General features: G+C 38.1%; 8 protein-coding genes across 13 annotated transcripts; 3 read left to right on the forward strand and 5 right to left on the reverse strand.

Annotated features, from left to right (window-relative positions):
* The first annotated feature begins 110,239 nt into the window (after positions 1-110,239).
* id2b (inhibitor of DNA binding 2b) lies at positions 110,240-113,043 on the forward strand. Its single transcript, XM_060866405.1, has 3 exons — positions 110,240-110,644; positions 111,614-111,668; positions 112,094-113,043. The coding sequence occupies exons 1-2, from the start codon at positions 110,315-110,317 to the stop codon at positions 111,662-111,664; spliced, it is 381 nt and encodes a 126-aa protein (XP_060722388.1). The 5' UTR covers positions 110,240-110,314; the 3' UTR covers positions 111,665-111,668; positions 112,094-113,043.
* A 1,006-nt stretch (positions 113,044-114,049) lies between these two features.
* Positions 114,050-134,059, reverse strand: kidins220b (kinase D-interacting substrate 220b). 5 transcript variants are annotated; one of them, XM_060866401.1, is made up of 30 exons: positions 133,849-134,059; positions 131,714-131,870; positions 131,209-131,307; positions 130,917-131,015; positions 129,943-130,041; positions 129,562-129,660; positions 129,364-129,462; positions 129,064-129,261; positions 127,817-127,915; positions 127,618-127,716; positions 127,433-127,531; positions 127,160-127,337; positions 126,737-126,901; positions 126,389-126,568; positions 126,003-126,168; positions 125,574-125,725; positions 125,178-125,467; positions 124,535-124,675; positions 123,908-124,145; positions 123,368-123,456; positions 122,505-122,649; positions 122,221-122,383; positions 120,590-120,768; positions 119,921-120,147; positions 118,625-118,753; positions 118,015-118,044; positions 116,934-117,071; positions 116,734-116,832; positions 116,061-116,285; positions 114,050-115,966 (listed from the first exon to the last, which is right to left on the reverse strand). In XM_060866401.1, exons 2-30 carry the CDS (start codon positions 131,843-131,845, stop codon positions 114,803-114,805), a joined length of 5,220 nt encoding a protein of 1,739 aa, XP_060722384.1. In that variant the 5' UTR covers positions 131,846-131,870; positions 133,849-134,059; the 3' UTR covers positions 114,050-114,802. The 5 variants fall into 5 exon arrangements, with proteins under 5 accessions (XP_060722384.1, XP_060722383.1, XP_060722385.1 ...); XM_060866400.1 differs by having other exon boundaries at positions 129,562-129,663; XM_060866402.1 differs by lacking the exon at positions 118,015-118,044 and having other exon boundaries at positions 129,562-129,663.
* Positions 134,060-136,770: 2,711 nt separating this feature from the next.
* mboat2b (membrane bound O-acyltransferase domain containing 2b) lies at positions 136,771-168,441 on the reverse strand. The gene is made up of 13 exons (XM_060866406.1): positions 168,276-168,441; positions 156,191-156,336; positions 154,509-154,586; positions 149,386-149,481; positions 149,152-149,207; positions 145,978-146,032; positions 144,085-144,268; positions 143,425-143,617; positions 142,933-143,036; positions 142,782-142,846; positions 141,173-141,305; positions 139,479-139,630; positions 136,771-137,861 (listed from the first exon to the last, which is right to left on the reverse strand). The coding sequence occupies exons 1-13, from the start codon at positions 168,357-168,359 to the stop codon at positions 137,714-137,716; spliced, it is 1,494 nt and encodes a 497-aa protein (XP_060722389.1). The 5' UTR covers positions 168,360-168,441; the 3' UTR covers positions 136,771-137,713.
* A 1,709-nt stretch (positions 168,442-170,150) lies between these two features.
* e2f6 (E2F transcription factor 6) lies at positions 170,151-176,147 on the forward strand. Of its 2 annotated transcripts, XM_060866408.1 has the most exons (9): positions 170,151-170,614; positions 172,679-172,857; positions 173,002-173,054; positions 173,390-173,594; positions 173,802-173,957; positions 174,641-174,755; positions 175,321-175,480; positions 175,576-175,651; positions 175,682-176,147. In XM_060866408.1, exons 1-8 carry the CDS (start codon positions 170,285-170,287, stop codon positions 175,611-175,613), a joined length of 1,236 nt encoding a protein of 411 aa, XP_060722391.1. In that variant the 5' UTR covers positions 170,151-170,284; the 3' UTR covers positions 175,614-175,651; positions 175,682-176,147. The 2 variants fall into 2 exon arrangements, with proteins under 2 accessions (XP_060722391.1, XP_060722390.1); XM_060866407.1 differs by having other exon boundaries at positions 175,576-176,147.
* A 3,236-nt stretch (positions 176,148-179,383) lies between these two features.
* asap2b (ArfGAP with SH3 domain, ankyrin repeat and PH domain 2b) lies at positions 179,384-199,605 on the reverse strand. Its single transcript, XM_060866409.1, has 28 exons — positions 199,165-199,605; positions 195,194-195,266; positions 192,643-192,788; positions 192,295-192,369; positions 192,137-192,186; positions 189,078-189,207; positions 188,916-189,001; positions 188,735-188,810; positions 188,558-188,644; positions 187,237-187,340; positions 187,065-187,134; positions 185,578-185,665; positions 185,428-185,476; positions 185,165-185,331; positions 184,794-184,927; positions 184,622-184,716; positions 184,314-184,503; positions 183,389-183,474; positions 183,172-183,287; positions 182,941-183,008; positions 181,973-182,080; positions 181,397-181,640; positions 181,194-181,286; positions 180,822-181,104; positions 180,640-180,698; positions 180,395-180,483; positions 180,010-180,129; positions 179,384-179,828 (listed from the first exon to the last, which is right to left on the reverse strand). The coding sequence occupies exons 1-28, from the start codon at positions 199,288-199,290 to the stop codon at positions 179,754-179,756; spliced, it is 3,087 nt and encodes a 1,028-aa protein (XP_060722392.1). The 5' UTR covers positions 199,291-199,605; the 3' UTR covers positions 179,384-179,753.
* Positions 199,606-200,856: 1,251 nt separating this feature from the next.
* On the forward strand, positions 200,857-208,335 carry cpsf3 (cleavage and polyadenylation specific factor 3). The gene is made up of 18 exons (XM_060866412.1): positions 200,857-201,038; positions 201,900-201,963; positions 202,032-202,129; positions 202,210-202,338; positions 203,098-203,275; positions 203,352-203,441; positions 203,594-203,744; positions 204,039-204,214; positions 204,553-204,711; positions 204,921-205,067; positions 205,151-205,303; positions 205,517-205,625; positions 205,710-205,808; positions 206,034-206,128; positions 206,407-206,494; positions 207,197-207,263; positions 207,362-207,458; positions 208,018-208,335. Exons 1-18 carry the CDS (start codon positions 200,968-200,970, stop codon positions 208,117-208,119), a joined length of 2,073 nt encoding a protein of 690 aa, XP_060722395.1. The 5' UTR covers positions 200,857-200,967; the 3' UTR covers positions 208,120-208,335.
* Positions 208,336-208,380: 45 nt separating this feature from the next.
* adam17b (ADAM metallopeptidase domain 17b) lies at positions 208,381-226,431 on the reverse strand. The gene is made up of 19 exons (XM_060866411.1): positions 226,131-226,431; positions 225,524-225,656; positions 224,869-225,002; positions 223,049-223,137; positions 221,653-221,839; positions 218,400-218,527; positions 217,927-218,013; positions 217,714-217,824; positions 216,934-217,078; positions 216,099-216,190; positions 215,859-216,011; positions 215,470-215,669; positions 215,225-215,328; positions 214,267-214,401; positions 213,701-213,831; positions 213,205-213,283; positions 213,020-213,108; positions 212,859-212,915; positions 208,381-211,490 (listed from the first exon to the last, which is right to left on the reverse strand). Exons 1-19 carry the CDS (start codon positions 226,207-226,209, stop codon positions 211,119-211,121), a joined length of 2,505 nt encoding a protein of 834 aa, XP_060722394.1. The 5' UTR covers positions 226,210-226,431; the 3' UTR covers positions 208,381-211,118.
* Positions 226,432-227,445: 1,014 nt separating this feature from the next.
* Positions 227,446-235,224, reverse strand: ywhaqa (tyrosine 3-monooxygenase/tryptophan 5-monooxygenase activation protein, theta polypeptide a). Its single transcript, XM_060866413.1, has 6 exons — positions 235,092-235,224; positions 233,890-234,296; positions 230,894-231,017; positions 229,252-229,415; positions 229,049-229,144; positions 227,446-228,512 (listed from the first exon to the last, which is right to left on the reverse strand). The coding sequence occupies exons 2-6, from the start codon at positions 234,181-234,183 to the stop codon at positions 228,456-228,458; spliced, it is 735 nt and encodes a 244-aa protein (XP_060722396.1). The 5' UTR covers positions 234,184-234,296; positions 235,092-235,224; the 3' UTR covers positions 227,446-228,455.
* Positions 235,225-243,793: the final 8,569 nt, after the last annotated feature.

Consider the following 243,793-nt stretch of genomic DNA (forward strand, 5'->3'; position numbering starts at 1 on the left):
TCAACCATATTATTGTTATCCTGTGAAATGACTCCCCACACAATGACTTGTTTTTACAGGAAAACTTGCATCTTTTGTAAATCTTTATCCAAAAAAACAAGTGGAAAATGTGTGAAATACCATAAATTCCCTCTCACCACCCCTTCTTCTTGTCAAGATGAGCAATCTAGCTGATGTTTTCTACTTTAACTGGAAGTTAGATTGTTTGTTTCACTCCCTGTTATATAATTGCACACAAAAAAGGAAATAAATGCATAAATGTTACCAAATTTGTTTTATTTGCATGCAAGTGGGTGATATTTAATACAATATTAGAATCGGTCTGGATGATTCATCTGCAGTGGAAGTTCAGGTATCTGCCACTGTTCATTCTTATCTTCGGTTGTTTGCTGTCGACGAGACCGCGGTCTCAGCCTCTGCTTGTTTGGCAGCATGTAGCGTGATGTTATTGAACAAGCAGTGCTGGGGCACAGTTGAGTGTGTGTTCGAGGTGGGAGGTCAGAGAGACTGAGACGCAAGAGTGTGTTTGTTCAACTAAGTTTTTGTGTCTGGAGCCTGGAGCACAAGCATGCAATCAAATAACCGATTACTCTTCCACTGCCATAGTAAGATTACTTAACTCCTGATTCTTTACTGTGTGGTATTTATTGGCAAATGCAATTTTTACTTTTTACTTGTTGGTTAAAAAAGTTGTTACATTTAACAGTTTGATCTCACGTTGTTATGCTCACAGGTTCGTCTCACTGATAACGCTCTCTAATCAATATTATTATTATTCATTAAGCAGGACCTCAAGATTTGTTAATATTCATTAGCTTGCTAATAGTCTTCTCAAAGAGAAGAGGTAAATGTTTCCTACTTCAATACAATCAGACACCTTTGAATTTCGTAATGTGTTGCTCTTTCGATTTATTATGTAACGCAGGGACAACACAAGCTCAATCAGTTGCTTGGGGTCAGACTGACCTGTCTGTGTTCTGACTGTTGTCCTGGAGGTAATGAGCTGTTCTTTGATTATGAGAACAGGAAAAAAAAAACCAAGGACAATTACTCAGACGATTATGTATAGCTTTATAGCCTCATTTAACAAGTAAAGTCGAATGTAATTTTTTTGTGTGCACGAAAAACCAAAGACCAAAATCTGATTTTGTTCTTTCTTGTGCATACTGTATGTTGAAAATAACAAGTCCCCTAAATAACCAAGTGTGTTGATGATACAGCTAATTTACATTTAATGACACCCACAAACCTGCATAAAAGACAAAGCTCACAGAGAGCTGAAAATGTTAAATGAAGGCTACACATTGCAGTGTGTGTCCACTAATGTAGCTCAGCCACTGCAGAGTGTCCACTACACCAACCCTACAAGAACTCTTCCTCATTTATAGAGTGCTATATCCTTCTTTCTAATTCAATAGCTAGTCTTATTTGTCTTCATTTATGGAACGTTCTTTCATGTTATTTACACGAGCTGACCAAAGAATTGTACATGTTATATAAATAAAGAATTGAAACCAGACAGCATATACTGTACAAACTCACTTATTATTAAGGTGAATAAAGATGAAGCTAATAAATTGAGGTTTGCATAAGTAAGTGTACTAAAACATAAATTTACACAAACGCAGGAGAGTCCACAGGATAGAAACATTTTTAACAATTTTTTTTCCTGAATACTAAAAACATTTCTTGTCTAAATGCTCCTGTGAAATACTTATGAGTAAATTCAGTTTGATAAATGAGGTCTGGCACCAACAGCTGTCTATAGTGGACTAGACTTCTACTTATTGCGCTTCTACATTCTTGGTTCAGCAACAATTGTGAGATAAGAATTTTCCATATCATGGTCTGGCAAAGGTGTCAATTTCCCCATCACTGAACTCTGCCTGTGAAAGTAGAAGTCTTAGAATCTTTCTTGGGTTTTTAAGATGGCGCTTAGAAATGAGTTGAAATTCAGTTTGAACTAAAACTAGGCATCTCTCTTTTGATGTTAAACTGTCTGTGGAGTTGTTACATTAAAAAAGGAGGAGCAAATTTTGACAGTGGTCCAAGTTTGCCAATACTTTAAACTGTTATTATAAATGTATTTGACTACAAAGCCTACAATAGGACATAAAGAAAACACAGTATTCATGTCACCCCCCAGGTACTTTATTCTATATCCCATTAGGATGCACACTTGTGAATAGGAAGAAAACTTAGAATGTGCCAAAACCTAAAGATTTTTCTTAGATTACATTGAAGAATTGTAATATGAAGCAAACAGTGATGATAAAATGCTACTTCTGATAATTAAATAAAATTAAGTATGAATAATATAATTGCTATTTTAAATACTTTAAATTATTTTAATTGCTGGCTCTTAAATCCACAAAAAAAAAATTGTGCTGGTAGAGAAACATTTTCAGCCGGAAACATTTTAATCAGAATGTCTGTAAAACTGGGTCTGATTAATCAGTGGTCTGCCTGCACTATTCTTAGTTCCATCAGTTTTTCCTGGCTTGGCTCACATGGTACCTAGGTACTGTAAGAAAGATTGCCAAATTGAACATAGGTATATAAGTATAACACAGCTGGCTTGGCAGTGGATAGTGTCAACATAGAGGATCGTGGGTAATTTGCTGAGCCGTGCCACAGCATACGGTGGAAAAGCTTTCAAATATTTAATATGTCATAGACCAATAACAGTGAGTTTTTTTTTTGAAGGAATCTTTCATAAATGTCTGATATTTTGAATGGTGTTTAAAAATAGTAAGTTTTTTCACTCCTTAAATACAAAAAAATACTTCTTATAGTTTAGACATCTAATAGTAGTGCATTGAATATATGTGATATTTAATTCCTACAAAAAATGTAAAAATATTGAAAATGAAATATCAAATATTTATCATGTTAAAGCAAAAAATTGATTTTTTTTTCAATGATAAAGATTCAGTATAAAATGAACTTCTTCTAGTTATATAATAAAAAAAATTGAAATCCAAAGTAAAAGTGAAAAGTTATTCAAAACTATACTTTCAACAGCTGAAGAAAAGAAATATAACTCTATAACAAACATCTTAGAAAAATTAATTGTGAACCAGATTTGTAAGCTAACCATATGCCATGTTATATCATTATTATCATCTGGCCCCAGCCACTACTACTGATATTTTATATACATTTACATTAAATCTGTAATGGTATCTGCAATGGCCAAGACGTTACATAAAAAATGCTTACAATATAGTAAGTAAGTAAGTAGAAGATCACTGGTCCTATTTCTAAATATTTTTTAAATATTTCAAGCTTGAATTTTTCTTTTTTTTTTTTTTGAGAAAATTTCAACCACAAAAAAAAAACAAATCATGTAAGTAAGCAGAACAATGTCAAGATTAAATTGAAATAAGTTTAAGAAGTGAATATTTGTTTTATCATAGTAACATTGTAATGATATATTTCAGATGAATGTGGCATTAACCATGATATTTTACATTTTTATTAAAGATTTTTAAGATTTTTCACAATATGCTGTACTTGTATCTTGTATGGCCTAAACTCATAAGAATGAGCCTGGTTTATCTGAACATGTTGTGTTCCTTGGCTCTACATGTTTGTCTGTGCACTTGTAATGTCTGATTTCTGATTATTCTGACTTGTCCATGTCACCAGTCACACCAATAAAAACATTCAATGTCTGTGGACTTTCACATAGTGTTTCATACAGATTGAGCCGCACAAGTGTCTCAATATTCAGATTTGTTTTCTGCTCTTGATATGTAATAAATAATGAACAAATAATGGTCCAGTAAGGCTGTCTGTTCTGCATAAACTGCACTTATGGCTTGCTGTGCTGCTCTTGCAGTCAGCACTGAAGAGCAGAACATCATGTGTAATGTTGATCACATTTATTGTGACGATAAAGAACATTCTTATAGGTCAACAGTGTGCAAAGGCTTTAGCGTCAGTCTAAAGGGATCAAGATAATATTGTCTAATATGTAAGTTGGAGACATCAGTGAGAGATAAAAGCAGAACTATTCACTGATTTGTTTCTAATGTCTGTGGTCTCACTAGTGCTTTTGAACCACAAGTGATATAAGAACAGCCCAGACGTTTTTAGATACACACTACAACAAACTCCAAAGACAAAAGATGTGTCCTCTAGCACAGTACACTCAGCTCCCTTGATCATGTGGCACACACACTACAAGAAAGTCAATTGTCTGAGATGAAAAGAAGGATTGAGTCATGATGCTAGGTTTATTGTGTGTGCATCGCTAGCTGTTCATCCGAGGGTTTAGATTTGGTCTATTTATTATAGCCATGTAATCTTCTCTGGAGCCTTGAAAATGCCATAACTCACTACTTAAAGGTCTCAATATCTTGAATATCTATAGCCCAAACAACACCCTAACTCATACCCATAAACCTCAGGTTATGTGTAAGGTGTGTCATGCATGTGTAAGGGAACAGTCACATAGCTGATATTAGCACACCCTTAGTCACACTGACACTGATGCACACTAACTCTTACAACCATAACGAACTGGCATGTTTAAACACGTATAGTTTCAGAGAAACATTACCTGCTTAGTCCCAGATTCAGGCAGGCTGAATGGATTGTATGCACAGCTCTGTTTGGAAAAAACAGCACTCACAGCAAAGTGTGTGCAGTGTACACAAGTGGACATATGACATACAAGTCAGTTCTGTAATTTATGGAACTCCAGGCATCAAAATGCGTATCCCAGACTATGAAAAATGTGTTCCCCAGAGCTTATTTATTTGGATAGCTAAAGGCGAGTTCATATTTAGCGAATGGAAAAAAAAATGGAAACAGTCACAAAATATGACAAGAATATTACTAAGAAACATTACTAAAAGATCTCTTGATAATAGCTGCATTTTGCTATTAGATGTCTGTTTAAAATATGTGTTAATTAGCATCCATGCTAATGGCATGAGGACTTTAAGTCCTCTATATAACCAAAAGTTTGTGAACACTTGAACAACTATTACAGTAATATGTGGTTGTTGATCATCCCATTCCAGTTACAGCCCTTATTAAATGATTTTGGAGCACATCTGTAAGAATCTGTTCATCCAGCAACAAGGGCACTAGTAAGGTCAGACACTGAAGTCAGCTTTCCAGTTCATCCCAAAGGTGTTCATTGGGGCTGAGGTCAGGGTTCCGTGCAGGATACAAGTTCTTCCTCTCCACCTTTGGTAATCCATGCCTTTATGGAGCTGGCTTTGTGCACAGGGGATTTGTCATGCTCGAACAGGTTTAGGCTCGACACCATACTTCTAGTGAAGAACATTGTAATGCTCCAGCACACTAAGACAACTTTGTGACAACAATTTGGGGAAGTCCCCCAAATGGGTGTGATGGTCAGGCAGTCAGATTTAAGGTGGCATCCGTCAACATCACATAATTATTGGAACGATATTTCCAATGATTATTCATTTTATCTTCTGATATTGATATTCTGGAAAATCAGATGATGCAACTTTCTGTTGAAAATGTTCAACAGCTTTCCTTGTGAAAGGGATTAATTATTGTACTTTTATTTGTTTCCTAACCTACAATGGATGAGTCATGATAAAGACTAAAATATGTTAAATAAATGTACACATGAATGCAAAAACACATTTTTGTATAGCTTATATTTCAAGACAAAAACATAGCTGTAGGGGGGCACAGTGGCTTAGTGGTTAGCACGTTCGCCTCACACCTCCAGGGTCGGGGTTCGATTCCCGCCTCCACCTTGTGTGTGTGGAGTTTGCATGTTCTCCCCATGCCTCGGGGGTTTCCTCCGGGTACTCCGGTTTCCTCCCCCGGTCCAAAGACATGCATGGTAGGTTGACTGGCATCTCTGGAAAATTGTCCCTAGTGAGTGAATGAGAGTGTGTGTGTGCCGTGTGATGGGTTGGCACACTGTCCAGGGTGTATCCTGCCTTGATGCCCAATGACGCCTGAGATAGACACAGGCTCCCTGTGAATTTAGAGAATTTGAGAGTTAGAGAATTTGAGATCTACCTAACTTAGCTAATGATTAATTCTCTAAAAAAGTACACGAAAAAGTTACCCTTCATCTGCCTTTTGGTCTCTCCTGAAGAGAGAGCTGTTATCTTCTACTGGACTGTATTGGATATGAGTGCCTGTGGTGTTTACTGGTGAGCTAATCTTCCTTTCTTGCTGCATCGGTTGTTGTTGCTGACCCATAGAGGAACCCGGCTGTGTTATCTGGGCAGATTTGGGGCCGCTTGAGGCTTAATGTGTCTGTGAGCAGGTTTAAGGTAAACAGTGTCATTCGCTGCCCTCACAGCCTGAAAAATATCACCACAGACTCATTCTCAGATAATGTTCATGAGTGACATCTCCAATATACAGCAATATCTCTCTCTCTCTCTCTCTCTCTCTCTCTCTCTCTCTCTCTCTCTCTCTCTCTCTCTCTTTTGCCCTCTCTTTTACCCTCTCTCTTCCTCTATCTTCTCATATGACCTTCTCTACACTCCATGAGGGTTATACAGTGACAGTAGGGTTATTGTGAAGCTTATTGCTGGGGTAACAGTGGTAGCAAAACTTTGTCCAAAGGTTCAGAGGTTGGTCACAGAAGATTTCAGGATAATTTTTTCAGCAGCAAGTTACACCAGTCAAATCTCTGTTGTAGCCTAGTTTGAAGATAACAAGTTTACAGACAGTTTACATTGAATTAAGTTAGGTCTCCTACCCAAAGTGGACCATCACCATCTCACTGAAATACATTGTTTGTAGCAGTACATATCAATGTAAATGATCAGAGGCACTACAAAATATTTTCTTAAATAACAACACAGCACTTAGGTCTATTTGAGATTATAGGCAAGGTTAACTCATAGTTAAACCATTTTACCATTAATGTTAAGTTATTTTTATTCTAATGACGAATGATTTAGCAGCAGCTTTGTTACCTATGGTTCGTTATTAAAATGCTGTTGCTGAATGACAGCCAAAGCCGAACAAGTGCAGAAAGTACACATACAAGAAGATGAATTATTTGAGTTTGAGAGACAGACCTTACTTGATCTATGCATTATGTAGTTGTGATGTGAACTACAATGTACTAGTTTTAGAGTAACAACTCAGTAAGGTTTGGGACCAATTATACACCCTGGGTTTCAATTCATTTGGTACAACTAGCTGTTGGACTCCATGACATATTACAGACTGCTGAAATAATTGAACCTTATGATACAGAATTCAAAAGCTAGAAATGAAACTGTTTTGTACTGAGGCAAAAATAAGTGCTACCTTGGAGAGATTTTTTATTTTAAATCTCAGGTGATGCAACACACCCTCAATACATGGTAGATTCCATCACAAATTGAGCACCGCAAAAAAAAAAATGCTTAACTATTGTCTATTGCTTTACTTATGAGAATGCAAGCTGTTTGATTTGTAAATATGGCTTGAGGACACGCTGAAACAGTATTACTGACATTTATTTAAAGATTTCTCCTGTCCCTGAATTCAAGAGCTTCCCTAAAAGTCTGCCTTTGCTGTGGCAATAGATCTGAGATAGGTCTGGGTCTGGCTGTGTGTTAGCAGTGTGTGTTATGCCATGGTGTGAAAATGAAATCTACACCACAGAGCAACACTATTGCTTTTCCACTGCAGTTCAGAGATTGAGTGTCTCATATCCTCTCATTCTGTTAATGTTTGTACTATCCGAAAGAACTTGCAGAAAACCAGACTTTAACTGAAGGTTAGAGGTAAAGTGCACAGTAAAGACAGACGTGGCTCTTCACGTTTCAAATAAATAGTGGAGGACTTTTAATTTTCTTAATTTGGTTTGTAATTTCTTCTGAAATGCCTTTATTTTATTTCAGTTTATACCCAGCAAATAAACATCTGGCAAGCTATCAATTTAAGTTAGCTAAATGACCATTTGGTAACTTTGGTACAATGAGCTGCTAATTTACATTTTATTGGAAACAAGTGTGGTGTTTACAGCGAGAGATAGAGACAGACAGAGAGAGAGAGAGAGAGAGAGAGAGAGAGAGAGTGAGTGAGTAAGAGAGAATGTTGGTCATTTGGAATAAAGGAGTCATAACACCCATTTTCAAGAGTGGAGACAAATCAGACCCTGGCTATATAGAGAGTGTCAGACACAGACAGAGCTGCTGCCCAGAGAGAGCAGATTCTGCCTGTACTATAGCCAAGGAGAAGTATAGACAGAGCTCCACTTCATAACCGCCTGTCCTAACTACGAAGAAATTCGAAATCAATTCTTTCCCAAATTTGAAATAATTTGTCCTGACTTCATTAAACTGGAGAACTACACAAAACTCCAATATGTGCTAGATAAAAAGTAAGTAGAAAAAAAGAAAATGGATGGAGTAAAGAGAGAGAGGGGGAGAAGTAGAGGAAGAGAAAAAAGTGGATGGAGGGAGTAGAGAAAGAGAGAAGGAAGGTGGGAGAGAAGGTGAGGGGGTTAGGGAGGGACATAGAGGGCAGACTTGGCTCTCAAAGAGGAGGCAATTGAGAATCAAGTTGGAGGAAAAAGACGGGTCTGATTCGTCCTAGGAGCATGTGGTGCTGCAAGCTGGCAGGCAAGCGAATAATGAGATTTTGATTTAAAAACTGCTCTCAGATCAGCCGTGCCTACCACAGGTCCGTACTTTGGTGTGGTTGCTCTAGCAGACATGTTAATGGTGCTTGCAGATGAGTCTGCCATACACTTTCAGCCATACACTTTCATTGCTGCCGTTTGCACACTGCTTGGCCCGGAATGGCTGCGCTCCTGCAGATTGCCACGTGAAACAGGGTTTAGCAATATGGAAGGATAAATAGCATTCATCACAGAATCAGAACATGCAGTCTAGATAGAAATATACTCCACAGAAAACATTTTATTTTGCAATGCAGACAGTTTCATCTTGCTTTCTGAAACATGATTTATTTCAGCACAGCATGGCAGTGAGTCTTAAGAAGCAGCATTGAGTATTTTACTAGTAATATTAGAGACGGCCGTTCCATGGACTTCCTCTCACTCTCGTCACAGAGAGAACACAGGTCATCTAGCACTTCATCAGGCCTGGAGTGCAGAGTGAGAGAAATCTTTAGAAGAGAAAAACACATAGAGAGGGGAAAATGAGCTGAGGTCAGACAGAGCCAAACTCCTGCTTCCTGCGTCCCCCAACGTTCTCAGTCTCTAGGATCAGCTTGCTGAAGCCTGACCTCCCAAGAGAGACGCTGGGGTCGACAGGGTTATCCTGGCCATCTCAGGCGAGCCTTCACAAACGGTCCAGTGTGAGCACCGTGACCCATGGGAACTGATTCTCTAAACACAGCCTGCAATAGCACAAACAGCTCTGTGTGACACAACCGCTCAAAATTATTTCCAGCCATTCCATGTGGACCTCATTCGACAATTAATGTGATTAATGTGGTGGGTTGAGGTTTGTTGTGATCCAGCTAAGTGCAAGACTGCCAGACAGGATCGGTGCTGATGAACAAATTCACACTTTCTGACTGCGCTGTATGAGAAACGACTCAGCTTAAGCACTACGTTTGCTCGTAATATTCTCAATGCACCATGCAAACCTTGTCCTCTGAATATATCAGTACTCTAGTGCTGAACAAACTGTAGACTGCTTGAATGTTTTTATTAGAGTTTTATAGTCTCTGATTTACCACGATGCATGGCTGTTAACTTGATTATTTATCGTAGGCTTTGAGTTTTGCTTTCTAATGTAGCACTCCCTGGGTTTTGCTGTCAAATTTAGCTCAGTGTTTTATATTTTAATGCTCTTGGCAACATTCTTGTTCTTGGCTCAGGTTAAATCCTGCTACCTTTTTACATAACTGACTTTGGAGTGTTGTTAATGAAATAGTCCAAACATGAACATGACAGCTTGGTAAATCTTTTCATCCATACATTTATTTATTTATTTATATATTTATTTATTTATTTGTTTATTTATTTATTTATTTATTTATTTATTCATCCAGCATGTGTCAATTTAAACCAGTATAACAAATCTACAATGAATAATAAATTGTTCTGTAAGATTTTATAATGCCAGGAATCTATTACAAATGGCCTAGAAACAGCTCTACAGCTTCTCTGCCATATACAGTATATACTAATAGATTGTAAACAATCCAAAACTCATTATCTTATATACATACTTATATACATACTTATATACATTATCATTCACTATAAAAACAAGTACATGTATATAAGTGCTGAGCTAGTTGGATCTGATGTGATCTCACAGGTAGAAATTAGCACATTTCCGGTATCTATTCATGATATTCTCAGGTCATTTATATAACCATTGTTAAAATCTTCCAGATATACTAGAACTACAATGATTTTAGTAGTAGTTAGTAACTAACATTAGATACACAGTCAATGAGTTTAACTTCCTTGTTGTATAGTGCAGTTGCAGTGTAGTAGAAACAACTCAGGATCAACTTCTTACTTTTTAAACCAAGCTCCCTTTCCGAACATACAGTGTAGTACAACTATATTTGTTATATGTAATTTGTATATGTCACTACTTTATTAGTATTTAGTTATTTAGTTAAGTGAAAAGTAAAACACAAAACTTTGTGCCATCATAGGAAAATAATGCCTGGATGGAGTGATGCATTTATCACTCAGAACAACAGGACAAATTGTTTTGTTCCTCTTATACAATCGTTTTACAATAATCACAATTAACTTCTTAATAAATAAAGAATCATACCTTTTAATGATTTACAGTGATAATTAATGTTTTATAATTTCTTCAACAACAACAAAATTAGCAATGTTAGCAATGAAAGTATACAGTAGTAGCAATAAACAGTGGTTTCCTCACTAGCATCTCTATTTTTGTCTCCCTAGAAGTAAATAAGATGAAAAGCTTCGTCATGTTACACAGAGACTGGAAAACCCAATATCCAGAAAATTTTCCCAAGTGAAAGTGGAAAATTTGCTGACTGGTACAAAGTACTGACACTTTAGACTCCTTCTATAAATGTTAAATGAACATTTCTCTGTACAGAAAGCTTCACCATGTCAGTGAACTTACATATTTGTTATATAACAACATTTGTTTATCATTAGCCGTAGATTATGTGAACGAGCTGTTACTAGAGAGAAGATAGTGTATAAGAATGGGCTCCTGAATTTAGCATTATCTATCATTTGTATTAAAGGCTGGAAGAGACTCAAGAATTTAACAGCAACGTGGTGTTAAGTTTGGTGTAGCAATACTGATTAACATTTTAACACAAAATAATAGTGCACTAATATATTAGTGCTTAATCATCTGAAAATCAACAGATGACCATTTGCTAATGAGACCAGAAATCAAACTGTTTTCATTTTTTATTTATTATAAGCAGAATCGATGGCATAAATCTTGGCTAAAATTTTCTGTTTAGCTGTGCTTTTTTAAGCAAGTTCTTTGTACTAGAGATTTAGCTATCTGCTTTAAATGAAACCTTTACTTAAACTAGAGCTTTGTTATTTTAAAATGTGGTTGTGTAAAGAAAATGTATTTTAATGTTCGAGTAAAAGAAATGTAACTATTCATAGTGTAACACAGCCTAGAAAATACAAGTGTGTATTTTGAATCTTTCAATATTTTTATGCAAGACTGTGAAGATATAAATCAGATAGCTGTAGCTAAAGGAACTGGTTTCTCTATCACTTTCCTTTTGGTTTTTTTAATGCTAGACTGTATCTGTTAATCAGTGGTCTTTGTGCCCATGTTTTGGTGGGTGGACCTGCCTACCAAGAGAGTTAAAAACCCCCCATGTGTCTAGGAGAGCAGTCATTTGTGCCTCCAGCCATATCTTCCACTGGTGACTAATGTATTTAACCCCTGCTACAGGAGTCACTACTCTGCTGTATGAGCAGGGCAAAGTGGAGGCCCTCAAAGTAAATGGTACACATAACTCTGCCTGGCAGAGACTGCGCTTAGAGAATGCTACAGCTAGCGCTCCACCCCGTTCTTACTTCATCCAAGAGCGGCTAATGAAAGGGTATGAAAGAGCTCTGTCAGCCCTACTCTGCCCACACAGGCTGGAGGCTACCAGCTGACAAATGCTCATGTTTACTGTCTCTGAGATTCTGTCGCTCATTTCCTGAGCTACAGAATGTCTTCTAATTGTCAGTGGTTAAGAAGAGCCTTCTATTGCCTTGAAGTTCTGCTGCTTTCAGAAAACGACTTGACGTCAACACGGCTGCTGATGATTGTTGCAATGCGAGTTCACTGTGATTAGATTCACATCATTACCACTGAGGACTGTAGTTTTACGCATTATAGCATACGTGCAGCTCGGCATGATTTGAAGAAGAAAAAAAAAATCCAGTTAAGGGGGAAAGATATAAAAGCATACTTTATAAGTAATGCCACACGCTATTCCAATCCTTTAAGAATTGACACTGATGCTGCTTTAAGTTATGCTTATTTATTCTGCTCAGTTTGCCTTTCATTTTGTCTATTTGTCAATAAAACATATGATTAAAAAACACTTTAGTAAACTGTCATCTTTTGTAGGCTGTCATAGATGCTTGCAATAATTGCGCTGCATTCATGTGAGAGACACCATGTGAAACCAAGCAATTATTTACACTGTAATCTGGGAGACTTGGAATAACGTGTGTGTTTTCAACTGCAGAGCTGATTACATTATACAGTGGCTTTATTTTTGTTGCTTTTCTGTTTTTCCTAATAGAGACCAATGAAATAACACGGCTCACTGTTGTGGACGCTGTCTCTATTTCCCAAGAGTTATGAAATGAAGATGAAAATGTAAATGGCAATATGACCAATATGACTATATCCTGTGTTCTGCTGCTTCTACTCCCGAAGACCCACACTACATAATTTCCCAGGTTGACCAACACCTTCCATCTATATGTGATATACATAACTGTACTAACCCAAACTGAATTATACAGACAGACACATACGAACATTTTATATTCCATTTGAAATATATATTTATGCATTTTCTCAACCCATAAAACCCATGACCCAAAGAACTGGAGGATCTTCAAGTTTAAAAAGAAATACATTGTTGTCTTAACAGCGATCCAAACCAAACAGGTATTGTTGTTGTATATGTAACATCTTAAAAGTTAGCAAACAACAGATTAGACTGTTTATTCATTTAATGGCTCCTTCACCAATCTCTTTGCACTTGAAAAATATTACCTGTATAATCTACAATTGTTCATGTTTCATTTAATTCTAATTGTTTACTCATTTTAGGACCTGAAGCTCATGCAGCTTGATCATTTCTGTCACAGTAAATTTGGTATACTTTAAATAAATGGTTCCTCGTTCCTAAAAGGGTCACCAGAACAAAAGGCTTTCATTCAAATTTGAGGTCACTCTGAATGGAAAAAAAATCAATTCTCAGTCTGTCTTCTCTTAGTTGAAATGCCATTGGCAGCAGCCAGAGACCAAAGTAAAAACCTGAAATAGTATTATGTTTTGAGCATTTTAAGTAGACATTGATATCTTTGTATGATATGCCATAGGAAAGGAGGACAATTGGATAATGTAAAGGTTCAACAACTCCCTCGGGTGTTTTTTAAAAGCATTTTATATATATTTATGTATATATAGAAAAGCCAAACAAGCATTATCTTGCTTTGAGTGTGCAGGCTTTCCAACCTGAAAAACTGAATTTGCACTTGTTTTGGGGTTGCCATGTTCGGTATTACAATTGTTGTTTTTATAAGTATTTCTGTTTTTTTTTTTTTTACTGTATTGAACTAAATTCAGATTTAATTTTATTTCTGTTTAATGGACATTGTCTCAAAACAGCTTTATAAGAAACATCATAGAAAAGTTTAATATTATGCAAAGATTAATATAATATAAAAATTCAAGATTAGCATTAGATTTAAATTAGATATTTAAATGTGATTGTATTTATCCCCAACAAGCAAGCCTGAGGTGACTAAGGAGACTGTGGCAACCGTGAGATGAACCAGACTCAAAATTGAACCCATCCTCATTTGGGTGACACTGGAGGGGTCACCCAACCCTGTGAGGATCCTGAGGCATCTGGAGATGTACAGTACCAGCTCCAGATGCCTCAGGATCCTCACAGGGTTGGCCTCATCTCAATGAAGATCTGAAATCTTTAAAATTCCATTATTAGTTTACATTTTTTTCTCTCTGAGATACCTCCAGTGCTTCTTCCTAAGCATTTAAACTTTGAAGGCATTATCTTTAACGCTTTCTAATTCTTTGAAATGTTATCCAATCCGAGCTAAAAACACTCTGACTCTGAAAGCCAACAGTGTCCTGACTCATTTTATATCAGGCTTGCAATGGGACACCAGTGCAGAGGCCATGAATGCTTAGGCACTGGGGAGTAAGAAGTTCAGACTGGGAAAATACCCATGTGCCAGTTGTCATAAAGTCAGCATTAGTCACTTTCTTATGCATTCCAAAATTCCATCATGGCACCATGTCATGCTTCGGTAATGCCAAACCACATGGATTAAAGCCTCCATCGTCACCCGAGTGCAGACTGGCATGAGAACAGAGCATCCAGTACTTCATTAATTCTTTCTGACCTAAAACAGACAGACAGACAGACAGACAGACAGACAGACAGACAGACAGATAGATAGATAGATAGATAGATAGATAGATAGATAGATAGATAGATAGATAGATAGATAGATAGATGCACTCATTTGTCTATTTGTCTTCACAGACAGACTGAGTGGTTACTACACTCCTCATGAATTACAGCATACAGTATGTGGTGAGGGAAAAAACAGAGTCTTACATATTTATGCAAATGAATTCTACTTTGCATACATATTTACCAGAACCACTGCAGGCAAATTCAGGTAATTACTCCAATTAGAGCCACTAGAATCACAAAAATCACTGATTTAAAAAAAATTCTGTTTATATAGTTTTGTCCAGTTACATGATATTTAAGTAAATCTAAATTTAAACCTTCGTTCCTTGTGTCTTGTACAAAGGCTGTTTGTGTAGTTTATCTCTGATTACATCCTCAGTATGAGACAGTCTTAGAACAGATCTAGGCAAATTTTTCCTTAATGCATTTTACTCTTTACTACAGCTGAGCAGATAGATAGTGCAATTTGTTGGTGGACTTGCTGTGGATATGAATAATGTATTTGCTTGGCTGAATCAGACCATGTTTCAGCTCCATTCTGTGTGATAATGAAAGAGACCCTTTGGGATCACCAGCCTTGCAACTCACTGGCTCATACAACAGCCAGCGGAAAGATAACCAGCCGCAAAAGGTAGCCTTGTGATTTTTTTTTTACTGTTTTATATTTTCTGGGCTCCATTAAATATTAATCAGAAACAGTAACATTGCTGGTTGTCTCTGCTTGGGCCCTTTTGCTGTGAGGTCAGGGAAAAGGTTACATTTGTGACTTGTTGTGGCATTAATTTATATTTTTCTCAACATTTGGCCACAGGGCTTTCACGCATTTTTACACATTCAGCTTTTATTTTTATTTTTTCCCCATTTCTGTCCAGGGCTGGCTGTAGCTAGTAAGGTGTCTCATGTCGGTGCACCCGCTAATTCTCCTTCTCATGCCCTGGAGCACTTCAATCAGCAACACAGTAAAGCTGCACTCAGGAGATATGCTTCTGACAGCTCCTTTCTCTCACTCTGTCTCTCTCTTGCTCTCTCTCTGGCTCTCTACCACAGGCTATAAAGTGCATGGACATCCAGGGTGAAACTCAACATCTCATCTTTCCAAAAGATTTTTCCTTTCAGTCTGACCTGCACCACTGAATTTGCACCAATCGCACACACACAGAAATGGATTGCCAAAGGACTTTATTTCACAAGTGGGTGGTTTATATTTGTTTCCTAATTCAAAGCTACCTCAGTACCCTGCTTCTGCACACTGGATATTTTAGCCTGTCATCCCACTAAGAATATATTAGTTCCTCCAAGGGCTTTATTTATTGTACTTTTACAAAAAAAAAAATGGTGCACAGGCTTATCATGAACCTGATGCTCTGAGATTAAAGGTATTGTTTCTAAATGCCTCCAGGTATGTGGATCTCCTTCCTGGTGATTTACCAAAACCTTAAGCCCCCCCCCACTTTTTCCATATGACATCTTTACACTAGACTACTCCTGGTAATTAAACCACTGGGGCAGCAATAGCTGGGCTAAAGCTCAAATCTGCAGGTCGCCTATACCAGGGACCTACCTCAATCCCCTAAAAACGTACATCCCTCCGCCACCTTTCACGCACTACTGCAAACACTAAAACCTCGAGATCCCAGAACCTTCAGTAGCTGTGAAAATTCTTCTGAGTCATACTCCACTTGTTGTATAAACAAGCCCAGGTACTCCTGAAATAGAAAGCTTGTACTAATGGTGGAAGGAGTCAGATCTATCTAGCTGTTCAGCTGCAATTATTTTCATTTTTATTCTCAAAAAAACTTCCTGAGTACCTGATTTTTTCATCTATTCATTGGAAACATAATGCGAACGAATACTTTGTCGACACATGATTATAAAAAAGCAAAACCTCTCATTTTTCAAGACAAACTTGTGAATTAGCAGCTGATATACCAATTGCTAGTTAGCTTGCTCTGTTTATAAATACTGTAGCTGTCCTGATCACACTCATGCTGACAGATTAGAGCACGACTGAGCCAGACAGATATTATTGCCTTTTGTAGGGGATGGGGTTGTTTTGCTAACCTTGTTTTGCTAACCTTGTTTGGCTAACCTTACTTAGCTACCTAATACAAAACCTCCTACTTGTTAGTGTGTGAATATTTATTATCTGCTGACTTCTTGTCTTTTGTCATGTGATCTGTACAGTTTGATCCAGTTTCTTTTGTCTAACAGTTTGAAGCTGGTAGTTTGATGCGTGATGTATTTGATACGCTGTAGACATATATAAAGGAAAATCAACTCAATTCTGACAGCTCTGGCTAATAGCTACTGTTACTGGCTTTACAGGGTGACTCACAATAGCTCAGAATATTTTTCCTGTAATTCAATAATATATATATTTTTTATTTTTAACATGTTCTGCAGTGATGCATTAGCCCAATAATAGGCTGTTGATATAACTTACAATACGTGAACATGGCTAGAGGAAACACTGAAATAGCCACATATTAATAAGAACAATGTAAGTGTGTAAATGTTTCCACTAAAGCAACCTCACAGGAAATGGAAGAGGCATAAATCCCACTATTACTCCACCATTTCACTTAAGGGTTCAGGATTGTCTGAGGTGCAGCAGTGGAGTTCAGATGGTTCCAATCTTCTAGCCAATCATCTAAATTTAATATTCACCTTGAACAGGCTATTTTCACCCTTTAGCTCTTTCTGGGTCACATTCTAAGACGAAGACACGTTGTTCTGGCCATTACAGTCAGATTTCATATAGAGAGGAAAATGAGGAGAAAGAAATTCCAGTGGGAGTGTGTCTTTTGAAGGTTTCCCCATAAAGCCCCCACTGATTTTGAGAGGGTTGTAATGGCCAATCTGTAAATGTTAACCCCTGCTATATTATAGGGCAGAACTTTCAAGCAATTAAGACCGTCTCATAGCAAAGTTTATGTTCTATGTACTTTTAAAATGGTCGCTATATTTTAAAGCATCTTGTTTCATGCATGGCTGCTCCAGTTTCCTGTCTGACTGAGGTTTAAATGGGAACATTAGCTGTCTTCCAAAGACATGACTGCACAGGATGTAGGATGTCACTAATAAAACTGAAAGACAAAGTACTGCACAATGAACCACTTATTAACTACAGGCCTCTTAGGAATGAATCACATGTCAAAGTTATCTGTGCATGTCATTGTGAACGTGAGATTTAGCTCTTGTGACTCTCTGTCACTCTTTTGATCCCTTCCAGTTGTCTCAACTGATTCTATTGCTAGTCTAAACAGGTTTTTTTCATTTCGAGCATCACCACCAGTCTGAACTCTTCACAGTAATTCTCTAAGTTGGCATCATGCCCAAGAACATCTTATGCCAACACCACTTCCTCTTGCCACAATTTGCCTCACAGCTCCTCTTTCCACAAGGATAAGGAAATCACACCAAAGTGATGAAGGATGCACGCTGAGCTCTTGCCAAATTAAAATTTTACGCGAAACGCCCTCGCAACCCTGTATATTTTATTCAGGATTTAGAGTAGCTCTCATGAATGGAAATATTCATAAGGGTCTTGGAGGGTCTCATCAGATCCCTTTCTTTGTCCCAAGATTGTATCATAGTTCCATATTATCCATGGAGTTATTCTGTGTAATGATGAAAGGTTTTTTTAGTTCTCACTTGCTGTCTCATTATTTATTTGAGCGAATATTCAGTCTGTTTGCAATTTCAGTTTTATTTTTACAAAACACATGATTACAGTTGATATACTTACAAAAAGGAGGAGCCAAGTCTTTGCACCTCCCACCCTATTGTGATATTCCTTCCAGCACTATAAATAAATCAGTAAATAAATTTATATCCTATATTATTTTCTGAGATATGTAGAATTACAGGTCTGTATGCACACCTCCTCAGGGCAAGCGGTTTAAGATCATTGACTTGCTAATGAGGGCAGCAGGCAGGGCAGCTCAGAGGCCCCGGCTCAGTGCAGCAGATGGGAGGCAGCAGCAGGAGGAGCCCTGCTGGGTCTCAGGGATTCAGGCTTTTTTTTGGGAACATGGAGGCGTTAAGGATGAGGGAAGGAGGAGAGCCTCATGCTTGAGAATAACCCCAGGGCCAGGGGCCCTGCAGGGCAGGTGCTGCTCAGAAGTCTAAAGGTTAAGACTTTGAGGAGACGTAGCCCCGCACAGGAGATGAATGTAATATTGAGTTTTTTTTGGATCAATAGGAGCCATGTTGTGGGAAGAAAGGCTGCTTCACGGCTTGTGCCATGGCCTCAGGGCTGTGGGATTCAGAGGCACTGGAGGTTTATTGTGTAGTTAAAGATACAAGAACTGTGGATGTTCTCACAATATAGCTGTCAAAGGAAGGGGAATTTTGAAATTCAGGGTTTGTTCCGTTCACTAAGTTTGAAAAAAAAGTTTGAAAAAAATGTTCAGTGTATTTAGATATGCATAAAATTATACAGCAGATAGCATAGACAGCATAGTTTTTTACCTAAAGTGGAGAGGTGCACTTGCTGAAATCTGAAGTGTTACATATTTTAACCAACAAGCCGCTTGCTTCAACAAAGTCATGCCAACATCTTCCACATGTTCAGTTTATGGCTCAATTTGAAAGAGGTTATTGCTTCCAATAAATTTGCTTTTACAGCATTTTTGTTTTGCACATGTTCACTCACCTCGGCATTTTGTTCCCCCATTCGAAAATTATTGCATTTTCATTGCAGTTTCACACCCTTCTAGATAACAATTATTGAACTCTGCCAAACAGAAAGAAGCAGTTTAAATAAACATAAGCAATTACACTGTCCAAAAGCAGCAGTTTAGATTGATCGGCACAATCTAAGTGCATCTAAGTAGGCATTCTTTTTAAGTGACTCATTGCAGTCATCGCGTTTCAATGACCCAACCACAGAAAATAAATATCACTGGAAATTGTGTGCACAGCCAATTACTGACAGGACAGCAAAACATAAAAGTCATTTTCATATCACATGCACAGCGGAATCGCTGGCATCGCCCAGAGCTGCTCAACTTCAGGGTGCTCACATAGTGAAATTATGCATAGAGAAGCAGAGGGTGAGAGGTTAGACTAAAGATGAATGTTCAAGCATTCAGGACCTTCTGCAACTTCCTGCACCTTTTCGCTGGCTTTTCTACTCCCTTCTGGATCCAGCGGAGACCTTGCTCACCCTCCTTTGCTCCCCTAATCCCAGATGTGGGCTGACCCCCAGCTACCTATCTTAGGTCTGAAATACATGAGTGATACACAGAGCGATGGTGAATAAATGCATTCATGAGCTATGTATGTAACCCTTTAGGCTCTTCCTGACCCTTCCTGCCCACTCATAATGCCTTTGAAGAATACAATAACCAAGTATCTCATTACTTTCTTCCTGGTTGTGTGTGTTTAAAAAAACGTATTGCAATAATATTCTTTATTTTTCAATTTTCCATCCAATCAGAATGGAGTGTCGAATAAAAAAATTGCATTTTATTTAATTGGCTCAGACGGCCTTTATTAGGTTAGAGCAAAGTGACTGCTTTTCTGATATATTGGAAAGGGACTTTGAGCTGCTTTTCCACCTCATGTGGCCTCATAAGTCACAGGAGCCATTAAAAGAACACAGGATACAGAAGGAGTAAAACCTTGCAAAATGAGCATCATTTTTCTCCAAACAACTCCTATTTTCGTCTGTCGCCTTGTCAAAAACCTTGTGACAGCTATTAAAATTTGTTGACCCTATGAATCAGCATGTCAGCTATAATTTATTTGTGCTAGCTTGCCGTCAAACGACACGACTGTGCTCATGTTTGATCTGTCTGCCTCACTGTAAAGGATGAGCCATTCGCAAACAAGGTTGTCCTCATTCCAGCCAGCTATGAGCAGGAAAAAATGGTGAGGAACCAAGGCCTCAGAAATTGAGCAAAGGCCCATCAATTTTCAGCAGGACATGGCTTTGTTTGAATGAGCTCCCCACTGATTAATTGAACCCTCCTGAGGCTGCTCCATAACTCATACAAGCAGTTGCTGCTGAGAGAGGATCATGTAGGAAGATGGACCATACAGCTCCGTGACCCTCTCCAGCTCTCAGCCCTAAATAAATTCATGACAACTACCGCAGCATTTGATCCTGGATTTGTATTTGTCTTTCACTAGGATTTCTTTTTGTCTAGCTAGCTAAGAAATAAAGCTCCAAAGCTCTCAACAGGAACATTCTGACTGCAATAAACAGAAATACATTAATGATTGGTGCCTCGTGAGAGCACCAGTGACCTTTCTGCATCAGTTTTCATTTAAATAATCTATAAAACTCAAGAGTTATAGAATATAGAAGAGAGATGTTAAAGAATGTTGTAGTCTCTAAAGACTTTATTGGCAAAGACAATCACTGAAGTAACTCTTTACAGCACATGGCATCAAGACCAAACTACACACTTAGAGTCTGACTTCCCTGGTGATCTTGGTATAGCTTTAATGTAGTAAACTTGCTCATCGAACCCTGTCTGACCTGCAAAAAACTAAGTAACTTTGAGGCATTCTGTAAATCAGCAAACTGAAGAACTGCTTTAGGCATTATATTGAAATTTAAGTAAAATCACATTTTGATTGGTTCTCCGTTTGATCAGAAGATTTGGTTGATCCTTTGGATTCTCTCACCAATAGGAATGACACAGCAGGATAGTAGGGCTGTAGTCAAAACCTCCATTGTCAAGTCCAAAAGAAGTCCAAGACCACGGCAAGCTTTATTTGGGCATTATATTTAAAAACTCTCAGTTGAGACCAAGGACCATATAAATGAAAGCAATGGCCAAATCTGAGACATGTCCAAGTACAAATGACAATAATTCTGTCCATAGTTGTCCAAGTCAATACAGAAAACATCATGAGACCAGACTCTAGTCCAAGACAGGACAGTATATAAGGTGATGAAAACTAAAGAAAAAACTAACCGACTACAGGATTGTAAACTATACAAATAATTCATCCAATATGTCAAACTGAGGATTAAACTGTTCTACATTTGTGCAAAAGAAAAAAGGTCCAATTTATAATAATTTATTTATATCGGGAACATTTTATATATGTATGTACATTGAAGCAGGTGGTGTTAGAGTCTCACAACTCCTGGGTCCTGGGTTTGATTCTAAGGTCTGGACGCTACATGTGAGTTTTGCCTGTGTCAGTGTGAGTTTCTGCACAAACTCCTGTTTCTCCCACTTACCAAAAACTCCAAATTGTCTCCAGGTGTGAATGACAGTGTGTTTGAGTGTATGTGTGAGATTCCATTTAATGGATTAACACATTGTTCATGATGTATCCCTGTATTGTGTCTAGTGTTCCTTGTACCAGGATAATGCATTTACTTAAGATAAATTAATGAGTGAGATACATAGGGACACAAGCAAGGGATTATTTAGAATAAGAAGGAAGTCTCTATAGGACACAGTGTGTGTTTGCTAATTACCCTTCTGATTTCTGTACAAGACAGGTACGTCGTGGCTGAGAGAAAAAAGTTCTCTCCAGGACCAGTTCCTGATTGCAATCAGAGCTATTAATGTGCATTCTATAAAATCTTACTAACACATCTTCAAGTCATCACATGATCTAATACAAGTTTGAGATGAAAACTGGATTTAGATTGTAACAGTTGAAAAGAAACATCCATTTTCGTCTGTCTGATGTCCATTTGGCTGATGAGGCAGGCATCCTGTGTGCAATTAGATGGTCATCCCATCCCAGTCCCCTTCTGTCTAACTGTCAGTTAGGGCAGAGGTCGGCACCTATAATTATGCTCCAGACGTCAAAGGTTGAAGTGGAGCAAGGTCAAGACTAAATTTCCCCCAAGTGCTTAACATTTAGCTGACAAACTGACCGTCTTTCCAAATGGAGGCATGTGTGATTGACTGTTTGTTGGCTTAAGTCTCACCAGGATGCCAAGTGAAAATCAAGATAAATTGTATCATGGGATGGGATTAGTTTCCACCAGCTCCCAAAATGCCAAAACATAAATGAAATTAACGAAACAACAGGCACAAAGGTTTAGCATACTAATTCAGTCACTTTGAAATTAAAGCATATTTCTAAGCCTGGTTTAATCAAATTAAACTGACAGCCTTTCTCATGATACATCAGCAAAACATGATGGAATCGTGGTTAAAAGGTGAGCAGATTGTACTGATTTGCGCCATGTGTCTTGTATCACCTCTAGCACAACACAAATCGGGACCATGAAGAAGATATCCTGTTGCTGTTCCAGCAAAGAGTTTTCTCGAGTTGTTCTTTGTTTGCTCAGCTGTGTCTTAACTGCAAGATCACAATGATTATCATCATTAGCATCACTTACATTCAGGTTTCTTTCCCGACCCAAAACCATGTGCTTTTCTAGAACAATATGTTCTCCTTCATTTCGCCCAGATCAGGCAATGTTGACTCAAAAGGCCTTTGGATCATCCTTTGCTCACTGCTTTATTTTCTCTGATATGCACGCAATCATCAAGATCATGGTGTTATTGCCAATTCTTGCGGCTCAATCAGCTTTCTCCATCTGTATTGGAGTTGAACCATGAGATAGAAACAAGGTTCATGCAGGTTTGTTGGTCTTACTGATATGCTCCTCACATCATTCACAAAATATATTAGATTTACCAAGACATGCAACATTAATAGAGTGTAAAGGTTCAGCCCAGGGAGCTCCACTATCTGCACTGCAGTCAGCATAGACATTTTAATGCATTAATATGTTAGCATATGGACATTAATGTATTTGCTCTTTATGTCAGAGTACATAGGGTGCTAGCAGAATACAAATCATCCCACCCTATCCCTTGACACCTTATCAGTTTCCCTGTAGCATAATATTTATTACATTGTCAATCCAAACTCAATCTTAGCCTTCATTCCTTGTAGAAGAACATGTCCAGTTGCCACCTTACAGTCTTAAATGAAAGCTGACACAGCTGATTACAGTCTTCCTCAGTTTTCCACTGAGCACCTCTGTCAGGATGAGAGTTGTGAAGGAACCACAACGATGGCACAGTATGTGACTGTATGACATCACCTCTCTCAAAGAAAGAGTTAGCAGCCAAACCTTTCCTTATTATCTCTGATATGTACCAATTTCCTGATTGTAATCAAGGAAATAGAACATTTATCCCTCATCCAATTCCTCACTCATCCCCAATCAAGGTAGGTAGCGCTCCCATCAGCCATTCAATTTCACTTTCTCAAGTAAAAACTTTCCTCTTGAGATTGTTTCATTCTCCTTTTCAATTAACATCTTATCTTCTTCCTTATACTGTATACCTGCTGCCTGTGTAGGGAAACACAGTTTATACACGGACATGACATGCTTACAATTTGCATGTATCACTTTTATGACTTCATTTCATTGAAAGCTAAGAAGGTTAAAGAAAGAAATCAGTCCTGAATGAATTGCACATTAATCTTTATAATTAACTTGTGCTGTAATTAACTTTAGTGTTGTCCATGGTTCATTTTCTCTACCGCTTATCTTACACGTCTTATCATGGGGAGCCTGAAACCTTTCCCAGTGGACTCGCGGCACAAGGCTGGGTGCCAACCCATCACAGGGCACAATTGCACCCACACTCCCACACCACAGCATGTCTATAGACTGGGAAGGAAACTGGGGGAAACCCCAAAGCACAGGGAGATCATGAAAATCCCACACATACAGAGCAGAAGCAGGAATAAAAAACCCCAAACCCAGATATACAAGGCAAAGCACTATTCCATATTCAAAGGTTTATTCCGTAGTTAAATTCACAGTTTACTTTTGTAGTTTAAATGATTTTCAGCTAGTTTTATTTTATGAACATTTACCCACAATGCCGTTTAAGTAGTAGCGATAGAGGGATTTATCCATTGTACTCAAAACTCACAAGAACACAAACCTCCACTTTACCCAGGATCTCTGACATAAACACACCTGATTTCACAACAATATGCGCACACAGTCAAAGGTAAACAGATTTCCCTTGCAACTTTTTTACTGGAAATAATCCTATTTGATGTCAGAGGAGCAAACAACCTTCAACGTCTCACAGGAATACTGAAGCTACCTATAAATCTGATCCAGAATTACCTTAGGTAAGTTTGTATACAGCAGGAAGAGCAGAGGAAGAGATGATTGACACATTGCTGAGAGATGTTAGGGACGGCTTTGCTGGCCTGAGAGCTCCCCAGTGTTAATTATCCTCATTATTATGCTTGTGAAGTAGGATGGAGCAGTAGAGGGTGATAACAACCCTGCTAATAATGTTTTTATTTTCTCGAAATGTTACAGTTCAAGAAACTTTAGTCCATGTGAACACTCAATCTTGGGTTTTTGGGTAATCTAAAAATGTTTGACATTTCTAAATGTTCTACAAGCTTTCCTGCAACAATGGTAATTCTTCAGTGGTGTTTTTTTAAATCTGTAATTCGGCTAATTTGTGAGTACTTTTCTGAAAACCTTAATTGGCACTATATGGCCAAATGTCTGTAGACACCTGACCTTCACATTCATATGTGGGTCTTCCCATGTACATACAACCACCTAAAAAATGTCTTTGTATGCTATAGCATTAAACTGATCCTTCACTATTCTGGTACTGCTGTTTCTTCCAGAGGCAGATTATAACTCTGTAGTCAGTGATGCAACCGAGGCTATTTTTACTATCTTATGCGCTTTAGCAAACAGCAGTTCCTTTCTGTGAGTTTGCATAATCTCCCACTTTGCTCATGAGCTGTTGTGGCTCCTAAATGCTTATGTTTCATAATAATTGCACTTATAATTGTCCATGTCATCTCTAAACTTGTTCATGAAACTCCACAGACTGACTTAGTGACATCATATGACAGTCGCATGTCACTAAGCTCTTCAGCATGACCCATTCTACTGCCAGTCTTTGTCTGTTTTGGAGGCTGAATGGCTACATGGTTGATTTCATGCACCTTTGAGCAATGCATTTAACCAAAACACCTAAACTCAGTCATTATGAGAGACATTCACGCACCTTTGGCCATTTAGCATTTGTAATGTTACGCTTATTTCTGTAGCATAACAAGTCTTTCTTAAAGTCTGTCCAATACATTTCTCCGTTAGCTGTCAAAAACAAACACACATGCTATATATCCTATGTGTTATACTCTTTATGCTTGACATCATAAATATCAGTCACTCGTTTCTTTCTTGATGTTTTTTTTTTCACAGAAGCTAAAGATGTACTCAGTTCAAAACTGGTAAAGACGCTTACAGTCACAGCGTAGGCATCTTAATTCGGTATGTATGTCTGTATATGATGCTTACTTTTGGAGTACAGCTTTAATCAGAGAGTTGTCTGCTGTCAGGCGCTGAGGCTTACACACACTCAGTTTGCGCTGGAATATGTTCAGTGTTGAGCAAATGAGTAATACATAGAGTATGAGTTTTCAATTTCCAGTACTGTCTCCTCTGTGATCTTTAAATGACTCAGATATACAGCCAAATGCTGTTTCACATTACACATGTGCAATACTTTATACAGTAATACTTTCCCATATGCTTTTAATGTCTATACATCCTTCTATGCCCTTAAATATACCAACCGTATCATCTGTATCTGAGTTAACACCTAGTGTGTAATTAATATAATTGTCAAACATGTAATGCAAATTACTCTAATGCACAACGCCAACAACAGCTTGATATACGCTATGTAAAAGTTTAGGCACCCAGATTTGCCTTGAGAATGGTTTGTCTTAGGTATTTGCTTTGCCTTTTGCATTAGTACTCTGTCGTCAGTAGAAAAGAGCATTTTCTAGTAAAATGAAAATTTTTAAGGGGTGAAAAAGTCACATGGTTTTAAGAAAGTGCACTCTTTCAAATTTGTTTTGAACAAGATAGAATTCCATGTAGCACGCCTTTTTTTAAATAGAGGGTAATATATTAAGTAATAGACAGCATTTCAGATAAAATATATGTATAAATGTAGGATGGAACTTGCAGAGACTGAAGCGTGGTACAGACACAATCCAGTTTCCACACAAAACATGACAGAACAACTAAGAGCACTGATGCAGTTTTAAAGGCAAATCTGAATTAGTTTAATATGATTTACTGCTCTTTGTTGTTATTTTTCTGAAGAATTGTCACTTGAAAGAATTTCTTCACAGGTACCTGTTTGACTTGGATGATTTTGGGAAAAACCAGAGTAGATTGTAAAGTGTCTTGGTGAAGAAGAGTGCTTAAATAAAATACATTTAGCGTGACATGAGTGTAAGTGAACCCATTTAAAAACAGTCACATACTCATTCTGAATGAAATTGCTTTTCTGCTCAGGGCTGTGATAAAACCATGACATTTCCACCGTAATTATCTCCATATTGCTGCCGAATGTTTGCTAAAAGGATTATTTTCCTCCCCTAAGCCTCTCTGAGCTGCAGCTCTGACTCTCTTTTTCTTGGCATGTCATTTCCAGTGTGTCGATGCTAAATTTGACATTGTCGTGTGTGCTGGGCTTGCTTTGCATATAAATGCATCCCGTCTACCCATCTCCCAATCACTACAAAGACCTCTGAACCCCATGCAGGTCATTTAAAATGTTAATGCTTCATTTCCTGCCAGTGAAGATCAGGCCTTGCTCTACAGGTAATTGAGGAGGGTAAGACCAGGGGATAGCGCTATTCAGACGCCTGACTCCAACCCTTGCCTTTCTCCTCTGAGCCTTAATTAGAATACGAGGAATGGGGTCTTAAAACTACAGAACACTTTAACAGTTACTTTTTCAGCCATTTATTACCGAGGAGAATAACAATAAGGCTTTATGAAGGGCTTGTTCTGCTGTTAGACAAAAACAAGATTATTTATCCCTGATCCTGCATAACCCCTTTGAGCGCTGTTGTTTCCACTTACTCAGTAGGTAGAACACCTGCATGCTTATTATAACTCATTAGTGCCAGAGCCCCTCCTGTGAGCACAATCCTCAAAGCTAACTACACACCTGCACTTCTTACTTCCTACAGACTAAATAGCATGCTACGAGTTGTTGAGCTAATGGTAATGATGCACAAATAGCAAGATAGCAAGTCGATAGGCCAATTTAGTTTGTTTGATTCTTGTACTACGGGATCTGCAGAGTAGATGAAGGATGAGAGAGAGAGGGAGAGCGAGAGAGAGAGAGAGCATTTCATCTCAGTCTGTACTTAGTGCTTTCCATTTCCATAAGCTATGTGAGGACATATCAGAGAGAAGAAGGGAAAAGAAATTCCTTGCAGCGCAGCTGTACTGACATGTTTCTCATTTGTTTCTCTGAGGTCATTTGAGATGCTCAGATCAGAGAAGGATTTTGCACTGACATGAGTTTTACCAAGCAGGGGCTTTCCTCTGCAGCTGTGATTAAGAACAGATATAGAGTCTGCTCTGAGCATACTGCGGGCCTCAGGAATCTGGCTCGAAAAGGCCTCTGCCAACATCAACAGGCAGATCTAGAGCGTTAGCTGCAACTGTGTGAGTAAGACTCCACTTATCCCCCGTGATCCCAAATGAAGCCGAGCAGGTTCTTGATTAGCCCACAGCCTCTCATCCAGCCGACCTGATTGCAACCTTCACTCGAGAGCATACGGCTTGAAGTTTGAGCTCACTCATCTAAGCTGCTGGAACGGAACAGCTTTCAATCACAGCAGCAAATGCCATTTCGCTGGTCACCCAGCAAAATGTGAAGCATTGCACATGCAGAGGTAGGAATGGAGAGAGGGAAAGAGCAGGAAACAGGGTAATGCATATCACATGTTTTTTTTAGATTTAGACTCTACAACTAGGAATGCAACAATTATTACATAATTATCTAATCACAATTATGGGGATTGTTTATGTTTATTGCATTTAACTGTTTCAAAAATAGTTCATTAGATGCTCTATTAAAGTCATCCTAAAGTTTATAGAAGTGCACAATCATTTCAGAGGATGTTACTTGTTATGTGAGTCTTGGCACATTTGTTTAAAAAACAGGCCTCAAACTTTAAATGGAAAATCTGACACAGGATTAAACCAGTGATAGTGTTACAGTGTCAGGAAAAGCCATTTCATATTCTAAAATGCACATTTATGTGATCCATATTTACATGTTCTGAAGTTACTGATGAGGTAAACAGTCTGTGCTTAGGTCTGTTTTTTAATACCATCTATTCGTGATCAGTAGGTCAGTCTTTAAAGAAAAAATCCACCCTGAATGAATCAGTCATTTTTATTCATTCATTCATTCATTCATTTTCTACCGCTTATCCGAACTACCTCGGGTCACGGGGAGCCTGTGCCTCAGGTGTCATTGGGCATCAAGGCAGGATACACCCTGGACGGAGTGCCAACCCATCGCAGGGCACACACACACTCATTCACTCACACAATCACACACTACGGACAATTTGCCAATCAACCTACCATGCATGTCTTTGGACCGGGGGAGGAAACCGGAGTACCCGGAGGAAACCCCCGAGGCACGGGGAGAACATGCAAACTCCACACACACAAGGCGGAGGCGGGAATCGAACCCCCAACCCTGGAGGTGTGAGGCGAACGTGCTAACCACTAAGCCACCGTGCCCCCCAGTCATTTTTAATTTATACCTAATGAGCAAGCTAAAGGAAACAATGGCAAGAAAAAACTCCCTGAGAATATATTCAGAAGAAACCTTGTGAGACTCCTATCCTCATCCGGGTTTCATTAGATGTTTAGATGTTGTTTTTATGGTTTCTGGTTGTTCACCATATGTTTAGGTTCCTACATTACCCATGATGCCGTTTGACTACCGGCTAACAGTTGCACCAATACAATTTATCCCTTGCTTACCTAAAGAGAGTGATTCAGTCATATTAGTGCTGATATATTTTATCTATCACTCTCACATCCTCATCTATACACTCTGCTTAAACATATCAGGTTCCAAAGCATCAACATTTATGATAATACCAACATCAGTGCTATCATGCTTGTTATCTCCTGGCTAGCTAGCTGAGGAGGAAGTTTGAGTCTGAAGATTTCACTACACTGGATGTTTCATTAATATAATTTAAGGAAGCAAAGAAGCTCTTGCTCTACTGTTTTTAATATATAAGAGTGAAATTACTTATCACTTATGTTTAATAGATTAATGACATTTCTCTACTACTAAACACCTCCTCTCTCCTAGCAGTGTCCTCTCTCCTAGCAGGTAACTCTCCTAGCAGTGTCCCAGTATCTTCTCATGAATCTAAAATGCATCATTAACCATCAAATTGGAAGCTAAACAGATCACAAACACTTCAATGTAAACATATTTAATGTGTTTCGAGGTGGAATTTTCCTTTAAGGCTCTGGGCTGCTGATGGCAAGGTCAAAGATTTAAATCTTGGCACCACTTTGGTGCCACTGTGCGTCCTCAAACCTTAATCTGCTCAGTTGGAAGACATAAATGCATCTTTCAAATGAAAAAAGTGTAATTATAGAAAATCATGTGAGGTATTATGCCTGGTAAATATATGATAATCACATTTCTGGTGGAAATTTGAATTCCTTGGATGAAAGTATAAATGTTAATTCGTATAAGCTTTAGACCTTCTCAAACTTATCACAGACTATTCAAACACAGGCAGAGGAAGTACTGTAAAATCCATTGTGGAACTCACATCTGTACATAATCCTTCTCTTTTTATTGCTTCTTATAATAGCACAGTATGGCTGGGCTGTTTCAGAGCTTGGCTTGATCGCTGTCTCTCCTACTCGTTTGTGGTAGAAAAATGGAGCTTTCTTACTTTCAGCGGTGTGATGTGAAATTTCTCTCCTCGTGTCTTTCTTCCTTAAAGGTCTCTTGCTTTGCCAAGTTGTGGCAACAATAGGCCAAAATTCTATTCCTTCTAATGTTCCTAATTGATTCAGTGTCTCTCTAGGATATGAAGAGAGTAAAGAGAGGGTTTGCTTGAGATGCAGCAGTAGTTCCATGGTTAAAGGAAAAAGCCAATCTTTATAATAAACATGTGATCTTTAATAGCCAAACAGCATCTCAATGAGATCTGGTTCCAAAGTTTCAACTCAATCTAATATAGTCATGAGAGCAATCGAGTTTGTCATCTCACCAACAGCTTTAAATAGTTGCATTGTATCTGGAAACTTTGTCTCCAACATTTGCTGTCTAAACTACACTGGAATACTCATTAATGTAACGTTGACCATGTAAAAATGTTTAATGAGAAAAACTCTTCAGCTCTCGAATTGATATTTCTAAATGTTTAAGGTAAATCCATAACCTCAATTATGTTTGAGATGACAGAAAATGTTAGTCCTATTAAAAACCATTGTAACTGTGCTAGCAGTTCAGTGCAGCACATAACCACTAACCTCTCACTAGAGTAATCACAAGACAGCACCAACGAACACATTTGCCCAGCACCAGAATGCTTAAACAGATCAAAATGTTTCAATATAAACATATTTAATGGGTTTCAGGCTGGAACTTTTCCCCTGAGCTAGTGATTAAAATCTCTCAGCTGTGCCAATTGAACTTTTTAACTGATTGTCTCTTTAAAAAAATGTAGTAAAAAACTGGAGAAATCTTTTATATTTAAAATGTTTATTTTTTACAGTAGATCACTAATTAATTGATCAGAACTGTTTAATAGTCACCGAACGCCACACTATATAGGATCTTTTGATAAGAGCGTCACGACAAATTAGACACTGAAGGCAGATGAGCTGTACGCCTAGCAGTGTATCATCATGTGTAACAGTCATATGTATGAATAATCATTAATCATTTCTTCTTTTATAAACCAGACTAAGCAGTTTGGTCAGCTAAAGAGTCAGATTACCACATAAAGGGTTGAGATAGCATCAGCACTGTGTATGGTCACTGTATATTGTGTATTGATTTGTGCCCTGATGTCTGTGTATGTGTCATGATGATACGTGTGTCCATGCATGATTTAACTGCACTCAATGTAACCTTTTGTCGCAGTGACATCAGGATGACACATGCCCATCTCTTTATCAGTTCTTTTGCCTTTTATTTTATATGGTCCTTCAGTCCAGGTCGCTTTACACTCCTAAACAAATTAAGCAAGTGAACGCAGTCTTTAATAAAAGGACATACTTGCGAGACAAATTCAGAAAAACAGAAGGAGACTTGATGTTCTTCAGGACAGATGGCACATTTTAAATCCACTGCTGTCTTCTCAACCCACATCTCAGTTACGACGCTGACTCAAGGGCATTGACGGAACATGTCATATCATCACATTGCACACAATGTTTCTCTTGTGTCTGTTCACAGACTTGATTTAGAACAGCTATACCGTAATGAGGAGGAACCATCAAGAGCTGCCTAAGCTTCCAGAAACATAGCTACAGCTACATAGCTTAATGTTATACAGTATGTTTGTATATTATCTCTCCAGTTTGATCTGTCAATTCCCACCCACCAACCAACTGTCCCCTATCACACAACAACTAAGAAACCAGGAAGGTTGAAGGCTAACACATGTTTCCTCATGAAGCCAGACAACAGCTGTTCATGCTGCATCACAGAGCAGCGTACAACATTTGGACGAAAGCTCTATCGACCCTTTTCTGCGTGTGTTCAGAGCTCACAGATGCACACGATTGGATAACATCACTGTGATAGACACAGGAGAGACAGCGTGTCACCACTTTCACTCATTCAAACTCAAGCTCCTAACAACAAGTTGAAATCTTTTCAATTGTGCCACTTGGGAACCCACAGATTGTACACTGTAGATGCAAGGTTTTTTTCAGAGCATATAATAAACATACGATTTCACAGGTACCTTTGAAAACCTAAAAAGATTCCATGCAATGGATTTTGCTCTTCTTGCTGTTCGAGGCTTCTGTTTACATATTTACTGTCAGGAAATTTGTTTTGTCCCCAGGGTAAGCAGAGCTGCTCTGCCTTGCCCCCCTTTCTCAGAAAGCCAAATGACAAGGCTTATAGTTTTAACTAGAGGTGTAACACAATGCCTATATCTGTATCTCTTCAGTGCTTCAAATATTTGTATCTGAATTTGGATTTAAACCCAAAGGGGTAATTTTTGGTTATTTTGTATTTAAATATAAAAATCCATCGTAACAAAGAAACATAGAAAAAAAAACAGATTTTTATCCCTTATTATTAAAAAAGTTATTATTAAATTATTATTATAGTTATTATAATTGTTCCTAGCTTCTTCCCACTCAAATGAATTTACTTGATTTTATTTGCCAAATATAAATAAACTGTCTAATTGTCTAATAAATTAATCGATTGTCTAAATAGTCTAATTTAAATCACAATGACTGTAACCTGGCAGTTATTTAGAACTGATGCTTGTTTATTTAATAAATTTGAGCTTTATGTCTCACATCCACATAAAAAATGCATTTTTTCAGTTATTTATTTATTTATTTATTTTATTTTTATTTTTTTTCCTGTGGAATCCCAATCTCTAGTCTCAACTGGGAGAAATGCAGCAAATACTTGTATCTGTTTTTGTGTCCAGTTTAAATAATGTAGTCATTTTCAGCTAACTCCATAATTTCCACAGAACATCACTGATCCTTATCACGATACAAATGTGGTAAGCATAGTTAGTTAGTTAGTTAGTTAGTTAGTTAGTTAGTTAGTTAGTTAAATAGATAGATAGTTTATTCCATCAAAACTGTCTTGCCAAGTAAGTAACTTACAGAACGAACATATAGCATTTTAACTAAAACAAAACCACATGAGCTTTAGCTCATTTAGCTTTAAGACCCTGTAATTAGGTTGTGTAGAAGCTGCGCTTAGGGGATGGTGAAAACAGTGTTCAGTGACTCTATAAACACAGCATTGAATTTTTGTGTATTAGTGAGCCTGTGAACAATGTCACTGATAAGAGAGTGTAAGAGTAATAGACACTGAGCTGGACAAGACCTCAGTGAAGGTGGAGCTGATTCATGGCCTGCAGTCTCAGAGTAACAGATGTGATTTTTTGCCCAGGTGCACCAGATTTGTCTCAGCCAAAGGACCTCACTTTCCCCAGTCATATATTATTCAGGCTTACAGCAGTGATACACTGCTTGTTAGCATTAGCTAGAAGTCTGATTAATTAATTATAGAGTGGGGAAGAGCTATCTGCACCTAGGTGTGTGTGTGTGTGTGTGTGTGTGTGTGTGTGTGTGTGTGTGTGTGTGTGTGTGTTGGCTGGAATCTCCAGTATGTACTCTCCTTGGCTTTTTAATTATTTTTTTAAATGTTGTTAATTTTAATGTTCGGTTGCAATCTGTCCTCTTCTCTTCTCTTCTCTTCTCTTCTCTTCTCTTCTCTTCTCTTCTCTTCTCTTCTCTTCTCTTCTCTTCTCTTCTCTTCTCTTCTCTTCTCTTCTCTTCTCTTCTCTTCCTGAACGGTCTATTTCAGGAGTTAGAATTGTCCAGAGAAAATAGCTACATGACACTTGGTCACAGTAGGTCAGAGGCAGTAATGATGACCAGACGGTACTAAGATTGCAAAAGATGAAGAAGTAATGACCTTCTGTTCACTTAGAAACCATCATTACCAATGGTAGAAAAGTACTCAGGTTATTTGCAGGAAAACACTTAGATAATATTAGACCCAAACTCTCACAAAGTCACTTTTTGGAGTGGCTTCAATGTATGTCTTTAATGTGTACCTGGATGGGGTGAAAGGTTAACAGTGATACACCTCAGAGCCATGACACACCAAGCAGATTGCCAGGCATATGTTCTGCACCGTTGGTGCTAGTTGGCCCTTGTGAGCACCCATCAGAGTTGATTGAGCATGTTGATTCAGAGATCAGAGCAAATCACTGCAGGAGAAGAGAAACACAAGTGAGCAGAGCATGATAGAATAATTTTTAAGAAGATATACACACACACACACACACAGAAAGAAAAATTCTAAAAACACATCTAAAACACTTCTTCTCTGAGGAAATATTTACAAAGTTCTAACAGAATATTTACAAACCATGGAGATTTAGGATTCTCATCCTCACAGATGAGTTGTTGTTCTTTAGATTACCCAGCAGAACAGTAGCTAGGAGATGCTGTTTGTCTGTGTCCCAAACCACATCCCACTGAAATAAGTCGGATGGCAAAACGCTACATCACTGAAGATACCGTGATAATAACAGTAGGTGACATACTATTTGGTACCAATATACAGAATACTGCCACCTTCTGGCAGGGAGAGTTATTTCATTTTCACTGCATCAAATACCACAATAGCTTGGGGCGTCACAGCCATACAGAGCCTAACTCTACAGAAAAGGCAAAAGCATGGTGGCCTAGGAACCCTTCACATTTTACAACAAATTGTTTTAAAGGCTGCAGACTTTCCTGTACTGAGATATCTCAACTACATTTAAAGCTTTTAGAAGTCTGTGTACCACCTAAAGGTTTAAAGAGTACATTCTGTCTCTAATGCAACATATTACATATCAGTATCTGATTGTAAACTGAATGTTTTAGGCTTATGTCCACTTAACTTGAGAACACAGATGTACAACAACTTAATCAAAACATGACATTTACTGTGTGAGGAAATCACTTTTAGCAAACAAGGTTTTAGAAATCTTTATGTTGAAGCGGCACCTTACCTAAGATGGTCTTTTACAGGAAGATGTTTTGCTTTGGGCCTGAGATAGATTCCAGGTTCCCCAAGACTTGGTGTAGAATAAGAAACTGGATAGATGGAAAAAGAATGGATGGTAAGATATTTTTGTATGTCAAATTTGATGTGTCAAAATATGATACAGGCAGAAAATAATTATTTGTTCAAAGCCCAGTTTTTTGCCAGAATTCTGCTACAAAGACATTAGGTAGCTTTTTCAAGCCCACCAAATATCCTGCCCTGTATACAGGATACAGGATTCTATACAGCTTTACTGGCTCAAAACACATAATACATAACACCGTTTTATCAGCTTTAGTGATGAGTCAGTGGTTAAAGCTCTAGGCTACTGATCAGAGGACTGTATGTTTAAGTACTGACACTACAAAGATTGCAATGTGGGGTCTTTAAGCAAGGTTCTGATTTGTGGCATCATGGCTATGCTCTGAGTCCTGATTTCTAACATGATCGAATATGTAAAGAAAACAATTTTACTGTAATTATGTATATGCTACAAACTACATAATGCTTCAAGTTAAATGAAAGTGTGCTCCTTCTGCAGGAAATAAATTAATATACCATCAAGCTGTACAGGATAGAAGCTTAGATGAGGTTTTTAAATGCCTACGACATGGTGATCTCAGCCCTAAGCAGTTAGTCCACTGCACTGATATTCTTCTGTCAGTCTTTCCTTTCATCTGAGGGAGATGGGCCTTTCTTAAACACTTGCATTCACCTATATCTGCCTGCCTCAAGGATCCTAGGTAAAGATCACACGCATGTACATGGAAACATATGCATGCACGCACACACACATACACTCCCTCCAACCTACTGCCCTGAAGGAGTGATAGATAACTGAGAAATAGAGCCTTTGATCTCAAGTGGTAATGCTGAGTGTAAATGTGTGGTAGGGAAATAGAGTTGGACATAACCAGCATAAAATCTTTCCCTCTCTCTCTCTCTCTCTCTCTCTCTCTCTCTCTCTTTCTTCATCCATCCTTAATGTGAAATAGCCTTCAGACATTATAAAGTGCACCAGAGACCCTGGCGTTTATGGTTTTTTTAAAGGTTTTGATTTCACACAGACCTATCATCTCCCTCCACACCCCATACTACACTCATAGGAACCATAAGAATACAGCGCAGCTATGCTATCAGGTAGCATTTACATCCTTCCCAGCAGGCGCTGTCAAAATTATATGGTGGCGTCCTGCTTTTTCCCTCTTTCTGCACAATACTGCAGGATATACTTGTCTGTCTACAGTTGGACACCTGTTGTTGGTACTGGCTTCTTAACCGTCTCCTAACGGCCTTTGGATCTCATGGGTGGGTTTAACATATCACATCACCCATCTCAGAGGAATAAAGCATGGATAACAGCCTGCACCTGACTCTTGACAGTAAAGAGTCAGAGTCTCTGAGACCGAGTGTGTTTCGTTAACATACTGCTAAAGCCTGAGCAGAGGGAGAACATGGCATCAGGTTACAGAGCCATCTGTGAGTGTGGCAGCATTACATCAGCTGTGGGCACAGAGCTATCGTAGAGGACAGGCAGTTCATCGTTGCGCTTGGCATTAGCCTCGTCCTTGTGGTTGAAATGTGACTGTTGGAGAGTGTACTTTTTTTCACTCAGCAGTACTTGGTATTCTGCCAACCTGGAGGAGGAAGAAACCTGCCTAGGGCAAAAGGAAATTTCTGATTTGTGCTTTTTTGACTTGATTATTTTTGCTGAAAATGAAACAAATTGTGGTTGTAGGAAATGGACACTGAAGTTTTTGCAGTATAATATAATCAGTGCAGAAACACAAACAATTCTGGGTATAGGTTTCAGGTGATTACTATCACGTCACATTGCTGTAATTCTGATATAGTTGTTTGGGCAAATACAGAACTGATAAGAGAGACCGGTTGTACTTGGATTGAAAGTGTTCTTCCCGTCAAGCTCTCTTTTAGAGTTCAGAGAGTGGGGTTCCCTCCTGAGACTGCAGAGGAACAGATTGTGGAATTACTATTCGGCTACAGGAGTACCGGACCTCCAGGCTTCTGGCAAAGGAAGAGTCGCTTGAGCATATGTCACCAGCATGATTCATTCATTTAAATTTATGGTGTGGAAATGGGCCAGGTAGCGCGCCGTGGTGGCTGTCAACAACACCTCCTCCCTCACATACATCATACACACTCCCAGCAGTACCATGCCAAGACAGTACAGCCACTGATGGGCTGAAGCGAGTTGATTCTGTCACCTAATGCACACATACACACAGATGGGAATCTGGGTGTGGAAATTAATTAGGCAAGTGTGAACACCTACTAGCTCACACACTGCTGAAGCCACATGCTGACATGGGTCCTATCAAATGAACTCCATCATTCACTGAGCACATTCATAAACAGTGCTCTAACCTTATAAACATGACGTCCGTACATAGAGATTTGATCTTAAAACTTTAATTATTCCTCTTAATTGTTTTTTTTATGTGAATCAGTGATAATCAAAAGAATCAACATGATGTAAAGAAATGATAATAACAGTTCTCGTCAACTTCCTCTGCAAGATGAAAAGACTTTTTAAGTTTTGTATTTTAAAACAGGTGACTGACAATACAAATAAATTACTGTCGTGGTCTGAAATGAAATCTCTCATGTCCCGAAAATGGAGTCAGTGCTGATCAAGGCTTCTGCTGCGGCTCTTTTGATCAGTATGCCTGTGCTCTTTTCCTCTGCCAGCCTGATGCATGATGGTGTTTAGAGAATGAGCGTGTGGGATTAGTGGGAGAGTGTTATTGGTCCCCTGCAGCTTCCCATGTGAACAGTTCATAGACCATTCTCTTGTGAATCACCTCCCACCTCCCAGCTACTTCAAAGTCGCCCCAGGCACGTCATTGGACTCGGAGTCAGACGGCGAGCCAGGCAGAAGGCGTCTTTAATTACAATGCTTTGCCATTTACATCAGAGCGCTTTATATGACTACTTGCTGTTTTAACATTACACACGATGCTTTTATAGAAAGGGATGCTTCTAGAGTATACAAGTTTATTGCACTGAGATCAGATTATAGACTGATTTTAGACAGCAGTATAGAAAAGTGCAAATTAGGTATTGCATAAATGCATAGAGACAAGAGAATAAAAAAATCTCGGTGTATAATAATTACCCAGTAATTTGACAATGTTTTCAGAAAATTCTGTAATTTGGAAGGTGCTAAAAAGTTTGAGATGTCACATCACAGAAATACATTGCTGAGAAATTATTTGCATAATACAAATTAACTACTTAAATTGTTTCCTAAAATTAAGCAATCATTAGTGTTTTATTAGTGTGTAATAAAAGGTCCTTCAGCAATACAATAACTGCTATGGCAGGAAGTGCTATCATCGTATGTCACTTTTAGTGCGAACACAACCAGGTTATTATTAACTACGAGTCATGTTAGCTAGTTCATTTACAACATACAAATAACATATCGGTAAATATGCAATAAATATATAAAATACTAAAAAAGATAGAAAAAAAAGATAAAAATAAATATACTAAAGCATTTTAGCTCTCTACTAAACCGTATACTATACAGCAAACTTGATAAAGTTTGTCCAAACATTTCTAGAACCTTTGTCTACATCAAAAAGGTTAAAAAAAGGCAACACTACATTTATATTTTGCCAGAATAAGGTGCATCATCAGGCAGCTGCCTTTATATGGGCACTGTCCTTACATTTGCTCTAGTAGAAATATGCAACTTTAGCAGTTAAACAAAACTGTATTAACATGCTAGTGCTAACATTACATAGAGTAATTTTCTATAATAGCGGTTCAAGCAGGTTATAGAGTACTTGTTCTAATACGTTATTGTTTCTATACTAACAGCTTATTAAGAAACACGTATAGCAGGAAATAAACAGGACTAAATATCCATCCATTTTCTATAACACTTATCCTACACATGGTCGCAGGGAGCCTGGTGTCTATACCAGGAGACTGGGGTCTGAGGAGGAGGACACTCTGGACAGGGTGCCAGCCCATTGCAGAGCACAAACCCACACACTCGTTCACATACCATGGACAATTTAGAGATGCTAATTAGCCAATAACACGTCATTGAACTGGAGGGAGGAAACCAGAGTACAGAGAGGAAGGCAGGGAAGAAGACTGAATTGAATTGAATTGAAACATGATTTGTTTACAGTATATGGTGAAGCTTTCTGTAGGGAAATGTTTATTTAAATTTTTTTGAAAATTTTTTCAGTCTCGGTTGTCTTAGTCTCAGTCTCAGTGCTTTGTAATGGTTCAGATGTTTTCTGCCATGTCTTCAGGACAGTGAAATTTATGCTTTTCAATTTATAGTAGCATTAAATGTTTTATGGCCAATCTGAGATGTGAAAGAACAACAGATTTAATCAAAGAGAACTAAAAATTTGTTGTTGTTTAATTAAAAATAAAAAGCAAACCAAATTGCTATAGTGTCAGAAAAAAGACATCAGGACCTGTTGTCTTAGGAAAATAACCTACTAAAAGAATTGCTTGACACCACCCTGTGACTGTTTTTTTTTTCCTTTAACAGCAGGCCCCGTCATGCGTTACACCAAATTATTTAGATATGGCATAACTAACAAGTCATATAAAAAATAATTACGATTTCGATTGCAATATGTTGTTTTTAGTCATGGTGAAATATTTCTTTCCTCTCGCAACAATGTAGGGTATTATTCAGCAAACACAGTGAAGGTGCTAGCATTTGATTTCATCAAGTTGTGACTCAGATATGTTCTGGTTTGCTGGTGTTTTCTTGGGGTCTGTTCCAAATATAAGTCATGTGAGAACACTCTTTTCTCACTCATGTAAGTCATGTGAGAACACTCTTTTCCTCGATTAGAACTTACACCTGAGAGCAAGCACTCAACACAAGCCTATTATTCCTTTTAAAACTTAATGGTGCTGAAATGAAATTTTTTGCACATTAACTATACTGGTATATGTGGTGTGTTTTTTATTAGTATAATCAATTCGACTAGCATGTAACTGCATAGTGCTATTCTCATCATAATAAGTAAGGAGTTACAATATTTATCTACTAAAGTAGCAATATTTCAATACAATTTGATCCGAAAAGGGACATGAAAGGTATTTTTTTTCCAGATGTTCAGTCATGTCATTATACACCATTACACACCAGCATTATGTTGAGTAACACTGCTGCTGTACTGGTTCAGTGAGCAGGCTGAGACAGGCGGACTCCCACTGATCTCTAATCAGTCTCAGTGAATTAGGCCTGCCAAGCATCCTCTGAGGATTACATCACCTCAAGTACAGCCTGACCCTGCAACAGCTCTCCTGCCCAGCAGGGCTATATCACATATGCTGAGAGTTAAAGAGAGGGAGAGAGAGAGAGAGAGAGAGAGAGAGAGAGAGAGAGAGAGAGAGAGAGAGAGAGAGAGGGATAGGGTGGGGATGGGGGGGGATTGATGGTGGTTGTGAATTGTTAGCATTATATGTGCATGTGAAGACATTAAGAGTATGTTCTATACATTTATTTATTGGGTCAAAACAGAATTTTAAAACTTTGTTTTAAAAATGAAATGGTCTTAAAAATATTAGATAAAATTTTACTTGTACTTTAGTCTTTACTTCTATCATAACTATCATTACTACCTATAATAATGAACAGCTATTTAGATATAACATATATATTGTTAACAAAATAAATACTATTTAAGATTTTTTAATAAAAATCTAACGTAATGAAAATCTGAATTAACCGAGTTTATTTTGTCAATGAGGGAAAAAAATCCTTGAAAGAAAAACTAAAGTGGCACATTTCACAAGTGAGGCTAAAGAGCAGTGTTACACATGGAGCCCAAAGTCAGCTGGTGATCAAATATAGTAACAGACCATTATTTGTAGTAACTGACGATCACTGACTTCACAGACGTGTTATTAGAAGCACCATAATAATACTGGTTGGGAAGCCTTTTAAGACTGTGGCATGGATTCAACAATGATTTGGAAAGCTTTCTTTAAGATACTGGTCCATGATAACATGATTTATTAATGCTTAATTGCTGTAGATTTGTCATCTGCACATGCATGCTGTGTATCGTCTGCTCTACATCCACAGCGATGCACTTTTGGATTCAAATCTGTTGACTCTGAAGGTCACTGAAGTACACTGAACATGGGATGAATAGCCAGTTTAAGATGAGTAAATTGTATCAACAAAGGGATGCACATAGCTGGAAACAATACCAATTATATAATATATGCTGTACTATGTAAACAATGCACAGTTTGTGTTAACTGGCAAACATTGCCCAAAAGAAATCATTCCCCACACTGTTACACCACCTTTACCAACCTGAAGGCCCTATTGATACAAGGCAGGTTGGGTTCAAGGATTCATGCTGTTTCTTAAATACTCAAACCATCCCATAGGGTACGGTAAGTCATAGTGATTCACATACAATATTACAGGAAGTTGAAGATGTTGTTTCTATACAAATAATAACATACTAGAATGAGCGCATTAATATAAATTGTGATCTGTCTTGCAGCTTAACTACTTCTAGAAATGTAATGAACACGTTCTGATCACTATGAATGCTGTGTAATAATTGTGGCTTTATCAAATGTTTTTTATTATTATTAAAAGATTTAAGTTGTAGGGGGGCACGGTGGCTTAGTGGTTAGCACATTCGCCTCACACCTCCAGGGTTGGGGGTTCGATTCCCGCCTCCACCTTGTGTGTGTGGAGTTTGCATGTTCTCCCTGTGCCTCGGGGGTTTCCTCCGGGTACTCCGGTTTCCTCCCCCGGTCCAAAGACATGCATGGTAGGTTGATTGGCATCTCTGGAAAATTGTCCGTAGTGTGTGATTGCTTGAGTGAATGAGAGTGTGTGTGTGCCCTGCGATGGGTTGGCACTCCGTCCAGGGTGTATCCTGCCTTGATGCCCGATGACGCCTGAGATAGGCACAGGCTTCCCGTGACCCGAGGTAGTTCGGATAAGCGGTAGAAAATGAGTGAGAGTGAGTGATTTAAGTTGTATTATTATTATTGGTTAATATTAACTGAGGCAATAAAAAAATAGATTTCCTTAATGTACTTACCAAATATTTAATAATAATAATAATAATAATAATAATAATATAAAATAAGATTATTAATAATAGTATTATTATAATTGCAATAATAATAATAATAATAATAATAATAATAATAATAATAATAATAATAATAATAAGTTGCATTTTATGACATTTATTCCTGTTAATAATATTCTGTAGAATTAATAGCCTTGATTTCTTTTTAAAACAGTTGAAGTGTGTATTGACTTAATGCAAATTTATTTTATACACAAGAAATATTTTGAATCAGTTGCACAAATTTTGTGTGAAGCTCTGTGGACTCATACACTTCAGTATAAAAGACCCTTACACATTGTTTCAACATACTGTAGATGCTTCACTGAATTCATGACATCATCATTTGACCTAGATGCAGATGGCTGCATCGGCTGGAATATTTCATGTTCATTTTTTCACCATTGCTCAGCAGCACGTTTGCTATTCCAGTCACATATACTAGCGTAAACACATCCCTCTTTTGACAATAACTTGACATCATGGTAATCATTTGCTCAAGGTGATGTACAGCTGATATATCTGACTGATACACAAACAACAATCATTACCAGTTATTTGGTGTTGACACACTGATTTGACTGTGTGAGAGATACGCAGGTCTGCGTGTGAGGGCATCAGCTGAGCTCGTTAGGAACAGTAGGAGTGAAGCTGGGAGGGAGTGAGGGTGATCTGTCCTCGGCCATGCTGCACAGTGAGTTCTGAAGCGAAGAATTATCTTAAAATGTCCAATCAGTCTGCACTGCTATAATCTCTCACTCTCCGAGTCAGTGTGATAGCAGTCAGGGTCAGCTAAACACATCATACCGGTTCATACTGCTCACTTTCACAGTCACCAAAGTGCAAGTGCTGACATAAGGTCTGTAAGTGGAGCACTAGTCATAAGCCAGGCCACAGTCATCCTGCAGGGCCCTGATTTATATTCCACAAAAAAAAAAAAAAAAAAAAAAAAAAAAAAGCTGCACAGAATGTTGCCCTCAACCCTCTGACTTTTTCCTGGTTCATTTTAAGGCAGTATTGCAGAAAGGCTCCTGGGTTTTGCTTCATGAAGTGCTTTTTAATCAGCTGACGAGTTGAAACAGGAAACAGTACAGACAGAGAGCAGAGTTCAGTTAACAACAAAAAAATACAGAAATAAATCCAACCAGAATTCAGTCATGTTACCAGGAATCTGGGATAGATTTAATGAAATTGATTCAATTTGCATGTACAGTGGTCAGGTATGTGCCTATAAATCAAATCATTTTCTCCACCGTATGCGGCAGTGCACCATATGCCAAATGACTTTAGCAGGCAACTTCACCACAGGCATTAGTGGCTGATGATGATGATTGTGACAGCTAAAGCGCTCTTCCAGTTCTTCCCATTGGTTATTAGTTACTAGGTATATACCGATAATCAGTTTTAATGAGCCTGGACATCTAGATGATGTACCGCAGTAATTTTATGATTCATTCTCCAACATTCTGTTGTTGTACATGTGTTATTCTAGGCAGCATTTATGCACTACAGAGATTAAAGCAGTCTCCTGTGAGATTTTCTATAAATACACCAAATGTACCTTTCAGGGCAAATGCCATCCACAAGCTCTGTATACTAAGTGAGAGTCCCACTTCAGTTAACACTGAGTACAGTACATTTAAACAGACAGCTTAAATCTCCATCTCCCTCTCTGTCTATCTGTCTGTCTGTCTGTCTATCTATCTATCTATCTATCTATCTATCTATCTATCTATCTATCTATCTATTGCTTGAGTAGCAAAATATAGTGCATATATAGTATATAGTGTCACTTTTTCTTGTCACCTACATAGTCAGTTCGCATATGTTTTTATATAATCATCACACAGTGACCGCTTCTTTGGAGATCCAAAATTAGCAAGACAGTATAGAAGGTAACCAACATGAAGAATATCTTTAGAACCAAGTGTGAACAAATCCAGGGGAAAATCTTCATGTTTGTATCCAACTAACTAGATGCCTCTCACCTGACCACAGGGATGTGGTAGCCTAGTGGTTAAGGTGTTGGACTATTGAAAGGAAAGTCCACCAAGGTGCCACTGCTAAGCTCCTGAGCGTGTGTGTGTTTTGGTCTTGTCTTCACTCTCTATTTACCAATTTTGTCTATCTCTCTCTTTCTCAGATCTTGATTAGTTTGGTCTATTTATACCCCACTGCGTCTTTGTCTCATTCTGAAGTCTTATTGTGATTTTGTACATATCAGTCTGAGCCTGGTTTTCATGTTCTGGTTTCTCATTTCTCACTTGTTTTCTTCTTTATTGATCGTGGATTATCCTTATTTGTTTTTGCCTCAATGTTCACTAAGCCCTAGATAGAATAATCATGATTATTATCAGTTTGAAGGCTACACACATTCATGACATTTCCAACTGATTATGCATTAGATTACATTTAAAAAAAAAAGGTTTGTACACATACCAATTTCTGTGTCTTTAGTACATCACAGCTCCTATGAATGGTGCCAAAGATGTAGCCATGTTACAAGTAAATCAGGTGTATGCTGGAATGATAAAGCAGAGGAACTACTGGTGTTTTTCATCTATTTTAGAAAACAGTAGCAGCAGCTGACATTCTGTAGCTTTCATTTTAAAAAGGTCACATCCCCTTTTTAAAGCCTCAATATCTCAGAAACGAATGCAGATTAAACCCTGAAATTGTGCATACTATTTTTCAGGAATGGTGACATTTTTTTCAGAAAGAATGAATCAAATCTGAGACCTATGCTGATTTGACATGGACTGACCACACTGACAGTTATGATACACACTGACAGTTCACACTAATGTTCACACTGTGAGCATCATGCTGGTTAAATTTTGTTAAAATACTGCTAAAAACACATTGAAGTAAATATATTCAGCATGCAATATTATCAATATTTTAAAACAGTATAGGTAATATATAGATCATACAGACAAATCTCTAGAAATTCAGAGGGTTTATTATAAATGTAGCTTATTAAAAAAAAAGAAAATAAAGGCTGGCTAAAGCTTTTGTTAATTGGTGCTGTGTATGAACATCATCATGTGGCTTGAGAGTTATGTAGCTTGTAAAACCATGACCCTTCAGGCACCTATATATGATATCTTCAAGTGCTACTAATGAGGATTTCTTTATTACTCCCACTGTTTGTGTGTGCATACATGCCCTCAAACCACCAGTGAAAAGTGATCAAACCCAAGACCAACTTGAAAACCCTAGAATTACATAATTGTGAACAAATGTGGTTTGAGCCAATGAGCAGGAGATTGGAGAATGATTAAATATTTAAGCTTCATCAGCGTAGTTCAGAGCATCTATCAGGATCCACGGGGCAAGAACTGTTCTCTTTTGCTATGACTTTTGGTTTTTGAAGCTCGTTCTTTAGTCATTCTTTTGTATATTATCAGTTGGTCTTTGTTATGTTTTATTTTTTATATGCTGAGATATTATCTGTGTTAAAGGGGCATTTTGTTAAAGGGTGAACAAAAAGCAACATTAAATGTGTTTTTTACATCTTCCCTAAAAATTCTTCTGGCCTGGTTACTGCTGTCAGCTGCATTTTCTGCTGAGCTGTGTTACATCACACAGAATAAATGAAAAATGAAGAGAGGATTGATTTCACATTTTTCCTGCAGTCATTTGGTTTTTTATGAATACCATAATATACATGTAGAAATTATTGTCTGGGTCATACCTGCTGTCTGAGATGTTCCTATCTGCTCTCATATCACTGTGCAGGGTGGTAAGTTATTGAATTCCTACTCATTCAGTGAATTTATCTTGTAGCTCAGACTAGACTTCAGTATAATGGAACATCTCAATATACAAAAATATGAATTGCAAATACTGCATTACATTTTAATAAGTATACTTAGTGGTATTAGTAAGCATTGGCTAAAGCTGTGTGTTTTAAAACTCAGTTCAATTACAATAAAACACCACATTTAGTGTTCCTTTTAAAACCATAGCATCACTGGCAACAGGATTCACAAGCACATAGTGATACTTACAGTAATTGTTCTGTTTAGTTGAATTTTCATGGCCCACTTGATGTGTTTCTTCCCCCATTTATAGAGTCTAGGGTTCCCCAGAAATGAGAGTTTCTACAGTGAGCTGATGTTTTATTGCACTCTATTAGAATCTAAGGTGAATTTTGACAAATATAACAGAAAATGCACTTGAATAGAATTGACTCCTACCTTTCAGTACTCAGAATATTATTCTAAATGCAGACTGGTTCTTGTTAAAAATTTGAGATATCATTCTAAGCAGTGTAATTATTCGAGCAACTTGTCCTGCACCATCTGTTCCCTGACCTTCACTACATCACTAAACTGTCACTAAACTGATTAAATAACCATCATCTATTGGCAGATGTGCATGTATTTATAGCATCTTTGCGAAGCAAGTGAGAAAAATGAACCCAAAATAGTTCCCTTTTGTTTGTTGGTGACTAAATTTCAGATGGTGAGGTTATAGCAACTGGGGTCCACTCTGCCCATTCAGCTGTAAAATCAGAAGCCAGCATCCTCTAGTGTGCCAGATGTGACCATTAGCCTGCTCCTTCCCTAGACCAGGCTAAGTAATGCGCATGTTAGCGAGCATACACACAGAGCAGAACCCCAATCGCTTAGGGCACACAAAGGCAATGTGGGACATCATGGCTCTTGAGTTTATTGCATAAGGCATGGCCACAGGTTGGGAATTGGATTAGAGTCCTCTGGGGAAGTGGAGCAAATGCAAATGGAACTCAATGCTGTTCCTGTTGTGGGAATAGAAGTGTTTCTAATGCATATATTATTATGGCCCTCCTGACTTAACTGGTTGTTACTGAAATAGTACATTGATGGTTGTGGTTATGACATTTAGTTGAGTTACAGTAGGATGATTTTGAGGTTAGATCAGGTCAGCTGTATTTCTACTGCCACCTCGTTCACACTGTATATTAAATAATCTATTTTAAAATTGACTATAAGCCCTCTGTCCTTGTTTGACAGGGTTGCGTCCATCTGGGTAATTTGATAAGAGCCGTTTAGGCCTCACACACAGCCTGTAACGAAACACCTAGGAGACTTGCTGTGGATTCATCCATAGTTATAAGTGGGTCAGACAGAGAGACAGAGAGATAGACAGAGAGAGGGATAGAGGGTAAGAAAAGAAGACAGACTAATTCAGAAAGACACATAGTGCTGAAAGAAGGGGAGTCTGCCTGCCTCTGTCTGAAGCAGTTCCTGGCCTTTTCCTTCCACTTTTCCTAAACAGGATGCCCATATTTATTATTCCCACTCACTGACCACCCCCCCCCCACCCCCCAAAAAAATCCATCTGTGCAAGGCTCAAAAGAGGACCATAGCAATACATTTCTCTCGATTCCCCAGAGTCATTGAAGTGTGTATTTCTGCAAAACATCACTATTTTCTCACTTTTTTCATGTTTCTTTTTATATGCCTGCACAGATAAACCTTCCTTTCGCGGACATACTTTAGTGTTTGATCACAGCATGCAATGCCAACACAGCTAACCTCAGCTCTCAGATCTTCAGTCTGCCGTGCAGCATATACATACTCATCAAAGAACTGCACTGATCCTAGCTCACCTCAAGAGAGTGTGACCGGGTCATGTATGCTGACCCATGTTTGGAAAAAATGAAAGATTTCCAGCACTCTGAGTGATTAATGACAGAATGTTAATTACAGTGTGGTGGAAGTATCTCTCTAAGTTCTATCTGTGATCACAGGAAGTTTGCATATTTGCAGTGTACCTGAAACAGCCCAGCCAAGAGCTTTCCTTATCTCAGACTACCTGGGACATAAAAGCTGTACAAGCCATGTACAAGTTCTTTGCATCTGTCTATCTGTGTATCAAAAGATATATAATTGTTAAGTCATGCATGCATGCAGTGCAAATATTATTCTGATGGATATTCACATTTCAAGTCTAATCATTCACAAAGCCTTACAGCTGGTAGCATTACATAATATGTATTTTTCAATTGAATGATTACTTTTTATTGAATTATGAAAATTAGTTTGAAATGAGAAGTTCGTATAGTGCACGGTTTAAAAAAGTATACTTATACCCTTTTCATTTTTAGTTAAAAATGGAAATACATTACATGTTTTTTTTTTTTTTAATGTTTGACATTGACTAAGTGTGTAAAAACAAGTATATATTGCAGATTACCTGCCTAAGGGCACAGGATCTTCATCTTAGCAATACTAGCTAAACGGAACTAACTACGATTAACATAAAAATGAACGCGAGTATGGAAATGATTACATGGCTTTTGTGTTCTTTGATCAGTGATCTAATCAGATCATTTTTCAACAGAGCTATAAGAACCATATTATGTGGAAAAATTATGTGATAACATCAGAAAATTCCTCAGGCTTCACTGATTGTGGGCATATTTTTAGCTATGCAAAGACATTTGCTCCATATGACGCTCTCAGTACAGTGATAAGTTTATCAGGTACACGTATACCATAATGAGTAGATGAACTTTCCCTCAAATACACTGTCACAGTACCACCCATAACAGTTATAGGTTCTGGACCATTTAACTACAAGGGACACAAGGGACAAAGGAGGTGTTAGACAAGAGTAGATAATATTTTATTTGGTCTTTATTTAAATGGGTTTAACAAATATACAATATTATATGATGGACTCTTGCACGCATAAAGAGTAGAGTTTGCAAAGTTAATACACAATTTTAATAGACAGATTTAAATTTGAGTGATAGTCTAGTGTAGTCTGCCTCATGATTTTCGACAGCGCTTCAGACAGAAGGAAGTCTGGGAAAATGGGGGAGGGCAGGATATGTATGTATGTATGTCTACATCCACCACATGATCAAAAAGCTAAGCTTCGAGTTTTGATGGTGGAGCAGTTTCAATAAGATTAGCAGATTAAAGAGAAAACTAGGGGGTCATGATCCAGAATAAGCTGATCAGCAGCATTGATCCAGTCCTAATCAATGGTGCTTAACTGGATGCATCCAACAGGCGAAGCTCAACTGGACTGTTTGTTCATGTTGTCCTCATCTGGTCAGAGAGGGTACATCATGTTCCCACCTCAAGAGAGCAGTTTACCAGCATGTGGTGAGACAGAATATGGAGGGTCAACCACCAATCACAATATGAACCAATTGCTCAACTGTTTTCTCAGTGTTTTTTTCCAAGTATTACTTTCTATGTCATTGCATAACTATCCGGCAATAAGGGTATCACTTACTAAGCTTTGGGACTTAAAAGCGATTATAACTAAAAGCAACTGTCAAAGAAGAAGTGGACTAGAAGAGCTCAGAGGAGTAATTGACTGCCCCTGACTTTGAAAACCCCTGACTTTGTGGACCAATGCAATACACATCTATCAGATAAAAATCCCTGGTAGGTTTATCACTATTATGGTTGTTGCAGGATGATATTTTATGAGTGTGATTTCTGATAATGCTATGATGTATTTGAGAATCATGATTCACCTGTTCTTGAGTACAGACACTGTGAGCAGTGTATAAGATTGTTATTATTTTTTAGAGCTGACAGACTGATAGGGCATGAATCATTGGCCGTCTGCTCGCGAATGAGCTGATTATATCAGTGTGTTCATGCAAAGTGCCCTGCGAGCACATAGCACTTTCACACCATCCGTCATGTCCCCGTGGCAACATGATAACTGCATAACGTTACATAAACAATGTTGGAGCCAGGCACTGGTGTGGGAGGCCAGTAGCTATAAAAAGCTTTAGTGAGTGATCCACCATTTAGCACTCGTGTTTCTGGAGACTGGTTATTAGGCGTGGGAATATGTAGGAATTGTGAAATCACATAATGCCCACCTTCCTGTGTTTATGGTTATTGCTTTGATTATAAAAATAGCTCTTGTTACAGTCACTGAACGTTATTATGATTGTCTAGTTGCTTCTCACTGGCAATATATACCTTTGCCTGAGAAACTGATGTGCCTGAGTGTGTCAGAGATGTGAGACCTGAAAGAGGTCTAGTTGCCTCCTGACAGAACTATAATCCTGGATCATGTTCTAAATGTTGAAACATAAACCACTTGGTTTACCGTATCCAGAACACCAGCATATGTCCTGGAGGACTGGATTTTTTACTGCCCCCTGCTGGCTGTGAATGTTTATTATACAGTGACGTCTTCAAACCATGTTTCTGGCTTACATTCTTGGGAATAACAATAAAAAACTCAGATGAGAAAATAAGCATTCTTTTAAATATAAAGTGCCCCGAAATCTCTATGTGTAGTTTTAACTGATATGCACTGAAGGATATTCCTGCCCCTGGTGCAGCATGTTTATCATAGTGTTCCAAAAGCCATAACCCCAGGATGGGAGCATAAGCTCGTCCAGCAGGTGCCTGTGTCACGTCAACATCATACAGACAGGCTTACTTTGTACTCAAAATAAATCTCATGTCCTTGCCTACACACCACATTTTTATACCTCCTACCCTTATTACATTATGAAATCAAGCTCAGAGTTGGCATCCCACATTCGGATGTGGAAAGGAAAAGCAAATTCGAACCACACATACTGTACTAAGTACACTCTCAGGCTTCCTCCTGCATGTGTGAGGCACTGCTTTTTGTCTCTGTTGAACCCTTAGGGTGTATGAGAATAGTATGAGGGTAGGAAAAGTGATTATCTCTTTCTTGCAGAGCCCCATCAGGCTGCACTCGTTTTGTCTGTGCCTCTGGAGCATCCCTTGCTCGTCACACCCCTAATCCAAACAGCACCTCCTGTTATCTGGGGCCCATGTGTTGCCTGGCACTAGAGGACCCTGGAGGGTGCCACACCCAGCTCCACAGCATACAGACAACCTCACTTGCCTTATCTTTTTATCACTTATACACCCCAATATACAATATTATTGCACAGTATTCAAAAAAATATCTGAAGTCCCTTCAGACTAGAGCCTGATTTTAAAACAAACAAAAGTACTGCTCTCCATCACAGAACTGTTCACAAATTTCTTCCAGTCCTCAAAGAGTTAATGAAGCCTGCAAACAGAAATAGGGTCAGGCGAGTTGATAAGGAAATGACCTCATCCAAGCTGTGCAGAAGCGCTTCCTGAGCTTCTCCCGCATTACCACTATGCCAAAAACACTGACTGCATGTCTCTCCCTGTCTAAATGGGTTGTATATTTATTCCTTCTCACCATCAGTCAGACATCATAAAACAGTTATTCCAGATAAAAAAAATGCCTGGATTTTCTTTTCCATTTAACATTCTAAGATGATTAAAAAGCACTTGATCCTCATCTCTGCAGCTTGCACACACACGAACCATGCATCAGCATTATGAGAGTTCAAATAGCAGCATGCTAATGGTTTGGTCCCAGCTGCAGACACCTATAAAATGTTCTTGCATAATGGATATGAGCCCATAATCATGCTATCATTAGTCCAGTGCTTCTTAAGACACACACACATACAGAAAGAGAGAGAAAGAGAGAGAGAGAGAAGGACCAAGAGCGACAGTAATGCAGCCAGAAAGGGAGAAAGCATGAACCCTTGCCCTTTCACATTTGACTAGACAGATGTCCCATAACATTAAGGCACAATTTTATTATACTCTAGCCACTGTCGCTATATGGACTCACTGTGTAAAAATCATTTAATCTGGCTCACTTAAATTTTTTATCTTATACAATGGAAGGGTCAGGTCAAAATTAATAGAAAAGATGAATACCTGATAGGGTTAATGAGAGAGAGCCCAACTGCATTATTTGTATATGCACCCTGTGTAATAGGACTTTAGTGATTCCTTTTTTGTGAGTAATAGATATGCATTAGATAAAATCAGACCATCCTGATGTTATTAGTTATTATTAGTAATAGCTAAGGTAGAAAAGAAAATGGTTTATTAAGAAAAATTGTATTCATTTCAAATGGGTCTCTCTCTCTCTCTCTCTCTCTCTCTCTCTCTCTCTCTCTCGCTCTAGGTCTTCTCTGGATTAACAATCATTTCAAAATCAACAATCAATCATGAACAATATAGTGCAATATATGAAAGATTAAGGTGGCTTGAGGTGTCAGTGATGCTTGAACTTTTGCAACACTTCCTGTTTGGAGATTTGAGAAATCTCAGCAGCAATTCTACTGGTGAAAGATCATACATTGTGATCGCTTATGGAGACTCAGTGTCTGTGCCTAGAGTCAGTGACCGTGACTCACCATGCTGTCTATTCAGCTATAACTATCACTGGCACTGAATACAATTATGTCTTTAATGTCTGATATTTAATAAATACATTTGAATATGCAAAACATTAAACATCTAAATCAAATATGCTGAACATTTAATGCATCTCTCCACCTTTACCCTCATTTAAAATTTGAAACATCTTAATGTCCACCAAATAGCTAGACACAAGTGGACACAAGTGGAGTCTCAACTTATATTTGAAATCAATGATATTTCAAATGATCAGTGAATTATTCAAAATTACAATTTTGTTTGTCACTAACAGTAGCACGCCTGAGGCACAGGCTCCCCGTGACCTGAGATAGTTTGGATAAGCGGTAGAAAATGAATGAATGAATGAACAGTAGCACTAGGCAGCTAGTTGGAATCTAGTTAATAAACAACCTTATTAACCTGATAAAATATTTTTATGCTGGAAATAGCTGGGAATTCAGTACCTGCCCTTTTACTTTCATTGTTTAACTAACAATTTATTTGGCCATTAAAAGTACTGATCTATATCACCCTGGATGCTTATTACTAAAACAACTAGCATAGGATGCAGGTTTTGTGTCTTATACTCTAATAATTTACATATTAATCACTGCAGATCCAAATCCTCTGAACCTATTTTACTAAGCTCATAAAAATACTTTACAGATACGCTTTTAAGGGAAGTGATGAAAGTTCCTTTGTTAAATGAAGGAATGTAACCAAAATTCTAAATCTGTGTAATCAGAAGAGGATTTTAACTGTAAAGATCTGAATATGCTGCACATAAATGATATATTTTTGAATATAAAAATATATATTCCAGGTATATTTCATCATTACATGGACTGAATTTACTCAGTGTAAGCTTCTGCTGCTGCAACAATGATGACATCTGTGTCTGTAAACTATTTATTTGAGTGTGTGTGTGTGTGTGTGTGTGTGTGTGTGTGTGTGTGTGTGTGTGGCTCTTAACTGAAAAGGAATATTCCCAGTTGTATGTTACATGTATGTCAGCATGTTATTTGGTGTCTCCTCATTAAGGCTGTGCAGCACTAAGATTAATGTGACTACTCTCATTACCGCCTTTAAGCGCTAGACTCCCCAGCTCTCAGTATACCTCAGATTTCTGAGGCAAATTGTTTCAAATTGTCTCCATGCCATTAAGCATGCCAGCCCTGGAAAAATTGGACGCTTGCTTCCTGGAGGGTGAAAAGGCCATAGAATAGCACTAAGATGCCCATCAGCTGCAGCCCTCCCACTGTGAGATTATTAAAGTGAGGCTGGAGCTATTTATCTCCCACATTCAAGACCTACAGGAAAGAAAGCAGACCAGAACATGCATCAAATCTGTACAGTTCAAGAGAGAAACCTATTGTAATATGCCAGGAGTCAACAAACAATTTATTGCTCAAATACCTTTGCACAGTACTGTATATATTCTGCATTATGCATAGGGGATAATATATTCCTAACGTTTCAGTATGAACCATTAGCAGTATTTATAACATTGTTTGGTATTCTATAACAGATACTTGGTTATTTGGTAAAATAAAGCAAAAAGGATTGTCATTGTTTTTTGTCCACTTCGCATCAGTGCACCTTAGTACTGTTACTATAGCACAAGCTACAGTATTTAGTCTCACTGCCTGATGCTGTACTCACATCAGCCAAGGCATCATCTGGGATCCTGTAGAATGTTTTTTTACCAGTCGGACTTATTATCATGAACAGATGACAGGCCTTTCAGGAATATATGTAACTACTGATAATTCAAAAAATAAAGTTCAGTGCAAATAGCTAGCTAAGCCATTCTGAGCCTTGTCCAATTACTTGTCTAGCTAACTTTCCATACATAATTATGTTGCATTAGCTATCACATGTTAACCTTGTCATTTATGTTTTCACAGCTAAAACAATGGACTGGGTGGCACAATAAAAACTGTATTTGTCCAGGAAGGCTACCTAATGAACATGTGTTAATTAATTGATTATAAACTTAGTAGTATTTAAAAGCATCACTATGCAACCATCAGCACATGAAGGGCATTGCTAATGATAGGGACGGATGTAACATATTTGGCAAATTGTCCCAAATGCACACACTAAACTAGATTTATTCCTTCTGTAAATATATCCTTATAATCTAAACCCTCTGGCCATCAAGGAAAAGTGCCAGTCCTTCCTTTCATTAATAGATACATTTTAGCTCACAGAGTTTCTTTTTATTGCCTGCTCTGTGGTTTGGTAGTCTGACTAAGCAGACAGACTGACTCAACTCTGTGTGTAAATGAAGTCCTTCAAGTTCATTCTTTACTTTTGTAAAAAGGTTCAGCAGGTTCAAAATAGACAATAATGTGCAGTTATCATGCAACTGTCATGACAAGCAAATTCTTTTCATTCCCAGATATTATAATGTTAAATACTTGTCTTAACAGCAGTCAATTCCTGGAGTGTAACCTTGTCCAAATTGACTCAAAGGTACAGCAGAACCCTATTAGGTCCTTTAGTTTGACCCCATCAATGGCAAAAGTGAAATCACTTGACTCTCTGGCCACATTCCACCCACTTGATGGCACCTCTTGTGCTCAAAAGTGCCTTTTATAATGTAACAGTACTCCAAAGTGCAGAAACTTTTCATGTTTTGGTTAGCTTTGCTGTCTGCAATGAAGTTGTCAGTGTTCTCTTATTTCCCTGATCAATAGGTAAGCAGCCAGTTCCCCGAAGCAAGGCCTTAACTTCCCAACTAGCATCCAAACTGAAGCAGCTACAGACAGCAGCGCTTCTATTTCTGGAGAGATTATATTGTCCCGTCTGAGTTTCCATTTATGTCTGGCTCATTAAGGCCCAGGGAAAATTCATTTCTACCAATTCTTCATTTTGAGCACAATCAAGCTTCAAATATGGAAACAATTATGAAATCATACTACTGGAACTTGCACTTGAATTGTGTTTTGTGATGTCAATTCAGTCAATTCCTATTAGATTAGTGTCTTCACTGCACTAATCGCACTTTATAAAAAAAGGGCTAATTTCAGTCTACAGTTATCCAACATGAAAGTGAGAAGAGGTGACCCAGGCTGGATATGTGACCCTGTCAGGTTCAAGCCTATGGCAAAAGAAACACCACATAGTATTAAGTATGTCATTTCTGCCAAACACCCTCCGGTAAGGCAGGCTCCACACACACTCTCTTTCTCTTTATGACAGCAGTCTTTCAGGCCAATGACTTCACCATGTCAAACAGAATTACTGAGGTAGAAATGGTGTGTCTGCAGCCCCAGCAGGGGGCTAAGGCATGGATTGCAGGAGTCCTCAATGCCCCACAGATCAGCACTTCAGGAATCCATGAAAATACAAGCAGAAAGGCAGAGAATAACGAAATCTTTCAAATAACGTGACCATGCATCCACCTCTCTCATCAAATATGATGCAGGCAAAGTATGGAGGTAAAGCTGCCTAAAATTCAAGGCAGTATTTATAATGAAGAAAACTGAGTTAGGACTTCAAGTTTCTGTATCCCCCACTGGTGTTTGGGTGCCGAAAGGAGTGTCACAATTTGGGTGATTGCTGATTATTCTGGAGTGTTGTTGATGCCATATGACTGCCAGCTCAGTAGAGTTGGGCTTCAGACTGCACATGAACAGCTTTTATTAGACTGGAAGATGGAATTGGTATGCAAACATGCATGCAGACACACACCATTTTCCCCATGCCTTATTCCAAAAAGTCCAATGCTAGATTAACTATACCTAATTCAGCCTATAAGAACATATTATTATTATTATTATTATTATTATTATTATTATTATTATTATTATTATTGTTATTATTATTATTATTATTATTATTATTATTATTATTATTATTATTATTATTATTATTATTATTATTATCCAGTGCCCTAGGTTTTGCATTTTCTCCTCAATTGCTAGCTGTACAAAATTTCCTGTTGGTGTGTGAGTGTGTGTGTGTGTGTGTGTGCATGGCACTCTGCAACAGAATGGCATCCCATCCAGGCTGCGTTGCATCTTGTGTTCATGGTATAAGCTCCAGGTCTACCACAATTCTTCTGACCAAGATAAAGCAGATACTGAAGATGTTCATTGAAGACATTCATTCGTTTTATATCATTTGTTTATTCGTTCATCGTCATCTAATGACAGTCCATGATGTGACTAGACAAATATTTAACACATTATATGCTGGCTAGTTATGTATTTTCTCTCCTTCACCTTAATACATATAGTATTTATGTATGACTCAGTGTAGGGTAAAATAGTGCATAGTTAAATAACACATTGTTTCTTATCTAACACATACATTATGTATAGAGTTCCTCATGGTCTGTTTACACAACTAGCTGTATTCACTGAAGTACTTGCCAGCCTCTCTTTCTGTTTCTTCTTCTTGTTTTCTGCCACACTGTTGGATCATATTGCTGTCTTTAATGGACTGACCCCCAGAGTGACTAGACGTTGCATGGAAAGAGAGACAGAAAGAGGAAGAGAGGGAGTGTGAGATAGAAATGAACGAGTTGTCTCTCTTTCCTTTGAACACTGACCCTGCAATCTGGGAAACAGTATCCATCACAACCCTGCCCAGGCTTTGAAGAGACACCCCTGCTCGTTCTGGCCAGGGGCACTGCATTAATAATTGAATAGAAGGGATTCGACAATGCCACACTTCCGCTTCTCAGAAACATGCCGGGACTTCTCAGTTACAATTTATGAGTGGTGAAAATGGAGATGCATAGCTACCTCAAGTTGAGGTAACAAAGACATCAAGTTAGCCTGGGGTTCAGTTCATTCAGATATTAGGAGAGCTGTGTTCTGGCCATGGCTCATGCCTGCAGCAGACCACTGGGTAATGTATTGTCTGGTGCTGCTGCCATCGATCAGGAGTTTGAGTTTCAGAATTCCACCCTCTCATTGTCATTACCTGACTCATCCATTTTGTTTTGGCTTTTGACCATGAGCCAAACCAGAGACCGCCCCTCCAACACACACTGACACACACATGGAGTAATAGCCTATTATGTGTCTACTGACCTTGAAAAAGCATGACACTGGAAGAGTCTCAAGGCTCTGAGTAATGAAAATGTTTTCCATGGCCTCCAATAGGTCATTTTATCATGGGGAAATGTTTCCATTTTTTATTTCCTTATATTTTTTGTTTTCATATTCAACCTCAAATGTCAAAGCTGATGTGATAAGCAGTGCAAATCCACTCAATAAACTGATTTAATGGTCATAATCTTTTCTGACATTGTGACATGAGAGACATCAGACATTGTGAGAAGCGGCTACAAGACAGTGTTTGAATTAATTGTGATAGCTCAAAGCTCAACATGGCCGGGTCTAGCCCCGAGGTCTGTTTCTGCTTGATTTGATTGATTTCTGATTTGATGTTGAACTACTTGCAAAATCATGAATGCACTTTTTTCAATCAGTGTATTTTCATGACACTGCAATTGTAAAGAAGACAAATGAGCCATTAATGAACTTGATGTTAAAGTGGCTGGAATGCGTAATAGAATAATACATTTGATTAGATAGAATTAAAGTCAATAATGCTATATAGTTTTCCAGTTGGATTTGATTAAGTTACATTTTCAATCAAAAAGAGGAGATGGAAAGAGACTTAAGATGACCCATGCAATCCTTCTTCAATATCTAAAGTGGGCAACTAGGCAGTGATGCGGAGCCAAAGTCATGCTGCTATCAGTCCACATTTGCATTAGAAGTCTATAGTGCATGACAGGAGCTTGCCTGCAGTTTCAGTTTCACAAATCTCTTCAGTAAAAAAGAGTCGTCTGTGCTGCTCAGTGTCATGCTGCTGCCTCTCTGTCAAAGCCTTGTTAACAGGGAACCCTGCCAGTCTCTTTCAGCTTTCTGTCTCAGCCATTAAGTGCACACACACACAGTACACATATACAGAGAGAATAAGAGAGAGAGAAAGAGAGGGAGAGAGAGAGAGAGAGAGAGAGACAGAGAGAGAGAGAGAGAGAGAGCATACAATACAAACATACAAAACATACAAACACTAATTTCTGAGCTCTACAGTGCCCTCCACAATTATTGGCACCCCTGTTTAAGATGTGGTCGTGGACTTCTAAAAATTCTCCTTTTTTTTAAACAACATAGAGCCCAAATGCAAAAAAAGAGAAAAATCCAACCTTTCATTTAAGTACATTACTTTGGTGGTAAAAAAAAAAAAAAAAAAAAATCACACATTTAGAAAAAAAAAACAAAACTTGAAATCATGTGTCCCACAATTATTGGCACCCCAATGTTAATACTTTGTACAACCCCTTTTTGCCAACAAGACAGCACTTAATCTCCTCCTATAACATTTCACAAGATTGGAGAACACAGAGAGAGGGATCATTGACAATTCTTCTTTGCACAATCTTTCTAGATCATCCAGTGGGTCCTCTCTTATGAACTCTCCTCTTTAGCTCGCCCCACAGGTTTTCGATTGGGTTGAGGTCTGGGGACTGAGATGGCCATGGGAGGACCTTGAGTTTGTGACTGCTGAACCATTTTTGTGTAGATTTTGCCACATGTTTTGGATCATTATCCTGCTGAAAGACCCAATGACGACCCATCTTCAGCTTTCTGCCAGAGGCCATCAGGTTTTTATTTAAAATATCCTGGTAGTTCAAAGCGTTCATAATGCCATGCACCCTAACAAGGTTCCCAGGGCCTTTGGAAGAGAAACAGGCCCACAGCATCACAGATCCTCCACCATACTTCACGGTGGGCATGAGGTGCTTTTTGGGATACTCATCTTTTATTTTACGCCAGACCCACTTAGAGTGTTTGTTGCCAAAAAGCTCAATCTGACCAAAGCACACGATCCCAGTTGAAGTCCCAGTACCGCTTAGCAAACTCCAGACGTTTACATTTGTGAGTGTTAGTGAGAAAAGGCTTTTTCCTTGCATGCCCAAACAGCTTGTTGGCATGTAGAGAGCGTCTGATGGTTGTTATGGAGATTTTGTGACCCCAAGATGCCACTCTTTGATGCAATTCTGTGACAGTGAGCTTAGGAAATTTTTTTTACTTCTCTTACCATCCTCCTCACTGTGCATTGTGGCAAGATAAACTTGGGACCTCTTCCAGCCTTGTTTGTCACTGTTCCAGTTTTAAACTTCTTAATGATTCCTCTGACTGTAGATACGGGCAATTTAAGGCGAGTGGCTATTTTCTTGTACCCATTGCCTTATGCCTGACTTATGAAGGTCGAACACATATCTGCCTTACTTAAATGTCTTTTTCTCTTGTCTTTGCCATTTTTGACAAATGGGTAAGAGAATTAGGCCTCTGTGTCACATCATATTTATACCCCAGGGAAACAGGAAGTCATGAATTACTAATTAAAAGTTCCTAGATACCCTGACCAACTTTAGCAACTACAGAAAAATATATTTAAAAAAAATAAATTAAAATTTTCAGAGGAATTGTTAGGGGTACCAATAATTGTGGGACACATGATTTCAAGGTTTTTTTTTTCTAAATGTGTGATTTTTTTTACCACCAAAGTATTAATGTACTTAAATGAAAGGTTGAATTTTTCTCTTTTTTTGCATTTGGGTTCTATGTTGTTTAAAAAAAAGGAGAATTTTTAGAAGTCCACGACCACATCTTAAACAGGGGTGCCAATAATTGTGGAGGGCATTGTACCTCTGAGGCAGAGACACACATTGGATTTGGATAGATGGGATGCCAGTCAATCATAAGACATAAAGTAACAAGTGTAATTCAATTATAACGTGCTAGAAAACGAAACAGCGTTTATTCATACAGTATGCTCATTTTTTATGTGACTAAATCCCAAATGGGTTCTACTGAGCATATGGTGCACTGCACAGGGTTGACATCATCTTTAGTTTATACTCTACAGTACATAGTATGCATATATAGGCAGTCATTTGGGAATGAAATGCATTCTAATCCTAAAACGTTTATTTAATGAAAAATCAAATGTTATTTCTACATGTATTTCATGAATGCAATGTACAATAAAAAGAAACATAAGAAAAAAAACTATCCTAGCTTTGAGGTAAGTTGAGGTCAGCGCGGACCTCAAGGACATTGGCGGGATCTGAACTCTCAACTTTCCAATCAGGGAAAAGCCACCCCTGCTCACAAATACATAGAGATATTACAGCATCCCATAGAAAAGGTTATGGGGCTCAACCTTTGTCCTGCCATTGTCTAATAACCAATAAACATGTCTCCTGCTGTCCCACTTCTTAAATTACAGTGTTGTTCTGCTCTTATGACCCATTCCTGTCATTTCGTTTGCCTTACACAGCAAGGTCCTGCCTCTCCATTGTAAACTGAGCCACAGTGTATCTGGCTTTAATAAGGAACTGAGCCTTTAGGCACTCACATATGTCCCTGAAACAGCTTCACAGCTTCCACTCTTCCAGCTGCTAATAAAGCCATTTCCAGCTCTGGTGATGGACACAGTCTGACCTCTGTCCTGAGTGGGGGGTCCGACAGCTGGATTGAGAAAAGTGGGGGTCTTTCAGCAAAGAACAAATCCTCACACACACACACACACCATCTCATTCCCTCCCCAGGAGTTTGTCACTGGCCGTGAAACAGTTCACTTTATCAGGCAAATAACTGCACTTGAAAACACAGGGTGCCTCTGCTGCTGCCACTGCTGCTGCAGAAGTCATTAATTACTCCAGGCCAAAGTCAGATGCTCAGAGTGTAGACTTTGTGCCACTGAAAGACCCTTCAAGCTAAATGAGGTCATGGCAAGGAGCTGGTCAATATCTAATGACACTCCTGATGAGGCAATGGCATCCTGGCCTAATCAAGGTTTGCAGAAGCTCAGAAGTGGGAACACCAACACAAACACAACACTATGCATGGATGAGTAGAGGCTCCAGGTGATGCGTGATTGTAGAAAGGCCAATGGATGGGTCCTCTGTACATTGTCTGGCTGTCAGTAGTGGCCTCAGTCTAACTTTTGACCCCAAGGGTTCATTATTCTGAACTAAGAAAAACATGTAGGGGGTGGGGACTCATGGTGGTCCACTGTCAGGTTCTGTAATGGATAGCAGAGCAATGCTGTCTGGTTCCCTATTGCAGAGGGTCTGTAATCAGACTTCCTCAGATGAGAGGAACTTTCAGGCCTTATTGGTCTGGTGTCAAAGCTCAGTACACCCTCAGGCTTAAAATCACTGAAAAATTAGTCCATAGTTAGCCACCATGGACAAGTCAAGTATTGTGAGAGACTGTATTTAGCTGCCAGGATTTCTTTTTTCAATCCCTGCCACAGTGAGGTCATAAGGCCCTTCTGTCTTTCATATAATTCAATTAGGGGATTTAGTGGACATAGTGTCAAACCAGCTTGAGTATTTTCCAGGCCTTTACCACCCAGGTCCAGAGGTTAAAGAAGAGGCACAGAGGACAGCTGGGAAGATAGGCATCTCCTGTCAACTCAACCATGAAAATTCAATCTGGATTTAAAAAGATGTATTGATTGAAAGTAATGAAATTGGAATGGGAATGATGTGGGTGCAGACGGTGCAAAGTCTCAGCAGGTAGGACAGCCTGCTGGGACCCTGCATTACAGCACCTCCTGCATTTCTGGATGAGCCTCTAAGCAGACGAATTTGACAGACCTTTTTCGTGCCAGTTGACATAAACATATCAAATGGTACTGTATACTGTGCTGGATGAAGAAGCCTAGTTTAATTTTCTTTTGCATGAAATGATATATACATGTGTTGACAGATTCAATAATGAAGAACAGACTTTGGTCTGCCATCAATTAAAGTTTTGGGTTGGAAGAGGTTAAAAAATTGTTTTTTGTCTCATTAACTGAATTTTTAAGCGGGTTGGTTGTATTGCCACTATGAAAACTTGTGTTATAAAAGTACCATTTACAAAAACAAAACAATGAGCAGAATATTTCATGATTTTGACCAACAATGTTACTTTAGCAATGGAAAGACCTCTCTCTCTCTCTCTCTCTCTCTCTCTCTCTCTCTCTCTCTCTCTCTCTCTCATAAAAATACTCCATACCACCTTATTCCCCAGGGCAGGGGAGAGTTTTAACAAACCTTCCCAGTTCTGAGAACTTTGGACATATGCCTTTCATTATAATATATTGGAATAAAATTCCACACTAATATCCTACATTGGGGGGTTTTAATTACATTACCTCCCCTTTAATGAGACATTAGTTTTAGCAGATGGAGTCTGTGCTACTGTAAGAATTGTGTTAGAACTGGAGGTGGCATTTATTTTCTCTAGTGCACATAATGGAGGCAGAACATGAGACCAAGTACAATTCCCAGTCACGTAGGAAATACTGTAAACTGATCAACTTAAAAATGATGGCTGTGAGGTGATTGGTGCTTACTTATTACATCTTGACATTATTTTTTTTATATACAAATTTTCTGTTATGTAATTTAACACATGAGCACTTTCAGTATTCTGATTCAAATGCACCATGGCTGATACACAGATGCTCAGATCAATTTGATGTTGTTTATTGGTTAGTTTAGAGAAGGATTGTTGTGGCTCTTTTATATGTGATGTTGCACCTTGATAACTTCCATGTTGCTAATTAAGAGGGGTTATATAGCTTTTTGCCAGAGTCACTCATACTACTGACATGAAAAAAATTCCAAACTATAAGACAATATCTTACTTTCTGCCCTCCTCTGAATTTTTAACCTAGACAAAATTTGCAGTCTGTCCAGCTTCCATAAACCTCGCCCAAGTGGAATGGTTCCTGAGCAGCAGCACTCAAGGGGCCTCCCAGAAAGGCTGTTTGTGCTTGGGGGTTGGGCAATAGACAGGGGGTAATGTGATATCGGACATGCAGGGATTTATGAAGGCAGAGGAAAAGAGCAAAAGAGGATGAAATGAAGAGGTGAAATGCTAGATTAGTCTGGCAGTTGTGTGTACCAAATTTAAGAACCTATTTCCAAACAGGTTTACATTTAGCTGTTTGCATCCCAACTACAGAAGAATATTATTATAACAAAAATATAAATATTGATATAGGTTTTTATTATATTTCTATCCCATCAATGTTACTAATTTATATAATAAACACAATTGTTCAAACACAAAAGCAGTTTATTCCTAATAACTGATATCAATGTAACAATCATACTGTAAATTACATTATTTTTTGACCAGATCTCTAATATGGATTTCCATCTTAAGCACCAAGGAATTGTGGGGGGAAAACTTTTGTTACTACATATGCAATGAGTAAAACTGGGTAAATCTTGTTCCTAACATGTTCTTCAGCACTACTTATTGTAGTTTTTGGCATATCTGAACAGTCAGCCAAGGCAAAAGTTTATATAAGACAAACAGAAATTGAGTGAATATATTATTCTGCTATCAGTTCAAACTCTTCTGTTATCCTGCACTGGTCATACTACACAATTTCTGGTCTATGATGTTAGACTCACTGACAAAAATACTGGAAATGAACATGTCATAACATGCCTCTGCATGTTCTGTAGCATGTCTGCTCCTGACTGAATAAAGTAAGACAAGATCTTGCTGTCAGAGGAGCATGAATAGAGCACTTTATGAAGCTTGGCCTTTGCAAGCACAGAATGCATATTATATGGATTTTGCTGACATCTGGTGGAGAGCACAGACACTGCACCCATCACTCAGAGGGGCTTAGCAAAATGACACATAGTTTAGCTATGTCTCTATTTTATGGATAAGATCTAGGTCAATGGTTTTCAAAGTGGTGTCTAGGAACCTCTGGGTTCTGTGAAGCACAGCCAGGAGGTTTGTGATTTTTAATTTATTATTATTATTTATTTGTGGGGGAAATCACAACTCTTTATGACAAATGTTATTATAAATATTATTACGTTTGTATATGTATTAGGCTGTTTGGCTCAGCACATGAATTGCAAGCGCAAGTAATATTGGACTTTGTCATTGTGATCTTTCAGTAGAAAGGAAACATGGAATTTACAGTAAAGGGCTCCCTACAAATTGTTTGTGATCTGATCTATAGGCCTTTATTCTGTGTTATTATACACACAAAAAGTTGCTTTACACTTTTCCTTAAAATACAATAAAATACAATATATACATTTCCATTTTCTGAACAAATTTTGCACTTTCTCACTGGCTCACTTTGTAAAGTTGACTAATAGTTTATGACCAATCTCTTCAGCAAATAATCTCACCTGGATTCTGTAGACGTGTCTCTAAGAACAGCTAATGTAATCATAAAACTATATTGCTCAAAGCTGACATCCTTTCGACACACTCTTGTCTTTATAGTATACACATGTAGAATAGTAAGGATTAATAATGCCACTATCAGGTGTCACTCAGAAGAGCAAGAGTTCCCTTTTGGGTCTGGCTCCTCTCAAAGTTTCTTTCACACCAAAAGAAATCTTCACATATCACACCAAGCATTGCACCATGCTTCCAGTGATCCCACTGTCTCTTAGGGTATGCATCTGGACTCTTTTCTCATTTGTCACCTAGGTGAAGGAATGAAATTTCCAACTGGCTGAGTAGGTAACTGTCCAAATGACGTCTAAATACTCTTTCTGAAGTACTTATATTAGCTCTTTAGCTTATAAAAGTGTTTTCTGTGTTCTTTAACTAAATATATTACCACCCAGCAGAGGTTTTAGGCTGATGGTATTCTTACCTAATGAACCAGTATCAGGATGTATTAATTAATAAAGACTTTAAAGCACTTCTGTAAGTCACCCTGGAATCATTTGCCAAATGTAATGTATATGTAAATGTAATGTAAATCCTGAATTATTTCCTAGCCGATGTCACCTTTAGCACTCATCACAACCGAGAGTTCAGTTGTGAAGTAAATATCTACAAAGCTGCTTTGTGACAATGTCTGTTGTTAAAAGCACTATAGAAGTAAAAGTGAATTTAATAATTTACATTTCTATTGTTTATGTCTGAAAATGAAATCAATTTCCATTCAGGTTTTTTTACTCATACAACTGAGCAGTAGATAACATCATGACAAGGTCACAGCATATTTTGTCCGGCAGAGGTAGCTAAAACGCACATAATCTCTAAGTAAATCTGCTATTTCTGCCCAGCAGGGGTCGCTAAAACACACGTTAATCTGTAAGTAAATTGTGTTCAGGAGCCTGGTGTGACGGCTAAAGGTATGTAGCGAAGGCACTTATAGTTTTACTTTTACAAGCAAAAGGATAAAGTAATGAATCTAAAATTGGTCCATGGTTATTATTCTATCATGTGATACATTGATATGCCAATTATCTGTTTAGAATAGCTATAAAAATGCGTGTCAAAACTGTTCATTATAACTAGTAATCATCCTCTTGTACTTGACTGATTGAGGGCTGAGCACTACAGGTGATTATGATAAAAAATAGCTGTTGGATTTTATTTTCCCAAAAATGTAGATTTCATTGTGCATATATGGTTTACTGTTAGTATTTTGTTGATTATTAAAATAAAATGAATGCTTATTTGACTGTGAAACCACTTTTAATTGAAACAAAGATTGTAGGAAAACATTTAAAATCAAAGTTTGTAATATATTCTATATTGTCATTATGGTCTAACTAAGAAAGCACCACACTTTTCACTTGTAAAATCTAACAGAGAATCGTTATAGAACTGATTTTGAGGACAAAACTGTTTAAAATACATGTTTTTGTGCTATTATGCATGTAACACTGTGTTATTTTTAGCTTATCAGGCTTAACTATTTGATTGTGTCCAGTCTGGGGGTCAGTAATGCCTAAGGTTTTATTCAAGTTACATTCCAGTTGGTCACTGAGAGAATTCTGAATTTGTGTCCACTATCAACCAAGGTGAAACGAAATGTGTTTTGCATATGTCTGTTAATTACAACAAATACAGACTCGTCAAATAGGCCTCTTTCCTTTGTTACTGTCTTGCAAAATTTGATATAAAACCGCTACAAATCCTGTAATTCCATCCCTGCATAAAAAAAGGTTCCACTTTTCAGGTAGTTTGAGCTGATAATCACACACCTTTTCTTTTGTTATTTGGAAACATGGACCAGCTAACAATTTGTTTGATGCATTATTTAACATTATGTGGGTTGATTAGCATGCACAATGTATTAGTGGTAATAGCCTCCATTGTGCCTCCACTGTGGAGTCATCATAGCTGTCAGTATGGTACTCTGAAACAATGCTACAGAAATGCTGGATCTCATCAGGAAGTCAACATATTTTCTTAGGCAGAGCTTACATCCTGTGGAAGCAGACATTCTAATTTACTGAAAGTGTGTAAACCTTTAAATAATCGAATTACCTTCAGGCAATTTTTTGTCATTGGTGGATTATTATTAAAGCTACAGTGTGTGAGATTTTATTATTAACAATGAAATTATCAGTAATGATGTTCCTGAGGTGCAGTTAATCGGTAGGAAATGTATTTGCAAACATCATACACCAGCAACTTTAGGCATGAAAGAAGTCCACACAGTAACAGACAAAGGCTGAGGCCAGTCAGGTTTAAGAGAGACTGAGAGAGCGAGACACAGTGCACGCATCAATTAATAGAAAATGGATTCAGTTGTGAATGAATAAATCGATGTAATATGGCTTTTTTTATTTGTTAAACTTGTTTGCCATTTCTTCTGTAAGTTTGTTGTATTATTAAAATGCTATTATGTCATCACGGCAGTAGGATCAGCATGAGAGCCGCCTTGATGATTGTAGCTAAAAGCTCTTTTATAAAGTAAGAGGTTAAGTGTTTTTTTTTTTTTGTTCTTTTTTTTTTCAAAATAAGTGTTAATTATTATAAGACTTACTGATTTTCATTCATTTTTAGTAACCCAGCTTTATTCTGGGACATGGTGGATCTGGAGCCAGTCCCAGTAACACTGGGTGTAAGGTGGGAAAGTTCAAACCGGACAGAATGGTATCCATCACAGAGCACCATTCACACCTAGGGGTAAATTAGTGAAGCCAGTATGCTCATTGGCATGTTTTTAGACAGTGGATGGGACCCAAAGGAAACCCACATGAACACAGGGAATTCATGGGAAAGCTATCCAGGCCTTAATGCTGGATTAAACCCTGAGCAGTGAGATGATAATGTGCACAATAAAATCTCCAAAAACCCAAGCTTTATAGTACTGTTTAATATATATATATATAATTTGTTTGTTTTATTTATTTATCTATCTATCTATCTATCTATCTATCTATCTATCTATCTATCAGTACACCTTAGGATTGTGTGTCTTACTGTGTTTTAATATGGCGCTGGCTGCCATGAGATAAATCTACATGACATAGCACAACCAATGTAATGCACCGAAATGTTCTTTCATATGTAGCTTGTAAAATTCTACCAAGCAGGGTGAAATCTGCCATTATTTCACTCCCCCAATCTCCTCTCTCTCTCTCTCTCTCTCTCTCTCTCGCTCTCTCGCTCTCTCTCTCTCTCTCTCTCTCTCTCTCTCGCTCTCTCTCTCTCTCTGGCACAAAGTTTTATGTTGTTTATACTGATCCAGGCTTATAGGACAGATGGACTTGCTGGCACCTAGTGAAGGGCAGGTGATGTAATGGATGAATGATGCGCTGCCAGAAAAACACTTATGTGAAACAAGAAAGCTTGGGTTAATTCCATATTATATAAAAATCATAGTGGTGTATTTTCAGGATTAGAACAATTACAAATTAGTACAACAACTGGGGATAAAATAGCTTGATGTGAGAATTATTTCATAGCTGATTAAAGTTCTGTATAGTGAATCACAAATAATTGTGGGTTTCACGTATAAATACTTTAAATGCTTTATGGTATTTTACTTTATTATTGTGTTGGATTTCATGTATATGAGCATTTTATAAAACCAAGTAAATTTTCATTAATACCACATTTTTGGTTAAATGAAAAAAATTACTATTGTGAGTAGCTTTAAACATTTTGGCATTTACTTAACTGAAATCACCAGTAATGAGAGAGACTATAAATTGGAGATAAAGATCGGAGACATTGGATGAGGAGGTTTGACTCATTTTGAATAAATCTAGATAGCATATAAATAGATTTTACTGGTGTCTGGCCCTGGGTGTATTCTCTCCTTATTCCCAGTGCTCCAGATCCTTAAACCTCATCCTTAACTGATAATAGCACGATTACCTAAGGAATGAATCATTATAAACAAATTATATTGTAAACCTTCAATATATGACTTGTCATGTGTCACTCATCTTTTTAATGTAATTTTGAAGCTTCATCACCAGTTGCGTCAACACATCCACTGGCACTAATTTCAATGAGATTACAAGAAATGAGTATGTTTTCAGTCAGCCAATAATAGATTGAGGAGAAATTTGATGCTTTATGACATTTAAGCATTGCACTGCTTTTGTTTGCATCATACTCCCCAGATGCTCTCTCTATTAGCCATGTCTGATTTAGACAGACAATGGTAGCCTTTTGTAGGTGAATTGAGAGCACAGTCTCACTGCTTGCATAATGTTAGTGTGCAGTCTGTGTAGTCTGTTCTCTCCACACCATCTGTGTCCACCTCCACTTAACCATGTGGATGAAACGGCCCAACACAGCACCGTTTCAACGGTGTGCAAATACTGAGAGACATTAGTACTGAGGCTTTAAGTGACTTGTGAGTATGTAAAAGCTATAATTTATTTATTTTGTTGTTGTTGTTGTTTTTATTTTGCTGGTATTTTGATTTTATTCTCCTCTACAATGTATTTGTACTCATTGGTTTCTTGAGCCCAGAAAAGGATGATTGGACATTTTAGTGAATCATATTAGTAAGTATTGCATTCAAAGCTCTCAGGAATAGAGAAACTGAGAATTGCTGATGTATAACATTTTAAAAGCAATATACAATACTATCATTGAAATTGAGGGGACTAAATGAATCTGGGCAGATTGTAATCTACAGTGTAATATGTGGAGGCACAGCATGAGCTATTGATAGTTCAGATATTTACTTCTAGAGAGTCAGCTCAAAGATATGATGATGCAGGTTTTACAGCCTTCTTCATTTATGTGTTGGCCGTAACCACTTGACCACTTGACAGTGTCATCAAGATTGATATCTCTATATTATTTACAGCATCTCACAGAAGTAAGTACACCCCTCACGTTTTTGCAAATATTTTATTATATCTTTTCATGTGACAACACTGAAGAAATGACACTTTGCTACAATGTAAAGTAGTGAATGTACTTTAGGTAGTGTATTTTGTGTCCCCTCAAAGTAACTCAACACACAGCCATTAACGTCTAAACCACTGGCCACAAAAGTGAGTACACCTCTAATTGAAAATGTCAAAATTGTGCCCAATTAGCCATTCTTTTCCCCAGTGTCATGTGACTCGTTAGTGTTACAAGGTCTCAGGTGTGAATGTGGAGTAGGAGTGTTAAATTTGGTGTTATCGCTCTCACTCTCTCATACTGTTCACTGGAAGTTCAACATGGCTCCTCATGGCAAAGAACTCTCTAATGATCTGAAAAAAAATAATATTGTTGCTCTACATAAAGATGGCAAAGGATATAAGAAGTTTGCCAAGACCCTAAAACTGAGCTGCAGCACGGTTACCAAGACCATACTGTACAGTGGTTTAACAGGACAGGTTCCACTCAGAACAGGCCTCGCCATGGTCGACCAAAGAAGCTGAGTGCACGTGGTCAGCGTCATATCCAAAGGTTGTGTTTGGGAAATAGACGTATGAATGCTGACAGCATTGCTCCAGAAATTGAAGGGGTCACTGTGTCAGTGCCCAGACCAAACGCCACACACTGCATCAAATTGGTCTGCATGGCTGTCGTCCCAAACAGCCCGCAAACAGTTTGCCGAAGACAAGCAGACTAAGGACATGGATTACTGGAGCCAAGTCCTGTGGTTTGATGAGACACAGATAAACTTATTTGGGTCAGATGTGTCAAGTGTGTGTAGAGCAACCAAGTGAGGAGTACAAAGCCAAGTGTGTCTTGCCTACATGTAAGTATGGTGGTGGGAGTGTCATAGTCTGGGGCTGCATGAGCTAGGGATGCAAGGGAGCTACAGTTCATTGAGGGAACCATAAATGCCAACATGTACTGTGGCATACTGTAGCAGAGCATGATCCCCTCCCCTTGGAGGCCGGGCTACAGGGCAGTATTCCAACATGATAACGACCCCAACCACACCTCCGAGACGACCACTGCCTTGCTACAGAAGCTGAGGGTAAAGGTGATGGACTGGCCAAGCATGTCTCCAGAACTATACCCTATTGAGCACCTGTCGGGCATCCTCAAACGGAAAGTGGAGGAGTGCAAGGTCTCTAACATCCACCAGCTTCGTGTTTTCATCATGGAGGGGTGGAAGAAGACTCCAGTGGCAACCTGTGACGCTCTGGTGAACTCCTTTTTCAGTGCAATGAACATACATACAGACACAAAAATGCACACATAAAATGTCCACTAACACACGCACCCAAAACACACACTCACACCCCACACACACACACATGCGCACACACAAACACACACACAAATTGGGCATTGCATTTCATTAGGCCTCCAGGAAAAAAAAAGCCAAACATTTGTAAATATTTCACACTTTTGATATGCCTTTGCTTAGCAGAGGGCAAAATATGATCTACCGAAATGATGCTACACACACACACACACGCACACACACACAGTCAAACACTGTTCAAAGCATTGGGCATTGCAATTCAGTTGGCCTCCAGACAAAACAAAAGCTACACATTTGTAAACATTTCACACACACGCGCACACACACACATGCGCACACACACACTCATGCATGCATACACAAACACACACACATATTGGGCATTGCATTTCATTAGGCCTCCAGAAAAAAAAAAGCTACACATTTGTAAATATTTCTCACTTTTGATATGCCTTTGCCTAGCATAGGGCAAAATATGATCTACCGAAATGATGCTACACACACATACACATACACACACACACACACACACACACACACACACACAAGCACTGGGCATAGCAATTCATTAGGCCTCCAGAAAAAACAAAAGCTACTCATTTGTAAATATTTCACACTTGTTGGATGCATTTGTCCAGCTGGGGGCAAAATCTGATCTACCAACAAGCTTTACACACACACACACACACACACACACACACACACACACACAAGCATTGGGCATTGCAATTCATTGGGCCTCCAAAAAAAAAAACAATCATTTGTAAATATTTCACACTTGTTATACAGTATGCATTTGTCCAGCTGGGGACAATATCTTCTCTTCTTCTTCTACTGTACCATCAATCTTAACACACACAAACACACACACACACTGTGTTTTCATATTCAAATCATATTTGTTTCCTCTCTCTTATTTATGAATTTAGTTGCATCAGTCAGCTTTGGCCTGGAGATATGCTGAGTAATGTTTGACTTGTATCAGTCAGTGGTTATCCAAAATAATATTTAATAATTTCTGCTTATTTTACTCAAAACATGGCAAAATTTCATAAGGGTTATCATTCATAAATTAAGTATAATAAAAAAAACATAAGGAGGTAAACAAAGTTTTATTCACATGAAATTATGGCATGTTTTTGTGTGTATGTGTGTGTGTGTAGCCTGTTGTTGGTTGATCAGATGACATCAAGTGGGCAAAATACATACTACAAGTGTAAAATAGATATTACACTCAGAATGGTGACAATTGTAGAATTTTTGATTTATAAGCATTCAAGTCAATTTGGCCTGTAAAAAAAACAGGTTTTATTATTTGCTGACATTAAAAATGGTCAAAATGGTTTCAAAACAATCTCCTGCCCTGGAAATATACCAGCCTGTAATCATGCATCAACTTTTGTGCCTCTATAGTGAAAATAATTCAAAATTTCTGTTTTTTTTTTTTTTTTTACTAAGAAATTAGGCATTTTTGTAGATGAATAAGGTTTACTATACCGAATATATATATATATTTTTTTTGCAAAATATATGTTAATATGTTGGAAACAAGTTAGATTAAAGGGGGCACGGTGGCTTAGTGTTTAGCACGTTCGCCTCACACCTCCAGGGTCGGGGTTCGATTCCCGCCTCCGCCTTGTGTGTGTGGAGTTTGCATGTTCTCCCCGTGCCTCGGGGGTTTCCTCCGGGTACTCCGGTTTCCTCCCCCGGTCCAAAGACATGCATGGTAGGTTGATTGGCATCTCTGGAAAATTGTCCCTAGTGTGTGATTGCATGAGTGAATGAGAGTGTGTGTGTGCCCTGCGATGGGTTGGCACTCCGTCCAGGGTGTATCCTGCCTTGATGCCCAATGACGCCTGAGATAGGCACAGGCTCCCCGTGACCCGAGGTAGTTCGGATAAGCGGTAGAAGATGAATGAATGAATGAAGTTAGATTAAAAAGGTAAAAAAAAAAAAAAAAAAAAGGCTATCATATATACTTCATTTTTTATAAGCAGTCAAAACAGACAAGGTCAAGTTGACTCACCGCTCCTAATTTGTATAGGAGGACAATACTGTACAAGGGTTAAAGATACTATAGTAAATATATCATTCACAATGTTGCTATGCAAATGCTAGTTTCCTTTTTTATTTTTCTGGCTCTAAAAGTAGCTATGCCACCAGCTAAGGCAAAGATGCTTGAGCCTGCATTTTTATTTTCCTTGGAAAGTATCACACAAGACCTACGTAGTTTTAACATAGGAAACATAATCGGACTGACCCCCAATCCAGGGTATCCCACACCCTCAGATACAGGGCTTCAGGAAGAGACAGCAGTGGAACTACACTTCATTTATTGTGCTCACTCTCCCCTGTGGAGAGAGTGAGCAGCTTCAAGTACATATCTGACCTGGAGTCATCACATCCAAACTAAGGTGAAGAAATCCAGACAGTGACTGTAGTATCTGAGTCTACTAAGGAAATTCAGGATCTCCCCAGTGACCCTGAGAACTTTTTATAGACTTTTTTTAAAAAAATGCTTCTGACTCAGTGCGTCACAGTGTGGTACGGAAGCTGCACTCTCCAGGATCTGCAGAAAGTGGTGCACCTAGCTGAGCGCATCTCTGGGTCTGCACCAGATCTACACCAGACAATGCAGTTCCAGAACTAGGAACATATTCACGGGCTTATCCCTCCCCGCCCATCTTATTGCAATCTGGCAGATGCTTCTGCAGTATGATGGCTAGAACTGAGAGGCTAAGGAGGAGCTTCTTCACTCAGGCCATTAGACTCATTAACAATGATATTTCCATCTCAATTCATGAGCTTCAGTGAAATGCTGCACACTGCACTTTACTGTTACTACTGTACGTGTAATTCTCAAGTTAATATATCACTTTCCTTTCTGTAATATTTGCACATTCTGTACAATTACTTCATGCAACAGTATTGCACATCATGCTACAACACGAAACATGTAAACATATTGAACATATCATTACTTTTATCAGGTCCTACAATGTATGACTTCCTATCACATGTAACCAAGATGTCCAAGAGAAATTCCCTTTTGCCTGGATCCTGTGGAAATGAAGTATATATGGATAGAACATAAGTGATTGCCAGATGCAATGTCTCAGATCCACAGATGCAGTCACCATGAGCAGCCCTTACTCAAGTAAGGATAGAGATACATTGACCCAGCTGCCCTGTAAGCTATGCCTCAAATACGTCCCCCTAGAACACATGACCACCATCTCGCAGTGCCTGTGTCTCTTCTGCATTTTGGTGAGGGGCTCAAATTAAGCATGCTCAAGTTAAGCAGAATCTGAGCGTTAGCAGAGAATGCCAAAATCGAATAATGTTTATACAGATACCCCGCAAATCCCAATCATCTACATAAATCACCAGGCTTTCACTACACCCTCTTCTAATTAAAATGATTGTCTTGAGTAGATAATAATCCCTTAACAGGAGGTGCTCAGTAGTAGTCACTCATGAAATGAAATATGTTACAGTGTCTGAAATGGTACATAGAGCTCTTGATCAAAGAAGGCTTGCAAACAGGAATCAGCTGTCCAAATTCAGCCTGTCCCAAACAGAGCAATTACTTGAGAATGAGGTATTGATTTTAATTATTGCACATTCCTCTTTTTTGTGTAAACAATGTTAAATATACTGTAGTCTATATATTTAATGAATTTATTATTGCTCAGAAGGTTGACCTATTAAGAAGGTTAATTATTAAAATGAATATTTCTTTCTCTTTCTTTATGTCTTACCCTCGGAAGTCTTTGGTAACTGTAATGATGTGAGAGGGACAGAAGGCTGCAGTTTGAGCGAGGTAAACACTTCTGAATACCATTATTTACAGTAATACAGCTGATTGATTACTGCTGGCAGGATGTGGAAAGAGAGTGGATTTCAGTAGCTTGTCTTAATTATTTCATTTCAATTAGTGTTTCAAATATTCTTAGGAGAAGTGTGCTAAAACCAGCTGGCTTGAACTATGTCTAACACCCCTTGTAAGGTGTTTAAAAGGATTATTTTAGCCATTTAGACTAAATCTTTGTGTTTTCTACAGGGCAGAATCCTATTGTGCATTTTTTGTAGTTACACATATAACAAGTGTATACTCAAGTGTTATTGTGTGTATAATTAATGTTATTGTATTGACATTGTACCATTTTATAGTTTAGTTGATCACATTGTCACAAATTGCCAAAAACAATTAACACCCACCAGTTTCCATAGACACTAAAGTATACACTATATGGTACAAAACAAAAGTTTGTGGACACCTGACCATCTCATCCAGATGTGCTTTTCATTCTATAAGAGCATTGGTGAGTTCTGCCACTGGTGTAGGGTGAGGAGGCCTGCCGAGCACAGTCTGTGCTCCAGTTATCTCTTATCTCTCCAGTTAAGGTGTTCAAGGTTCTGTGCAGGCTACACGAGTTCTTCCACTCCAAACTGGAAGCCATGTCTTCATGGACCTTGCATTGCACACGGGGCATTATCATGCTTGAACACAATTGTTCCAGTGAAGGCAAACTGTAATGCTACCACATACAGAGGCTTACCTGATAGATTGTGTGCTTCCAACTTTGTGGAAACAGTTTGGGGAAGAACCATATATGGGTATGATGGTCAAGTGTCCAAAAATTATTGGCCATATAGTCACTCAGTCTCACGAGAGTGTATTGGAGTTAAAATGAAATAATGAATAAGGTGTTCCATGACAAGGTGTATGTCCTTTCATTTTTCACCTCCAAAGAGCTGTCACTGTCTGGGAAATGGATGGAAGGGGAGGAAATGCTCATGATCTGAAGCATACCAGCTCAACTTATAGTATAAGCATATATGCAGTAGCTGCCAGTGGACTTTTTTGCATTTCAAGGTTCTTTATTGTCAATGCCACCATATGTGCAGACATACAGAGGATTTTTTTTACCTTTTTTTTTTTTTTTTTATTATGCAAACAGACAATTACAATATTTACAGAAGAGAAATTAGATGCAAAATACAAATACAAAGACCAACAAAACAAAACGTGTGTGTGTGTGTGTGTGTGTGTGAAACTGTAAGGGTGGGTAACTGGGTGTGGGAGTGGAGATATGAATAAAGGAGCATGTACTGTAGGGAAGTACAACAAATATATGTATATATGTATATATGTGTATATATATATATATGTATATATGTATATATGTGTATATATATATATATATATATATATATGTACTCATTTCATCCGGAATGAAGGGGAGGTTAAAGGATCAGGAAGAGGACCAATAGAAATAGTAGTAGTAATAGCAATAATAATGCTGATACAGCCATTAATAGTAATGATAATAGTAGTAGTTATAATACTGTAGCTATGATAATACTAATAATAATAATAATAATAATAATAATAATGGTAATATTGATACAGCTATTAATGATAAGGTATTATAAAGCTGCCTCTGATACCCCTCATGGCCATGGCATAGTATAGACCCCCGCCGACCTTTTCTCTTTCTCAAATCAAGTGTTTACATTGGCAGTGCAATGTAGAGAGTTTGTATAATAATATGAGCAGTTAGTGCAATATAGCAACAGATTTGGATGGATGTAACAGCAGTGTACTGCCTAATAGCTGGACATAAATAAACCGCGTGAAAATCTGAATGAGTAAATGAGTGAATGTAAACAGTGAATTTGTGAGGTGCAAATATTCATCCAAATGTATGTAAACATTCTGAGTACTGAGTATGAAGGCATTTGTAAGGAGCAAGACATATAGCAGCAATATGACAGTAGTGCAAAAGACTGTAATGTAAAAAGTGCAACACTGTCAGATACTGTATATATACAGAGTTAAAGTGTCTTGTGTGCCATGAAGAAATGTGGAGTGTGCTGTAGATTTTTTTGAAAGTTCAGGAGTAGATGGAAGAGGGGGGAGGTAATGGACAGAGTTCAACTTCCTGACAGCCTGATGGATGAAGTTGTTTCAAAGTCTTGTGGAGCAAGCCTGGAGGCTCTGGTACAGTACCTTCTCCCTGAAGGCAGCAGGCTGAATTATGTATAATGTGACTGTTGACAAAACCAGCAGGATGAATTTTGAAGTGTATAGGGTTATATTATCTACTCCGATTCTGATGCTTCAAAACCTGTTGGATAGCGCTTCACAGTCCAGATGGACCACCCGCAGCATACTTTAAAAACAACCCAAGACTTTTTAAAGCAAAGAAGTGGAATGTTCAGCAGTGGCCAACTCTGATTCCTGTTGAGCATGTATTTCACTTGCTGAAGGCAAAACACCCCAAACTAGCAGGAAATTAAGACTGCAGTAAAGGATTTGCAGAGCATAACTAGAGAAGAAACCCAGCATCTGGTGATGTCTCTGGGTTCCAGACTTCAGGGCTGTCGTTGCCTGCTTAGGATTAACAACCAAGTATATTAAATGACAGTTTAATTTATATTAGAGCCCATTTAGTTTCTGTACTGCCTATTTTATACAGGTTTGCAGGGAACTTGAAGCCTTTCCCAGGGGACTTGGGGCATAAGGCAGGGGACACCCTGGAGCAGTGGCACAATTACACACTATGGACAATTTAGAGATGCCAATTAGACTATAACACATGTCTTTGGACAGATGAAGGAAACCAGATCACCCCAGAGAAAAACCCCTGTGGCACAGGGAGGACATGCAAGCTCTGTACACATCAGGCACAGGTGGGGCACAGACAGAAATCAAATTCCCCAATCCCAGAGTTGCAATTCGAACGTGCACTTAACCGCCGTGCCCCCCATGTTAGAGCCCCTATGTATTTTTTTTATTTTAAATCCCCTATTTAGTGGTAGACAGTTAAATTACCAACAAATGTTTACCTGTGTCTAAATATAGAAGTAAATGTCAGCATTTTATCATATGAAGGGTTTTCCAGGCCACCATTAGAGCACCTATGTGTGCATTCATATTCTCTTCAGTTTCTTTAACTTAACTCTTAATATAATTATAATAATTATAATTATAATTATAATAGAATTATAATTCACTTAATAGCTGTAGCATTTCTAGGTATTAAAGCTAAGGGTTTTTTTTTGTCAACCCCTTGTCAAAATGTCATCTGCAGAAGGCTTTTTTCAGCAAGACCTAGCACAAGTGATTATTTTATAGTCAATTATCTAGCCAAACTTTGTGCACTTTCAGTATAACAGCATTTACGTGTTGTTTGTATGTTCCAGACCTGAAATTAATAAATGACATTCTAAATGAAATGAATAAATTAATTAAAATTTACATGCATTTGTATACTGTATATAGTATAGAGCTAGGCAGTATTTAAATGGTAATAATGTGGTAGGAAAAATACAGATGTGATGTAGGAAACAATTAAACACAAAGGCTGGTAAACTATAAAGCTCATTTCACACCCTGCCTGCATTTGTATTGCTGTAAGCTTCTTTAACAGCTGTTGCTTTTGAATACTTTTATACAAAGTTCAAACACAGGGTCTGTTATGCCATTGAAGTTGCCAATGTTTATCACTGTTTGTCATGCAGAGGTGCTGGTGGACCCCTGTCGTACCTGGTGCCCGTCCTGTTCCTACCAGGCAGTGTGCCAGCTGCAGGAAGCAGAGTTACCCATGCCCCAGCTGGTGAAGTGCCCTCTCTGCATCCTGCGTTTCTGCTCAGCCTGCCATGCTGACTGGCACAAAGGGCAGACATGCCAGGGGCCCCTCCCCATTGGCACCTCATGATGTCACCTCCCATTCTGTAAAGAACAGGTAAACTCTTCATCATGACAAATCCACACTTTTATGGCTTGATTTGGAATAAAGATAGACTTCCTCTTGGGCCTGAGATCTGTAACTGAAGCATGCTTTGTACCAGTAAACTGTGTTTTGCTTTGGGTGTTAACTGTATTATAATATAATGCACTTGTGTATCAAATGTCACATCAAGTATACTGATAAGACGCAATCATAATAGTGACATCATCTCTTTATACAACCCTTGATATGCTGGGATCCAAATTAGTGGCTTTGGATAAATAAAAGTGTCTTATGTGACATGTTACAATTATGTAATTATCTGGGTGGTGCAGAGGCACAGTGGGTAGCATTGCCACTTCACATCTCCTTGGTCCCCAGTTTGATCTTGAGCTTGGGTTACTGTCAGCATTTATGAGAGCTTCAAGTGGGTTTGCTCTTGGTTTTCCAGATTTCCTACCACCTAACAAAAACATGCTAGTAGGGGGTTTGGTGACAAAATTTGCTCACAGGTGTGAAGGAGTGTGTAAATGTGTGTGTGTGCGTGTGCACCCTGGTGTCCCCTCCATGCTACATTCCCCACCAAACCTTGCATTCAGTGTTCCACCACAACTCTGTATAGGATACAGCGCTTATCCAGATATAAATATCTGGGCATGGATGATTTATTTGTTACTATATTAACAAGTAGCATTTATTGTTTTCATTAGGCACGATTTTGAGACTGCATTCAGTCTTCTGTCTATCTAGTATCAGAAGCAAGTATAAGGAGGTTGAGGCTTCTACCAAGCAAGGTGGAGCATATTTATTGAGAGAGACGAGGGTTCCTAGAATCCTTAAGTATCTTGTGACAATAGTTACATTCTTTTGTTGATTCAACAAAATAGTTTATTATTTTGGTAGGTTATCTGGCTGGGTTTTAATTGGTTATCCCACTAGAACCCATATAGAACTCATAGATAGAAGTCACATGAACTGCAGCAATAACAACTCATTACTCAAATACTGTCATTCAGTGGGAGCCCAGCATATACTAGGAAAACATTCTCCACACCAGCTTACTGTCACCACTGTAAGCACACAGTGTTCACATCAAACAAGACTTATTTTTCTTGTACCATATTCTGACCCCCAATCGGTTTTACACAGTTATTTTTGTCCACAGGATTATCAGTCACTGATTTTTTTTCTATACCATTCTTGGTAAGGCAAACCCTAGATGGCTGTCCATTAATATTTGCTAAAGAAATGCTAAAGCTAATTCTTGTACCCAACTATACGCTGATGACAAGACAGTTAATAACAGAGTTGAAAGGGTCACTAAAAGTACACCAAATTGTTATTGGGTTGTTTCTGCCAAGATCTTGATTTACAGCAAATTATCTAATACAATTTGTGGAAGGAAATGTGGATTATGCATTGAATGCTATCAGACCCTCAGAAATGTGTGTCCATGCAAAAGCCTGAAATAAAAAAAAAAAATATGGTTAAGCGGTTCTGTGAGTGCCTTGTGGGAAACACACCAGTATCCAGCCGAGTTTATTCAAGAGATGAATGAGAATTCACTAAATCCTATATGTATGTATATGGATCCTATATTTATCCTATAAGTGAAATGTAACTAACATTAAAATCTACAGTGATTATGTGCTTTATTACGGCATACTGCTGAATATATACTCGTGTTAATATTCTGCATATTTCCCAGGATGACTTCTTATTGATTCACTATGACACAGGATCATGTCAGAATAAACTGGGTCACTCCAGAGCAGCTGTCACCTGGCATCGCACACAGGTATGTGGGGTACACTTACAGTAGAAAACACAGCTACTGTATGTGAATGGATCTGCATGGTTCATTTACTGACAGTAGACAAGGATTTTCAATGTAGTTTAGTGGTTTGTTTGCATTCTTGTCACATACAATAGCTGTCTGTTTCTGGTGTGTGTGTGTGTGTGTGTGTGTGTGTGTGTGTGTGTGAGATTGATCTTATTTCAGACAGTATTTAGATCCATTCCATTTGCGCACATGAACGAGCTGAACACATATTTACTGACACACCTTGTGAAAACGCTGCCAAGTTAAATCAAGCCAGAGGTTGGCAAGAAGGTGTTTGCCACAGAGCCATGATTAGTGATTAGAGCCCTCTTGTGGTATGTAATGCTCTGGTCTGGTAGTTATAGGACTTTTCCCCCTCTTTTTCAGTCAATAGATACGGTTTCCAAACAAAAAGTGGCAAATGTAAAATGCAAGTAGCTGTCTGTTTTTATGTTTTATGTTTCAAAGAATATTCTAAATAGTGTAATAATGACAAAGGTCATGTTTTATGTCTGAATCAGTAATACTGTTACTATAGCTAAAATATATTTTATTTAAAAAATAGAATTTTTTTAAAAGATTTTGAATGTCTACATTGACAGACTAGGATGGTCACTTTCTATTTTGCTTCGTATTATTAAAAAATCTTTATAACTCCTTAACTTACAACTTTGCTACTTTTCTAATGTAGCTTTCCCAAACTTTGGGCATTTTATGGCACACAATTTTGCTACTTGAATATTTACATTGTTAATAAATATTACTGAATATGCCAAGGAGAAACTACAGAAGGTTTCTGGCTGTGTGGAGTTTGTGTGCATTTTCTCAACACAACCATTATTCATGTTATTTTATTTTATTCGATCTTTTGGTGCAGGCAATGGGGATTTTGCTGGTTTTGTCCTGCTCCTTCTGGTGGCCTCCCCATTTCTGCTCCTGGCTACACCATTTTTCCTTTTCTACAAATGTAGATGTGGTTATGAAGATGATGACCCCTTACTTTCCTAGCTGTACTTTTAGCATGGTTATAGAGCTTCAGTAATGCTCAGGAGGATTCAGATTTAGGATTCAGTTTCAGATTTACAGTTTTTCATGGTGCATTATATTCTCTGTTTGAAGACAAACATGAAACTAAGCGCTATTGGGTTGTGATTCATATCTAGCTGCAAAATTAGAATTAATTGAAATAACAGATCGTGTCAAAATCTTACTCAAATAAAGTGGACATATTCAACCAAAAATGTATTCAAGCAAAAGTAAGTAGGTTGCTACTTTTAAATGTACACAGGTAATTAAAACGTAAATGTTTTAACTGATGGCATTAAACTTGTGTTTTTTATGTAAAACATAACTTTTATTACTCACTGTATTTTAAAACTACATGACAATTTTCTGTAAGTTTGTGGGATTTACCAGTTGACTTGCTGTCTACAGAAACATGGTAGCTACTAAGCACTAACAAAAACAACAGGCTAATCTATGTACATAGCCAGTTAATATTCTCTATACTATTTCCTGCTTCATTATAATGTCTTGTACAGAAAACTTGTAAATCTAAGAATCAAGTCAGTAAATATGACTAAATAAGGAAAAAATTTAGCTTCAGCACTGGTTTTCGCAAGAATACATTTTGAATGGCTCAATAGTACTGTATATTCGGTTTGATTTTCTTTATCTGTTGTCATACTGATGTCCATTTTTACAGTTACATTTCTTGTTTTTTGTTTTTCTCAATCAATTAATTGAAACAACATTGTTGTGTACAATTTTCTTACTACGTTTTACAGTTTTAGGCATCTATTCAATTATCAGTTTGCTTTGATTTGTCTGTTTATTTCTATGTGTGTGTGTGATGACTCGCTAAAATGTGAATATCATTCAGGCTGTACTTAAAAGTAGAAGGGTTAAATACCTGTTCATGTCTCATAGCTGAACAAAAAGTGACATTTTTTTCTAGCTCTGGCAACTCTTCAGACCTGAACTAGAGGCTTGGAAGCTGTGTCATGGGAAGAATGTGGCTGAGATGTGCTACAGCAGCAGCTGGCTGTACCGTGAGGGCCTGTGGCTGCCCACACAAACGGCCTCTCATGGGGCCAGTGGGCATCTGCCTCGACCCGCACCACTTCACCCTCCAGCATCAGATATTCATGCACTGCTCCACCCGTACCATCTGCGTCTGCACTCACCAGAAGCTCAGTGAACCCCAATGGTCACTCACAGGAGAGGCTGGGGCCTCTCAGGTCAGGCAGCACTGACACTCTGAGCTTATTCACTCCAGACCACAAATGAATATCTGGCTCTACATCTTTCAGTGTTAACCAACTAGGTCAGGGGGAGGAAGTGTGGGAGATGGGGTTAACCACAGTGATAGAAGAAAGGTTATTGCCCCTGAAGCTATGTAAAAAAAGAACAGATGAATGTCAAGTTCAAGAACAGATGAATCAGTCTGTAATAACAGTGACTGCCTAGTTCTTGCCAAGCTACATAAAACATTAAAGAGATCATATTCTGTCAAGATCATATAACATGGCCATCTTATTCACATACTGATGGCAATGCTTTTGTTAAGTAACCTATTCATCGTTATAAATACACCTAAAGGTTAGCACAAAAACACACCAAATTTCAGCTGCTCGTCAAAAACAATTTGAACTCAACTCCATCTCCAATGAATAAGCATGGCATGTAAATCCACGCACTCAGTCATGAGCTACAGCTGCATGAGTTAATGAAACTCGTCCTGCTATGTTTCACTGGCAGGTGGAGGTCATACTGTGTGTAAATCTCAGCATGTTTCTGATCATTATTTACATCAGTTTTATTTTCAGTTGCTTAACACTGCTTTGTTTTTAATTAAGACTTCCACATCTTTACAAATTAAAGGTCAAATCTAGTGCCCCTTCAACAGAACAGGGTCTATGCAGAGCCCTGAAGTTAAGAAACCTTAACTATCCAAAGTGTACCAAATAATTTGTGTTACAAATCTAGTTTGTTACAAGCAAAACTGAAGAGATCAGGCTAATTCAAGACATCTTTACGTCATCAAACTCCTGCATAAACATGTAATAAGAAAATGTACAAACCCTTTATCCTGTTCACTCTGACAATGACTGCAGACAGACAGTTTACATTAAATATTAAACAAGTTCAAGGAGTGTGAAACAAGCTGACAGGTGGATTGGCTATGATAGATTGGTCCTAAACAAGGAAAGGCTCTTGTTGGGGATAGTGATAGGTACATAGTATTTTAATATATATAGTATCTTTTTTTAAATTAATTTAAAACTTTAATTGTATATATTCATTTATTTATTTTTGTCCTTATTTCTTCTTCTTCTTCTTATATATTTATTTATTTTTCTCTCTCTTCTGTTTCCATACTTTTGTAAAGCTGCAATGGGAAATTGTTAAAAGTGCTATACAAATAAATTGAATTGAATCTTGTGAAAGAAAGAAGCAATTTAGTAGGAGCGATTAATGTTCTTTAATCAGATGAAACACAAATGTAACAGCATTATGTATGGTTAAAAACATCTGTGAGGCTTTTTATCCAAAGAATACCAAGCTAACTGTGAAGCATGGGGATCTCTGCATCGTGTTTTTGGGCTGTCTTGCTGGAAAACGGACTTGGTGTATCATGAGGAAGGAGGATTATCTACAAATATTGAAGCAAAGCCTCAAGACATCAGCAAGAAAACCAGCCAAAAATCTTGCTTGCAACCAGGTCTTCCATAAGGACAATAATCCATTACCAAGTATACCTCCAGTGTACAAAATATCTTAAAGACAACAAAGTGAACGTATTGGAGTTGCCTGATCATAAATCCCTGAACTGAAATGTACTGAATCAAGGAAGCCCACAACTCTGACTGAAGAATGAGCAAAATGACAGCAAAGTATTTTGTGAAGCTGATTGAAGGCTAAGTTAAGCAATTAAAAGGCAGTGATATCAAATTCTATTGAACTGTAAGTAAACTTTTAATCAAACCTTAGTAAATAAAAACTGAATTAAATGTTTAAGCTATTTTTATAACCCTTTTATTAAATAACGATTCTCTAAATAGCACAGAGTGTAAATGTCTGTAGTTTCGGTGTATGTAAATTTTTGGTTTTATTTGTTTACTTGTGTTTGGCTTGTTGCTAGGAGTAGAATGTAAAAAGCAATCCACCACAGTCCTACACTACTAAGCACTTGCATAAATCAGTCTGGGAAATGCTGTGAAAGTAAGGATAGTTTAAAGATCTTGACAGTTTCCATGTAATTTACACGTTTACACTTTATACGGTTCCAGTCCTTAGTATGAAATCCTAGGCTGTAAATTCAGCATTGTACTGAGGTATGTACAGTACAGTTGGACTGTAAGTGAGGTTTACTGGCAGTACCATTATACTGACACTAGAGGGAACAACTGCTGCATGGTGTGATCATGTTGTTCACCAAATCACACTGGTGGTGAAAAGATGTTTTTTTGGAGATTTGATGAGCATGTGATGACAGACTAAAGAAGGGAAGTTCATGCTTGTGAAAGTTAAAGTATGTGTGTCCGAACTGCATCGGTTCACCTGTTCATACTGTAACAGTATAAGAGAGCTTGCATGCTTTCTCTCTTTCTCTCTCTCTTTCAGGCAGTGTGGGCCGGCTGTGGCCCAGCGGCTCACTGGCAGGTGTTGATGGCGCTGTTGGCCAAGGCCAAGGGAGCTGTGCTGGCTCTCGGCTCTCGCTGCAGTCTGCCTCTGCCTGCCCGGGCAGTCCCACTGGCAGCTGGCATCACGCTGCGGGCATCTCTCCCAACTATAATTACCAACTCCAGCTGCAGATGGAGACAAGCAGGCGCACCAGTCGCTGCATCCTCCACGGCCTTCAGCCACCTCCACATTCCACCCCACAAAATGCTGAAGCACACCCCATTCTAGGATGAGCACCTCACATCTTACCAGCTAGTAACAAAAGCTTTTTAATAGACAACACCAGTACGTGTCAGCTTGTCAGTTAAGGCTCTATTATGTAAAAGTGTTGAAATAATTTTCTCACCACTCCTACATGGTGCTCTGTCAAAGTGTGCATTTGTCAAATCAAGAAAAAAAAAAATCTGTTCTCTCACATCTTTCACACATCCCCTCACTCGGCCCATAGATACATGTATCAGCTCACAGATCTGTGGAAATTTAAAACACCACTAAGCTCAGAAAGAAATATATATTTCCATTTAAAGGAATACTCCATAAAATGTCAGCCTAATTTTTCTCCACTACATCTGTGGTGTGTTAACATTTGTGATTAGCACGAAAAAGAATCTCAAAAGCAATAACAGTCCTCAGATTAAGCAGACATAAGAAAAGGTTTCTCAAAGGCTGTTCTTATGTAGCTTTTTTAGGACTTTCCAGCACTGGAGAAACACATTAAAAAGCAATTCTCAAATATGAGGCATAACTACAAATTCTTTCCGCTTAGAAAGATGTCATCTCTCTGACAGGATGAATGATACAGATTTAGAGCTGGAAACGTATTCCTTTCTCGTCCACCAAAACGGCTGTTTTAAATAAATATCTATTTTAAGTAAGCTTAAGTAAACAGGTTGATTTCAAGGATATCACATTTATAAATGTTTACGTGAAGTAAACCTAAGAGACAAGTTTGAAGTTAAAATTTCTACAACGTTCACCCATGTTACATGCCTGCTTTCACCCCTAAGAAACTTTAAGAATATTCACAAGTTCAACAGGATGTTGCATCATCTCAATCCTGTTGCATCAATATCCTAATAGTCATGGCAAGAAGAAATGTCTTACTCTCACTGTATTCACTGATAGAGACTTTAAAGCATTTTTGTACATTGTTCTGGATAAAGCTGTCTGCCAAATGCCATAAATGTAAAAATGTACTCTATTTCTTTATTTTCTATAATGTGATATTGACTGATGAAATTCAGTCCTGTTAAACAAATTATAGATTAAAAGTACATTGTTAATAGAAAAATAATAAATTTGAATAAATCGTAAGAATGTCCTCATCCCAATAAGATGACTTCTAGTTACATTAACTACATTTTGTAAATGAGCATTTTTATGCTATGTGAACTTAGACCTTACTTCCAATACTGCTACTTTTTTCAGAATAAAATACAGCCACTGTCAAATACACCTTAAAATACACCTTAGTTAGAAACCTTAGGTAGAAACCTTCAAAAAAAAATTTTTTTGTGGTTCATCCAGAAAAAATCTATCAGAGCAGAAAGTTGTGCTCGTCTTCTTATTTATGAATTTCTTTATTTCCCTTATATATTGTTTTGATGTTATTCCTGTTCATTAAGTGTGTAATTTATGGTTGCTCATCTTTTCATAAATGGTCTCCCTGCAGATGTGAGCTATACTCCTCCACAGGTTTCCAGAGTTTTTGTTTTCTAAGATGAGTGCATTAGATTAGTGAGTGTTTGTTTGTCTGTGTCCATGCCTGTTTTGATGGTGTGTGTGTGTGTGTGTGTGTGTGTGTGTGTGTGTTCAAACTGGGTTTGTTCCTGGGCTCAGGCATCTTCTGAATCAGACACGGTGTTGCGGTGACAGATGGGAACTCCAGGGAGACTAAAGGAAAAAAGAGAATCTCACATAGTCAGTGTTTTCTCCACATCTACACAGAAATACACTCCTAACAGCACCATGTCCACTAATCAACATTATTTCAACTTTAATATTGCTCAACCTAATCTCTAGCCACCACATGTGTTGTGTGCATACATGTTATTATGTTATTATCACAGACAAAGATTTTCTGCGCATTTCCCTGCAGGGAGAATTCAACAGAATATCTGTGCACTTGTTACATTTACAGTTGTTGAATCTGGTCTGTAAATGTTGGTGTTTATTGTCTTATGGTATAAAGTCAATGAGGTATGACATAAAAGCCACAGTACAATGAGAGAATTGTTTTGTTGTCACTGTTGTTATTGTTGCTTCACTTGCCATACTATAAAACCACTCTCATATTACTGTAATAAAGCAAACAAATTGGAAACATTTCGACTCCTTACAAAATGCTGCTTATTTTATATAAAATAAAACATAGCATGCGTTTTTAATGTGTGTTTTGAAGATTATTATTGAAAAATTATTAGATACTGCAACCATGTAAATCACTGGACTGTGGCGGAAGTGAACATTTTACTGCCATTGACCTAAGAAGGAGTGACATAGGTAAGGCTAAAAATCTTACATTTAATAGTTAGAAACAAATGAATAATACACGTTACCATGTGTACATAATTATTGTGAAATCTTTATGTGGTGCTGTGTGTTGGCTTCGACTTTGTAATCTGGTTTCTCTCACAGTTTGTTCCTCATGTTGTCTCATTTCATTGTTGCCTCCTGCTTGCTCAGTAAGGATTAAATCTACATCTGGATTACTGGAAATCTGTTTTGTGACACTGTTTTTGCATTGTTAAAAACTCTGTACAAATAAAATAAAATCAAACCGAATAATACTAGAGGTAATAAAGGTAGAGAGTGATTTTTTTCTCTCATCACCCAAATAGTGTATGCAGGTACAGTATATTTGGGTGTATTGGCTGCTCTAGATGTGAATGATAGTGTGTGTGTGTGTGTGTGTGTGTGTGTACACATGTGTACTCAGGAGCAGGAAAGCTATCAGAAGAGAGGTGACCTTGTTACAGTACCACTCGAGGCTGGTCAGGCTGGTGCAGTAGGAGGCATGTGTCCATGGGGAAAGTCAGACAGATGCTGTTTCTCTCTCGTTCTCGCCGTCTCTCTCCCTGTGGGTGAGATGGTGCAGTGTCGTCAGTGCAGCTGCCACCTTCACCATCAGGCAGCACAGGAGTGCACACTTGCTAGCTCTTTTCTGTGACCTCAACTACCACCTCAAAACTTTATTCAGACAGCTGTACAGCACACACACAAAGCCAGTGCATCCACAGCTGACCTGTGTATGGAGACACTCTCAACTGTCCACACATTTTATACACAGTGTGACACTGTCAGCACGTGTCTGGAGATACACGTGTGTACATTCCTTTAATATGTTTTTGTGTGTGTGTGTGTGTGTGTGTGTGTGTGTGTGTGTGTGTGTGTGTGTGTGTGTGTGTGTGTGTGTATGTGTGCATGCAAGTGGAGAGAGGAGTAAAGGGACAAAAAAAAGTGGAGGCTTCACACCAGCTGCCGAACATGACATTTTCTGGCTGGGCCAGCACACCCCAGCAGGAGCAACATCTGTGTTCCTGCCTTTCATCCCCCCCTCTGCTCCCCAGGCATTATGGCTCAGATATCTGCAGCCTAAGAACCAGAGACAAACAGCCATTTTTCACCAAAAAGATGCTAGTGCTGCTGCCTAATCTCAAACCATTTCACACTTTCTACTGACAATGAGACAGTTCTTAGCAGGCAAAATGGGTTCAGTTCCAAAACCAAAATCCTACTAGTCCAGAACCAAAAGTCAGGAGCTTGGCATCATTTCAGCAGAGTTTTGTTTCCATGACAGCAACAGTAGAATCATCATTCATTCATCTTTACTAACAACTTTAACCTGGTCAGTGGTCAGAGTGGTTCCAAATCTCAGTCCAGATCACAGGGGGCCATGAACACATATAATCACCCACTTATTCACCATATGGCCAATTTATCATAACCAGTAACCAAATCTGACTACCTGCTTTTTTTGCCCACCTCTTCTTTTTTGGACAGTGGGAGGAAACCTACTCCAAACATGTGAAGAACATGTGAAACTCTGCACAGACAGTGTTTAATCCTGAATTCATGCAGGAGCATGCCACAACAGGAGAATTTATTCATTAATTTATTTTACATTTACATTTATGGCATTTTTGGCAGACACATTTATCCAGAGCAGCTTAGATTTATCTAATTTATACAAATGAGCATTTAAGGATTAACGGCCTTGCTCAAGAGCCCAGCAGTGGCACCTTGGTGGTTCATTTATAGCTACAGTATGTTCAGTATGAACAGTGAGACTTTCAAATATAGACCACAGGTACTATCATGAACATGCGGTAGTCTTTAGTAACTGCCAGGTCAGGGTCATGGCAGTTGACATTAGATTATGTGGTTGTTTATATTTTGTTAAATAAATGAGTTATAAAATATTGCAGGCAGATACAAACAAAAATACTAGCTGTGCACACAACTGTTGAGTGATATGAGGTTGAAGAGCTATCACAGCCAGAACACTGACACTGCTGCTATTTTTATCTCTGCGGGGTTTTCCCAATGTTTTTTGGGCAATAATTCAATAGTGAAACAAACCTTCTGCTTTCTGTTTAATACAAACACTACTAAAGTCACTGCAAAAATGTGTGAGTGTCCTTGCTTAATCACACTGTACTGGTTGTGGAGGACGTTTGCAAAATAGAAAGTAACCTTCTTACCTGCCACTTTCTCATTGCTTGTATATGTGGTTCCTTTTCCTGACTATTCACAAACTCCACAGTACCAGTGTACTTGCATATCAAAGCATAAGTTCTGCATGGTGTTATTCTGAGATGTTGCCAATACAAAGCCATTACAAGTGAAGAACATTCAGCTACTGGCCTACTCGCAGACAATTTAGGTTGCTGCAGGCATTTTACTCTACATGTCTCTCATAGGCAAAGCTATTTACAACCCATGCAAGCACTTTGATTACATCAGCCAAGATCAGTGCCTTCTCTCTGTGACTTTGTGGCGCGAGCCAATAGCCCGTTCTTAATGGAGACGTTTATGTGTCTCTGTTCTCCTCTGAGCTATGATTGCATCCTCATTAACCCTGCAGTTTATTCATCTTCTGAATGGAATTCTGTCCTAACTGTCACTATAAGGCATTTACAGGGCTGTAAAATTGATGTTGCAGCTTGGTGAAGAACAGATTTCCACGTGTCACACGTCAAAGAATAAAGCGAACTTGGCAAGAAGTAGCAGAATAGAATAGTGCGGCGATGTCAGCCGAATCTGCGGCCTGTGAAGAGCAGGCACTCAGCCAGGCCCTTTTATGAGCCACAGGGACATATTTATGCTCTACTTCCACTAATGGAAGCAGATTGAGGAGGAGGACACTTACCAGATTAGGACCGTATTCCTTTTTTTCTTCAAGACTCTAGTAAAAGTTTTGATTAGCATTAACTTTTAACATGATAGGTGGAATAAACCATAAAATTGTATGGATTTGGTCAATATTTCATGTGCTGTGAAAAACTGAGAATACTGAGCCAAGTAAAAGCTATGAAAAATGTCCTTAAAGGAAAAACTCAACAAGTCTCATGCTGATTTTTTTTTAGAATTATTTAGAAATGTAATCTTTAGCTGCATGCTAGATTTATTTTAGAATAAAATTCTCAGTTTTAGTTACAATGTCTTTTACTGGAATGGTGGTTTGCTGTGTTACTCACAGTGCTGTTATCCTTGCTTCATCTTTACTTAAAGAGACTGATGTAGCAACACATTAGTCTTTCAGTCCATCCAGTTCTCTCACCTCATCATCTGTACTCACAGTTGTTCCAAATTTTCAACATTCATGCTAATACCAACAACACCATCATGCTTGTCATGTTGTAGCCAAGTCCAGTCCCGGGTGTAACTCTGCAGTACAGCTATACATGTGGATAGCTCCATTGCATTCTGGAACTTTGTGCCCACTTTCTCCACTACAGTGGTTTCTCTGTGGTTAGCACTCTGGGTTACAGTACCAAGCACAATGTTAGGGGTCCTTGAAAGTCCCAACATTGCCAAGCTGACACACAACTGCTAACTTCTAGTGTTGTGGTTCTTGAGAGCACAAATCAATGGTCTCGGTCTCAAAGGACTCTAGTGAAATTTTATACAGTTTGATCTTGGCTATGAAGGCATTACAAGAGACCATAACATAATTTCCATGAAAGTGTACTTTGTAATGTTACAAAAAATAATAATGCTTCAGTACCATATAGAACCACTTTTAGCAACAGATAGTAATGTTTTCTGTAAGATTTAGTAGTTTCTGAACTCGCTTTGGATAAATTTTGACCCACTATTTTGACATTGATTTTTGAGGGAATTCATTTAAGCACAGCTTCTGCCATGGCATACTGTATCATGACTGTACTGTATGTAATGCCTATTTCAAGTGGCTTTTTCAAAATATTTTATTTTCTGATGTGTAAAATAATACAGTGCTTGTTGTTTTTGGCCCCAAAATGTTGTGTGAGATTTAATAATTAATAAGAGTTAATACATTTTATTTAATTCTGTGTCATTAAATCAGAGGAAATGTGCTTTGATTTGCAAATCTTTACATATGATGAACTGTTTCTTCTAGTATACTTTTAAAATAAAAAAGTAAATCTTTTGTATAATTAGCAAACTCTGTGTCATTCTATTTACTTCACCCATGCTCCCTAACCACCCCCAAGCCACCTGGGCTTCATCTAACAGTGATATGAAACAGGATTACACTGCAGGGCTTGCTAGTACAATGGACTGTGCTTATCATATCCTGTGTATGTCCTGGTTATGTACAGTTCTGTGAAAAGGTTTTAGACAGGAGAAAAGAAATGCTGTAAAGCAAGAATGCTTTAAAAAAAAATACATTTTATTTTTTTATTATTATTTCTTTTTTTATCAATTTACATAATTAAACATGAACAGAAGAAAAATCTAAATCAATTTAATATTTGGTGTGACTACCCTTTGGCTTCAAACCAGTATCAGGTGCTAATCACTAAGCAGGTGCTAATTATAATCACTTTCATATCAACACGGTCATTAAATGAGACAGCAGAAACTGCTGTATAGAAGGCTTACAACTGGGTGAGGAACAGCCAAAGACACAAGGTACTTATACTGCATTAGCAAGGTCTCTTTCATGCAAAGATTTTAAAGCACACTGGGCTTTCAAGATGTGTTATTCAATCCATTTTCAAGAAACACAAAGAATCAGACAGTGTTGAGGCTGTAGACACAGTGGTTGGTCAAAACTAATGCAGCAGATGAAAGACACATCAGGCTTACTTCCCTTTGACTTCAGAAGATGCCTAGCAGTGTCATCAGCAAAGAACTAGCATAAACTAGGCAGACCCGGGTACACCCATGTACTGTCTGTAAAGTCTGGCCAAACGTGGTCTTCATGGAAGAATTGTGGCCAAAATGCCATACCTCTGATGTGGAAACAAGGATAAGTGACTCAACAATACACAAAAATAAAGCACTGGTTTGTCTGCAGACAACAGTACAGCATGCTGAAGGTTCCCTGCAAGTTTGGGACTGCAATTCATTTTCCATTTTGTTAATTGATGAAAAGAAGCTAATAACACTTCTATTTTTTTTTTTTAAAGCACTCTTACTTTACAGCATTTTTCACACCTGAATAAAACTTTAGCAGAGTACTGTATGTCTACAAAATGGTAAGACCTTCATAGATCAATAAATACTGATTCAGTTCAATAAGCACTTCATGTCAGGTTAGAAATGAACACATGTTAATTTGAGTCTAGTCATGGTCTTGACATTAACTCAGTGTATACTGTATACTGCCTATAGTCTTGGTCATGATTTAAGCTTGGCTAAGGTGGTCTTGAACTAATGTAAATATAGCAACAACAAATGCTAAACATGCAAAAGAAATGCTAAACATATATAAGTGTCTATAGTGTTATGTATTTATTTTAAACACATAAAATATTTTTTCATCTACATATTTATGTTTCAGAGGAGACATTTCCTCTATCAGAATTTTTCCTTTTCATTTGCTATTCAGGGGCTGGCTAACCTTCATGACCTCCATTTCCCTTTTCAACATTTCTCTTCATTCATCTTCAATTCTACAGCAACATGAGGGTGGTAATGACCTGCACATCTGGATCTGTTCCAAGTTCTTAGCTGCTCGTTCCCCGTTTATTGGACGAGTGAATGAAAAGCTGTGGACACCTGCTTTTGCAGACTTAGGCAAAGGAGCTCAAACATTTACCTAATGAGCAGGTTGCACCTGTCAGACAACAAGACTTTGCTCATGAGCAGCCTGGTTTGCATGTTATCCTATGTATTTGCCCTTCTAGCTACACACTGAACCTGCTCTGTGGCCTACTGGCACGCACACATGCAAAACATTGCTTACTGTCGGCAGAGCTCAGCTGCAGCTCTTGCTCAGGGTGTTCCCAAAAATACACACACCGGCAGGGCAATATTCAAATGTGTGGATAATCTGTATGGTACACAGTACAATGTAGTACAGTTAGGAGCCATAAAAAAGTATTTAACAGGAGATGATCAAATGAAGCAACAGACCCGGGATTGTTGTTGGTTATGCAAATTCTCTCAAAAACTCCAGCTATTACATTGAACAGTGTAACACTAGCAAATACTAATGTGGTGAAGCCAGAAGTTCACCAAACAAGAGGAAATTGGCCAGGTGTTTTTTAATCTTCAACCTTACAGTGTTCAGTTACACCGAGGTTGTGTCCACTGTTACCTCAGATTCCTGTTCTTGAAAGGCAGAAGTGGAACCCAACGTGCTCATCTATTGTTGAAACCCATCTGCTTTGAGACACTTTTCAGCTCACTATAGATGTAAAGAGTAAATATTTTGCTTTTTGGCTCACCATGGATGTAAAGAGTGACTATTTGCTTTACCACAGCCTTCCTGTCAGCTTGAATAAGTTTTCACCCACAGAACTGTTGCTCACTGGACCCCTACACACAAACACACACAAACATTATACACCATTATACACACATACACCAATACAAACTCTAAAGGCTGTAGTTGTTGAAAGTCAGATGATCAGCAATTTCCAGCTTATGTGGTACAACCATGCCACATTTACAGTTACTGGGATCATTTTTTCCCATTCTGATAATTGAAATTAAAATTAGATTCTGAAACTCTTCATCTGTACCTGCAATATGCATTGTGCTGCTGCCAGATGATTGGCTGACTGGATAACTGCATGAATGAACAAGGCTGCTGGTGTTCATATTTTAACTAGAGAAGTGAATACTGGTTCCTAAATGGCTAAAGGCTATACATTTTGTATTTGAAATTAAATGTCACAGACTTCCGACTCTGTAGACGCAGTTAAGAGGTTACCTTTAAATGTAATTCTGATCTTATTTATTTATTGGTTTACCTTCTCACAAAACCAAAAGATTATTACAGTCTGTTAAGCCTACAGAAGTTTTTAAGTCTGAATTTTCAAATCAGATCAAATCAAGGTGTTTTTTGGCATCTAACATTAACGTGTGACCTTAAAAATATATTATTAAAGAATTAAAATACATAACTATGAGCTTGATGTGACAGTATGACTGCAAAGATTGTACTGACTCTCATTTAAATGTTATTGTGAATTTCTTATTTGAATGCCACAAGTAGACTAAGATGTTTTGTGGATCTGTTTCTGATTACTTGTGAGAATATTCCACAAAAAAAAAAAGACTGTTTACTCTGGAGGAACTGAGTGCCAACATTCATTTCACCTTCTGAACAAAACAGGCATTGGTATTAGTTTTGGCATAGGGAATTGAGCACTGCCAAGTCAAAAAAGCTCAGTACACAAAATAATATAGTGCTCGATGACCATATAACTTATTTGTTTCTTTCTGCAGTTTTTGCCATATTTATTATGAAAGGCTTTCTTCGTTCTGTCCTCAAGCCAGCGTCAAAAAGCCACAGGATGTGAGAAGAATTGTAGGAATTCCTCCAAACACACATAAAAATGACAAGGCTCTGCAATTAAAATAAGAGGTTTTGCACATAATGCATACTACAATGTTTTTGAAAAGTACACCCATATCTGCTTATCTTTACAAAACCATAATCAAATGTTTGGACTGGGCTAAGACCATATATCCAGTTCCAAAACACAAACTTCCAACGTCTATTGGAAAAGTGTTCCCTGTTTTGGGCTTAAAACACCAGCAATGTTTGTCTGAAAATCAACACCAACCGGCTGCAAATGGTGCAGTGCATTGGGACCTTTACGGGCAAACAAACATTGATCTTTCTTCAGTCCTGGCTTATCTTGTCTCTGTTTACTGCTGATGGCAAGGAGAGGATGGTTCCACTGGCCCACTACAGCAGCTATAATTAACCAGAAACAGATGATATCTAATGTCTCTGGAGGACAGTGGAACACTTTCCCCGCACAAACCTCCCCAAAGACAATGTGTTGCCATTTAGCAAGGCACCGAGCCCAATTGCTTTTGTGTTTTTTTTGCCATTAATTGTTTCTGGCATGCTTGCTGTGGGAGTGCATTCTGTAATTAAACATAATTGCATAAGTGAGCTTGAAACATTATCTCCCATTTGCTGGAGCTGGATCAGTTTTGCCAAAGCAAGGATAAAAGCACAAACAAGTTTAGTGGAGTGGTGATTTTAGCATTCATTCATTAAAGAGGGCTTTTATAACACGTGAAAACATTGAGGTGATCCTATTTAGGTTGTACTGACTGCTTTACATGATGGAAAGCTCTGATGCCAGCTGTGGTCACAAGTACTGGAATACAAACAGTCCAAACCATATAAACTTAAAAGTTTCCCTAACAAGACAAAAACTGAGGTACAAACCTTTGATGCTTTGTTTACATTTTTCGAAAGACACACTTAAAATTATGAGTAAATCATCCGAAAAAGAATAAAACAACAATTTTTGAAAACAGTTTTAAAAAAAAACACTGGAGTACATTGAACTGGATGGGATTCTCACAGAGCATAGTAGTTAATGTAGAAAAATATGACTTCAGTATGTTCATGAACACTATGTTCTGTATATGACAAAGTTTAAAACTGGACATTTCTGTAAAACATGCTCTAAAATGTCTGATTACTAACAAAAAAAAATTAACTCGCTTCTGACCAGACATCTGTTCGAGACCTACGTGACTGAAAGTATTTTCCAGAACAACATTTTGTTTCATCTTGTGCTGTGTACTGCCATTCCCTGTGGATCAGTCTGCTTGTCCAGTGAACTGAACCGAATTTAGAGTGTTAACATTTATTTATTTTTTTTGCCAGGAAACAAAAATCACTGAGAATCAAACAAGCAATCACATTTTACAGGAAAAGCTCAGACAATGTGTGTGTCATGTAATGACTTTATGCAGGAGCTAAGGCAAGATGGTGATGTGAGTTTAGTGTTTAATAGCTTCCATTTTAATTTAATTTACATTGCATTTACTAATTTAGCAGATGCTTTTATCCAAAGGCACAAATAAGGAATTTAAACTTTAATGCCTGTAATATTTGCATAGTGTTTTCAAGGTTTGATAGCTTTTCTGATTGGATTTATAGTTTAATTTGTGACTGTGTACTGCTGACTTTGTCAGACTGCTGAGCAATTATTATCATGAAGCTAGCATGAGAGGTCTGCTTTAGCTTAGGGAAACATTGTCTTGTTTTTGTGTTATGTGTTAAAAATAATCCTTAAGCTCTCAACTATAATTATAAGGCTTTTGTTAATTAAAATAAGTGTGTAGTAGATTTACAGCACATGTTTAACACATCTTTAAGAGCAACAACAAGAATATAGACAGCATCAGTGTTTGGGAACTAGCTTGGCCAAATGTAACAACTTCACAGCTGAGGTTTTAGCTTGGGTGATAGCACTCAACATTTTTCATTGTCAGTTCTTTAGGGTTGCCCTGCGATGGGTTGGCACTCCGTCCAGGGTGTATCCTGCCTTGATGCCCGATGACGCCTGAGATAAGCACAGGCTCCCCGTGACCCGAGGTAGTTCGGATAAGCGGTAGAAGATGAGTGAGAGAGAGTGAGTTCTTTAGGGTTCTAACAACAGGTGGTGTTTTTCTATGTCTAAGCTCTGACAAACAACACTGGCATTGGAATCATAACACTGTTGAAAGCAGTTTATCTTTTGTTCCTTGTAAAGTAGCATGATGAGGTATCCACTATTGTTTGAGTTTTAAATTTGCACTAGGTAAGATTTGTTCAGATTTCTGTGCAACTAGATCTCTAATAATGGTTAAACAGGTGGGGATGAGATTAGGGATTTTAATCATTTTTTACACCTTGACCATGCCCTCATTCTCATCCATGAACACAAAGCTGCTCCCCAATTTATAAATACTAGAGTTAGCATCAACGATGAATAACAGGGCCTCACTTTCATGTGCATGTGGACAATCAACAGCTTAAAGTTATAATACTATATACACATGAGTGCTGTTACTCTGTACTATTTATTTCATTAAGTAAATCTAGCAATTTGAAAATTCAACGCTTTAGACAGCATGTTTTTTTAACAATAAAGATATTTCAATTCAATTCCATTTTTTTCCATAGCGCTTTTAACAATGGACATTGTCTCAAAGCGGCTTTACAGAACATAAAAAACATAATACAAAAAGATCATTACATAAAGATGAATATAATACAAAAGTTCAACATTAATATATTAATATTAATATTAATATATATATAATATTTAAATGTGTTTTTATGTTCATCCCAAATGAGCAAGACTGAAATGACTCTGGAAAGGAAAAACTCCTTTGGAAAAGGAAGCAACCTTGAAAGGATCAAAGACAAATTTAGGTGACACTGGAGTGTGTGATTAAAAATATACAGTCTGACATTTGAGTATTGATGAGGAGGTTGTTGTCCTCAAAAACCACATGGAGTTGACATCTCCTCTTTGAAATCTTCATGACATGGAAGCTTAAATAATATTTTTTATGACCATTAATTATACTTAATCAATTTAAACAAATTATCAGAAACACAGTTCATTTTTGACTCATACTGGACTCATCCCAATACATCCCATAATTATCCAAGTACATTCATATCCCCATAATGTCAGGAGTAATTTCCCATGAGAAGCCCCCTTCATGACCTTTTCCCGAAGCTATGCAGCACAAATACCACCTCATTTCATGTTAGTTGGGGCACTGAAATGAAAGTGGTCTCCCCCCTGTGGGTGTTAACCTTCCCAAGCATGGGCTGAATAACCTTTCTCACAAACCGTGTCTGGATCTGTGCTGCATGATACAGTCTTGATATGCAGTGTAAAATGGAGAAGGGCAAATGCACCAAGACCTGGATAATTCATTCTAATTTTGAAATTGAAAAATAATTTTAAAAAGCTGCCATTTTATTAGGCACACTACAACACAACAATACCCCCCCCCACACACACACACACACACACACACACCACACACACACACACACACAAAAAAAAAGTACACCTTCTACAAGAAGCGTGTTATGAAATTATGGTATTTAGTATGAATAAGACAGAAAAGGATTATTATATAACATTAGTTAATACTAGGGGGGCACGGTGGCTTAGTGGTTAGCACGGTCGCCTCACACCTCCATTGTTGGGGGTACGATTCCCGCCTCCGCCTTGTGTGTGTGGAGTTTGCATGTTCTCCCCGTGCCTCGGGGGTTTCCTACGAGTACTACGGTTTCCTCCCCCGGTCCAAAGACATGCATGGTAGGTTGATTGGCATCTCTGGAAAATTGTCCGTAGTGTGTGATTGCATGAGTGAATGAGAGTGTGTGTGTGCCCTGTGATGGGTTGGCACTCTGTCCAGGGTGTATCCTGCCTTGATGCCCGAGATCCCCGTGACCCGAGGTAGTTCGGATAAATGGTAGAAAATGAATGAATGAATGAATGAGTAGTTAATACTACAGGCTGCAATGGACAGAACAAAGGCTTTGTTGATGTTTGGCATATGTGGGGTTTACATTAAATGAGCCTAAAAAACTATAGGAGATAATATAATAATGATAACCTGTAGAATTAAGGAATATGCACATGCATTTTTCACAAAATCACACAAGCAAACAAATGACATATAACCAGAATCTGTAGATCACCTTCCATCTTGTCTGACCAAATGACTTTGTTTTTTGTGTCATGCCAATGGATTCACAATTCAGCACAAGCAACAACATGGAAACATGTTTGAGCTCAAAAGTAAAAAGCCAGTGGTGGCATTTGTATGATTTGAGGAATGTTTCCTGGCACATGTTAGGGCTTGTGTATATCTCTGAATTGCATCTGAACATCACTCTTAATCAAGTTCACTCCTTCAAGGCTACAGTTTCTCCAAACCCAGCACAATAAATTCACATGACAATTAGCATCAGTGAATGCTTTCAGTGAGTTTTCAATGCTTCAGTATGGGTTGAATACGGTGGCCGAGAAGTGCAAAACACATTAACAAATCCCAAAACAATTTAACAAATCCCAAAACAAATTAACAAATCCCAAAACACATTAACAAATCCCAAAACAAATGAACAAATCCCAAAACACATTAACAAATCCGAAAACACATTAACAAATCCGAAAACAAATGAACAAATCCCAAAACAAATTAACAAATCCGAAAACACATTAACAAATCCGAAAACAAATGAACAAATCCCAAAACACATTAACAAATCCCAAAACACATTATCAAATCCGAAAACAAATTAACAAATCAGAATACACATTAACAAATCAGAATACACATTAACAAATCCGAAAACACAACGACAAGTCAGACAACCCAGAAACGGTAGTGTATCGTTTTTGAATGGAAACTTACCGATCATTGGACAAGACACCTGTCACTCAAGATATACAGGTATGGAATCTTAGGTGTAATGTGTAAAGTTCTCTGTTTAAATATAAGAAAATAACAGAATTAATCCACAGTAATCCATTCGATCCACCCATTCCAACTTTTCCCTGCGGCAGACTGTTGAACTTCATGTATACCTTGAGTGTCAGGTGTCTTGTCCAATCACAAACTATACCAACCGCTTCCGGGTTGTCTGAAATGTCGTTGTGTTTTCTGATTTGTTAATGTGTTTTCTGATTTGTTAATGTGTTTCGTGCACCGATTCAGACAACCCGGAAGCGGTAGGTATAGTTTGTGAATGGAAACTTACCGATCATTGGACAAGACAACTGTCATTAAAGATATACAGGTGAATGACTTACGATGATGGTAAGTTTCCATTCACAAACTATACCAACTGCTTCCGGGTTGTCTGACTTGTTAATGTGTTTTGGGATTTGTTCATTTGTTTTGGGATTTGTTAATTTGTTTTGGGATTTGTTAATGTGTTTTCAGATTTGTTCATTTGTTTTGGGATTTGTTAATGTGTTTTCAGATTTGTTAATTTGTTTTGCACTTCCCGGCCACCGTAGTTGAAAGCCACTTGTAAAAACCATGTCCAGATGAAAATTGTGAACTGTATCTCTCTTGTCTTTTTAGAAGTAATTTGATAAGAGAGGGGAAAAAAACATCTAACTAAATAGTAATAAAAATCAGATCCTACTGTGCTTGCTAAAAGCAGACAGGCTTAGCCGATAGATTACTTTATCGTGTCTGGTCACCTCCTCTTGTCGTCTACTTCCACTCAGACTAAGTAAAAAGATCCATGTGGCTGTTTGATCGGAAGCTGCTGAGATACCCAGTCCCTGTAAATCCCACCAAGGGACAGAGGCGTGAAAGCGGGAACGTGCTGGTGCTGACCAACGGAAAAGCCGAGATTAGACAGCCTGGGAGAGGAAGGAGACAGAGTTTGCTTTGCAGAGGCTCTGTTTACAGAAAGAAGGGGATTATCTGTTTTCACTTTCTATTTCCACTTTAGTTGTAATTGTAGTGTCTATACCACAAAATGACAGAGAAAAACAGTCTGCTGTGCCGCAGGATAAACAGAGGAGCACTGGCAGACATGAAAGGCATATCAGACTGTAAAGAAACACCCTGTGATGTAGACCTCCCCTCCTTCATAGATTAGATTATCTGTATCTGGGTTTGCTGCACACACATACGGATGTCCTTGCCCAGGGAAATGAACGCACCATTCCAGGGTGGAGGTCCAATTGTCTTGGAAATAAAAATAAATGTGTGTTCTGGCCATCTTCAGTAAGAGCAGAAGCTGTCTTAAAGTCATTAGAATTGCAAAATCTTGGGAGACAAATTCTTTTTTCATGTATGAAATCAGAACCAGGGTAAACATTATCTGCATTATCTGAATGACATCACCAAACCTTTTTATGACAAGTAGCTGTGGCCAGTACAAAGCTGCATTTCAAATTATGCACCGTCTATCTTTGGACTGTGTAATCAGTGATTACTGGTGATTTTCATCAAGGTTCAAGTGGCTCTCGAGAGCCCCAGAGCGCAGAGAAATGACCACCTCCACCTCAGAGTTTGCTGATTACTGCATTCTCCAGCTGTGTCAGTAAAGGTCTACAGCGACATCACAGTTATTGTCTGCTCTTAGCACTCCCTCAGTACTTCACTCCCACCTTAGCATAAAGTTCATATCTAAATGCTGTCTCCCGTCTTATCCAATCACTCACAATGCCACCTCTGTTTCTGACATTTATTCTGATTTTATGTTTATTTGGCATTTCATCTTTTGTCCTTGCAAAAAAAAGTCACCATGGTGTTGATTTAATCTTGTGTTTATAGCAGACTCTAAACTGATAACAGCATGATGTGAACTGAATGATAGTATTGTCTGCATTATAACACCGCAGAAGGTTGTTTTGAGTCATGTATAAATGAAAAACACACATTCTGACTTTACACTGTATATATAGCTTATGGCACTTTATTGAAGTCAACAATAAAGATCACTGAGAGATATCAAAGTGCTCTGCGGTGAACCTATTAAAGGATAAACAGCTTTGTCTTGCATGCTAGAATGGTATCTCAGACGTGGTTTATTAAAATGGTTATTTATTTAGAAATGATTGCACTTTATTTGTGACTGCTAATTGTTCATGAGAGATAGAAAGCATAAAGTCACCCAATTTTGTGCCACAGAGCATTATTCATGTTTTGCACACATTTTCACGTATTTAAAACAGTATTGCATGGCCTTGCTGGCTATTGCATTTGCTTTTAGGATGTGGATGATGCATGTGAGAGAGGTACTAAAGCATGGCCTTGATTTGTGAGAGCTGGAAAAAGGAGGTCTGCTGCTCGGCTGTAAGAGGACAGATGGCTCGTGATGGCTCTTTTAGCTCAGCGCTCCATCATCATCATCTCCACGAGCATTAACAGATGATTGGACTGGATAAAGCGTTACAGCCCCTCACCAGGGTAACGCTCTAAGGTTTTTTCTTTTTAATAAACCAAGCTAATGGCTGCAAGCAAAGTAAGATTTGGTTAAGAACTTGAAAATGCTTGAAAGTGATGAAAAGCTGCTTTATGGTTCTATGGAAACAAATTCATTCATAAGATGTTTATAGACGTAGTGGGCCATTGTTCGTATGCACTGCTTCTATACTGAACAGAACTAACTGGTTGTGAAAAGTAGCTGTTCATAATTAGAATTGAACCTGTATGTTATTGTTTGCTAAACATTATTAGAACCTTCAGGATAATCATGTACATTATAAAAATAGTTGCCTGAATCTGTGCTGCAGGATAGAAGCCAATAGTGGCAGAGGAAATGTCATGGTGTCAGTCATGAGAGGAATTACTGTGTATATATCATGCCTAGCTGCAGGTGTTTCACAACTCAAGAACCAATCCAGTGCAAAAAGCATCCTGGCGTGCCATAACATATCCACTCAATGGATTTCCTAGAAAATTACACTGCTGTCATGCTTCTTAAAGCCTTGTTTTGTTTTTCACCAGCAGAACAGTGACTTACAAGCTGGGGATGGTTTAATGGGTTATTGCCTTCACCAGAACACACTCAGGGGGAGAAGTCTGAGGCTGAGCCCTTTGTAATATCAGTTTTATAGTTTCCAGCTGCTGGAATGATGAGTGAATGTCAGAGAGATGCCACATATCCCCCAGAGTTTGATGTTAATGGTGTCTCGGCAATCATTTCTTTTTATGAACTTTGGAGCTGCAGACTGTAAGACACCACTATTCTGCCAGTCTGTCCCTCCTACCTGTTTATTAAAGGAATGGTTCAAGGAAATGTCAAGTTTATCATTTCAACCCAGCATCAACTCACTATGTATGTTAATTTGACCCACAGAATTTTAACTTACATTGCTTGTTAGCTACTTTTGTCTCATGGCTACCAGACAAAGCTAGAAAAAGCAAGATTTGGACAGCAGACAAGTAGCAAATGATTGACTACATTTGAGGTAAGTAGGATATTTGTGTAAATGTGAGTTTTCCACGAATCGTTCCTGAAATCCTGTTTAGCTCAAAGGGATGTAGTGCAGCTGCTCAGAGTACACTCTGCTGCTTTGTTTCCTCCCAGCTGCAAATTTCAACCCTTTTTAGTGAACATCTTTTGCTGTGGGTTCATTTGAAGCCTTTTGGAGAGGTGATGAGTGGCACCGGGGTGTAAATGGCAGCGGTGAACTGAGGTGTGTGTGGCAGGGCATTGGTGAATGCTCAAGAGACTGGCTCGATGCAAAGCTTCCACTTCAAATACGCAGGTTCAACAATTCAAGGTGAATGCCCATCTGTTCAGTGACCTCTGCAGCAAGTGCTGAAGGTGAACAAAGCTATTGTGTGTGTGTGTGTGTGTGTGTGTGTGTGTGTGTGTGTGTGTGTGTGTGTGTGAGTGAGTGAGTGTGTGTGTGTGCAGATGCTCTACTCCTGATGACTCTTTGAAAGTGAATACCGTTTTTTGAGTGAAACAAGGAAAAAGAAAGAAAAATGTACGATGAAAACAAACATTAGACAGGTTAACACTCTATTGCCTCAACAGGCTGGTCTTTAATTACACATCTTTAGCCTTCCACTGACCCTGTGAGTCTGCATTATTCCCCAGCGTGTGGACAGTGGCCAGACTGAGGTGACCCCTATCTGCCAGCACTACACTGCAGCAAATGCTGCTTCCATCAAAGCCACTATTGTATCAACCATTTGGAGGGATCAGATGATGCTCCTTTTCCCTCCTTCACTCTCTCTCTCTCTCTCTCTCTCTCTCACACACACACACACACTCTCACACACACACACACACACACAAAGACACACACACATATTTCCTGCTGGCAAGCAAAATATCAAAGCTTCATTGCTATATTTCCTGCAGGTGAGTGAATACTAAAGTGTATTTACTTAATCACCTGCTAAAAATATGGCTACATTTTTACATGGAAAATGAATGAAATGACCAGTTCTACAGAGCGCTCCAGGGTGAACTCATAGCTTATCATAGACATGTATGGGCAAGAATAAATAATCCTACACTCCAAAATGTGTTTTAAAGCATAACACACTATATAATACACATATAATACATAGAGTCACTGAGCACTTTATAAGGAACACCTGTATACCTATTTTTTATGTTCTTCTTGATCCAACATGACACAGTTTCCACTTCTGTCAGCCAAGAACAGAAATCTTGAGTCTGTTTCAGCCACAGGCTCACCAATACTAGACAGCTGAAGACTTTAAAAATGTAATAGATTTATTGACCCATCCTGACTTGTGTAGTGGTTGAGGTGGTGCAATGGTATGGAGAATGTTGTCTTCAAACACTTTGGGCACATTAATACCAATCAATCATCACGTAAATGCTGCAGCCCATTTGAGTGTTGATGCTGACTGTGTGCATCCCTTCATGAGAACAATTTCTTCTAATTGCTATGAGGGCTGTATGGTCATTTTTATACACAGTGTAATCATGCAAATAAAAAATATACAAATTACAAATGTAATAACTTTATAGTTCTTTTCATATTTATTAAGCATAATAAAAGTCTTTGATGCCCGATGACGCCTGAGATAGGCACAGGCTCCCCGTGACCCGAGGTAGTTTGGATAAGCGGTAGAAAATGAGTGAGAGTGAGTAATAAAAGTCTAAAGCCATTTATTCAGTGTATTCATTTATCCCTAGTGTTTGGTATAAGATGAAAGCAGAGGCTCCTCTGTGTTAACCTTGAATACAAAATCCTATCTCTTATAATGCAGATTTACCTCTTACTTAACAAACACCTTTAACTGAAGAATTCATAAAAGGCTTCTACAGTTACACATGTTTTGCATAAATGTTGCATAAAATTCTTCATAAAAATCATAAGTGAGTTTGGAATAAAGAGACCTATATTCTGAACTCATTATATTAGTTCTGAAAGTGCCAAAATTGTCAGTTTTTTTTTTATTATCAGTATTATTGTCAGTTGTAATCTCATATATACTACAGATGTGTTAGATTAATATTAAGTTGACCCTGCTGGAGTATTCCTTTAAGTAAGTGTTATGAGTAATGTTGGTGGTGGTGGTGGTGGTGGTGATGTTGTACACCTGCATTTCCTTTTAAGCACTAGTGCAAAATCTAGTGCAAAAATGTGCTATGTGGCCTTATGTAGACAAAGCATACTTTACATCTTAATATAATTTACAGCTACAGTCTCATATTCCAATTTGCAAAAATTCCATTGCAAAAACCCTAGTAGTAAATTATTAAAACCACATGAGAACATGTACAGCGCATGAAAATCCCAGCTGATAATGGACAGACTGCGGTGTTAGAGACAGGCCGCATAAATGAGGTCAGAGCTGTGCAGTGAGCGGCCTGAAGCCGTGACAGCTCCATTACCCAGAGGTGGGCAGATGCCTGGCAGCCTGCAGCCGAGGCAGGTGGAAAGGGAGTTGGGCAAGGGTGAGCAGGTGTTCTCCCTGTAGGCACCACACTCCTCCATCCAACACCCCCAGCCATGCACACTCCCCCTGACACACACATACACTCTCCCCACCTGGCCACTCATACTGCAGCCCTTAGCTAAGCACAGCGCCGCGTAACAGCCACTGTCTATGACAGGAGAGCATGAAGGACAGAAGGCACTACCCTTCATTTCTAAAAGGAATTGACCTGAGATCAAAAGAGCTGTGTGAGAGGGTAATTTGGAGTGTCTCTGTGCAAGTGGGCAGGGGAAGTTAGAAATGCACAGCGGTCACAATTTGTTTTGTGGTTGGTGCTGACTTTGTTGGGAAAGCCCAAAGAGCTCCAGGTGAAGCTAGCATTATGTTCCAGAATGCACCTGTATGTGTGTGTGTGTGTGTGTGTGTGTGTGTGTGTGTGTGTGTGTGTGCACACTCATTCTACAGAAATACCCTGCAACCCATATCTACGGGGCCTCCATTCTTTTCTAACAGACTGGTGTGACCTCGTCTATTTCCACATAAAGTTCTCGGAAAAAACTGAGTTTCTGTCCTCCTCAAACGCCCTCAGTGTGTTTTAAACACCTAGGAGCCAGAAACAGGACTGAAGCCAGATCAGACGTACTGTCCAATTCTCACTGCTTCCAGCCTTTGATGTTTCAGCACTGCTATGAGGCCGTGCAGCTAACAGCACCTGTCCTGTGAAGTCATGCCTCAGGCATCTCTCACACTGCAAGCCAGAGACTATGTGAGCCGCAGGCCAGCAATGTCGGTGGGATTCAATATGTTGGTGTTACAGATGTGTAACTCCCTGACATGCCTGCCAGCTGCCCTGCTTGAGTAAATATGACTTTCTAAAAGCATTCACAAGCATACAGACAAACTTTGCCACTAAACCAGAGACTACATGGTTATATAAGTTCTCACAGTGTGAATGCAAAACCAGTTGTCAGTACAGCTGCTTAGTAATGTTCAGTTAACATAAAGAAAAGCCAATTAAACAAATCAAACAAAAATATTATAGTTTTAGGACTACAAGTTCATTTATAGGGGTAACCAAAGTCAGGTGTTTCAATCAGGGAGATGGCTTGAGATTAGCCGGCTCTTCAATCTTTCAAGAACATAACCATATGTTCTTCACTATCAAAGTCTTGTCTTCACCACACAAGTTTATGGAAGTGTGCCATGTCTAGATCAAAGGATTTATCAGAAAAGAGTTATCAAAGCTCTCCAGGCTGGATAGAAAGGTTACAAAAAATTTCTAAAGAGTTTGACCTCCATCAGTCCACTATAAGACAAAAGATATATAAATGGAGGAAAATCAGCACCACAGTTACTTTGCCAAAGAGTGATCATCCAACAAAAGTCACTTCAAGGGCACTGAAAATAAAGTAACAAACAACCCAAGGGTAACATCTAAGGACTTACAGGCCACTATTGCATTGAATAATGTCAATGCTCATGAATCCACCATCAGGCAAACACTATATAAAAATGGTGTGCATGACAGCATAGCTAGGAGGAAGTTACTACTCTCCAAAAAATACACTAAAGTTTGTTCAGAGTTTGCTCAAGACCATGTGGATAAGGTCAGAATCCAACTGGAAAAAATGTTTCTGTGCACAGATGAAATCTGTATAGAGAAGTATTATGTTTGGTAAAAAAACAAATTCTCGAATCTCAAGTTCCAACATCATACCAGCCATGTGGAAGTATCTATAAAAACACTTCATGCAAGGAGATCCACCAGCATCACTGAGTTGAAGCAGTTTAGTGACAAGTAATTGGTCAAAATAAAAATAAAAAATACTTTGATTATTTGCTATGAAATAATATCTTGGCAACCACTGAAAATTTTTAACACACCAATCTGGCAACCCTGTCATTAACTGACTGTCTACTGTACATACCCCAAGTATGAGGAAGAGTGATCACTTTATGAAAATGAAGAAAGGCTGATATATGTAGTAGAGCTCGGGCCCACCTGCCTCAATGGACAATCCACAACTGAAAGACTATAAATTATAAAATAATAATAATCTAAGTGTAATCTAAGAATAATCTAAGAATATAACAAATTTCTAGAGCTCTCATGTCTTTTAAGAATATTTTAGGAGCTTCATTTGTGTTTAGTTGTTTAGAGGATCTGGCAACATGTGTTGAGTGTCAGAGCATGCTTTGTGAACACTGCCGGTGAAAAAAAGGTGTTCTCCTTCTCACACCTTTTAAAAACAGCTGAGGAAAAAAATAACTATTATTATGAAACCCTACACCATTTGGCCCATGTTCCATTCAATATAGAACACAGAGGGAACACCTAAAAGACTCGAGTTTCATATGATGGTTCAAGAGATGCTATTGAATCGTGTTAGGTTACACAATGTTGTTTTGTTTTCCAGCATTTCAAGAAGAAAAGGTCAGAAAGCACTCAATAACACATTGTGTAACAAGGGAAACCTTCATTTGTGAAGCATAATCTACCAATGCTTCATGCTGGTATAAAGCATGGTCTCACCGAGCATCACAGGTTCTAGCCTAAGAAATGCTAACTGAGATCAAGTGTATGAAACAAATATTAAGTAGTAGGCTTTGTAATATAGGTGCTCCCTATGCACACTGTATGGGCATACTACCAAATGCTAGGGTGTTTCTTGGGATGCAGCCCAAGGTTGCATGGGACACTAGACACGCTGCTGCACAAGAAAGACAGCAGAATGTTTTACTGATTTACTGATGTTAATTAATGTAAAGCTAACAGTATAAGTGTAAGCATAGCATTAATTATCTAAATAACTAATTATCTCAACTGGATGTCCTCAAAAGAATTGTGTGTGTGTGTGTGTGTGTGTGTGTGTGTGTGTGTGTGTGTGTGTGTGTATACATGTGGAACATACACCAAAAATATCAGTGGAATTTATTACATTAATGACACAGAATGTTATTGAAAGATGGAATTCTGTAACACAGAGGTTTAATTCCTTTTTAAACGTTTGTCTTAGGAGGAAACATTGCCGTCAAGTTCCTAGGCAGATCCCTATAAACAGCATATGTAGAATATGTGGGATTAGTTTGATTAGTGGGCTACAGATAGGAATTTCAGCATGTTTACATGTGCTGAGAAAGGAACTAAAAATTTGTTTATTCAGAACTAATTTACAATGGAAAGCCTTTTAATTTTAACAAACCGTTTAAAACAGGGAAATATAAGGCAAGGTCAAAAGTACGGCCATTACACATTAATAAGAGGTCTAAAGGGTGTAGGAGAAGATGGACATGAGAAAATCTGAACTAAGCTGTTTAAAAAACACAAATCAAATTTTTGTGGTACTTCCATTTTGACTTTGAGCCACATTGACTCAGCTAGTAAATCAGTCACAAATCAGTCACAAACTATACTATACATTAGATCTCAATTTACAAATGCATTCAAGAAAATTCATGGAAGTGCCTTACACAAGTAGATAAAAAATTAGATAAAAAGTAGATAAAATTTTTTTTGTTTTTTTGCATTCATGTTTATTGACTTTGCCCTTAACAAACACCCTTACATTTCAATTAGAAAAAAATTTTGATTCAACTGGATTTCTGTTTTTTTCTCAGTGATGTGTAGAAATCAATGTCCATAATTTCATTGTAGAAGTGATAGATGGACGTGGAGCTTCATTTGTTTGTTTCACAGCCTGTAGCTATGTGTGTGAATCAACTCATTGGTTGATTTACATTGGGAAATGTGTTACTTGTTGGCTTAGTGTTTAGTGCATTTGCCTTGCACCTTTGAGGTTGGGGGTTTAATTCCTGCTTGCATGTAATTCTTTCATGCATGTTTCCTCTATGTACTCTGGTTTTTTACTGTAATATCTGTGTCTGAGACTGCACCAGGTGGGCACCAGGTTGCCCCCATGGCTGGGTTTGTTACACCTCTTGCTTTTCCAGTGCGTCTGTATTGCGCTTGCAGCCAGTTCATGCGCACGAGGAAAACACGCAGTAAGGATTATGGGCGTGTTTCCAAGCGCTTCAATTGTAACCAATGCGGTTGCGCTGAACCCCTGATTGATGTCCCTGCATGGACCAATCCGTGTCATTCTTTAACCCAGCATCATAAGCCCGTGCATTATATAAACCAAAAACACAGCACACTCTGGAATACATCTGCGAGACAGAATTTCTCGAATTGTGACCAAGCAGGAAACAGGTAAATATGAAGGCGATCAGTCCAGTGCTGCCCATGCGGAGGACACACGTCAGCTCTCACACGCAGGATCTCGGGATCTGGAGAAGTAAGAGCGCATGGGACGAGCCACTAGGTGTGCTTTGTGACATGAACGACTGCTACAGCCGCCTAAAAGAGCTGGTGCCCAGTCTGCCGCAGGACCGGAGCGTCACTAAGATGGAGATCCTGCAGCATGTCATCGATTATATCCTGGACCTTCAGATCGCCCTGGACTCCAGCTCGGATAATCCTCAACCTCAACCACAGCGACGTCCAGGAGTTTCCTCCAGTACTGAAGAGGAAATCAGCTCCTTTCAGGTAAAGACAAATGCATGGAAATCTAGTGATCACCTGCGCATTTAAAGAAGTTTAGCAGGACGCAAATAATATCTGCATGTGTTCATGTAGTTAATTCAACACCAGGGTATTGCTGTGTGTAGCAATCACACACAAGATCAAGAGCTTCCCACTAACCATTTGTTGCATCTTTGGACTTTTGCATTTAGGCTTTTTTTTTAGGAGACTCTTATTAAGGACAAGGTGCACATAGTGGCACTTGATGGTGTATATGATACAAAACATATGGGACTAATAATAATCCTGATTTGTACAAAGGTAAATTATTGTACAACAAATGGCTCAATTTAAACCTTAAATCCATAAACAGTATATTTGGCTTAATATTCAGCCTCAAACTGTGCAGCTTGTCTGTGCAGCACATTGTCCTTACTTTTTTTTCAAGTTATCTACTGTTAAATTATAACTATAACTGTAATTCCCTAATTGTCTATAAGGATATTACGATATTAATTAATCGTAATTAATTTCTGTTAACATGTACAAGTGTTTTAAATATACATTCACTTTGTTTCCCTTTGTTTAACAGATGAATGCTCAAATCAATTTAAAAGTAGCATAAACAAACCAGAAGAAATTAGCAAATGAAATTTAGAATTCTGGATTTTGGAAAACTGTTTTGGAAACCAGGATGTGAATATAAACCTGAAGCGTCCACAATACCAACACCACTGAATATCATAATGTAGCTGGTTATCTACAGGTGCCTGTTTTACATAGAACTTTATTCCGCTTCACACAAAATCAGAAAACAATGTAAAATATCAAGTTATTACTTAATAAAGCATTCATTCATTTACAAAAGAAGTAGCCGAAGTCTATAAACGTGTCATAAAACAGTATACATGATGTGTGCAAGTGCATGGGAGAGTGTATGCAGTTTAATTGCATGCATGTGATTTATTTCAGTGTGTTGTTTCTTTCCCCCAGATAAGCCACTTTGCAAAAGAAATGAACACAGATGACCAGATAACGATCTGAAGCGGTAAGACATACGTTCTGATAGTGGTTAGAGTGTTACATTTATGCCTAGTTTCTAATTAAACATGAAATGCCCAATAAAGTCTTATAGCATAAGCCTGTGCTACTTTAGATGTGATACAGTAAGAACACTTGCATGGAGGAGACATGGAAGGACTCATTGCTTTTCTGTATGATAGTTTACACTTGGACAGATTTACAATTTATATTCATCAGGATGTCCTAAGACCATGGTGTATGTACTATGGTGTTGCTTAGAGGTTTAAACTTGTTTAAAGTTAAAAGGTTTACAGCTGGGTGGTGGGGGGTGAGGATGAGGGTAAGGGGGAGAAAATGAGCACCACGGTTTCCTCTGCGGCGCCAGTGGGTCCGGATCTCTGCCTCCTCCTTCTCTAAACACCCCTTTCTCTCTTGCTGAATATTTTGCAGGTGTTTCTTTGGAGCAAAAACAGGACCCTCTTTTTTTTTGTTGTTATCCTTCCGTGTGCTTTCGCCTGGACTTCATCTTGACTGACACGGATTTTCCTGGAACGGAGATAAACCATTCCGTATCTCTGATTTATATTTATCTGCAGGCCATACATGACCTTTCTTCCAAAGGAAGACCTCGCTACAGGACCGAGAGAACTGTTGTTTTAAAAAATAATAGAAAGGAAAATAAACAGAAAGGGGAAAACGCCTTTTGTGAAGGTGTCAAACTGCAGGCTCGGTGTGAACAGAGAGCTCAGATGATCAGTGCAGTGCTGAAGGACTAACAGATCATGTATGGCTGTTACACTTACTCTAACACACAAAGTGTTACCTTCATTTCAGTTTTATACTGTTCTTTTTTCCCCTAAAGCCATTCCAGAACCAGTAGAGGGTGCTGCAGATGACCTACTGCTCTACTCTATTCAGACACTTAGCCATGGGCCTGCTTTATTTTCAAAATAATATTATCCACCATATTGATTTTTTTTAATCAAGCTGAGACATTTTGTGTTTTATCATGACATTAAAATAATATTCTATTCATGTAGCCTTTTAATACCATTACCGTTACTGTACATTTAGTCATTTACTCCCTTCTGGGTGAGGGTTAGTTCAAATAATCACACGTAATAAGAACGTGTTGCCTGGTACAGGAATAAATATTAGAACTTTCCCCAGCACTGATGATAAATCACTACATGGACATGAGATGTGTGTGTGTGTGTGAGTGTGTGTGTGAATGTTAAAGCAGGGTGAACAGTAAGGTTCACAGTGTGCCATTCCTGTAAAGCGCATCAATGTTTTTCTTTAATTCTGCTGGAATGTGATGTTAGTAATGCCAAATGATTTTCTATAAATAATGTAAATTGCACTTTTTTATGAAATAAATTATGATGTAGACTACTAAATGGGTCATTTGTCTTTATATTGACTTCGACTCTAGGCATACAAGTTCCATAGAGTTCAAATAACCTGAGGGGAGGGTGGGTGTCCCATCCCTTTAAAGAAGAACGCACTGGGCCCAAGTTTTAAAAATAAGGAAGTGCAAGTACACAAGAAATATACCAATTATAACCATCACCTTCATATTTGGGTCTTCACCACACAGTTGTATAAAATGTTTTGTTTGCTGTAGCATTAGTTTTTCATTAGTGGAACTAAAAGGCCCAAACCTGTTCCAGCTTAACAGAGCAAAATCAAAACCCATGAAATCATAGTTTGTCAATGTTGGAGTGAAATAACTGTCCTTTTAATAACTGTGAGTGTCCTACTCAGTGCCCTGACCTCAACCCCACTGAACACATTTGGAATGATCTGGAACACGGACTACACCCCTTTACCCAACGTTATCAACTGACCTCACTATTGCTCATGTAGATAAATTAGCAGAAATGCCCACAGCCACGCTCCAACATCTAGTGAGAAGCCTGAGCAGTAACTCTAAACGGTAGAAATAGTGGTTATTACTAAACCTAACCTTGGCATGAAATTGTGCTCTAAAAAAGGACACAAGTACGTAGGAGTGTGACAGTCAAAATGGGATTATAATAATACACCTTATTTTTCATTCCTGAACCTGTGGACACTATGGTCAACTGATGCCATTGATTAGTTTCATTGTCTGACTGCATTTGATTAGTGAGTGGTGCTGTAGACAGTTAGTTAGTTAAAGGTTTGTTAAAATGGTTGGTGGATTAAAGCTTAATGTGGATAGCTTGATCTTAGTCAGTGTTGCAGTGTCTCTGTTGAACCAGGGAGCTGATGTGATGCAACAATGCTGCTGCACTACAAAAATCTATAATTAATTACGATATTTAAAATATCTTCGTGACGCACACTGCATACAGCCATTTGTAAACCACTTAAATAACTAGATTTCTCTAAACATGCATAAATACCCCATAAAGCAGAAAATCTCTCATATAGTTTATTTTTCCCCACATGGTAGACGTTTCAGTTCTCAGATCCACAGCTAATACAAGTAAACAGACAAAACACAAGCTTAGTACGTGCAACTTCTTATGCTGTTTGACGTTTGACATTTAATGCAGTGAGACACATGCATGACACTGCTCCTAATGTTTTTAAAGGTTTCCTAAACTTTAGGTCAGTATCAGTAGTGTGCCTGAACAATGAATACCTTTTGAACCATAAGCGATGGCTTCAGATGGATTTTTTTTGTTTTGGTCCTGACCTTAAAGTTTAAGCAAAACATCTAATATTTTGACAGGAAGCATGCAACTGACACTCGATACAACACAACACGACAGTGTTTCATAGCTGAGTAAGCAATGAGCATGGTGGTCAGTTTAATGTGAAACTATGTTTATGTTGAAGCAACTAAGCATTAGCTGATGCATTTATAATTATAGCCCCAATTCTCAGTGTTATTTTACTAGATGGCCCGAGTGCTCATGTTCACCTTGGGCAATGTAGAATATGCAAAAAGAGATGAAAGCAGTAATACTGTCAATTTCACAAAACAAGGATGTAGGCAGCATTTAAGCAGGTAAACTATGGTGGACAGACTACCACTATTCAATACTGAAATACAGAGACTACAGTATCACTGAACATACTGAGTTACACATTCCATTGAGCATGCAACACAACACCAAACATCTAAACTGTAAGAGCAACACTTTGCCAGGACCAGGGTGCAGGTTCTCATAGGATGCTCTCACGTTCCTCACTGAAGACCACTGTGTCAGAGGTCACAGTGCAGATCTCAGGTGGATCTCCAGGGTTCAGACCTCTCTTTAAGTGCACTACACGTACATTCTCATTGTGAGTGGTGGTTGTGGATGTTGAGGTGGTGGTGCTGCTGGACCCAGGGGTTATCACCTCACTGGCAGTGGTGTTGGAACTGTCATTTGGCTGGCGTTGACGGTTCCCTTGCAGGGTGTTAGTGTTGTTGTTAAGGGTGTTGTTGCTGGGAGTGCGGTTGAGGTTATAACTTCTAGATGAAGGCCAGCTTTCTTCAGGGCTACTGGCCAGGAGGCTGCACTGGTCTTCAGAGCAGATTGACATGCGTGCGACTGCTGGATCCTGAAGGCCACTCAAACTATTAGGCAGGCCTCTCTTGCGGGCTAGACTCTCCTCATCTAGCTCTATAAGGTTGGTCCTCTCTGACTGAGACAGGTCGGCCTCCTCGTCTTGCAGAGAATGATTAGGTGAGCTTTCGTTAGAGCGGACACCTGAATCAGATGAATCCTTCTTGTCCAGCATGCCATCAGAGTGGTACTCTTTTCCTTTCGTTAAAGAAGAATCCTCATTCTCACTGCTCTTGGGTTCTACTTTCTTGCCATCCTTCATTAGGGGAATGTTATCAGACTCTTCTGACTCTTCATCATCACTGGTCAGTTTCTGGTAGCGCGATCCTCCTGTGGCCTTCAGCTTCAGGTCTGCACTCTGGAAGAGGCCCAGCTTCTCTGCAGAGGACTTGCGTCCAAGAAGGGACTTGGATGAACCATGGTCAAACTTCTCGTCTTCCTCACTGATGGGGTCTAAAGTGGCAGCTTCAGTGGAAGCATAGTCAGTTGCATCCACTGCTGGCTTTCCACCAGCTCGTTTAGAGTAGGACTTGCGTCCATCTTGATCACCACCATCTTTATTCTTATCATCAGAGTTGGAGTGCATAAACTGGCCTGGATGGGGCTGCACTGGCTTCTCCGCCACATTACCTGTTGCCTCGAGCTGTGCCATTGAGGCAATGTACTCTTGGTAGGCATTGCGGTACTCAGCCTGTTGCTTGTCAGTTAGTTTGCAGATCTCATTGGAGGACTCCTGAGAATTCAGGCTGGACATGCTGGGGGTACGGTGTGTAGTGTTCTGCAAAGAGTGCGTAATATTGCGAGAATGAATTTGATCAAGCACTAAAAGAAAACAAGAACAGGATCTACAAAAGTTACAAAGGTAGACTCACTATCCATGAAGGATTTGGATTTCTCTGAAGCTCGTCAAGGCCCACATTAGAGAGCTCCTCAAAGCTAAGGTTGAAGTTGTACATAGGTGAGGTATCATTGTTAGCTCCTTGGCCTGAAGTACCACGATTCCTGTTAGTCTCTCCATGTGCACCCATGCTGCTGCCCTGCTCACTGGGGGCCTCTTCATGCAGGACCTGGCTTTCCATATTACGCAAATCCATCACCTGCACATATAAAGGTGTCATTAGGATTCATTCCGGTAGCCTTAAGAAAAAGCAGGTCTGTTTTTGTTTAGTTAGTCTGTCATTCTGCATAAAACGCAATAGGCCTCTGATAAGTTCATCAAAATAATAAAGAACTATACAATTCAGGATGTGCCATTGGTGTGCCAGGGGAGAGTTCAGGGCAACGGGGGCCCTACACAACTTGCATAGTTTGCATATAGGAATTGATTAAAGCTTTGCCTCCATTACACCTGCAGCTGGCAAAAGGCTTTGGCATCAATGCCTCACCTTCTGGGACAAAACAAAAACATCATTTGGCAGAATTTGGATCAGTTTACTTGTTCCAAACATGCTGTTTTGATATTGCCTTCAAATATTCATCATTTTCTTTTTAGAAACAGTGAATCAAATAAATAGCTAGTTTGAAGAGAACATGAAATATACTCACAATTCCTCTAAAGAGCTGCCAGTCTCCAAAGTTCATGTTCATCTCTTTCTTCAGCTCATCCAGGTTACACTGGGATAAAACCCGTCCATTGACGTTTGCCTGTGAAAAATACTGATTAGGCGCAGCACAACTCTCTCTTTGGCAGATAATATCTCTCTCTCTCTCTCTCTCTCATATGGACACATACATAAACAACACACCTTCTTAATGGTGGCTGTGTATTGGGCCAGCATGCCTTGGTCGATGCCTTCCATCACTCTGAGGTACTCACACACCATGTCTGTATTCATGGAGCTGAGAAGCACAGATGGGGTGCCTGACACCACAGAAGCAGTGCCCTGATGCAACATACATGCACAGAGAAAATAATCAGATCCTTCACATTAGTACCACCTGCTCACTTATGACAAGACTTCTGAGACCTTCAAAACAAGGTAGACAAAGCACATTAGGCAAAAATTTAAATATCATGCTTGTTGTTAGTATGCAATCCAAGCTATCCAAAGAACAGGAGAAGAGCTTGAATTGAAACTCTAGCCAAGAGGAGTGTTACACTGAAATAAAGGATTGTAGAAATGGTAAGGAGCAGTGTCTAGTAAGCTAAAAAAAAAAGGGTTAACTAAGTTCCTGCACTGTAATGGAATTTATAAAATCACTGAAATAACCACTGTACTATATATTAAACATAAAAAAGGTTTCAGGAACTAGTTCAGCAACATCCACTGAGCAAAATATTGTTTTTGCTCTAAAATACGTGACATCTTTTCCAGAGTAAACTAGAGCACAGTGCTCATTCCACGTTGTACCAGATTACTGAATATCAGCCCTGAGATTCATTAGAGATCTTAGATGTGTGTTTATGTGAAATTCCATGACACAGCATTAATGACACAGTTTCTAAGATACTAGGTCAGTGATAGAGGTGAACTGATATCTTGGATATAGATATCTTTTTGATAAGCTATGCAAAACAATACTTTGGGGGAAGGAGTTACGTTGCCAGCGTAAAATTTGAAAGCATTAAAAGGGATGAAATAAGACATGCTCCTGAGTAAACAGGCTTCTTTATAATTACACAAGTTAAGCTTTATATTTAACACCCTAGCTCCTCCTTCCCCGCTGAGACTATGTCAGCTCCCAAAGGGCATGCTGGGAGTGCTTGGTGCAGAAGTTGTTTGCGTAAATGAAGGAGAGAGAGTAAGAAGGCATTTGTAAGGATGGGCAGCATGAACAGGGCAGCACAGCAGCAGTGTTTAAGCCAAGTCTAGAGGAATTCAGTACCTGCTTCTTTTTCAAAGACGCTACCTTACACTGCTCAAAAGGAGAGAAGGAGAGGAGGGAAGAGACAGAGGAGGTGGAGAATGTGAGGGAACCACATATAGGCCATTTGCAATGAAATAGAAAAAAGTGTATCAAGGGAGCAGGTATGTTTTTCGCAAAGCAGGTGGAGTTTCTATTCCACTATGGGCTCCAGTGAGCATTAGACAGCTGGTGGTTGACGTCACTGACACTCTGTGCGTGTGTGTGAACAGACGGCAAGAACTTAACTGTCTTCACGCACACACACACACACACACACACACACACAGCAAAGTACTCTGCATAAATGTTACAATTGTTAAGTTGAGTTGGCAGTAAAAAAAAAAAAAAAAAAAAAGACAAAAATATAATTGTGCACTATCAGTGGTTTATACATAATTACGTTTCCAAAAAAATCTCTGACACTAAACCAATACACTATTGAGAAGTAATGGGTCCTGTTGTTATCAGTTGTTAGATTTAAACAAAAAATATCAGTAAAAGAGCTGCAAATAAAACACAGTACACATGAAGACAGTAAAATCAGAGGCCGTCGATTTGTAAGGCACTACATCTAGTGTTCAGTACTTACGATTGCAGAGCTAGGCTCCCTGGGATGGGTCGCTTTAATGATTGGGCGTGGAGGTGCAGGTGTATGAGTGGGATGGGTGCTGCCAGTGTACTGCCTGGGCAGCACATAAAAATGGTGTGGGAAATAAGGCTGGGAGAGGGAATTTTGGAGAAGTAAACAAATTTAGCAAATGAAAATGAAACACAAACAAAATATTCCAACAGTGGGGTTACTCTCTCCCACACACACACACACACACACACACACACACACACACACAAATACGTGCATGCATGCAATTCTATAAAAATGTTGAGATACAAACAGGACAGAAAACATAAAAAACTTAAACCAGTGGAAATGATCAAATGAAATTTAATAATGATCTATTGCCGGGGAAATGATAACTTAAAAACAGTATCCAGACCAGAGAAAGAAAATATACCCAGAGTTGGAGCTGGAATCTAAGCAATGCACTTGTCCACAAGATCTCCCTCATCCATTAATTGAACTGTGACTAGTAAAGTTACTGCACTTCCAAAAAATATGAACTGGTCCAACAACAGGAACCAACGATTTTCCCACTAACTTGGGAGTCAACTGAAATGCTCACAGTGAAGAAGTCAACATGAATTAATTCGATTTATTCCTTTGTCTGATTGGTCAGTTTGCTCACCATCATATGCTGGTTGCAAGTAGTATATAACTCTTATAGTCTACAAAATGAAAAATCCACTGGGACAAAAATAACATTTCAAGATTTTAATTTCAACCCACTGTTAAAAACATTGTTTGCACTACATTTGTGCTATGAATTCACTATGCTATGGTTTTTAACAAATTAAATGTTTATGTGGGTTATATTTTGTTATATTTAATCGAGCTTGTTCATGTCATCATAATCAGCTATAAATGTGTTCAGCTATAAATATGCAGGGCCTCTGAGTGTCATTTAGTCCTGATGGTACCACTCCACTGGAACCTTTGATACCAAGGATTCCAGCTATCTGGTGCTAAAATATTTGATAGTTCATACAGAAAAATGGCGTTTATTCACTAATCCCATTAAACATTTTAAACTAATTAGAATACCTTCATGGATGGTGGGTCTTTTTCATTTCTATCTGAGCCCTCCAAAATAACTAAAGCAGCTCTAATACCATATAGACCTTAAATAGAAAAACATCTCAAAGGGAAAGCATTAGGTTAGATAAACACTAATTAACCAAGTTATTACATATTGTATAGATCACAATTGGTAGAAAACTGATGCCGGACTGTGTGATGGCTGAAGGGAGCCTTTATAAAGACACATACCCTGTTGTAATAGGGGTGTTGAGGACCAGCTATGCCACTGTAGAAGGCACTGTGGGGCTGAGGGGACACACCACTCGCATTGTATGGCACGTTGTATGAGGCAGTAGGTGAGCAGGCTGAGGAATGCTGGCTGTAGATGGATGTGGGACGGATAGCAGGGTCCTGCAGGTTCAGTGTGGGATATGTAACCCCACCCATGTTCATCTGCTCCCGAGCAGCACGGACATCTGAGGAGGCAGGAAACAGAGCAGCTGCATTCTACTACAAGGCCTCCAGTACAAAATCTAACACCTACTTCAGTCTGTTAACCTTCACATTCTGTTCACTTACTTAGCAAAATATCACTGACTCAGACCACTGTGTACTTTACTTAAAAACACCATCTTAATTTTTATCTCAGGTATTATCATTACAAATAACGTTCATGAAATTAGATGCATAAAAATACTTTTGCATACTCAGGAATCTTTTTGAAAGCAGGTGTGTATGTGTATGTGTATGTGTGTGTGTGTGTGTGTCAAAAGCCATAAATGCGTGTGTGCGTTTATAAATATTAAGGTTTCACCTGAACAGAACATTAAGGTTAAACCTCAGTCCTGATCCTTCCTCACAAATAAGAATCCTCAACCACAAACACACAAATCCTCACCAGCTGCATTTTTTTTTCACCTGCTATAATCTCTCTGAGCTTAGGGTCCAGGTTGACTGTGCAGGGGAGGAAGGTGCGGATGTCTCGAGCAGCCAGCACTGGAGTGCGAGAGGAGAGGAACACCTCAAAACTCCGAACGTCTCCATCAATCTCCAGCAAGGGTTCCACATCCTTAGTGGTGGGAATATTCTTGGAGATTCTGTTACGTAGAAAGACAGAAACTTATACATCTTTAAGAATTAACTAAACCATCTCAAGAAATAAAAACTTCAGGTACATTCTAAGCTCATATGGAACTGTTGAAATGGAGATCTTCTTGAAGAACTTTGCAGGCCTTTGTGCAACCTCTTAAAGAGGTTTCTTTTGCACACACTGTGGGGTATTAAGTCAAATCGTACTTGATGTATTTATTTAAACTCAAAGTGATGCATATATAACTGTTACAGCTGTAATAAAATAATAACAGTTTCTGTGTGTTATCAATCACAAAAACCAAATACTAAGTAGCATAGCCAATGTCAACACAATAATATATTGATATTATTTTTCTTTGAGAAGCTACACTTCTTATAATGGATATAAAACTCAGATGTTTTCATTTATGTGGTCCAGAGGAGCACAAAAATAAAGCCTAAAACAGACGTCCCAAATTTATTTATTTTTTTTAACCAAGTGAGAGCACTCGGTGGTTGTAAAGGTTCTGATGTTTAATGTAAATATTTCAAAGATTTAATTAACTTACATTACTTAGCCAGAGAGATGTGATCCCAAGAACACAATGACCTCTAACAAAGCTTCTGAAAGTCCTCTGCAGAAATCCTGTTCTAAGGACAACCATCTCAGAAATCAGGCCTTTATGGTGGCGTGATGAGAGCCACTCCTGACTAAAATGTTGATGACAGACAAAGGATTCTGACAGAATAAGGCAAAATGATTCTCTGGTCTGAGCTAAACCCTCTGGGCTGATCTTCAAGCACATCTAGCAAAAAAAAAGGTATTGCTAATCAACAGAGTAATACCATGCCTATGATGAAGTATTGTTGTAGGAGCACGTGGTTATGTGGTGCTTCTCAGTTGCATGGTCAGGAAGACTGGTCAGAATTGAGGCAAGAATGAATGCAGCTTAATACAAAGAGGTTCCTAAAGAAAGTCTGCTCCAGAGTGAACACATCCCGATACTGGGACAAAACGACTTTCAGCACAACAACCTGAAGCATATAGCCAAGACAAAATGCTGGAATGTCTCAGACTGTCCCCTTGAGAGACCCTGCCAAAGCCCAGACCCCACAGAACATCTGTAGAGAGACCTAAAAATGGCAGATCACAGAAGTTCACCAACCAATGTGTTCAAGCTTGAGAGGACCTGCTAGTTAGAGCGGAAGAGACTAGCCAATTGCAGGTGTGCAATGCTTGCAGACATTTAAACAAGATGGCTTGAAGCTGTAACTGCTGCCAAAGGTACTTTATACAGCAGTGAATAAATGGTATGAATACATTCTGAACCCAACATACTTCTTAGAATAAAGCATATCTTTTTCATTAAATATGTATTACAGCATTGTATACAAGCAATCAGATCGGTCTTCATGGGTTGAATGGTTATATATTTAAAAAAACAAACGAGTTGGTGCTAAAGTAATCAGAGCTGAACCTTTCATAGATGGTTTTGAGCGAGGCCTGTTCAGGAATTCCATCAGTCTCTTCTAGATACAGGATAACCCATGATGTGCGGTAGGGCCACTGTTCAGTCAGGTTGATCCAGGATGCTAGTCGGTCCCAGTTAAAAGTAATTTGATTGGCCCTCAGCAATCGACCTGCGTGAAAGAAACACAGTTTGGTGTACCAGCTAGGGTGTATACACACACACAGACAGACACACACACAGACACACACACACAAACACACACTCACACAAATTCTGGTAGTAGATCTTACCTGTGACAGACACAATGTTGAGCAGTCTCCTCATGGTCTGAGGGCTGATGTCACTAAACCAATCTTCAGTGACCAGCAACTTGGACAGGTCAAAGGACATCTGACGCGTGACTGACCTCTGCATCTGGCGACGCCGGTATGTGTCCTAAAGAGAGGAAAAACCCATGATGTCCTACCTGCTTTAAACCTTAAAGAACTACTAAAGTGCAATTCTTTCGATTTTTAAAAGCCTATAGAAATTACAACCAATTATAGGTCATGAGTGTCTTTATGTTACATACATTGCCGTTACACAGAGTTATATGTTCATAACAAAATATACATATATCTTAAATACAAACTGCTTTAAACATTATTATGATGTTATGTTGTTATGACTTGAGGCTGTTCAAGTTGTGTTTTATCATTAATATGTAGCATGGCTATGTGCATGGGTTAGGACCTCATTAACTCATTGGTCCCAAACATGAGTTTACCCTCACAGCTCCTTTTAACATCATCTAAATTTTAAGCATTTTAAACTCTGACACCACTTTTTTTATTATTTTATTTCTTTGCTTTTCCACAGGAGACAATATAACAGAGTGCTTCCTTGAGTGTGTTCATACTAAAACGATATTATCTCTTGCCAGAAGATACAGAAATACTGAAATGATACAGATGATGCTAAAAATATCGAATTGAATCCTACATATGTCTCTGTCACAGATAGCCCCACAATACCATGCCAGAATTCTGATGTTTGTTATGTACAGTGGAATGTTATTTACTTCCACAAGCAAATAATTTAACTTCCATAAGTTAGTTATTAATATGACCAATGGAGTTCACATGGTGCAGAAGGGAAATTCTGGTGGGCTCACCCTGCGATTCAAAGTGGTCTTACTGCCCAGTTTAGCCATTTCACCAAGGCTGTTTTGGGACAGTTTCCTGTCTAGTTCCTCATGCCAACCTGCAAAGAGGAAGCAGATTAAAACCAAAAGATCAAAAACGGAAAATTCCAAACAGATAATATGTACATATGTAATATGACAAAAGAAAGCCACTGCATTACCCAGTTCCTGAGGTGCAATAGGGCATAAACAAATAATACTAAAATTAAACTAAAAGTGTTCTCTGTGATTAAGTGCAGATCAGTTCAGAATAATAAATATTATTCATGCTCTCTAGCAGCAGTACTAACTGTTAACTGCAAACTGGTGTGCCTCCATCTCCACTGTAAACACCTATGTGCAGCTATCCCACTATAACCCTTATTAGGCGTATTTAAAAAGTTTCAGAAGTGTTAACCGTGCTATTGTGAAAACTCTATGAGAATTTGTTTTATTCAATGAACCAGTTCTGATTTTAGTCCTACAGGGGCAAAGTGGCTGTAGACTTTACAGTATGGTAATCTAACTCACCCTCTAAATTGCCTGTTTCTCCATTGGCTGGGGCTGGTGCACACATCTTCTTAGCGCTGCTAAGGCCTCGGCTGTTGAGAAAGACGGGTAGGTGTACGATGTTGCGCATGTAATCGTGACCGTTGATGTTAGAGTCACGCAATACACTGTTCAGGTTCTGGTTGATGGCTTTAATGATTATGTGAGGGTCACTGGCAAAGATAGAGATGAATGGACCTTTGGAGAAAAGCACCCTCACCTGGAGATCAAAAGAATTACAAGAACATAACAAGATAAACATGAGAAACCAACTATAATGCTTGGATGGAACATGCCACACAGCACAATGTTTTGAAATAAAAATAACTTTTTAAAAAAATAAATTTTTTTGTGAATGATCTATTATATGTATATGTTTCATTATATTAAGTATAGACAGCTATTATGCATTTAAAGGTTTTTCTAAAATAATGTATTGTAATATAAGATAAGAAATCTTCTATGGTTAGTAAGTATTATTGACAAAGCTACTCTTGTAAAAATGCACTTGAAAAAGTCACGTATTGTTACAAGTGGATTTTTCTTTTTAGGTAAAAAAAGTGATACAGCAGAGACCTCTACTGGTGACTCTAGGCTACTGTTTCTCACCGTATCTAACATTTGCAAGACTTTATCTTGCTCACAGGAATCCAGACCATCGATGATGACAACTAGACGCGTTTGATTCTGAGTGAAGCTGTCGATGGTCTTCGCCATTTTAGCCATGAGCTCTACCTCAATTTTTAACACCTGAAAAGTAAAGAGAGAGAACAGGGACAGGCAACCATGAGGAATAGGTACTTTATATTGTAGGTATAGGTATCTCATAATTAGAAAGAAACTACTAAATTCACACTAAAATCTACATATTCAATGCACAATTCAATGCATGTACTATGGACCACATCTAACAACTCCAGGCAGATTTATAAGTAACCAGCTGATAGTATACGTTATACAAACAAATAATAATTTAAAAAATTAAGAACATGTTTTATGTTGATCTGAGAAGCAGTACAACATCTTTTTCCAATTACTATTAAAAGGAATAGAAAATATTTGCAATTATAAATAATAAATACATGAAATTTAATATAAAATGTATGATTTGGGAAGTGTAATTACACTTATTCAAATAACATTCATATAACAGGCCAGGCTGATTTGAGTTATCTGTCTGTACAAGGCAAAGTTTGAATGATCGGAACTACTCATACCTACACGATATGTATGTGCGATTGTGTGGACCCACCTTCATGAAGCCTTCACTCTTAAGTTTCTGCATCTTATTAGCGGCACTGTGCAGTCTCTTCCTCTGTGAGTTCAGTACCGAATCCGTCACCTGCCACCACGTCCTGCAGTTCAACAGTAGAACCAAGCCCACCACACTCGCCATGGCAATCAGAACTGCATTCACGGTCTGGTTCCGGCTGTCTACTTTGAAGACAGCCAGTAAGGCCATGCCCGTGATCAAGCAACCCAGGATGAAAAGGAAGATCACAAAGGATGGGATGCAGCATGTCTTCTTCCATTTCTTTTTGCCTGTTTTTTTTTTTTCACAGAAGTCCATATGAATGCTGATCATTAAATTGCATTGTAAAAGAAGACAATTTCATGTTAGATTGCCAACAGATTAGATTGCTTTTACCTTGAGTGTCCTCTGTCTTAAAGACACGGAAGAGTCTGGAGGCCATGAAACCAAACTCTCTCTCACAAGCATCAGAGAGAGTGGCAATCATTTCTGCCATTGAGGTCTCTCCACCAACACTGGACAGCCTGTTATAATCTGTAAACAGGAACCTGAAAAACAAACATTTATACGTTACTAAAAACATTCTCAAAAAAAAAATAATAAAACGGCAAAAAGAAATCATGCTTTTGGTTTTTATAATTGTGAAGAGATACATTTAAAATACTTATCAAGTTTCTTTTCCATATAGCAGATTTTCATTATTATAAATCTTGTAAAATTGTAATACATCTTAATGTATTATTAATAATCATAATGATAATAATAAAATCATATATTAAGACTAAAATATTAAGATACAGTTAAGAGGCATATAAGTATAATTACCTGACAGGCAGTGCCCGTGTGGTCTGCTCAGGCAGCTGGGGAGGGTTAACAAACATGAGTTTGAGCAGAAGCTCCAAGTAGCCGATGTGGCGAGCGAGCCGAGTGCTGAGAACCCAAGCCCAGTTCCAGCTTTCGCCCTCACGCCTACTCCCAAAGTACACAACCACTGAAGAGAAAGGAGAGAAAAAGAAATGCATTAAAGCTAGATCGCAATACATCATTAAAGCTAGATCCTACAATTATGTAGACACTGCCTACTCTGCCCTCTTGTGTAACAAATATGCATTATTTCTGGACTGCAGTAACAAAAGCATAAAATTTTAATGTTTTTAATCTTTTATATAATATATCTAAATAGACACACATATATATATTTTTTTTTTTACCAAAGAACAAGTAGAGCAGTGCCAGCAGGCTGAGAGAGACAGCAATGGCCAGTTTAGGGTCTACAGTGAAGCCAAGGATTAGTGCCACAGATCCACAAAGCAAGAGTGACAGGAAAACCACTAGCCAAGAGAACTGGAAAAGTGGCTCAATCTGCTGCCCTGCAAAAGTCTTCATCTCATCTGTCAGAGAGAGAAATACCAGCACATTACCAATAACAACGATGTGTCAAACTTCACTTTCGTTTTGATAAGAAATATAAAAACAAACCAATGGTCCAAGTTACAGTTCATCTACAGTGTGTAATCTTGTATTGTAATTGTGTACCTGTTGCCCAACATAGAACTCACCCTCTAGTTTCTTGAGCAGGAAGGACTTGCCGCTACCCCACTGAGCATACAGGCCTACGCAGATAGGGGGCTGCATGGTGGGCTCACTCAGGATGTCAGCCAGAGCACTGCTGTACAGATCATAACCCAGCATGTCACCGTCTGTCTCACTGGGGGACAGGTGTCCTGAGTGGAAATTACACAATACATAATGCCAAATCACCAAAGAGAACATATCACAACAGCATAAGGTAATATCATAAAATCAAGTTTAATCCAGCATCTGTCCTCTGAAACATAATAAAGACACAATTTTTTAGCCTATTATTCAGTGCGTCCATCAGTCTTCAATCTTAATCAAACTTAATCAGAGAAAATGTGTTCAGATTAATACAACTATAGCTTGAATAAGGACAGCGACGTGTACAACTGAGTAGGACTCACGTGCTCCAAAGATTTGAGTAAGAATGCTTTTCTGGTGGCTGCAGTCAATGTTGTATGGTGTCTCTCCTGCCTTATTTGGCTTGTAAAGCAGACGGCCATCTTTAGGGTTACGCAGGAGTAGCTCAGCCAGCCTGCGGCTCCTTCCGCGAATGGCAATGTGAAGAGGCGTGTCCCCTTTCTAGTAGAGAGGAGAACATTCAGAATGACTGCCATGCTAAAAATGTGTCCTTATTTATTATATACTATGCATGACAATGTATTATTCACTCTTACCTTATCCACAGCAGACACTTTTGCCCCCTTGTCCAAGAGTAGCTCCACAATTTCAATGTTTCTCATCTTGGTAGCTTTGATCAAGGGAGTTTCAGAATCCTGGAACACATTAGCCCATTAGTATAGATCCTTTTTTAATAACAGTGCATATATTAAAGACTTGGCTGCTCTTTAACCCACTGTACCTTGGTAGTGGTCTCTGTGTCCGGGTTACACTGCAGAATGTCTCTGACCATGGTGGCATTGCCCTTCTCCACAGCCCAGTATAAGGCTGTCTTATTGTCCTAATGTAGACAAAAACAAAGTTATAATACAGGATCTATTATATATTTAACATGATGTATACCACGAGTGATCTACTGATCAGTATAATAAGACTGTTACCTGTCCTCTGATGTCGATATCAGCATACTTATGCAACAGGGCTCTTACAATTTCTACATGGCCTCCCCTGACAGCTCCAATTAGCACCGTGTCACCACTCTAAATGTTGAATACAAAAAGAAAGCCAAATACAGACACAGTCACACTACAAGGTCACATTAGTTCATTTGGTTTAAAGGGATGATTCAGCCTAGAATAATACTTACATAAAGTTTAAATAAATAACAAAATTGGTCAGCATTGAAATTAGATATATACTATTGTAATCTTGCATTAGATATTATGTGCATTCTCCCAATTCATAGTATTTACAATATGTACATGAATATCGTATCATGTGCAAAAGTATAACGTGTAATATTGTCTTAATTCTCAAGCAGCTTTCTTGTATATTTTGTATATCGTCGCTGTCGGGCGGAAACCTCGTATGTCCAAATTTGGTCAATTTCATATTTATTCACATATCGATGCTATTGGTCAGTCCCCACATGGGTCTGTTATTTTTACAAGTTATTAACCAATCTAAAGCCTTGAAAATAACTTGAGCGCAAATCTCATCACTCCATTGGACACTTCAACTGTCCACCTCTTCCTCACTCCGCGGGAGAGCTTCGTGGCATATTTCTCCTCAAGAAGAGTCGCAACGAATCAACACGTCTTCTGAGGTAAATGTCTTCAAAACACTGGGCTCAAAGAAAAAAAAAATCTTGACCCCCGCTATTTCTGGTGCTCATCTGAGGACAGGAATTTAGCGCAAGACAATCCACTGCAATGCGGACTAAACTCTGTGCACTGCAGATAAGGTACGGCGTTTTTTTAATTTCCTGAAAAATAACGGTTTTGGAGATACGAGGATTCCGCCCGACAGCGACGATATATAGCATATTTAATTTATATATTAATTCTCGCGTGTAAACTGAAGCAGTCTGGCAAAATAATTTCTTTCTATAAGTATATTTACACAAGATAGATTAATAAAGTTCTATCTTATACAACATTAAATTCAGATAATATTTTGAAAATTATCAGAAAACAAATAAAACAAGACAAGTTTTATTTACGTTATTTAACTAGAGGCAGTCAGTGGCAAGCATGTGATTATTTACTTATGTACACTGCATGATATTAACTTGTTATTATGTAAGCTTCACTTACACTTTAGCCATATTAACTGTGTTGCCCCATAGTAAAACAACAGAAGCAAACTTTGGACACCACAAGTCCAAGTGTTTAACACACACACTCACCCTGTCAGGGATGTTGACATAGGTCCCTGCATCCAGCAGATCCTGCACAATCTCAGTGTAGCCTTCCTTCGCTGCGATCATCAGGGCTGTGTTGCCATCTTTATCTGTCATGTTCACATTTGGGTTCCTCTTCAACAGCTCCTTCACGACCTCGGTGTAGCCGCCTTTTACAGCCACAATCAGTGCAGTCATTGAATTCTAAACACAACAAACAAGTTTAAAGCAGTCAGTGAAGCTCTGATTCAATAAAAAAATATTGAAACGAAGACAATGATGCCTGAAGCAAAGATGTTTACTTACTGCCCCCTCCTGGTCAACATCAGCACCGTTCTCTAGCAGGTGCATCACACAGTCATAGTGGCCCTTCCTGGCAGCCCAGATCAACGGAGTGGTGCCATACTGAACAAAGTAAACATACACCCCAATCAGCTGTTTAGTTTAACACTATAAAACATCCAAAGAGTTCCAGCTCTTTTAGTTTAAACCAGGTGGCTCTACCTTGTCAGAACAGTTGACTTTTGCTCCATGCTTTAACAAGAGCATGACGATTTCAGCATGACCTCTGCCAGAAGCCCAAATGATGGGATACACACTGTACTGCTAAAGAATAGCACAAAATGCTGGGTATTCAGTAAACACAACAGTAATAGAAATATATTATCTATTTCTAAATATATTAAATTAATAAACAGAAATTTAAATTTTAGCATTTGAATTGCTGTATATACAGTATACTGTATATATATGTATATATGCTTTGAGACAATGTCCACTGTTAAAAGTGCTATATACATAGCATGGGATCATGACATAAAGGAGGAATTTAAAGGATTTCTTGTCCTCTTATATTTGAAAAGCATAGAGGTTTCATTACTTTACCTGTCCTGTGGTGTTGGGATTGGCCCCATTCTCCAGGAGAACATTTGCAACCTCCACACGACCTTTATAAGCAGCCCACATAAGTGCAGTCCAGCCTCCCTGAACAGTACAATCACTGTTATCATGCATACATATTAATGTGTTTGATATCAGACTAAAAGAGCCATGACTAATTGGCTTTCCTTAAATCAATTTTTAATACTGTGGCAATAGGCATGTGTTTTTAATGTGCATTTATCAGCGGTAAATCTGCATAAAAACACTCTAATCACTGGCATTAAAATTTACTACAGGACCCTTAAAGATCTTAAAAAAATTTAAGGTCCAACATTAGCATTATCCCTGAAATTTATACAGTAACAGCACTGTGTTGCTAATTTCAAAAGCATAAAGGTACATTTCAACCTACTATCAGCAGTAAAACTATATTTAACATTAGCAAACCTTAGCTAGACATACAAATTGATTAAACCACAAGTTGGCTATTGAAATACAGAATCACGATGAAATCACAATGACTAAGTGGATAATTCTGTACCCTTCTGCTTGTAGACATATGCAGTATTTGCTACACGCTGTGTCTGTGTTCCATTCAGTGGCACTCTGAGCAAATTTGCCACATTTCCTTTTGCTTTATTCAATGCATCAGCTGTTACTTTAGTTTTAAATGTTTTTGCAATGTATGTAGTAATTCCACTCTTCATGTAAGAGAACGATGTGAGTTAACTGTGTTGAAATGGGAGTTAAATGTTTGTTTTAACACAGATCATGGTAACTGAATAAAATGGCTGAAGCTTGTTTGCGCCATTCACCTGCTCATGACAATAAATGTTCAGCTGCTTGATATTAGCTTAAACAACTGACACTTATTCTGTCTTGGTCTAATATGGAATATTGGCGAGCATGAAACTGAATAAAGAATGAGATGCTTGGAGATCTCCATATTTGTTTTTATGTTAATGGGCGTTTCTCACCATGTCTCTGTGCTCAATATAAGCGCTGTTGTCAAGAAGCTCTTTCACCACCTCCACATGCCCCTCTTTGGCTGCAGAGATCAAGGCAGACCAGCAGTCCTATGGGATAAATGCAGAGCAGCCGGTCACCATAGAAACTGCAAAGTTGGCCACTGTTGCCATGGTAACAGTGGGGAAAGCAGGCAGTGCATTGAATGCTTTAAAGCTGTGTGTGTGTGTGTGTGTGTGTGTGTGTGTGTGTGTGTGCATGCTGCATCCTTTTACATTCAATGCTATGTGAATGTTTGCTTACCACATCATCCAGGTTGACATTGGCACCTCTTCTGATGAGCTCTTGGACAATCTCCAAACTGCCCTGCTCTGCTGCCAACATTAGAGGAGTCTGCCCATTCTGAGGGAGATATTCAGACAGTCAGACTACAAGCTTTAGGATTAAATTACTCCATGCTATTTTATATTTTGTTATCAAGTGCGCTGTGCTATTTATATCTTTTAAATATCTTTTCAAGACAGCGAGGACATTTACATTTTTCTGAATATAAACGTAGAATTCTGGGTCGGCAGGTTGTTTATAACATAATATAAACATGTTTAAATGTTATTTAAACATTATTTAGTGTGCCATTTTATAAACATGAGAGATGATTTCAGCTTGTAGTGAAACAGAGAAAAAACAAGGCCCATTTAAGGTTGCTTTATCAAGTATTCTGCCATTTGTTACAATTGGAAATGATTGGAATTAAATACACCTGAGAATACAAGTGAGAATGAATCCATTCAGATATGTATTCACTTACGTCGCTGCGGCCATCCACCTCTTTGAACTTCTCCAGGTGCGCTTTAAGAGCAACCAGGTTTTCCTCCTCCACATAGCTGAAGAGGTTCTGGATGGCAATGGTGGTCATCTTTATTGATGTAGTGGTGTCCATGATTGCTGCTTATCACTGTGGCACCCTGAAGGAGAGGAGAAATATCACGCTAATGTGTTACAGTCAAAATCCAAACAAAGGTTCCAAACAAATATTTCAATAACTGAAAGAGATTAAACTTCTTGAAAAATCCACGCATAAGAGCATAAGCACATGGTTTGATGAAGAGTTACAACCAGCATCTGACAATTGCATTCCCAGCATTACACATGAGCTACTTTTATAAATGTCTGGGGTATATAGCCGGGTATAATTGCAGGCTAATATAACACTGTTATAAGACGCAGGTCTATTCTCTCAGTGTCTGGATAACGGCATGTCTGCTTCTCTACACATCTCATCAGTCTCCTGCTCTAACAAGTTATATCCTACATCTACTGCTCAGTGCCTTACGTAGGACTGAGGAAGCTAATATTAAATGCAAGGGAAACAAGACAAACAAGCCTTAATAACAGCCTGGATTTCCAGGCAACGGTCAGACAGTAGCTTGATTCATCATGCATCCAAAGTGGAACAGGAGATGTGAGAGGTGTGCATTTCAAATAGAGCAATGGATTGCAAATGGTATACCAAATAGCACACCATTATCCACTTTATAAACAGTGACCAACATGAATTTATTTTTCCCTTCAAAAGACTTATATTTTTACATACTACCAAAAATCTGACATTTGGGACTATTAAAGGTGACACCAATTAAATAGCACCCAAAAATATACACATAATATAGAGATCTCAGAAAAAAAAAGGAACATCTGCAAGTGCAAAACCATACTTTATCCAGGAATTAAAAATAAACCACTTGAATCGTGTTCATTTTAATGACCCAGGCTATTTGTGTCAAGCACAGTACACGATATACAAATCGCACAAATAGCAGAAGAGGAAGAAACAACAGAGACACAAAGATGGCTGATGATAACAGGAAAGCAACAACAGTGTTGTCACTGATAACATTTAACTTTGTTACCATGAGATCACTGAGACCAAGTTCAATCTTATGAAACAAAATCTGGCATCTTACCCACAGTGCAAGCTTCTTGTCCTTCAAAGTATGTTTAGGACACTGTCGCTTTTCTCTCAACACCTATTCGGTTTGAGTGGTAGGTAGGTGTGTGTGTGTGTTTGTGTGTGTTGTTCTTACAGAATGGCATCATGTGTTATTCATGACCACTAGGCTTGGCTCTCTCTGGCAAATGCTCAGCTGACAAGGGATGCTGTCAGAATATTGTGAAGCTATTGTTCCAATCCTGGTTTTAGTCGTTACAATGTTTGATCTGTTCTCCAGTCTTAGACAGGATAATGCCAGGATATCGTTTGTCCTCTATACGACCATAGAACCGAACGGATTCCACACAACATGCGATAGTAATAAGCAACATCAGATAACACGTGACACAATATAATAGGGTGTATAACACAGCATATAAACAGAAGAATATTAACGTTAACGTGTATGTTTATGTTTGTGGAGAAAGTAAATAAACGCATAGTGTTTATGCTGCGTTTCGGTGAACAGACTATGATACTACGTATAAGTACAATGTAATAAAACCGTCGCAATTTAGAACGTTTGCTTCTAACGTAGATTTAGAACGTAGACTCGGATACAAGATGCTTGTGTGTTATAAAACAGTGAAATTAAGAAATACCGATTTAAATAAGCTATTTTTGTATACATTGATATATCTGGTCTGTCATGAGGCAGCACTAAAACGTTATTACAATCTGCTTCTCAAAAAATAAACAGAAAATAACGAGTACTTCAAATTTTTGAGGAAGATGCTAACTGGCTAACCGACTGGCTTTAAAATCAAACGTTTACAAATTCCTTTAAAACGACGCTGTTAACAGCTAAACAACACGATAAAAGATTAAACATCGACTTATAATCTTACAAAAACAGATTACTTTAGATGTCACCGTCATGAAATCGCCTCGACAACATAGAAATACCGACGAAACGTCTGTTGAATTAGACAAATCTAGAAACATTTCCTTACCTTAAAAGCGACGAATGTTAACACGACCTTCCTGGATGTCGTCCCTTTCCTTGTGTCCCTTTATTTACGCTTTATTTCATACCCTACTCTCCATCTTCAGCAACAGCCATTTTGAACGGCGACCAGAGAAGCTATGAGGTCGTTAGCTTTAGCTTCGTAGCTTTGAGCTTGTTGTTCAGCCAATGGCGACGGTGACGTCAGTGGAACCGTGGGAAACAATGGCTGTGTTCTTAATATACGTGTATAGCCATAATCCCACTAGCCACTTTATCAGCTACACCTACCATACTGTACACCTTGTAGGTACAGTATAAACATACTGACTGCATCAGCTCTAATCTACCTTGCTTAAACCTGGACCCCCAGGACAATCAATAATTGACCAGATATTAATTATGGTGCAGTTTGCATTGTTGTGACGTGGTAATACGGTAGTATACGTGGTGTTGGTATCCCTACTGAAAGATCCAAATTAACCTGAGAACCTGCCAGATGCCAGGACACAAGCCGAGTTGATCAAACTGATAGACCATCTTTGCCAACTAGTATGGCATTTTCTATTTTCCTTAATGCTTGACTAAGTGCTGGTCAGATGAAGCTAGATTTCATGCACAAAACTGTGGAATTTGTAAACACCTCAATTAGTAGTGGGTTAAGACATCCACTAATGAAAAACACCCAGTCATCATCAGACTTGTGGTTAAAAATGCAATAAGAATGAAGTAAGAAACGCATTGAAAAGTGCCCAGGAAGCGTTTTTCTAACCACATCATAAAGTTCACTTATTACAAGTCAGCATACCGAGTAGAGACACATGAGAATTAGTAAAGAAACCATAATCTGTCTCCTAATGAACAAAACAAGAGACCGTTGATGCAGAGGACCCATTATGATTATTATTCTTTACGCAGCAGCTTCCTGTGATGCATTAGGAAGAGCAAAACTACCCTCTTCTATTCTTATTACATTCTTTGGAGACTGTGTGTTGCAATAATAAGAACCATTTCAGACCTTTTTGTCACTGTAAGAACCTTTCAGAAACTTTAAGTGCAGATTTTTCTTACTTGGTTGCAGTTCTAAAGGTAACCTTGCATTTTAAGAAACAAGCATAATAAGCTAAGAAGTAATTTATTACTGATAAAGTACAGCACATGGTAAGTCAAAATCATCCCATGAGAGCCAATAGACTAACCACTGTCCGAAGTACACATCGTCAAAATGTTTCGCAGAATGAGCCTGAAATATAATTAGCAATCTCACTATGGATATAAATCAAGCTTTGATAACTTAAATGAATCTTAAATTTGAATATTCAAGCACCAACCCAGTAGTTCCCTTTTCTGTTTCAAACAAAACTAAAAAGTTCCTAGAACTACAATGAAAATCAAAAAATCTTCAAATGTCCTGGTTCCTTAGATCCTGTGGGGAAATCATACCTACTTCAAAATGTCCTGAGGAGCTGCTTCACTTTCTGCTATGGGAATTGCATCACTGCAGAACCCAAAACCCTTTACTGAATTGTGAAAACAGATGAGAACCTTACAGGTGTCTCTGGTAGGCCAGATTCCAGCACACTTTTTGCCCTAACTTTTTTTTTTTTTTTTTGCCCACCAGCCTTCTTAACTCTCTGATGCCTTTCAACACTCACTGGAACTGAGATGAACAAACCAGGATCAACAGCCCTCTTGTATTTTATAGCAGAGTATAATCTTCAGGACTGTGGATGTCCAGATATTATGTTTACTCATATATTAATGTTTCTATATTTATAACCCATTAATTATTCATTGTAATTCACAGCATCTTCAGTAACCACTTTATCTTGACCAGGGTCATAGTGATATCATAGACTGTCATGGGAACAGTGGGTGCTAAGCAAGAATACACCCTGGATGGAATGGCTATCCTTCTATGGAACATGCATGCACACACACACGCACACACATTTGCACAGTATTCACACCTAGGGGCAATTTTAAGTTGCCAATCCAACTACTAGCATGTTTCAACATTGTGGGAGAAAATGAAAACCTCTGAAGAAATGTAAGTGGTGAGGAAGGTGCTATACAACTTTAAGTATTACTTTGCACTGTAACCTTATGTGCTGTGTTCCTTTTCTGTGTATTGTGTGTTCTGCTCTGGTCCTGTACGATATTTTGTACCGCTATATACATCTATATGATAACAGTGACATTAAATTTCAAATGGTTTCACTTTATATAGCTGCTTTTTGCTGACTTCAGCAAAATCCAGTTTCTTATGAAGTGTTCATTTTAGACAAATGCTTTAGACACAAGTTTAGCTTACATCTTTCATAATGTGAACTATTAAACAAAAGTATAGATTTTCACAGGGATTATTTTGGAGAATAAAATCAGTGCATTCATTATGTATATTAGGCACTGTTCTCTTATTTGATTGGTTGCTTAACCAGCATAATGTGCACTGCTATAATGGATTCTTTAATGACTCTTGGTTTATGGGGAGTAAAGGGCAGATGCTCTGCTATTTCACTTGAACACTGCTCTGATAAGTGTAACTGGATTTTGTGTTCTGTACATACTGTAACGATGTATGATAACAGATTTGTCATTCAATGCCAGATAAGCCATTCCTAGAACTCTTACTCATGCCAAATGTTCAGCACACATTACACCCATACTCCAAATGTTACTACACTGGTTCTTTTTTGGTTGCAATTTAAGAGTCAAGTTTAAAACGTACCTTTTCTACCCAACACTTTCACTACCCCCGATATCCCCCACCCCCCCTTTTTAAAAATTTTTTTATTTGTTTATATTTTTTTGGTACAGCATCCTTTAGTGTTAGAAAAGGTATGGAATATTATTATTATTATCATGATTATTTCAAACGATATCTTTGAGAGTGAGATAACTTGCAATTAAACAGATACACCACATGTATAATTACAAAAGGTTCTCATTTAATCACCACATTTACAAAGTTGGGCTTTGCATCACTGGGCAAACTTTTCTTATGTTTTCATTGCAGACTAACTCTGATATATTAACAATCTTCTTTAGAAATTGTCTTTCTAGGACACATATTTAAAATGGAATGTGTTGAAAATGTCTTAAAGCTTCATGAAGAATAATGAGGCTGCAGTGATTTTCTTTTTTTTTTTTTTCTTTTTTTTTTTTGCAACAAGGAACATCTTTAAGATATGCAACCTCATGCATCAAAAGATTGTACGGCATACTAAACTAAAGATAACATGCCATGGCCTGAAGAACCTCATTAGGTGATAGGTTAGATTTCTAATTCAGCTTTTACTGTGTCCCTGACAAGAACAAATTCTTGTCTTCTAAAGAGTCTAGCTCAATAGAGTAAAAGACGAATTAGAAAATAATGACTGTTTGAAAACTGACATTGGTGCACTGGCAACCTGTTGTCTGAAGTGTTTATGCTGTTCCCCTTTCAAATCATTTGCACTTAAGAGGTGCTTTATTCCCGTTATACAACTCTCCAAGTGTTCATTTACTTTCTTCCAGTAACAGTGGCACGGTCTCCTGCAAGTGATGCAGCCTTGCATGTCACAACATCATCTCCTACAGTAGTGATGGGGAGTAAAAGGAAAATATGCAGAATTCAATACATCAGAGTTTCCTTAGCGTCCCATCCTAACACCGCCGGTCACATTCCAACCCATCCCCTGCAGCCAATGAGTTCTGGTACCAGTGTTTTGAGCCCAGATTAGATTGACGACCCATTGTAGGAGTCCAGACAGGGGCTAGTTTGTATGTTTGTTGGTTTATAAGTTTCATTTGCTGACTCTCCTGATGCGCGGTTTTACAATAGGAGTGTCAGCCATTGAGTGTGCTGAAGTGGAGTGTGACTTCTTGGCTCATGTGGTTTTGGGTTTCTGGCTGTCTGAAACGGTGGTGTTGGTGGAAAGAGAGCTTTGCTGCTCCTTTAGCCGCAGATGCCGAGGTTTCACCGGCAGAGCTATGGCCAATAACACACAGGCTATATGGAGAGAAAAGTACCAAGACCTGAAAGCAGAAGAAAGAAATTGTGGAAAAAAGAGGGTGAGAATGGAAGTAAAATCTGTTAAATACAAAAAGATTTATACTCGTATATATTTATACATACGCACCACTTTTTACAAATTTAACAATAAAAATGTATAACAAAACAAAGATAGCAATTCCGTCACAATTAAGATGCTATTATTGACATAACACGCATGCAAGTACAAAATGTAAGACTGGCGTATTGTATATTTCTGGTATTTTCAAGACCTGTGGTAACTATGATGATTTTTAAAAAAACTCATGTATATATTTTACATGATGTGAATTATTTCTGTACAAGTTTTAATTTATGCTCACTTTGCGTGTGTGTGGTGTGTGTGTGTTTGTGTCCGCTCACCCAGAGGTTTGATTTATACTCTTATCACATAGCCTAAATATGAGCAATAGAGGAATATAGGAATCTTAGTTAGTCACCATTGAACTGTCAAACCCAAATTGTGACAACAGAGGAGAATAACTATTATGGGATGTGGGAGGAAGACTATGAAGATGAAAAATAAACCATTTCACATGGCACACAAGGAGTTAATCAAGTTAGTTTGAAATCAATCATGTACTCTACTCTTTGTTCTGTAAATGATGAATAATTCATGTATTCGTCTATGTATATTTATGCAAAACTGGAGAACCCTGTGTAGCGCTCTGTAGCATGACCGATTACTCTGGCTTGTGAATATTTTGTTTGCATGGAATATATATTTATTTGAGCACATTTAAGTGTTTGTAGTGTTACTATAGAGGTGAACTTCCAGCACATAGTGAATATTAAAATGCTGGTTCCTTCAATAACAATGAAGCATAATAACAACATACAATTAGAATTTACTTTAATTCATTTTAAATTTGATTTTATTTTTAGTGGCAGGGAAAACCAGTTGACCAAATGTTAATGGATAATATTGGATACATGTACGTGGAATTAATTTAAGTGTAAATCCACAACAATTAATAAAAACATTGCAAACCTTCTAATAGAGAAATCATAAGGCATTAAAGAGAATAATGCTCCATATTAATGATAACTGTATAATTGATCATTGATAATGATAACTATAGACATAATGACATGCTGTGAAAACAAAAAATACAAATATAAAATACAAGATTTGTGGGAAAACTGTGCAGAAATGACAATTGAGATGTATGAACAGTATGAACTATTTAATATAGTTTTAATAATACGTTATTTTAATTAATATAGCTGTTCTCCAAAACATTGTATTTAGCTCGCTTTATCCACTTTTATCCGTTTTTATGAAGATCTCAGAAATCACTATATAGTCTGCTAAATATGTCTGATCAGTGGGGCTTTATCATTTGAAAGCTAATCTCTCATTCATTTTCTACCGCTTATCCGAACTATCTCGGGTCACGGTGAGCCTGTGCCTATCTCAGGCGTCATCGGGCATCAAGGCTGAAAGCTAATCTCTATCACATAAAAATAAATAAATAAATAAAAAAAAAATTTATTTATGTAGGCTTTTGTAATATGTAGAGCTAATGGATCATTCATGGAGTTTAAGAAAATCTTTTGAGAGCAAGTCTGTACCACAGTGCCACAGTGTAGCGTCGTACCTGTAGAATTTGAGTGAAGGACCCACAGACAGCAGCACAAAGGGCACCACGGTATAACAAATGGCTATCTGTGTGCTGGCCCACGTGATGACATCATACACCTGCTTGTGTGTTGGCGAACCCAAAAAGTACGGCCTCACGTTGTGCCTCACCTAAAAAGGGAAGGATGGGAAGCATAAACAGAGAATGTAAATTCAAAAAATAGGAAGGACGCGCAAAGGGTTATGGGTAAATTCAATTCTATTTCTATGCCGCTTTTAATGGACATTGTCACTAATCAGCTTTACAATGTACAGTGTTCACTGCTAATAAAGTTCATTAATTAGTGTTGCATGGTGCAAATATAAAAATCTATTTAAAGTAAATTATGTAATTAAAAAGTATACATTAAAGTATGTAAAAAAATATATTAAAGTTGCAGTTTGTAGATGTATTATAATAATATAATTTTAAAGAAAAACTATGATCATGTAATATGTAAGATCAACCCAGATTACATTTTCCAGCCACGAGTTTCTGATACATGTAAAAAAATGTACCACGAGTAGAGTTTTTAGCGAGTTCAGGCAAAGATACCATAAAAAATAATAAAAAAAAAAAAAAGAATGAATTAAATTTATTATAATGTCACATGCAAATGGAGCAATTCCTGTTGGGCTAAACCAAAAACAACAACTTAACTACTATATATTCAATACTAAATAATATCTTTTAAAATTAGCACTTAAATGTAACAAATGCCTCAAAAATCACATTTTTAAACTTGGCCACAGTGAGTTTTAAGACAAGATAGACAACAGCGCTACACAGTCTTCCATCCATCTTACTTAATTGTTAACCGCCTGACAGGCTCCACAGTAACTGACTACTTAAATGGATCAATCTCCTTCCTGTGCTGCGTCTTCAATAACCCGCTGAAGTCTGATCTCCTCCATGTAGAGGAAGAGCAATGGACTGTAGCCTGTTATTCAATTAGCAAAAAGTTTAAAGAGGTTTGGTTTCAGCTGAAAATGTTCTGCTTTTCAGACGTCAGGCATTTCCATAATATTTATACAACAATAAAGACACACCAAATCTTAATTCTTTTACTTTCTACAGCATTTAACATTTAGCTATGGAATTTATCCTGAGGAATTAAAAAAAGTCCATTAGGTAATTATAATCATTTATATCAGTTGGAAAACAACCTGCCTCATAAATACAGTGCATTTGGACATCACCATCAGTGACCTAATAAATATACACTACACACACACACACCCCCACCCCAAATGATAGTAGATAGTACTAGTTATTAATTTTGATATTACTTGCCACTTTACTCTTATATATTGTATATTATGCTATTTGTGTTTATTTATATTTTATTTATTTAGTTTTATCTTACTACATTTGTATTAGTTACAGAAACACATGACTCAGTGATCCTCCAGGAAAACAAGTGAGTCTCAGACAAAGACCCGGTACAGATGCGATACGGATATGGACTCATTTTCGCAGCGAATATCTCAAGGTTCTGTTACCAAAAAGTTAATTCATATTATATATATATAGCAATGAATCTGATGGGAAAATGTGAATCCTGTTCCAGCTTTTCAGAGGTTCCCCTGATGCTGATTCACATCAGGGGGTCAGTACTAAATCTTAGATGTCAGTATTATGCTTGTGTGGTGTGTCATGAAGAGGCTCCTCACCGCCCTGGCTGCCAGTGTGACGACGATACCAGTGAGAAAGGTGAGGTAGTAGCCTGGGTATGCTCCATGCCACATTGCTGAGAGCAGAAAGGTGGCAGCTGTTGGGTTGTAAGGACAGCGCTCATAACACACCCTGCACAGGAAATACAACAAGCTAGCCACAGTACACTTTCAATATAAACAGACATCCTTCTGAATAAGTCATTGTCTCTTTAGTCACCATTATGATTGAAATAAACCAAAATGATCTACAAGAGGAGTGCATAAATCCAGCATATGATACTGCAAATTACAATATTTTTAATGACAATATATTTGCATCCCCATAAATAATTCTGATTATTGCATGTTATTAGTGCCATATACCCCCAAGTATCACTTTAAATTACAGAAGTCGTGCTGCAATAGTACTGCCGTATTCCACCAGTAGATGGCACACTCTTAAACAAAGGATTCTTTTACATTCAAATCATTTAATTCATGTCTACTTCCACATAATGGAAGGAATGGGGGCATAGAAGCTTTTATTATCGCCACATATACATTACAGCACAGTGGAATTCTTTTCTTCACATATCCCAACTGAGGAGGTTGGGGTCAGAGCGCAGGGGCAGCTATGATACTTTGAGAGCCTTGATCAAGGGCCCATCAGTGGCAGCTTGGCATTTGAATTAAATTTATGATGCTAACAATGTGAAATCCTTTGTACAAAAGATTTTCCATGAATTCTATCCCTTTCGTTGATGTGTTTGATTGGGTTTTAAGTTGAATCAAGTTGCTAGCGTGAGTGCATGCTGTCATTAAGACAAAAGGAGGGCATACCTAATACTCAGGTATCCTGAAATATCACTCTGAAAGACCTTTTGCTCATGTCTGCTGATAATATCATAATACCAATGAAAGCTGCTGTATTCAAATAGCCATTAATACAAAACAGATTTTTCACTTAAGGTCCAGTTTCACATTTTCACCAAAGGTTCCAGACCATTGAAACCTACATGTTTTCCAGTACTGAACTATCTTTCTTTTATGTATGCATCTCAATTACGAGTCTTTTTAAAACCTGGTTACCTCCAAAAGTAAAAAAATACAAAACAGCATTTAGCAATTTATATCGAATTGTGCCACAGCAGCATCACAGACATTCGACAGCCGCTATCTGACTTCAAACTGAATTGATTTTGCTTAGGTCCATTTCACTATGGCACATCCAGCAACTTTAATCAAAGTCTGGCTTTCTCTGTGTGAGAAAAATCACACTTGGCTAACAAGATTTTTAGATATCTTTAGGCAGCTTGATTATTTATGACAACCGCATACATGTAGGAAGATAAAAGGCAAGGTCAGAAAGCAGCCTAAATAAAAACATTACCATGTTGTTCTAGTGAAATACATGAATAGTTCCATAAAGTAGAGATGTCAGAATATATTTATGGGCAGAAAACTGATTACAAAATCAAATTTTTTTTCTGTTTGGCAGAATTAAGCTAACGACTGATGGTTTCCCAAATGACCACACACACACCCAGATGTACTGTAATTACTAAAACAGCAGAGTGTGAAGTGTGTGAAGTGAGACTGTAAACCTTGATCCAACAGCCACTCTCACCTTTTGAGCCAGTGGGCAGTCTGAATATTCCAGTTATCCAGGAACACCTTAAAACTGGTTGCAAACTGAAACAATAAAAAAAACGAGACTTTGAACTTTTCATTCATATTTGATTCACATAACGAATCTCAGGTAATGGGAACAAACTGACCTCTATGTTCATTATCCTCAGGTTAGAGATGAGATCCCACCGTGGCACTCCGTCACTGTCGTAGCCATTAAAGCCAAATCCAGCTGCGTTGTTGATAGCATCAGCTGTTTAGATCAGACACAGGATATGATTAGGGGTTACAGCTATTCGGTCGTCCTATATGCAGTGACTATTATGCTCATGAAGTGATGTTGGTTACATATTGATCGATTATAAATTCCTGACACTGAAAAGCTTTTCTAGCCTGTAATTTCTTGTCTCTACCTGACAAGAATAAAGGCCCACACATTTTTTTTATCATGTGACATATAGCAATATCAGGAAATGGATATTGAGACTATCTGAGATTATCTTATATGATTATATAACATACCTCACTCACAGGAGGTGGGAAGATGATGAAATGCCAATGGATATAGAAATGCTGTGAATATGCTGTGATATGAAAAGACTGGAAAGCTGAGATACAGAGAGACAGCCAGCTACACGCACCTAGAGTCCAAACAAAGTAGTATTTGGGCCGAGTGGTCAGCATGGATAGATACAGGTAGACCACTTGGGCATAGAAGGGCGTGTTGGCAATGAAGTCATCGTCGATGTTTCGTTCCACAGGACAAACTTTACAGACGGACAGAAAAACTAGCAGAGAGATGAAGCAGGTGGCAAGCTTTCGAATGACCTCCATCTGCAAATAATCCAAGAAACAAATGAGAAAATAAATCAGTTATCACTTAAAATATAGCTACTGTAGGATCTACATAGCAACTCAGCAGCCTCTCTTTTCTCTAGAAGTTAAAACAATATTTAAAAATAATTCTCATTATGCCTTACTATTTTCAAAATGATATTTATAAAAATGTGTTCTTAAAAACACAGCACAGGATATTTTTAGCATGATCGTTTCCAAAATTACATCCTGTAGATAATTACAATAATCAGGCTTCTACATATAAATAAACAGCTTTTACAGTAAAGGCTCCTCTGTTCCGCAAGAGCCATTCGAATATTTATTGCTATGTGTAAATCTGAGAAGCTCAAGCAAGATATAGTCTTAAAAAAACAATGCACAAATATCAAAGGCATAATATTAATAAAATGCGATCAATTAGTTCCATTTCTACACTGTCAGTACTATATCAGTTCAGGCCTTACATTAGGTGATGGGTCATTGGGCCTGGTCTTCCCTTGCAGTCTGCTATTGCTCTCCTGCTCTCTGTGGCGGAAGGGTTTGCCCTCGATGAAGGCAATGTAGTCATTGTAGGAACAGGTGGGACCTGCCAGGATGCCCATGAAGTTACAGTTATAGCTGAAGTATTCAAGGAGGCTGGGCATCCGCCTGAAAAAAACCCAACTGAGCTCTGTTACTGTGTCACACCAAAAACATGAGCTACAGTCAACTGGAGCTACTGAAAGAAGGTCAAATGGTGATCAAAGACACAAGGATGAACAAAATCCAAAGTTTAATACAAACTACTGATAACTCTGTGGTAAACAAGCCAACCTGCCTCTTACGGCTGTACGGAGTACGATTATAACCTTTTTTATGACTGTAACCACTCTGGTCTCTGTTTGATTTGAGCTTTATCTAATACAGAAGAAAGCTAGAGAAAGCTTCACCAGAGATGCTGAATATGTGAACTTTTAGTTTATAACTGTAGAACTCCGATAAATGCCTAAACGCTACAAGATTTATACATTCCTAACTCATGTCAGTTACGGCAGATAACATAAAAGGTCTATGTTTTTTGTGGTCCTAGAGCAGGGGTCGGCAACCTTAAACACAAAAAAAACACAGGGAGCCACAAAACCCTTTTGACATCTAAAATGAAGAGAACACTGCATATATCGTTTTTTACCTTTATGGAAAGTATAGAAAGAGTGTGTAGTGTGTTCATTTATGAAATCAATGAACTGCTACGGAGTAAACAAAATTTTATTTCTGCAAGCAAACAAAAATATTTTGAACAGTTTGAACTAACCTTAACAAAAAAGACGCTGGGTTGAAGGTTACTTTCAAATAAAATGTTCAATGTCTAATTGAGTCCTCTTCGTATTCATGACCAGGGCTCTAGACAGGCAAGTGTGACATCTCCAACCCCCCCACAACCCCAATTTTTTTCATTGGTTGTTGCATTAAATCTTACCCATATACAATAGTGCTATTTTCTGATTGTCTATTGTGTAGCCTCTTTTTTTGATTGGCTGATACGTGTCAGGCTCGAATAAGAGCTCCAGGTGAGACGCGCTTGGTTCCTGCCCGGTTCCATAGAGACAGCGGTGCGGACTGATACATTTTGGGTGCTGCGGCATATTAAATATATGATAAATAGTCAAAAAGTTTTTCTGCGTGAGAAGTACAATGTGTGGCGGGAGAGCGTGACAAAAGACTGTCACTCTCAATGCGTGACACTTTACAGCCCTGCATGACATCAAAATTTTAACTTGCCGGCTGCAGCAAACTAAAAATGCGTCTGCTTCTGAGTGTCGGATTTCGAAAGTTGGCAGTTATGTCGCATATTTTGAGCGACAAAAAAATTAAACACGGTTTATATTTAATGTTACAAGAGCATCATAATCTTAGAATTTAGAATTACATTTTCTAAAAAAATAAACTAACTAAAATAAAATACATTTAAATTATATTTATTTTCTAAATCTACAGCAGAGGGATGAAAGAGCCACTTGCGGCTCCGGAGCTCGGGTTGCCGACCCCTGTCCCAGAGCGTCCTTCAGTTTAGAATACCTTCACTTATGATTCTCAGAATGTGGAATCTCACAGAATTTCTTGCTTTCAAGCAGATCCAAACAAACATGGCAGACAACAATTCAGCTCAGTGGTTGTTCAGGAACGAGGTTAGGATTGTGTTTTTACAAGAGACAGTTGGTGTCCTACCACATTGCAGGAGGTCGAGAATTTTTATGGCCACACATAAGTCAAGAGAACATGAGACATGACAAATAACAATTGGTTTTATGAAGAAGAAAAAAATAAAAAATTGTCTCTATTTTCCATTAAAAGTTTTCCTTTGCTCTTATATTACAAACCTGATGGCCAACAGCTTCTGACCCTGATTAAGCTGTTCTTCTTTCCGTGCCATTCCTGTCAACAAATAGAAAGAAAGAACATACATATAATCAGTAAACCTTTGTGGTTGCTGTAAACTAATTGCTTAGTCAGTCAACACTTAAAGGCTAACTGGGTTCTTTCCATGTTCTCTACTGGAAGTAGTTGGTTTTACTTTAGAATTTGTTTTATTGAATAAATAAAACCTTTGTTGAAAGCCAAGTACATCAAGCACACATGGTAACATTATGTACTGTGTCAACTATGGGCTCAGTGAAAGATAAATGACCTTAATAAAAGAACACAGAATTAACACGCCCAGTTCTCATCACTAACATTACATGACCGCACTTCACAATATCAAAGTCCAACCCAGGAAAAATAACTGTGAGGGTTTTGCTTCCATCTGAATGGTGGAAGAAGCTAGGAGATTATAGGCATTAATAGAAGTTGTTGTGTTAGTAAAAAACACAACAAAAACAAAACATACGTCATTACATCTCTCCACATTCAAATATGTGTACTGTTGTCATGTTTTCTTGCCTCACAGGGTGCAACATACAGACAGAGACACACAAGAGTTACTGATGTCACTTAACCCGTCCATCCATCCAGCCACTTTTCTGAACCGCTAACTCTACTCAGAACCTGGGACTCTGAGCACAACCCATTGCAAGGCCAACCTATCACCACCAATCACACACACAATCACATATTCTAAACAATTTAGACATAGCAATCAGCCGACAATACATGTCTTTGGACTGGGGAGGAAATCTTTTACCAGGAGTAAACCCTGAAGCACAAGAAGAAGCATATAAACTTCACACACAGAGGGTGGAGACAGTAATCAAACACCCAAGCAGAGAGGTGTGAGCCAAATGTGCAAACAACTAAGCCATCTGAGTTCAAACTTCACCAGTCAAAGTTAAAAACACAAACAAACTGAGCACATACTGTACACTATATGGCCAAAAGTATGTGGACATACGATTGACCAAAACACTCACAGTCTGTTCTAACAAAATTGGAAGCACGCAATTGTAAAGAATGTACATTTATTTTGTATTATCCCAATTTGCCTTCACTGGAACTGAACCTGTCTCAGCACAACAATACCCCTGTGCACCAAGCAAACTCCAGGAAGGCATGGTTTCCAAAGCTTGTCAAAACGTGTAGAAGAACTGGAGAGTCCTGCACAGAGCACTGACCTCAAACCCAATGAACACCACTGGTACGAACTGGAACACTGACTACATGCCAGGCCTTCTCAGTAACATTCTTGTTGCTGAATGAACACAAATCCTTTACAGCCCTGCACCAAAATTCTAGTGGAATACCTTCTCAGAAGAGTAGATTTTATACTAACAGCAAACAAATCTATAAAGGGATATTTACTCAGCAGTGGAAACAACAAAATTCAGTAATTTGTTGAGTCATAAGTTACAAAGATTTAAGACAGAGAAAGAGGTAATCCCTGGTTAATGTGAAGTGAGAAAAAGGGTAGCAGTACCATCATTAAAGGTAATAAACTGTATAAAACCCTTGTAAATCTAAAGCCTGGTGTTGTGGACATCTCTTTTGAAGTTTATAGGCAGTCCCTTACTAAACTCAATGAGACTGGAGTGCAGTGAAACAGGCGGTAAGATTAGACTTTTCTTTAAACACCCAGCACAGAGTTTGACAAATGAAACTAATTAGCGATGGAGGCAGGAAGCTGTAAACTCTCACGCTCCTAGTTTATGGTGTAGCGTCAGGTGAACATCGACAGACTGCACGAAGAGGGGAGATGAGCGAGAGGAAGCGGTTCGAACAAAATCCTTGTGTTATTGCTGCCATTATGTTGTTGATGTGATTAGCCACCTAATCAGCTCGCATTACGTTTAATGTCTGGCTCAAGATAAAAGACAGAGAGGAGCCGGTAATGGGAAGTAACTTAAAATTCCTCAGATAGAAGCACTTTGAAAGAAGCTGTAAGTTTTGGAATTGTTTATGCTTAATCATTCACATGGTCAATGTTTTTGGCATTTACGAGTATTTACATAGTTCTGGAAACTATACATTTCTGAATTGAATCTTTTTTCTTTGCTTTCCTTTTCTGGTGAATGTACTTTTAATATAAAAAAAAATTGTCATGTACTCTTGATAAAAAAAAAAAAAAAAAATCGTTCCTGCTTTATCGTTCATATAAATTTGAGAGATTATCAGCATCGTCCACATCACTTGATGTGGTCACCATTTTAAAGCTTGGTAGTTCTGATATTGTATAAAATAGGATAAAATGATATTCAAAAGCACAAGCAGGTGTGTAAGGTTGACTACATAAAATATATTACAATTTGATGTGTACAAAATAACATTGAAAGATGCAGTTTGTCAGTTTCTTTTAACACATTTGTTCTAGCCTGAAACCTGGAAATGATTTTCTCCTACAGTCAGAACAGATACTGCCTCTTTTCCTTATAAACCAACTCAGTAAGCGTACACGGTTTAAGAAAGTGGTGCTGATGAATTCTCTCTAACGGGGATTTAGTTTGATGGTGCTTTTAAACCCTGACCTATTTGTACTAACATGAGGCCATTTTTCATGGAGTCAAATTGCCCTTTTTAATTCGCTCTACATAAAAGTATACGATAAATACTGATAATACTGACAAAGACTTTTAATAAACTGATCCTTTAAGATGCACACCACAGCAAGTCTAACAGAGGCAGGGAGGGATGTAAAGAATGGAAGTCACTGTAAATTATTAATATAAGTCAGATAAAGATGTATAGCATGGGACCGACATGACGCAGGTCATTGCTCATTTTGCGCAAGAGAAGAATATTCCTGCTGCGGTAATTTCAACCCTCCTCCATCATTCATCTCCCTGTGCTTTAATTAGCTTCACGAGGCTTTTGGCAGCGGATGCTTGGTGAACACCTGCATTTTTCAAATAACGCACAGCACATACATTTTTTTTTTGCTGTGTGTGCTGAAGTAAATGTGCGTGCAAGTGAAGACAAAAATTTAAAAAAAAAAATAAAAATTTGCAATGCATTCTGAATAAGTGAATTAAATAAATATAAAAAACAGATCAGATTGAATCACATGGAATGATTAGCGAATACATACAGACTTCTTTTGACATATGAACTGATATGAAGCTCACCGTCATGAATCTCAAAGGCCATACTGGTGATCTTCTGTGTGATGACCATCATTGGCCTGGAAGCACAGCGGGACAGGAAGGAAAGATATATATATGTATATATATATATATATAAAAGTAAACAGATCATATAGATTTGTGGCACGTATTAAAAATAAGACAAAACAAACAACAACACTTTGTCTTATGGTTTTAGACTGCAATCTTTTTTGCAGTCTAAAACACAATCCTTACCCTGTGAAGTCAGCTGAATACATGCCGTAGTCGAAGACATACACACGTGTGATTTGACAGAAGCTAAGGTACGCCAAGGCAAACACCAAACAGTACCTGAAACAAAGCAATGCGTCTGACATTAATGTTCACATTACTAAGGCTGGAGCTCATCACAGAATCTGAGCATGCAGCCACCTAATATAATATATACTAGATTTAACAGTGAAGAATCTCATGCTTAAACAAGTAAACAAGGACATTAACACAGCTGATTAGATATTAAAACCTCAATGGGTTGAATCTAACACAACTATAATGCTGTAAAGAGATCAAGCCAGTGTTGATTTTCTGTAAATGTTTTACGTAATTTATTCTGGAGGTTTTTAGGTTCATCAGTGATGTCCATGTTCGTGCCATACGATGCTGTGTGTTGTGATATGTTAGAGCTGAAGGGGGAAAAAGCAAAACTACAGATAAACAATATTAAAGCATAAAGTTTGCTTAAGTATCACCATTCTCATCGATTATAAAGAAAATCTATAAAAATGGGTGGGAAAAAAACTAATCTAATTCTGCATAAAAACTACACACCTGGGAAAATACTGCTTTTGGAAAGTGGACAAAATCATCTCTCCTCTGTTATATAGTGGCTTATTGTGACCATATATTAACAACTTAATATATGTACAATAATAATATATGAACTTCATTAACTTCCACAACAAGGTGTCCAGTTTTTTAGGCAGCACAAAGTGTTTGTATATTGGCTCAATGGTTAAGTTACGGGTTACTGATCAAAAGGTGCCACTGCTGCTGCACCCCTGAACAAGGACCTTGATCCTCTGCTCCATATTAATCACACACACATAATCACAAACATGTTACAGCATGGCCCAACTATACCTTTAAAAAGCATTAATCAATTGCTACACTAATACGAAGCAAAGATGAATCACTAAGAGGCTTATGTGATATTACTGGTCAGAGTACATCTTTGTTTTGCAGCACTCCACAACACATGTACACGTGTCTGTCTCTACATCAGTGCTGCTCCACTTTTACAAGCAGTTTTACAAGCAGTTGTTATGAAAATGGATAAAGAATTTAATCATGGATTAATGTAGTGTGAATAAATGTACAATCACCAAGTAGCTTAGCAAGGAATGCTGGCCCGTGAAGTAATAGAGTAACCAATGTGCATGTAGTGTGTGTGTGTGTGTGTGTTTGTGTGTGTGGTACTACACACCTTTGAATTTTAAACCCATCCTTTAAAACCACCCATAGAGGTGTTTCATTATCACTAAGTCTCAGTGGGATGAGTGTGTGGCTGCAGGTTGCCTATTTTTGAAAGTGTGCTGACTGACACTGTGGTGTTGCAAACAGTCACCAGTGTTCCTTCGGAATGGAGAGCTGCTTGGAAGAACCTCCTCACACTTTCGTGTACACAACACCACACCCTAAAAAATATTCTGGGTTGTTTCGGACTCAACATGGAATTACCTCTAGTGAGCTCAGCTCCTAAACCCCAAGCATGGTGCTTCCTTCAGTACCTAATACACAATAATGCAAATAGTAGTTTGTAGTTTCTACAAATCCTTGACCCAGTGACTTTCAGTGTTACAACACAGAACATATGCTGATTTTGGTATGTGTACAAATCACTCTCACTTAGTTTAGTTAGATGAAATCAGGGCATCTTACAGATAAACTAACTCTTATTTCCACACAGCTTTTTTTTTTTGCTCATATGGAAGGTAAAACACTGCTGGTGATGCACACAATACAGGTCCCATGGGACTGCAGCTGAGAACACCAAGCATAATGGGAAGGTAGCTATGAAAGAAAGTAAGGGAGTGTGTGTGTGTGTGTGGTCAGCATTTTCTATTCAATAGCTCCAATGTGTGGAAAAGTTCATGACCTTGGACGCATGACCTCTTCTGAATATTGATTACTCACAGTGCCAAATCACAGCGAAGTGCAATTATTACAACTGTTGCTTTTTTAATAGAATTTCTAAATAAATACCCATTTATCCAGTCTGTATCAGAACCAACAAAGCCGTACCATATGGTACCTATTTACATTAAGGTCCCCTGAACTAACGTGATTTAACTGAATCAATTAACACTAGCCATAAGTAGGGAGTAAAACACAAACAGGGCATAGTGTTCCAGCAAAAATAATCAACAATGCAGTGGTGTGATATGGCCGGTTAAGCAACCGTTACCACTTCAATGTTGATTATTTTCCAAAAACAGCACAACCCAAAGTGTGCTATTACTCTGAACTCACAGCAATTTGCCAACAAATTCAATTCTTAATTACTAAAAATACTATTAACCATTAAGAGTTACAGTAAATGTTCTATAACGTCTATGAAATAACTTCCTGCTCTCTGGTACATACTGTAACAGTAGCTATAAACAATCAACCCTTCACCAAACTTGAAAATAAGATTATATTTCAAAGAACCCAGGTAACACAAACACCTGAAGAATTTAATGTGGCAGAAAAATTACTGACATAACACGTCCCTTAATAACATAACAAAGCTTCACTTTAGTAACAAGTTGATGGTCCATATTTTTCTTTATTTCAAATTTTTAAAATGTACAAATTTATTTACATTTTTAATGGGCGAAATAAACATTGCTCAATTCAGGTGGTGATTATTTGTCTGATTTATTCATTCATTCATTCATTTTCTACCGCTTATCCGAACTACTTCGGGTCACGGGGAGCCTGTGTCTATCTCAGGTGTCATCGGGCATCAAGGCAGGATACACCCTGGACGGAGTGCCAACCCATCGCAGGGCACACACACACTCTCATTCACTCACACACTACGGACAATTTTCCAGAGATGCCAGTCAACCTACCATGCATGTCTTTGGACCGGGGAGGAAACCGGAGTACTCAGAGGAAACCCCCGAGGCACGGGGAGAACATGCAAACTCCACACACACAAGGCGGAGGCGGGAATCGAACCACCAACCCTGGAGGTGTGAGGCGAACGTGCTAACCACTAAGCCACCGTGCCCCCTTGTCTGATTTAGTTTATTATAATTAAAAATATGTTAGAAATTACTTTGTCCATGTTATTTATTATGTATTAACGTTTAACTGGTTTCTTTATATTAACGTCATACACAATTCAAAATCATGTCCAGACACAGCTCATATTTACACAGTGCTCCCTTCCCAATGTTCCCAAACAAAGAGAAGACTGTCATGTCAGAACAAGTATACATGAGTACTGACATAACTGAATGGCATTAAATCCTTTGGTTAAATGCTCAAGAAAAGAACATGCTGCGTACAGAATAATCACAGAAGAAAAATGACATAGCTGATAAAAAAAGTCTTTAAAAAGGTATATTTTATTTTTGGATCACTGTGAAAATGATGTACGTGTTAATGACACAGGTTGTGTGCGATGATAGCTAGTACATTTCACAGCTGAGTGAAAAATGGATTAAAAAGTATTAAAGCATTAAGTTTGCCTTAAGCAATGCTTTCACCAAAATTTTAAACAAGTCACACCATTATAGAGATCTTATAAATAAAGAATATCTATAACAATGCATGAAAAAAGTCTATCTATCCATCCATCAGTTTGGGATGTGCTCATTTACTTGTTGAACATCGTTTTTCAAATTTAGTTTCCATTTGCTGTTCTTTTCCGGGAGAAAATTATTTTTTTTATAAGCATTTGCTCACTTATGAGGTGTAAGAAATGGCAGATTGTATGAACCCAGATTCCACTCCAAGATACATGTCAGAAAGGGCTCATAACCAAAAAAGCTTAAATATCAAAAAGCAATATGTTTTAGAACTCTAAATGAAGAACCTTGATGAATGGTTAGTATGGCAGCAGCAGGAAATCAAAGACTGTCACTAAACAAAGTTATACATGACTGTGATTACCATTTATTCAGTAGTATCACCCGACTATATGGGTGATACTCAGTTCTTAGACTCAATTTACATTTAAAGTGAAACCCCATTTAAACTACAAAGAAGAAAAATGGTATAAAATATTTGAGCAGGATTTGTCCTGTGTTCTACTTTTTATGCATTTTTTCAGTGCTACACTGGAATAAACTACTTCTTGATTAAGATCATCCTCATTATTTTCTTTTCTTACAGAGATCAGAAACTGATGTTAGGTGAGGAGGTAATCGAAGGTGTTCAGTGGGGTTAAGGCGAAGACTCTCCAGTTCTTCCACACCATGTCAATTCATGTCTTCTTTAAGCTTGCTTGATGCACAGGGGCATTGTCAAGCTGGAACAAGATTAGTTCCAGTGAAGGGATCTTGTAATGCTATTGTGGCAACAGTTTGATTATGAAACACATACGAGTGTGATGATCAGATGTCCACAAACTGGCCATATAGCACACCAATACACATTTATGTTTAGATAAGTAGTTCCCCCAAACCAGGCTTTAGTGCACCTTTACTTTACTTTTATTTATAAAAAGAAAAAAAAAATATTGAAATATCATTATTATTTGAGTAAACATTAAAATACTATTACGCACTTATAAAAAAAAAATAATTTTCTATGAAATTTTTTATCATAAGTGAAACAATTATCAACTTTTTTCGAAGTTTCTAACCCCTAATGCTAACCCTAAACCTAGAGCTTTCTGTATGTAGAGAAAAAGATTGCATGACAAAATTGTGCTCAGCAGGGATGAGCTCTGCAGTTTTCTAAGCTGCCTATTTTTGGTGATAATGTGCATTTAGCTTCACCATGAAATCTGAGTTGTATGAAGATGGAATTTGGAAACATTTTTGGATTCCATTTTCACATTATACTTGTTACAGCATCTCTATGCATTTAACATGATCCTGTTCAACACACGTATCTCAGATCTCTCTTAAAGAAAGCCAAACCAGTGCAATGATCAGTGTAACACAATCTGTAGATATTATGACCCACTGACCACCTTATATTGAACCAATACATGTACTGTATGTATGTTTAGCTCTGCCGGATGTAAAAGCTTCTTTAACATCTGTGTTTGAGAGTCTTCAGCTAAAGCTAATAACGTAGGCTAGAAAACAAAAAAAACAGGAGTTTTTGCTGTGGCTCAGCTGTGATTCTACAAAATTCAGATAAACTCACTGACTCACTTGTGCATGTGTTCAACTCCTGCCAAGATCATGATGCCATAGGTGATGCCACTCTGCATCAGGAAATGGAGAGCATACCTGCCAAAAAAATATAATCACACACAAACAGATGTAAGAATATAAAGACAGATGAGCACAAACAGCTGATGGTAGCTGGCACATTAATAGCAGTTAGTCTCTCTCACATTCTCTCTCACATTTTCGCTCCAAATATCAGGACTTTATCTATTCCCAGAGCCCTTGTTGGACGCCTTTTCTCCAGCTCTCCCTCTCTGTCTTCCACTCATCCATTCCTCCAACCCTCTCTCTCTCTGTCTCTTTCAGTCTCTCTCCTTCCATCTTCAAATAAATAAGAAACCAAGCAAACTGACCTTGCCAAGGTCCTTCATTACTTCAGCTTCATTTAGGGTTACCATTATTCAACATGTCAATCAATATGGACTGAAGAATAAAAGTGTCACAGTTCTGGAGATGTACTGCTTGTCTGGAAGTCTTCAACAATACAATTAAATATCATAAAATACTTTTTCGGTATTTTGGCAAAAGCAACTTCATTTCAAATTCTGACTAATTATCTTTAATATTTCGACTTATTTACAGTACCAAGCTATGTACAAGGTAAGATCTTTTTGTTTAAAGACATTATTTTTAATACATGAACACACCAAAATTTTAGCACAAGATGTATATTTTATGCGCTATTTTTCCCCTTTCAGCTTTCAATGGGCTTCCATATTAAACGTTAGACCACAGAAAGATAAACAAGAAGATGAATACAATATATAGACATAAACAATTTGAAAACCGAGTGGCAATATAATGAGTGCCTGTAAACAACAGTTACACTCTGCTACACGTCTGAGATTTCACCCATTCTTTAATACCCATTGACTGGTTTGTGCTATTAAATTGAATGCATTAACAAGACAAACATCTTTACTGATGCTCCAACCTCGATACTGTCCTGAGATGTTTTTATTGTACACTACAGCTATTCTTTGCTCTGTAAATAACAGATAGCTTTTGCAGAAGCACTTCAAAGCACAGCCGTCAGTAAAAGTGATGTACAGCTCTACACAGTAATCTAGAAGTGAAGGAGAGGGCAGTGATGAATCATGCTATGTGCCATTAAAACAAATTCATATTTGTATCCCTTCTGTAGAATTTTATTAGCGGAAAGCAATAGAGGGAATTTACAAATCACAAAACACTAATCCAACAATGTGTAATTCATTCATTTATCCTCAGTAACTGCTTTATGCAGGTCAGGACCATGGTGGATCTGAAGCTTACCGTGGGAACACTAATGAGGCAGGAACACACTCTGGATGAGATGCTAGTCAATCATAGGACTACTTATGATTAGCATGTTTTAAGCAGGGGCTTTAGCCTCTTCTGCAAACAAGCTAGCTCTAGGATTCACTTCTATGTAACTCATGCACACTTTATAAGTCAAACCTAGTTCATGATCCAAGTACCAGGAACCATAGAGTAACTATATAGCCAATACATTTAGTAGTTTTTATTAGATATTATTTGAGTACTTTCAATCAGATATTCTGAGAATTATTTTTCATATACCTAAAAAGTACCATTACTCTTCAAATGTTGCAGATTTGCTGTCGCTATCACAAAGAATAGAAACAGACAAGAGAACACCCACAACATCGGCAATTGCTCACCAGCCGAAGCAGAAGAGGGCGAAGTAGAATCCGAGCAGCGTGGCCACCACGTGCCTGACAAACGGACTCGTCTTACTGGGGTGCAGGTAGAGCCGGAAACAGAAGGCAGAGAGGAGAGCACACAGCTGACATGCAACAAAATTCACCTGAAAAAGAGAATGGATTATACATCACTTCACCTGAACAAGACAACATGTGTGTTTCAGTATAAATCATGATAAATTTCCTCCACGGATCAAGTCCAGATTTAACGGGTTTAGAGCATTCCTTATTTTCCTCATCACTGTATATATGCATCCTATCACAAGATGAAGTGTGTGTTCATTTTGAGGATCTCACACACTTTATTGTCACTCCTATTGGCACTTGGTGCAAAAATTTGCTCCAATCTGATCACTAACAGTTGGTCACTTATGTCGCTCTCACTGGAAACGAATGATCAGCACATGCTTTGTTGCTGTGTGTGAAAAGTCTTCATCAGTTCAGATCATAGCATTTCAGTTCAGAGTTCAAGGTTCGGAGTCTGACTTCAGTTCAATTCAAGCCACTCGTATACTGTGCTTTGGGTCATTGAGTGCTAACCTGATGCTCCCTGCACCATGCTTCATATTTTAGATCAAGGTTCTTGTATTTATCAAGGGTTCACATATGTTTCAGAGAATTATCTTATTTCTTATAATCTGCTTTATTAACCTTCATTATCAGCTTTTATTGCATTCCAGAGAAACAAAGTCTAAACAGGGCATGAATCAAAGAACAGATCATGCAATACTGAGGCCCATTGTGTTGATATATGAACTTTTTGCCACAAAACAAGTGCCAACCCCTGAGCTTTGTGGTTGTTGTGGTATGGTATATTAATCTCAGAAGTAGGACTGCAAATCCAAAATGTGAAAGAAAGAATTTATTTTTAATGAATTATTTAGCACTTTCCAAAAGCACAAGGATTCCTTTAATACTCAGGTACCCAGAATGCCCTGTGCCCCAGATAAAGCAGAATGTCGTCCCTTCCTGTCCTGTTCTGTTCTTGAGTCCTGGTCTTGCAGCCTGGTGCTTGAGAGAAGAGGACATTTTCTTCAGCCCAGATAATGATGCTACACAGTAATGTCCATGCTTTTATTTTTCCTAAAACACAATGTCATTCTTAATAAAATGCAGGATTAACACAAGGCTCGACCTAACAACTTTACAATGCAGTGACAATCATGAAAATGATATTACTGATGCATCCCTTCTTAAACAGGCAAACCTCAAACAAACAAACAAACAAACACTAATATCAAAGCAATGAAATGATATAACTAAAGCAAAGTTCATTAGGTGAAATAAAACAATTTAAAAAGTTGGACTGTTTATATATCACATGGGATATTTTATAGATGGATGTACGGAATTATTTTGCGTGGAAACAAAATCAGAATTTAGATTTTTTTTTTTTTTAAATAGAGAAAAAAAAAAAAGAGATTTTATTTATGTGAAACTATTAATAAATATATAAATTGTCCAGTGCCTTCCTAAGTAAATCCAAAACAAATCTGAATATGTAAAGACAACGTTCCCAACAGCAGCAGCAATATTTAAGTTATGCACCTCATTTAAAAGAAGAAAAACAAAAAATCTTGTGAAAGCATGCAAAAAAAGTGCCACGTTGACATAAAAAAAACATTTGAATAGAAGGAAGACCTCCACTATTTGTTCAGCTGCTTGTCTACAATCTGCTCCTGTACAGCTGCACTTCACAAACCCGCAGCAACACAACCGCCTGGTCTGTGACACCCACTACATCTGTCACAGACCCCCCAAATGGGCCCAAAGACCAGGCCAAGGGGATTATGGGAGATTCCTAGCAGCCCCTTAAGGTGCCTAGCAATGAGAAGAGGAACAAAAAGTCAAGGAGAGATTTAGCTGCTTGAGCTAGCATTTAACTCTTCCATTCACATTTGTTGTACCATCTTATTTTTTAGAATATCTTTAAGACCACACTTCATCATGAATCATCCCCAGATTTAAACTGTAACATCATTTAATGTATAAAATTAGCATGTAAGGTTGCAAATTTTTAAAATAAGGTTGCAGTTTTAAAATAATGTAGTGTAGAAAACTGTATTCATCTTTTGTGGAACAAACTTCAATTTTCCAAACTTCCAGCAATATGGGAAATAGGAAAGATAACTCAGTGACTGTTGTTTAAGCTAATGTAACATTTCGAACCATTTTATCTAATAAATAGTGACTGGCTATATGCTGTGTACACAACTGTCACTTTACACAAATTTTTTATCAAACTCTTATCAAAATCGCTTGGTTGAAATAATGTTGAACAAAGTGTTCAGTTATTCTTCATTTTAAAACTAGAATGAATTTCCTGGTTACACAATAGCACTTTTTGACCATATAGTACACAGTTACACAATAGAAAGGAAATTATTTATAATCGCACTATCCGGTGTCACCCGGATAAGGATGGGAGTCTGGTTTTTCCTCATGTTTTTTCAGGGAGATTTTCCTTGCCATATTCACCTTTGACTTGTTCATCAACTTAAACAATTTTTTAACATTGTTTTGTGAAAATATCTAGCTAACTCTCCTATATATATACTGTATATACACACACACACCATCATTAAAGCAAAAGTAACTCAGAGCACACACACATTCTGGTTGTCATTGAAAATTTGCTTCAAAACAACTGATACTTAACGTGATTTCTTTTCCATAATACTGTGCATTTTTGCATTTTTTTAAAAAATCAACTTCTGTGGTAGCAACATCTACTTTAATGTGCCTTCACGCTGAAGCCTAGGGATCATGATGTATAACAAAACGCTGATCCAACAACATGCTGAAGAACATCAAGAAAAAACTTGGTGCTGCTGGATTTAATATAACAATGAGAATGAACAGTCAAATAAATCACGTCATAGTTTGTGACAGAGATTAAAACAACTTAATAGATCTCAGATACAAAGGAGGTTACAAGCTTTGTTGGGCAATAACTAATTCATATCAGAGGAAAAAATGCAAAAATTGAATTGAAAATGAAAAACCCCAGAAAGGAAACCCTGGAGGATAAAAACACAGAGTTTTACCAACAGGAGATCCAAGCTAGAGAATAATTACTGCTGCATATCAAAGGTTCTATTCCATTCAACATAAACCACACTTACATGTAGACTACAGAGAGTAAAACTCCTGTTTTTTTTTTTTTTATCTATTAATATTCTTTCTGAAAATGTTTGTATTCATAGCCTTGTGAATATTAATGTCTATAGCATCTGCAGTAATGCTACAATCTACAAGCTACAGAAAGCTTATTTGCTAATTGTTGTCCAACGAGTGTTTCTAAAAATAAAAAATAAGAAATAATAATAAAAAACTGAATGTTTTTTTATAATAAAAAAACTTTAGTGAATGTATGAGCTAGAATACATATGTGGAATATATGACCTCAAAAGCATACGTTTTGTAATAACAGGCTCCGAACATCTCTCTCAGTGGGCTGCGTGAGCCGATCACTGATCTTTCAGGAGACTAAATAACTAGCAAAGCTAATTTTACAGAACCTTTTGCCTGCCCTCATCAGTTAAAAAAAAAAAAGCTGTAGTCAAAAGGATGTAATGAATCAATTAAGTGTTGAGGTCAGGAGTTCAGGGAAGTGCCAACATATTTATAACCTGCCTGCCTTTAATCAGACCTTAGACAAGAAGTCTAATGTAGCGGTGTGTGCACTGGGACCAGGATCCAAACAAACAGTCATCAAAACAAGCTTATTTTTCTTCAGCTTTCATACAGGCAAGATAAGCATCAGGATAAATCATTTTAAATAAATGTAGATTTGTTGGGATATGGTGGCTTAGTGGTTAGAACATCTGCCTAACACTTCAGGGGTTAGAGATTCGTACACACCTCTAACCCTATGTGCAATGAATTTGCATATTCAGGTTCCTCCCATAGAGAAGGTTGTTTCCTGCAAGTAAACAACAATCTAAAATATAAAACAATAGGTTGGGGGAAATAAACTTGCCATCACTCGCACTACCTATTAATTTAAGGAAGACCATGATGATGTTGATGATGATGATGATGATGATGATGCAGAAGCTGCTTTTAGAGAATAAAAGTGGTCTGAAACATTATTAGAGGATATTTATTTATCATATACAGAAACTGATCACAAAAATTAGTTTTTCCTCTATTTCCAAGGTCTGAACAAACATTAGATCAATGTTTTTGTTACTTGAGAAGGAACATATGTAACCACACTAGATTAATTCCCCCACTTAGTGTATATCTATTTGTAACACAATAAAACTGTAGAATATGGCTAGGAAAAACAATACAGATTCCTTGTGATGTATAGCCCTGAAAAGCTACCCATCAGTTATTAATTTCTCATGACAGCTCAGCGAGAAGAGCTAGAGTGTCGCCACACCTGTTACGAGCTCGCTCACCTTCACCTGCAGGAACAGTGCTCTGTAATTCATGGCTCTCGATGCCTCTTGTTTCATTCTGGGTCATGCTTCGCTCTAGTGATTCTCATCTCCAGAAACGGAGAGGTGAAACCTGAGAAGTGTTCTCTACGCTCTTTAGACTGGACAAGACATACAGCATGTGCATGTGAAGGTGCTGACTGATCAGGCTGCACATACATCACTTACATTTTCTGCCTGAACGACTTGAAGCAGTAGCTGACTAATGGGGCAAAGGATGTGGGGCAGTCGGGCTAAGTCCTAGGGTGTGCTGATATCTTTAACGTAACAAATGACTTGAACAAGCTAATTCAGTAATTAAACAGAACAGCATAAAAATTCAGGGAAAGTCTTAGGTTTTAATGTAGAACTATAAATATTCTTCTTTCTATCGTAAAAGAAAATATTATAATTGTAAAATAAAAAAATTTTGCAGGTTAAAATGAGAAATATATAGGGCAGATATTTTTGTCCTGCAGCTCCTCATCAACAAGCATCTGATGGTCTCTCTGAACACTAACAGAGGAAATCCTAGAGAGCCTTGTTGCTAGGACACTCTGTACTGTTCAGATGCAGAATGAAATCCTGTGCGTGTGTGTGTGTGAATGCTCAACCAAAAAGATGAAAAAAAGGGAAGTAAAAACAAAGTAGCAGACACTATTTTAGTCACTGCACAGTGAGAAGCTGATGTTCAGACATTTCTCTTACAGCACATACTGTATACACTCTCACATACTATATAACTCTCTCACTCATACAGAGCTAATAAACTCACTCACAGTGTACAAGGGCTAGCATTCCAGACGGTCTGTAGGTAGAGCCCTTTTAGTGCACTCGATGGCTTTATTATAACTTCCTTTAGCCATGCAACAGTATCATAGAGTTTCCTATAACAATGACATCTGATGCCAAAAAAAAATAAATATAAAAAAAAAAAAAACACAGCCATACTAAAAATATGCCCTCTTCCAAACCTGTCACATGGTTATAAATCAGACATCAAGACCATTGTTGTAAATGGGATAATCAGAAGTACCCTAGTGCCATGCAGAACTTAATGCAGTAATGAAAGTATTTGTGTTCATAAAGTTTTCATGAAGTAAAAACAGGTTATTTTCTCAAAAAAACTTCAACTATCAAGATACTAAAATTGTCTCATTAGCCTCATTATAAACCCGCATATGAGGAGATGTTGCACGGACAAATGTGCACGCTTTAGCTGCCTACAAAACCCCAAATCCACAGTAAAACCCTCATGTGTATCAGACGAACAGTGTAGCTGAGCTTTTCAAAGCTTAATTCTGCATGAAACTGGTGACTAGTCAGTCCTTAATATGTTGTTCAGGAAGCATCAGGACAGCCCTAAACTTAACACAACGCTTACATGACAAATGTAATGTAGCTGAATGCGCCCAACTACCTCTCAGACATGCACGTATCTGCATTAAACACAGCGTACTTAGCAGCGATGGATCATTCAAGATGTATATTACTATCAAACATAAACAGAGCAAAAGATTCACACACTGTTAGTTTAAAGGCTCCATTCCTGAGCATGACATCTGCTCTTGACCTCTGCACTGAAAATAAGTTACCAAATAATTACCCTGTGATTAAATACCTCTTAAGCTCTAAGTGCTTTCTATATCAATATAGAATATAGTCAATTATTAATGTCTTAGGAGAAGAACTATCCCCAGTACTCTCTGCACTCAACCCTCAGCCAACTACAGTCAGCTAGACAAGCATGGACATGCATCGATCTGAGAAAGGAACGACAACAAAAGCACATGTAAAGGAAAGCATTCGGTTACTGGCAAGCCCAGAGTATGGTTATTGTAAATGAACACAAATCAGTCATATGTACATTGATACATTTGTCAAGATGCTTTTACCCAAAACGAGTCCAGAAGCCAATTAATTCGTAAAGCTACAGAAAGTTAAGAGAATTTCCCCCTCCAAAAAAAAATAAAAAGCTCAGTGTTAACGTGGTAACATGTCAACTGGATGCTATCTGGCTACAAGCCTTCTAGATTTGAGGTGTTTGGTTTAGTATCAAGCTATACATCTAGAGATCAGCAAAGTCTGGTACAGTACTTTCCATCACTAACTACAGCCTGGCTTTGTTAAGCTAGTGACCTTTTTTTTTTAAGTTTGTCAGTGCTCAAAATCCATCCATCCATCCATGCTCAATTTTGCTGCTAAATTTTTTTTTTATTTGGGATGCAGTTTGCGGATTTTATTTATTTATTTTGAACTAGTTGAATTGGCAAAATTATAAGCCCAGGATTCTTCTTTTAAACTTCTCCCAGTGAAGACTGGTGAATATCGTCGCTGTCGGGCGGAAACCTCGTATGTCCAAATTTTGTCAATTTCATATTTTTTCACATATCGATGCTATTGGTCAGTCCCCACGTGGCTTCAACTGTCCACCTCTTCCTCACTCCGCGGGAGAGATTCGCAGCATATTTCTCCTCAAGAAGAGTCGCAACGAATCAACACGTCTTCTGAGGTAAATGTCTTCAAAACACTGGGCTCAAAGAAAAAAAAATCTTGACCCCCGCTAGTTCTGGTGCTCGTCTGAGGACAGGAATTTAGCGCAAGACAATCCACTGCAATGCGGACTAAACCCTGTGCACTGCAGATAAGGTACGGCGTTTTTTTAATTTCCTGAAAAATAACGGTTTTGGAGATACGAGGATTCCGCCCGACAGCGACGATATGTAGTTCTTTTCTATCATAGTCGCTTTGGTTGAACGTGTTGTGATGATGTCACATGAAGCATCTTGGCCCAAGAACTTCTGTGGAAAGACTTGTGGTCTTTGCAACCTCCTCAGAATCTCATGCCGTTTGCTTGACTTTGTGTTAATTTCTACTATTGCAAAATCCTGGAGAGACTGATTATATATATATTATATATGTATGTATCAGATGTGTGCATTCTGTAGCTGGCTAGCTAGTTGATTACATACACAAATACACAAGCTTCCATGGAGGGTTTTCCCCCGACTTCTTTATGTGCCGAGATAAAAACTTCCTGATTTCGTTGTCTGAGTTTAGTCAAATGCAGCATTCGACAAAGGAGAGGGAAGTCATCCTGCAAGAGACCAGTAGCAAATAAAAGATTAAAAAAAAAAACAAAAAAAAAAACATAAAAGTGAGATATAGGCCTATAAACATGAATCGTTTCACTTTATCAAGTCTTAGCAGACAGACTTAGACATGTCTGATTTATTGTCAATCAGAGTCAACAGAAATGTTCATAAATATAACACATTTCCAAGGAAGCCTAGTTTAAAGAGTACAAAAACTGAATCCCAATAGATCTTTAGTGCCTCTTGCCCTGATTCAATCATAACTCCTAAAGGAACCTTGTTCTCTCTGGAGTATTTATCAGAAGACTGGTTTCCTCCCACAAGAGACAGCTACAAGTTTTACATCCAAACTCAGTCTTCATAATTAACTGTGTCAGCTTATCATTATAGTGATGCAAGCCAAGTGGAAGCAGACCTGCACAGCGATAATCAGGGCCATATGTATGATAATAAATTATGGACAATGATCAGCTTATTAGCACGTTCACCTAGTGTCCTGGCCCGAGGCAGAACCATATGTGCAACCATATGCCCTTGTTGTACAGCAGGTCAATGAGGTAATGCCTCCAAGAAAATGAGCACAATAGAATTTGAATATTTATTGTGAAAACTGTGATGCTGTTGGATATTGATTAGTGACCCTAAATAATCACTGTGTCATTAGTACTGACTCCAAAGTGTCACACAGAATGATAAATTATCTGACCTTGCAATATTTACTAAAGCCAGTTTTAAATTAGAGACCATGCAGCTCATCTGACAGTATAATGTTTTTATGATGCTTTTGTGTCTACTGTACAGATGAGTCCATAAAATTATAGAATTGTATTTTGTATCTGATTTTAAGCAGCATGATGCTCTCTGAAAAGGGATTAAAATGTAAAACTTTGTTTTATACAAACAATCTAGTTCAAAAATCAGATTTATTCTTCAAAGCCCAATCAAACCAGAGCAGCTTTAATGCTCATTTTACCATCTTTACTGTGGTAAGGTGTTAAATTATTGTACGGTTTGCATCACTTTTTTTTATTCTAGTTAACGGTCACGGTTCCTGCAGCAAGGTGGAACTTGTACATACTAAAGTACCAGATAAATATGATATAAACACAGTAAACCTTTGTTAATCTATATTAATTCTCCGTTTATGTCTTCTTATGCCGTCGTCTTAAAAAATTAGGAGCCTTCAATCAACTTCCTGTAAATGTTATTCTATCCAATAACCTAGTGCTAATGTGAACATACCCCTATTATACATAACTTCCATCAGTTACATCAATTCCTGCTTAGAATTTGAGCTCTACATTATACTTACACCATACACACTCTCTATACAGACACGCACAATTCACTATACACATACTGTATAATATTTTAGATCTGTCTCCAGTAAGATGAAACTGTAGGCTACTATTAATCCCCTTGTTGAAAGCATAAAAGGGTTTAACTGCATAGGATTTTGCTACCGCTCATGTCTGATCATGTTTTTTTTAGTCAGGAAGCTTTTACATACTCATAGAAATATATAATAAAGGTGAGACCGGAAGTGAAGTGAGATGTAGGACGGAAAAAAGAGTTCTCTAAAAGTAACCGCTGTCGGTTGTGAGAGGGTTTAATTCCCTCCACCCACACAGCAAGTTTAAGCCATAGCATTCAGTAGAGATTCTAATACCCAGTCTGATGCTTTTCTCCAGTAAACATGGCCAATAACCACCCACTTTCACAGGAAGAGGTCCATGACAGACACTGCAAAATTGTCAACCACATTCGCTCACCACAAAACATTCAAAATAAACACACGTAATAACAATTAAAAAAAAAACTTCATGGTATGAATTTTTCAGTCTGGTTATATCTTGCTCATTGAGGGAAAATAAACTTGCAGCATTATAAAAAGTTTCCTGTTTGGAGACCGGTGCATGGAAGACTGTATAAAACAAACAACCAATCAGATCGCGAGAGAACTTGTGACCAGATAGGCCTACATCCACCGCTCTTCCAACTGTAAGCTTAAAAATTAAAAACAGAACTAAGAGATACAGCAAGGTTGACCCAGACACCAACAAGTGTGAAAAAGCAAAAAAGGCATCACTGACATGTGCTCACCAAGACACAACTCTGTAACAAGAGTCAGTGAGTATGAGTGTGAATGAGAGCAAGAGATAAATGTAAGATGAAGACCTGCTGATCACATTACAACGTGTCTGGTAACTTCAGCGTGGCTCCATTGGATCATTTCCTCGCATCATTAAAAAACACATATGGCCAGCTTTCATAAGACAGCTTCACTTCACCAGAAACTCAGTAAATGCAGTATAAAATGTCCAGTGATAGTTTTTTACAATCATCAGTTATACACAATAATAGACTGCAGTGTCTTTGCAATCTATTATTGTGTATAACTGATGATTGTAAAAAAAAAAAAAAAAACTTATGTATCAATACCATTTTTTTTTTTTATATGTCCAGCTGTGTGATCTATCCACTGGTCCATCCAGAAATCAATCTATTTTCTGTAGCACTTATCCTACACAGGGTCATGGGAAACCTCAAGCTTATCCCAGGGGACTCAGGGCTCAAGGTGGTGGACTGGAAGAAAAACGATGACTGGACACATTTACATTTATGGCATTTGGCAGATGCCCTCATACAGAGCGACATACATTTTTATCTCATTTTACACAACTGAGCAATTGAGGGTTAAGGGCCTTGCTTCGGGGCCCAGCAGTGACAATGCTTTACCCACTAAGCTACCACATCACCAAGGGGATACAAAGGGCCCTAGAATGTGAGGGGCCCTCATAGATCCTGACAAAATTATCATCATAATTTTTTCATACCACACCTGAGCTACTGTTTGTTTCTCAACTGTCTGACAAGCCCCTGCACACAACTGTATACACATCACCCACAAGCACAACATATGCACAATTTGTAGGATTTGATTTGCTGTCTTGGAGCAATTCCAAACGTAAATTGGTCATGAGAGAGCAGACAATGGAGAGAACTCAACACAACTCCTCACAAATTTCATTCCAAAGAGAGCAGATGAGAACAAACTGGTGGCCTAATACGCAAATGCAGTGTTGAGTGTTTTGTGTAAATAGATCTTTGCTGTATGTAGTCTGCATTTTCTTACGTATGTCAAATAACAGAGTAAACATTCTTATCTCACTGTAAACACCAAAGAAAGAGCATGAGGCAACTCTGCTAGCAAATATAGAAAACCATATGCTGTTTGTAGTTCAGAAGCTACAGCATCCAACACACATATAACATTTTTGACAGAAAGGACATAGGACTAGGGCCTGGATTATAAAAATATAAAATGGCAAGAAGTACAAGTAGACAGCGTGTATTACATATTGCCGAGATGCTCTATTTCTATTTAATTCTAACACAATTCCTACACAAATACAATTCTTAATGCTGTATTAATACAGATGCAAAAAAACATATCTATTTCCCATCATGGGGAACCTGGAGGCACAAGGCAGCAGACACCCTGGACAAGGTGCTAAGACATTGCAGGGAACCCTCACACACACAACAACAGACAACTGAGAGATTACAATGCATGTCTTTAAACTGGGGAAGAAAACAGTCATACCCAAAGGAAACCCTGAAGCATGGGGAGAAAACACAAACACCCCACACAGAGGGTGGAGGAGGAAATGAAACCCCCATACCTGGAAGTGTGAGGCAAAAACCATCCCACGAGCCCGCATAATAACAGCATTCTACGTTATACTACACTTATACATAATAAACATCTGTTTCAGTTCTGCTTATAGTTATAGCATACACTATTATTGGGGTTGGTGGTGGGATAATTAGCATAGATGATGAGAAAGGGGCCCTCACAGAGTCCTAGGTGTCTGCACAGAGCCCAGGATTCAATACTACGCCCCTAATAATCATAACATCCATAGCTGACCAGAAGGTTTACATGATTTCTCAGACTAATTAAAGCGATTTCAAAGGAACAAGCGCTCACTGAACATTTCTAAATATATCAGTGATCGTCTCGTCACTTCATATCTGCAGTATTGTGGAAATGGTTTGAGACACGTTTCACTCCTGGGTAACTTCAGGGCCTGGGATGATGATGATGATGATGATGATGATGCGTGATGAAACGCAACAAGGCTGACATTTTGAGAACACAGAGCACAGCATTACATCTTCTATTGTAGACCTGCAGGAGCCTGTGGAGCAAAACAAGGCATATTTTGGGCACGATTTCCTTTGCAGCGCCTGCTGTATCTGCATATCTCTCTCCGTTGCACCAGGCAAATTGGACAGAGTGGAGAAATGATCCGTTTGGAGACTCATCAGATAATAAACCCGGTGCGTAAACATGCGTAAACAATCCTACATGCAAAGCGCTGTATGGATTTGGAAACAGGATGTTTTCCAGTTAATCGCGGCTATGGTTTGAGATCAGAGCTGTAACCTGCGGTGGAATGCTTCATCTCTTAAACAGCAGAACACAAAAGGAAAAAGCCGTGTGAAGGCGGTTACCTGGTCTAAAGGCAGGTTGATGATCTCGCTTATCGGCTGCAGCAGGTTGGATCCAGTGCAGGCTGATATGGTGTCAGTAGCCATGATTCAGTGTGGATTCAGCCTGCTGTTCTTTTGCTATGGACGGCGACGGCACACAAACGCGCTCCGAGTCGTTGTCCCCCCTCCTTTTTCGTCCTCTTCCTTCCTCCTCCTCCTCCTCCTCCTCCATCTCCATCACCGCTGCTGCTGCTGCTGTTGTTCAGGCTCACTAATGCCACCTGCTGTCCACAGAATGCACTGCGACGTGTAATATCTGATAGAAAACAGTTGTTGTGTTAAAACACAACACCCACCATCCAGGTTTGAAAATGTGATAATAACGCAAGAATCTAATCAGCCTGTACAGACACAGAATGAGATACAAGGCTTCACTTCCCTCTCCACTGCTTCTCTCTGTCTACCCATCCCAGAGCCATCCAGAAATTGTACCAGCTCCGATTGTCTTCTGTGCCATGAAGATTTTAGGCCTCCATTGAGATGAGGCCAACCATGTGAGGATCCTGAGGCATCTAGAGATGTTCCAGCTCCAGTTAGACTCTGCGATACTAAAGAGGAGACGCCAACTCCATGTGGCCTTTGAGGACAACAATCTCCTCATCAATACGACATTTATCAGACTGTATATTTATAATCACACCCTCCAGTGTCACCCATATGAGGATGAGGTTCCCCTTTGAGTCTGGTTCCTCTCAAGGTTTTTTCCTTTACCATTCAAGAGAGTTTTTCACATTTAAATATATCTCATATTAATCTTGAATTTTGTATTCTATTAATTTGTATATTATTCTTTATAATAACCTTTTATGTTTATTTTCTGTAAAGCTGCTTTGAGACGATGTCAATTGTAAAAAATGCTATACAAATAAATTTGAACTGAACTGAATTGAATTCAGTTCATTTTTGTTCAGACTTTGACCAATTGAACAAGTTTGTTGGTGCCAGAAGGGGTATTGTGAGTGCTTTACAAACTGCTGATATGGGATTTTCATGCAAAACAGTAGAGTTTGTATAGAATGGTGAAAATAAAGAAGTAAATAAAACAACAACAACAAAAAAAAAACAACTTGCTGATTAGAGACCAGAATAAAATGGTTATACTGGTTTAAACAGACAGCCTCAAGAAAAATGCACAGTTAAGGACTGGAAATACATCATCTGTAAAACATAACAGATTTGATTACTGCAGATTTGAACCAACTGCCTTGAGATCAATGAACTGAGTTGCTTTTCTACAGAAAAAGAAAATATGCAAGAAAGAAAAATAGGTTTTAGTTGTGATACAAGTGTGATAAAGGTGGTGTACAAGTGGTGTATTTAGTAGCCCAATATACATTCACTGCTTCTGCAGGAATTTATTCATTAGTGAGTCACTGTAATGTTGCAAAATTCTGTAGTATAATACAGACAGCATTTACAGTGCACTTGGTGCTTGATTCCTATTTATGATTTGTATTTATTTATTTATTCCTTCCAGCATAGTGCATAATTCACCTGATAATAGAATTGGGAATTTATTCCATGTGAATTCCATTCCATGAAACTAATTCAGTGTAAAATTTTCCCCATTCTGATGTATCATGTGAACGTTAACAGAAGCTCTTGTCCTGTATCTACATGATATTTGGTATTGTGCTACTGCCTGAATGATTGATTGGTGATTAGATGACTGTATGAATGTGCAGGTGTACACATGTTCCTAATAAAGTTGTAGCTTAGTAGCTTGTAGCTTAGACTTAGTACCTTATTAGTCACATCAGTTCAGAATGAAACAGTGCATTATTAACTAATGTCTAGCAGCATGTCTATGTTCTCCGGTCCACAAGGTGGCAGTATTTTTGTTTAAAGAATAAAGCCGAACAAACCCTTCCGCTCGTGTCCAAGTGCGCGTTTCTCAACCCAACGTGTGTAAACAAACACGTACGTTAACTCATGTAGCAAAAGCGCGGTGTTTATTTCTCGGTGTTAACATGGTGAAGTGTGTGGTGCGGGGATGTCAGAACCAAAGCGACCTGAAACCAGGTGAAATGCGCAACAGGCCCCAGAAGCGCTTTTTTAGCCTCCCCACAGATCAGGGCCGTGTTAGAGTTTGGCTAGCAGCGCTGCGGGAGTCACGACGCTTCTCCACTGAGCACAAGATCTGTGAGGATCACTTTCTGCCTGAGCACATCACTCCCAGCGGCATCAGTCCGGACGCCATCCCTATCATGCCCCCTCTGGAGGGCGCGATACTGAGCGCAGGCGCATGGACCTCAGCGGTGGAGCCCAGAGAAGAGCTTTCAGACACCAGACAAGTGCTGGTTAGGAGTTTTACTTTAATCTCAGCTTCAGGAGTTTTACTTTAATCTCAGCTTCAGGAGTTTTACTTTAATCTCAGCTTCAGGAGTTTTACTTTAATCTCAGCTTCAGGAGTTTTACTTTAATCTCAGCTTCAGGAGTTTTACTTTAATCTCAGCTTCAGGAGTTTTACTTTAATCTCAGCTTCAGGAGTTTTACTTTAATCTCAGCTTCAGGAGTTTTACTTTAATCTCAGCTTCAGGAGTTTTACTTTAATCTCAGCTTCAGGAGTTTTACTTTAATCTCAGCTTCAGGAGTTTTACTTTAATCTCAGCTTCAGGAGTTTTATTTTAATCTCAGCTTCAGGAGTTTTACTTTAATCTCTTATATCAGCGAATCCCAAATCCTCTCTAGTGTAAGAACAAATATCAATGGAACCGGTGTCGGCTCGTGCGTAAGGGCAGGTTGGGGCAGTTAGTCAGAGGGGTGGGGGGTAGTTAGGCAGAGGAGGGGGGTCAGGGGTTGGGCAGAGTGGCATGTGGGGGCAGAGGAGGGGGGTCAGAGGTTGGGCAGAGGGGCATGTGGGGGCAGAGTGGTGTGGGGGCATATAGGCATGTGGGGGCAGAGAAGGGGGGGCAGAGGTTGGGCAGAGGGGCATGTGGGGGACAGAGGTTGTGCAGAGGGGCATGTGGGGGCAGAGGGTGGACAGAGGAGGGTGGTGTGGGCAAGGTGGGGGGGGTTGCAGAGGTTGGGCAGGGGGGCAGGTGGGTCAGAGCCACAATACATACAGTATATCAGCATGCAGCAAATAATAATGACCTCTTTTGCAGATTTAAAGGTCTTCCTATTTCACAGATGCTCTATTGATTTGCTCACCTTTTTAGATCAGCTCACATTTTTAGATAATCTCTCAGGGTAAAAGGTAAGTATTCACAAGACTGTTTTCTGTTCTGGCACTGAGGAGTTGGAATTAACTTCCCCTAGGGGTGCAGACAGCTGAGTCAGTGGATGTCTTCAAATGGTGGCTGAAGACCTACTTCTTTATGAAATACTTGAACTAGCACTTTCTCCCCTGTTTGTTGTATGTATGTATGTATGTATGTATGTATATATTAAAAAAATCTTTAACAGTGTTTTAGACTCATGGTATCTTAAGGCTGTAACCTAGTGAACCAGAGTTAACGTATCCAATGATAGAGACTTAAGCACTTCTGTACGTCGCTCTGTATAAGTGCGTCTGCCAAATGGTGTAAATGTAGATAGTTGTGGTGCAGCCTGCTCACTGAGTACAGGTCCCTGGTCCTGTAGTACCCACTGTCTTGCACGTTACTGATTTTTGAACACACCTGATTCAGCCAATACGCTGCATATTAGCTCTTCCTGAGCTGAGGTATTCAAAACAGGCGCACTCCAGGATTAACTTTCACAAGTTCAAACCCAAGTTACTTTCACACACGTACTGATATTGTCGACTCACACTGCACCCTGATCACACAATGAATATTTACAATGGAGAAGCAAAGAATAGAAATGTTTATGACCAGGATGCCAGATTGTGTACACAAGCTTCTTGGCATTTAATCAGAAGTTTCTGTAAACAAAGGCAGAGTTTAAGTGCAGTGTTTATGATGTACATACTTATTTCTACTTTAATTTATATTGCATATTTAGAGATGGATACTCACTGTGATGAGTATTACTCTAAAAATTCCTAAAAAGCCTGAAGCTTATGTCAAGTGTGATAGTCTCTTTACGTCCTTTTTGTTTTAGTGCAGCGGGCTCCTTTATGAACAATGTAAAGTTAAATATGTAACTTGTAGAGGTCAGGGGTTCTTTTCTTTGCAAATTTTCCAAACACAGAATCGGATTGCAACTATTTTTAATCATCACAGCATTTTTCCAATTTCTTTCTTTGCTAAGATTAATCTTAGCAAAAAGCCATTTAGTAGGGTTTCACCAACCCTTGAGTTGTCAAGAGCCCACTCTGAAAACTCTATATCACGTCAACATTGTGTCGATCCGTGTAAAAGCATTAGCATAAATCTTATAAGTAGCCTTTAATTTAAAAAACTCTTTTTTTCCTGTAGACTGAAATTCCAGCAGATGATGAGGATGAAGTTGAGCAGGACGTTGATGACGACGATGAGGATGATGAGGAAGATGATGAGGAAGATGATGAGGAGGAAGAATATGAAGATTCTGATTATACAGAGGAAGAACCAGTGCACATTGATGAGGAAGCTGAGAAGCAGTGGCTGGAAAGACTGTGAGTTATGGCTTGATGTAATTCAGACTCATTCAGTGCAGGGATTTGAGAACCACAAAGCTGTACGTTTGTTAAACTATCGTTTAGAGAATCTAGAGAGTGTGTTCTGATTTCTTTTTGTAATCTAAATTTCTGTTTGTCCAGGGAAGAGAATCTTAAAAATTCCACAGAAAAGAAACGAGTTCCTGCAAAAAAGGGTATTGAAACTTTTTCTATTACTTAAAGCTTTACTTAAACTTTGTCACTTTGTGTCTGCACATTTTGCACATAAATAGTGTTAATGTATGTAGAGCACCATCCATAGCAGAAACACGTGTATCACATTGCATCGTGTTGACTATTCACTGTAGTGTTACAGGGAAACAATCTATCATAACATTAAATAAAAAAAATTTTATTTCAAACAGACGCAGATATGATGCTGTCTTTACCTGACTGCTAATTCAGCATTTATGTTGTTTTTTCAAAAAAAAAATTTAAATAGACAAATAATCTAGGCGAACGTGTATTCAGTGTTTATTTTGTGTCTCAGGCGCCACTTCTCGCTCAGAGGTAACGCTCGGACGGTTCACTAAGCGCTTCATAGATCTGCTCCACTCAGCTCCAGAAGGAATTCTCGACCTCAACGAGGCCACAGAAAAACTAGGCACTCACAAGAGGCGTGTGTATGACATCACCAATGTGCTCAATGGCATTAAGCTCATCACAAAGAAGTCAAAAAGCAAGATCCAGTGGGTGTAAGTACAGGCTGCACAATTTAACGTAATTTTCAGTTTCACATTACCGTATTTGAATCTTCAGCAACACAGCTGCTGATAAACAAGCAACTGACTCAACGACTCCTGTTAGGAAGCAAAAGCAACGCAAAAACTTAAGCATCTCCTTCGTCTTCATCTAAGTGTGGCATTTGGTTTTATTTTAAACTGTTGTTTTTTTTGTCACAGAGGTCCATCACCAATTAGCTGTTTCAAAAGCCAGTGGAAGAACAAGATGAAGACTGATCTGCTAAACCTAAAGACTATGGAGGAGTCTTTGGACTGGCTAATTAAAGACTGCGCCCAGCAACTGTTCGCTCTAACAGACCTCACTGAAAATGCTAAATATCCTTACATGCCTGCAGAGCAGCAGGAGCCTTTAAGATCTTTATCGCACTGAGTAATGCAGGTCCAACTCTGACTCTGTTGGTATAAACACTTAGTATTGAATAAATCACTACTAAGGGCTAAAAAATGACAGGCCATGCTGTTCTATGGAAAATATCCTTAATGTCTTATCATTTTTTGTAACAGCACATTAGTGTTTTCCTTCTCTTATGTTATGGCAGTTCTATTCTAATTCTAATTCTAATTAAAATAAACAAGTCATATTTTAAGGCATTAGTTATTACACAGCTTGTTACAGAGTAAACAACATGGGAGACTCTTTCACTAAATGTTAAATAAACTTCTCCTTACAGAGAGTTTAACCGTATCAATGGTTATATGTTTTCTTTGTTAAATAGCATGTTGTTTTTATATACATTACCCCTGGGGGTTATGTTTCATTACAACTGAAACAACAGAGAATTAAATATAATAAAACAATAAAATATAATTTTTTTATTTAAACTCAGAGCTTAAGTATTTGCAGGGCATGTTGTTGGTTTGTGGAACTTACAGTTACTTACAGTATAATAATCAAATCCTTTTGTCTCAGAACAACATTAAGTTAGAAATGAAAGAACTATTTGGGAAAGACTTGTATCTCTTTTTTCCCCACATATTGACCTTAACCGTAGATTCACCTTAGCTTACGTGACGTATGAAGACATCTGTCAGATCGGAGCCTTTAGGGATCAAACCGTAATAGCCATCAAAGCTCCTGAGGAGACCAAGCTGGAGGTCCCTACACCCACTGAGGTAACATCTTAAGAGAATTGGTAAAATCTTCATAGTTTCACATTTTGTGTTTATCTCAATCGCAAGTTACAGCATATTAAAGTCTGTTTACCTACAAAATATAAAAGATCATGATCACATTCCTAGTGCTGTGCAGGAGCATCACAGACATTTTGACAGGCAGCATTTGATTATAGATTATTACTGTACTGCGCTAGGACCTTGCGTTAGATTTTAACCAAAGATTCTACACTGTGACGAACTCTGAAAATATCAGCACTTTTGATCGTGTTACGATTGTGGTGCCCTTTACGGAAGGGTGTCAAAACTTTTAGACCTCATCCAAATACCCGAGGGCCAGTGCAGAATATACTGTGTGTAGACAGGAAAGAACAAGATTAATTGAGATGCAGTCAAGAAACAGATTGAATGATTTTTTTTAAGCCAATTCCTGACCGTGTTCATTGGGCCTGTATAAAGTGTGTGTGTGTGTGTGTTGGGACAGTCAAATAGATTTTGGTTATCTGAAACGAATTTGGTTATGTTAGTATGGCTGACTACAGTATCTTCACGTTCATTGAACCAGGACTGTATTAAGATCCACCTGAAGGGCTCCAGAGGTCCTGTCCATGTGCTGACGTGTGAAACGAGTATGTCCGACCCATCCGCTCAGTCCGAGCAGCTTAAAAACAGCCGTTTCCTTACACTGGAGGAGAGCCGGATAGAGACAACAACACTCCCAGCAGGTTACACTCGCACAGTCACACTGTACCTGAAGTTGAGAACATAATTTATGAAGAGAATTTATCTGAAGAGAATTTGTCCTTCTCTTTTCCTTCAGATCTTCCCACTATTTCCTCTGCTGTCCGGAGTGCATAAAAAAGTTTATCTGTGGAACAGTAAACTGTGCCAAAAGGACTGCAAAGGTTTTCTGATCCAGTCCAACTACTGTGAATCTGAAAGACAGTTTAGTTGAGGACCTGCTGCTGTATAAATGTTACATATGTTAATAGGACCACAGATTTATAAGCTTTATTTTTATATGTATAATTCTGATCTGATCTGAAAGTCAGTACAATTTTTCTTATTTGGTTCATGTGTTTGTACAAGGAATGTAAATTCCCCAAGAAAGTAGAAAAAAAATGAGGAAAGTGTATATGTATAAAGTTTAACCAGTTCAGTGTACAGTGTCATGACCACGTTAAAAAAAACACTGTACATTCTCATAAAAACATCAGTCACATTTGAGAACGAAACAAGAAATTGTTCAAAATTGCAGTAACAAGCATTACAATTTTTTTTCTTTGTAGTAATGTATTCCTAGTTTCTTTTTTGTTGGTTACTTCTCAAGCAAACATGTACATGTGTTGTGTTTTAAGTTTAAATTCAGAAAAATAAAAATATTTAATCTTATTTTATTTAAAAAAAATGTTTAATTCCTTTGGTGCAATTAACAGAGCCGATCTAACTGATATATATGTAGAGTTGCATTGAAGATCGGCGTCAGCTTAATTTGACCTAAAGTACTAAACGTTCTGTGCTTAATGGCATAAATGGAAGCCTAATTGATGAAATCATTCATCAAAATGTATTGAAATATCTTGTGTTCCTTGTGGTAGTACATTAAGATGATGTTCCAGCTGAATTTTTAGGGTCCATCTCATAAAAGAAACGGCAAAGGCTTAACGTACATAATGTAGTCCCAACCAAGCAAGTGGGCAAAATCATAACCATTAAATACACTACAGCTTTCTTCACCTGAATCGGACAGGATGAATTGATACTAAGCAGTTTGCTAGATTTGCCATCTAAACTGATGGAAGATGAAGTTATAAAGTGGCTTTTTACTGGCCATTGCTACAGGAAGATGAGTATGTGAATTGTCAGCAACAATCACTGTCAGATATTTATGATACAGTATTTTAATTAATTTATCTGCTTTTGCTCAAGCTCCATTTGTAAGCAGTTGGCAGGTCACAGACTAACTGTACAGTGCCTTGCAAAAGTATTCATACTCACTGAACTTTTACACATTTTGTCATGTTACAAACAAAAATCTATTTTATTGGGATTTTACATGCTTGACCAACACAAAGTGGCATAAAAAAGTTTGTAGAACCACCTTTTACTGCATTTGCATGTAAAAAAAAGACTGCCCATTTTTTTTTTGCCCATTTGAATTTTTGCCCATTCTTCTGGAGAGCATCTGTGAACAGCAATTTTCAAGTCTTGCCACAGATTCTCAGTTGGATTTAGGTCTGGACTTTGACTGGGCCATTCTACCACACACAAGTGCTTTGATCTAAACTATTCCATTGTAACTCTGGCTGTATGTTTAGGGTCATTGTCCTACTAGAAGGTGAACCTCCGCCCCAGTCTCAAGTCATTTGCAGACTAACAGGTTTTCATCTAAGATTGCCCTGTATTTGGCTCCATTTTGATCTCATCTGACCATGGCACCTTCTTCTACATGCTTGCTGTGTCCCCCACATGGCTTGTCGCAAACAGAACTTCTTATGGCTTGCTTCTTGCCACTCGTCCTGCTGTGGATCTCTGCAACTCCTCCAGAATTACCATGGGCCTCATGGCTGCTTCTCTGATTAATGCTCTCTTTGCCCAGACTGTCACTTTAGGTGGATGACCTCAGTATCATCAATAAAGTATAGATAATAAAATGTATCAGCCTTTGCGTGATGTTCATTCTCAATAGCCTGAAGAAAAATATGAACACATACTTCTCAAATAAAGTGAGACATTTGCACTATTTAATCCAGGTTTGGGTGACGGTTTTCATTCTAATCGAGCAGAAGCCACGCCTGAGTCTATTGAAAACAAATCATTAGATTAAACAGGTGTCTAATTGGGCACCTCTGATTTTTTTTTTCTGTTATTGTCTAGTCATAGATATATACACTAGATGTCGCCTTGTATAGGGCAGTACATTGGAACGCATGCGTCAATTGAGCCGCCATCTTGGTACAGGGGACCCCCTCCTCTTAATGCATCAGCGTCAATGTAGGCAAAGAAATAAAATCACCATAAATCTAGGATTTTCTAGGTTTTTTTGGTTCGTTCCAACGGTCAGACCTGTATTTGAAGTCCAGAGAAAATTTAAGTTTACTTCAAATGAACAATCACTACTTACCTTATAGTCTACTGCATGCAACACTGCTACAATGGTGTGACTATACATGTTCATTTAAACATTTAAATTGTATTGGTTTATTGAATATGATACACAAAGCAATTTGCAGGTGAAAGCAAATCACAAATTTGAGAGGAACATAATGTGAAAGTTAGATAGTTGAGTTGCCAAAGACTGTTCAATCTTTTATTTATTCTTTTCCCGCAATATATATATATATATAATATTATTATTATTATTATTATTATTATTATTATTATTATTATAATAAATAAGTAGTCACATAAACCAAAAAACAAAAACAAAGTTTGACTTTGAGGCTGAACTGCCAACCTAACTGGTGACATCCTTCCAGGACTGTCAGCTGAGCTAAAAAAAAAAAAAAGTGTTTAGTATCCCTGCAACTTGTCCATGACTGACGTCTCTGTTTATCACTTGGGAATCTACAAACAGATTCAGATTCTGATTATTTCATTTAATGCCATGTCAGCAATCAAAAGCTATTTTCATTGCAAAAATTCAATTACAAAAACACAAATATCATATAAATACAATAAAAACAAAACAAATAAAAACAGCAAGTCATATTATACATTTTTTAACTAACATAAAAATATCCAAACCGTTTTCAGGCATAATGTTATTAAATATGTCCTTAAGTGAAGTAACTTGATAAAAGAGCATCCTGCTTGTGTTAAGTCCAGGCCAATCTAATAAAATATGTTTGACAGATAAGGGAATCTTACAGAACATACATAAAGTTGGGGCTTCACCTTTAAGCAAAAAAAGAATGGGTCCATTTTTAATGTCCTTATTAAGAGTTTCGGAATCTACAAACATTGTTGGTTTTCCTAACTGTCAAAAACTAATAGGTAACTAGCATGGATTAGCTGCGGTCATTAACCAAGGACTAAAACAAACCAACGTAACCAGAAATATAATTTCCTAACATTCAATATCATAAAACACATTCTCACTTGTGAAATATAATCCCTTGCTGTCTGGTTTTTATATTTCTTTCGTTTGAACATCCAAACGCAGCACAGATGTCCGGCATTGTGCATGCATTTGAAGTACAAGAGCCCTGTACAAAGATGGCGGCAGTTTTGACGCATTTATAGGACCCCAAGGCGACATCTATGTATAGATATCTATGTTGTCTAGTGAAGTGCACCATCAGAACTTTGATATTTGGCCTTGATTACGGAAAATAACCCTGGTTGTGGACAAAGGGCATTAGATCAGTCAATTATGTATATAACCATGGATCTATTGCCACCTGAATTAAAAAGGTTCACAAATATATCCAGGGGACAAGCATGACATAAAGCAGAGCTTTTTAAGCTACAAACCTGAGTTCAATGTCATGGTCACAAGGTAACGACATTGGAGGTCAACAAGAAAAATACGAGCTCTACTAGTTTCTATGGAAACCAAACTGGTGGTCTTCTGCTTCTGTGCCGACCCTTCTATTTCGAGTATAATATCAGAAAAAACACCACTGTGAAAATGACAAAATATTTAATGACTGTGCAGTAATAGAGTTTACAGGAAACATGAAGAGTTACATGAGATTACAAGTTGCTCTACAACCAAAATCTGAAACATACCAAATAATCTTTAAACACCAGAATAGAAATCCAGCAGTTCTTTGGAGTCACTAAAATGTTACAGGCGAGTGTTCGAGTGTACTAATCAATCTGTGCTCAAGGCATTAAATTGCTTGGGCAAGATAACTAACAATAAAAGGAAGCTTAAGTGATTAATTCCCTTCTTTATTGTATTAAACCTCAGAATGGGAACATGGCAGTATGTGAGATAAAATCCCAAACTGCAGCAGCAGTTTCAGTGTCCAGCTCAGACCTTAGCTAATATCAGTCACTGATGAAGTGCACAAAAGAAACAGGGAAAGCTCCTCTTCTGGTCGGATCCCCTTCAATGTGCCCCACCTGAAAGATACAATACATCATTATGTGTCTGAGGTAAAACACTGGTGAATACATGGGTGTGTGTCTTGGTTCTGGTGTTGCTTAGTTAATGCCTGACTCCCTCCAACACTTCAAATAAACTTTGTGTGTGTGTGTGTGTGTGTGTGTGTGTGTGTGTGTGTGTGTGTGTGTGTATACTCACCCACCACTCCTTGTCTTCCTCTCCATCTACTATGATCACCTCTCCCTCACTGAAAGTCAGCTCATCTGAGTTATCAGCCACACACTTGTAGATAGCTTTCACCCGCTTAAGTTTATTTTTCTAACACACACAAACACACACATTACTTTTCACTTTCTTTTACTTTGAGTGTTCTCAGGTTATGCTGAATACTTTAATACACTCAGCTCATATGTAACTTATAATAGCCTTAAAAAAACTCATAAGAGAATGTGCATATTTGTAATTTAAATATATTTTAAATAACACAAGCAAAAGTGTTAGTATTATAAATAATACAAGCAAAAGTATTTTCTCCTCTCTGTATATTTTTGTGATAAATGGGTGTGAGACAGAACTGACTTACAGTTTGTGGCCCTCTATGTTTAGGGACAGGAGGTGGAGCAGGGGGTGATGTTGATACAGAACTCGGTGCTGACAGGGAAGAATCTTTTTCTGTACAAAAATGTAAGGAAATAAAGAAATTACACATCAAAAAAATACAAATAAGAATCAATACAACACAGTTTCTGATACACAATGCAAAATGTCCTAATAACTAAGCAAAAATATGAACATTTCTAATGAATGGTCTTTAGATTTGAAACCTACCGGTTGTTTCACCCGGCCTAGATCTAACTGGTTGCAGTTTGGGAGCTTTTTTCTCAGTTCTGAAATCATAAATTTAAGTGAAACTGTTTGAGGGTATAAAATACTAAGCAGCATTTGATATGGCACTCATTCAGGAAAAGGTGTGTGTGTGTGTGTGTGTGTTTGCATATGCGTGAACTTACCCTGGGATAGGTTTGAATGTAGGGACTCTGGGCTGTATTGGTACATTTGGTGGTCTTGGTTTGAATGGAGGTGGAGGCATTGGAGGAGGAGGGGGCACTGGGATAAGTGGTGGGGCAGTGGGAATAGTGGGAGCAGGAGGCTTCTGAACATTGGGCAGGACTGGCAGTGCAGGTGGCAATGGGGGCAGAGGAGTATTCTTTGTTTGGATCTTTAGTTCCGGGATATTTGGCTTCTTAACAGCTGGAGGAGGAGGAGGAGGAGGTGGAGGAGCAGGAGGAAGAACTAAGGGAGAGTTATCACCAGTTTGAGAAACACCATACTGTATTAGATCACTCAGCTAAAACTTAAATACCACGATTCCAGTCACTTACCATAGATGTTGCTGTCTGGGCTGGACGGATTGGGAGGGTCTGAAGAGGATCGTTGCCTCCCAACTGTCTCCTTAGACTTCCAGCTGGCAATTCCTGAAATGACAACATACAAATGTTGTATGCTGTATACATTCTCATTAATAATTCATATTCACCATGTACTGAATAAGTACTGTATGTTTTAGAATCACCCAGATGCTTACCCATGACTGGGTTGCGTGGAGGGAACTGTGGTATGGGGACAGTGAGTATGTTAGAAGGAGGGGGGCTGAGATCCATCATGGTGCCGTAGGTCTCGTTACACATCATGCTGGGGATGAAGCTTCTCTGCTTTTCCCGGACAGCATTGACCACATCCCGGGCCAGGGCAGTCATGTTGGGTTGCATCGAGGTGTTGCCTGGGATCAAGCAGCTTACAGGACGCTCCTCTCGCTTCTGAGGGATCGGCTACACCAAATGGAAGGAGAAAATTTTCTAATACAGTTGTTGCACATTGTGTGTACAATAAATATCTCAATATTATCCAATAAATTCTTAATAATACTTGTATAACAGAGGAACTGTATGCTTGAATGAGAAAACTGTAACAAATTATATCTTAGCAAGTGAAGTTAAAATAGTACAATATGTATAGAAATAGGTTTAATAATTTTTTTGGTTTTGGTCTATAAACCTTTTAATAATTAGTTTAATAATCTTAATTTTAAAATTTTATTCAAGATATGTGAACTTGCTACAATGTCATTTTTAGCAGTGAAAAGCATTATGGCATTGTGCACCTTGTCCTCCATTTCATCATCACTTTCATCCAGGTCTTCATTGTGCAAGCACCACTCATACTCCACATGCACATGGACATTAAACTTGCCAGTCTGTGCCTGTGTCAACTGTCACAGAGAGTTAGAGAGAAAATCAGCAATGACCATGCCATTTATTTGCATTAAAATACTTTAGCTACCCAAATATTTTCTTATGTAATTGAATACTTGATATAGTGGTTCTATAATAAAGCTCTTAAACAACAGACAAAACACGCTGTCCTTGAGTCTGTATGGGTTTCTTCCAGGTGCTCATTGGCCAATCATGTTGTAGCAATGCCTGGACAGGTTACGTTAGGAAAACTGTCACCTGATCTAACGAATTGTGATGGTAGGGTCAGAATTTGGTCAAGAGGCTGGTGTTGGTGGCACACATAACATCACATAGCATTTTCATTGCCACCGTCGGCTCCAGCTTGCTCATTACGGATATATTTTAGAGATATATATAGTAACTTAATTTTAAACTTTACATTTTTTTTTCTGTTTCTATGCTTCTGTTAAGCTGCTTTAAAACAATGTGCATTGTTAAAAGTGCCATACTAATAAATTGAATTGAATCCATCCTAGTATGATGTTCCTAATAAAGTGACCAGTGAGTGTACGCCAATTTATATATAGTGCATTTTTTTCGCACTATATTGAGTCATTCTGTTATTCAGTTCATCATCCATAACTGCTTAACATATTGCACATGAGAAGGTTAAGACGCCAGTACACCAGCAGTTAAAAATTGGGGAAATTGGTCCACAGCTGAAGGAAAACCATGTACCCAATAACCATGGCTCAGAATTGACTCAGTGACATACAGTACTACATGCTACACATTATTCATCAGGATTAAAATATTGTATTGATTCTGTACGGATTGTGCTCAATCCCAAATGTATATTGTTTTCTTAAAATACATTTGAAAACATTGATCCTACCAGCTCCTCACACTGTGTGTGCTTCAGCCTCCTGGCAACATCCAGTGGTGTCTCTCCAGCTTCATTGGCTAGAGACATTTAAAGTGTATTAGTTTAGGACTGTCTATTTATTGTTTTCTTGTATAATGCCAAGGGGTGCAGGAATAACAATATACCAGACATCACTTAAAAAAACACACAAATCACTCTGATTGAGTTTATTTTCGTATGAATCCAGATGTTAGATCTTACTCAAGGCGACAGAGGCTTTGCTCCGCAGTAAAAGTTTCAGACACTCGCTGTTGTCTGTCAGGCAGCAGTAATGAGCTACTGTGCTTCCTTTTACAGTTTGTTTGTCCAGATTCCCACTGCAAAATCACACACGCACACACACACACACACACACACGTGCCTTGTGTAAAATAAGAACCACAACAATGTCTTTTTATTCTTGATCAGCCTGTCATACCTGTTCTGGACAAGGAAGTCTACAATATGGAGGGAGTTTCTGTCTACTATTCGTACGGCCAGATGTATCGCTGTCTCACCCTGCTCCTGTAAGAGCATTGACAGACATCAATGAGAAGAGCCAATAAGTACAAGAAGTTTTTTTAGTTGTGAAATTAAACATTGGTTATACTGTATTACACAACAAATCAGATTAACAGTTAAAATATTCAAAGCAGTGCTTCCTCCTTTCTACTTAATGGAGGTCAGTGACCAAGAGTGACTCAGCTGCCAAGCTGTTTCATATTAGGGCTTTAAGGTCTCTATTTTCATGCATGCACAAGTGTAATTTTGTCTATCACTGCTAGCTTATTGCAAGTTTTTTGGGCAGGAGCCAAGTTCACTGTTTGCTTTGTGACTCATTTAGCTTTTTGTGGTTATATACAAACACACCTGTACTGGTGCAAGTAAAGCAATGCAACATGGGGAAGTGTTAGTCGAATTTTAATGGAACAGCCGCATTTTTAATACTCACTATATATTTAAAGATTGTGCTTGCCTTAATTGCTGCAGGGACCCTGTTAATGCCAGTTCAATGAAAAACAGTAAAAGTCTTTCAAACACACTGAGCATTGTTCCATTTTTTACAACACACACAAAAGTATCCGAGAAGACAGACGCCATATTTTCATTATTTTGTCCACCAACATATCAACATGAAAACTATTGTGTTCTATTAAATCTACGTAACTGTACATAATAACTGAAGTCACAACAGTACTTACACTAGATTCTTAAGGGAAGTGATTTGTTGAACGTTGCAGCCTTGTCACATCCTTTAATAATGATGTTCATTTGAATCCAATAACTTTTTACAATTGTGCCTGTCTTTGACTTATTATTACCAAAAGTCATTAAAATACTAAAGTCTCCACTATTTAACTCACGTGTTCACTGGCCATAGGGAAGGTCTCGGTCAGGTCCACTCCATCTGCGTACACCTGCAGCAGGGAGAAGATGTCACGGCTCTTCACAGCTTCGTACAGGCTGCGCAGTTTGGCAGTCGCATCAGTACGTCTGCGCTGAGCAAAGCGCTTCTCTATGTACTTAGCTGTGATGAAATCTTTGCGGCTCTGCCTGAAAGATTGATAAAATAATTCAACAATCAGCTGTGTAAATAAGGCTCAATTCAAAGATTTAGTGCATGGTTTCATGGTTTAAGAACAGAAATCGCTGACAGATTCCTGCGACTCACATGTCACTAGAGGGGTTGGGTTTGGCTATTTCTTCCCCTGATAGTTTTGCCTCCATGATGTCATTGAAGCCTGCATTTCCCACATTCCTTGCCAGCTGTGCAGTGATTTGAAAGATTTAGACACTTTTCAGTAATGTTCTGCTGCCAAATTTAGAAAGTTATCAAGACTCACCAAGAGTTCAGATGTTCCCAGCACATCTAAAGTTAGAGACTGTATTCTGGAGTAATGCACCCCCATTTCCCGATGGATACCCGAGCATTCGATGCAGATCAAAATGCCCAGGTTAGTGGAGAGCCAAGTTGGATCTGTGATGATAACATATACTGTATGTTACTTTACAGTTGAGTGCAAAAGTTTGTTTATAATAATTCTTTATAGTTGGAACTAAGCCATACACTCTCACAAAACCTATATGCTTTTTCTACAAACTTCAATTATGTATTCACTACAATTTCCTAGTAAGTCATTTATTCAGCAAATGACCTGAAGGTAAGTGGGAAGTTTCTAGCAGCAGGAGCAGGAGGATAAAATAAAGCACTTACTTGGAGCTCCACAGTCACAGCATACATCGTTGCCACTCATCCTCTTCACTTCACACACGATGGCTTTGCTAAGCTCCTGCACGATATTGTTCTCGCCCTCGTCCTGCTCCCCTTTAAATGCATTGTTCAGAGCCTCTTCTTTACTGTTCTGCAGCACAGACACCCATCTGCAAAAGTTTTAAAACTAGTAAGCAACACTCATACTAGTCATAAAGAAGTTTAATTCTGTTTCTCCATCTAAAAATCTGCACACTGAAACTCACTTTTGACATTCAGATTCATCTTCTGCCTGAAAATGATATGTACGGTCATCTGTTGCAACACAGAGGAGATATAACAGGAAGGTAACTTTCCAAAACTAATGTCATTTGTGGACAGCAAATTGAACCTTTAATACTGTGCTTGTGACTCACGGGAGATGAGATCAAAGCTCTTCTTTTCCTCAAGATTGCATTTCACTTGGCAGGTTAACAGGTTGAGTTTGGCTGGTGGTGTGTTCGCCTATAAAGAAATAAAGATGCAATAAACTGGAGCACAATATAGCCACTAGAAGAAGAAGCCTTTATTTTTGTCGAGTATATCTTATAGCACAGTATTTTTTTTCTACACATATCCCAGCTTATGAAGTTGGGGTCAGAGCACTGCGTCAGTCATGTTACAGCAGCCCTAAAGCAGAGTTAGTTAAGGACCTTGCTCAAGCGCCCAACAGTGGCAGCTTTCCAATCAAAAACCCAGAGCCTTACCCATTTGAGCCACCACTGCACCACAGCTGTGGTGGTAATTATGCATATGCAAGAATTCCTGATGAATCTAAATCGGTAGCCCATTTATTTTTTTCTTGTTTGTCTGTTGGTAGAAAATGCCACACATTTCACCGTTTACTGAAGGTGAAAGAACATCAAAATGAGTACTGTTAAATAGTTCAAAGAGTATATTGACTGAATGACTGCATTTTTTCCTGTATTTCCATAACATTAGCACTGAGGAATGTAGGGCACCAGAACAAGCCTAGCCAAAAAATAAAGGTTGTGAGTCTCAGAAATTAGATTCCACAGCAGGATCTTACTATTCTGGCTTTCCCCCCTTGATAGAACGAGAAGCTCTACCATCCTTGGTGTATCGCTGCTACTCCTCCAAATCAAGTGGAGCCAGTTGTTTAATTTACAAGAATGCCACATGGTCATCTAACATGAGAGCTGTATCGGGCAAATTCCAATAGACAGAGCTCTTGGGGCAGATCTCACAGTTGGCTTTGGAATGTCTGGGGATCCCCCAGGAGGTGCCAGGAATAAAATCTCTAGTCAGGGATGGACACGTTTGGGCTGACCTTCTCAGCTCACAGTGACCCACAGTTGCCACTGTGACCCCTCCATTAAAGGTAGAAGTGAATGAATGAAATAGTTAGTAACATTATTTATTTATTTCAACCAGAGCCCTTTTCCAGGACATTTCATTTACAGCATTTGGCAGACACCCTTATCCAGAGCGACTTACATTTAATCTAATTTTATACAATTGAGCAATTGAGGGTTAATGGCCTTACTCAAGGGCCCAGCAGTAGCCGCTTGGTGGACCTGAGATTTCAACTCATAACTGTCCAATCAGTAGGCCAACACCTTAGACAATGAGCCACCACATTCCCACACTAACATGTAATGGTGTTGGACCATTAAAAGACATGTATGTATCAAAACAAAGCTCATTTTATTCTGTTGGCATTAATTAGATGGTTAATGGAGCCTGTATTCCACACTTCACTGGTATTTGACACCTCTGCTCAAGCTCTTCCTGGCTGATTCACTATATGCAGAATCTTCAAACAACAAATTCCTGATTTAATAAAGTCAATTGATAAGAAGACATTTTTGGAAGACAAATTTTGATCAAATTTTTCTCTTACTGTTCCATGGCAAATGGTCAAATATCCACCTTTCACTGAGCACTTCCTTTTCTGCCACACCTTCCGCAGCCTGAAAACATCCCAAAGATAAAGAGACATTTTGGGTTAATTTATCCTCAAATGGAAATATCTACCTAAAAGTGTTTAATAGTGTTTAAATCATTTTCCTCACCCTTCGCTGCGTTTGGAAAGCATCCCAGAGAGTTCTGTACCATCAGCCTTGTTACCCTGCAGCTGGTGGAGACTGTAGCCTAAGCTCTGTTTGTTCTGAGAGTCCTGACAAAAACCAATCACTTAAATTAGGACTTTCAAAACATTCTTTTACCTTCTTTACCTCATCTAATATGAGACAAATCATCTAGTGTCCTATGTTTACATGCCTTTCCTATTTGCATTCAGAATTGGATGGTGAATAGGTGATTTTTGGAAATTACATCATGCATATAAGTGATACTATAGATCCCTGATGAAAACCAACAACAATGTCACTTTATTTTAAAACCAAAGAGACAGTTCATGTGAGTTTAATGGTTGTATAGACGTTATAATTACAATGGACCAAAAATGGCCAACATGTTAAAATATTAATATAGGAATATTTAAATATTATTCCTGAATGCAATGCAAATGTTGACTTTCTCCTTCCACTATTTATCTGTGTCTTTGTGTCTGTTTCTTAAGCATCAATGACCATTTGCTTTGTTTAATCACAGTACCGACATGCCTAAAAAATAAATATCTGGGGATTTAATGATAACTGTTTTTTTCTTTATTTAAGCTATTTCTTTATGTGTCTGAACAGTTGAGCATTTAGTGATGTTTGAATCATTCATGGCCTAAATAATACATTAAACATATGTTGTGCTATATCTGTAAGACAAGAAAAGGCCAGAGTTAGCCAAAATTTAAACAAGCCCCAATGAAGACAAGACCAAATAAGGTTTTAATCCAAGTGAATGCAAGACTAATTTAAGCCTGAGGCCAAAACACATAAAAATCGTTGCAGAGGCCAAGCCTTTACTTTATTAGTTTCTTACATGCATTGTGCCAATAATTAGGTCACATTTTCTATAAGAAGGAAACAATCTTTCAGTCAAAATGAAAACATTATTTTTAAAAAGATCAATACCACATTTAGCAAGAATACTGCCAAAGACAGAGACTCAGCAGAAATGCCAATAAGTTGCAAGTCAGTAAAGAAATTGTCTCAAGACTGGACTTGAGCCCTACAGCCCTAGATATCAGACACTGTAATAATAAAGCTTAAATAATATATTTATATATAGAGTCAGATGGGATTGAAACAGGGATACTAACTTTTGAGTTTGCCAATAAAAATAACTATTACCTATGCATTTAGGCCTGGTATTGTTAAAAGGAAACCCTGTTAAAAGTAATTGTGTTTTGTCCATAAACTGCAAAACAAACACTTTTTCTCACAGAAGCAAGGGGAGTTTAGAGCTCTAGAACTATAATAAAATGATGAACCTCACATCTTTTTGTTCTGCTTGTATGGAAGACTTCAGCATATCTCGAAGCTGAATCAGCTGCTTCTTTTCTCCTTCTTGTGCTTGTTTAACCTTTTCCATAGAAAGAAAGATTCCAATGAAACATTAGATGAATCAAAACAAAGATGTTAAGATGTTAAATCAGGAAAATCCCAAACTCACCCCTAATAAGTCTGTGGACAGTTTTTCCAAGGTTGGTTTAAGATTCTCGACAACTTTTAATCCATCCTGAAAGAAACTAGACAGAGAGAGCACTTGATGTCTCATTTCAACATGTCTCACAGAGCATTCACAAAACTATCTGCTTTATTGTTTTGTTTCGGTGAACATTTAAAACACTTACTTGCACTGTGCATGAAAATATTTGATGAGGTTCTGCACCAAGTCAACCCCCTTCCTGATTTTGATTTCATTCACTTTGATGAGATACTGAAATAAAGAACAGCCTTCAGTCTCCTGAACAAAGCCTGCCACAGCTGGCTGAAAAGTGATCCACATCCCTCACCTCACACATCTGGAGCTGAAAGGCTCGTCTCTCTTTTTCCATCTCCTCAGCGATCTCTCCTCCACTGACCTCTGCCCTTATCATCCCATGCTGCTTGGCATGCTCCCGCTTCTCTTTTTCAATCTTATTACTGCCACAAGAGAAGCAGAGTTAGTACATTCAGATTTATTCGTGTTACAGACCAAACCGAAAGCAATTTACTAACAAACATATATCTGGTTGTTGTGCAACCATGTTTAATGTCTAAACAATTAGAACTCAATGTCAACAGTATCAACAGATATGCCTGAAATACACTTAGGATGCTAAAGAAAAATGATTTCAGACATTTGACCTTGGCCATGAGTGGATCACTTCCAAATACTAATCACTAATCACTTGCTATGTATTATGGCTGTTCCATGTAAATCCTACAAATATATAACCACTCGCTTTTAACAGTCCTAACTAGTAGCTAGCTTGTTATTACGTTTATTATTCATCATCATTTATAAAGATTAAAAATAATCAATGTTGTTTGAATTCGCTGTAGTTCATCTTTTGTAGAAAATCAAAAGATGAGCTGTTTATGTGACTTGACTATATGTAGCCACAGTTAAAGTGATATACCAGTAAATGTCACAAATCAGAAACACTGTTATTTCTAATCATTAATGTTTATTTTTCTCACATGCTCCTCACATTGTGACCAGATATGACCAAAATAAAACATACCCTTGGCAGTAGCCCTTTTTAAAAATGTCTTTCTATAGCACCTTTAGTCCTCATTACAGTAGTACAAGCAAGTACTACAAATAAAAATAAAAACAGTGTTTGAGGTAACTTAAGGTATGTACTGTTTGTTCTCTGTTTTCAGTATTTGCCTGCGTTTAATCATTTTTGCCCCAGGCTTGCTCTGATTGGATGTAGGAAGTGAGCCAAAAAGAGAGGAAGAAATATAACTGAACTTTCAGAAAACTGAACTGATCAGCACCATCAACATACTTTCACATGACTTTCTCATATTATCCTATGCAAATCTGCTTTTTCCGTTTGTCTCAAGACGCCGAGCAAAACAATGCAATGTAGCACAGACAGTGAATTTGAGGCTGCACATAAAAGCCACATGACCAGTGGTGTTTGTTCAAGGCACGACTCCAGAGCATGATAAGCAGTGCAATAAGTCAAATTCAAAGGTCTGAAATGGCACTGACATAGCAATACATACCTTACATAATCTTAAATTAAATATTCAATACAGATTACAGTGCCTTGCAAAAGTATTAATACCCACTGAACTTTTCCACATTTTGACATGTTACAACCACAAAGAAAAATGTATTTTATTGGGATTTTATGAAATAGACCGAAAGAAAGTGGCACATAATTGTGAAGTGGAATGAAAATTATAAATGGTGTCCAAATTTTTTTTTACAAATAAATATCTGAAAAGTGTGGTGTGCATTTGTATTCAGCCCCCTTTACTCTTATACCCCTAACTAAAATCCAGTGAAACCGACTGCCTTCAGAAGTCACCTAATTAGTGAATAGAGTGCACCTGTGTGTCATTTAATCTCAGTATAAATACAGCTGTACTGTGAAGCCTTCAGAAGTGTGTTAGAGAACAATAGTGAACAAACAGCATCAAGAAGACCAAAGAACACACCACACAGGTCAGGGATAAAGTTATGGAGAAGTTTAAATCAAAGTTAGGTTATAAATTAATATTCTAACCCTTGAACATCTCACGGAGCACTCTACAATCCATCATCCAGAAATGGAAAGAGTATGGTACAACTGCAAGCCTAGCAAGACATGGCCATCCACCTAAATTGACAGGCCGTGCAAGGAGAGCATTAATCAGAGAATCTGTCCACAGGACAACTATTAGTCCTGCACTCCACAAATCGGGTCTTTGTGGAAGAGTGGCAAGAAGAAAGCCATTGTTGAAAGAAAGCCATAAAAAATCCCGTTTGCAGTTCGCAACAAGCCATGTGGGGACACAGCAAGCATGTGGAAGAAGGTGCTCTGGTCAGATGAGACCAAAATTGAACTTTTTGGCCAAAATTCAAAACGTTATGTGTGGCGGAAACCTAACAGTGCATATCAACCTGAACACACCATCCCCACTGTGAAACATGGTGGTGGCAGCATCATGTTGTGAGGATGCTTTTCTTCAGCAGGGACAGGGAAGCTGGTCAGAGTTGATGGGAAGATGGATGGAGCCAAATACAGGATCTTAGAAAAAAACCTGTTAGAGTCTGCAAAAGACTTGAGACTGGGGCAGAGGTTCAACTTCCAGCAAGACATTGTTTAAAGACAAGAGTGGTTTAAATCAAAGCATATTCATGTGTTATAATGGCCCAGTCAAAGTCCAGACCTAAATCCAATTGAGCATCTGTGGCAAGACTTGAAAATCGCTGTTCACAGATGCTCGCCATCCAATCTGACTGAGCTTGAGATATTTTGCAAAGAATAGGCAAAAATGTTACTCCCTAGATGTGCAAAACTGGTAGAGACATACCCCAAAAGTACCCTGCCACACTTTTCAGATATTTATTTGTAAAAAGAATTTGGACACCTTTTATCATTTTCCTTTCACTCCACAATAATGTGCCACTTTGTGTTGGTCTATCAATCCTAATAAAATACATTGTTGTTTGTGGTTTTGTCAAAATGTAAAAAAGTGTAATGGGTATGAATACTTTTGCAAGGCACTGTAATTAGCATTCATGGTTAATGGCTCAAGCTTGAATTATAACCACAACAGTTTTCAAGCATTTTCCGAAGCAGGAAACCACAGAACACTAGTTCACTATTATAACCACAGTGTCCACATTCTACAGAATACAATTTATTAACGTCTATTACATATAACATCTCATGTTCTAATTTTTATCTAAGTCATTCTTTTCAATTGAGAAAATGCTTCACCGCACAATGTGCTGAAACCAGGCATAAATGTAATGCTTATATCTAAGCTCATAATCTTCTGACCTAAAAAAGAAAAAGCACACTTAAAAAAAAACCAAAAAACAACAAGCCATGAAAGCACATATGTGTCGAAGTGTGACGCTTACAATTTGGTTTCATAGTCCTTGCAGGCTTTATCGAAGGTCTTCTTTAAATCCTAAGGACACAAATAAATCACAAACAAAAGGATAATTATTGAATATTATTAATATTAATATTGGTAGTAGTATTTGTAGTAATAGTAGTTGTAGTTCAGCTTTCATACCCCTTTCACTCCTTTCAGGTCTCCTTTCAACAGACTGTCTAAAGGAAAGGTGATGATGTTGTTCATATTCTGTAGCTGTGAACACAATATTTTGTTTCGAATTATTTTAACACAATCAAGTATTTTAATACTATCAGGTCTGTAGCGTGACCTGCTATGCAATTAATAAACATATACTACTATGCAATGAATAAATCTGCTAATCTTTTTTCTTCAGGGTTTGACACATTATCTAGCTGTGACCAAAGAAAAGACACGTATCTTATTAACACTGGCCTTCTACTGTAAAGCAATACAAAGAGTTTCCAGGTGAAGCAGAGATAGGAAGAGAGATAATGAGAGACTCACTAAGTTCTTAAAGAGTGCTGTGAGCTCTTTGGTGAAAACAGCAAACTTGATGAATGCCGACGCCACATCCGTGTTGTCTCTATACACACACGCCTCCCCAAACCTCTCCAGAGACTGAATGTACTGATCTTCATTATCCACATGAGCTAAAATAAAATACACACACATATACACATCATATACACATTGTGAACTGTGTACCTTTACTGATGGCTCACTAAACACATTAATGTATTAATATGCCCTCCTCAAGTACACAGTATAAAATGGATAATACAATAAATCTATTACATTCCAGCCAAGGTACAAAAAGTCAAGTAATATTTATACTGTAGCTCTGAACTGTGAACATTGCGCTGTGTTGTATAATGTTACTGCTGCTTCCTGTCGTATTATATTGCACACATCCAGTCATCCATCTAACTGTAAACTGTTTCATGTGGTTCATGAGAAAACTGAAAAAAAATCTTAGTGTTAATATAAACTACAGCCTCTGGGACTGTTTAAACTCCTACAAAAACAGATGTCAACAAAAATTCAGCTGCAGAGATTTTTTTCATTTGGATATGTCAAAAGTTAAAACACTGAATTTCTTTTAACATTTAAAAGCAAAGGCATGTTTCATGGAAATGTCAAACAATGAGAGAATAAAATCTTCTAATTATTACAAATGATCCTCATAAAACAACAATTTCTCACATATTTCTCCCAGCGTGAGCCACAATTCCGATATCACATGGATCTCTTTCAAACTTTTCACAAAGCTTGAGAATAAAAATTAAGTCATTATAGAGGATATAAAGGGTATTAAATACATAAGCATGTCAGAACTGAGTCTAAAACACCAAAGAGAGGGCGAGAGAGAGAGAGAGAGAGAGAGACAGACTGAGACAGAACAGGAATGAAAGGCTTGTTGAGACAAGTAGTCATGAGTAAAGGCAGAATGAAAGGTATGTGTAGAAAACTTGCAACACTTCTTCTTCCCACTTGACTAGAGTAACTGAATCTATTTGGATTTGTATACAAAATAATCTGTCCAATTGATTGTTACAAAAATATATTTACTACCGAGCCACACATTCAGGATTTTAAAACTAAACATGACTTGAGTAATAAAGAACGGTTTCCTAATCATTTACTCACTCACTCACACACTGACTCTCTCGCTCGCTCTCTTGTCTTCAGTAACCACTTTAACCTGGTCAGGCTTAGAGTGGTTCCCAGGAACATTGAAAATGAGTTGGGAATACACACTAGCACTATTATGAACACACACATATTCTTTCCCGCATTTACACCTACGGGCAATTCACAGTCCATCTACTGAAATGATAGCAAGAACCCAGAGAACCTGGAAGAACCCATTATGGACATGGACAGAATGTTTATTTTATTTATGGAAAACTGCAACAAATATGGATCTGAATTAATGATTAGTAACAATTCAACTATCAATATAACTATGAAAAAGATTAAGCTCCAAATTCCTGGTTTTATGCATACTTTGTCAACCACATAAGAGTTTTAGCGAGTGAACTCTCTCTCATTTCTTTCACAGCTTATTGTGAAAGAAATGAGTTTAACACTAAGTTTAGCATACGTTCAAGGTAAAACTCTTGAAGGTTTTGGTATACATCCACAGGATTTATACTACAAATTCCTTTGAGATTCTGCTCCATGTTGACATGATTGCATCATGCTGCAAATCTCCTGTTTTACCACATTCTAAAGTGCTTAGGTTTGGATTGTATTTCGTATTTGTGTTAACCGAGAGCATGCAGTACATTACAATAAATAAATAAGTACAAAAATTAATATATTAGATAGAGGCCATTAATGGTATAAATAATATGAGGTTTGTAACTTATTGGATAATATGTCAAATGTCTTACAAGTATTACAGTGGATGTTCTGTTTTCTCTTGCTCTTATCCTATTTACACTCTTTTCTTAAGGCTGCATTTTTTCTTTCCTCTTTTCTGAGTTTTTTTTTAGGTTTGAAATGAATTTATATACAGGTTTATTCTTTGTTATCCTATTAAAAATATTTTCTGTTGTTTTCTTCCATTCTTTACCATGTCTTTAAGTTGTACCAGGTTGCACAGTTGCACTTTATGTGGCTAGGACTACTTACAAGTCCTTAGCCCTGTCTTTGTTTTATGTAACACCACGGTCCTGGAGAAACTTTGTCTCATTTCACTGTGTACTGCAACAGCTATATATGGTTGAAATGGTTGAATATGGTTGAAAAGCTTCTTGACTCTTGACTTGACTTTTTGTAAACCTTTTTTGTTTTTGCTTAAATGAGTCTCTTCTATGAATACTAGTCTTTACACTTCTAATATATATATCAACATATATATAGTATATATATAAAAAAATATATTTACTGTATATATATATAAAAAATATATATAAAACAATTTGGATCATATAATTGCTGTTTTATCTAGTTTAGTATTTTTATCTAAACTGGGCTTCTGCAGCAAACAGCTATCAGATGAGCTTTATTAGAGGAACTGTTGAATACTGAATGTTCTTCTCATACTTACTTAGGCCAGAGCTGTATATGGCCTTGACAGACTTCTTCATTTTGCTCAGAACACTCCGGTCTGCATCAAGAGCCTACAAAATACAAGGCACCATTTTTTAAATAGAAATCGATGCATACACATACATACGCACAACAAAGAAGGTAATTGGATTTTGAATTGAATTGAATTGAATTGAAAGAAGGTAACGGTTTAGCAATAGGATTGCTGTGAACCTATTAGAATGATGATGAATTAGTGATTCAGATTTTTAGGGTCTAGTAGTAATGCCCAAGGCTTTATAATGATACCACATTGCCTCATGAGCATTATGCCGGGTTAAACAAAATCCATAATCTGCAAGAGCTAGTGAATTCTCTCCCAACTCCAGCACAAAATGCCATCACGTGCATGTAGATTATATTCCTCAGGTGAGTCACACTCTGGGAATTCAGAGCTCAGACAGACCAAAGCTGCCATGAGGGAAAGCCCTACAGCTCATAGATATGGTTTATACAGCCCATCCCCATGGCAATGCCACTTGAACAGAGCTACAGAGATTTTAGCAAACACACTCACCCTGGTCTGGTCAAAATCACTAAGATCACACACACACACACGCACACGCACGCACCCACACACACACCCACACACGCACACACACACACTCTTCTCCATTAACTGAAGCTCTTGACCTTCATCTGCATAATATTTTCCACTGCCATATGATTGGCTGGTTGAATAATTGCATGGTTTAGAGGTGTTTAAATGATGTTGTCTCCTCTCAGTGTAGGTAAATGGGTCTAGATACAGACACTGAAAGCGAAATGAATGCAAGCATGCTGTTGGGACTGAAAGTGAGAAGAAGAAGAAGAAGAAGAAGAAGGAGGAGAGAGAGAGAGAGAGAGAGAGAGAGAGAGAGAGAGAGATTAGTTTAGTTTTTAATTTACAAAGCACATTTAAAAACAACAGCCGTTGCAGCCAAAGTGCTGTACATCAAGTAAAAACACAATCCAAAATTAACCGAAAGAAAACGCATAAAATTCTACACCTTCAAACAGAGTTAAAACATACAGAAAAAAAGTGGGTTTTTAAAGCAGATTTAAGCAATGAGACAGTGGTAGCAGATCTTAAGAGAGAGAGAGAGAGAGAGTAGGGCAGGTAAAGACAGACCCACAGCCTTAGGGGGACACATTTCATAAAATCCACACACAGAACAACGAGGCAGGTTTCAGCAAGACCCAACAGAACTGTAGAAAAACTGGAAAGGGGAGTGCTGCATGTCAGACAGGGGAACCTCCCTTACTCTCTAAGTGGGATCTCACCAGAGCTCCCTATGGTCATGCAAATACAAACGCCCTTAGTTTCACATCTTTTACTCACTTTAGAATCCCAATCTTAACAATCTACCTGTCGATTTATCTATAACAAAATAACAACTAGACCTGATTTATGCTCAAACAACTGAGAAACGTCTGAGCACTTTTTACACAAGACGATAGAAGTATTCACATTAATTTGGGCAAGTGACCTTTGATAGTGGATATGTCCTTTTTATATTTTCACATACTCTATTTATATGTACTGCAAAGTAAAGAAGCATGCTTTCTCAATAGAACTGTTACACGATATTGTTTCCAATGTTTCATCATGCACTTTCAACTACTTTCTCTGAACTTAACACAGAATCACCAACAGCGAAGTACCATTCAGAATAATACTGTTAATTCAAATGTATGGAGATTTAACTTCCTTATTCGAGTGATTATTGTGTGTCATGACCTGAATCCTACAGTGTAATTATTGAAACCGATCTGTTAAAAACCTTTTATATATATTTATTTTATATATATATATATATATATATATATATATATATATATATATATATATATATATATATATATATATATATACACACACTCACCGGCCACTGCTCGTTAACGTAAATTTCTAATCAGCCAATCACATGGCAGCAACTCAATGCATTTAGGCATGTAGACATGGTCAAGACGATCTGCTGCAGTTCAAACTGAGCGTCAGAATGGGGAAGAAAGGTGATTTAAGTGACTTTGAACATGGCATGGTTGCTGGTGCCAGACGGGCTGGTCTGAGTATTCCAGAAACTGCTGATCTACTGGGATTTTCACGCACAACCATCTCTAGGGTTTACAGAGAATGGTCCGAAAAAGAGAAAATATCCAGTGAGCGGCAGTTCTGTGGGCGCAAATGCCTTGTTGATGCCAGAGGTCAGAGGAGAATGGCCAGACTGGTTCGAGCTGATAGAAAGGCAACAGTAACTCAAATAACCACTCATTACAACCGAGGTATGCAGAAGAGCATCTCTGAATGCACAACACGTCGAACCTTGAGGCGGATGGGCTACAGCAGCAGAAGACCACACCAGTACTAGTAAGGTGTACCTAATAAAGTGGCCGGTGAGTGTATATATATATGAAATTATATTGAAATTGAAAGCTTCCTGACATGAATTATTTGTAGCCCACTACCCTTCATCCTTAGCCACAATGGTACAATGGTGTATTTAACTTTTTAAACATGGGAAAGCAAAAACAGAGTGGAAGGGTACATTTGCAGAATTTTATTCCTTGATGCAAAATGAACAGCAACACAATATTGGCTTCATATTTGTTTTATAGAACAAGGGTTCACAAGATTTTGTATCCACACACCACTTTAAATCTAAAAAAAATAAATTCCATAGACTATCTTAGTACAGATTTATTTAATGAACATTGTTTAAATATGCTCTACATTTTGGAGCTTTCTATGCCTGAAGCTACCACTGACTGAAGATGTTAAGACCAAACTATACTTATTTACATGCCAACTTGTGCTTAAATGATTAAAGTTTGGCTTAAAATCATTTAAATTAACTTACCAGTCATACAAAACTAATAATTATTAGAACCCAGTAATAAATATAATAAATCATAATGATGGAATAGGATTGATTAATGACTATGCTTCACAGACCCCTGAGAGTCCCTGGACCCTACTTTGAGAAGCAGTGCTATACATGTACAGAGCAACATACATTTATTTCATTTTTTTATATAAAGTTGAGCAGTTGAGGGTTAAGGGCCTTGCTCAAGGGCCTATCAGTCGCAGCTCAGTAGACCTGGCATTTGTCCAGCCAACATCGTAACGGCTGAGCTATCACTTCCCAAATGATTTATATTTACCTTTCTGGCATCTCACATTCATCTCTTTTAAACAACTAAGTTGAGGTTTAAAAATAATATATCTGTAATTAAACCAATGGGGCATCATCAGTATCTTAGCATAACTGGACTGGGGTAAATTTACCACAATGACACTGTCACTCAGTGTCAGTGCATTTAAAAGTGAAACGCACAGTGAAAGTGGAAGTTCAAACAGCTACTTATTTTCTTAGTGAAAAAGCCTAAGTCTGGTGACTGAAACTGCTTCTGTGTTACGTACAAATCATCTTAATAGTCTTCATTATTGTCTAAATGCATACCGAAATCTGACACCCAGCACAGCCTTCGCATTCCTCTACTGCAGCCAGAAGAAAAACTGACAATCAGGACATTTGTATAGGAGCATTTGTCATTTCTTCCTAATAGACTATTCCATTTTATTCTGTAGAAAACTCAGTGCCTTAAAACTGATGCAGTTCCCTACTTTTGTTCCATAGACACTCCAGTCCTGATCTTACGTCCTAAACCTAGTTCTACGTCAAAGAAGTTCTACTTTTGACTTGGTTGTGTATTACGGTGTATGTATATATACTTGTGTAGCTTAGAGTGGTGTTGTGTTGGACTATGGGCGAGGTTCACCTTCCACAGCTTAGCAAACCTGTGGTTTCAAAGAAGGAAGTGATTTTCCTTTCCTCTCAGAGTTTAAACATTAGTGAATGACACCCTAGTAGTAAAGGAATGTTGTCTACAATGCTGTTAGTGTTTATTCTCTATAATAAACATTATAATCTGGACTGACTGGCTCACCTCCTCGAGTCCAGCCACTGTATTGCGACAATGTCCCATTCTGGTGGTGAAGATCGATGTTGTAGGAGCTTTATAATCCTCATGGGTGATGTCCATAAACTCAGACACTGTCAGCTGGTCCGGCATGATTTCTTTTTAACAACGCTCAAAATAATAATAATTACAAAATAATAACACAGTAAAGAGGAAGAAGATCAGAATGCGATCTGGACACAAGTTTAACAAGTGAGTTTAGACAAGTTGGTAGAGTTTCTTAGTAAAAAAAAAAAAAACAAATAAACAAACAAACCAAAAAAAAACAAACAAACAAAAAAACTACTGCTATTTAATACATAGGAGTAAATAAAAAAAGTAACACTAAGGAACAATAAGAGTCTCTAAGAAGTTAGAGATCTCCATCTTTGTTCCACTGATAATCCACCGCTGATCTCTCTCTCTCTCTCTCTCTCTCTCTCTATTTGTTTTACTTTCTCAGACCAGACGCAAATCCGCCCAGTCAAATAAACTGACCAATAGGAAAGCAGAGCGGTGTCAGACGGACCAATCACATGTTACTGTAAATGCATACGGGTTTATTATCACTCTGTACCTGTATACAGATCTAGCCTACAGTGTAACAAATTGCATTGAAGTGTGGCGGAAATACTTTAAGAAATGTTGGTGGAAATAAAAGGTTTCATGCTTGGCCACAGCTGAGCAAAGCTGGAATTCATTTGGCAAACAAAAACAAATTCAATATGTACAGTTTGCAAAAGCAACAATGATATATTTAGCTACATGTACAGTCACTGACATATAAAAAGGGACTTTATTTCAGTTCTCTTTCAGTTTTTTTTTTCAGGGCTTATAAAACTAGTTAGTCTTAAGCATTGTGGAGGTAGTAAGTGTGTATTTATTTTGTCTCCACCTGGTATCTGAATTATGTTAGTAAAATATAATAATAATCTCCACCTGGTATCTAATAATAATAATAATAATAATAATAATAATAATAATAATAATAATAATAATAATAATAATAATAATAAGAGTCTCTAAGAAGACGGAAAGCAGAGCGGTGTCAGACGGACCAATCACATGTTACTGTAAATGCATACGAGTTTATTATCACTCTGTACCTGTATACAGATCTAGCCTACAGTGTAACAAATTGCATTGAAGTGTGGCGGAAATACTTTAAGAAATGTTGGTGGAAATAAAAGGGCTTATAAAACTAGTTAGTCTTAAGCATTGTGGAGGTAGTAAGTGTGTATTTATTTTGTCTCCACCTGGTATCTGAATTATGTTATTAAAATATAATAATAATCTCCACCTGGTATCTAATTAATAATAACAATAATAATAATAATAATAATAATAATAATAATAATAATAATAAAGCAAATGGCTATAAATAGATACATATAATGACATTTTATTTGAATATATGATGTAATATATTCTATCATATATTCATTTAAATTATGTATATTCCAATATTTCATAACTAATCCTGAACTGTGTAACTTAACTGCATATTTTCCTTTGAGAGAATTGTAAACAGAAAAATATCTCACTTTCGGGTATTTATTATTATTTATTATTTTATTTTATTTTTTACACTGTAATATAATGCCTTGCAGCATTGCAATCTATTATGAAGATTGGACTTTTATTTTAAAACGTGTGACACCGGAAGTGATTTCTTGTGAATGAAACTCACGTACAGACCAGAGCGCTAATACGCTTTGCCTTTATGATATCAACTAAGCAGTAAACATGGACTAATTGTTAATTTAACGTTTGGAAACTCTGTGTATAAATATGGCTACAAAGCGTAAGTCAGATGTTCCGGTGCCCGCTGAGGAAAGCGACCAGCTTCTCATAAGACCGCTGTGAGTTTTATTCAAACTAATGTTAGCAAGTTAGCATGTTAGCTTAGCGGCTAATAGTGTTATACTATTCCACTTGTATTAAAAGATGTTATAACGGTAATAAAATTACGAGACCATAACAGTAGAACAGTATTCATTAGCACACTTTACTTAATCGGCGTTTAAATTCTTACCGTTTTCATTTCTGTTAACGTTAGTATTATTTCTAATATAGAATTTAAAACACACAAAATATATAATAACACTGCGAATCTGCTAACATTTGTCCAATTATTACTTTTTTTTATATTGGAACTTTTTAAATTAAACGGTTTTGTGCGAATTAGCATTAATAAAATATTGATGAATTTTATTTAAATGAATTAAAAAAAATCTTGTTTCTTTATTTTGAACCATTTTTAGAAACACATGTTTGTGGCTGGAAAAACCTTATTTATTTATTTATTTATTTATTTATTTATTCATTCATTCATTTATTTATTCATTTATTTATTATTCTTTTTTTTTTTTTTTTTTTAAATTACTGCCCTAAGAGAACTTTTATGAAATTGTTGTATTTAACTGTAAGGCACTTCATTAAATACAGCTCTGTATGAATGCATGTAATAATATAAGGTGATCAAAATGACAAGGAGATGGTGTGAGTTAATTTAATGAAATAGTAGAACGGATTTTATTTGTTTATTTGGTTGTTGTTGTTGTTGTTTTTTACTATTCTTAATTGCTTATTTTTTCCTGTAATTTCGCTACCATTTAAAAAAATGTTTTAATAAAAATCTCTTGAATTACTAACCTGATTGTTGTTTTTTTGTTAGTGTTTTTATATAATCTTGTTTTCTCTGTCAACCATGATTATGATAGGGGAGCTGGTCAAGAAGTGGGAAGATCCTGCATCATTCTGGAATTCAAGGGGCGTAAAATAATGGTAGGTTTTTTACTGTGTCCATTCGTGTTTATTGTTAGCCATTGGCTTATCACTGATTTCTCCTTCAGCTGGACTGTGGTATCCACCCTGGTTTAGAGGGAATGGACGCTTTGCCATACATTGATTTGATCGACCCCGCTGAAATCGATCTACTTCTCATCAGTCAGTAAGTGTGATATTCTGAGTGATGTTTAGAAAGGTTTCTATAACAGAACTGTTTTTAATACCATTTCCTCTTTCACTTAGCTTTCATCTGGACCACTGTGGTGCACTGCCATGGTTTTTACAGAAAACAAGTTATAAAGGAAGGACTTTTATGACCCACGCGACCAAAGCTATTTACCGCTGGCTACTTTCTGACTATGTCAAAGTCAGGTAGATGCTTACAGATGCCCTTATTTATTTATTTTATTTTTTAATGAATATATCTACACTTTATACAAACAGAAGTTAACACGACAGACACAATATAAAAAGGCAAGATGTAAAGTACAAGAAGATGGATAAGTTGTAAAACAATACAAACATGAGTCTATTATTATTTCTTGTTTGAAGTGACAGACTTTATGGTGTTTTCCCGTGTGTGTGTGTGTGTGTGTGTGTGTGTGTGTGTGTGTGTGTGTGCGCGCGCGCATGCGTGTGTGAGTGAATACCCACAGTAACAAAGGAAAGGGCATAGATTTTAATCTGAGGATCCTCAGTTTTATGTCCTAAAATTAAGTCATACCATTAGCGAAAGTATCCCCACCATCTCTAAGGTATTTCAACACAATTTCCTAAAAAGGAAGAGAGCAAGTATATAGGTACCAGTTTCTTGTTTATATTTCCAGCATTTATATTGTTTAAACTACTGATTTTCTAAAACTGGTGTGTAATAATACTGTGTATTAATAATACAGTGTAATAACCTTTATACTGCATAAATTTTCCCCCTTGATTCCTTTATATACCTCTTACTGTTAGACAAAATGCTGTTCCATGTATCCATATCTATGTCACTATTAAGGTCTCTTTACCTGTTCAGTCCTGTTGATTAATCCTTATGCACCTTTGACATCCTTATATAGATGTAGAGTGAGTAACTGTTTAAAATGTTAGTAATCCTCTGCATCCTCTGCTTCTCTCTCTCTGCAGTAATATTTCAGCAGATGACATGTTGTACACAGAGACAGACTTGGAAGAAAGCATGGACAAGATTGAGACGATCAACTTCCACGAGGTGAAAGAGGTGGCTGGCATTAAGTTCTGGTGTTACCATGCTGGCCATGTCTTGGGTGCAGCCATGTTTATGATCGAGATTGCTGGTGTGAAGGTGGGTTAAGGTGTTTGGTTATATTTATAAACAGCATCACACAGATCAGAGCTAACGTCCTTGCTTTTTTTTTAAGATTCTTTATACTGGAGATTTCTCTCGACAAGAAGATAGACATTTAATGGCAGCAGAGATTCCTAGCGTTAAGCCAGACATCTTAATCACGGTGAGTAACAGACTCTAAATGAATCTTGAAACTTAAAGACTAACCCTAACTTGTGTACTATTCACTGTAATTTCTGTTACTGGTAGTTTGGCAGTGTGGTTTGTTCAGCCAGTACACACGGTAGCCTGTACTCTTACATTTTATGTGTGCAGGAGTCTACATATGGAACCCATATCCATGAGAAGAGAGAGGAAAGAGAAGCGCGTTTTTGTAACACAGTTCATGACATCGTGAATCGGGAAGGCCGCTGTCTAATCCCCGTCTTTGCCCTGGGTCGAGCACAAGAGCTCTTGCTCATCCTCGGTGAGAACTCTGAGTAAAACTGTAAGATGTTCTATAACGATACGGAGATCAAACACCAAGTATTCACTTTAATTGGAGCACTTGTATTGTGCACCTGCTCATTCATGCAGTCTGACAATCATGTGGTCATATTGAAGATTTTCTCCCATTCTGATGTTGGATGCGAATCCTATCTGTCTTGATCAGCCGCCACACGATTGGCTGATTGTTTGTATGAAAAAGCAGACTAGTTGTTCATCATAAAATGGACAGTGAGTGTAGCATTTCTGTGATTTCTGACTTTCATGCTTTCAGATGAATATTGGCAGAATCATCCTGAGCTTCATGACATTCCTATTTACTATGCCTCATCCCTGGCCAAAAAGTGCATGGCTGTGTACCAGACTTATGTGAACGCCATGAATGACAAGATCCGCAAAGCCATCAACATCAACAACCCCTTTGTCTTCAAGCACATCAGCAACCTCAAGGTGAGAAGTGTAATGATTTCCTTAGGGTGTTTTTAATGGTTTTACCTGCATTTAACATCAAGTCAAGTTTAGCTTCAAACAATAAAAACAAAGCCATAATGTATATTTATTGTACAGCTCAAGCTGTTCATGTTTAACTCCTTTGGCATTCATTCACTGGAACAGGCATCTTTATTTGTGTGCTTTCTTATGATAGACATGTGTAACCCCTGTATGTGATAAAATATTTAGGTGATGAAATAGGCTCATTGTGTGCCAACCAGGTCTCCTTTATTAAAGTGTTATAATTGTAAGACATTAGAGCAGTTCGTCCTCCTGACTCTCTTCCTCTTCTACAGAGCATGGACCATTTTGATGACATCGGCCCCAGTGTGGTGATGGCGTCTCCTGGTATGATGCAGAGTGGCCTCTCTAGAGAGCTGTTTGAAAGCTGGTGCACTGACAAGAGGAACGGTGTGATCATCGCTGGCTACTGCGTGGAGGGAACGCTTGCCAAGGTAGAGGAGGGGAAGATGATAAGAATGAAAAACATAATGTATTATTTCAACACTATTCAGTCGAGGTCAATAAATGGAAGTGAAGTAGAATTTTAGAAGTAGAAGATTAGGCAAGCATATTTTAGCAAATAACTTTGTAGTAATATATAATGCTTGGGAGTCATCTGATTCTTAAATAAAAGAGGCTAATAAACAATTCCTTTTCGCAGCACATCATGTCTGAGCCGGAGGAGATCACCACCATGTCGGGCCAGAAGCTGCAGTTGAAGATGTCTGTGGACTACATTTCCTTCTCAGCTCACACTGACTACCAGCAGACCAGCGAGTTCATTCGAGCACTCAAACCACCCCATGTGGTGAGTTCTAAACTGTTCCCCAGCTTTCCCTTTTAGATTATTTCATGCGGAGTGATGTGTTACTGATTTTGTGGTTTGCTCAGATCCTGGTCCATGGAGAGCAGAATGAGATGGCCCGCCTCAAAGCAGCTCTTATTTTAGAGTATGAAGAAAATGATGACGAGCGCATTGAGGTTCACAATCCCCGCAACACTGAGGCAGTCACACTCAATTTCAGAGGAGAGAAACTGGCCAAGGTGACAACTCTTCAGTCTACTGTCCTCCTTTAATTAAGCAGTACATCTAAGTGTATATCTCATATCTCCTTTCTTTCTCATTTTCGAGTGTCAGCAGTCAAAGGATTTACTATATTTATGTATTGATACTGATAAATTGTAAAAACTGATAAATGCTCATTCTGTCTGTCTGTATGTGTGTGTCTGTCTGCACATCTGTCTGTGATTGTCCAGGTGATGGGTTCTCTTGCAGATAAGAAGTGTGCACAGGGTCAGAGGGTATCTGGGATCTTGGTGAAACGTAACTTCAGTTATCACATCCTTACGCCCTCAGATCTCTCGAGTGAGTTGGTGCACTTTTCACTTTTAGATGATTAGAATGAATTTGGCACAGCATGTGTTCTCATCATTCTCTTTTACCTTTTAGATTACACAGATTTGTCTATGAGCACCGTGAAGCAGTCTCAAGCCATTCCCTTCACTGGACCCTTCCCTCTACTGCACAGCCAGCTACGTCACTTAGCAGGTGTGTCCTCATATTCAAAGTACAGAACAATTCCTTTGTATTTTATTTTATTATTTGAATTATATTTGGAAGTAAATTTCCTCCCCTTTTTAATGTCATACTTTAGGTATAGACTGAAAAAAAATGCATGTTGCATTGTAGTGCTTTAAGAAAAACAGACCTGACAATGAGAGTGGTTGCTAAGAAACTGGCTAATAAGAAATAATCCATGTATGTGTGCTTTAGGGCATGTAGAAGAGTTGGAGACAGCAGAGAAAAACACATTAAGGATATTTAACAGCATCACACTGATTCATGATGCTAACATGGTCATACTGGAGGTGAGAGCAATCATGCAAAAATCTTTAAAATGCTTTATTTTGGATGTTTATTATTAAAGTTTGTAATGTTATATGTTATAAAAAAATAACCTGGAGGGTAATGGATTTTTTGGTATCATATGTAAGTTGTGTTATTAGGCCGACTGTAATGTTAGCTTAGTTTGTGTGCTTAAATTTCTCTTTAGAACTACTATACTAACCCTGAATTTTAGCAACACCAATGCATTTAATGATTAAAAAAATTCAAATAATATTAACAATATTTGTGTCTGTTACAGTGGATTGCCAACCCTCTGAATGATATGTATGCGGATGCAGTTGCTACTGTGGTTCTGGAGGTCCAGTCAAATCCAAAAGCCCAGAAACGTAAGAACGAAAATGTTTATGTTGATATTTGAATGCATTTTTCCATCTTATATATATATATATCACAGAATTTTTTTTATTTATTTATTTTTTAATTGCTGCTTATGCTGAATGAATGAAAGCTGAGTGCTGAATGTATGCTGATTGCATACAATTGGGTTGTGTTGTTCTGATTGCTCACCACCCGAAGAGCACAGCCATTTCTGACTACTTGGGAGACCAATGATGTAAAATCACTGACTAAAATTTCCCTTATACAATGCACACGTTCATGTCCCTCTTGCTTTGAATGACACATTTGGCAGATGCTTTTATCCAGAGTGACATACACTTTTATCTCATTTTATACAACTGAGCAATTGAGGTTTAAGGGCCTTGCTCAGGGGCCCAGCAGTGGCAGTTTGGTGGACATGGGATTTGATCTCACAACTTTCCGATCAGTAGTCCAACACCTTAACCACCGAGCTACCACATTCCCTAACGCATTAAAGATCACATTAAACATCAGTTTGTGTGTTATTAGTCCAATTTATCACCTTGTTACAGTGTCGTCTTTGCTCAGCCTTCCATGCAAAACCCCTGTCAGATTACAAAATAAAACTCATTCCAGAAGACATGCTTACATCACCCCTGTGTGTATCATGTTGAGTGTAATCTGACCATATCGAAACCAAACTATTATTACTGTTATTATACTCTCAGCAATACAGCCCACAGAGGAGAAGGTGGACATGGATGTCTTCCAGAACAGACTACAGATCATGTTCCAGTAAGCAGACCATCTTATATTTTTAACCTCAGTCTAATGTAATATCTTTGTACTGATATACTCCCAATTTCTTTGTTTCTTCTTTCTCCTCTATACAGTGACATGTTTGGTGAGGACTGTGTAGACTTTAAGGACAAACGCAATCTGTCTGTAACAGTCGACGGCAAGACTGCCTACATTAACCTGGAGACCAGGGTGAGTGTCATAATCGTGTGTGTTTGTGTGTGTCTCTGGACCTTTACTCCTGCATATTCATGCGTGTTTCACATAGACTGATCTTTTTCTCAAGCTCCTAAACTTCTGAGTTTCTCTAAAATCAATGATCATCCAGTCTTTTTTTTAATAACTATTGTGCTCATGCTTATATATATATTCATGTATTTATATAAAGCAATACCACAAATTCAACACATTTCCCTGTTCTAAGTAAAGAATATATTAGAAGTCTATATATACACTTTATAAAACTTTTATGAACTTTCACATACTGGAACAAAAAGTAAAGTATTTTTTTGAATTTTTGTGGAACTTGGCACAGCTGAGGAACCTCTATTTTTAGTCATAATGATGCTAAATTGAACAAAACTCAAATTCTTTAAAACTATTGGATTATCCTTTGAAACACTGATGATGAATGACAATAGATAAATCAGTCATATTTCACCCTTTAATGATGTGGTTGTTATTAATGTGTTATAAAGTCTAATGTGTTCTAATTATTAATATTTACACATCGCTCCCATCGTGTGTGTAGACGGTGGAGTATGAGGAAGGCAGCGTGGATGACGAGTCTCTCAGAGAGATGGTGGAACACGCTGTAGAGAGGCTTTACGATGCCATGAATCCTGTGACATGAGCACAAGGCAACCCTTCTGAAAGCGTCCTCTACTTTCAACTCCCTGCCTGAACGTGCTGAATATATAAAACAACACAAGGACATCACACCTGCTGTTTCACTGGACATTACAGATAATATTTTTGTTTTTTCTTTTTATATGTTCAAGAAAAGAAAGTGTGCTTTGTAAGGATGGATATCATCCAAAATCCATTTATTAAAAACCCCATCTCTAGATCATACTGTGCTTTATTATACATACACAAACCCAACACATGTTAATAAGGGTAAATAAGTTTATTGTATGAAACGACACTCTTCACAGAGAAAGTTGACAGACACTTGACAAAGTTTTAATACTCCTGTTCACTTCAGTTGTGCAGCTGTTTACTGAACATTCGAATCATTTCACTCACAGAAAAGTCACCCAAATTTCCCCAAGTCAAGTAATCAGGATATAGGAACAGTGAAAACATACACGTTAAAAAAAAAAACAAGAATGAAAAGCAGCAGTGAATTTAAACAAATATATTTAAGTAAATGGCAAATATAAGTATATAAGAAATCTGCTATGTACATAAAGACATTGGATATTTCCACTGTAGGATTTTGCATAATACTTGAAGTGCACAAAATATTTTATATTAAAATTATTTATTTTTATATATATATATATATTACATGTTACCAGTACCAAACATTTACCCTGAAAATGAAAATCCATGAATACATTAAGCCTGTTTGTTTCCTGATGGATAGAAATGAGATCTATCATGCTCATGTTTAAATCTGGAATCTGTTTAAAATCGCTGTGAATTTGGAGATTGCAACCCCTTTGTGTTATGTATGGCAAATTATAATGTTTTTAATCTTAGTATTTGTTAATAATGATATTTTCAAACATTTATGTGCTTACTGTAGAAATAATGCATGAAGCACCAACACACGGGCAACAAGGACATGATGAGCACATAAACTAGTGATGATGACAATCGAAATGAAAGTAATGGTGAAAATAGATCACTAAATACCTGTGAGATTACTGATACTGTGAAAATTAACTGTTACACCTGCTTTTACATTGTTTACTCAGCAAACATGATGTAATTACACAGCCGAGTGTTTTCCTATGCACCAACGCTGCACAGTAATCAGATACTGGTCTGAGCTGAGCCTGATGCTATCCATAATCCCACTGTACACTCATTGCCAGTATATCATATATCACTGTCCTGGAAAGCTGAAATGTAACAGTACAACACAAAGATGCACAATATTATACAAGCAAACTTACATACACAGGTATATAAAATATACAGTATAGTATCAGTGGGTAAAGAGAACAGGACCTGTGATATAATCTTAAAGACATTTCTAACAACTCGTCCAATCATCTCCACTGTGAAGAAATTCCTCATCGTCAAGTAAGCCCTACAGCTCTAAACATCTTTACCTACTCATTTTAGGTGAGTAGACACATAATTTACAGTGCACATCTTTCTAAAATATAGGAAACCTGTCTGGAAATTCACAGCTAAACAGGCATGTAAACAAATGATTATTTCCCACCTTCCCTTTTCAACATTAAAGCGTAGATGTTAATACTAAAGAATAGATGTGGTACAGTCCAGTGTGGGTAGTGGGGACACAAAAAAGCTGAAAAGTCTTTGGTATCATTTGTAATATTTGTATTATAAATATTTATACACTCAACATGCACTTTAATAATAAAAAAAAGCACATGTACCTCTGCACATTCATGCAGTTATCCAATAAACCCATCACACAATGAAGGGGAATACAGTTAAGAGCTTCGGTTATTGTTATCATCAAACACCAGAAATGTTACTCTGTTCATGGTATGGTTGTTAGTGTCAGGTATTGTATGAATATTTCAGAAACCGCTTTTCACTTATTACGTTCTTTAGAATTAGCACAGATGGGGTGAAAAAACCTCTAGTAGGTTCTGTGGGTGAAATGAGTACAGCCAGATGACAGGAATGGTGACTCAAATAATCACTCTTTACAACTGTAGTGTGCAGAAAAGCATTTCAGAATACACCACAGGTCAAAGCTTGATGTGGATGAGGAGAAGAAGACCACATCGGGCTTCACTCCTGTCGGCAGAGAGAAAGAATCTGACACAACAGTGGGAACACACTCACTGTAACTGAACACTAGAAGAAACAAGTAGCCTTCCTGTTAGCTCAAACCAGTCTGGCCATTCTGCTCTAAAGTCTCCGATTAACAAAGCTTTTCTGCCAGCAGACCAGCTCCTCGCTGGATGTTTTTGAATTTTGCAGCATTCTGTTTAAACACTAGAGATGTGCATGGAAATCCCAGTAGATCAGCAGCTCCTGAGATACTCAAACCAACCTGTTTCCAATCTGTTACAACCACAGCACAGTCAAAGTCACCGAGATCACAATTTCCCCAATTTGATGTCTGATGGAAAATTTAATCTCTGAAGCACTTGACCTGTATTTGTGTGATTTTATTCGATTTTACATAATGAGCAGATGTAGAGGTTTTTACTAATAAGTGGCCAGTGAGTGTGAAAAGCCTTTTAAAAATTCCCTTTTACATAATATTTAATGCTGCAGTAATAAATTCAAAAATAGCCAAAATCTTTTTACATATATTTTTACATATATTTGTTAATATAAAATGTTGAAAAGTAAAATGGGACAAAATGTACCTTTGAAAGCAAAGTCACTATAAGTCTTTAGCTAAATGTTCACCCTGTAGTCGCTGCAGCTTCAGTGCTAAATTGAGCATTATGTAAACATAAGCAACACACTTTGTTCACCCTACAGGGAATTGAAGTGCTCCAAAACCATACAGCCTCTGAATACAGAGTTGCATAAGCTCCAGCCCACTCTTCACTTATGCAAGCTTTGCTTATTCTGCTTCTCATATGGAGTTCATGCAGTCACTCTTACTCCTTTTCACACACTTTTTTGCTATAAAAAACTTTTTTTTGCACACACACACACACACACATACACTCTCACTCTCACTCAGCACTCTGTCTCCTTCCTGATGCTGTGCCCGTGTGTCTTCATCTTGAACGATCTCTCCAGATTGTTCTCTGCAGCATCAGTCAGGTCTGCAAAGGATCGAGCTGCACTGGTGCGAGTGGTGGTGAAGTCATCCTCTAGGACCTGCTCGTCCATGCGTGAGTCGTAACTGGGGTCTTCCTGGATGGTGTCCATGCGTGGAGGCTCTGTGCTAGCCAAAAAGCCTGAGGCTGGAGACGTTAAGCTGCTTGCAGTCAGAGGGGCGGGAGGGGTGCTGCTCTGGAAGCGTGGGACGGCAGAGAGAGCCGAGGAAGTGTGAGGCTTGAAGATGCGCACTGAGGCTGAATCGAGACTGCTCAGCAATTCTGCATTCTGAACAAGGACATAGAAGAAACCAAAATCTGTGGCCTATTACAAAGTCCGTTAATGTGAAATCGACTCATTTATTCATTTGCAGATTTTAAAATATACAGCATGCACAAGGATCAGTCAACATTACCATAATGAGAAGTGTATAAATCATATCAAAAGTTCATTCAGTAATTTCATACACACATGTCAGTATGTCAGTCTCAGCAATACAGCGTACTTATTCAATATACAGGTTTGAAAACAGGCAACCAGGATCTATTGTTTACCCCAAAGTTGAGGCTTAAGTGCAGGGGAGATCGTGCTTTTTGTATTGCTGCCCCCACGTGCTGGAATGCCTTGCCACTGTCTATTAGACAAGCCTCTTCTCTTAATATTTTTAAGTCCAGGCTAAAGACATTTTTATTTTCAAAAGCATATGGCTGATGGGATATTTGTACAATTTTTCTGTTTGTTTGATGTGTGTTTTTCTGTTTTTAATGACCTAATGGAAAGCACACTGGTCGACGGAAGTTGTAATTAATTGTGCTATATAAATAAATTGTCATTGTCATATGTCAGCGCTGGCAAGAATGTCAGCACTCCAAAGTTGATTCTTTTCTCATAACAGCATGTCTCAGAAAATGTTATTCTTCTTATACCACAGCGATTTGTCAATGCTAACAATTTTTATATTTATTAAAAAATGACACATACATTTTATCGGTTTATAGATAAGTTTGACGTTGTGGAACGTCAGTGAAAGAATATCTTCGTTGTTATCACTTAAGTTGTAGTAGTTATGAACAGTCGTTCCCATACCAGCTTCTTATTTCTTTCTCTCTCAAAGTTACTAAGATAAGAAAAATAAATCGCAGCTTGTCATGTTAGAAAAGGATTTAGCTTTTCCTCTGGAGACTAACATAAATTGTAAAGAAATCTTTTCCTCACAGAAAGCATTATCAGTGATTACCCATTTTGTTGTTGTGGTTTGTGGACCATCTGACATAGAGCTGTGAGTTATTTCCATAGAAGCGATAAAGAATTAGATCGAGTGCATTAATATAAACCTGTGTTATAGAACAGTAAACACTACATTAACACTACTTTTTCCTCAGATGCCCACTATTTTAACAGCTGACTCAAATCTATATTATTCACCACTTCGAATCAAATAAATATTTTCTCCATTTTGGATTATTATGCATATGTATCCCTGCGATGGGTTGGCACTCCATCCAGGGTGTATCCTGCCTTGATGCCCGATGACGCCTGAGATAGGCACAGGCTCCCCGTGACCCGAGGTAGTTCGGATAAGCGGTAGAAGATGAATGAATGAATGAATGAATGAATGAATGAATGTATATGTATATCATAGTGTCTGTCACTTACGCTGGGGTAAATGAGTGATCTTGTGTTCAGTTCATACTGCTGGTCGAGCTTCTTGTCCTTTAGGAAAAAAAGTGAAGCATTACAAAGTAGAACCAATTCACACAAGAGATACTTTATTTAAAAAAGTGCTGTACACACAGTAAGGAAAACTTGCAACCTACCACACAGTGAACAAGAATACTGAGAGGGATCCAGAAGAGCAGGGAAAAGACCACCACAGATCCCACAATGTTATCAGCCAAGAATTTCCCTAAGGGAAAAAAAAAAGAAAGGTACAGCTCACACTTCTGCTCTTCCTCCAGCGCATGATCCTAATAACATCTAACTCATGCTACAGAAGACTCACCAAATGTGTTGATGTTCAGCTTGTCAATAAAATCCCACAACCTTTCAATGACATCCTGCACCTGCTTCATGCATTTTCCCTGCAATCAATAAAAAGAGTTGCTCTTTCTGCCACCAGATGAGCCATCGTCCTTCATACTAGGTACCAAGTAGGCCAAACTGGAACATATGGATGTAGCTAAAAATAATGCAGACCACCCGATTGATCAGAGCTGTTTCTGGCTGAAACTGTTTCTCTAATGGCACAAAAATCTTCTGTAGTAGGCTACCATAGTGTCTTATCTTACTCTGTATTTAGGCCAGTGCATTCGGTGGGAGAGAAACATTTCAGTGATGTCATGTTAATGTTAATAAGCTTTTCTCTTATGTAAAGACAAAGATCTGGAGGGATCACAAGCCTAGAATGTTTTGAATTAGATTAAAGACATTTCAAAGCATACAGATTATAAGTGTTTGTATCACTGGGACGTGTGTGTGTGTATGTAAGAGACACTCACCTTTCCATCACAGAAGCCCACAGTGCAGGGTTTGCCCTTTCTCAGGTACAGGAAGTTACCTTTCTCATCCCGGTATGGAGAGCATGCACCACTCTCACTGCGACAGCAAACCATACACGAGCGTTCTGTCTCTGAAAAGGAGAGCCAAAGAAACCTAATTAAAACTTAGTGAGTCATTCTTAGAGCACAGTGAATGGGATCGCCTACAACAAAGCATGTCACATAAAGAAACCTATATATAGATCAACAATCAAAAAACATCATTGTCTTTTAACTCAACACACATACGGCGAGATCCAAAAGTATGAGACTTCACTAAGAATCTATCGTTGTTTTTAATCTATTTTTGAAACTAAAAACTAAAACAATAAAAATGAGATGTTCAATACCAGACAACATATTGATGGATCTGATCTAACACGGATCGTCAGGTTTTACAGGTTTACATTTCACCCTTTGCTGATAATAACATTTGTAATGATGTTTGTATTTAGAAGCATTTTTAGTACATGTGTCCATTTAGTGGACTCAGTGTAAAACAATTAAAGAAAATGAAACATGCAGACCATTGCAGGCACACGAATGCAGGTTGAGGACAGCCTCACAGAATGGTATACACTCCCCGTTCAGACACTGCCCACTGTCCACACAAGTGGTGTTATCAAGCAGGTTCTCTGGAGGAGGACATTCACTGCTGTTACCTAGTGAGACAGAAGAAAGAAATTATAAAATCTTCAGCTCGTTATATTTTACACTGGCTCTGTTGCACATGCATCACTGTTATGATTTTTCTGCAAAATTATCTGGCACAGTGTGAAGTAAAAACAGAAATAATGAAACAATATGTGGTCAGTAAAATAATATCATAAAACAGATTAAAAAAAATAAAGAAATAAAATTGATTAAAAAACAATAAAAACATTGTTAATTAAAAATACAATTAAACTAAACTCGTGCATGTTTTTCTTTTTTCATCTTTTGTGTATTTTTCTGCATTATTTTTATTATTAAAATACAGTACACAACAGAAAAACATTCACTGGATCACCAAAGTTCGACTCCCTGCAGACGATGCTGCGGACGTCTCTGCCTGAGAGCCAAGGGAGCACGATTAACCATGGAAAGGATAGCATGCTCTTTGTCCCCTGTCAATCTCAGCAATGCTAGCCAATCTATGAGGCCATTTATGTGGAAAAGGGTGGATAACACTCTGCTCTGTGTTGGTTATGCAGTCGTGTTAGGAGAAGCTTGAATAAACATGCATGTAGGTTCGCTTTACATGTCTCGAGGAAAGCAGAAACTCTCTCTGGTTAGTGGCTTTAGGAGAACGTTGGCTCTTTGGTGGGGACTGACAAATGACCACATTAAGGAGAGAAAATTGGGGAAATGTTCAGATTTTATAAGATCATTTGAAAAGGACTGTAATTTGTGCAGCATACAGTGAATATTTTGTGTTTCAGACATGGACATGGCATACTTGGCTCCTGCTTCTTTGATTAGACCATAGATCCTTTTTTGGCTCACCTGTGCAGTAGGACATGCCCTTACAGGTAGCATTGATGGGCTCCTGGCACGGCTTTCCGACCTTCTCATACATACAGTTCTTGCAGCAGGCGCTGTTTCTATCACTGCCAATGACACAAGAACATCAACACACAATGAATGTAGGTGCACAGGTAACAGGTCCAACTGTCAAACAACGCAATATATCATTCATAAAAGATGAGCAGAAGCACATTCCAATCAAGAGCCACATGAGGGCGCTCTACCTGCACTGCTTTGAAGGTTGTAGCTTGCAGTCGAATGTACAGCAGAGGTCAGTGTGGAGGTGGACCAGGCCGGGGTCACATTCCTCTCCCTCCTCCACCCGTGAGTTCCCACACACCTTACTGTTTCTCTCTTTAAAACATGAAGGGCCCTTGTGCCTCAGGCTTTTCACAATAGACATCTTACTGCAGTTGGAAAATAGCTGAGAACAAACACAAAGATGAAATTGTTTCTTTCCTAAAGTTGTAATAATCTCTCACACAAATGCTAGATTACAAAGAGCTTGTATGGTGTAATAAAAGATCTGAAAGATGTGTAAAGGGTGTCTGAGGTTTGAACAACAGCCTTAACAATGTCAAAGTGACGTCATAGTAAAGTAAAGATGTAGTACCCTGTTATTGGAATTTTCACCGCTCACAGCAATGGGGTACATGACGTATTTGCCCCCGTGGTCCTCACTAGGGGCGCAGTACGGCACGTCATCCCTGTCATGAACAGCCCCGAAGTTGTGCCCGAGCTCATGGGTCGTCACTAAATCGGCTTCCTTTTGATGTTAGGAAAGAGTCTGATTTATTTACTATTTATCATCATGTGAGTTTGATGAGCAAAGAGACACGATGTTTTAACTCACTTTAGTCAGAATAGTCTTCCCATAGTTCTTAGTGCTGGTTAAGCCTGTGTTCAAGTATATGGTACGTTGGTCAATTCCTGACTGAGGAGACTCTTAAAGACAAACAATGAAAAGCAATTAGACCAAATTAAGTGTGCGGCTTTATTAAATGGAAACATATCTTTTTTCTTGCACTTTAAATGTAATCACATATAAGCTGAATCCATGTCACATGGCTGTCCTTGATCACTTTCTTGATTTCCATTGAGCACACATTTGAGTGACCCATTGTGACACTGACCCTTATTTTTCAGCTGTGTTTTCAACAGTTCAGTCTGATCGTAAATGTGTACATGAACTCCGTACTTAGATATAGTTAACAGAGTTTAGTGTCTGTGTCTGAGGAACAGATGTGGATTTTTTCGAGCTCATTCTTCCTTCAGTTGAGTAATAAAAGTATTTGTGTACAAGAGGCACCACAATTGAGAACTACCCTCAATGCAGTGTTTTGGACATATGGGCTATAAAACACTAAAACATGTCAGATTGGATTTTATTCATTTTGGAATTGGTTCAAGACGGACACTGGACTCATCTGTATATAAATAATATATAATTATTTAAATAAATTTGACTTCAGTTAAACTCCGTCCAGGGTGTATCCTGCCTCGATGCCCGATGACGCCTGAGATAGGCACAGGCTCCCCGTGACCCGAGGTAGTTCGGATAAGCGGTAGAAAATGAGTGTGTGAGAGTGAGAGTGAAATCTATGGTACTGTGTGATTTACATCGCTACATACTTTAGCTGCACTGCTCTCTATACACAGAGATTGCATTAAGTAAAGCTTTTGCTCACCTTTGGAACAGACTCCTCCAGGACCCTCTTCCTTGGCAGGGGCGACATAGGCAAGGCCTAGTGTGCCCTCATCAAAGTCCTGATAGGTGAACAAGTGAGCCAAACACACCTTGGAGGCATTCTCTGCAATGTCCATGCTGAATTGCTGCAGGAAAGAGAAGGTTTATACTGTTATATTATCAAGCCACTTGTGCTGAGAGACATGGTTAAGGTCTTTGCTCTGTAGCCTTTTCCCTTCAAGTGTCATTTAATAATGCTGTACCGATATCTTCAGGAATATATAATAAGTGCTGTTTTTGGAAATAAATATGTACTTGTTCATATTTATGAGAACAAACTCAAAAGACCTTGTGTGGGTAAATTTGTTGAGAATATATTTACAGTTTTTTGTACAAATGTATTTGTACTTTTGTACCGTACTTAAACAGCCAATTGTATAGAATATGCCTTTTCTATGATAGGATTACAATTTTCCTTTACTTGAACTAGGAAGACAAAACAATGCTCCACTGCACAAAGAGAGGTCAATGAAGACCTGGTTTGTCAAGGTTGGAGTAGAAGAACTCTTCTGCACAGAGCCCTAACTACAACCCCACTGAACACCTTTGGGATAAACAGGATCACTGGCTGTACCACAGGCCTCCTCATCCAGTATCTATACCTGACCTCAATAATGCATGTGGCTAAATGAACACAAATCCCCACAGCCACACTCAAAAATCTAGTGGAAAGCCTTCTCAGAAAATGAAGATTATTCTAAAGAGAAGCTTTCTCTCTCACCTCCAGAAGTCTTTTCACATCCCACACATCTTTGTTCTTCACTGGACTCCCCTTCATGTTGTAGTGGGTTTGTCCTTGTTCCACTTTTGTAGGGGATTTGTTGATCATAATCTGACAATGCCAAAAGTCATCAAGGACCATAAATTTGGCATATGGCATACATATGATTATGAAGATCTCAAAAAAGCAATGATGACACACATTAACACAAACCTGCTGGATCTGAACACCATAGCCCTTAAACTCTTCATCCCAAGATGTGTTTCTGTAGATGTCGTCCACCCGGTCAATCAGCTCAATCTGCAGACACACAGAGAATAATCCAGATAAACAGAATGTTTTGTTCAGAAAAAATGGACACACAGCTGCTTCATTGTAGTCTAATTTTTGTCATATTTTGTTATTGATTAGTCTCTTTACAGATTTTATTTATTCAGAGATAAAATCACCTAAACCTTAATCAACAGTTGCAGTCAAAATATATTATCTTATAGTTTGTGGGCTTAAGATAATGATTTAAACCAGTACTCAACATTTTCAGCTAAACATTTACAGTGTTTGTGATTCCAACACGATTACTTCTACTAAGAACTATACTTTTTTGTGCTTATTTATTGGTCTACAATATAAAATAGTCCTGTAGCCAGAGATGCTGGCTTCAAACTCCATGAACAGGCTGCTCTCACCAGGTAGTTGATGGTAGTACTCTCCTCCTTGCGGCCCATGTGTCTGAAGAAACGATAATCTGCCACCAGCAACAGAGGACATGTGTTCTTCCTGTGATCCACTGCCTGCCTCCTCACTCTCAGGTGCTCTAGCAAAAGCGCGTAATAAATTAGCCATGGTCATTCCTAACTTACTCTACTCAGAGAACCAACGTTTTACTTTAGAAGGCAAATAACAAAAGAGTATAAATGTGTAGCATTTATATTAACTTTAAACTTAAAATTTTACATGGAAGTGTCTTCAGTATGGAGGAAATTTCTGGGTAACATGACAAGCTTGTTTTTGCTCATGTTTTGTCTTATTACCTTCAAGTGAGGAAAAAAAGGCTGGTAAAGAAATGACAGTTTATAGCTGTTATAATATCAGTGAATACAGAACATGTTTGCAACAAGTGAAATGTTTGTAGTTATATGGATAAAACACCATGTTATGAGTAGAAGATAAAGATACACTTGGACATCCTGTTATATAAAATAATAAACTTTAGGGTGGTCACAGTAACCCAACCACACACCCAACCACACCTGCACATAACCGACCACAAAAAACCCCCACCCGCACACAAACACTAACAGCCTTAATGTTAGCAGGTTATAAAACAATATTTTCAGACAGAACCCATACTTTAGCTTCATTATCAGCCTGAATTGGTGACAGTGCTAGTGAGTAAACTGCATATTGTCGCTGTCGGGCAGAAACCTCGTATGTCCAAATTTGGTCAATTTCATATTTTTTCACATATCGATGCTATTGGTCAGTCCCCACATGGGTCTGTTATTTTTACAAGTTATTAACCAATCTGGGGGCACGGTGGCTTAGTGGTTAGCACGTTCGCCTCACACCTACAGGGTCGGGGTTCGATTCCCGCCTCCACCTTGTGTGTGTGGAGTTTGCATGTTCTCCCCGTGCCTCGGGGGTTTCCTCCGGGTACTCCGGTTTCCTCCCCCGGTCCAAAGACATGCATGGTAGGTTGATTGGCATCTCTGGAAAATTGTCCCTAGTGTGTGATTGTGTGAGTGAATGAGAGTGTGTGTGTGTGTGTACCCTGCGATGGGTTGGCACTCCGTCCAGGGTGTATCCTGCCTTGATGCCCGATGACGCCTGAGATAGGCACAGGCTCCCCGTGACCCGAGGTAGTTCGGATAAGCGGTAGAAGATGAATGAATTAACCAATCTAAAGTCTTGAAAGTAGCTTGAGCGCAAATCTCATAACCCCATTGGACACTTCAACTGTCCACCTCTTCCTCACTCCGCGGGAGAGCTTCGTGGCATATTTCTCCTTAATAAGAGTTGCAATGAATCAACACGTCTTCTGAGGTAAATGTCTTCAAAACAATGGGCTCAAAGAAAAATAAATCTTGACCCCCGCTAGTTCTGGTGCTCGTCTGAGGACAGGAATTTAGCGCAAGACAATCCACTGCAACGCAGAATAAACCCTGTCCACTGCAGATAAGATACGGCTTTTTTTAATTTCCTGAAAAATAACGGTTTTTGAAAATTCGAGGATTCCGCCCGACAGCGACGATATGTAAGAAAAAGGTATCCCCTGCACTGTGAGCAGTTTTTTTGACTCTCTCTGTGAAAGAATCAATAAAGGATGCACTCACATAGACACAAAATGACTAAATGAGAGATACTATGATGACAGATTGAGCAAACTTTAGATTTTTATTTTTGTTCAATTCATGTTTAGCTATTTGTTTTAAAATGCTATTTAATTATTAAACATGAGAAAAATCACAGATAATTAAATCCCCTGATCCAAAACTGCAAGATTCCACCACCCCTAGTTCCGCTCAGCCCTAAAAAAGCAAATCACCTCATCTGCATTGAAGAACAATAAACACTTTTCCTCTCCTCAATCCACACTCCCTCTGTGCAGCTCCCCAAACCCCCCACACACATCATTAGTGCCCTGTGCCTTTACTAGCAGCTCTAATTAAGCCTCCATAAATAATGAAGTACTGTATTGAGGAGAGGATCCTGCTGAACATTTACATACACAGACCACAGAGTACCGTGTCTGAGGCACTAACTATGAACCGTTCTCGGGTGTTATTTCAGGACTTGAATCAGTATATATATATATGACATGTCCAGTCAGATATCGTCAAGGTCAAATAAAAACACCTACATTCACAGACAGCAAATTAAAAACAGAACTGCATTTGTTTCCATTTTCTTGTGCTTTATATTAGAAATAACAATAATGTGAAATGACTGTTTGATTTTAAATGGCTGTAACATAAGATAGCTGTAATTTAGCTCATGGGCTGTTTAAATTACGGCCATGCACTGCATACTATGGCAGGAATATTATATTTCACAAAGCAGAAACCACAGAAATACAGCTCAAGGAACCGTGATGCATTTGTCTGGCATAACTGATTAACATTAGAGCGTATTTATGTAGCTGCTATGGGCTTAAGAGAATCTTCAAACTAGAAGATAGACTATTTTATACTTTAAACTAGTTTATCTGCATTGCAATCAGGACTTCTCTCACATGCATCAGAGAAATCTACAACTAGCAGAATTTTACCATCCTGGACAGTTTCCTAGACACAGTGTTCTCTCTTTAGAGATGTACCACCAGATCCTAAGGGCCAACAAAAGAGACCAAGGAAGAGTTTCTACCCTCAGGCAATCTGGCTACTGATCGTGGACACTTGAGAAAGTCTGCTTATTCCTCACTCACATGCCTCGATCACAGTTTAACAAACACAAAACGCTTTTCTTTGCACCACGAAGAAAACTTTTTATACACTGTATTTCTCCTTATAACATTACTCCACAGATTATTATATTTGACTATATGTTTATTATATTATTACATATTTTTCTGTATTTATTATGTGTGAATTTGTCATTTGTTTATTGTTGGTTCTGCTCATTGTTGCACTTTGAGGTGAGTAAAAAAAACAAAAAAACATTTTAGTACATCACATGTATCTTAAAAATTAAAGGACCTTAAACTCCATAAGAACAGATGGTCTGAGAAAATATGAATTAAAGGATTAGTATAATTTTTTTTTTCTTGTTTATTTGTCGTTTTCAAGTTGATTTGCCTATAATATTTTTTAAATTGTGTGATTCTGTGATCTGCAGGCTTAGTTTATTTAAATGTTATCTAATAAAAAGCCCGTCAATAAACTGAAATTCGAACGCATTTGATGAGGCACTAAATATCCCCTAAAAGTTTAAATCTCTCACCTTCACCTTCTACTTGTTCCTCTGTTGCGGTGGCTGCGTGCACATTCTCAGGCAGGAGCTGACTGGCCTCAGCTGTGATGTAGCCACACACTTTAGGTGCGGAGAGGCGGCTCACGTTCCGGATGTCCTCTGAGCGATACACCAGCAATCGGCCATCCGACGACCCTTGGGTGATCCTCCACAGAGGCTACACACAGCATACAACACATACATAAGAGAATCACTCATTTAACATGACATTACATTTACAGCACTTGACAGATTCCCTTATCCAGAGCGACTGACATTTATCTCATTTATACAGCTGAGCAATTGAGGATGAACCTGTACAACCCTATGCTTATTTTTGAGCCTCTTGCTTGAAAACGACATGCTCAAATTAAAATGAATATCTCAAAAACTACACAGTGTATTTAAATAATTCTGGTACTTAGAATAAGTATATATTACCAGGACAGAGTCAGAAAAATATAATAATAATATTTGGTGGTTAATTAAAAAAAACAAAAAACAAGTGAAGCTTCTATTGTCACGGAGTGTTCATCCTTATACCGTTGGATTCTGAAGAATCTGGTTGTGGTCGATTGCTTGTGTCAGATTTGTTGCGTATGAAATGTTTACGCATTTTTTCTGACTGTTATTTTAGCCGCTTGGAATTGTGTTTTGTTTAGCTGAGCTTCTTCCCGGGGGCACAGTGGCTTAGTGGTTAGCACGTTCGCCTCACAGGGTCGGGGTTCGATTCCCGCCTACGCCTTGTGTGTGTGGAGTTTGCATGTTCTCCCCGTGCCTCGGGGGTTTCCTCCGGGTACTCCGGTTTCCTCCCCCGGTCCAAAGACATGCATGGTAGGTTGATTGGCCTCTCTGGAAAATTGTCCGTAGTGTGTGAGTGTGTGAGTGAATGAGTGTGTGTGCCCTACGATGGGTTGGCACTCCGTACAGGGTGTATCCTGCCTTGATCCCCGATGACGCCTGAGATAGGCACAGGCTCCCCGTGACCCGAGGTAGTTCGGATAAGTGGTAGAAAATGAGTGAGAGTGAGTGAGCTTCTTCCCGTTCTTTTGCTATGCTGCATGTGTAGATAGATTCAGGCTTTGTATGCTTAAGAAAGGATTTATTATTTCTGTCCTGGCTTGGGTAGAAAGGGGTTAAGGGCCTTGCTCAAGGGAGGCAGATTGGTGGCCCTGAGATTCAAAATCACAACCTTCCGATTAGTAGTCTAACACCTTAACGACCGAGCTACAACTTTCCACATTGCACAACATAATGGATGTCAGCGTGTCAACACCTTAATAAATGAGGTATAAACAAAGCGTATTTTTGGGCTCAATTGTGCTGAGAAGAAAAAAGACATGAAAAAAAGAGGTGGCAGGATGAGAAAGTGATGTGTGAAACTAACCTCTATGTTATACTCAGCCTCATCTGTCAGAATGTGAGCAGTGAAGTCACTGTCATCTATATGTGCCTGTACGCGTGAGTTTTCCTCCCCTGCAAGTGGAGGGTGCAAAGTTAACAGCAAAAACTAGAAGTTCTGACAAAAAAAAATCTAATACCTAAAACATGCAATGCAATCACAGCACCTAGGTGGTAAAACGTAGATATGTTTTTACTGTGAATGATGTAGTAGCTACTGTAAGCGGCGGTATGGATTATTACAACATTTCTACCTTTGCCTGCAATAGTAATTTAGGTTGTGAGATTTATACAGATTCTGGAAGAAATATGAAGAACATATGTAAACTATGCATATGGCAAAAAAGAGAAAAAGAAATTTAACGTTTAAAAAAGAGGAGTCTCAAAAACATCTCAGAATTTGTGAAGAATTTGTCCCATAAAACACCTCTATTATTTACATTCAAATATTTATAAAGAGTCCTATGCAAAAGTTTAGGAACCCCAGACAATTTCCATGATTTTCATTTATAAACATTTGGGTGTTTGTATCAGCAATGTTATTTAATCTATCAAATAACTGAAGGACAGAGTAATATTTCAGTAGTGAAATTAGGTTTATTGGATTAACAAAAAATACCCAATTTGGGCACCCTTGCCATTTTGTTGATTTGAATACCTGTAACTACTTAGCACTGATTAACTGGAACACACAATTGGTTTGGTGGCTCATTAAGCCTTGAACTTCATAGACAGGTGCATCCAATCATGAGAAAAGGTATTTAAAGCGGCCAATTGCAAGTTTTTGTTCTCTTTGACTCTCCTCTGAAAAGTGGCAACATGGAGGCATCAAAACAACTCTCAAATAACCTGAAAACAAAGATTGTTCAACATTATGGTTTAGGGGAAGGCTACAAAAAGTTATTGCAGAGATACGAGCTGTCAGTGTCCACTGTGAGGAACATAGTGAGAAAATAGAAGACCACAGGCAGTTCTTGTTAAGGCCAGAAGTGGCAGGCCATGTAAAATATTGGAGAGGCAAAGGTGAAGGATGGTAAGAGTGGTCAAAAACAGCCCACACACCACCTCCAAAGACTTACAACATCAACTTGCCGCAGTCACTGTGCATCGTTCAACAATTCAGCGCACTTTGCACAAGGTGAAGCTGTACGGGAGAGTGATGTGAAAGAAGCCTTTTCTGCACACACGCCACAAACGGAGTCGCTTGAGGTATGCAAACGCACATTTGAACAAGCCAGCTTCATTTTGGAATAAGGTGCTATGGAGTGATGAAACAAAGATTGAGTTATTTGGTCATAACTAGGGGCGTTATGCATGGTGGCAAAAGAACACAGCATGCCAAGAAAAACTCTTGCTACCCACAGTAAAATTTGGTGGAGGTTCCTTCATGCTGTGGGGCTGTGTGGCCAGTGCCGGTACTGGGAATCTGTTTAAAGTTGAGGGTCGCATGGATTCCACTCAATATCAGCAGATTCTTGAGAATAATGTTGAGGAATCAGTCACCAAGTTAAAGTTACGCCAAGGCTGGATATTTCAACACGACAACGACCCAAAACACTGCTCAAAACCTACTCTGGCATTTATGCAGAGGAACAAGTACAATGTTCTGGATAGATCAAAATGAAATTGCTGATCCAAACACCCAAATATTTATAAATGATAATCATGGAAATTGTCAGGGGTTCCTAAACTTTTGCATACGACTGTATCTACCAAATATACTATACTCCTATGTCAAAGTAAACACCACACAAGCACATCACTTAATCAGAGAGCCTTTTGAATTATTCATGCTTAACAACTGACCGATGACATGGCCCGTGAAGAAGTTCTGTCTGTGGACCTCAAAGTTCTGGTAAGTGCCGTCTTTCTCTACCACCACAGCACTGAAGTCTTCAGTGAACAATTCAGTGTTGGTGGTCAGGTAGAGCCTGAAATGCCTGAAAAGCCAAACATGCATATAACAGAGGAGTAAGTTTTTAAAAATAAAAAAGAAACGGCGTCACATAAAAATAATAAAAATTGATTCCAAACAATTCAACACAACTGTGTACACAAAATCAAGTCACTCTAACAGCACAGACAGCAGAGGTGACATGAAATTCAGCAAAGCTCTCCCCAAAACAAGCCCAAATCCTGGGTACAGGCTGACATATTCAGCCCATATTGGTCTATATTTGTATCATGGTTTCATAAATTATTAACTATATCAATTAATAACCATGATACCAAGATTTTATTTTTTTTTTAAGTTGTATCTAGGGTTGCTTTTTGTCCGAAAAGAGCACAAGATCCAGGAGAACCTGAAAGAACGAACACGGGGAGAACATGCACTGACTGTAACAACGTCAGGTTAAACCCACTGAGTCAACACGCTGTTCTAGGGATTAATCATGAACGAAAAAATGCACCACCAGCTCATAACTGCAATCTATAGCACATGTACAAATAACAGACTCACCTGTGTAAAGCCGTGAAAGTGAGAAGTCTCTCTGCGTGTGTGTGGCTCTGCACATCTCGCTTACGGACGGAGTGTTGCTGCAGACTGGACAGGTTCAGAACGTCAAAGTCTGACAGCAAAGACTGCAAGTGATCTGAGAGAAATATCAAACAGAACCTGAAATATTCACATCTGAAGGGACCACAAGAAGTGAAGCAACGTGATGGTCAGAATTATTTGTGCAGATCATATTTCTCAGACTGTTTTAATTAAACCAATGATTCAGACTAGTCACAACAAGCAACCAGGGCATAATAACAGATGTTTATTACTTAGTAGCTTGTTAGATGTCTAATAGATTAGATTTCAATTGATTTTTTTTTATTGTTCCCTTAGTGTACGATTTAAAATGGGATCATGACTTGTTCAGGAGAAAGTTAAGAATTTAGATGATCAATTGAAATATCTCATATAAATTAATAAATAAATAATAAGATAAAGATATGTAACAAAGCCACACAGGTGTGTTTTTGTTTAAAGTGTGTTAGTTAAATGACAAAGCTTTGTGTTATGGTTACAATCTGTTTACATTAAGAAGTTTATGTGGTTCATAAGTTCCCAAACTCACCATATTCGCCTTCTGTGCCAGGTCTTTTTGAGCACTCTGTTAAAAATAAAGATGTCAGAACCACAATAACGTGTTTCATGGCGCACTGAAAGCCGGATTACTGATGTGGATTAACATCTGGACATGACACACAGTCTGCTCTCTATGGACCGTTCATATGGACCGACAAGTAGAAAATATCTAAATAATATATTTAGATTAAAAACAATCCGATTCATTTGTTATATGTTACTTTCTTTTTTTTTTTTACATAATCACGACCACGCCGACAAGAGAAACTGCGAAAAGTCCCAAACTCAGAGAGGACACCCGGAAGTACTTGTTAGAGCTAAAGAGAGAGAGAGAGAGAGAGAGAGAGAGAGAGAGAGAGAGAGGGAGAAGTGAAAAAAGGGAGGGGGATGGAGAAAGAGAGAGAAAAAGAGAGGGGGGGAGAGGGGAGAGAGAGAAAGAGAGAACGAGAGAGAGAGAGAGAGAGAGAGAGAGAGAGTGAGAGAGAACGAGAGAGAGAGAGAGAACGAGAGAGAGAGAGAGAGAGAGAGAGAGAACGAGAGAGAGAGAGAGAGAGAGAACGAGAGAGAGAGAGAGAGAACGAGAGAGAGAGAGCACAAGCACATCCACTCCATTTGAAGTCAGCGTTTACATGCTACAGTATTTGCTCCTTAATGCGATTTAATTTCCCCATAAACGTATGGTGTAATTTAGTGAGCACAAAATATATACACATACACATCGTTCACAACGCTAATATTAACTATGTAGGTTATAAGAAGATAAATTCCTGTCGGTATATACTGGAGTATTTTTAGTTTATGTCTGCAGTGGGGTCTCAGCACACTAAGGGAAAGTATGACCTATGAAGAAAGTATTTATTTCTTAGTACAAAGTAAATATCTATATAAATAGTTATATGAATTTATAGACTATCTTATAAAACTATACTACGTAATGTATACCTGCATTATAATGTAAACAAAGTCAGGTTAGTAAAGTTTGACTGAAGGTGCAAACCACATGGCTATACCACTGTATATTAATGTCCAATGGAAATGTAGTTATGTATTGCAAACTTTTTAAAGATAAACAATGAAATATTAGTTGTATTAAATAAACTTACTCTACATGCCTAATACTGTACACGGTATAAAGCACTGCATACATGCTAACACCTAAGACATATGAACACTGATAAGAGCTGGGAAACTGTTCACTCTTCAGATCTGAGCTTTCAAATTGCCTTTTTAAGTGGAAATGCATTCATTATTTTTTAAGCATTTTAAGGTTTAATAATCCAGAAGCAAACACGCAGACATTAAAATATGGTTTATAAAATTGTCACTTTTTAATTCATGTTACATAGCTGTTACATCAGGCATTTGAACATTTTCACAAGGCTTTTGGGGGGGACTACAATCAACGCTCAGCAAAAACACAATAGTGGTCTGTATATCTATCGACATCACTGGACAAACCAAAAGATCCTGCAATAAAAATTATTTAACCAAACCCAGGAATAATGGGTATGCAGTACTTCCCATACCAGTGAATACTGAAAGATGGGCATGCATGAGCTTTTTACTTACTTTACTCTATTGTAAATCTTAATACAGTGGCACCTTTTTGACTCAGGCATGCTTTAAAAAGTAACGAAAAGCAAAAAGTATTGAATAGAACGGAGTGTCTTGTCATGATTTTTTAGGGGAAATACCTTGGTCGAAAGAACCATTGAGAATTGCCAGGCTAAATAGTGCCAGCTGATTAGCTACTTAACAGCAGCCTTTCATCTTGACAGTACTGGAGTGAAGGAGTGTTCAAGCCATCACTAACGTTCTTCACAAGAGTTTTAATCTTCAGCAAACATGAATTGCACAAGTGGCCAAATTACAATTTGTTATTGAAGAAAGCCTGTCTGCCTTACCCAAGACTGTTGGTGCTTGTTAGATGTGTCTAATTCAGAAAATCTGCAGAGGCCATACACTAGTCTCATAATTAATGGACTGCTGACATCACGTGAGGCTAATACTTTTCTACAGCAGACACTGCACATAAAGGCAAAACGGACAAAACCACAAAACCAAGGAATGGAGAAGTTATTTAAACTGAATATCATCATAACCTCAAGTCAGGTGATTAAAATAACAGGACAATAGGAATTTTCATAAACATGGCTCATTGGTAATGATCATGGGTTTACATGACTAGATAATTGTAAGTGAAACAATAAGGAATGAAGATGTGTAAAAAGTTTTTTTTTTTTAATTATTATTATTTTTCTTTTTTCCCCTTTTTTTTTTAAATTTTTATCTGTCAAGATAACACGCTGGAGTCTTAGTTCTCTCCATCCCCTCCTTCACCCTCTTCTGCTGCATTGTCAGAGGTCCATAACTGAAAGAAAAAGATTTGAAGATTTCTATTATTACTCACGTTTACCGTCATTTCAATTTTTTTTTTTGCAGCTATACTACTAGCTTTACTATAACTACTCGCTACTAGCCATGCAGTAGAGACTGCATGGTAAATATAGGAAAATATTTCATTTTGAAATGCAACCTTTACTAACCCATTGTTTGTTATTACCAAATATCAGCACACCCCACAGGGCTTTTTTCAATTATTACAATTATGTAATTCTTACAGAAAGACATACTGTACTCCAATATAGTTACATCTAATATTGTTGAAAGTCTGTGTTCAAAAGTGGTTCCTGTTATCACTTTTATAGTGATTATATTTTATACAGCTTTAAAGAAACAGCCCTGCTGACTAATACAAAGTGCAACACTGTTGACAAAAACTATAAGGATATGCACATTAATAAGCATAACCCTGTGAAAGAATTCACAATTTTTGTCCAGTCAGAATAAAGACTTTAATGTGGGTTCCATAACTGTAGAACTTTCCCTCAGCGGTGTGTAACTTACTGTGAGGTTGTCTCTAAGTAGCTGCATGATGAGTGTGCTGTCTTTGTATGAGTCTTCATTAAGTGTGTCAAGCTCAGCAATGGCTTCATCAAAGGCCTACAAGCAGATTCAGAATTTGAGTAAATTCAGTTAAGGTTTAACATCACAAAACTAAATGCCAAATGAAGGATTTGCCTTTTTTGTGTGAAAAACCCATCACCCACCTGCTTAGCCAGAGTACAAGCCTGCTCAGGAGAGTTGAGAATCTCGTAGTAGAAGACGGAGAAGTTGAGGGCCAGACCCAGGCGGATAGGGTGTGTGGGCTGCATATCCTTCTTACTGATGTCAAATGCATCCTGATAGGCACTCTGCGAGTTGCTTATTGTGTCTAAGATGATGGAAAGGAAAATGGTAAGGATTTAAAATATTAAACGCCAAAATTAATTCCATGCATTATTTAATACCAACTAGCTATAGGCCTTGGAAGGGAAGCCATCCTGAAATCTCTAAAAAAAAAAAAAAATACCATTAAAGCAAAAAGTAGTCTCAGCTAACTTTAACAAACAAACAAAAAATAAAATGACAAAAAACCTCTTAAATTAAATAACTCAAGTTGTCAAGTTTTTAGCTACGACTTGTTATTATGCAAGTCATTCACTCATTCTTTTATTTATTTAGGACTAATGACATTTCATTACACAACAAATAAAACACATCTACATACATGTAAATCATATATTCTGCTTAAAGATATAAATATATATTAGCTTAGCTTTTTATTATGTTTTACTACTCGTTCATCATTGCACGTGGGGACTGATAAGAGTATTGAACAAATACGTGATTTTCTACTTTAAAACCAACCAGAAGTCAGAAGACTGCTGATAGGTGAAGGCAGAGAATTCTCTCAAAACTTGTCTCAAGTCATTTCCTTGATTTTGGTGATCCAACATGCCCCAATGTGACACAACAAACCAATGTCTGCAATAAAAACCTTTTGAAATTGAAACTTTAAAAATTGAGGAACCAAGTAAACAACAACATTTTTATCTTATCTATAGTCGTCAATAATCAACTGTGCATCTAACAGTTTAGTCTGCACTACTGTAGATCAGGGAGCTCAGAGTGCAGCATTGTGGTTTTCTACAACAGCGGCTGATGGATTTTGTGAAGAGAGAATGCATGATAGTTGGTCAGACATGTTCAGAAGCTGCTGATATTTTCAAGCACAACAGTCAAACTTACACGAAATGGGGTGAAAAACATATCAAGGTAGAAGCAGTTTTCTGTGCAGAAACAGGTCAGAAAAGTATGGCCAGGCTGGATTGAGCTCACCAAAACTATGCAGTTTCAGTGCACTTGTGCCCCTGTTTCCACAGATTGCTCTTTTTGACTGACAGGAAGTAGAAGAACCCCATGTAGACATCAGCCTCTGGGTTTGGCATCTTGCATTTTGAGATGCTTTTATGCTCGCCACGGATGTAAAGAGTGCTTACTTTTACTTTAACTTTAAGGCTTTTTACTGTAGCCTTCTGTCAGTTCAAACCTGTCCAATAGCCATTCTTCTCTGATCCCTCTTATCATGGCATTTATTGTTAACAGATCTGCCACTCACAGGATGCTTTGTTTGTTTTTCACAACATTCGGTGTAATTTCTAGAGACTGCTGTGTATGAAAATATGAGCAGATTTTTCTGGACTGTTCTGTGGTGTCATATGCTTAGATAAGTGGATAATTTCAGGAACCTGCAGAAGTATGTGTTTCTATTAAAATGATCAGCAAGTTCAATCCAATCCTTTTATCTTTGAAGAAAATATCAAAGAAATCATGTTTCTTAGGGTTTTTAAAGAAAAACCACACACTTACCCTTCTTATTATCCCCAGAAGCAACTTCTGCAAGATATCTATAGTAGTCACCCTTCATCTTTAAATAGAAGACTTTACTCTCAGCATTAGAGGCGTTATCAATCAAATATTTGCTCAGGAGCCCCTGAGGAGAAAGCAAAATACAGAGAACAAGGTGGAATACTAATGCTTTTAATATATGAAAAAATAAAAATATTGAATAAGAAATAAAAAAACTACAGAGCAGTTTTAATGCTAGTGGGCTGCAATAGACAAACATAGAAAGAGAAATACAGACAAAAATCATTCCCTACACACACTTCCTACAAAAGCAAATAAAGTACAAACGATCAAAACAGCTTGCTCTTGATCTGGGAGTGGAACTGTGTGTAAGGGCATCACATTTGTAAAAGAAACAATGATCTTACATGCACATGCAAAAACGAAGCACAAATGTGTATGTGTACGCAGCCTGCCTACATCCTGTGTGAACCCAGCCTTTTCCTTTAGCTTATGAGGTCAGTGATGAGAGCCTAAAATACTCCTTCACCCAGGATGCTGTTGAGCCAACACGGTTATTCTAAACAGGAAGGCTGTATTGTGCCTTATTATCAACTTGAACGAATTCATTTACAATTCACAAACAAACAATGGTATTTTAAAAACATTCACCCTACAAATATATGCAATGCAAACTCTAGATTTCTTTCTTTATATTTAAGCTTCATTGACAACAGCTAAAAGCACTGAGCCAAACTCAATTTGGTAGTTGTAATTAAAAGAGGTCTTTCTAACACGGAGCTGCGGTTATGTAAGCGAAGGGACGAGAAACCACAAGTAGAGAGCAGGAGCTAAACAAAGCAAACCTAGCCAACACCACCACATCTGCTTCCTTTCAGAGCAACCTGCACAGTCTCTCAATCAATCATTAATAATAATAGTAATAATAAATGAATGGTCAAAATTCAGAGGTCCAAAGAGAGATCTTCCCCTAAATGTAGACTGTACAATCAGAATCAGCTTTATTCGCCAAGTGTGCGCAGACACACAAGGAATTTGTTGCGGTTTTTAAGGTGCTCTTGGTACATACATACATATCTGGCATGATATTTTAAACATTTAAAAAGTAAGGATTTACATATTTACATAGTACTTTGAAAAAGAGCCAGTAATTAGAGATGGAGAATGAATTATATAACACAGGTAATAATCCCTGTATGGGGGGTGGTTGGGGGGGGTTCATTCTCCATCTCTAATTGCTACCTCTTTTTTATGCCAGATATGTATATATTTATGCATGTATATAGGGATTATTATCTGTGTTCTGTTATTCATTCTGTACAAACAACACAAACACAGATGTCTGTCTATACACACACGTGGCGTAATGGAACTATAGCTAACATGAGTGTAACATAAAATACATATAAAATAAATTATTCATTTATTTCAGACCAACCGTAACTTCATAGACCATTAAAAAAGCATGTAGGCATCTTTACACTAGAGTAAGCTATAGTCAACAAGGCAATTGATACAAAACACCTATTAAAAGTGCTGAAATCCCAGTACAAATATAAATAGATTTTTAAAAAAAATCATTGTCAGGACTTTCATAACACCAGCTAAGTCTATTAATACTCACCAATTATACTGTACAAAGTGTTTACCCTTCTTCTCTGTTTGACTATACTATACTATTGTATGTTTCTGTCATATCCAATGCTCTCAACACAAGTCTTGGTAAAAATCGTGGACACTAAATTTACTAGTGAAATAATAAGAAGCCATTTGAGACAATCATCACACATTGAGCAAGAAACACTGGATTCCTTTGTCTCTGCGTAGTGAATGTGCATGTAGGAAGTTCACGTGTAGGAGGCCATGAACCAACACTAGGGGGCTGAAGCAGGTAATCTGGGAGTCCAATCTACTGCTGTCCACACACATCTAGTAGATGCTGAAGGAAGTACTCTGCTACAGAAACCTTCCCATACAAGTCACATAAGCAGCTCAAACAAATATAAAAGAAATGGAAGTTGTGTTGGTTACAGGAATGGGTCAGCTAAAAATATAGACCAGTATGACTAGCATTTAAGGAAAGTGAACGATGCTTCAGTTTAAACTAAATAAGCAAAAACACACTTGGTTGAATTTGTCCATGCTTTGTTCAAACTATTCATTAGGTGACTGACAAGAACACACACCATGAACGTCAAGAATCAAGGTCATATGGCATTCTACAAGATCATATTCTGTGTAGAACTGAGTAACTGTAGCAGCAACAAAGCTTCGAACTAAGAAGATATGCGTCTCTCTGCTGACTGGACGTGGGAGGACAGGGACGCAGCATTTCTGCCTGCAGCACATATTGATTGTGAGCAGCTGAAAGGCTAGGTCAATGCACTGATGTTACCGGAATCAATTGCTGCATTGCTCTGGAGGAGCTTCAGATGTGAGCATAGCAAAGTTCTCTCTCAGCCACATCTTTACACGGTATATTATGTTATATATTATATTACACTGTTCTATGTAGCACCATGGTCCTGGAGAAACGCTCTCTCATTTCACTGCCTCAGCTATATATGGTAAAAGCTTCTTGACTTCTTGAATTGACTTGTGTAGTACTTGTGCCACATCCATGCTTTAAACATAAACACATCTCTTTTTGCAAATCTCATTAATATGAAAATACGATTTCGATTTAAGATTTCTAATAATCTGTTCTACAGTCTCAGGTTTCCCGAGAATATAAATGTGTTAATCAGGTGTATTGATCATAATCGTGCAAAAAATGCCCCAGCAGTCTATCGGTTTAATACAGATGTGCATTACACATCCACTTCGATGCAGTTCATGCCTTTCCCTTTCTAAACACTAAGCTTCTGATAACTATCTTCTGGCTCGGACGTCGTGATGTGTGGTGAGAAATTGTATGGGGTTGTTTTTTGTTTTTGCTCACACTGAAAAGCCTATACGATATAACAGATTTTACCAGAAGCATAGCCATGCCTTACCAGCACGTCGTGGCAGATCTCACGCAGCTCGGCCTCCACTTTCTCTCTGTACTCCTTCACCATCTGAAGCTTCTTGTCGCCGCCATCCGTCTTCTGCTCGATGCTCGAGATGACTCTCCACGCCGATCTTCGGGCCCCGACCACGTTTTTGTAGGCGACCGAAAGCAGGTTCCTCTCCTCGTTGGTGAGCTCGGCTCCATGCTCAGTCACTGCCTTCATGGACGCCGCCATGTCGTCGTAGCGCTCGGCCTGCTCCGCCAGCTTGGCCTTCTGGATCAGCTCCGTGTTATCCATGAAGTGAAGTCTACGGCAGTCCAATAAAGAAGAGAACACGAGCGAAGAAACGGACTACAGGACGGATCGGGGAAGTGAAAAGCGAGCTGGTGATGCGGTTATCCCAGACACACCTGCAAGATCAGATCAGAAGGCGTGGACGTTAGAGAGATTACGTTACCGGAACAAGCTAAAAGGCGCAAAACGGTCAATAATCTTATAGCTACACGTCTAACAACACACAGCTGGATCCAGGAACACGATCTATCTAATCTAAAATGATCCGTGTGTGTGAAATGTGAAGCCAATACACGCACCTGTCTGTATGTATGTATGTACTATACACCATGCACCAACACACCTAGACAAATTCCTGTACATGGAGATAAATCTGATTCCGATCTACCTGATGACCCAGCTATCTTTATAACACCTCGAAACATCAGACTGATGGCTGGGTTTATTAGAGATGCTTTCCCAATAGATACACAACCTTAAACACTGCATCTAAAACTACTACTAGTGAATATTTACCAGCTAATATTACTACTAAAGCAGCTAGTTTACAACCTCAGGCACCAGAACACACGATAAACACTGGTTTAAATAACCTCTTTGTCAAAACACAAGAAACTACACGAGATTATTAGGAACTCATGTATTAGAGACATTTTTAACGGTTAAAAATAACGGATTTTTACGTTTAAAAATAACGAATTTTACGGTTTAAAAAAAACGGATTCGTGAGTAACTGATGCTAATTTTTTACCCTAGTTTGCTATCAGGCTAATATTAATTAGCTACTCAGGATTGAGTCTATTTCTGACAGCTACGTTTTTCTTCGCGGCGATATTAATGAATTAATATTTTCAAAAGTGCGATTTTCTCCAAAAGAACAAGAAAAAACAAGCAATGGAGAAAACGCCAACCTTTACACGGTTACAGAATCCACCACTCCGCAAAGCCAGCAGCGAACGACCCTCTTTTTGGTTGGTTTGGAGGGAGAACAGAATCCGACTAACGTCAACCTAACGTGAAAAAGAAGGCGTGGTCACAAACGAGGAAACCCAATGAGATTGTATTCTGACAGCTCGGAAGCGGTAACGTTGACCAATAAGGATTCAGAGCGACGAGTAAAGGCGGGATTCGACGCCACGGACTTTACACCAATTAGGTCACGGGAAAATACGTCACCGTCGCCATGGATTCAGAGTCCCGCCTCCATATTGTATACTCAGCGGGCGTGGCTGACTGGTTTAACCCAGAAAATGAGTAATGTCGCTTTAATGCATGTAAATCGTTCCTAAAGTGCTTTGCTTTGCACTTTAGTAATTGTACATGTTCTACAAGAATATATTAATTGGACTATTGTTTTGAAGCTTTGCTAACAGGGCGGATGAATAAGTAGATATTGATTTATGATGATCATTAAAGGTTCTGATGGTGTTGTAATGGTTAATAAATGTTTTGTGGTTTCCTTAATGTTTCAGTCAGAGCTGTGGAATAGAGAGCTACATGTGTAATAGTAAATCTGACTTGTGTTCAGAACAGTAAAGCCTGGCTGCTGGTGCAAAGCTAAATTTTACTGGATTGAATTGCTTTGTCAGCTAGTTTGGGCTTATCTCCAATAAGGTGGACATTGATTCTTGTGCCTGTGATTTCCAGCTGTGATTCTAGGCCTTGCGTTTGGGCTTCTATGCTGCATATTGTGTTTAACTTGCTCTCACAATGAAGTTTCCAATTAGTTCACATTTTGCTTCATGGTTTGCGTCAAATGCCAATTGCTTATGATTCAATTTGGCCAGCAGATTTGCTGTATTGACATTTTTACTTAATTGGTTTATTAACAGATTGAGAGCTTGCTTGAAACAATTGATTAGCGAGGAGAAAATAGATTTATTCTGATGCTCTGTATAATGATTTATCAGCTTATCCCAAAGACAGTGAATTGTCCCCCATACTCTCTGCAATGAAATTTGTAATGGAGCAGTGTAAGTGAAGAGGACGTCATACTGTATGTAAGAGACAAATTGAAGTACTGTAAATGAACTGGGCATTTAAAATGCTTACCTATGCAGCACTGTGGAAATAGCAGTATTGATTGGACCTGATGTACCCATTCAGTGCCCATATTCCAGTTCTCAGGTAGTTTCTAACACTGATTGTGTGACTGGATTTATCTATTTTCACATAAACATAGTTTCTTTGGTTGTAAGTTTGGATAGATTACAAGAAACATTGCTTTTTAGATTTCCCCTCAAAGTTTTTATTTAGTGACCAGGTCAAGTAAAGAAGTCAAGAAGCTTTTTTGTCATTTCAACCATATATAGCTGATGCAGTACAAAGTGAAACGAAACAACGTTACTCCAGGACCATGGTGTTACATAAAACAAATACAGAGCTAAGGACTGAAGTAAGTTAGTCCTTGACACATAAAGTGCATCTGTGTAACCTGGTGCAAACAGTGCAAGACAAGACAAGACAAAAAGACAGTGCAGGACAAAAGAAAGTGCAAGCAAACAATACAAGACATTACACCCAAGCAGCGCAAACAAGTGTACCAGCGATGCTTCACATTACTGCATCAAATGTGGACACAAAGGGTAGATCCTGATTTTTCAAACAAACATAGTTTATTGGTGCAGGAACATATCAAAATGACTTGTTTCATACTTTTGATATATTTGACTCATGCCCCAGTATAGTGCCTTAACAGTAAATTGTGGAATTTCACTATGGGTCTGACATGGTGTCCATTTTGTTTAAGAACAATGGGTCATCTGATATGCTCTGTATGAGGAATACTGGAGATCTGTTACACGGGTTGGAATGTTTCCTTGCACTATAACACATTTCTATTGTAAAGAGTAATGCCAGAAGATCTAACAGTCCTGTTTGCTGATGGATGCTTTGCAGATCCCATGCATGCACTCCATCTTTTCCATTGAGGAAAGATACCTGGATGGTTTTCAATCCTAGATCAGTTGTTGTGTCCCTAAACAGTTATGAGTGAAAAATTGCATGCACAGGAGGTTCTAGCTGTGGTGGAAAGTCACTGTTCTTCGCATAGAGCTATACTCTATACTCTAAGTGTACATTTATCAAGAGTTTTTAATTAAACTGCTGAGTTTAATTAATTATAATTAAAAAAGAATGGGACAGAGATAGGCATAGATAGTTTTATAGGCATCTCAGGTAGGTTCCCCAAATGGGAAGAAGTTTGGGCTCCTAATAATCTGACACCAATGAAAACCTTTTCAAAAACTAATTCTAAACCATTAAACATTATATAATGACCAATATCTTAGCCAATATCAATATCTAATAGCCTATTTCATACGATCACAACCTGAACACATACATCAATGACCCTGAGAAAAAATTGAAGAAACCCTCTTACAAAAATATGTCACATTTGCACTATTTGACCCAAATACTATTTTTACACTATTATTAATAAGTCCTGAAAAATTCATCAGTGTATTAAGTAACAGTGATAAAGAATGAAAATCACCAAACTTTACTGGACTCTGACCATACAGGGTCACATCTATTACTCATGAAGTTATTGAAAGTTAAAGTGATGGCATGTTATTAGTGGCACCATTGCAATTGTCCTTTTTAGCATTCTGCGTCCATTTCTCACCTCCCCCACCCAGTCTGCTCCTGTTCTCGCTTGTGAACTAGATCAGTCAGGCTGTCAGCTAACACTTTCTGCATGGTCGATTGCTGTTACGTAATGTGTGTTCTTTCACTGGAAAGGAGGGAGGAAAAAAGAGGTTCAGGGCGTTGTCTGGCCTGCTGAAAACCTGCCTGGAAACAGAGCTTATCCAGGTCTGCCTACTCATTCACTGTATCTCTCTCTCTTTCTCTCTCTCTCTCTCTCTCTCTCTCTCTCTCTCTCTCTCTCTCTCTCTCTCTCTCTCTCTCTCTCTCTCTCTCTCTCTCTCTCACACACACACACACTCATATTACCATTTTTGTAGAATATTGCAAATGGGTTTTGTATTATATGATATTGAGGTATGTATTGTAGCTCAATAATGCCTTGGCCACATCTAACCTTAGTAAAAAATACACTGGATTTTCAAAAAAATATATAATTTTTGTAGCCAAGTATTCATGGGGACCAGCCAAATGTCTCTGTAAGATCAAATTCGTGAAGTATTTCTGCAATTGTGAGGACATTTCATTCCTATAAAGATATAAATACAAGCCCACACATGCACACTCTATTTCCATACACCCTGTAAATAAACAGACTTTTTTTTTTAAAGTAAGTTGAGTCAGAAAGTGAAAGGAAAATTACTGTAATCATACATACAATTTGTATGGAATTGCAAGAGAGTGAAAAAAAGAGTATAAATTAAGAACAATATTCTATTTGTTTATCATTAATTCAACCAAGGGGGGCACGGTGGCTTAGTGGTTAGCACGTTCGCCTCACACCTCCAGGGTTGGGGGTTCGATTCCCGCCTCTGCCTTGTGTGTGTGGAGGTTGCATGTTCTCCCTGTGCCTCGGGGGTTTCCTCCGGGTACTCCGGTTTCCTCCCCCGGTCCAAAGACATGCATGGTAGGTTGATTGGCATCTCTGGAAAACTGTCCGTAGTGTGTGAGTGCGTGAGTGAATGAGTGTGTGTGCCCTGCGATGGGTTGGCACTCCGTCCAGGTTGTATCCTGCCTTGATGCCCGATGACGCCTGAGATAGGCACAGGCTCCCCGTGACCCGAGGTAGTTCGGATAAGCGGTAGAAAATGAGTGAGTGAGTAATTCAACCAAAATTTCACTTTAAATGTAACATCACCTCTGTATTTATATTTATTTATAAATTTATATCCAAGCACATCATAAGCATACCAAAAAATTATCAGGTTATAATTATGATATTCTTGATTATACAGCTTGCTAAGACATTATGCTTCTGTAATATGGGCTCTGCTGATTCTTTAAGCTGTGAGTTGGCAGAGCAGGCAGCGTCATGCTGGCCCACATCACTCACCTGTAGGGCTAGTTTCATCACGTCCTCCTGGACTGGTGCACCACCTGAAATGGCCATATGAAACCAAGGGAAGGGAATCCTCTCTTGCAGAATCTTTTGCTCTTATTGCTATCAAGTTCTACAAAGCGATGATGGGGAGTGTTTGTCTTCTTCAATCCTGTATAACGTTCTAGTTTTTTCCAATATGTTAATGTTACCTGTCAAATACACAGCAATTAATGACATGGAACTGGGAGATTGTGAGTGTTTGCTGCTCATAACTGTAGTGTAGAATCTTTACAAACTGACAGTTTGATCAATTTCCATTCATTTTCATCGGCATCAAGCTGTTATTACAGCCAGCTATTATGATAACCCTCTACCTTTATATAAGCTAGCTGTGTGGCTATTCAATTCTGAAGAAAACAACAGGAAATAAAAAGCTGAAATCAAATCATGACTCGATTTGTCTCAGAGTCATAAAGCTGTATCCACACTAATTGCCTAATATCACAGCAATCAGAATGTGACGGCAGCAGAATGATTGAGGATGGCAGGGAGGATATTCGGTCCACAAAGTGGTGATAAAAGGGGAAGAAGGGGGTGGGGTGGGGGTTAGTGGTGCTGAGGAGACTCCCCAGAGATGAGGATAGATATTAGTCTGATTGCAAGCTCCTGTGCTGGTTTGTGTCCATGCTTATTACTCTGCTGATGTTATTCGTTCATTTGCCAAGATAAACAGTTTGTACCAAGCAGCACAATAGTAGAAAAAAGATCACCAGTATTTGAAATCTGTTCTCTGAGAAAGCAGTTTCACTGCACTTACTTATGTCTTTTGTTCTCTGCCTTGTCCGAAAACCCAAAAGGGCGTGACTGCTGTCGCAGTGTCTTTTTACTCCCATTATCTGTCTCACTTGTGTGTAACTAAGAGCTTTCAGTACCACACCCAGGTGATTGTTGTAAGACTCAAGCACAGGCATAAATATTACATGAAGTACTTGATTCATGAAGCTTAATGACTGAGTCACCAGTTTAGGGGTTGAGTCCTCTCCAGTCACTCAAAGCCTTGGAAGTGAGTATAGGAGATTTAACAGCACTAGGAGATTTTGTGCTTTTACAATTACATAAGATTAGGTTGTCTGTGCATAGAGTCAAAATCTGTCAGATATTAAAGTGTAAATTAGCTGAAGCTAGCTGTTTTTTATGACTCAAAGTTCAAACAAATACAGCACCTCCCTCAGCTGTGCATACTTAAATAGTTAATACGTATAGTTAGTTATACTTAATACCTAACTTGCATTTGAAACTTAAGATTAAAACGAACACACTCCCTTCCTGAGTGATCAGAATGTGATTGACAGGCAAGTTGAGAAGCCTTTTTTCTCACGATTGAGGTGCAGAAGTTTTCTTCTGTTTACAGAGCCTGAGGCAGCCACATAGACCTGAATTTCTCCTCTGAATAGAAATTTTATTGACAGCTAACTCAGCTTTAAGATCAACTACTTATATTTGGCAGTTTTTATATATAGTTGTGGAAAACGTATAAGATCAGGGAAATTCTAAAATTGTTTCATGTTTTTGGACTTTGAGACAGTGAAGTTTGGATAAGAAGATTAAGAGTTTTTGGGGGAATTTGGCCCTGGAGCAGTACTAATAAGTACTACAGTTATTATTAGCTTCCTGCAGGTATCTCTGAAAATATAACCGTTTGTCATAGTGTTCTAAAAAAAAAATCTTTAAAGGTTCCCCCAAAGGAACAAGCTAAATAACTCTTAACCCTATGTTTAACTCTAGCAAGCAATATGTCGCTTATATCATGTGAACATGTAGAGCTGCAACTATTGTCGCTGGTTACCACAAACTGTCCAGTTGGCAGTAGCTATGTGTAGCTTTTAAAGCAAACTATTTCAACACAAATTAAATAATAAACTATTCAGTGTGAAAATGATTTGTTTGATTTGCATGGTGTGATATTGTTCAAACTTTGTTGGCAGATAAGCAAAACAAGATGATCACTCACACTCAGGGAAACGGCCACAGAGAACATTGGATTTGTGGAGTGAGTAATGTAGCAATTAGCTAGCATCACATTGTAATAATAAAAAGTAAATTAGCTTGTATATATTTACAACATGATGTTTACAGGGCTCTCAGGTTTTGAAGACAGGCAAGCGTGACATTTCCATGTTCTTGGAAATCAATGGCAATCATTTTTGACAAGTGATGTAAATAAATGCTAAGGATTTTACAGCCATAGTACTGTAGCAATCATAATTAGAAATGCATCAACCTTATCTGTGCTGGTAGTTTTTCTCTTTTGGTTATTTGAATGCTGGGGATGCTTCTGGTTTTAAATACATGTGACTTATAGCAAAGAAAGAGAAATCTGTGGTAGCATTTAAAGTGTGACTGGCATCATTCTGAGACTGTCGAAGAAATCACAGCGCTATCCTTCGTCTGATAGAGCTGATCGTATGGAGACCCCCTATAGGCCCTGGATGTCAGAAGTTCTCTAAGGTGTTTTGATGGCACATATATTGAGGCACAGCATTGTTTTCATTTGCGAGACTATAAAGGCCCCAGGCAGAACCACTACTCATTTGTCATACTGCAGAGGTGCTGTAATTCTTTTCAGCCTGTTGTTATGCTAGTTCATTATAGTACAGAATAATGTCTGTGGCAAACATGATTGTAAAAGCTATATCTGTCATGTTTTCTGTGTAGCTGCTAACTTTACAATGTTTCTTAAGTTATCATTGTTAATATGCCAGACAATACTTAAGCACATTTTCTGAAAACCCCTTATAATTTTCTGGAATCCTTTTTGGCATATTTATAGTCAAAAGTCTATGATTTTAGGTTTGTCAATTGTGAAAGAACAGGAGTAAACCAGTTTTTTATTTTGTTATGGACCTGAAGATTTGCATGTTATTTGTGTGCATTTCCTTAGGTCACATCAGACCTAAGTATACTGTCCAGGCAAGAATGCACAAATCCATATACTAATCCATACAACATTTCATACACTACTCAAATATTTCCTCAGCAGGCTTCGAGCAATTTGAACAATTCCATTTTTACCGTGTTATGCCAGTTTGTCAGTCTAGAGTAGTATCATGACCATATGGAGTCCAGCGACCACTCACCATCAATGCAGGACTCAGCTCTCATAGTAATGAAATATTCATTGATTTCTCTGAAAAGCACAGCTCGCAGTCCCGGCTTCTGTACATTATGGCTTGGAACAGAGATGGAAAATAGTGGTCACCAGAATTTAATCACATTCTGTAGTAATATTTGACACAAACAGTAAAGCATCACCTTAACCCAGTTTGGTGTGTGAACAGGTGGGAATTTCAAGATTTTGATAGTAGTTAAAGCCTTCAAGCCTGCCTTTCTGTTGAGATATGCTTACGTTCTCATTCTTATCTATATTCTTTTGATTGCTCCCTGCAGGTCTCCAGAATTATTATTTATGATTTCTATATTATTATTATTATTATTATTATTATTATTATTATTATTATTATTTGTTGTTGTTGTTGTTGTTGTTGTTGTAGTAGTAGTAGTAGTAGTAGCTCTAACTTTGGCTGTGCTGTTCATAGATTTAAAAACTTCATGTTTTCATATGCATGCATGGTTTTGAATTTTATAATGATTGCATGCATATCTGAGCTTGCCCTCTTGCAAAAAGCTCAACAGAAATAAGAAGATGTATATCTGACAATTCCAGGCGGTTCAGAACATGACTGTATTAGATGAAATTGCAATTGCTAGCCATTTGTTGGCTTGTTGGCTATGAGAAGTACAGTGTACAACAGACATCTCTCACAGACCAACAGGCAAGAGAAACTTTTTTGCTGATGTGCAGGTTAAAAAAAAAATTGATAGCTAAGCAAATGTCTTGTTATCTGGGCAATCTCTCTGGTCATCTCCTATTCTTTTGTTGAATATTTTAGAAGTCAAAAAAATGTATGTCAATTCCTGTTTCTAGTTTTGATGAAATAACTGAACCTTGAACAATGGATCTCACCTGAAACTACACCTAAGCCCACCCACCTATATCTTACATATTTCTGTTTCTTCTTTTGGTTTCCTGTGGCACTGGGTTCCAGTGTATATCCTGTGTATGTTTTAACAACTCCTACACCTTAAATGCAGCAGGGGGCCTAATTGTCTGTCCTAAAATTGATCTCCACCTAGTTTTCTAACCTCAAAACCTATACCATGTTCACTGTTAAATGTATGATCAACACTACAAGTCTCAGAGATGGCAGAAAGAATGGAGAATACACTCTGGAAAATGTATCTCCTGGCTTTCTTCTGTCCTGTCTCTTTCTCATGAAATGTAAACCAGACACTCCTGAGCCTGAGAGACAATCAGACCTAAAAACATCTCACTTATTTTAGCAGTGCTTTAAATAGAATCATTCCCACTAAAGAAACTCTACAGAGAAAGACATAACAAAGAGGAAATGACCCGCTTCACTGTTAAGTGGGAGATTGTTCAGTTGGCATTTGCTACAACAAGGAAACTCTGGAAATCCCCACATGCTGAGGTCATTGCAGCCAATCTTTAAATATACTTCAGTATGACTCTTGTTTGAAGATATTTCAGCAAATAGGGAAACTACATTTCTTTTTTTTACATCC

The sequence above is a fragment of the Tachysurus vachellii genome, chromosome 3, assembly GCF_030014155.1.
Source record: "Tachysurus vachellii isolate PV-2020 chromosome 3, HZAU_Pvac_v1, whole genome shotgun sequence".
NCBI lineage: Eukaryota > Metazoa > Chordata > Actinopteri > Siluriformes > Bagridae > Tachysurus > Tachysurus vachellii.

Coding starts and splice junctions, on each gene's coding strand:
- adam17b (XM_060866411.1), bottom strand. CDS start 226,209: ATGAAACACGTTATTGTGGTTCTGACATCTTTATTTTTAACAGAGTGC. Junction 225,657..226,130: donor TGGCACAGAAGGCGAATATG/GTGAGTTTGGGA, acceptor TATTTCTCTCAG/ATCACTTGCAGTCTTTGCTG. Junction 212,916..213,019: donor GTATTCTTGTTCACTGTGTG/GTAGGTTGCAAG, acceptor TTTTTCCTAAAG/GACAAGAAGCTCGACCAGCA.
- cpsf3 (XM_060866412.1), top strand. CDS start 200,968: ATGGCTACAAAGCGTAAGTCAGATGTTCCGGTGCCCGCTGAGGAAAGC. Junction 207,264..207,361: donor AGACTACAGATCATGTTCCA/GTAAGCAGACCA, acceptor TCCTCTATACAG/TGACATGTTTGGTGAGGACT. Junction 207,459..208,017: donor ACATTAACCTGGAGACCAGG/GTGAGTGTCATA, acceptor TCGTGTGTGTAG/ACGGTGGAGTATGAGGAAGG.
- mboat2b (XM_060866406.1), bottom strand. CDS start 168,359: ATGGCTACTGACACCATATCAGCCTGCACTGGATCCAACCTGCTGCAG. Junction 154,587..156,190: donor GCCCTCTTCTGCTTCGGCTG/GTGAGCAATTGC, acceptor TTTTTTTGGCAG/GTATGCTCTCCATTTCCTGA. Junction 144,269..145,977: donor CAGAAGCTGTTGGCCATCAG/GTTTGTAATATA, acceptor GGTTTTTTTCAG/GCGGATGCCCAGCCTCCTTG.
- asap2b (XM_060866409.1), bottom strand. CDS start 199,290: ATGCCGGACCAGCTGACAGTGTCTGAGTTTATGGACATCACCCATGAG. Junction 181,105..181,193: donor CCCAGACAGCAACATCTATG/GTAAGTGACTGG, acceptor ACTCTCCCTTAG/TTCTTCCTCCTGCTCCTCCA. Junction 180,699..180,821: donor ACATTCAAACCTATCCCAGG/GTAAGTTCACGC, acceptor TTATGATTTCAG/AACTGAGAAAAAAGCTCCCA.
- e2f6 (XM_060866407.1), top strand. CDS start 170,285: ATGGTGAAGTGTGTGGTGCGGGGATGTCAGAACCAAAGCGACCTGAAA. Junction 170,615..172,678: donor CAGACACCAGACAAGTGCTG/GTTAGGAGTTTT, acceptor TTTTTCCTGTAG/ACTGAAATTCCAGCAGATGA. Junction 174,756..175,320: donor AGGTCCCTACACCCACTGAG/GTAACATCTTAA, acceptor TCATTGAACCAG/GACTGTATTAAGATCCACCT.
- id2b (XM_060866405.1), top strand. CDS start 110,315: ATGAAGGCGATCAGTCCAGTGCTGCCCATGCGGAGGACACACGTCAGC. Junction 110,645..111,613: donor AGGAAATCAGCTCCTTTCAG/GTAAAGACAAAT, acceptor TCTTTCCCCCAG/ATAAGCCACTTTGCAAAAGA.
- ywhaqa (XM_060866413.1), bottom strand. CDS start 234,183: ATGGATAACACGGAGCTGATCCAGAAGGCCAAGCTGGCGGAGCAGGCC. Junction 231,018..233,889: donor AGATCTGCCACGACGTGCTG/GTAAGGCATGGC, acceptor CTTTCTCCTCAG/GGGCTCCTGAGCAAATATTT. Junction 228,513..229,048: donor TACTTAGAGACAACCTCACA/GTAAGTTACACA, acceptor TTTTTCTTTCAG/TTATGGACCTCTGACAATGC.
- kidins220b (XM_060866400.1), bottom strand. CDS start 131,845: ATGGACACCACTACATCAATAAAGATGACCACCATTGCCATCCAGAAC. Junction 127,338..127,432: donor AAGTGTCTGCTGTGGATAAG/GTAAGAGTGAAT, acceptor CCTCTCTACTAG/AAAGGGGACACGCCTCTTCA. Junction 123,457..123,907: donor AGAAACAGGCAATTTAGAGG/GTGAGTTAGATT, acceptor TCCTCTTTGCAG/GTTGGCATGAGGAACTAGAC.